This window comes from Camelus bactrianus, chromosome 3 (assembly GCF_048773025.1).
Source record: "Camelus bactrianus isolate YW-2024 breed Bactrian camel chromosome 3, ASM4877302v1, whole genome shotgun sequence".
NCBI classification, from domain to species: domain Eukaryota; kingdom Metazoa; phylum Chordata; class Mammalia; order Artiodactyla; family Camelidae; genus Camelus; species Camelus bactrianus.
The window spans coordinates 13,813,760-14,102,117 of record NC_133541.1 but is presented as its reverse complement, the minus strand read 5'-3'; the positions used below and the strand labels follow the sequence as shown (position 1 = coordinate 14,102,117).

General features: G+C 43.7%; 2 protein-coding genes across 3 annotated transcripts; one reads left to right on the top strand and one right to left on the bottom strand.

Moving 5' to 3' along the window:
* The first annotated feature begins 84,573 nt into the window (after positions 1-84,573).
* Positions 84,574-277,414, top strand: MYO10 (myosin X). 2 transcript variants are annotated; one of them, XM_074356494.1, is made up of 41 exons: positions 84,574-85,124; positions 129,892-129,990; positions 167,245-167,403; positions 180,505-180,692; positions 189,258-189,392; positions 190,791-190,915; positions 191,397-191,410; positions 191,530-191,614; positions 192,197-192,300; positions 198,312-198,441; positions 199,772-199,890; positions 200,959-201,105; positions 201,256-201,356; positions 201,566-201,632; positions 202,113-202,205; positions 202,790-202,858; positions 203,050-203,132; positions 205,235-205,343; positions 207,804-207,884; positions 241,404-241,528; positions 241,620-241,734; positions 247,224-247,330; positions 248,193-248,426; positions 248,797-248,842; positions 249,568-250,416; positions 251,260-251,383; positions 254,712-254,955; positions 258,819-258,914; positions 261,810-261,903; positions 262,618-262,673; positions 264,377-264,519; positions 264,942-265,136; positions 266,133-266,290; positions 268,343-268,466; positions 268,889-269,186; positions 269,818-270,025; positions 270,729-270,865; positions 271,703-271,823; positions 272,236-272,688; positions 274,249-274,440; positions 275,936-277,414. In XM_074356494.1, exons 1-41 carry the CDS (start codon positions 85,104-85,106, stop codon positions 276,035-276,037), a joined length of 6,150 nt encoding a protein of 2,049 aa, XP_074212595.1. In that variant the 5' UTR covers positions 84,574-85,103; the 3' UTR covers positions 276,038-277,414. The 2 variants fall into 2 exon arrangements, with proteins under 2 accessions (XP_074212595.1, XP_074212604.1); XM_074356503.1 differs by lacking the exon at positions 129,892-129,990.
* LOC105070786 (large ribosomal subunit protein eL32-like) lies at positions 125,389-125,950 on the bottom strand (the record flags this gene model as incomplete). The annotated part of the gene is made up of 1 exon (XM_045518291.2): positions 125,389-125,950. A coding segment is annotated over one exon (531 nt), but the record flags the coding sequence as incomplete, so codon positions are not given.
* Positions 277,415-288,358: the final 10,944 nt, after the last annotated feature.

The window sequence follows — 288,358 nt, the reverse complement described above, 5'->3', positions numbered from 1 at the left end:
CCTCAAAGTATTTGTTCTCAACAAAAAGGCTTATTAATCAGGGTCATTTTAGGGGCATATTCAATTTAATTACCTGCTCCAGATTGTGATGGGTGTGGCCTATCCTGCAGGTTAGTGTTTGGGATCAGGAAAAATACTAGAATTTTTTAATGTACTTTTTACCTCTATTCTTGGTATAGCTAAATGTTCATGATTTGCACCTGCATTTGACTTGGCTTGGTCCTGTCCCATAAGCTGGTCATTCATAGGTTTGTCTGCACATTAAAATTGTGCAGATTTTCAAAAATAGATTAAAAAATAATAAAGACCATTGCCCTGGCCTCATCTGATTGAATTGGTCTGGGGTAGGGTCTCAGGTTCTGTGATTTTTTTTTTAAACTCTCCAGGTGTTTTCAAAAGCATGGCCAGGGTTTAAAAATGCACCATTTAGAGGCCAAGTGAAGACATGAGAAGAGTAAATGGAACCATTAACCATAGATTTTTATGTAAGATGTTTCTCTATTTATGTTTATATTCGGGGAGAAGAAGGGGGCGGAGGTGCGCCTTACTGATTATCAGAATGACTGCTGTGGTATAGAACATGGAACCTGGACTTGTGGGAAGACCTCGGCTGACGTTTGTTCCCGTCAGTCACTTCGCAGCTGTGTCACCTTGGACTAAGAATGAAAATGCAGGGTAACAGGTGAATGGAGTTAAGACTAAGAAGTGTCACTGACCAGAGTTAGGAGACCCCTTCCCTCCTCTACCATGGTGGAGAGTGCAGAATAATGATAAAGCTTTGGAGTCAGTTGGAACCGGATCCTGGTCCAAGTTCTGGTTTTTATCCACCATGACCTTGGGTACGTACACTACCTACTCTCAACTGCAAAACTGGGGACTTAATGGTAACTATCTTCTAGGGTTCTGTGAGAATAAAATCAGATAATGCATGTAAAGAGATAAGACAGCCCCAGACACATAGTAAATGCTCAGTTAATAGCACCTTATTTATCCAGTGGAATTTCTGCCCTCCTATCCCAACCTGTTCCTCATTCCAGAATCCAGGGTCGTGAATGAGAGATAGTTAAAATGAAGAGTTAACTGACAAGTAGAACAAGTGTTGTTTGTTGGGTAGGGAATGGAACTCTAGTTATTTATTCACTGACAATATTTAACCAACATTTATTCAGCATCAGGTACCACGTTAGATTTATCCAAAGGTACCACTGTGATGCTAATATCGTCAGAGTGTCTTAGTCCATTTGGGCTGCTATAACAAAATTACCATAGACTGGTGGCTTGACCAACAAGTACTTATGTCTCATAGTTTTGGAGGCTGGAAAGTTCAAGGTCAAGGTGCCTGCAAATTCAGTGTCTGATGAGAGCCCACTGCCTGCTTCACAGATGTCATCCCTCCGTGTTCTCACAGGGCGTATGAGGGTGAGGGAGCCCCCTGGGGTCTCTTTTTTAAGGGCACTATCTCATTCAAGGGGTCTCCACCCTCACGACCTACTTCCTAGTACCATCACATTGGCGGTTAGGATTTCAACATATGAATTTGTGGGCTACACGTTCAGTCCACAGCACATAACCACATCACAGATAATGAAGTGAGGTTGGTTATGGGGCCACAGATGTTGACGTTGAAATCTGGACCCAGATCTTCTAACTCTACAGCTGTACTCTCTTCCTTGGTCAGCACATCTGGTCTCATGGTTTCAGATATCAGTATGCTGATGTGTTCCAAACATCTCCAGCTCTGATTTCTCTGAGCTTTCAACTCATATATCCAACTGTATTTTTGATTCTTCCAGTGGGATATCTAATAATTGTCTCACATTTAATGTATACAAAACTGAGCTCCTGATAACTACCCCCCACAACCAACCAATTTCTCTCAGAACCTTCATCAGTCTCAGTAAATGGTGAAGGGCAGCGGAGCATACCACCCCAAAATATGACCGTAAGAATTAAGGACGTGCCACCTGAAAATACGCTGCTTGGCATAGGGATCATTTGGAGTTGTAGCCACTGGAAAAACAGCAAATGCAGAGAGAGGCTTTCTCTGAACTTCTCTTATCTGCCTAAAGACACATCCTCCAAAAGGAACTCGATCCTCAAAGATTCCTTCATCAGAGAAGATTGACTCATCACAGGTCAGGAGACTGAAAGTCGACACCACATCCAAGCAGACTCCATCACAATCTACCAAACCTCCTATCTGGACTTCTAAGGACCCATTTATCTTTCCTATAAATCATTCACTCTCACCTAAGAAGCCAACATCCTCCCTCCCTTTTCCTTATTAAGATGGTACTTAAGCCTGAATTCCAAAGCCATCTCTTTGAATTATTCATTTTCTCTAGGTTTTCCAACATATGCCTGAGGTAGACATGTTACTAAACTGGTTCGTTTTTCCTTCTTGTTAATCTGTCTTTAATTATGGGGGTTGGGGGTAGGTCTCAGCCTAGAATTCAGAAGGATAAAGGGAAAGTTCTTTTTCCTCCCCTACCATGGCAACTTCATTCTTACCGGTGCTCGGGCAAAAACTCAGAAGTTACCTTTGACTCTCCTCCCACACCCCACATCTAACACGTCAACAAATCTTGTCACCTCTCCTGAGAAACAGATACAGAATCTGACCACCACCCACCTCCCCCATTGCCACATCCTCGGTCCAAGCCACCACCATCTCTTGCCTGGGTAACCCACAAGTCCCCTTACTGGCTTCAGGCTCCCAGCTGGGTCACCCAGCAATGTATTTTCAACCCTGAAATCAGAGTGATCTTGTTAACACATGTCAGTCAGATCGCACCCTCCTCTGATCAAAACTGTCCAACAGTCTCCCACCTCATGTACGTGTGTGTGTCCATGCCGGCCACATCCTTCCCCCTCTGTCTCCCTCCTCATCTTCCTGGCTCACTTGCTCTGCCTCCTTGAGTTCCCCTACCTCTCCCGCTTCTGCCTTTGCATCCGCTGTCCTCTCTGCCTGGAATGCTCTTCCTCATCACCCTCAAGGCTGGCCCCCTCTCTTCTTTAAGGTCTTGATTCAAATCTTACCCTGCTCAGTCTATCAAATCTTCCCTGAGCACTCTATCTAAAATTACAAACCATCTCTCATCCCATCCTTTTCCCCACCCTGTTATCCTGAAGGGGATCAGAATATGCTACCTCAAAATATGTCACTCAGGCATAAGGGTTACCCCAAGCTGAAGGCAACTGAGAAAAAGCAGACACCGGGGTCCCCCTCTCCCAGTCCAGGAAGAGGAGAAAAATCCCAGTCACCAGCCATGTCACCAAGACCAGCCTGCAGGAACAAACCTTAGTAAACAAGCCTGGCTACCTTAGCTTCCCCCATGTACGTCTGTACTTCCACTTCCCAGAATTCATTGGCCCTACAAGCCCCAAACCCCTTTCCTTTGTGTAGTCACTTCTCCACAATTTATCACCTTTTGTTAAAATAGTATGTAAGTCCCTGAGTCTAACCCATCTTTGGGTTTTTCATTGCTTTTCTGTGAAGCCCCCATACATGTAAAATTTTAAATATTAATAAAATATGGATTCCTTTTCTCCTGCTTATCTGTCTCTTGTCAGTTTAGTTCGCAGACCTCACTTACTGAAGCTAGAGGAAAACATTTTTTCCTCCCTACTTCTAACGTCCCGTACATTTTCCCTGTCTGTCTTGTTTGTGGTATGCCTCCACGCACTAAAAATGTAAATTCTATGAAGGCAGAGATCTTCGCCTATTTTGATCATGAGTACCTCCTTAGAACCTAGAAGACTGCCCAGCACACAATAGATGTTTAATAAATATTGGTTGATGAATGAATAAACACCTAAATGGAGTACTTTCCCTTACAAACTGTGCCTACAAAGACAGCCAAGTGAAAACTCTAGAATTCTGATGTGAAGAAGTTTATTGTCATAAAAATATCCTTAATCACTGGTGCAAGTAGCCAAGAAGGCAAGCATGGGAAATAATTCAGAGCACTGGCCCAGAAGCCAGAAGGGATATTTCTATTCTTGGTACCATGCCACCGGGCAGAGAGCCTCAGGCTCCTCAGGAAATGAGGATAATAACCGAAGTTTCTGTAAGAATCCACAAATATAGAAAATAAAGTCTCCAGAAACTAGGTATTAAAGAAATGTACACCAAAGAATTTTTTAGAGAGTAATTTGGTCACTTCGCTGAACACAAAGAATAAGATGAGAAAATCGAAATGATACTTGGTCTAGGACAAAATGCAAGATGTATTTGGGCCAAAGTGTCATTCTAGTACGAGGGGAATCCCCATAAATTGCCAAAGCTGGGGCTCTGGCCAGTAAGGGATTAACTCCAGGAAAGTGTTCCATTGGTGTTTCCAACCACACCCACCACCACACAGTGCCTTCTGTAAACCCCAAATGCCGCCTTTTATTTGTGCCAATTTTTATATTTTTGAAAAATGCTTCCACAATACAATTTAGAAAGAGGAGAGACTAACTTTGGGGAAGGATCTCTCCCATCCCAATTGCTTCCTCTTGGATCTGTACACTCCTGACACCTGCCTTGACTTTCAGGCAGAGGCTCCAGGACTTCACAATTTCAAAGCAGAAAAGACTTAGCTCCTGGCTATTTGCAAATCCCTCCCATTCCTCCATTAAAGAATAGTTCATGCCTATCGGTTCTTGATGTTGTCTTCTCAAATTTACCTTCTTCTTCACGTAGAAGACTCGATCTGCAATGTGAAATGTATCTATTTGAATTTTCCCCATTTGGGAAGTTTCGGGAGCCCCACCCGTTTGGACTTGATTTTGTAACTTAGCTACACTATTCCCCTGAAGTTAAAAGACAAGGAGCACAACCTTGGATTTTTCTCTTCTCTCTTTCTTCCTCTTAAAGAATGAAGTCTCATTCAAATCAAAGTGAGCCAGGAAACCAGTTTAGCAAGAATTTTTTTTCCCTTTGGGGATTCCTGGCTGCCTAGTCAGCTGATCTGGGAGGTCAGCTTAGTGGCTGCAGGTGGGATATTTGCTGTCTAAACAGAAGACTCAGAGTGACAGACGAGGTAGTCTGGAGATTGGCAGCATCCATTGACTTACCCTCCAATTCTTCAAAACATCTGTTACTTGTCTGCTTTCATTAGGATAGTTTTCCTCTGGCTCAATATGGGGACAGCCTGTTTGCCAAGGTAAAGGTGACTGAATTCATCTCTTCAGAAGCAAAACTTTGGTGAATATGGAAATTTTTACTCCTTCCCCCACTGGTTTAAAGTAGGAGGTTCCTACTAACCTTAATTGAACTAAACTAAACTAAACCGACTCAATAGCTGTTATCATCCAAACGACCCAGGAAGATGGTATCATTTTAATCCAGTAAAACGATCCATTTCTCTGGTTTCTCCTGCTCACCATTTTACTTTACTTCAGAATTGTGGCTATTGGAAAGAAACTTCCTTATCAGTTGCATTTTCCTATTTCTTGGGGTTGTTTCCAGTCATGACTGCTACATAGCTGAATACTTAAATATTTCATTTAAAATTTCATCTCTACCTGCTCAAGAGAGATGAATTATTTCCTTTTATCCTGGTACTTAAAGAGACGCACTCTGAAATATTTTAATAGTCCCAACATTATTTTTCTCAATATTATTGTTAACATTGTCAACATCAGTCTGCTTTATAAACTATCCCCAGAATCTACAGGGACTTTTAACTTAAGGAGCTCGTGTTCCTGATGGTTATTGACGGGAAGCCTGAATTCTAGAAGAACCAAGAAGTTAAATTTCTAGTATTCGATATAAGGAGCAGAGAGGTGGGTCCTGGATTTCAGGAGGATGATGCCAGGAGCGGTTTGGGTCATTAGTGGAATTGAGGAGACTAAGTTTTTCACAGTAGTGTTCCTGACATCAGGAAATTCCAGACGGTTCTTTCAGAGCAGGAATCACCACTAACATGGGAGACAAACACCACTTCTTGGTTGAACTCCACCTGCCACAAAGTGACCTCTGGTCAAAGAGACTTTAGTGAGTGGCAGCTGTCCCTTGGATGCGGTCATGCTTGTCTTGTGTCCAAAAGGGTAAACTCTTCCTCCAATTAACACAGAAGCTGAATTAGCAGGAAGACTAGAACTGACACCTGTGAACTTTCAAGACATCATCCCTAACATTCAGGTGATGCTCTTCGGAGGACTTATTCCACACAAGCACAATGCAGATTCGGCTGTGGTTCCAAGGGTTTTGAATAGATTTGCTAAGGTAACATTTAATCTTTTGGAATATATAGAAGAATTCTTTTATATTCCTATTTTTAAAACTTTCTAATCTGCTTCTGTCAAACAAAAAAGATAAATTACATTGAAGCAGTTCTCAAGGAAACTAAGACAGGACAACTAAGTTAAAATTCCTCTGAAGCAAATATTTAGGTTGCTTATTGGAAGCTTTCCTATCTTTGCATAGTCACGCACGAAACAATAACAGAAGGGGACTGTGTAAGAGTTACTGTAGCTTGCTTTCTTGAGAAAGACAGCCTAATCACACATCAGCTCTGTTTGGAAATCAGAAAGATGCCTGCCCCAACAGTGTCTGGCATCTAACTTAAACTATCACTCCTTATGTTATATCATTATCCCCACGTTCTTGTTTTGATTTCTTCCACACTCATTTGGTGCCAAGGCTAACCTCCATAAAAAGTCTGTGCTGAGGTCCTATCAGACAGAATACAGAATCAAGGTATTTAAAATTTGTAGAGCCACTGACTCTGAGCCAAGTTCTGCCAGACTCTATTCAAAGGGCTTTGCCTGTGTTATTGGAGTTAATCCTCCTTACGACGCAAGGAGGGACATGCAGGTAATGCCACCCATTTTACAGAGAACAAACTGAGACAAATGGAGGTGAAGCCCAGACCCTCAGGGTGTGAATATCAGAGCCAACCAAGCAGCCCTGAGCCATCCTGTGGCACTGCCTTTCACTTGGGGAACACGCCTAGAAAAGCATAATTGAAAGAAAAAAAAAAACTTCATATTTAATTTTCCAACCTTTCAGATTTCTATGTATTCAATCTTAAACTTACGAAAGCTTATTGGATCATTATATTCTCTGGGTTGTTTCCAGTAATTTCTCATCCCACTTCATCTAAAGATTTTTCAATTGGGGGAAAACAATAATGCCTGAATTTCCTTTAGTTTTGCATCCCAGTTAAATATCTTGTTCAGCTCTGCTCTTTGCCTTATAAGCTCAGTGTAGGAGCATAAAACATTTATTTCACCCAAAAGTAGAAATCATTCATTCAGAGTTTATGAAATCCCGGAAATTGAAAGGAGATCGACAGGAGTTGCACAACTCCTAATGTATTTAAGGAAAATATAAATTGTTTCTACTGTTGAGAAATAATCAGCATTAGTTAACAAACACATTATATAGTCAAATTTGATGAACCCCACACGGATATGCTGGGGAAATACACTTATGAATAATACCATTATTATTCACTTTATCTTCTGATGAAAAATTGTGCGGCATCAGTATATACAGTGTAACTTCTAGCATCCTGACAGCAATCCTGACAGCAGTGTTAACAGTCAAATATCAAATGGTGACAGGTGTTTTTCATGTTCTAGAAGAAAAGCCAGCACTTTCTCCACTAAAAACTTCTTTGAAGGACAAGCACTACTTCACACAAACGTATGAAGTTTGACATTCGCTTCCCCTCCGGGGCCGGTAACCTCTACACTTAAAACAGAATTCTCATCTCTGGCATTTTAGATCTGATCAACTGTGTTAGGTTTTCCCACACCATCAGGGCTGACTTGTTTCCAGCCATATTGTTATACAAGTTGCTACAAGAATGCAAAAGCTTTGAAACAAAACTTGGCACCCCTGTGGATAAAGTGAACCTGCCGTGAGGTCTTGCTGTTGACAATGTTTATTTACTTCGGCAAAAAGAAATTTGTATTCTGCATTGTTATTCGAGTGTTAGTTAACAAAATACATAAGGAGAATTTTTTAACTTTTTTGAATCATTCAAATAAATTAAGTTACTTAGATCCATCCATTAATTTGTCAGCTCCCTGAGGGCGAGACCCACTTTTGCACTACTGTCCACCTTGGTATTTTCTGGGCTTAGCCACAGACACTAGTTTAAAATGCACGTGCAGGTGTATACAAACATACACAAGTGCTTAGAGTTGAAGTGATCAGAGTGCACTTTAAATAGGTCCCTGTCACCAGAATGGAGTGGAGGGGAGCTCACGCGGACGAGAGACAGCACTCGCAAGATGACCGAACTGCTCCAGCAAGCGCCGTGGGAGCCACGGATTAGCAAAGTAGTCACAGACCTGAACGAGACACTCCAGATCCAGAGGTTAACTTTGTTATCCTCCTTAGCTGGGGCAACATGCCTAGAAAATTACAATTAATGAGAAGGACTCACGCTTAATTTTCAGATTTTTCAGAGATATCAGATCTTCAGGTCTCAGCTTGGATGGAAGTTTACTAAGCTCTCTGTTCTCTTACGTGTCTCAGTGAATAATTTATCATCCCACTTCACTTAAAGGTTTTCCATTTAGAAAAATCAAACAAAAAGCAGGGATTTACCATGTTAGTAGTCTACCCCAGTTTAACTGTCCTAGGGAAATACAGTTGACCCTTGAACAACGGATGAGTTAGGGGTGTTGACCATCAGCAAAGTTCAATTTCTGAGTGGAGTCAGCCCTCTGTATCCAGTTCCTCCATGTCCGGGGTTCTGCCTCTGAGGATTCAAGCAACTGTGCATCGTGCACAACTATAATATTCACTGCTGGGAAATGTCTGCCTACAAGGGGACCCATGCAGTTCAAACTCATGCTGTTCAAGGGGCAGCTGTATTTAGAAGGTAGAATGGATGGGGCGAGGGGTTGATTGGAAGAGGGAATATAAAAGAGAGAGAGAAAACATGATGACAGCACCTTTTGAGAAAGTGGGTAGATGGTAGTGCCATTTACCCCTATAGGGAAGACCCAAACCACCTTTACAGGAACCTACCTCCCCTCTCCTATTAATTTCTGGTATACAGCATAGTAGTCAGTTATACATATATATATTCATCTTTTCATATTCTTTTTCATTATACATTATTATAAGACGTAAATAGTTTCCTGTGCTACACAGTAGGAAATTGTTGTTTATCTATTTTGCACATTGTAGTTTATATCTGCCAATCCCAAACTCCCAGTTTGTCCCTCCACCCCTTCTTCCCTCCCTGGTAACCATAAGTTTGTTTTCTATGTCTGTGAGTCTGTTTCTGTTTTGTAAAGAAGTTCGTTTGTGTCATTTGTTAAGATTCCACATATAAGTGATCTCATATGGTATTTTTCTTTTTCTTTCTGGCTTACTTCACTTAGTATGACAGTCTCCAGGTTCATCCATGTTGCAGCAAATGGCGTTATTTTATTCTTTTTTATGGCTGAGTATTTCCAAAGTCCACAAACTATTGTTGCTCCTGTATTTCTGAAATGCTCCAAACAGTCCTGATCAAGCTGAGAAGCACAGTGTGTTACACGGAGAACTGAGATATGTCCTCACAGCCTCAACTCTCTCCTACATAGCTGTTTACTTGACATCACTGCTGGCTGATTTCATGGATGAGCCAACCAATCATCCTGCCCTGCTAAGGACTGGTCATTTCTTCAAAATCAAAAGCCTTAATTCTAACAGGTTTGAATTTGAGATGATAAACTACCTTTTCTATGTAAGTGCTTCCTTTATTTGAATGTCACAAGAATTTAGCTTTCACGTGAAGTTGCAGAGTCACCTAACTCAGGAGCCTAATGTCCAGGATGAAGCAGCACCCTGATTTTCCATAGACCCCCCCATGGTGAACCCACGTTGAAATGGCTGCAGGCAGGTCTACCTGGTAACACGTCCTGCCCAAGAGTTCCTCTGGTCTCGGAGATACCAACGTTCAAAAATGTTTATCTATCACCAACTTGAGAAGCTCATATTACAAATTCCACACTTCACAGAACAGAAAACAGAAGTCTTTCCCATTTGAGTCATTCTTGTTTCTTAGAGCATTGCTTTTCTTTCTGCAGCCGAAGCAAATTCCAGTTCTAGAAGAATCCGTGACTTCGCAGGTTGTCTGTACCCCCTGCTTAGTCATCCAGGGACATCAGATGCTTATCTTGGACTTGCTTTGAGTGTCAGTGAATACCTACACCTCGTGTGTCCACTGGAATCTGTGCCCACAGGGTCCCCTGAAAGGTACCTGCACATGGGACAACAAGGAACATCTGTGGACACGCGTGTTACACACATCCCTTCCGCTCCATGGTTCCCTCAGACTTCACTTAACAAAACGCAAGTTCAAGGACAAAATATTTAAGACTTTCAAGATGAAAACTGCAAAGAACTAAACCAAGCATAGGCCCTTTTGAGCACAGGGCCCTGAGTGACTGCACAGGTCACATGCCCGTGAAGCTGGCCCTGGTGACAATACAGATGTAATGGTAGGAGAATATAGAAAAGATACTCACTCCAGAAATGTAACGGTATCGAGAAGACAATTGCTCATACTGCCTGTCGTCCAGGCCGAAATTCTCAGTAGGCTACCAAGTCAGCATCCAGATTCCAGAACATGACAGTGACTGAGGCGGGAACGGGACAAAGTGGCATATGATCCAAAGGTCTGGCTCCAGGTATCTGCTGCAATGTAACATACTACGTAAATTAATGGCTGGAAACCATTTTACTGATCCCTGAGTCACCACGTGGAGGAGGGCCGCTGATCAAGAAAAAAATTCCCTCCTGAACTGTTCCGTGCTCCCATTGTGTTTGAGTCATTATGACACAGGCTTGGCCGGGACAGTGTGCAGTCCCTCTAGCACTGACTAGCATCACGAGGTGGGATTCAGCTGCAGCAGAACTGGATTGGGGTGTCTCGGATGGCTTCACTCAGATGCCTGGGTCTTTCCACACGGTGGTTGCAGCAGAGCAGCCAGATGTCTCCTGTGGTGGCTCGAGGCTCCAAGAGCAAGTGTTCCAAGAGCCAGGAAGCGGAAGCTGCCAATTTCTTAAGTCCTGAGCTCAAAAGCTAGTACGGCATCACGTCTTCAATATTAGTCAGAGCAATCACCGAGCTGCCCAGATTCCAGGAGGGGTGACATAGACCCATCTCCTGATGGGAGGAAAATCTGCAGCCTCCCTCTGTCTGCCACACGCCCTGTATCAACGGTCATTTCCATACATACTGTGAAAAACTAGTCCTTCAATTGCAATTTATAGATCGTTGTGATTTTTCCCAATCTTTTTCCCAGGCAAGGGTTCATGAATTAAAGGACTCAGCATATTTTCGATCAGTCAGCCCCTACCTTGTCCCCTTCAGTCAGCCTCTCTGCGTCTCAATATATACCATGGGTGTATTCACTTTTCATAATGATATTCACACATGCATTCATGACCCCTCGATGATTAGAATATCCTTAAAGCACCTTGCCTCTACGTCTTCTGTAATTTCTCCCAGAATGTAACATATTCTCTTCCAAGAGCAAGGGGTGCATAATCTGACTTCTGAATAACAGTGTTTCTTCCCCCAAAAAAGATGTGAAGTCAACTTTTAAAATTAGTTCTCCCATATATTTAAAATTTTCTGAGATATTTCTAGAAAGCCCTCTATGACAATTTGCCATATAAAAGGGAAACTTGTAAGGGAAGAAAGTGTGCTCCCCCCAGGAAGCCTGTGTATGTTCCATGCCCGGTGGGCCTGCCTTGATCTCTTTCTCTGTGTGCCGAGCGCCCCCCCCTCCCCCACCAAGAGCTGGAGATCTGCCTTCAGGGCCATCATGGACCCTTTGGGAGAATTTTCTGGTTCAGGACTCATTGTGCTTCCTGAATCTGATATCTTTCATCAATTTTTGGAATTCCTTTGTTGTTTCTTAAATATTAGCTTTCCCCCATCCTCTTGTGTCTCTTCTGGAAATTCTGTTGCAGTAACTTAGACCTTCCTACCCTGTGCTCCATGTCTACCACCCACTTCTCTTTCTGTGTCACATTCTAGAGAGATGCCACAGATGGACTTCCCCACTCAGACTTTCTCTCTTAAGCCCTGCTTAAGTGTCTCTTTGATCAGTTGTTTAAGATTTTTTAAGATGTTTTTCATCTCTAAAAGTTTTATTTTGTTCTTTTTCAAACATTCCTGATCTTCTTGATAGACTGTTGCTTTTTTTTTTTTTTAATGTTTCCTATTTAGTTGTTTATTTTGGTCTTTAATTGGTTTAAACACACTCTATGGTTTCCAGCCTATGATTCTGTTGTCCTGAGTTCTCTGCCATCTCACTCTGCTGTTGGTTTCACCTGCTGAAGTTTGTTCCCTGGTGGGACGTGGAATTCGGGACGGTGAGCTCATCTTCGGGGGGATTTGCCTGTGGGATGTCAGCACTGCCTGGGCTGAGGGCATTTCCTTCCTCCAGAGTTACAGATGCACCTGCTTCTCTTAAAGCTCTAAGGGGTATCATGTGCCTGACACCACTTCTTATGTGAATTTCTCGGCTTTGGGAATCCCTTGACCATGCAGGTGGTATAAATTCAGTTCCAAATCCACCTGCAGTAGGGCTGTCATAATAACTTCTCAGGAGACTTTATTGCAGTAAACTTCAACAATCTAACCATTTTCAAGTGTACAATTCAGTACATTTGCAGTGTAATGCAACCATCCCCACTATCCAGTTCTAGAACACTTTCATTGCCCTAAAAGGAGACCCTGCATCCACTAGGCAGTCACTCCCCATCCCCTGCCCCCACCTCCTCCCAGTCCTTGGCAACCACTGAACTGCTTCCTAGGAGACCGAGCCCAGCCCAAGACAGACAAAATCCCTTGCATCACCTTTGGCCGTGGGAACAATCATTTCCAGGTCCTCAGATTTATGTGTGGGTCTATTTCTACCTCCCCTCTTTTGCTGGCCCAGGGCCCCATCTCTGTCCAAACCCTTTGGACAAAAAAAATTGTTCTTAGTATAAATAATGAGCTTTGGGCTTTGAGCTGATATTTGTGAAAAACCCAAATTAAAAAATTCCTACTCTCACTTTTTAGAAGAAGGAGGCAGAAAACAATAAGCAAATTTAAAGTAAGATAAAGGTAAGGAGTGAGCAATGGGTGGGGACTGCAGTAGAAGAGGAGACAGAGGTTGGGGCTGGGATGGAACACTTGTATCTGGGTGCTGTGTGGCCGTTGTAAGCATCTGGGCTTTTCTTCTAAGCAAATGAAAAGACTCTGGGGAGTTTTGTGTGAAGAGTCACATGACATGACTCACATCTTAAGAGGCTCTTTATGGCTGACACATGGAGACGAGGCTGTGCGGATGGACTATTGCAGTAATCCCAGGAGAAACGATGGTGGATGGGTCCAAGGGAGCAATAGCTGCAGAATGGTTAAGAAGTGGTTGGATTTTCAATTTATGTTGAATACTGAGCCTGCAGGGCTTCCTAACAGACTGGTTTATCATCACCAAGGATGGTATTGTGGCAGAAAAATGGTCCACCAAAGATGCCTGCATCCTAATTCCTGAACCTGTGAATATATCGGGTTACACAGCAAAGGGGAACGGATTAAAGTTCTAGACAGAACTAAGGTTGCTAGTCAGATGACCTTAAGGAGATTATCCTGGATTATATGAGTAGGCCCAATATAATCACAAAGGTCTTTCAAAGTAGACAAGGGAAGTAGCAGACAGAGAGACGGCAGCTTGAGAAAGACATGGCCCAACCATGCTGACTTTGAAGATGGAGGAATGGGGCCATGTGCCCAGAAATTCAGGCAGCCTCCAGAAGCTGGAAAAAGCAAGGAAATAAATTCTCTTCTACAGCCTCCAGAAGGAGCACAGTCCTGCCAACCTGGATTTTAGCCCCGTGAGACCGGGGTTGGACTGCTAATCTAAAACATAGAAGATATACATGTGTTGTTGCTTTAAGCCACCAAGCTTGTGATCATTTGTTACAGCAGCTATAGGAAATGAGTACAGATGATGCCACAGGTTTGCCCTGAACAAGCAGAAGGATGGCGTTGACTTTCAGTGACACTGGGAAGACAGTGGGAAGAGCAAGTCTGGGGGCAAGAATCACGACTTCCGTTTTGAATGTGTTCCATGTTTGGAGAAAATTGGGCACATGTGCACCAGGAGACTTGTGTGTATGTTCATAAATGCATAAGAGTAAAAAATTTGAGCCTCCCAAACATCCACTGACAGGAGAATGAGCGGGCAATTGGTGGTACAGTCACACCGTGGAATATTATACAGCCACAAAGTGGAGGAAGTACATCTTTAACAACATGGATGAGCTTGAGTCATATGTTTAAAAGAATAATGTTCTTTTGTGTGCATCAAACACCAAATAAACTTTTTAATGTCCCCTACTTGATTGCTAGGCTGCTACACTCGTCCTCTGTCACCCTGTGCTCTGCTACCAAGCACAGCCTCAGAACCAGCTCATAGGTTTACTCATCTGGAGTTCAGTTCTTTCTGATTTTGGCCCCAGAGAATATTCATTCCTGCCTTAAGAGGTCAATTACACATGTAAAAGGATGCTGTAATGTTTTGTCTGGCATTTCTAGGTATCTAACCCTGGGAGGGTTTTCTAATTAGCTACCCCTCTAAACAGCTTATCAAAAATTCCCAGGCCTAACACCTTAATCAATAAATCAGAATTTCTGAATCACTGCCCAAAGCATCTCCAGGTTTTTAAAGCTCTATAGGTGATTATCAAGCAAAAAAAAAAAAAAAAAAAAAAAAAAATCCAGCACTATATGGAAGATCAAGGATCAGACACACCAGGTTCAAATCCTTTGTGATCTTGGCTTTTACTCACCTCTGTCTCAGCTTTCTCACTTGGGAAATGGAGAGGCTAGGAGTACCTATCTTTTGGGGCTTCTGTAAACACTAAATGAAGCTGTGTTTGTAGACTTACTCCCATAGTGCCCAGAGCATAGTGTGTGCTTAGTAAGCATTAACTTTGTAAATTAAAATGGAAATCACCTTTCACTCAAAGTTCTGATTGATGGTGGATCCGACTACAAGAGGCGACAGAGGCTGAAAAGGGGATGGAGGAGTCACCCCTGAATGGCCGAGCCCACAGCTCTGGCAGTTCTGGGAGCTGGAGTACCTGCAGACCCCAAGATGAGGCCTCATCACAGAAGCCGGGACAGCAACATTCAAGCTGCACGATGAAATCCTCCAACAAGTTTGCTTTCAATCCCAGTGGGAGTCCCATCCAGACAAGCACAAAGTGAGTCTTGATCCTAAAATAAACAGTATTTCCCATTATTCCACAGGAGATGAGCTGAGTTATACGTTTATGACTTGACGCTCTGTGTTCTAAATCCAGCGCTGTGCTGGTGAACCAGCTCTCACAAAATGTCAAGTCCTCACTCACAGCGTTTGCCAATTTCCTCGGTGTAAATTCTCCGAGGCAGATCCCCGTGCACGGCGTCCGGAGCACTGCCCTGGGGAGAGATGGGCTCGCCTGGTCATGCTCTCCAGCACACCAACTGGGAAGGGACTTCGGCCTTCCAGCGACAGGGCCCTCAAGCCAGGTGCAGGGACAGACACCCTGTCACATTTAGGTGATGATCCTGTCCCTGGAGAAGGAACCTTTCTGTACTGAACTCAGCTCATCTTTGTCCTGAGTCTGCCATGTCTGGAATGTCTTCTCCTAGCCTGATGGGGACCCTCACTGCCCACAAGGCAAGTGTTATAAACAGCCCACACGTCAGCCTGTCTGCAGACTGCTTGCTGGTACTCTGTCCCCTTCCTCTATTACGGCCCTCCTGTCTTTGTGGGAAAGAGAACATTTTTATGGTGCTGTTGGGAAAATGGTTGTCAAGGCTATCAAATGAAAGGGTTGTTGTGATGTGGGTTTCAATTGTGGGAATTATCCCCGAAACGTGAACTGCATAGAAGGAAAATGTCACAGGGCCTTCTAGCAAGTTTTACATAGAATAAATGATACTGAAATGATACAGACTGAAAATGTTGAAATTATGACAACATCAGTATGCCTGCATCAGTATCCCCTGTAGGGCAATTAAAGCACAGGTTTCTGGGCCCTGCTTCCTGAGTGTCTGACTCCATGGATCTGAGAGCCCAGAATGTGCATTTTTGACAAGTTCCCAGGTAATGCTGAGTGTGCCGGTCTGGGGACCACACTCAGACATGCATCCCTCTGAGAACTGAGATTTCTCCTGAACTCGTCATCAATGGCCAGTATTTTAAAATCAGTCACTCACCCTCCATCAAAATGGAACACAAGTTCCCTATGACACAATAAAAATTTTCAAATCTATGCTTGGGCTGAAATGAGACTTCCACAAGACTGATAACATTAAGTCTTCAATGAAATTTCTCTTAGGGGCTTCAGGGTGATGTTTGGTGCTTTTGCTCCCCACGAATGGTGATCATTTTGTATTCAGCCTCAGCAAACAGAATAGAGGTTGCACAGCGCATCATGGAGGAACATTGTGTCCACAAAGCTTTCTCCTTTCTGCCTCTCCCCAGAACACCGTCGATGTACACAAACGCACGTGGACCTGTGACACTGTGGAAGGGAGGGAGGGACACACAGCCCCAGGAGATGCACCTTCAAGGTTGTCCGGGGGAGTCAGAGCTGGGCCCTCACATTCCTGTATTTTTTAGCCACGCTTGGAAATTCCCAACTTCCCTTTTCTTAGAATGAAGTTGTTCTATGTCAAAGGTGGTTGGTTTCATAGCCTATGCCCAGGAGAGACTAAAACAAAAACCGCAAATGCTAATTTTAACAACTGGTGTAAGCAGGATGTGAAGGTCATTGTTTAAAAATCACATCTCCCAACAGAGGAAAATAATCTCCATCGAAGCATTTTGTTTTGGTTTGTTTTTTTCTGTCTCACAATACTCTTACCTCCTTTTTAACCAGCCTTGGAAACTGTTATTACATTCTTAGTTTTTTTTTTTTTTAATTGAAGTATATATAGTTGATTTACAATGTCGTGTTACTTTCTGGTGTACAGCACAGTGATTCAGTTATATACATACACATTTTTTCATTATAGGTTATTACAAGATGAATATAGTTCCTTGTGCTGTATAGTAGAAACCTGCTGTTTATTTTATTATAGTACTTTGTATCTGCTAATCCCAAACTCCTAATTTATCCCCCACCCTTTCCCTTTGGAAACCATAAGTTTGTTTTCTATGTATGCGAGTCTGTTTCTGTTTTATAAATAAGTTCATTTGTGTCATTCCTGGTATTTTCTAAATTATTATTTTTTGTAAATAGCCTTGGACTGAATCAAAATCCACCACTTGCTTTTTCATTTTACACATATGAGTATGATTGTCAAGTGGGGTTTCCCCATCAAATGTCAAGATCATTTTGCAAATGCCACCCAGCTGTCCCCTCTCTCCAATATCCTTGTCCGACCACAGCGGGGACCCTTCAGTTGGAGCAGGTTCGTGGATGCAGCCCGCGATGCTGTCTGTAAATGTTACAGACCCTGTTCATTCTCGCCTTTATCCTGCAAGCTAGCTGATGTCAGAGGTTTGGTTTTTGGTTTGGTTGTATTGTTTTTATTATTCTCCTGCTGCTGGTCTCACAGCCTTTAGAGTCAGTGGTCAGCAAGTATTTTAGGAGTGAGATGGGTTCAGTGGCCTTCAGAGCGAGTCATCCACGCGAGGGCACTGCGCCCAGCAGCCCAGGTCCTGGCGCGTCACCGGCTATGGGCCTCAGGGTGGGTGGTCCTGGTTGGGGGAGGGGGTGGCACAGAGCAGGATGGGACTTCAGGTCCTGGTTTTATCCTCTGTTTAATGAGAGGCAGGTCCTTTCTGTAAAAAACTGGTGATTTCCAGAACTTGGGATTTTATATACTAGCTAACATTGCTGCAGACTGCCATTTACTCAGCTCCCTGACCTGCCCGCCAGTGTGCGGGCCTCTGGCAGCAGCCCTGGGAGGTGGGCGTGGCCGCTGTGTCCCTTCACACAGAGGAAGCCACAGCCAAGAGAAGCTGAGTAACCTGCGACAGGAGATGAAGCGGCCGGTTCTGTTTGTCTCCAAGTAATAAAATGCTGATTGTCTTAGTCATCTCAGGCTGCTGGAACCAAACACCACAGACCAGCAGCTGAAACAGCGGGTATGATTTCTCACTTCAGGAGGCCTGGGGAGTCCAAGATCAAGGTGCGGCTGTTTCAGGGTCTGATGAGTCCTCTCTTCCTGGTTTGCAGACGGCCACCTTCTCACCGTGTCCTTACATGGTGGAGAGGGAAAAAATTAACAACCCAGATCTCTCATCTCTCTTCCTCTCCTTATAAGGACCCTAAGCCCATCAGGGGTACCCCACTCTCATGAGCTCATCTAAAACTAATGACCTCCCAAAGGTTCTACCTCCTAATACCACCACATTGGGGGTTAGGGCTTCAACATATGAATTTGGGGGGACACAGACATTTAGGCTATAACATGTATTGAATTCTCTGTTCATCTCTCTGGGTACAGTACTTCTTATGATCCTCACAGCAGTCCTAAGAGGAGAATACTACTGTCATCTCCATGGTACAGATGAGCGTGAAGCACAGAGAGGTTAAGCAAGCTGTCCCAGGTCACACAGAGAAGCAAGTGCAGAGCTGGGACACAAGCCCAGGCAGCCAGTTCCAGAGCCCACACCTAACCACCAGGGCCACAGTGCCCTCATTATATGTGTATATTTAGAACTGCTTCTCTCCTGATACCATCACGACTCCTCCCCAGAACTCCAGGGCTGGGGGAAAATTTGTGTCACAGACAAGAAGACACAGTAACTGGGAGGTAGAGACCTGGGTTCTAGTTCTGGAACTTTCTCTATCTCCCTACATGACTTGGGTCCTAGATTCTTTATAGAATGAGGGAGTTATGACTATCTCTAAGCTGGCTCTCAGTTTTAATGTGGGTTTCTCTGCTAATGTCCTTCCAGCCAGCACCCCACTCTCAGGCACTGAGAGCATCACTCACCAGTGCTTACAGCACGATAAGGATCCGGCTGAAATCTCGGGACTTGCCAAGTGCTGAGTTGTCTCCTGATAAGAACTCTCTCAAGAGCCTCCCCCAGTGTCAGCTTCTGGCTCCAGATCCCCCAACAGAAACGCGCTGCTGTGGTTCCTTCTGCAGATAAGGGTGCACACGCTCAGAAGGGCCTTGCATCTGGTTGCTGCTCTGCTGTCCCTGTCTTAAATTTTTAGCACCTTTTGAAGAAGGGCCCCCTCTGAATTTTTATCTTGCCCTGGGCCCTCCAGTCTCTGGAGCTGGCCCTGCCCCAGCTCATCTACGGCACGTGTCCTCCGAGCCCACAGATTCAGTTCTCAATGGTGATCACTCGTAACACCCTCGTTTTATAACAAAGTAGGATCCCAAAGAGCTATGGGGTGTGTCCAAGTCACATGGGAAGATAGAGAAAGTACTAGAACAAAAACCCAGGCCTCTAGCTTTTGGTCCACTTGTGTCTTTCTTGTTGGTGACACAAATTTCCTCCCTGACCCTGAAGTTCTGGAGCGGACTCGTGATGGTATCAGTAAGAGAAGTGGTCCTTAAATATGAGGCTCTGTGGCCCAGTGGTCAGGGGTGGGATCTGAAGCTGGCTGCCTGGGTTTGTGTCCCAGCTCTGCACTCACCCAGCTGTGTGACCTGGAACAGATGGCTTAACTTCTCTGTGCTTCCATCTCATCAACAGTACAATGGAGATGACGTATTCTCCTAGGGCTCTTGTGAGGATCATTCTGGTAAAATGGGACCTTTTGATCAACAATTACTTCTCATGTATAGAGGAAAAGTGTAGTTGACTCTCCATTTTTTTCTGTTCTAACAAAAAGGGGGGAAAAAAGGAGATGTCATAGGAGTGAATGTTCTGGTTTTCTTCAGAAAGAAGTTGATGAGATTTTAGGTCATTAGGATTAGCTCAGGGAACAGGTAAGATGCTAACTAAAGAAATTAGGGTAGGTCGCTAATTTAAGTCTTGAAGCCTCTAGCTAGGGATCTGGTCACATGGAATGTTCCAATTCTCAGCATCCTCAAGGGTCCTGAATCTTCTGGAAATACTGCCAGGAAAGGACAGTCCAGAAGAATCCTAACCTTAAGGAAGGGGATGTGGGGAAAGCAACCTTGAATTAAAGAGATTAATCAAAGCTAGGGTCGATGTGAGCTAAGGTATTAGTACTTAGGCAATTGTATGAGCAGTGACTTTAACACGCTTGATGTATACATGTGCCCCTTTCAAAATAGCGAGACATAGACTCTCAGAAATAACTTGTAAAACCAAAGTAGGGGATAGCAGTGATGGTTGCACAACACTGTGAATGTCCCCAATGCCATTAAACTGTATGCATCTAAAATGGCTAAAATCATTTAAAAGTTCGAGCCTACGCCGATCCGTTCACGTAGAGTTGCTCAAGGGAGTTAGGCCTACAACACATCGTCCCCCAGTCAAAACTCCGCAAGCCCCAGACATGTTGTTCACACATATTCTAGTCATGGTCTAATGGTCAGTTATGCAATTGTGAGTGAATGAAAAACAAATCAAGAAGATATTCTTAGTGATCCAACTTTGCAACAAACATTTCCTGCTACCCCCCTCCCAAATCTCTGAATTAAGTTTAAATGGAGAGGATCCTGAGACTGCAAGATGAGGTGTTTCTAAAATGTTTATAACTTGCTATTATTTGGCTGCATCAGACGGGATTTTTCTCAATATTGTGCACGCAAAATAAGACAAAGAAATAAGTTGACTGCTGAGCTGATCAAAACTGCAAATGTCTATGCTGTACACTAGAAACTGACACAACATTGTAAACTGACTCTATGTCCATTAAAAAAAAAAAACGGCAAAAGTCACCCGTGAGTCCCAAATTCACATTTGTTTGCAAATCAAAAGTGCCTCATTTTATTATTTGCTGCTTTTATATATAGTTGTTATAAGTCTGAAACTTTGACCCACGTTTGTGCTAAAAAATGCCATTTAAATTATTTTTTAAAAGACCGAAGTATGACCATTAGAGTAGTTAATTGTCTCAATTATTCATTAAATATGATGTACACAGCTAAAGAGGAACTATATGTACTGGAATTCACCCCTCAGGAGAATTGCACACTGTCAAACTTGGGGCGTGGCTGACCCCCAAAACTGCGGGGAAAGTGACCAGGAGGAAATACGCAGCCTCCCTGGGGTGATTGATGCTCAAAAGGGCAAGCGTTTGGAGCTGGCGGTCCTGGGCTGCCTCCTGGCCAAACCCCATGTATTAATTCTTAAAATGGGTAATGGGTTGATGATCTTCAAAATTTAACAACAAATGAGGAAGGGGGTTTGGAATTTTAATTTCCATGTGGAAAAAAAAGAAATTTCTTTCTTTTTTTTTTTTCTTTCTCCCTCTTTCTTTCCTTTCTTCCTTCCTTCTCCAGACTTCAATTTTTTCAGTGACAACAAGATGAAAATGCATTTACTTTGGGTTGTTTGGATTCTCTGGGAGAATAAGAGATTCATTGGATAATGGGAGAGAATTCATATGGTTCAGTTTTGTTCATTGCAAGTGCTCTGTCATCTGGAGTTATTCTTATAGCATAAGGCTTGTTTGTCATTTAGTTTTGCCTAGTGGTTTGATTGGCCAGAGTAAATAAAAGTAATTTAATGTGGGAATTGGTGTAGAGGGCTGATTTTTAATCTAGAATCAGGGATGGCTTTATGAAGAACTCAATGCCCTGTCTTGTTCTATTTTAGAAGCTTCTGAGGATAGCATCAAAGTGGTATTTTTTGAAGGAACCCCCTAATCTCCTTCCTCTCAGGAGGAAATCCTGGAGTAGGAAAGAGGGGGTGGGGACCATGTGAACCATGGGACCATACCTACATGATAGAGCACTGATTTGCACCTGACCCCCCACCCAACCTGATGTATCACAATACTGTCAAGCCTATGGTGGTCTCAGGAAAAAGAACAAAAAGCAGGAGGATACTGACCTATAAAGGATACTGACCTAAGGAGGAGAAATTCAGGGCCCCTGTCTGCCCCTCCTCCCATCCTGAATGCTCTCCTTGTCCAGGTTGAATCAGGAAAAAGGCAAACCCACTGGACTCCCGAGTAGGACTGCTGATCAGGGTGAGTTGAATTCTAGGCAATTATATTGGCCCACATCCAAGTTCTGGGAACTTCCAAAGGGATACAGGTGACAGTGCTGTGAGTGTGGATTCTTCCTTCCCTGAGGCTACCATGGAAGACACCTGTGAGCAAACGCACCCTCCTTCTCCTGGACTAGAGAAAACTCCTGCAGTATTGTTGAACACTCACTCTGTCCTAAGCAACCCCAGGGGGGTAGATACCATTATCATTACCCCTATTTTACAATTGTGGAAAGTGAGTCACAAAGAGGTTGAGTTGCCCAAGGTCACAGGTGGGAGGCCAACCCAAGACATCTGCCTCCCACGCTTGGCACCTTCACCACTATGCTATGCAGCAGGGCCACTGCGCTTTACTGGAATCATTTTTAAAGTCTTTCCCCCAATCAATTATAAATTCCAGGGGGCCAAGGCCTTTGTTCATTCCTAAACCCCCAGAAGCCATTATACTGATGACTCATAACAAGTATTCAATGCATATTTGTGGAATGAATAGATAAGAAGGCCTAGACTGCACCCAGGGCAGAAAGTTCTGTTTCCACCTCACCTGCCCCTTTCTCAGCCACCTGCGTTCAAGAGTGCTCCTCTTCAAATCAGCCCCGGAAGATCAAGGACTGGGGTTTAGGCCAGAGTACACACCGCAGCCAGCCTGTGTCCAAGGGCTTTCGGGCACACACAGCTTAGAGGAGCTTTCCGGTGGGGTCCAGCCAAGCTCCAGACAACCCAGAGCCACACCCCAGGGACCAATGAAGTGTTTCTTTCTTCTGCTCTTCCATGTTTATTCTCTGCACACAAATTCTCTTCCAGGATCTCATGGGGAACGAGTGCCTGAATTTAAGTGTTCTTATTTCTAGTGTGGACAAAAAAAAAAAAAAAAAAAAAAAATGTTGCTGGCCATTCCAGTAAACAAAGAATGTTGCCCGCCATTAAGCCATCAGCCACTGCACCAGCCCCGGATGGTGCACCCAGAGGGGATTCAGGCTGGAGGAAATTAGGATACTGGCCCTAGACAGTTAAATGTACATCTAAGGAATAATTTCAATAAGTTCACACTCTTGCTTCTTCCCATTCACAGAAATCGTTACACACTAACATCGTTAATTTGAGGTGTCTATTTTTTGTGATTAGCAGTAATTGTTTGATGTTCAACTACATGTTTTGTTTTGTTTCTGCAAAAACTCCTGTATATCCTGGCTCCTCCCTTACCTGGCAGAAGAGTTTCTCAGAGCTATCTGAGAGGCTATCACCTTACTTAGTCCTCAGTAAGGTTCTTGAACAAAACATAACTCACAACTTTTAGGCTGGGTTTTGTTTTTTTTTTCAGTTGACACTGGGTCAAAATACTATCTCTTAAAACCCTTTTAATATTGCCCTTTAAGAAAATCCCATTTGGAGGCAAAATGGGTAAAGGAGGTCAAGAGGTACAAACTTCCAGTTTAAAATACTTCCTGAGGATATAATGGACATCATGGTGACTATGGTTAATAATACTGTACCGTATATTTGAAAGTTGCTAAGAGAGTAAATCTTAAAAGTTCTCATTACAAGAAGAAAACATGTAACTATGTGTGCTGATGGACAGATATGGTGATCATTTTTCAATATATACAAATGTTGAACCATTATGCTATACACCAGAAACTAATATAATGTTATGTGTCTCAAAATATTGTATCTCAATAAAGAAAAATCCCAAGTATAATTCCTTTCAAATAGTTTTCATACCAGTGTAGCAGTATTCAAAAATAATGATAACACATAGAATATAGACTTGTGGTTGCCAGGGGGGTGGAGGGTGGGAAGGGATAGACGGGATTTCAAAATTGTAGAATAGATAAACAAGATTATACTGTATAGCACAGGGAATCACAGAGGAAACCATGTGATAATGAGTGGGTATATGTCCGTGTATGACTGAAAAATTGTGCTGAACACTAGAATTTGACACTACTAGGATGTATGTTCCGCACAGGCAGGAATGTGTGTCTGTTTTGTTCCTGACCATACTAAGCCTCAGAACAATGCCTGGCATATAATAGTCATTCAATTCATGTCTGTTAAATGGACGATCTGTGTCAATCACTTAGCACAGCCCTGTGTTTGTGTACTGCTGTTTATACTGTTTGTAGCACACTGCTGTGAAAATGTATTAAACAAACCTAACTCAAAATTGGGGAAGCCATGGAAGCAAGCATAGTCCGGCTCTAGGAAGAAGGAAGATTTCCTCTCTGGGGGGCAACAGCAGGCTGTCCTCACAATGAGAAGCCATCACCACTTCAAACTCCTATTTTCCTCCAAAGAACTTTTACTCAAAACACCACCCTCAGTTTCCTCCTTCTCTCTATAAAATAACGCTCTTCTTCTTTGTCCTCTGGATTGGCCTGTGGTTTGCCATAGTTTGTTTGTCCTGAATTGCAATTCCTGAATAAAGTTATTTTTTTATTAAATAAAATTTCTCTTTGCCATGGTTGATGCTGTGTATACTGTTTAATACTTTTAATAAATAAATTCAAGAAACTAAAGTTCAAGGAAAATAGTTACCGTGATGGGGTAACCCAAGGTGGATATGGAAGGTCTGTCAATAGGCACTGGGCTCTTTTATGGGAAGGATAAAAACGTTCTAGAATTGGGTTGTGATGATCTGTTGTACAACCCTATGAATATACTGAAAACCAGTAAATTGTATACTTTAAATAGGTGAATAATATGGTATGTAAATTATCTTGAATTTTAGCCACAGGAATCATTCAATCCCGCTAACTTAAAAAAATGCCAACTTTGTACTTACATTGACCTTAGTTTGTTAACAATGAATGGCTTTTGGTGAATATATGGTGTTAGATGGTCATTTCTAGTCCACTTACCACTTCATGAGCTCAGCATCCAACTTCAGCTAAACATGGTCATGTCCCTGTTACGGGACAATTGACAAAAAAAAAGGAGCATACGGTGTCCCTCAGTATCCATGGGAGATTGGTTCCAGCCCCCACTCCCAACCTCCCTGTAGGTACCACAAGTCCCTTCATACTGATGGGGGTGGGAGTGGGGTCCATCTGCTGATGGAATGCGGGTGGATGGGATGGATGCAAGGTTGGTGAATCTGCTGATGCAAAATCCAACACATGGGGACATGGAGGGCCAACTGCAAGCAGCTGAATAAGAATCTGCTGATTGTCAAAAGCAAAAAGTCTCTAACCATCACCGAGGATATAAATAAATAAACAAACAAACAAACAAACACACACACACACACACACACACAATATTTACACCCTTGGATGTAAGAAATGGAAATCTTTCTGAAATCATAACAAACCAGGTGACTGATTCAGGGAATCCACTCCTAACTGTTACTCACCTCTGTTCTTCAAGCTCCGAGTTAAACAAGTCGGTAGAGAAAGAAACTCTGGAGACCCCCAGGTAGGACCAGGGCTTTGGCATCATTGGTAGTTAGGTGTCTACACAGATTTCTCATAAACACCACAGTTTAACACCCTCCTTTGCAATTTAATGCCTGCCAGAGTTGACGAGTTGTCACATATTCACACACACACACACACACACACACACACACCACCCTTGACATTTGAAAAGCCACTAAATGTAATACACTTTTTTTTTTTTTTTGAAATCCCAGTCTATCCCTTCCCACCCTCCACCCCCCTGGTAACCACAAGTCTGTATTCTCTGTCTGTGAGTCTATTTCTGTCCTTTATTACTGTCCATAAAGGACAGTAATACACTTTTCACTCAATATTTTTTTCAAAAGAGAAGTCTGTGTACTAAAACAGACCACTCCCGACAAGTCCTTTGGGCAGGGTGTGTTTGGGGTGTGATATAATTCTCCTGGAGAGGCAGAGGCAGATCACCGTGTTTAACTTGTGTTTTATGACTGTCCTGAACAGTGCTGTCTTCTACTCCACGCTTCTAATCACAGATACTCCGAGCTGCCCCAGAGAGGCCCATACTGAGCACCCCATGCTGGCTTAAGGCCTCAGGTGGTAGAGAATTAAGAATTTTGATAAAAATACACAGGGCACTGTCGACAGCTCCAGCGCTGGCCCTTTTCAGGCTACTGATGTCCACTGCTATGAAGGGCACTGCCGTCTTAGGATGGTGGGAAAAGCCAGTGGTAATGTTGTGGTCTTTTTCTTTCCCTTTAGTGTCAAGATTGAACAATTACAGGAGTTGGGACGAGGCTTCTAGACTTCCTCTTTCAGTTTTAGTTTTTAAATTCATACAGGTTGAGCAATGGTAAAAATTTTTTAAAGTGTCTCACTGTTGTTCTCATAAGAAGGGAGGTAATTTAAGCACACCACTGAAGGCCTCTCTCTCCGCTGTTCTCTGGAGGTATTCCACTACCTTGGTTAACAAGTGAGCATTGTGTTAAAGGATATCGTTTAAATCAAATCACTCTTCCCCACAGACCATAACTATAGTCCCCAAATTAAGCATAACAGGAAGATCAATTCAGTCTGCTTGATCCTTAGGGATGGATTGATCAATTATTTTCACCATGACTTGTTCCAAATTGGATTTTCCAGTGTCAGAGAAGAATCTTCTGAGACAGTCATCAATCTATCCTGGTATCCTTACTCACTGCCATGTATAAACCAAATGTGCTCAACCTCTGGGCCATGGATGGGACTATATGTCCCAAAATCATACATAAAATTTTGTGTGTGGAATCTTTTTCTAGGAAAAAGTTTCATCAGATTCAAAAAAGGGCTGGTAAACCAAAATAAGTTGGGAATTAGTTTGAGAACATCACTGCTCACACATAGCCAAGAGCAAACATCACTTCTTGGAATCTCCTTTTGGATCTCATCCCCCAACATTGAACAGGGGTGAAGGTTTTCTGGATAAATGATGGTAGGGCCAGCCCACCATGTGTCTTGCTGGGTTGGAGCCTTTATCAGTTGGACAAAAATCTCTCTGTTTAACCAGCCCTTGCTCTAACTAATGGGAAATGAATAGTTTGGAAAAGTCAAGCTCCTTAAGAGCCCTGAGTTGATGAACAGTTTCAGATATTATAAGCCTCATTTTGTGGAGGGTGGGTGCCCTCCTTAAGAAGCCACTTAACAGAAGCCTGTTCCTTCCAAGAGTTAAAAGTTCAAGTCTTAGGGCTGAACTGAGTTTCGATTTCCATCAGTCCATGACTCAGACACATCATCAGTGTGGTGGCACTCCCATCTACTTCCTCCACTATTCTGGACCATCACCACACGCCACCACTTAGCCATGAAACCTGATAGACACCAAAGCCAGTCTTGAAGGTGGGGGGTGGAGATGTCCCAAAAGGACTGCTGTAGAAACGGTACCTGAAAGGCAAGACTCAGCATTGGAGATCAGGAGTTTGAGATGGGTAGTTGTTCTGGACTGAATGTTTGGGTTTCCTTGAAACTCTACTCCCCATTGGGATGGCATCTGGGGAAGGGGCCTTTGGGGATTAATTAGAACTTGAGGGTAGAGCCTTCGTGATGAGATGAATGCTTTCTATAACGAGCAACACAAGAGCTTACTTTTCTCTCTGCCCTCCACCACGTGAGGACACAGCAAGAGGACAGCCATCTGCAAACCAGACCCAATCATACTGGCACCCTGACTTTGGACTTCCCAGACTTCAGAATTGTGAGAAATAAACTTCTGTGTTTAAGACACCCAATCCATAGTATTCTGTTATGGTGGCTCAAATTGACTAAGACAGTGCTTTAGAGAAGCACAGAAGTCTATTTAACACCAGCTACTGGAGTCCCAGACTCAGGACAGATGGACCGCACGTGTGGCTGGACTGAGTCCAGGAATGGAGCCTGAGAAAAGAGCGCTAATGCGGCTTGAGATTAAGGATTCCCACCACCTCCTACTCCTTCTTGCCTCTCTCTTTCTCCCTTCTAAACGTGATAAGTACCAGGTGGACTTAAACCTTTGTTCCAATTCTTCCAGTTACTGTCATTTAATTTCTCTGGGTCTCTTATTTCTTCAACTGAGAGTAATAATATTCATCTCCCAGAAGGACAATAAAGGATGAAGTGTGACAACATTCACAAAGCTCTGAGCACACACCTTGGCACTTCGTAAGGAGTCACAGAGGTGAGCTACTAAAATTCACTTCCAACCAATTCCAGGAAAATTAGGTACCACGCTGTTCCTTCCAGCTGGACAGCTTCACCCATCCCTCTTCCTACTGGTCCTTTTCCTATCTAATTTCAACTCACTTTTCAGACCTCAGTTTACATGTAACTTCCTGGGAAGGCTCTTCCAGACGCTCTAGCCTACATAAGGTTGCTATGGCACTGTAATATCTTGTCGTGTTCCTTCTAGAGAAGTATAAACAAAATTATTTGTTGACTGTTGTAAACAAATTTGTTTACTCTCCCTTTCCCCTCCTCTACTATAAGCTTCATGAGGGAAGAGATGAAATCTTCTGAATGGTCTCCCCAGCCGTGAGCAGGGTGTCTGGCATTTATATTTGCTTAATAATTACTGGTTGCAAATATGAGTGAATGAATCCATGAATAAATGAACCAATTCTTAGGACTTGGCAGTTGTGTAAGCTTTAGTCTACAGATTCCAATTTACTCCTTCCTCCTAATGGTGTTCAAGGAATAACATTATTTTTCCTTCTGAAGCTGAAATAGTTTATGCTGAACACATACAAAAATAAAATCATCACATTCAACAGGAATATTTGTTTCTCCTAGGTCAGTCCAGTGTGTTTTATTTTCTTCTTCCTTAAAACAAGGTTTTGTGGATGGCTATAAATAGCCACAGGTGACTGACAGGAGACCTTCATGACCTCAGCACATGCTGTGCATCTGGGAGGCCCCAGGGCTTGGATGCACTGTGGAGCACACCTGCAGGATGTTATGACCCCCAGGCTTCCTTCAAGGTGATTTTTCCCTCCGCTGTCTCTGAGCTTGTCTCATCTCAATATGACCAAATGATCACCTTAGCTAGTGATGGGAGATTTTTCACTTGGTCCAACTCCCAGGGCTATAACCAGATGAAGGACATGTGAATGACTCAAAGCAAACTGAAGCTCCGTGGGTACCACCAGCACGTGTCCTGACAAAACAAAGACGAGTGGACCTCTGCCCCTTTCTCTATATTTACCTGTTTCTCTACCCTTTGAAGAATTACTTATTTTTTCCACACAGAAATGTAGAAATAATATGCTAAATGAACAATCCAGCTCCTTACCCTTCCAAAAATCATCTCCATTCATAATTGATCTGTTACCGAGTCCAAAATCATTCTGCTCGCCACATGACAGGCCAGTAAATCGGGAGACCAGGTGTTGGTGCAAGGAATAACGACTTTATTTGAAAAGCTCGTGGGCCAAGAAGATGGCAGACTAATGTCCTGGAGAACCGTCTTCCCCAAGTCAGAATTCAGGCTCCTTTTATACTAAAAAGGGGAGGGGGTGCGGTTGTTGCAAATTTCTTGGTGTCGGAATCCTTTGTTCTTGCAGCTGTCCACGTGGGTCAGGTCACAGTGTCTCTGTAAAACTCCAACAAATATTATTTTCTATTCTGCAACTTATCTTTATATGAATGTAAAAGTGTTAATACCCTTAAAGGTCAGAGCCTTGAGAAAGGCTCTCCTGTATATTTCAGGCTATAGGCAACATTCTTTCACAGAAGAAGCAGAGCCAGTAAGGCAAAGCACTAGGAAACAGAGCACAGGGTTGAAGCCAAAGGAACAGATCTAATGTGAAGTCAGAATTGTTCTTTTCTATTACAGATCCACAGACTCCTCAAGAAATGGCCCTCCTCTTTCCTACACAGAGAAGTTATTTTGAAATTTAGCCAAGTAGTAGTTGATTAATTCAGTCCATATAGGTACAATGGATAACGTAGTTATAAAGAAATCCAGCTGGAGTTAGAAATCATTCAGGTTCACTGTCAACATTAATAAAAGTAACTAAAAATAGACCAGCATCTTAGCAGCAAACTAGATGTGTAACTTAAACAAGGTTTACAATCCATTAAGTCTCAGTTTACCTTTCCACAAAATGAGGACAAAAATGTAATTAACATAAAACAACTTGGTTCAATCAATAATTGATACAGGTTGGCCATTATTATAATTGCCATCATCCTAATCATCACTAAACGCCTACAGCTCAAAGGACACAGCCTGAATGAGGAATTTGGCTATTATTCATTCTGCGATATAGAATGAACTTGCAGCTGCCTTATGTTTTCAACTAAATAAACCACTGTCCATTATTAAATTCCAAAAGCTCAAGCTGATCACAGGCCAGAGTGAGGAAATATTTTAATTTAGCTGGTTGTGCAATATTTAGCAAAAAGGCATAGATATTTGTGGGAAGGGGTGGGTGTAGGATTCCAAGAGCAGCTCAACAAATCAACACTTAAGATATGAAAATAGCCCCCCAGATTGTCAGTGCTTTGTTCCAGCATAATTTTAGTTCTACAAATTTAGTTCTACAAATATTACCAGGTGGTATAGGTTGACACTAAGCCCCCAAAGATCACATTTTACGAAACATTTTTGAATTCTCAGTGAAAGTCATGGCCACTTGAGGCATCTCACCGACCTACACGGTTTTGGTTGACAGCAGCTAACAGGCATTTATAGACTTCCTGTCCAAATGGCACTGAGTACATCCAGGTTGGAGACAGCTGTCTCACATTCTAAGTTCTATCAAGAGAAGAAAACAAAGATTCCACTTTGAACCATGTGACCTGTGTGATGGCCAATTTTATGTGTCAATTTGATTGGGCAATGGGGTGCTCATATGGTTGGTCAAACATTGTTTTGAGTATTTCTGTGAGGGTGTTTTTGGAAAGAGTTTAACATTTAAATCAGCAAACTTACAAAACCTCCTTAATGTGAGTGGGCCTCATCCCATTCACTGAAGGCCTGAGTAGAATGAAATGTACCCCGAATAAGAGGGAATTGCTCTCGCCTCAGTCTTTGAGCTGGGACATCAGTTTTCTCCTGCCTTTGGATTAGAACTGAAACATTGGCTCTTGAGATTGCCAGCACTTGGACTGGACCTACAACATCAGCTCTCCTCGTTTTCAGGTCTTCGGACTCAAACTAGGACTACATCATTGGCTCTCTGGGGTCTTCTGCTTACCTGCTGAAGGCTTTGGGACTTCTAAGCCTCCATAATTGCATGAGCTAATTTCTTGTAAGATATATAAGGTATTTAGGATATAACATATATAAGACACCTTGTAAGATTGGTGTCTTGTCTCTATATATAGATAGATAGTAGATAGATAAACATATAGATATAGATATAGATACAGATATACATCCTACGTGTTCTGTCTCTCTGGAGAACCATGCCTAATACAACTTCATGCCCTGCTCATCCTATAACCAGACAATTGCTCAAACATGACACGTCAGTTAGCTGGTTGGTCCATGCTCCATGTCTCTCCTTCTGCCTGGGGTGCCCTTCCCCATCTTCCTGGTCTGACAAACTCATACTCCACCTCCAAGACCCAGATCAAGTTTGAACTCCTCCTGGATGCCTTTCACAAGTCTGTCTACCAAAATTAGTTGCTCCATTCTTACTTCTGTCAAACACTGTGTAAGTTCCTCTGCTATAAAACTTATGATAGTTACATGTATGCCTATCCTAAAACTCTGGGCCAGTAGTGTGCTAAAAAATATTTATCACAGAGTTTACCACTCAGCACCCACATTGTATTCCCAGAAGCTAGCATGGAGCTGGAAAATGGTAGATGCTCAAAACTTCTCAGATGCTCTAATTTTTCACTAAACTGGTCCCATTCAGGTTCAGCTTTTGGTAGGTTCATGGAGTAGAGAATAGGATTGTCTTTAGAAAATACTTTTTCTGTACTCCTTCTTTTCCTTGATGCCTTTACTCTTCCCAAGGTCCTTCCTGGCAGTGAAACTGATTCAATAAACTAATTCAAAGAAGACATTAATGAAAAAGCTAGGTGCTAACAGTTAAAAATATACATTAGTTTCAAAGAGAATGCCTGTAGAAGGCAATGCTCAGTCTGAAATCACATGAACTCAATAGTGGAATTTCATGCAGTTTATTTATATCATTGAGGTAGAAATATGGCACCTAAGGCATTTTTACCAGAGTACCTCAAGTCATATAAACCAGCCATCTCTATGTTGTAATGATAGTCCAGTGCCTCCACTTTTCACGTCTGGAACGACAGTCAGCTCTGAAAGCCCATATAGTAGAGTAGAATTTTCCTGTGGACCTCCACTTAACCAACTCATTGGGTTAACCAACTCACTGGGTTAACCAACACTCTCAAACCCATATGTGAAGCAGTGACTAGGACCCACAAAATGCTGAAAGCTCGGAACTAGCCGGCTCCCCTCTGGTACTGTTGCTGAGTCCAAACTCATTCTGCTTGCTGCACAACAGCCCAGTAAATCAAGAGACGAGGTGTTGGGGCAAGGAATAACAACTTTATTTGAAAAGCCAACAGACAGAGGATGGGGACTAATGTCCTAGAGAACCATCTTCCCCAGTCAGAATACTAAAAGGAGAGAGGGTGTGGTTGGTCGTTGCAAGCTTCTTGGTGTCAGAATCCTTTGTTTTCACAGCTGTTCACGTAGGTCAGGTCATGATGTCCCTGTAAACCCCCAACAAAACAAACGTTACTTTCTATTCTGCAACATTTTTATCTTTATACTAACGGGAAAGTGTTATACCCTGAAAGGTCAGAGCCTTGAGAATGGACTATCCTATATATTCTAGGCTACAGGTAATATTCTTTTATAAAAGGTGCCGAACCAGCATGACTAAGCACTGGAGACAGAGCACAGGGTTAAAGCCAAAGGAACAGAGCTAATACGGAGTCGGATTTGTCCTTCCCCACTACAGCACAGCCACAACTTTCAGATGCAACCAGCTAGCTGTGTGTATCAACATTAACTATGTTTGTTCCCAAGTCTTTTTTATCAGAATTGAACTTGTTAACAAAGATTTTAATCGAATCAGATAACTACTATGAAAACCAACAAAATGTGAATGTGAAAAGAAAGATTACTTTCTGTATGAAAACACAGTTGAATACTGTGCAAAGATAAAATAAAAGTGAGAAAATAACAATTGTTGTCAAAGCAAATATGGGTGAAATAAGCATAAATGACTGATAGTGGGTGGGGGAGGGGCACCCTCCAAATCTAGGATTATGTGCTTTGATTGTCTCACAGACATCCTTAAATTCTCCCTCCACTATCTGGAAACTGAAGTTAGAACTCATAGATAGTATATCAGGGAATATTATTTACCCAAGAAAGATGACACTGTACTCAATCAGTAGACCCAAACTCAAAAACAAACAACTCTTCAGCCCTCCATCAAAAACTGGCAAGATTGTAGCTGGTTATGTTTTAGATCGAAGAAATTGCATCACTTTTTAAAGTGATTCCTTGCCTTAATCTGCTTCTCCAACTAAATGAACAGCCTTTGCTCTCATGTGGCTGTCTCAATCACACTGGAAGAGAGGTCCTATAAACTCCTTAAAGTTATCATTAACCCAATATTTATGAGAACTATTCCCACAGCAACTGGCTCTAATCTTGGCCCATTTCCTTTTCACTTTTCTTTCTCAAATTCCTAGCCTCCATAAGTTAGGATGAGGAGGGAACTTTTTGATCACTCTATTCCTTTTAGGTGTTACCATGTACTCCAGACAAATAAGGATGCTTTTGGAATCAAAGACCGAGGAAGGGAAAGTAATAGCACCAAATGGCTGAGAAAGACAGGCTGGCTTGGCAGGAGGTAAGGAGGAAGGTGAAGGAAGACATGACTTCATTGACTGTGATTGGAAGTTGAGACAGAAAATAGTTTTATATTTTTAAGCTTCAATTACATTTACTCAATTCGGCTCCCAGTCTTGAAGGATCAGATCTAATTGGATCCAAAATTGACACTACAGGCTCCCTGCAAGCTCTTCAAATTCTTCCTTTTTCTCCCATTCAGCCTAATTGATAAATTACCATACTTTTGATGCAGCACAAATGTTCAAAAATACCACAGCCCTGTCAATGCCTTTAAGCATAAGAAAAGTTCATCAGAAGGACCTTTAAAAATGGAACTAAAGGTAGAATAGTTTTGTCTGGGAAAGGGTGAAGTTAGAATCCTTGCAAAGCCTGTTCTCTTGGCTGAAGTGGAAACAAGTAAACCAACATCAGCTCTCCAGAGTTCGCCCTCGTCCTGAGCCATCCATCATCTGAATCATGTCTTCTTACCGTTTTGGCAATGCTCTCAGGAGTCAGCTAGCATGCACTATTGGCCTCATTTGTCCAAACTGAAGTTTTATAATTTCTGCAGCATTCAATACCAAGGTCCCAAAGTTGGAGCCCAGCCGATCAATAGGGACCGGGACACCAAGCAAGAGACCTGCTTCAGATCAACAACTAACTAGTGGACCCCAGCCCAGGACCAGTCTGGAAGTCTTCTCCTTCTTGATGTGTCTTTTCTTGATGACATGTTTATTTTTTAAAAAGTTTCCCCTGAAAGTAATTATCCTTCATTTATCTTCCTCATTGATTATCGTCTTAGATGATATTTAGTACTGAAGTCGTTTTTTTTTTTTTCATTGCTGAGTAGTATCCACTGCATGACTACATCACAGCTTGTTTATCCTCCTGTGGATGAATGCCTAGACTCCCTCAAGTTTTCAGTTATTATGAATAGATATTCTGTGAATATACTTCTATAAATTTTTATATACATATATTTTCATTTCTCCTGGGTTAATATCTAGGCTTGGAATTACGGTTTCTAAGGTAGATGTGGGCTTGGTGTGCAAGAAACTGTCAGATCTTCTCCCAAAGTGCTTGTACCATTTTACATTCCTTCAATAATGTACGTGAGTTCTGGTTGCTCCATATTCTTACTCCAACCTCTAGTATTGCCCATATTTTAAATTTTAGTCCCTGTGGTGGATGTGTAGTGGGACAGGTGACTTTTAAAAGTAATCAATCTGTACTTTTTGGGTGGATCTTATTAAGTACCCCATCTCAGTTGCAGGTTTCTGTAAATTTATCACGGGAAGCACTGAAAATGGGGAAGAATGGTCCCATTAGAAGATAAACTCCCTGAAGACAGGTATTTACAGGTGTAGCGCATAGTAGGAGCTTAATAATATTTGTTGAATGATATGAATGCGTAAGTGAATGATTGTGCATACCCATATTTCCTGAAATAAGGACACAGGGAAACTGTGTCTGTGAGCACATCTGTGTAATCCTCTTCCAGGCTCTTCCCTGTCATGTTGCCAGCTGTCTTCCTTCGCCCTCTGGTGTGTGTTTGTTACATCCAAAGGGTGTAGTCTAGTGTGAAGACAATTCTCTTCCTTTTCTTTTTGTTGCCAGTGTCCGAACTGAAGTATCCAGGGGCCCCTCCATCTCCCTAGGTCTCATAATCTTCACGCATAAAACAGAGGGGGACGTTATCCTTGATATCCTTCTCCCTCGCACAGAAGTGTAGTCATTCACAGTCCTTCCTCACTCCACCTGAAGTCAAGATTCTCATGACAGGATGCTGTTTTTTTCACTCTTTCCTTTGAGGATCTATGCATTAGGGATTGGGGCTCAGGGTTTGCTAAGAGGTTTGTGCACACTGAGGAATTTATGTTAGAAAATAAATAACATGGGGGACATTTCTAGCTACGAAATAACTGTAACTCCTCACGGTTTTCTTTTAGCTAAGCGCTTTCCTTCTTTGTCATATTTCACAGTTGAATGAGGGATGCTATTTACTCAATATAAAAGAAAATAACTTCTGGCCTTATACTGAAATGAATAAACATTGTCATTTCTGGTAAGAGTTAATGGAACAGTAATAAACTTGACATTTATTTTAAATGTTCCCAAAGCTCCACTTACGTCCCACAATTTGCTGCCTAAATCTAACTAGGACAAAGTTTACAAATCCAATGACCTCATAAGCAACATTCAATTTCGAAGTCATCAAAAACCATCACAAGGGTTAAGTGAAAAATGCTTTAGGCCTGCAAGTTCAAAGGGTAAGACGAAGCAAGAGAAGGGGCAGGTGATGTTTAAAACCTGTGAGCAAAATATAAGTATGTCAATAACCGCTATGTGCAAGTTATCTCTGGAATATGAAAAAATGCTGCTTTTAAAAGCATTTTATTTGCAAAGATGGCAACCTGTGTTTCCGGCAGTTGGCAACAGGATTATTGGAGCTTTGTTTTCGAGTGAGAACCCTCCTGTTTGAATGAGCAGAGCAGAGCCCAAGGTGTAATGCTTATCTTTAAAATCAGAGAATGTGGGTGGTATGATACCAGTGTTGCAAAATGTATTAAAATTTGCTTTTTGACCTAGAAAATGAACACTGCTTGTAACTCTTCTCTGAGTGATTAGGGATGGGTGGTTTCTAGTTCTTTCTGTACCCATAGGGTCTATTCATCTCCCTTAAATCAAGCTTGTTAATTGGGTTCTCAATTCTTTATATCTTTACTAATTATTTTTGTTGCTTGATCAATCAACAATTGTTGAAAATTTTAATTATTTTATTTAATTTTACTTAATTATACTTTACTTAATTTTACTTAATTATAATTCATTAAGTATTAATGTAATTTAATAATTATTGAAAGTTTTTTTGACAAATTATGGGTACATACATACGACCTCAAATATCCATCTTTGGAAAGATGGCTAATTATCCGCCCAAACCGGGGCTTCCCCTCATTGTGTAACTTTGTCACTGGGCAGTAGTTGGCCTCCAGGGACTAGATTCCCCACCTCCCTTGAATCTAGGTGAAGCTGTACAACCAGTGCTCACCAATGGAGTGTGGGCAGAAATAATACATGTCTCTTCCTGCTCTAGTTGGTAAGAAGCAGTGCACCGTCTCCTCCTGCTCCTTTCCAGTCTGCAAGCCTGATGGAACTAAACAGACAGACCTTGGAAGCCACATGATAAAGAAAGCAGAGTCACAAGATGTAAGGAATCTAGATCCCTGAATTATCTTTGGAGGACAGCCATCCACCAATCAGGAAATAAATACGTCATGGTTGCTACTGCACATCTTTGGGTTTGTTATGGAAGCTAGCATTATCCTTTCTAAAACATGACTCCTATTTTCAGCCAAAATGCATTGCTGTCCCTAATGAATAAGCTTTTATTTCAGAATAACAACAACAAAGCCATTTATTAACTACAAAAGTAATACTAAATAAATATATATATATAATAAAGGAGTACTTATCTTTAACATACTCTGTCCTTCCTATCTAGTCATCTGTGAGCTTCCAGAACATTCTGTTGTTCCCTCAAATTATTTCAGCATGACTTATCTCACTGTTCATTCAATCCTCTACCATCATCTTTTCCAATATTAATACTTATGCTACAGATATTCCTAATACATAGGTCTCACAATTGCTCAATTTCTTCTTTATTAAAGAAGTTTTCATCTCCATTCCAGTTAAGATACTGAGTGAGACCGGCAACCACTCGAATCCACCAGTCACCAAGATACCATACTCTAGTTTTCTTTGTCTTCTTTTCTTCCCCCTTCTCTTGACCCAAGTATAGTAGTTCTGTCATGATGAATTCTAGTCTTTGACCCCATCGTTATTATCCATACCTCTGCTTCCAATCATAAATGCTGAATTTCCAGCTCACCCCAATGGCTATTTCACTAAATGCTAAGGAACAGATAGAAGAATGAGATACTGAATACCCCGAGTCTCAGGTCTCTAAAGGGGAAGGAGAGTTGTGATAAACACCCAGGATGAACAGCATGGAGAAATGCCTCTATGCCCTTTCTCTGTCTCTTTCTTGTGCTTTATCCAGATGAAGTTCAGAGTCCTCTCTCCAGGCCTGTTCCCACGCTGGGGGACACCTGGCTCAGAGCAGCAGGACTGCAGGCCGTGTTTCTGGAAACAGACCTGGAAGTCCATGCGCACAGCTCACTCTCTCCTGTACAGAGTGTGATGTGAGGCAGCTACTGACTGCTGTGGAATCAGCATTGCTCCAGATGGATCTAAGGTCCAGACTCAGGGGACTGTGTTTATGCAGATGTAGGGTAGGGATAGTAGGGCTTGCTGAATAATTTCTTAAGTCAAGGTGGAGCTTGCCCACCTTGCATGCCCCAACAAAGCATATCAGAAGTCTTGTCCATGAAGGTAGAAGGTATACACCAGCCTCTAAATCTCATCTGAGTCCCTGTCTGATCAGAAGCCCAAGAATAAAGAAGGACAAAGTATAAAACTCAGACCCTGGCCTGAATATATAGCCTCAGAAGAGACACAGATATAAAAATCAATGTATTAGCCTGTATGAGTATGTATATGTGTATTATATGATATGATAATAGCATATGTATTCATTGCTATGGAAACAAGGAAAAACGAAGGAATAAGCTAAAACTCCCTTTGCTCAGGGATAGGTGGGATATAGGAAAGAAGAAAAGATCAAGAAAGACTTCCAAGATGAATAATGCCTGTGCTGAATGTTGGGAACATGAAAAAGTTAGCCAGCAAAGAAATGAGGAGGACTTATCAGGCAAAGGAAGATCATGTGCGAAATATGGAAGCAAGGGAAATCACAGCTCTTTCGGGAATTTTAAGCAGCTTGGATATGACAAGGCTATTTGACAGGGAGTGGTTTAAAAAAAAAAACAACAAGATGAAGAGACACAGGCCAATTCACAGAGGCCTTCAAAACTAAATTTTTTCAAGTTTTGGTCTTGAATCATTAATGGACTGTGGATTCAATTTAGTGAGTCATGACCTTTTTAAAATGGAAAACTTCAGAGTATTTTTGCACTCAGTAAATCTAAATAATTTTTTTCATGAAACTTGGGTAGGGAAATTGGTACTTGTGTGTGTTTACTGGCTCATTGGGTAAAATGCATTTGTCACCATAAGGTGGTGGCTCTCCTCTGGGGGACGGCCAATGAAAATTCTCCACCTTCTCCACCTTGAAGATGCCCACCACAGTCAATGAGTCCTACTCCAGGACACACAGCTGCCAATCAGCTTGCTTGGTGCCTCCCTCTGTCTTCACCTAGCTAGCTATTTAGTGTGTAAAAATAGTAAGCATTATAATCTCCAGGGTATTTTGCATCTTAAAAATAAGCCTCTGTCCTTAGTTCTAAATTACAACTTAGAAAATATCTTTTGGTCACCAATAGATGAACATCTCATGAATAAAAATATCATTGTTTCTTTTCATAAGTACAATCAATGTACAACCAAGTACAACCTACTAACCTAACCTAAGATCAGTAGGTTAGCACAGGAAATTATTTACATCCTGTTTTATTTAGGCGCTTTAATAATTTCTAAATCATTGTGCCTCACAATTGGACATATTTAAATAACCAAAGGTCATCAGATATTTGAAGAAAGCCTCCAAGACAAAAGACAAAAGCCAATATCAACAAACAAACAAACAAACAAAAACCAAAGAAGAAACAGAGGCAATCCTGAGAACAGAATGAATTTTGTCAACTGCAGTTAATATCCTTAGGAAGAGAAGAGAAGCTTTTGTAACAGAGAAGAACAAACCTGATGCCATATTAGATCTCTAACCCTTGTGCGCCGTGGCCTGTGCTCAGTCCTGCTGGCTCTGCACCCCTGTAAAAGAACCTACAGCCCGAAATATACACGATAGCCCGTTCTCAAGACTTTGAAGTTTAAAGGTATAACATCTTCTCATTCATGTAGAGATAAAAAGCTGCAGAACAGAGAATAACATTTGCCTTGTTGGAGGCTTATAGGACCATTGTGACCAGACTTACATGGACAGCTGCAAGAACAAAGGATTCTGGCACCACGAAGTTTGCAACAACCAGCCATACCTCCTCCCCTTTTAGCGTAAAAGAAACCTGAATTCTAACCCAAGTAAAGTGGTTCTTTAGGACTCCAGTCCACCATCTTCTCAGTCTGCTGGCTTTCCAAATCAAGTCGCAACAACTCATCTGTCGATTTATCAGCTTGTCCTGCAGCAACCGGTACAAGCTTGGACTTGATAACACTATTAATCCATTAAAAAAGATGGAGTCATTAGAGAAAGAAAAATAGATGTTGGAAATAAAAAAGATGATTGGGGGGGAAATACTCAGGAGATGGGTTGAAAGATAAAGTTGAGAAATATCTCCAAACCAGATTAAAATTCTGAAACCACTATACATGTATAACTGGAATTGAACAATTGAATGAATGGGTGGCAGGTGGTGGGAGCCAGGTTCCTCTCTGCTGGAGTGGGAGGTTACAGATAAACAAGGGAAGGAGGCTGGAATAACCCATGAGGTTCTGGATTAGTTGGAGACATCAGTATGAACACATTTTTTGCTTAATATAAAGACAGATATATATATATATAAATATTTATAGATGTATGTATATACAAGGGTTCAAATATGCACAGATATTTCCTTGCTCTGTTGGCTGAAAGGACCACCTAGAAGCAAAGGAAGCCTAGTATAACAAGCACGCCTTACACCCAGATCTTGGTTTCCAGAACCAAGGTTAAAAAGAGAATTCTTCACTAAAAGAAAGTATGCCCCTTAGAGAAATGGCTGATTGTAGCGCTGACGTAGGGACTGCACAATATGAAAGTGGAGTGTATTCTTACAGCGCCAGGAAATAGGAAGTGCTGTGAAAAGGACGTGGAAGGGGTGTGTCAAAAGGACAGTTGCCATTGCAAGTCTCAAAGGACAAAGCTGAAGCAATTTAAGTAACAAAATAAAGTAGCATTGGATTATAATCCAAATTAGTAAATAAATATTCAGGAGTACATACTCTTATATATGATAGATAGATAGATAGATAGATAGATAGATAGATAGATAGACAGACAGACAGACAGACTGACAGACAGACAGACAGATGATAGATAATAGTAGACAAATCTCTCATGCAAAAATCTGAATAATTTATGTACCTGTTCCACCCTTAGGTAGTGGAGGAACATAACTATCCGTTAAGTTTAGGTGACTCATAAAAACTTTCTGCCAGAGTGTAATATGAAATGGAGTCACTTTTTGGTGTAGAAATCATACATAAAAACCCCTCTGTCCTTCCTGTCTTGCCACCTATAGGTGTGTAGAATCTCCTGCAGAGCCGGTAATCTGACAGTCACCACCTCAGCCTGGTGATGAGGTTAAACTCAAGAGCCAGAACTCATACTGACAGTATGTACCCATGATGCCGTGTGCTGAGAATGGCACGTTCTCCCTCCCCGCCAGGAACTCAGAACTCCATTCAAATCATGAAAAAAAACATCAGATGGATCCCAACTGAGGGACGTTCTACAAAATACTTGACCAGTTCTCCTTGAGTCTGTCAAGGATGTCAAAACAGAATAAGGAAAGTCGGAGAAACTGTCACAGCCAAGAGGAGCCTAAGGAGACAAAACTAGACAAAATGTGGTGTCCTGGATGGGATCCTGGAACAGAAAAGTAATATTAAGTAAAGAGCTAAGGAAATGTGAATAAAGGATGAATACCGATCAATATTGGTTGATTAATTTTGACAAATGTACCATTACTAATGTAAGACGTTATCAATAAGGCAGAGTGAGCAAGCAGGATTTGTAAATTCACGGTACTAGCTTCAAAACTTCCATGTATATCTAAAACCATCCTTAAATTTAAATTTAAATTAATTTTCTTTTTAAAAAATCCTAGAATGTAGGTTATAGGGAAGACCTGTGGTTGGTATCTTACCCAATGCTGAGATATAATTAAACATTTCCAGGGTAATAAGATACAGGGCCTCTGTTTTAGAATTCATCTAAAAACGCTGCAGTATATTCAGACTTAGAAGATTACGGGAAAACAACATACAACATACAAAGTGTACTAACTAAACAAACAAACAAACAAACGAGACCCTTAACGCCACTCTGCAGAGAAAGTGTTGTAATGAAAAGCCTAGGACAATATAAGATAACCAAGCTTCTGGGCTAAATTAGGTGAAGTGCATTAGACAAGCCTCCGGGCTTGGATTCTAGTTTGTGTGATCTCGGCTAACACACCAGACACCTCCAGGCCTTAAGATTCCCAATCTGAATAATGGGTGAGATGATCCTAAACAATTCCTAATGTTCTTTAACCTTCTGATTGCCCAGAAATCCATCAAGGGTTCTGTGGAGAACCTTGACCTCGTGTGCAAAGGGTTTAGGTTAGAAAGTGGAAAATAACCTACCGACAGTAAGAGTTGATTGGCTTGAATGGGGCCATTTTTAAGTGTCTTCAGGAATAATCTGGACATTTTATGACTTTGTATCCAAACGTTTTTATCAGAAACAAAGAGGACTGGCTGACTATGGACATTGTTTTGCCCCCAAAAGCCCCAAAAGGAAATACATAGCAGAATTTCAGAAGGTTTCCAAAGAATACCCCAAAACCTTCACGTCTCAAGCCGCATTTAGTTTTAGTCTAAAAATATTTACCTTTCTTTTTTTGATATTGCCTTCGGTCTTCAGTGTAAAGGGACCTGAAATATGGACTCTCACCTCATTTGACGTTTGACTCCTGACGGGTCTCAAGCATCACCACTCCCCCTTCTGCGTCTGCCCCCTCCCCATCTTGGCCAGCTGATAGGAAAGGCCAGGTGCTCCCCTCTCTGACACCAGTGGGAGGTTCAAACCGAACAAGCTCTGGGACACAGGTGGAAATCCTCACCTCTGCTACCTCCTAATATAGTGAAAAGCCACGCTGGTCTCCTTTCCCTGCTCTCTGAAGCCAATTTTGTACCCACTTGGGAGCCTGCCCTGCTCTCCCCAGAAAGCCTCACTATGTGAGTGATAAAACCTTCCACACCCTCTTGCTGCTTGTGTGGTATCATCAGCCCCCACATCGAAACCGCATTTTGGGTGGGATTCCATCCTGCTTTTACCAGGTGACCGCAAGAAAGGGGAACTTTTCTCTCTTTTGTTTTCATGAAACGAACAAGACCGACTCATTTTCCAGGTGATTCCCACTTACAATTACTGTACCATCTCATAAATCATCCTGACAGGACTGTGCCTAGAGGTAAATGATAATAGTAAGTCATGTCTTTTAGAAAGAAGAGATCCATCTGTTTAAAGCGCCCATTTGGGTCTTGACACAGGTTTATTTAGTTAGAACAAGAGCAAGACGGCAAGTCCATTTCCATCTGTTAATAAACAAACACTAGAAGGTCCTTAGAGACTTACAGACAGCCTGTTCATAATGTCGGCTGGATTCAAGACAACCCATCAGTCCGGAATGAAAAAATTTCCAAGGGTCTGATCATTTGACAGAAACTCTGACAAAGAAAGGATTAGATTAGGCTTTAACTCTCAGGATTTTTAAAATAGGAAAGAGCACAGCTGCATTTAGATCATCAGAGAGTGTACATTATTTAGCAACTCCTTTTAGAACTGTTTGCACTGCAGGTACAACAAGAGAATGTTAATTTTATCTGCCAGGGCATTTCCATTTTGTATACGTGTGTGTCAAATGATTCTTTCTTAAAAGCGTAGCTTGAAAAGCTTCAGATAAAATGTTTCTATTGAGGTAAAACTGGGGCAAAATAGTTTTATTCTTGTCCATGGTGAGTAGGGTACTCTGCTATGTATGTAAAGCAAAGAATTTTCTCATTAATATTTCTAAGCTCTGGAATGTTTCCATTTTCAGCTGGATTAAAAATAAAAGACACCATAATAGCCCCAACAAAGTATTTCTACCAGGATAAGAGTAACAAGGGACGGAAGGCGCTCCACTGGGATTATTGAATTACATCCATGGAAAACCACCAACGCAATCCAGGCGACATTCAAGTTTGCCGTTAAAAGTAATATCTGGTTGCCTTGTGCTGAGGTCAGGCTAATCTGGATAAGAAAGAAAAATGCTCTAAAAAAAATAAAAGACAGAATGAAAAGAAAGACAATATTCCCCTTGTTGGCTTGCTCCTCAGATTGGGGCCCGTCCAGTCTGTACACCCTGCTGCTTCCTGCTGGCGTGGTGGGAATCAATCCACTCTTTGTAGATATTAAGAAATTGTGGAGGCATTAAAAAGGGAAACCCTGAATAGATCTAATGTAGTTGGAGACAAAGGATTTAAGTGATTTAGAGGGAGAGGGCAAGAGGAAAGCTGGTCAGGATCTGGGGTGGCTCGTCTCCCCTTGGAGGGAGCTGGGGACTTTGAGGTCACGCAGGAGTCCTCCTGGCAGCCCAGAGATCACTCCTTTTTCCACTACTGTTAATGTTGTATGTGGCCAACCAAATGCAAACAATTGATTTCACTTAGGACTAAATTGAAAGGGGACTTTTAATACCAAGCAGGACCCTGTGGGCCTTCCGCCTCCCCAACTTCTGCCTCTTGTTTATAGAAAAGCTGATCTCCCAGGCCTTCCTGAGTCATTGAAGAGCAGGCTCAAGCCATTGATGAGGACAAGCCTCCAGGCACTGGGGGATGACAGTGACTCTGACAACCTATCTCAACGATTGACTGAGATAATTCTTCATTTCCCTTTAGAACTTTCAGGGCTGAAGAGAATCTTTGCAGATGTTTTTTTGGGGGGTATGTGGGGTCCACCAGATTGCAGCCATTCTGGTTAGAAGCAACTTTCCTTCTTGTTACCAAGCTGTTGCCCCCAGGATCATACCCTGGTGCCTTCCTCAACTAAACAATTACTCTTACCTAAGTCTCAGGAGGCAGTTCCAATGAAACAACAAAATAAGAACTGCTTAGAACCCACAGAGTCCAAGATGGAGGAGAGTTTGACTTCCAGTGGACCTTCAGCCTCATTATGTGCTCATTGCAATGTATTAGCATGCTAAGTGACACACCCACCAATGCCATGACAGTTGACGATTGCCATGACAACAACTGGAAAAACCCACACAAGGGCTGAGAAGACATGCAAGGACTGATTGTCTCCACCCACACCCAGAAGGAGGACATGATGGCAGAAGCCTCCTGTAAAAGTCCACGTGGCCTGACCCGTCCGGAGCTGTCTCTACCAGCCAGCTTGTCTGAGGGCTCCCGGCTCAAGCGTTTCCTTTCCCTGCTCAAGCGAATTTTTTTTCCTTCGCCCTGCTCAAGCACTTTCCTTCCTTTTCCTCTTTTGAGAAATAAAAGCAGCCTTTTCATTTTGCCTCTAGGAACAAATCTTTCACAGCCTGCGTCAAAGACCCACACTTTGGTGGGCCTCCTAATTTAGGGGTTTCACTGTCTGCTAACACTTTAACAAAACACCTGAGATGCAAAGCTTCTTAAATGTTCCACTTTTAATTAGCCTTTGTGTGTGTCTGTGCCATTTACTCATCCTGCATGCGGTTGTGGGGATGTAGTTTCCTTCCCTTTTTGGGAAATGCAAGCTCTATATACCTCAGTATTAAGGAGCACATCTATTTTAGCTCCAAGGTACAAAACTGTTTTAATGATGATTTAACCTTAAGCCAATTTTGACTGTTTAAAGGTTTCATTCCATACTAGAGAATAAAACTGAGAAGACTTTTTTCTTTTTAAGTGAACGACCAAAGCATCATTTTGCTAAAGCAATAAACCTCAACTGTAAATCATGCCATGCCGTAAGTAGGTCACTGAAAACTAAAATGATATCAGATGTAGTCTAGGATTTCAGTTCAGTAAGATTATCTTTTTGTAATTGCTGTAAAAAAAAAACTGTTTTTACTAAAAGCTTGGGGGAACATTAGAGTGTTTTTAAAGCTATGTTATAAGCAGAAAATTCTTCTTCTCACGCCAAGTATTTATAAAAACCCATCGGTTTACCTTCCTGCTCTAGTAAAGTTGTACACTGGATAGAGTTTTACTGACGTAATATGCTGTGGGTCCTGTGGTGCCAGCAATCATTATTATTTCTTTTAGGGGTAATAATAGTATTTTGTTTATAAGAGAGTGAGAGAGAATCCTTATCTTTCAGGGATACAGGCTGACACGTTTACAAATTTTTTTTTAATTGAGTTTTATTTGATCCAACAGGTATTCAGGGGGATTACGTCCAGGAATTTTCCCTGACTATTCCTCCCCACCCTCTCCCCAGCGCCTAAGCTTCCCCACCGTTACATCTCAGTGATACCTTTAAAACATCTCTGTCTCTGCACCTACATATTGCATGGCAGTCTCTTTATGTGAGTGTCTTTGCCACTAGGCTGAGCATCACAGTAAGTCAGGTCATAACTGACTTGGTATCCCCAATGCCTGGCCTGTGGGGTCTCAGCAAATGAGTAAATGCAGGAATGATTCATTAAAACCAGTATTTTATTTCCAGCAATATATGTGTGTCACGGCCATGGAGGTTTTTTCTCTTTTTCTCCACTTTATTGAGATGTAACTGACAAACAAAATTGTAATGTATTTAAAGTGCACAATGTGATGATTTGATATAGCTGTTGAGTTTTGAACTCTCCAATGTAGGTACTAAAGGGTCTCTAATTCCCAGGCAACAGAACCCCCACAACAGCTTTCACGCTTACTGTTTTAGACATGTCCTCCCCGAAAGAGGCAATGATTAATGGTAATAATAACTAACTTTTACAGCCCAATTCCTACAGGCCAGGCTCTGTTCGGAGCACTTTACGTGTTTCAAACCACATTTCACAATAACCTATGATGTAAGATCTATTGCAATCATCCTCCATTTAGAGATGACAATTCCAAGGCACAGAGACGTGGGCAAATGCCTGAGATCTCATCTTGTAAGAGCGGACCTGGAATTCATGCCAGGAAGTCTGGCTCCAGAAGATCTTTGCTCGACTACATTCAACAGCATCCCTAAGATGACCAGATTCCTGCTAACCTAGTACCGTGGACTTCATAGAAAACAGCAATTCTTAGCCATGGCACTTCCAAGCACCTGGTTCATAAGTTAGTTATCCCAACCAGAAAACACTCGTAAATAAATGCCACCTTAGGAAGATAAATCATAAGTATATCGTTATCAGAATAACTTGACTTTCTTCAGTTATTTAGTCGAGTCAATCAAATCGCTTCACACTTGAGTCCAGATTTTTGCCCAGATGCTTAAAGAGTGTCTTGGCTTAGGATGAGATCAGAAGTGGCACTGACCCCATCCGTCAGACATCCGTCATCTGGCTGGGATCAACACCAGACTCCTGATTTAGCTTTTTCCTTTCCACCTCTTGCCCCCAGATGGGTATGCCTCCTTGTTTGGAATAACACCACAGTTAATCAAGGTTACAAAAACACTGAACATTCCTCCCTCTTTGGAGGAATTTGGGGTTGGTCAAAATCATTGTTGAACAAAATATCCAAGATAGAGTGGGATAGAATTTACTTGACCCCTTTTTCTTCCCCCCAAGGAAGAAAGAGTCTGACTCCAGGATTCTTGGCTCGACCATTACTCAAGCCACAAATACTCCAGTTATCCAGTGAGTCAGCGGCCTTCAACCACACTTTAAATAAAGGCCTTCTATCATGATATTTTTCACATGTGTTTTACTCCCAGTTGTGTACCCTATAAATGCTAAGCTGTTGAAATGGCTTTCCTCATTTCTCTCTGCAGAGATACGCCCAACAGTCATTTAGGAGGGTTCTTGCCTCTTCTCTGCTAAGACCCAAACATCAAACATTCTAGTTAATTCAACGGTAACCAATTCTAACATTACTCATTTTCTCTTTTTCTTTTTCCTTTTTTTGCATGTATTTATTGTAGTAAAATATGTGTATACATAAAAAGTACCATTTTAGCCATTTGTAAGCGCACACTGCAGTAGCATCAAGTATGTACTTTGTTGTGCAACCAGCACCACCATCCATCTTGCGGAACTGGTTCCGTCTGCCCCCATCTCCCTGCCTAGTCCCTAGTGATCAGCTGTCTCCTTTCTGTCTCTATGACTTTGTCCTTTGCTTTTTTTGATGTTTTCAATAAAGGCGATAATCATTAGAAGGGTAATGCGTTACTAAAGCGAGAAAGCCTCTATCTTTTTATGCTTGATTTTCCATTTTTCAACGTTCAATTATTAAATTTACAAATGCTGTTGGCTCTGATTCCGTTTCAGTCTACTTGCCCACCAGACTGCCTTGGGTGCCTTTTAATGGTTCTTAATCCGTTATAGGACAGGAAAGAGAAAAGGGCTTTCTTCATGGACACAGTTTGCCACGGATCATTAAGAATTTTCTACATTTGAGGCGGTTGATTGATTTCCCATGAAAAGCTTTACCCACTTATTTATGAAGCTTTTAAATAAATAGCATTTTCCCTTCCTCATATGTCTGAACAAATACATCAGAAAACAGGCAACATAAAAAACCTCAGAAGGGGATAATCAGGGAGAATTAGTCAGAAATGAGCAACCAGTAAAGCAACTTCTCAGCCCCCGAGGGCAAACGGTGAGGCAGAAGACGGCTATTGTTCTGTGCTAAAGGCCAAGAGAACACCAGGCAGCACCTGGTTTCCAAGGCAGAGGGGCAGGTCCTGGAGCCCGGTAGCCGAGCTCACATGTGTGACTTTGGGCCTGAAGAACAAACTCCTTAAGAAAGAGTCCTTTTTCGCTCTCATACAAATAGGCAAGAAAAAAAATAAAGAGTTTGGATGGTAAAAAATCTATCCTAATCCCAGATCCCTCTGCTCTGTCAAAAAGTAGAAATAAAAAGGGGGGTGGGGGCCAGTGAGGAATAGGGGTGTAGCTCTCCAGTGAGTTTTCAAGGGTCTAATTTTATAAAATGCCTTTTATTATCATTAGTGATTTGTTTTAGAAAGCATCTCTCACTCCCAAATCCTGGAGTGACGCTACACGTACTTTTAAGGTCTTTAAACAACCTTTCTATGAGTTGTGTTTTATTAAACACACACACACATATGTAGCACATTAAGTATCATTTATACGTGGTGCATGTGGGTACAAGTGTAGAGAGAGACCTAAAAAGTGGATTGATTCATAAATGAACCACTGTTTCTGGCTATTACCCTCTTACTAAGCAAACTATGAAGAAAGAGGACTTCCGCCTCGGTAAAATTCTCCTTAGGATAAAAGGCCACACATCGATCATTCAGTAGTTCCACAACCCCTTCAATTTGGTCCTGAGAACATTCCAGATGGGGTAATTACAGGGGACCGTCCATGAGAGCAGTCTCTGCTCCCCGTTCTACACGCCAATTATCCTTCCAAGGAGCGGGGTGTTGCCTGGAGGTTCTTCCATCCAGACCCCCCCAACCACTTTCCTCAGAGGAGTATATTCATTTGTTCCTCCCAGCCCAGGCCGAAACTATCTTGAATAGCCTGGCTGGAGACTCTTGACAAGTCTGAAAACAATCGAATTTGTGGTGTGACTTTCTCCCTGGAAAGCAGAGAGAAGAGATTTTACAGAGCTTTCAAACTCCTTTCCAGTGACAACGCCAAAGAGCCATTGCTCTTGAAAAGTGATCAAAGTCCCAAACAGTTTTATAGTAAATCTGTCACCCAGAACCACCAAACGCTCATTGAAATAAAACAGAATCTCCAGGGGGGGGAAAAAACCTCACCAAGCAAACTAAAAGGACAGAAGGATGTGATGACAAAGCTTAGAGCCCTTAATCTTTTTAGACAAAACAACAATAGAGCTCACGTCAAACATTTCCATGTTTCTTCCCTGGACTGGTCCCACCTAAGCTGTTTCTGTCTTCTGGAAGTGGTTCCCCCCACCCTCTCCTTGCTTATCCTAACATCTAAATGTAACCTCAAAGAGAACACAGTATCTCAAAGCCCAAATGTTGTTCTCTGTTAGACCCTGTTCTCTCTCCAGCTGAGAAGTTCATCATATCCTAATTTAGTAGCTATTCTTTTTCAAGTTGCAGTAAACATCATAATAGACACAAACACACAGCTTGCAGGTAGTGAGAACATCGCTGCCAAAAATATCACAAGCGTCCCGCTGGCAAACTTCCTTTCTCTGACTTCCTTCAGTATTTCAGGGACATGTGAGCATTTGCCTTCCACGTGACAAAGCACACTGCAGTCCTTCATGGAGTCATGTCCCTCTCACTTTCCTGCTCAATCTCCTGTGTCTGTGGCTGGAGGCTGTGGGCCAGTGACCTGGGCTCACGACTGGTTCAGAGCTGGGTGTCCATTAAGGGGAGAGAAGAGGTTGTTTGTAAACGGAGTCTGCCGGGTTAAGTGTCTTGCGCCGTAAGATGTAATGAGTATCCAATCGACACAGAGATCAATTGTTAAAATGGTTTATTGGAGAACAGAACATTAACAGCTTTGGAAGAGAGGAGAAAATATCTCCCTTCTCCCTCCCAGCTATCTGGCAGCAAGAGTCCTGATTCTGCTTGGAGAGGACAGAGCACAGTCCAGGCACCATCTCCCATGCCCTGGACGTCGCAAAGCCCCCAGCCTGGGCTTCAAGACAGAAAAGGGATTTATAAGCAACACATTTTAAACCTTTTAGATTTTGCTATTCCACTTACTTGAAGCTCTTTAATAAGAAGCAAAATATAACTACTTTTAAAAAGTTCTCTTCATGTGTATCTCAGTACACAAGTACAGCCAAAGACAATTCTGTCTTCCTGTAATTTTAAATCTGTAAATTCTTGGAAGTTATTGTAAATTCTTGGAAGCTGGAGACTAAGACTAATTGGTCTGTATGATCCCCAGGGTCTTGGCAGAACTATTTGGTTGGTTCTGAATTAATCTTTCTTTTGTTCTTTTAAAAAACATTGAACCTTTTCCTTTTCTTGTCCATTTCCATCAATTTCCTCTTCTTTCAATTCTGTAGCTCTCTCCTATCTCTTTTGTCTTATTTCCTCTGCACACATATCAACCCATCTCTCTCCTTTTCTGTCCAATTTTTATTTTACAAGGTGTCTGTCTTCTAGAATTAACTCAGGCTTTCAGAGTAGGTCCTGAAGTTATGATAAAACAAGCAGATGCTTATTGAAGAAATTGATGAATGAGTGAAACTGCCATCCCTTCAGATAATTTGGGTCTGCTCCAGACTCAACACAGCAGAATGAGAGGCAAAAGTAGTGGAAAAGTGGAAGAGAAATGGATTCTCACTGAAGAGAAATGGAATTCTGTTGGGAGGGAAGACTGGCCACTGCCCCTCTGTTCCGTTCTTCTTGACTAATGGGAAGGGGAGGGGACTGGATTGTTGAAATAACTGACAGATCATGCCCAGCTGCAGGAAATGAGCAAACACATAAGAAAAACATTCCCTGAAAGAATAATGACAGAAAAAAATCGCCATATGCCAAACAAAAAAGTTACCAGCTCTCCAGGAAAAACCCATTCATAAATGGAAACAAATTAGTTGTATCTACTTAACAAAACAGAGTCTTCCACGTGTAACCTGTGCTACAGAGACCACAAGTACTTCCATCAGACAAAAGAAAGGGTGGGGGTGACTTGTGTGAAATGCCACAGCTAAGAATAAAATCACTTCACACAGCCAAGGGGCCACCACCAGACAGGTGCCTCCCGCATACATTCAAAGATCAGGACAGATAACATCCTAGTCTATAATAAGAAATGTGAAAGGCTCACCAAGGCAACCGTATTATAAGTTGTCAGAGGAAGAACATCTATTTCGCTTTCCTATTGTTATCTCATTTTAACGCAACGGATTTGATTTCATCGCGGCGTCTTCATGTCCTGGGCTATTCCCGGGTGGACAACATCGACGGACCACGGTATCGAGGGTTATTTCCGCCAGTACTGCTTTATGTTCAGCACTACAACCCACGTTAGTCACAAAGCTCAACAGAGCACTAGTCTACGCCAGAGCTCACAGGCAAAATTCATTCTAGGAGGCTTGACTTTCCCTCCCACCAACTACTAGAGTCACTGTGGTTCCCCTGGCAGTAAGATCATTCCCTTCATCCACTTACAAAAAGAGGCCCCTGCAGGGCGAAGTGAGGGCAGAAATGGAAAAAGGAAGAGGGAAGGGAAAAAAAAGATCATGTATCCTCATGGCTGGTTGTTGTTTTGGTTTTTTTTTTTTTTTAAATGAAGAAACAAGCGAGAAAATAAATAAATAAAATGAAGTCCTTTCTTGAAATTCATTAATGTAACTTTTTTCTTGGTAAATAAAAATTAAAAATCAGTAACTGTCTGGCATTATCCCTACTTTTTTTTTTTTTAACCGTATACTCTTATCCATGTCATATCCAAGACTTGAGCCACGGGCTCCATTCAATTCCTTAATTTTTTTTTTTCTAAATTTCTTAACCTAACTCAAATCATGTTAGCTTCGCAGGTTCTCAGATGATGGTAATGACTTCCAAAAAACAAACGATCAAGGAAGGAAGACACTTTCATCCATTACAGTCATACTCCGGGCTAGACTCTTCACTGTTTTTCTGTTTCCTAAAGAGTTTAAAGTAAATCTTCAAAGAAAATTAAATATTCTCCAGAGTGAACCCTACTCTGTAGTTAGTGGTTAACTCACTTTCTAAAAACCAGGTTTCCAAAGAGAAACAAAAAGTATTAATCCTAAACCCTGTGGCTTTACTTTAAATAATTCCACTTTAGGCCAGATTAAGCCCACTTGTGGGTCATTTTTTCTTCTCAAAATATCAAAGTGTTTTATAGAGATGTCCTAATTTAGCCTCAGAAATCTTTTTTAAAGGTGAGAAAAGCACACTTGTTTATAGAAGGGCAAAATTTTAGCTTTCTGCTTTTTCCTTTTCTTTCTTTCTTTCCTTCCTTCCTTTTCTCCCTTTCTTTCCTTCTTTTCTTTCTTTCTTTCTTTCTTTCTTCCTTTCTTCTTTTCTTTCTTTCTTTCTTTCTTCCTTTCTTTCTTTTTCTTTCTTTCTTTTTCTTTCTTTCTTTTTCTTTCTTTCTTTTCTTTCTTTCTTTCTTTCTTTCTTTCTTTCTTTCTTTCTTTCTTTCCTTCCTTCCTTCCTTCCTTCCTTCCTTCCTTCCTTCCTTCCTTCCTTCTTTCTTTCTTTCTTCCTCTCTTTCTCTCTTTCTCCTTTCCTTCCTTCCTCTGTTCCTTTTTTCCAGTGATAAAGCAAAGATGATCGGTAGCTCCGAACACTGATGTGTTGGAAAGGAGGCAATAGTTAAGACTGCTCTTCACTCTTACTAGGAAATAGCCAGGCTGGTCTACACCTTCTCTTCATGGAGAAAAGTGAAAACCGCTCTGGCGGCAGTGAGAGTCCCAGAGACACTGGACGTGCAGACTGAAGCCCAGTCCATGGAGTTCCTGCAGTTCTTTCTGTAATTGTCCCAGCCTCAGTCTTTGCTTGGCAATTTGGGACCTTTCTTGCCACTGTGATTCTGATAGATCCTGTATTTTCCTGCAAGTATGGAGTGCCGAGGCTTCCCATGCCCCCCAGTTAAATGCAATGTATCCAGATGGGGAGGGAGTGTATCTTTTAAAAAATAAATCAATTCTCCTCTTATACCTTCTTTCTCTTGCCTCCACCTTCTGTCCTAAAACAATCTCATTTATTCTTTCGATATTTTAATGTTATTAAAAATAAATGTTCTAATAAGGGGAAGAGGAATGGGGAGTTGCTGTTCAACAAATACAGTCTCCGTTATGCAGGATGAAGGTCTGGAGATCTGATGGATGAGATTGTGCTCACAGTTGGAAATACTGTACTGCACACATAACAGTTTAAGAGATTCAATCTCGTGTTATCTGTTCTCACTACAATAAAAAAGAAAGAGAGAAATTAATATGAAATGACCCCAAAGGTTCAAACAAAAATAAATCCTCTAAGAAGAGTTAATATGTTGAAATGCTTGGGAACCATGGATAAAGGATCTAAGAGAAACAAAAAAAGAGGAAATGCAAGCACATCTCATAAATTGTTTCAACATCCATGCCGAGAGACTAGGAGGAGGCAGAAAACAAAAGGTCTCTATGAAGGGTTTAAGAGATAAATTGTATTCCAGTCTACAACTGCAGCCTTGTTACAAAGGGTTCTTTAAACATTTCTGATGGGAATGAAGTGAATTATGGCTGACAAGTGGGGCAGGAGGACGTAAAAGGGCAGGAGGTCGGGTAAATGAAAACAGTGAATTTCCTTGTCAGCGGCGCATACCTGCCTCACCTCTTCAGTGAAGGTTTCCTCTTTATTTAAGATTTGGAAGTTAATTATCCTTTGCATTATTTGTTTCTCACCTCAATATGATCTACTCCAGAATGGTTGATGTTTTAATGATCCCTACATTCCAAGCATTGGATTTTGAAAGGTATGAAATTATATATTAACTACTATATATAAAATAAATTAAAAACCAGATTTCTTCTGTATAGCACAGGGAACTGTATTCAAAATCTTGTAGTAACATATAACAAAAAAAATATGAAAATGAATATAGGTGTTTATATGTATGACTGAATCATTATGCTGTACTCCAGAAATGGCCACATTGTAACTGACTATACTTCAATAAATTAAAGAAAAAAAAGAAATTATATGGGATTCTCAGATAACTCATTACAAGACATTTCCATCCTCTGAAATTTATAAAAAGCTCTCACCATGCATCATTCATTGATCCAATCATTAGCCAAGATTTTATTCAAACCAAACACAGCACCGGGCAGTGAGCTGTGGGCTGAATTATGTTGTAAACGGAGTCCTTTATAGGGAGATCTAGGCCGAGCAAAAGCCACCCTGCGTGACTTCTTTCAGATGCCAGCACTGGGCATAACTAACATTTTGTGGGAACCAGCTACCTGCCAGGCCTGCAGTACATCATTTAACCTTCACAAGTCCTCTGGGGAAAATGAGCATCTGTTATTCTAAACTACAAAAGAGGAAATTGACGCATTGAGTTGCTAAATAATTGACCTAAGGCCCCAGAGGAGGCTCACCCAATGTGTCTGACAGCTGCCACCCACCTCTTTGTGGAAAGAGTGGAGAAAGGCTGGATCCTAGGTCTTCAGTCCTGCAATTCAACTAAGAAAAGGAAGGAAGGAAGGAAGGAAGGAAGGAAGGAAGGAAGGAAGGAAGGAAGGAAGGAAGGAAGGAAAGAAAGAAAGAGAAAGAAAGAAAGAAAGAAAGAGAGAAAGAAAGAAAGAAAGAAAGAAAGAAAGAAAGAAAGAAAGAAAGAAAGAAAGAAAGAAAGAAAGAAAGAAAGGAAGGAAGAAGGAAGGAAAGAAAGATGGAAAGAAAGAAAGAAAGGAAAACAAACCAACAGTAGAATGTATGTAGAAAACCCAGTGCAAATATACCCCCAGTTCCCTCCCTGGTCATGCTCCTCCGACATGTTAATTCAAGGGTCAGCAAGTATTTTCTGTAAAGAGTCAGTTAGGATCATCTGAGGTTTTCCAGCCTGTAAGTTTCCTACCACAACTATTCAACCCTGTCCTTGAAGCTCCAGAGCAGCCAGACAATACATAAATGAACGGGATGGCTGTGTATACGCAAAACATCGCCTGCCATATGAGTGAACAAAGGATGTTGTGGCCACCAAGCCATCAGCCACTGCAGCTGCCCCCCTCCTGCACCCCCCTACACTGTGCGGTGATTCAGGATGGAGAAAAATGGGACACTGGCCCTAGAAAGCTAAGGTGCATAGCAAAAGAATTATTTCACTAAGACTCCTGCATCTTCCCATACAGAGAAAAGCACTAAATTCATTAACTTGAGATGTTTGATTTTCTTTAACAGTAATTTTTTTAACATTTTTTATTGAGTTATAGTCATTTTACAATGTTGTGTCAGATTCCAGTGTAGAGCACAATTTTTCAGCCATACATGAACATACATATATTCATTGTCACATTTTTTTTGCTGTGAGCTACAAGATCTTGTATATACTTCCCTGTGCTATATAGTATAATCTTGTTTTATCTATTCTACATTTTGAAATCCCAGTCTGTCCCTTCCCACTCGCCACCCCCTTGGCAACCACAAGTTTGTATTCTATGTCTATGAGTCTGTTTCTGTTTTGTATTTATGTTCTTTTTTTTTTTTAGATTCCACATATGAGTGATCTCGTATGATATTTTTCTTTCTCTTTCTGGCTTACTTCACTTAGAATGAAATTCTCCAGGGACATTCATGTTGCTGCAAATGGCATTATGTTGTCACTTTTTAGGGCTGAATAGTATTCCATTGTATAAATATACCATATCTTCTTTATCCAGTCATCTGTTGATGGACCTTTAGGCTGTTTCCATGTCTTGGCTATTGTAAATAGTGCTGCTATGAACATTGGGGTGCAGGTGTCTTTTTGAAGTAGGGTTCCTTCTGGATATATGCCCAGGAGTGGGATTACTAACAGTACTCTTTTGATGTTCCAACTACCTGGTTTTTGTTGCAAAAACTCCTATATATCCTGGCTCCTCCCTTACCTCTTTGGAGCAGTCCCTCAGACTCATCTGAGAGGCTGCCTCCAGGGCTTAAGTCCTCAGAATAAGACATAATTCTCAACTTCGAGGTTGTGCTTTTTTTTTTTTTTTCCCCTGTCAATAGTTAGATTCCAATAACTTTATTTTAAAGCAGTCCCTTGTCCTGATTTAATCCATCCTTTTCTGCCAAGACACACTTTCCTACAGGAGCTCCTTCAAGATCAAAATTCTTAACCTGGGGGCCTCAGGCTTCTAAACTCCCTGAAGTGAACTGCAAAATTGTTTATTGATCTTTTCGTTTGTATGAGGATTTTTCAGGGTTAGGCTCTATAGCTCTCATCAGATTCTCGAAGCTTTCCATGACTCAAAAGGTTAAACCCGAGGTCCTCACTGTAGCCTGTGCAGCCAGCTCCATGGCCCACAAGGGCCCTCCCACCTGCTATATTATTACAGTTACCTTTCCTTTTGATTTCGGGGCACCAATCATACTGCACTGTCACTGGGGTTCCCAAAACATCTTGCACAACTTTCAAGTGACTGAGCCTTTGCAAATGCTTTTCAGTCTGGTTGAGATGATTTAATTTAATTCAATTCATGAACATTTATTGATGAAGCAGTTCCTCACAGCTAGACTGTGTGTCCTGGGAATAGAGAAACATCTCACAGTTGAGTCAGAAAGGCACACATGCAATTACCAACCAATTCAGAGTAAAAGATGCTGTCAGAAGGCTCCAGAGGGGTGCCTACCCCAGATGCGGGCACATCAGGTGATGTTTCCTGAATGAAATGCTGGTAAAATGGGACCTAAAGAATGCCTCTATCTGAAAAAGAGGGTGAGTGGAAGACAAGGTACTTGCAAAGGTTTGTAGACAAAACACAGGTAAGTCTGTCAGGACAGAATACAGGATGGGGAGGAAAAGATTAGACCAGAGAGGTGAGAGAGGTTGGATCGCAGAGGCTCTTGTATACAGACTAAGTGTTTGTGCTTTCTTATAAAGGCAATGAGTGGGCCTGTGCGGTTGGTTGACCAGCAGACTTGCCATAACCTGGAGCTGCTTAGAAACGGGAGTCATAGCCCCAACCCAGACCTACCAAATCAAAATCCGCATTTCAACACAGCCCTGGGCAATTGCTGTGCACACAGAAAGTTTGAGAGGCTCTTCTTTATCCTGGGTAAGCTCTGCTCCTTGTTTCACCTGACAAGCTCTTACTCACCCTTACTCACAAGCTTCCAAAAATGGCCCTTGGGTAACAATCCTTTAAGACAATTGTTTTGTAATCAGATTCCCAGTCTTCCCCGTGACCTTCTCATTCTGTAGGTCTGGGTTGGAATCAAGGAAACTGTTTCTCCACAAAGTGTCGCAGGATGATTCTCACCTTAGGAAAGTTTCAGATAACACATGTCTGGGTCCCCAACTCGGCAAAATTAATTACTTCCAGGTTCCCATGGAGCTTTATCCTCGCCGGGAGCACAATGTTAATGGGTTGTTCTGTAATTATTTTTTTACATATCTGTTTTCCTTGGTGGACTCTGAGCTCTTGCCTTCTGATTTGCTTTTATGTTTTCCATGCCTGGCACAGTGCCTTCAACTCAGTCAGTACCCAGGTGCATCCACCGATGACTATGACCCCAACGTGGTTCATCACTGTAAGTCCACCGGGCAGACCAAAGTTCAAACATGGCACTAAAACAACTGTAGCTTTAGTTTTTAATGAGCAATGTATCATAGGATCTTATTCTGAATATTGAAATCAAGGCCGGGAGAATGTTCCGTTCAAGCTGAAATTCTTCTTTGCCCTAAAACTGGACACCTTATCTCCTCTTACAGCTGATGGTTACAGCAGCCCTGGCCTGCCTTCTTCCAGACCCCTCCCCTTCCTGCAGCCATCACCCTCTGAAAATGCCTTCATTTCACTGGCCTTTCAGCTCATCCTGCATTTGACCGTCGGACCTTCTGTGACAGCAGATGCCTCTATCTGACCACGAGCCACATGAAGAAGTTATTTCCTTTTATTTGTTCTATATTTCCTCCTTAACCAGTTGGCCTCATTTAAGGAATAACTTTTAAAGAAGAAATTAATTCAGTTTTTTTGTTGTAGTGGGGGTAGGGAGGGATTGGGGATATAAATGTTTTTAAAATCCCCTCAGAATCCCTTATTTAATTTAAAATTATATATATATATATTTTCTGGCTGTATAAATAACATGTACCCATTTTGCAAATTTTGGAAAATAAAGAAGATTGTAAAGAATATAAATCTTACCACCTAGAATGTTATGGTTCTACTATTTATTAATAGGACTTAGTTTGAAACAGTTACATTAGCATTTTCTCGTATGTAAATCATTTGGTCATCTATGCCTCCTGTAGCTGGTGTCAGGTCCATGCAATGCTTTTGACACCTACAACAGTGCTGCCTTGCAGGCAGAAAAGTGATGTGAGGGATGCATGGAGCCAAGGCAACCTGAGGCTCTGAGGGAAGAGAGGAGACAGGGACTAATCTCCCAGCAGGAAATCTGACTTTGGCAATGAAACTGCTAAGAGAGTTTGTCGCTCCAACTCTGGGGTTAAGGAAGAAGCGGAAACACCAGTAGGACAATATGAAAAATCTAAGTCACTTCCCAAATGTGCTTGTCTTTGAAAAAAAATCTGTGTGACTACTTCTTTGGAGACTTTTTCAAGCATTTTCTTCATTCACTGGTTCTAAGTCCCAATCTCTCAAGTCTCTGAAAGGTATTGGATGAGGTAAGTGCTAGCAAACTCTCTGTTTACTCTGACAGGGAAAAAAGCTCACAAAGTGATGAGTCACTTTAATGAGTCCATGGGAGAGCTAGTTTTTGATTGGCAAGCTGAAATCCCTTCCCTCCAAGGATCCTAGGGAAAAACCAAGGAGGGTTTTCTCAAGATTCGGTTTTTTATGGGCTTCTTTCTTTTTCTTAAGTGACTTTATTCTTTTATTTTTTTAAAGGTACTCATTACAAAACATGTAAGTGATGAAGAAGAAGAATACAGAGATTAAGATATAAATATCATCTAACACCCAATACCTGGGCTGTGCTCTCCTGTCTGGGTTCATATTAAATGTTCTGTGCCAAGGTTCACACCATCCAGCTGGGGAGGTAGCCTATGTTCATGGAGGTTCCTGCAAGACGTGGCTTAGCCCCATGGTTCAGTGATGAGTCCCAGAAAACAGAAAAGCTTGACATATTCTTTGCTCCCTGCTAACCTCTGGAGTGGCCAGATAGAGTCTTGGCTCCTGTTACCTTTTCCTTATCTTTTTCTGGACCTACCTCCTAAGTCCCCTTCTCTCTAAGTTGCAGAAGCCTGAGGAACATTTTTAGAGGCTGAACAAAACCACACCAGGATCTTCTGTTCCCCTGCTTGGCACCCAGTCCCATTTTGTAGGTAATAACATGAGGTTATACCTTTTCCCCAGTTTGGTTATTGACAGTACATTTGTTGTTGTTGTTGTTTTGCTGGTTTTTTATTATCGTTTATCCATTCCTTGAGGAAATAGACTAGAGGGAGAATCTACAGTCTAAAGTCACTACTCTGTCTTTCCCAAGACCAAATTTTGAGTCACCCCTGGACCGGTGGAGGGACTCTGTAATTCCAAGCAGAGGATTCTCTCTCTTTGATTGCTGTCACCAACAGCCATGATCTCCCAGTGGGCACAGAGGCAGTCATGAAGGAGTAGAGTACCAGTTCCAGGAAAGGTCTTTCAGAACAGGGAGAAAGTTTAGGCAGTTGCAGCCCCCATGGAAAGCTGGCAGTCTTAATTCATACTGAATCTATTCATAGTTAACCGTTAACTGTACTAAACAAGCACTTTTATCATCCATTGTAATTATTCATAGCTTGGCCTACTGTTGCTATGCTAAACTCTAAGGATAAGACTTAATAAAAAAAAATTCTCTTGTGACTTGGAACAATAGTCAGATATAGAAAGTTCTAGGCAAGGTTAAGTCTTCAAATAAGATTAAAATATCTGATTTTCATCTTTCCCAAGTATGGAAGGAGAAATGGAATAAATTTATGATTCTGGAGACTTTGGTGAGATTATCCAAAGGCATGATCACTTGACATTGGTGTTAGGTGGTCTTTATGATGAACCATTCTAGGCCTTTCTCTGAAATCAGTTCTGATTTTGATTGATTAATTCTAGAAACAAACATTTACTTAGAAGCTACTACGTAATGTAACAGGCTCTATGCTGGGCACTGGAAATGCAAAGATGAAACAGACATGACCTCTTTTCTAAGAAGATCATAGTCTATTGGGGGAGGAAGCAGGTACATAGCTAGTTTCTATTCGATGCAATACTGTAATATAATAGACGCATGAACAGATGCTGGGAACAGAGAAAGCTATGGATAAATATGCATATCCTCACTTAAAAACGTATCCAGGGGAGATGGTCTTTTAACTGGTCTTAAAGTGCCAGGCAGAGAAAGAGTTAAGTAGTTAAGGCAAAAGACTCAGCATGTTTGAAGGCAGGTAGGTGTCAAAGGGCTGGCTCAGTCCTGGACCATGAGATGCTCAACGTGACAGGCCATGGTGGGGAAGGTAAAGCTCAGTGGTAGAGTGCATGCTTAGCATGCATGAGGTCCTGGGTTCAATCCCCAGCACCTCCATTTAATTAATTCATTCATTCATTAAAACTAATTACCCCCCCCCAAAAAAAACCCAGACCAGCCACAAGGTGCATGTGTGCTTGAGGGTGGAGGGGAGACAGAATTAGAATAGGCTGAAAATTTGTTCAGCATCCTAGAGAATCTGGAAGTCATCTTATCAAAAAGGAGAGGGAGCTGATGGGATCCAATGTGCTTTTAGAACATTTATTCTTGTGTCAGTGATGAACATGACTGGAGTGGGAAGAGATCAGAAGCTGAAGGATTAATTATGAGACTCTTGCAGCTTTCCTGGCAACAAAAAAACACAGATTTGAGCTAAGATAATTGTAGTGAGGAATGAAAGACAAGGGACAGAATCAGGAGCTATTGTGATAGTAGGATTTGGGGTTGATGGAAACCCCAGTGAGAATGAGGTTGAATAAAGTAAGATTTCAATTTTCTTTTCTTGAAACGCAAGGTAGCTGGTGACCATGCTAACTCAGGAAAAATTGAAGAAGGAATGCATTTGCATGGGAGAAAGGAATTATAGAGAAAAGATAATAAGCTTAGATCTGCAAAAAGTTGTTAAGTTTGGGTATCCATTGTATGATCGGCAGTTGGGAGTCTGATCCAGGGCTCAGAAGAGAAGTGATTACAGAGAGGTGAATTAAGGAGCCCTCATCAACACGAGGCGACAGCTGAAGCTGTAGCTTTGGTTGTCAGTATTCATTCATTTCACAAATATTTTATCTATTTACCACATGCCAGGTGATGGGCTAGCAAGAGCATAAAAGAAGAAGGAAGAGATTATAGGGGTAGAATTTCAGAGAGCATTAGTATTTACAGTACTGGATATTCAAATTTAAGGAGCAAAGGATTCAGCTAGGAAACTAAGAGCTGAGATTCTCAGGCGCCACCTCCGTGACCCTGGCATTATTAAACAGCACCCCAGGTGATTACGATGATTGTATTGCTCAGAGAAACATGAGCTCAAAGGGTGGCTGGAGGAGATGGAGTCAGGAAAAAAGACTGCAAAGGCACAGGGGGAAGAGGGACGCCAGGCTGTGAGGTCCCTTTAAGAGGTAATTGGATTATTTATTTATTTATTTTAATAGAGGGACTGGGGATTGAACCTAGGACCTCGTGCATGCTAAGTATATGCTCTACCACTGAGCTATACCCTTCCTCCCATCCCCCTACCAAGATCTAGCCTTAAATCTTAAGACATACAGTTGATCATGGGATTTAAAACTACATGGGATTATTCACTGGGTTCACTCCAGAACTCTCCATCCTTCCGTTTTGACTCATTTGAACCTCAGTTTACCTAAGACAAAGTCTTACTCACACTCACCATTCTTCTGCCAAAGCTGCTCCTTCTAGGTGCTCTAAATGGGCAACTTTCTGCTTCCAGATGTTTGGATTGACCTTCTAATCTGAACTACACATGTTCCCTTTGACCCTCCCCTCTACCAACCAGTGGGCCAACAGTGAGCTTCCTTTTAGCATAGCCCCAGGACCTCCCACACCTGTGAAAAACCCAATGGGTAGCTCATCCAGAAACTATCAGGTCCAGATAGAGGAGAGAAAAAAAAACAATCATGGAAGGGACTTCTTCCAGGAAGAAGTTATTCATCCAAATTTCCCACCCAATGCAGGACTCTGATAGTATCCTTAACCAGTGGATAATTTAGCATCTTTGAATCTCCATCCAGTAGCACCAAGACAGCATGTTCTAATGCTGAACAAGCTTCATTCTTGATGTGAGCCAAATCCTCTAACTCACTGATTAAGTTCTAGCTTCTGTCTCCACAAAAAGCAGGCCCCACCCACGTCTACGAGACAACCTGTGTCTATGAAAGCCTCTATTGTATTCCCTTTTTCTACTTAAACATCCCAGGCAGTTTCCACAACCCTGAGTGTGATGTGTTATTGGGCCTCTGGATTATTCTGATTGTTTCATCTGGAAATGAAGGAACTTTGCTTTAGATTCCGTATCAGTTTCCTATGGCTGCTAAAACAAATGATCACAAATGTAGTGGCTTAAAACAACACAAATTTATTATCTTATCTTTCTGGAAGTTAGAAGTGTAGAATCAATTTTGCAGAACTATAATCAAAGTGTCTACAAAGCTGGTTCCTTCCTTCATCTTCAAAGTTCATCACTCCAGTCTCCCTGTTTCTGTCTTATACAAGGACACTTGTGATTACATTTAAGGCCTGCGCAGATAATCCAGGATAATCTTCCCATCTCAAAATTCTTAATGTAGTCATAGATGCAAAGTCCCTTTTATTCAGCCTACCAGAGATACTGCAATTAATACACCCTAAGACTGGGATAACTTTTTCATCTACCGAGTTTTGCCACCAGCCAAACACTCACAGTATTTTCCACATCAACAGCTGTTCTGCTGAGCCTAACCTTGGATACTAATTAGTATTGTTCTCCTTCTGCTATGCACCTGGTAGGTGCAATTCCCTCCCCCTCTGGAGTGAGATGTGGTCGTGTGACTTTCTTGGCAAGGGGAAGTGAGATGACATGGTACTTCTCTGGGAGCTTTAAGAGGTAATTAAAGATTTTCCTCTGTGACTGTAATCAGCAATGTTCACATGGCAGAGTTTCCATCAGCCTGGATCCCAGAGTGAGGAAAATGTAGAGCAAAGCTCCCAGATGACCCACTGTGGATGTTTAAGGTAATTGAGCAATAAAATCTTGTTGCTAAATAACTGGAGTTCTGGGGGTAATTTGTTACTGCAACATAATCTAGTCTATCCTGACTGATACAAGCTCTTTCTATAGATGAGTTTATTTTTAAAATCTAAACAGAGACTCCCTCATTTATTCCTGTTAAATTTCATCTTTTCTGTAGTGGCCAAGTCTTCAAGGCTTTCACAATGTCTAGGAATCTTGATCCAATTATGCTGTATGATGGATACTTGATCATTTTAAAATCTGGTAAACATTTCTTCTGTGTTTTTGTCAGAATGACAGATTTGAAAAAAGTTTAGTAGGGCAAAGTCAAGTGCATCAACCTCTGGCATGTCATTTGAAACTGTCCCAAGATTTACACTGACCCAACAATAAAACTTTGATACTCCGGTACATATAAATGCAGTACCATTCAGGCTGTGTTTCTTCATTTTAGCCATCAGCCATGGAGTTTTCAAAGTAGGGTGTCCAGGATGGCAGAATATATCCATTATGATTCTAGAAGCCCTTTAAAAATTAGTTTAGTGTGGCAACCTTTTTCTTAGGAAATCCGAGCCAGCTTGGGGTGAGTGATACATTCACTAAGTATTCCTGGATCATCAATATTTTAAAATCGTACAAAAGTTTGTGTAAGTATTATCAGTTTGTATTTTCTGAGACTTCCAAAAACATCGGATACTATTAGACCATCTCCTGATACTTGGGTCAGCAAAGAGAAATTATTCTCCAGTCCAGTTCTTTTCAGTGATGTTAGTTTGAATACAAAAATCCCCAGCAGAGACAAGTGACACTGGACTGGTCATATCTTACTGTATTTTGCTTCTGCTCCAGTGTCTTTCAAAATTCAAATGTGGCAGGTATCCAAGCATGCAGTCATCCTGGTGAAGAGAAGTAGGAAAGATTCAAGCAGAAGCCTCTTTTCCAATCTTAATCTCTAAACAGTAGCTGTCCAAATTGTGGAACTTTAGCAGACTCCCGTGTGACATCAAAGTACCAGGGTTTGAATTCTGTCTTTATCACTTACAAGTTTTGTGAGCACGGACAAACCGCTCCATCTCTAATCCTTGATTTCCTCATGTAGAAAATGGATGATAATAGGACCCACCTCATAGTGTTATGGGAGGATGAAATTAAATACTTCAGGTAAATTTCAGAGAATAAAATAAGTGTGCAATCAATGTTTCTAATACTATGTAAGATTTCCTCTTGTATGGAAAGACAGAGAGATAAATAATCAATAAATTAATTTGCTGGTCAAGAGTACATAAAATAAAAAAGGAGTGCCTATTTCTTGCTAAACTGCTATGTGAGATAGGAGAAATCATGATGAGTTAAGTATAGCACAGATGCTGTCTAGTGCTTGGAGAATTTGACTGCAACTTCCTTGAAAATGTGAGGTTGCATGCCTTTGTATTTCTTTCTCTCTGACAGATGGCATAGATTCAACCTGACTTACGTTGTAAAGACTAGACGCATCTTGATTGCCTTCTGTAGTGTCACCTGGCTGTCTTAATTGATAGGAGATTAAAAGCAGCAGATTATCAGAGAAACTTGGGAAATATCACTGTTTCTTTTAGTTTTCCCTCTTGAGAAAACAAGTTTTCCAGGGAAGGATGTATTTAGAATTTCCAAAAGGAAAAAATGAGGGGGGAAAAAAAACCCTTCAAAGTCACTAATCCAAAATATTTGATGTTATTTTTAGAGTACCTTTTAAAGAAAACAAACTTTTAAAACCTGTCAAAAGAGAGCAGGACTATTATTTCTGATACTGACTATTTCTGATATGTGTTGGCTTCCTTGAACTGCCATAAAATATTTATGTGAAAAAATCTAAAAGGCTGAGGCATGACAATAGAGTTTATTTTCATTTTATTAATCAGCCAATCACAGTAAAGTCTTCTTAAATATCCACCAGACCATCAGGTGGAAGTTTATATGGGATTTTTAGATGAAAAAAAATTATTTTCATAACATTAGCAATGATATAGAGCCTAGCATTATTCTTTTTTTTTTTTTCCATTTATAAATCTTTATTTGTGTGGTATATTTCTGAAAAAGGAGGCTAATCTGACTTGGCCTGCCCCGTCTCTCTCTCTTTCCTATTTTCGTGAGGGTATCTGGCGTTCATCTGCGTATGAGAATGCTGAGGTGGTATATAATGAAAGCCTGGGTCTCTAGGCTTTCATCTGTGTACTTATTTTCTGAAGTGCATTCCTTCACCCTTCCTAAAATAACAGCATGGCACTTCAAGACCCATCTCACCTCTCCCCTAGTCCCCTAATTGCACTTAAAACTACTGCCGTAGCGTTTGAGGACAGGGGGCTGTCAGGCTGGCTACATAATTTACAGGGCCCAGTGCAAGATGAAAATGTGTGATCTTTGGTTCAAAAAGGAAGAAAAAAAGCACCACTAAAAGCCCTAAAATTAAAAGCTTTTTCCTCTCTTCTGTATTCTCTCTCTTGTCTCATTCTGGTGGTTTTTTGTCTTTTTTCTTTGCTCTTTAATATCATTTAAGTGCAGAATAATTAAAAATGTAAATTGTTAGCAGGAATTTTACTGTCCTTCCTTATATTGTACAATTCTAATTTTAAATAAAATATCAGAGCATTTGACAGAAATTACACAATTCATATTTCATTGCTTGTCCATACATCATATATATTTTATTCTTACAAGAGCAGTGGGTATGCTGCACAGAACTCACTGGGCCTTGTTAATTTCACTTCTTGTTGCACACACGTCTTACCACCACTTTCTGTCCTTGAATTAATGATGAGTAAGAAAGGGTTGAAAGGAAAAGTAACCAGGCTTTCCCTCTCCTTCTATATCATCACTTTCAGCACAAGTAGTGGGTGAATAAGGGAAGTGACATGAATAAGAAAGGATATGATAGGTTCCTTGGTGGCTTATTTCTTCAAACATCATTGATTTCTTTCTGTGCCCAAAGCAAGTTTTGATTTAAAAAGAGGTGAGGCCACTTGGGGCTATCATAGACGGAACACCCTTACCCGGGGCTCACTTGGAGTCTCCCTCAAATCCCATGCACCCTGGTCTTCCAGAAACGTGTGCTCATGGGTCAGTATCAACACGCTGAGCAAATGGGACAACAAGGAATGGCTGAGAACAGGGACACTGGGCATGTCTCCCCTGCTCACACACGCCATTGTCCTATTGGACTTCACTTACAAAACACAAGTCCAAAGGCAGGATTATTAAGAATTTCAAGATGGTGGCAACAGAGAATTAAACCATATATGGGGCCTTTCTCAGCGTCGGGCCTTTCTGAGTGTGAGCTCTCCTGAGCATGGGGCCCCGAGAAAGGGCACAGCTCACATGCCTAAGAAGCTGGCCCTGGCTGCTGCTATGTTGGAGCTCAGTGGCTGTTCTTGTATAACAAGTAGGCTATAAACAGTGGGGCATTGGGTAGATCTTAAAAGCTAGAAAGAATTAATATGTGACCCAGCTATTTCATTTCTGTGTATGTATCCAAAAGAACGGAAAGTAGGGACTCAAACAGATACTTGTATATCAATGTTCGTGGCAGTGTTATTCACATTAGTCAAAAGCTGGAAACTAGATAAATGTCTGTTGACAAATGAATGGGTGAACAAATGTGTTGTATATGTACAATGGAATATTATTCAGCTATAAAAATAAATGAAGTTGGTATATGCTATAACATAGATGAAACCTTGAAAACATTATCTTAAGGGAAATAAGTCAGTTATAAAAGGAAAAATAACATATGACTCCATTTAGATGACATATCTATAATAGGCAAATTCCTAGAGAATGTAGAATAGAGGTTACCAGGGGATGGGGGAGGGAGAATAAGAGTTATTGCTCACTGTTAACAGAGTTTCTGTTGGGGGCACAATGAAAACATTTTGGAAATAGAAATTGATGATGGCTGCACAACACTGTGAATGTACTTAATGTCACTGAACTGTACACTTAAAACTAGTTAAAATGGCAAATGTTATGTTATATATTTTTTCCATTATAATTTTTTAAAAAGAGTAGGAACAAAAACCCAAACAATCCAATAAAAAAAAAATGGGTCGAGGAACTAGATAGACATTTTTCCGAAGAACACTTACAAATGGCCAACAGGTACATGAAAAGTACTTAACATCACTAACCATCAAATCAAAAGCACAATGTGATGTTACATCACAAGTGCTGGTGAGGATGTGGGAAAAAGGGAACCCTTGTGCACTGTTGGTGGGAATATAAATTGGTGGAGCCATTATGGAAAAGAGTATGGAGATTCCTCAAAAAATTAAAAACAGAACTACCATATGATCCAGAAATTCCACTTCTGGGTATTTATCTGAAGGAAATGAAAGCACTGTGGCAAAGAGACACCTGTACTCCCATGTTCACTGCAGCATTAGTCACAGGAGCTAAGATATGGAAACAACCTAATTGTCCATTGACAGATGAACAGATAAAAAAGATGTGGAATATATATATACAATTACATACTATATATCTATAAAATGGAATACTATTCAGCCATGAGAAAGAAATCCTGCTATCTGCAACAATGTGGATGAATCTTGAGGGTATTATGCTAAGTGAAATAAGCCAGACAAAGAAAGTCAAATAGTATATGTGGAATGATAAAATTTAAAAAAAAATTAAAACTCTTAGAAACAAAGAGTAGAAAAGTGGTTGCCAGAGGTTAGGGGGTGAGGAAAATAGGGAGAGGTTGGCAAAAGGGTGCAGACGTTCAACTACAAGCTGAACAGTTCTGAGGATCTAATGTAAAACATGGAGACAATGGTTGATAACACTCGTTGTATAATTAAAACTTGCTGCAAGAGGAGAACGTAAATGTTCTCACACACGTGCCAAAAAGATAAACATGTGAGGCTTAACAAGGTGATGGGGATCCTTTCACAATAAATGCAGATATCAAATGACCACGATGTACACTTTAAATTATCTTACAATTTTATTTGTCAGTTACACCTCAATTAAGGTGAAAAAATTGGTGACAAAAATAAACTAAATAAAAAAGAAAAAGGAAAAGAATACAATGAGTTGGAGATGAGGACCCCAACATCTAACCTGTTTGGTCCATGCCTTTTGATAACAATCACCTTACTTCAGAGGTTAATTTGCAGCTCTGTTATTGACTAAATCCCTCTGCTTGCTCCCAGGTTAAAATTCATCCTCTTAATTGTAAAGGTTAGGCCACATGTTTGTGGATGGATTGGAAATCAATTTGGAGAGATCGATTTTGATAGTTCACAGGATTCTTCTGAACAGTGACCCGAATGCCTAAAATAATACTTTCTTAAGTCTAGAGCAAGTGCACCTACATCTACCTACGAATCACCTGAGTAAACCATGCTTTTAAGAAACTCACCAGGTAGTGTTGTCAGATAAGATACCACTATTGCTTAGGACATACTCATACTAAAACATTGTTTGCTTTTTTCTGAAATTCAAATTGACAGGGCTTCTTACGGTTTTATTTGCTAAATCTGGCAGCCCAGAATCTTGGTGATTTTGAGGCAGATGGAACACTTAGAAACACCCAGGTTTTCCCATGATGAAGCAGTTTTCAATTCCTGAAGGCCTTTTGCTGAGCAGGTGTGAGATTTTTGACAGTAATGTCCCAGAACATTCACTGCCAGCCACTCTTTCCTAGAAACAGTCCTCTCTCTGGCTTTCGTGAATCTTCCTGGTTTCTTCTCCTCCCCAGTGGGTCCCTCTCCTCAGCCCTACCAAGGGGTGGATCCTGGTTTTATGGGACCCAGAGCTTACACAGTTAGGTGAAGTCCCATTATTAAAAATAATACACAGGCACATTAGGCCAAAAGATGAACAAAGTAATCATAACAAACTGCAAATCTTAAAAAATTTGTTATTAATGAACACTCATCTCTAATAATGTTTTCCTACATTTTTTTGGTCAGCATGTCCCTTAATCCCTTCTTCAAACAATGGCTATTTTTGAGATAATATTTTCTATAGAGAGAATAAGAATGACAATTCAGTCTCTCTCTAGCACAGTGAATAGAATTCACTTTTTATCATTGATAGCGTAGAAGAGTTTCTTTCCGCTTCATAAAGAATACATGGCAATGTCATGTACATTTTTAGGATTGTTGGCAAGTTTGGGCAGACTTGGTTCAAATTTCTTTTATATATGAGCTGTGAGATTTGGAAGAACTTTCTGCAGACTTGCTTCATTTATTTCAAACCCAGTATTTCCTCCATTTCTGGTGCTGGGCTACGTGGGGTCATGGTCACGTCTTCAGAAGACCTCTGGTTCCACGTCCCCTGGTTCCATCCAGCAGAGTCAGCAGTGCATAAGGTGGGGATATCCTCTGAAGCAATCCCTGCATGCAGACAGCTGGCGTGCAAAAGCCAACAGACAACAGACAACACTTCCAAACAAAAAGATACACCTCATCTGTGATGGTTAATTTTATATGTCAACTTGGCCGGGCCATGGTGCCCAAATACTTGATGGAGCATTTTTCTGAATGTTTCTGTGAAGGTGTTTTTTGGATCAGATTAACATTTAGATGGATGGACGTTGAGTAAATAGATTACAATCCGTAATGTGGGTGGGTCCCTCTTACAGTTGAAGGCCTTAGAAGAACGAAGGCTGACCTCCCCTGAGCTAGAAGAAATTCTCCCAGCAGACCGCCTTTGGACTCAAACTTCAACCCTTCCCTGGATTTCTAGCACATCAGCCCACCCTGCAGATTTTACACTTGTTAGGGCGGCCATAGCAAAGTGCCCCAGACTGGATGGCTTAAACAACAGAAATTCACTTTCTCACAAGTCTGGAGGCTGAAAGTCCATGATCAAGGTGTCAGCAGGGTTCGTTTCTCCTGAAGCCTCTCTCCTTGGCTTGCAGGCGGCTGCCTTCCTCCTGTGTCCTCACGTGGCCTTTCTTCTGCATGCCTGCATGCCGCTGGTGTCCCTCTCTAAGTCTAAACTTCCTCTTCTCATAAGAACACAAGTCACACTGAATTAGTCCTGTCTGCAAATACAGTCACATTTCAAGACACTGGAGGTTGGGACTTCAACATATGAATTGGGGGTTGGTTGCCTAATTCTGCCCTTAACAGGTGGTACAAATTGAAAGTCTAAACCAGAATCAGAGCTGCTTGGGTTTATGAGTTCTCAAGAAAGTTTCCATTTTCATCCCACATCAAGGCCTTAATTGACAAGTTTTCTTGTCAGTGCCTTTGACAAGAGCTGGGAATTTTCCATGCTGTGCATTTCCAAGGGTATAGCCTTTGGGGATTCATGATTTATGTAAGAGTCTCAGCTGTGACTCACGGACGCTCATCTCCCACTCCTCTTTGGCACGGGGAATCACTTGCCATTGTGGTTTTTGCGTTATCTTTCTTGGACTTTTGTGGATTCCCTGTACCTTTTTAAATTTTTTTAACAACACACTTTTGTGAGGAATAATTCTAGATTTATGGAAAAGCTGCAAACCTAATACAGATTGTTCCTTTTGTGTTAACATCTTATGTTATCTTGTACATTTGTCAAAAGGAAGAAACCAACATTGGTATGTTACTATTAACTAAACTTTAGACTTAGTTCGGATTTCATTGGTGTTTGTACAAATGTCCCTTTTCTGTCCCAGGGTCCCACGTTACCTTTGACCCCCCTTAGCCTCCTTGGTCTGTGACAGTTTCTGTCTTTCCTTGCTTCTGTTGACTTCGACAATTTGAGGAGTACTGGCCAAGTGCTTTTGTGGAATGTCTCTCAGTTTGGATGTACATGAATAATAAAGGATGCCCAACATGATAAGGTGCTTGCGGGGAGAGGAGCTATCTGTTCAACATGGTGCTGAGACAGGAAGCCTCTGCCCTCTGATGCCGCCCTTTGATTCCACAAGCTCCCCAGTATACTGCAAATAAATTCCTTTCCCCCTTAAGTTTGCCAGCACTTGTTTTTCTTGCTTAATTCAAAGAGCCCCATGACTAATTCACAGCCCATGATGTATCTGCATGTCACTGTTCCCACCACCCACTCATGCTTATTTTCTGGCTATACCAAATTAATATATTTTTAACATATTCAGATTCTTGCAAAACTCTTCATGACTTTCTCCATTTGCAAAATTCTCTGCACCTACTCAGATGCCAGTGTCCAGACCACTGGCATTTTATGTCCTGCTGAATATTGCGTTCTGATGAAATTTTTCTGTTTGTTCTGGAGCAGTGATCAGAACCCAGGGGGCCTGGTGTCAGAAGGTGGAGGCAGAAGGCGTCTAAATAGGACTATTTTTCCCAAAGGCAAAGAAGCTGAAGAGGTGGTGGAATTGTTTTTCAATCCAGGTAAGCGGCCAGGGTCAAAAAGGAGAAAGGTGCGAGGGGAGGGGGTTCACAAGTGCTCCAGGCCAGGTCAGAGCTGTCCCTGCTGTGAAAACACAGGCGCCGCCGCCTGGCCAGGCAGGACAGCTGGCTGGACACACTGTGGCCCACTGCCAGGTGGAAGGTCAAGGGTGGACTGAATGGAATTTGTCCCATTCCTTGTCTTAAAAAAGAGGGAAGGTGGGGGAGGGTAGTAGCTCAGTGGTAGAGCGCATGCTCGGCATGCACGAGGTCCTGGGTTCCATCCCCAATGCCTCCAATAAAAAAAAAAAAAAAAAAAAGAAGGAAGGAAATGACCGCTTTTGAGTACCCACTGCATGCCAGGCATTGCTTTAGGTGCCTTCCCTATCTTAGTCCTGGGAATTAGGGGATAATTTCCCAACCTCACATTAAACAAAGTTGTAGAGAGGTAAAGTCTTGACTTTTGAATTTGGCTCTTACTCCGAAGTTCATGGTCTTTCAGGACAGATGAAAGAGCATAAGCTTGAGCGACCTCACGGCGCTGTGTGCCACACCCATCCGCGGGGAGGTGGGCAGTTGCTTGAGCTCTGAGTCTCGATTTGCTCCTGCATAAAATGGGTAGCATGGAACCCCCCTTGCTGATTCGATATCTCAAGCAAAGCATTTAGAGCAGCGCCCCGCCCACACCAGCTCTTGTTAGCACACCTTAGCCTTCAGTGGCAATGGTAGTGCTAGTTAATATTGGTGTTATGATTAGGCTGGGCCAGTGTTAACATGCAAGCCCTTCAGTTAATAATACTGTCACCCCTTCATTTGTGCAATAGACATTCCTCTGGGTGCTTGAGATATAGCAGGGGATAAAAGAGACAAACACCCTGCTCCCAAGGAGCTAGCGTTCCAGTGGAGGAAGACAGACAACCAACACATAAACACAGCAAGCAAGTAAACCCGGGATCAGCAAACCTCCCTGAAAGGGACAGAAATCAATAGTTTGGGCTCTGTTGCAGCTGCTTGACTCTGTATTGCAAAAGCAGCCCTGGACTGTCTGTCAGGAACTGGGGGTGGCTGGTTCCAGTAAAAGTCCATTTCAAGAACAGGTTTTGCACCAGATTTGGCCCATGGACTGTAGTTTGCTAACCCCTGAGGAAAACAAAGAGAATATAAGATCATTTCAAAGAGTGATAAAGGCTATGGAAAAAAAAAAGAGGTGGAGCGACGTGACCCAATGTCATTGCAGAATTAGACTGGCTGATTTGAGGACACCTGAGTTGAGTTCTGAGCGAGGAGACAAGGCAGCCATGCATAGTGAATGGGGATGAGTGAAAGGTGAGGGGAGACATTGCAGGTACAGGAAACATGTGCAAAGGCCCTGAGGCAGGATTTAGTTCCAGAATGCCAGAGTGATTGTAAGGTAGGTCCTGCAGGGTTTTATCAGTCTGAAGGGAGCTGGTATTTAATGCTAATTGTAAAGGAGTCCCTGGAGGAATTTAAGTGCAATTGTAAAGTGCTGTTGATTTACACTGTAAGATTCCAGTCTCTCCCACCTCCTCTGTGATGGTTTAACTACTACCACAGCTGTGGAGATGCCTCCTTCTGCCTCCCATAATCCTCTACCTTCTTCACAATTATCCCAAGTTCCTTTGAACACGTGTGTGTCATGTTTTCAACCAGATGATAAACGCTGCTATGCATTACTTTATTTTCTGAGTCTTAACCCCACCAAGGGCAAGCGCAATAATTTATGAAACAGTAGCCAAACAGGGGTGTGCTCATACTCACTCAGGAGAACAGACTGTTTTCAGGCATTTTGTGAGCCAGGTGTTCAGCACAGCCATTAGTCAAAATGAAGTTACACAAACTTACAATTAAATAAATTATATTAAAACTCCAAATAGTACATCCTCAGCCCGGATTGCTTACAAATTATTCTAGTACATTTTTACTCTTATCCATGCACTTGAAGTTAGCGATGTCCACTGCATCGTGTGTGGCGGAAATACTGAATAGTGATGTGCTTCTGTGTGGGTCTTCCCCACTCCACGTTCGGGGAATCCCTGAAGTCAGCCCTGGTGAGAGTATGCAAGCTGCAGAAATTAGCAAATGCTGCGGTGTAAATCAGGGCCATCCTTTACAGAGAGTCAGTTTTCAGACATGTACAGCATATTATGCTACACTAACTTAACGGGGGGTTAACGCAAATTTTGGGGTTTGTATCCTATAACTCTACACACATGCGCTCTCTGCCTAACCGTCCTTGGTACCCTTTGCTGAAATGCTCTTCATAACTTGGGGTTTTGCCCTGTGCCTAGAATGTGCTTTGCTCTCTTTGCCACCTGGTAGAGGCCTACTCATCCACTGAGTCCTGGTTCAAGTGCAGCTCTCTGGGAATTTTCTCCAGATTTATTATTAGTTTGCTAGAGCTGCCATCACAAAATACCCCGACTAGGTGACAAACAGCAGATTGATTTTCTCAGTTTTGGAGGCTGGGAGTCCAAGAGCAAGGTGGTGGCAGGGTTGGTTTCTTCGGAAGCCTCCCTCCTTCGCTCACAGATGGCTGACTTGCTGCGTCCTCACGTGATCTTTCTTCTGTGCAAGCATCCCTGGTGTCTCTGTGTGTTCTCAGACTTCCTCTTCTTATGAAGACACCAGTCATATTGGATTAGAGCCCATCCTAATGGCCTCATTTTTAATTAATCACCTTTTAAGAGCCCTGTCTCCAAACACAGTCACGTGTCAGGGTATTGGAAGTTAGGACTTCAACATATGAATTTAGGGGGACATGGCTCAGCCCATAACACTCCCCTAGGCTTCACTTTTTATTTTAAAGTTCCCCTGAAAACTTTATGTATGCTCTGCTATAGAAATTTCCATAGTCATTTCAAAATTATCTTTCAGTAGCTCACTCTCTCTCTCTGCAACTGGTCTATTGATTTCCTTAGAGATCCTGTCTTACTCATTTTTGTATTTTCTAATACCTGACATCAGAGATACAAAATGAACTCTTTAAAAAAAAAACGAAAGAAAGAATGAAGTTCTGTTTTGATAAAAGAAATGAGTATTTTATTTTTTCAAAAAAGATTAACCTTATGATTTTATAGGTGTCACAAACTCAGAAAGCATAGAAAAATATCAAGAATAATTTTAATTGCCTGCCCTTGTTACCAAGAGATAACATCTGTTAAACGTTCTTCTTTTCTATACAATTAATTTTGTCAGGCGGGAAGAGATGGGCAGCTTTTCCCTAGTACCTCTTGGTTTCTTCTCCCAAGTAACAGTTTTTAGCTGGGTAGCTAAAAATCCAGAATAAATATCACATGTCTCAGTATTCCTCGCAGCTGAAGACAAAGTTCTGGCCAAGAAGGAGAAGGCGCAATGTGTGAAGACTCCTGGGAACCTGCCATAAGAGACAGTGGGCGAGCTCTTTGCCTCCTCCATCAGCCATGGCCCTCTCACTGCTTCCTGCAGCCTAGGAAGCTGAGGGTGCCTTCATAAAGTGTGAGGCTGAGGGACACAGTGGCCCACTGCGGAGAGAGACAGCACTGGAAGGAGCTGATGTCCTTGGAGACTTTACAGAACATCCCAACCCTCCAGGCTTTGTTTATAAGAGAAGAATAAACATATCTGCTTATAGACACTGTTTGTTTGTTTTACTTAAGTTTCTGTAGCATGCAGATGAAACACATCATTTTGTAACTTATTCCTGTCTCCACATCAATAAATATGGATAGTTTGCTGGATTAAAAATAGCCACAGAGGAGTACAGTTTGGTAGTTCTTTAAAGAGCAAAACAGAATTACCATCTGGCCCTGCAATTCCATCCCTAGGTATACACCCCAAAGAATTGAAAACAGGTATCCAAGTATTCACAATGCCACTATTCACACAGCCAAAATGTGAAAACAATCCAAATGTCCATCAAGTGACAAATGGATACACCAAGTGTGGTCTAGCCATACAATGGAATATTACTTAGCCACGAAAAGGAATGAAGTACTGATCCAGGGTACAACACAGACGGACCTTGCAAACATGCTGATTGAGAGGCCAGTCATAGAAGATAGGCATGACTCCATGTATATGAAATATCCACAATAAGCAAATCCCTGGAGACAGAAAGCAAATTATTAGTGGCTTCCGGAGGCTGGGGGTAGGTGTGAATCTTAGTGACTGCTTAATGGCTGTGAGGTTTCCTTTTGAGGTGATGAAAATATTCTGGAACTAGACAGAGGGCTGCACAACGCTGTGAATGTATTAGTGACACTGTATACTTTAAAATGGTGTGTGTGTTGTGGGGAGGGTATAGCTCATTGGTAGAGTGCCTGCTTAGCATGCATGAAGTCCTGGGTTCAATCCCCAGTATCTCTGCTAAGACAAATACATAAATAAACAAACTTAATTACCTGCTCCCCACCCCCCCACCCCCCACAGAAGGCCTAAAATGGTGAGTTTGGTGTTATGTAAATTTTTACTGTCTCCCCCCCCCCCCAAAAAAAATGGGCACACATGCTCTACAGTTCCTTCAAATCAAGAGAGTCTGGAATCTGGGATGGCCTTATGTCAGGCTTTGACCAATAATATATGGAAGAAGCAAGGTCATGTGACTTCTTTGCAAGTTCTCAAAAGGTCTTGCACTTCTGTTCTTGCCCGAATGGAATTCTGAGCCCTCCATGGTGTGAAGAAAGACCCAGGAGGGAGCAGCCAGCTGTCCCAGCTGCCCCAGCAAGGCTCCTGCCCCGGGAGGAAGGCCGTGTCCCATCACCAGTCACAGCTGGTGCCCCTTGGCCTGCAGCTGCCTCCGAGAGCCCAGGTGACAGCAGCAGCCAAGCCCCGTTGGGCCACAGGACTGTGAGAAATAATAAGTCGTTGTTGTCTGAAGCCACTTAGTTTTAGGGGGCTTGTTACGCAGAACAGATGCGCTGCGGCGCACATTTCCCATGACTTACGCAACTGCTCTCCCGCTGAGGGGCACTTAGGCTGTGCCCAGCTTTTTAACTGTTCTAAACAGCTCTCTCCTGGACATTTTTATATAAACAATTTTCTGCACTTATCTGATTTTTTCGTAATACTCTCAGCGGATGTGCTCTCACATTTAATGGAAACTACAGGGGGAAAAAAACATTCCAAACATATTCTTGTCTCATTTAAGAAGCAATAGCAATCGTGATGACTTCAGGTGTGGAAATCAAGCCCTTGCCAGGTTGCTAAAGAGAGTTTGTATAGAATTGTCCCTGTGACACATCCCCAAATTTCTCTTTTGTAGAACAGCCTGAGGCTGTTTTTTATGTGGTTTTCCTTTAGGATGTGTGGGACTCCTGTGTATATAAAAAACTTGATTTAAAAATGTATTACAAAATTCATAAGCCCATGTGAGCTATGGTGACTTCTCCATGAAGACTGAGAATGATGGACCCTTTAGTGTTTGTTCTACTGAGAGAACTTCAAGATTTTTCCAAGGGTTCAGGTACCAGCCCTTCTGGTTCACATCCAGAAAAATCTCCTCATGTTCTTGTTGTCAAATGTGTCATTTGGGGCTCATTTGTTATCTCCCACCACAAGAAAAGTGTTGGGGAACTTATTACTCATGGTATCATGGCTCTTCAGAACCTCATTGTTTTAAAACAATACAGAAGTTCTGACCTCCACCATTTCTTCATGTCATTTATTTAATGCTGTTGCAGCATCTTTTATGACACTACATCATCCATGGTGTGTCTGTGAAATTGGCTGCCAGTGACCCCTTCAAAGGTCGTCACAGTGCTTTGTGGATGGTGGCCGCAAATCCAAGTCCAACTCCGAGTACACAGGAAAATCAGAGTGAGAGTTCACCTTTGGGTCTTGTTAAACTTGCCACTGAGAATTTTATAGCATCACCATTGAACAACACATCTACCAATTCCACCTTCTCTTGACCTCTTTGAGCTACAATCAAGGCATTCCGAACATGTGATCTATTTCAATGCTGATTGCACTTTGCTGTTCACACAGCACCACCAATGAAGGGGTCAAGGGAGGAGCCATGAGTGGAATGCAAGACTGGTCCCATTCATACGAGAAATGTCCACCTCTCATCTGGCTTAGATTGAGGTCCACCCACAAGAGGATAATGACACCACATTGATTGGAGGTAAGTGAGGACATGGCTCACAAGGGCTGATTGACACTGCAGAGCAACTGTCTAGAAAACCAAGGACGTGCAGTTAACCCAGGAGAGCTGCCTGACATGAGGAGCAGAGCCAGTGGAAGGAGTATGATGACCATCCTATGTGCCAGGGGTGGGAAGCACACAGGGCAAAGACGCCTGCCGCCTCTGCACCGCCCAAGGATGCTGTAGGCCTGGGCAGTACCACTGCTGGCTGTAACATAGATGAGACCTGACACAGGAGTCCATGCACAGGCTGAGCCCAAGGTCACTGGGGGACTATTGGTGGCAAAGAGCTCTGCAGCCCTCCTTTGTCCCAGGTGATTGAAAGTCATGCAAAATCAGCTGTTCAGCATCAATCTGGGGCCCAATCACTCATGATCCTGTGAAAAACACACTGTATTGGCCAGTAGGAAAATCTAGGCTGTCTTCCTGGGAATGAGGTCCAGCCATCAGCTCCATGAGGACCCCGATAAATGCCAGTCCTAGATTCCAGATGACACCATGTGCACAGCAGAGGGTTAGTGAGAACCCCAAAGGGGAAAGGCAGAGACCAAAGGCCATGTAGGACCTGATCTGGGTCCAGGGTGGCCTCTCTGGATGGCACTGCTGTCCTCAGCCAGTCTTGGGCACCCAATGGAATTTAGAGCATTTTGAGGAAAGTGCCCCCAAGCACAGGGCCTCACTTTCCTCAGTCTTGGGGTGTTACTCCTCTTAAGGTACTGGCAAGTGGCAGAAAACAAAATGCACTTGGGAAAATTTAAGCAAGAGGAGATTTATTAAAGACTATCATAAAACTTGCCTTACCTTTGGAAGGGCTGAAGGCATGAGCTTTAGGCTAAGCTTCCAGAAATAATTCTTAGAACCACAGCACAGAGCAGGCCTGGCTGGTCAGAGGTGGCTTCACCTACCAACTTAGGAACCGCGCTGGGGCAGTCTGGGAGTGATGTCCCCATGGCTGACCACAAAAACCGATCCTCTGCTTCCAACTGTGTCGTCATCACCGTCACTTTGATCCTCCCCTGGGTCCCCACGTAGTTTGTTCCCCAGGTTAAACCTTGAATGGGTGCATCCAGCTGGTAGAATTGAAGGCATGTGTTTGGAGCAAAGGAAGTTTGAGGATTGTTCATTGGCTTGGAGGGATTCCCAATGTGAGGACACTCTCAGCATGTGGGTAAGATCATCAGAAGATGTAGAGCAGCTCTGAGTAGCAGATACCCACTCATCAAGATGACTGAATTATGATTATTCCATTAATAAATACAGGGAAGTTAGTAAAAGTGGATGAGGTGAGTGAAGAAGGGTTAGTTTGGGAGTGTGAACGGTTAAGGAGAACCTCACTAGGAGAAATCCCATAGATGGTTGGAAACAGGGGGCTGGGACTTCTTCGAGCTTGAGTTCTGGGTTTGGGAATCATTTATGAAGAGATGGCAGCTGATGGACAGAGAATTAATGACAAGACTGTGAGAGGTGGAGAAGAGAACACATGCTTAGGGTGGACTATCACTCGGAGGAGGAAGGGAGAAGAAAGGCCTGTAAAAATGACAGAGAAAGAGGCCAAAGAGATGAGCCAACAAGCCACACGCAGTGTTAGGAAAGCTTGGTAAGACTGGCTACATAATTTTGGGGGCCCAGTGCAAAATGAAAAACAGCACCCCTGATTCAAAAATCGTTAGGATTTTAAGACAATACAGCAAGTATTAAACCAAACACAGGGCCCCTTCTGAGCGTAGGGCCCTGTGCAACTAGACCTACAGGCTGCACACCCATGAAGCTGGCCCCAACGCTAAGAGGTGAGAGTTCCCAAAGAGGGGCATCGTCAAGGAGGACGGAATTCGAGAACAGGCTGTTCAATTTGATTATTCCGAGGTCACGGCAATCTTCAAGAAAATGGGGCAGAGGGCAAAAATTCAATCCTAAGGGGTTGAAGAGTAAATTGCCTGGGGGTGAAGTAGAGACAATGAAAAGCTAAGGATTTGAGGAGAGATGGCCTAGTAGTTCAGGGAGCAGTTGGGTTAACAAACAGCCATTTTCAAATGAAAGAGACTTGATCACATTTATTGGCTTGGATAATGTGAGCAGGAAGGATTGAAAATACAAGTTTGGGGGTGATGATAAGTGAAGGCACAAGGTTTGGAAGTGGTAAAGATTCTGTGATGAACAGAGGTGGAGAGTGGGTAAATTTTGGAAAGTCAGCCTCAGAGCCACGCCTATGAAATAGAAGAGAAGAAACATGGAGATAACAGGCAATCAAGAGAGAAAAGGAACTTTCAAACATACTCCAAGTGGACAGAATATATTATCATGGAGGGTTTCATGGAGTTTTATACCATTTATTTATCACACTCAACAGGACCAGAACACAGCACTTTTTTTTTTAATTTTATTTTTTATCGAAGTGTAGTTGGTTTACAATGTTAGTTTCAGGTGTACAGCAAAGTGATTCGGTTATACATATACACACATATACATATTTTCAGATTCTTTTTTACTATATGTTATTACAAGAAATTAAATATAGTTCCCTGTGCTATACAGTAGGTCCTTGCTGTTTATCTATTTTATACATAGTAATGTTATATCTGTTAATCCTAAACTATTTATCCCTCCCCTGCCCTTTCCTCTTTGGTAATGATAGTTTGTTTTCTATGTCCATGAGTCTAGTTTTGGCTTGTAAATAAAATTTGTATTTTTTTTAAGATTCATATATAAGTGATATCATATGATATTCAGGAAATGACCCTTTAAGCGGAAATGGATTAATTTATGAAAACAGCTCTGTGTTTGTGTGGGATATCAATTTAGTAAGCATTCCTGCTGGTGTATGAAGTGGTGGGGCATTGATCCTGCTCAAAGTTGGCATTGACCATCCACTGAGAACTGTCTGATGGGGTAAATGATGTCTCAGCCGAAGCCCATCTTGTTTAGAAAAATGACTGCTAGCAAGTTAGTTTTTTGAGAGTCTTATCTCTGCTTTATTTCTGTGTTTATTCTTTTGTACCTGTTTAATTCGACAATATGAAATTTTCAGGTATTCCCCCCTCCCATTTTATTCCTTCTAAAGAAATCTTTCACAATTGTTTTAAAGTTTCACATAAAAAAACCCCAAAACAAACAACTCCCTTGAGGGTTTTTGGATTGTCAGTTATGAGAAATAAAAGGAACACTTGTTTAAAAATTTAAACAACATTAAAGGAGTCCCTTAATGTTCGTTTGTTCAAAAGGCAAAAACATGTGAATTTTTAAACATCCAAGACTATAAGCGAACTGAAAGGGACTGCTGTTTAGTTAAGCATGAAAAACAGGATTTTAAGGTTGTGTCAGTTATTAACTTCTAATTTGTGCGAAAGAAACTCCAGAACTTTCCCTTTCTGTAACTAGTAATTAAACCATTAGTTGGACTGGAGCAATTAAAGGTGAGTACTTTATGAAAACCAAAGTAGTGAAAAAGACTCTGTACACAAAGGCACATCCAGATTAGGAAATGCTCGCAGCAACAGAACAACAACAGCAAAGAAACTCAATTTGAAATCACAAAGGAAATTAAGACAACCCATTTCAACGAAACCCAACAAACATGTGGTGGAAACAAAAACTGACACATACATGTACAGAAGTCTCCTTTAAGTGGGGAAATGGTTCCATCTATTTACAAATATATATTTGTCACTGATGGATTAATTTTTGCAGCTAAAGAAGAGAAGGTAACGTGAGCTTTTTTGGTGTTTTATTTTGCAAGTGCAACACTCTATTAGCATGGTGTCAGAGAAATAAGGAGGATAATTAAGAAGGGACTTAGCCTCAGAGAAACGTGCCCAATCTGGCATTAATATTCTTGACTCTTGGTCAGTTCTCAGAAGGCAGGATTTCATGTTTTAGCCCAAACAGCTTTGACCAAGGGGCAACAAAGCTCCTTGAAAGGAAGCCCTTAACTTAAAAAAAAAAAAAGGTAACAAGTGGATATTCTTAGAAATCTACTGATTTAAAATACATCTCCTTCTCTGTCAACTTTCTCAAAGTTCTTGTAAATTTAACATAGCCCTTTTAAACAACTGATTTCACCCCCAAATACTTGAAAGTTGATATCTTGCACTTTGCTGTTTGTTCAGCAAATAGAATCTTGCTGCTCCAGTTTATCTTTATACCTTTTAAAGCTGTGCATTTATATGGAAAAGCTGATGAATTCTGACAACCTAAAGCAGTTACCTGCAAACTCAGAGTTGTGCACTTGGGTATTTACTAAAATGCAGATTCTTAGGCACCAAGCCCACCCCTGAGATACAGTCATGTTTTTTGTTTGTTTGTTTTTTTCTTTTTAACAACTGTCCTAGGGGATTTTGATAAAATGGTGTAAACTTTTTAAAGAAATATAATTGAGTAAAACTCAACCCTTATGAATTGGATCTGGCTCACAATTCTAGTTGGGGGGGTATATAATTATTAACCATATCTTCTTAATCAACAGGGAAGTGATTTTTAAAATATTAATAGACTTTTTTTTTTTGAGCAATGTTAGCTTTACAGGAAAATTGAGGTTAAAGTGTCCCAGTTTCTTCTATTATTAACATGTTGTAATGCTGTGGGACATTTGTGACAAGTGATGAGCCAGTATTGGAGAGTGATTTTGAAATGACACGGCCAGGTCCATCAGTCGCTGGGCTGATGCTGGGAACCAAGCCACATCCACACCCTTACTTGAAGAAGCTGCCTGGCACTTTCTCTGGAGTGATGTGCTACACAGATTAACACCATAATGACTGTAATTGCTCTGTTCCAGTATCTGAACACAGGTGGCAGCAGGACTCATTTGACTAAGCACTTTGATTGGTGCCTGGGATGGTTGTTATTTATCCTGGCTCCATCTTAACTTTCCATGCAACCTGCGACACAATCTTTAATGGCTTACATGTGTGAACCTGTGAAACAGGGCAATCACATAGCATAATATCCCGAGTTAATTTATACCTTGACTCTTTCCAAAGGGAAGGGGAGTGAATACAAAGATATTAATGCTGAAGAACTCCTCTGAGATAAGTTGCAAGCATGCCTGACTTTTTACATAAGGATTACAGAAGGATGCTTCATTCATTCGTTCTCTGAGACAGGCTGGGGATACAAATTTGAAAGCACAGTCCTCTCTCTTAAGGAGCTTCTAATCTCCCAACTGAAGATGGGTAGGACACCAAGAAAAAAACCCTTAACATGGTATAGTTTCCTCAGTAGTCTTAGAAATAAGCCACACCGGGTGGTTAGGTGGAGCTGGAAGGGGGCTGAGTGGTTGGGCATCTCTGGGCAGGCTTCCCCTGGAAGATGTGACTTTCCCACTTGAGTTTTAAAGGATGAGTAGCAGTTGGCAAATCCCCTAGAGAGAACTTCTCAAACCATTTGTGGTGAGGAACCAGTCGTTTTTGTTTCCAATCTGCCAGGTACCAATAGGAGAACCCTGCTGTGCCAGGTGTGACTCACTACGGTGTCTGACAACACCCAAACTGGTTTATACTCGGTTCGAAGAGTCCACCGATCATGTGCTTTTATGTCGTGGCATTTTTACATTGCTACAAAAGTTTCTAAACCTTTGTCCTCAATTTTTCTACTTGTTACAGGTTTCCAAACAGTTGGCAGAACAGCACAAGGCCAGGTGTCCTTCTTTGAGGGCACCTGGAAGCTTGCTGGAACTGCAGATAATCAGTGCTCACCCCACTCAGTTCCAATCTGAATTTTAATCAGATTCCCAGGTGATTCCTGTGCGCGCTCAAGTTTGAAGACCTGCCCTAGAGGAAACTAAGACTCAGTACCAGGTGGATTTGATCCTTCATCCATCTCACTTCCGTCTGCCTATCTGCTTCCTTATGTCCAGGAAAAGGGTTACATTTTTTAAGGTGCAATTGGCCATGTCCTCTCTGTTTACAAAACTACATTTTCCCGCTGCAATGAAAACGTCTTTTAACCTGACCGCAGGAGAGAAACACCACACCGGAAGGCAGCTTCCAGAAATTCTGATTAGCCTCCGTTCTCCCCTTTGATCTGGTCCAAGAGAAGGGGCAACTCCGCGGACCGCGCTTCCTTCCCCGGGGTCGCTCATCTGCCGAGCTGCATTAATGAGATCCGCGTTGAGCCAGTTCCAGGGTTCGCTAAAGATCAAAGGCACAAAAAACGTCCCCCAACCCCTCCTCCTTGGTGACTATTTGGTCTCTTTCACCAGAGAGGAGTCAGCACCCCCGCCCGCACCTAGACGGGGAGGCGGGGAAGGAGGGGGAAACCGCTTGGACCCCGCCTTCCCCGCCTGCCGCAGAGGCTGCCGTGGCCCGAGGCTCAGAGAGGGCGGGGTCTGGGGGTAGATGGGGGCGGGGCGCGCCGGCCGGGCGAGGCCGGACCCTGCGGAAGCGCGGAGCGGGGTTGGCCGAGGCCTGGGCCCCTGGAGGGGCGGGGCGTGGCGGGCGAGCAGGGTGGGCCGGCTGAGTGGGCGGGGCTCAGCTCTTGGCGGGGCGGGGCGAGGCGAGCGAGTGGGCGGGGCTGGACCGTGCGCTCCGGTCTGCAAGTCTCGGTGAGGTGGTGAGCCGTCTGAGCCCGGGCGCCCGAGTCCTCACCGCGGCGGCGTTAGCGCGGGGAAAGCAACTCCGGGCTCGCTTTGTGGCTGCTGTTCCCCTGCCCGTCCGGAGCGCCTCCGGCCGGAGCGCAGAAGGAGGGGCGCGCTCCCCAGCCCCCCGCCGCCCTCCCTCAGCCCGGGGGAAGAATGTGCCACCAGCTGTTCTCCGCTCGCGAGCGCTGCGTCCAGGAGTGAGGAACTTGGAGAAATTGGAGACAAAGGCTGCGGTTGGGACGGATGAGTTAGAGACTTGGGTTTGGGCAAACAAAAGGTGCGAAAGACGAGAAGGGGAGAAGGAGATGGCAGCGGGGGAGCCCCGGGGGCTCGAGTTCCTGGGAGTCGCGCCGTGACACGCATGGTTTCCTCGGACCTTCAGCTGGGCTGACTTCCGCGAGCTGGAAGCCGGACTCTGGCAAGTTGGGAAGCGCACGGGAACAATGGACAACTTCTTCCCCGAGGTGAGTGCGCTCGCGGCCGGGAGGGCAGGCGCCGGCGGCCCGGCCCGACTCGGCGCGGACTCCCTTCCTGTCCGGACTGGCCTCCAGGGAGGGAGGGATGTGCGTACCGCGCCGCGCGCACACTTGCTACCGCGCACTCTTAAGCCCGAGAGGGCGAGACTTTCTGGGAGTCGCCTGAGACCAACCCCCGGGGAGTCTCCGGCTGAGTAAGCCGGGGCAGGTTTTATTTTGTCCCGCGCTCGCACTTGGCTCCGGGATGCAGGGAAGATGAGCGTCCTTTTGCGTGGGTGGCTGGCTCACCGGGTGTCCCTGCGGCGCTCCGCGCGAGAGGAGGCGGCGGACTAGGGGCCCGGACGGGGGATCTGCATGCCCAGCTGCCTGGGTGCAGGAAACCCAATAAAATGTTCAGGGGGGACGTGCCTTTCCCCAAGAAAGGTCTGGTCTGGTATTTCCTTTGCAAAACGTGCCGGCTTCCTGTGAGAGGGGTGCAAACACTTCCAGAGGAGACGGCTTAATGAAGTGTGAGAAGGGGGAGGCGAGGGTTTAATCATTCACCGTAGTCTCTGCCGGTCAGACCTTTGGAGCCTAGGTCTAGTGCTCACCAAGAAGTGCTCGTTTAGAATTTGAGATCATTCCAGAGGGAAGATGAAAAGATCAAATATTTGTGCTGTCTTTGGCAGATTTTGAATTTGAATTTGAAGAAGATCGTTTAGGACAAACAGGTTATTTTTAAAGATTAAAACGATCTTCCTTTTAGGGTCGTTGAAGGCGGGACACCGGAGTTACTTGAAACTCTTGACTTGAGAACCGTTTTTTGGGGGGGGTGGGGGGGTCGAGAGTTACTGTGGTTTCTTGGCTCCCTTTTCTTTCTTGGTTGTGTTTATTTAACAAATTCTATTTAAGTTTGAGGTTTTAAGTGGCTCAAAGTAAACTTAGTTGACTTGAGGAGTCTGAAGTGACTTTCACTGAAAGCAAGGGATGTATTGTAAATCCAGGACAGTTTTGGAAACTTCCAGCAAATTAGACTAGTGAGGGTTTGCCTCTGTGTTGGCTAACTCGCTTTGTCAGACTTAATTGGATATATTATTTCAAGTCATTGTACTTTCTGGATGCCCGCTTACTAGAGATAGCTGATTATAATGACCAAAGTGATGAATACATTCTCGTGTAATAGTATTATCCACTTTTTTCAAAGTGATGTCTCACGTGTGATACCCACATTAACTGAGAGGTAGATTGGACAGGAATTAATCATTCATTAATATATTTTTACCTTTTTTTTTTTAAAGAATGAAACCTCTAATTGTGAGACAGTGGCATTTTCTAATCCATAGACCTTTGTTTCATGCTTGTAAGAAGGCACCAGAACTTTTTGCAGGAGTTGCAGGTTAACCAATGATGAAAGACCGGTGAGCTATGTTTAATTGCTTTCATCTGTTGGAAAACCTCAGGCCCTGCCTGCAGGACACTAATTCTTAACTTTTTTTTTTTTTTTTGAGAGGGGCAGAGAGGGTAGGGAGGCCTTTATTTTGATTTTGTGTTATGGGTCCCTTAGGAAATTTGATGAGACGTAGAATTTGTATTTCGTTTGTTGGGTTCTCAGTCCCCATGAAGCCTGTCCGTGGACCGGGGTGGTCCACTGAAATCCCCTTCGGGAGAACTCTGCCCCCTAGCGCAAGTGGGGGAAACTGCAGGATAGCGCGAGACAGCTGCAACCTCCTACCCTCCAGCAGTCCTGTCTGACTTCCAAGCCCTTTCTCCTTACACTATACCTTGGTTCAGTGTAAGGAGACCTAGTTGTGGAATTTTATTTCCATGATTAATATAATGTTGAAGTTGTCCATCTTCTCCATTCCCTTTCTTTCTTAGATGAAGACTCTTAAACCAAAGACATTAAGTTGCTTGCTCAAGGTTGAAAAGATGGTTAATAGAACCCACAGCCTTTTTCCTCTGTTGCTGGTGACCTTAGTATTTTGGGAAATGGTTATGTATTTAAAGTTATACCTTTAATCTTGGGCTGTATTTATGTTACAGTGTTAATTTCTAATCAGAAATTAATTCTGATCTTTATTTCTAGTCAGTATTAATTTCTAATCAGAGTTTCTCCCCTCAGCATAATTGCTTTGAATGGGAAGCAGGCAGAGCCACAGAGGCTATACATTGCTGTATTGATTGGAGACAAACTCCTAATGTAGATCCTGTCACTCTTCAGTGTCTCATAACAGAGCATCCTTTTGTTAAATTGTTCAGTGAAGAACATCTTGTAATGTCCTGTTAGAGTAGAAACAGTGAGTGTGAAGTGATACATTTCCAAGGACATTTGGAATCCAAGAATTGTAGAGCCTCATTTATCACTAAGTGGTGCCCTGTTCTTTGGTAACTTTTCCCCTTGTGATTTAGGGATGATGATGTATGAGCTTCAAATGGCTGTCCAACAAGCAGTGTGAACAACTGAAGAAGAAATTGAATGAGATGTTACATGTATTAGCTTTATGTGTGAATGGCCAAATAATAAGGAAATGGGAGCTCCTTGTGACTAACAGCTGCTATTTAGAGCTAGACCAGGGTTTCTCAAACTGAGTACCATTGACATGTTAATTCTTTGGTGTGGGGGGACCCTCCTGTGCTTGGTAGGATGTTGAGTACCCCTGGCCTCTACCCAGTAGATGCTAGTGACACCCGGAGTCGTGACAACCAAGGTGTCTGCAGACATTGCCCAGTGAGCCCCAGGGAGCAAAGTCACTCCCAGCTGAGAACCACTGAGCTAGACTCACCAAGCATTTGCCCTGTGGAATTAACTCCTGTGCGTGTTGCAGGCACAGGCTTCTTGCCTGCTTTAAGTAGCATCCGGTGTCTTACTGCCGCCAGCCCGAAGCTTGTGAGGCTTGTGCCCCCCAGCTGATGGGCTCCTGACCTCAGAGCGTACCCCCCAGATGGGAGACACCGAGTTCCCCACACTCCCCAACTGAGTTTGTTTCTTCATGGCCTGCCTTGGATTTTTATGACTTCTCTTGTGTAAATTGTGTGCGCACTTCTGGGAAATTTGTTTTCTCAGCATTTAGAGGTAAGTTTTTAAAAAGTTCACTTCAGGAGGAACCTAAGTTTAGGTACATATGTAACCAGAAGCAATTTTTAAAACTGAAAAGGCTCAGCCAGGAAAGTAACAAGACTACTGTGCAAACGTGTGGTTGACGTTTTGAAGGGGCCGCTGTTTCCAAGTCCTCAGGACTAAGCACAGTGCCCTGAATACTGGAGGGGCCAGTTGGTACCAGTTGAACACATAAATGAACTTGACTTTTCTGTCTTCTGTTTAAGGAACAGGAGTGGCCTAATGGCCGTTCAAGCAAAAGATCTTTTGAGGGTTATTAGTGGGACATAGGTGAACACTTTGACTTTCAGAAAAAGTATGTAAAAATATTCCTGAGTAAGGTGCTCATTAATACAAGCATAAAGCAGATACTAATGTTTTAAGGGATGAACTGTTGGTGGGAAACATTCCAGCTGTACCTGCTTCTTACAGCCTTGTTCACTCTGGGTTGGAACAAACCCGACTCTCAAGATGTTAAGTGGAAACACCTTCCTCATCTCCACTTAATTTGGGGAGATGTCTTAGTTTAGTACCTGGAGTTCACGAGTTTAACCTGGAATGAGTTCTTGAGCCTGTTTTTCTCCACATTTTATAGTGTTTTGTTTTGTTTCACGTCTTATATTTCTTGGTTAAAAAAAATTAAGACTTATTTTTGGCAGCTTCTCCCCTCCACCCTCCTGTCATTTCTCAAGGGCATAAAGGAAGCACAGAGGACTTCCTTGTCTCACCGCATCCTGAGGATGAACCCTTTGACGACTGTAAAATGGAATCAGAACATTCCCTGGTGTCCCTTTTTCCCACCATGGAGTGACGGTGTCTTGCCCTTTCTGCACACTCTGCAAGGATTTCTGTAGTCAGGTGCTCATTTTTGGGGCCCTGCCAGCAAAGCTCCAGGATCAGCTGTGAGCAGGGCAGTTGTTGGAGCAGGGAGCCTGTCTCCTGTCCAGGGTGGGGTGGGCAGGGCAGGGCTGGTCCCCCACGTCCGCCCGTGGCCTGCTGTTCGAGGCGCTCACCTCTCACCAAATCAGGCCCAGACCAGCCTGGGAGGGGCCGTCACTGTTTAACCAGGGCTGTGCAGGGAGAGGGCAGGGTGCTTGCTTTTCCAGCCCTGCCAGCTTTTCAGTGGGGTCACCTTTAGTAAGGACACGAGCCTTGAATGTGTGCTCCTATGGGGATCAGTAGGAAGTGGGGAACCTTCTTATTAATGGGTTTCAAACTTCTGCACTCAGAGTAATTGTTGTGTAATACTCTCAGGCCATTGGTTTGCAGGGAGCCCTCAAGCAGGAGCAACCAGCCAAGTTTCCACGAAGCCTGGCCTGACTGCCCCTGGGCAGGGTGAGGGCGCCTCATTCTTGAGTGTAGAAAAGATGTGGCCTCGGGGAGCCCGGCTGCACCCTCCCCACCTGTGGGCTCTCAGCCAGATTATCTGACCTTCCTTCGGGGGCTTGCTTTCTCTGTCTGTAAGTGAGCATAATAGTGTCGATCTTGCATGGTTATTAGAATTCGAGGTAAGATTTACAAAGGTCTTGGCACCTGGTAGGTTAGTGATAAGAAAAGGTTATAGTAACCTAGAAGTTAGGAACGAGCGGCCTTTGGTGGTGACTGAGAGCCCAGCACCCAATGGTGCAGGGGGCTCTTGGTGTTAGAGCTGTTACCAGTATCATTTCTGGTGATAGATTGCATTTATTAATTCTCTTCCTTTTGACCAGTACATGTCTGGCTGATTTTCCAGAAGTCTGTAAAGCGTGCCTGTATTGCTTACAAAATCAGGTTCACATGCATTAGTCCGATTTCCAAGGCCTTGTGACCTTGCAACGCTTTCCTCCTCTCCCCCACATGAATTCTACTCCTGAGGCTCTGTTCCCGGTCCCACTCTGTCCCTTTGTGTCTGTGCCCTCCTCTCTGCTGATCGGATGTCCTGCCTGTCTGGCTCCTTTTTGAAACCATCCGTGACAGGCCTAGTTCATGGTCACTCCTTCCTCTCTTTCCTCTGAACTTGGCTGTGCCTCTTTCTGTCCTGGTCCTGTTAGGAATTTGTTAGCTAGAGGCTTTATTTACCTTTCTTTCTATTTTTCCCCTCCCCCCACTTCTCAAATGAGCAAACAGAGTCTAGAGAGGGTTAATATCTGATTTATAAGTTTTATCACCTTGTTTGTACTGAAAGGTCCTTGAGGATAGGATTCTATCCTTGTGTTACTTTCCCCTCAAGTACAGATTTTTTTTTTATAGCAAGAGGAGATTCTTCTTCCTCCCTTGATTTTGCAGCATTTTACAGTTCTTTGAAAACAGTAATAAATATGGCTGAGATGTACTGAGGGCTTACTAGGTGCCAGACACGTTTCTGAGCACTTGTGTACAGTCAGTAATTAATCCCTATAGCAACCCTATGAGTAAGGCTTCCTAAAGGAGGAAGGTGAGGCACAGAGAGGTTAAGTAACTGGCTCCAGGTCACACAGAAAGGGATGGCCAGGCTTTGAACCTAGACAGGTTGTCTCCGGAGTCTCTCTGCTATTCACGGCCATGCTTTCCTCTCCTGTGGGTGTCACTTGCCTTATGCTTGCGTCATTGTTTCTAAATACTTTGATGAAGTGCTTTATACCGTAGGCAGTTAGTAGATGAATTTTGAGTTGAAAACTGCATGCGGGTTTGGGAATACAAGTGGCCAGAGCCCCAGAAACATGGCAGGCCCAGGAGGGTGATGTTAATCAGCTTTTGAGCATGCCACTCATTTTTGTTTTGCTTAGGAGAGACAGTTACCTTCTGTTCCCTTGTAAAATGTGGCTTCTGAAGCTGCTGGCTCCAACCTCATGAGGATGGTACGAAGATTTAAATAATAAGGAAGGCACTTAGAAAGCTAGAGTTTTGAGAAGTATTTTTTAAATTAAAATGAAAGGTGAGACTCATCTGACTCCCCACTTCTAACTATCCGTTGTTGGAGTCTTCCTCCTGGAGGTTTTCTGATGGAATCTTCTCTTTTGGTTAAAGATTCTGGCTGCCTTCCCAGAGTTTCTCCATATCCGTCGCTTTACTTGTTAGCTTATTAATGCTCGTAGGTGGGGTGATCATTGACAGCAGAGCAGAGCATTTCTCAAAGAGCATTCCTTGAATAAAACGTTTTGCTGCGTCGCTGAGAGCTGTTTGGAAAATGTGCCCACCAGGCATCAAGTAAGAAACTTGAGTCCCCAGTTTAAATCTAGCCTCTCATGTCACATGACATCATATCATCTGACTCTGCCAGTTACAGGGGGAGAAAGTATCAGAGTGCTTGTGGCGAAGCTGTGACGCAGCTCTTGAAACAGAGCCAGAGCAGGGCAGGACCAGCTGGCGGGTATGCACTTAAACGGTCTTACCTTCCTCCAGCTTCAGTATCTGCTCTTCAGGGTGAAAACTGACTCCGCATAACAGCATTTACAATTGTGGTAATTAAAAAAAAAAAAAAGTGAGAGATTTACATTAGAAAAGGTGGGCAAGGTTGAATTTTTGTACTTTGGTGTAGGAATGTTTATCTTTACTACCTGTGAGTGACTTAAGGGCCGAGGTAAGTTTTGGGGGTGTTGGAATATAATGTAGCTTTTTCACTTGGTCTCTTACTTAACACTGGATCCCCAAAGAATACTATGATTCTTTTGTGTCATTTTTGAGGGTCAATTAATAACATGTAAGCAGTGTCCATTGACTGTAATGTGCATTGTTGGGGAGAGGTGGACTTTTTGAAGAATCTGCTCCTGATACTGACTTTGTGTGTTAAAAGTTCTGTTTAAAAGAAATTTATCTAGTAGACTGCAGGCTCATGTGTGCGGCTACCATTGATTTGGGGGTTTTAGTAGCTTCGTAGATACTTAAATTTGTGTTACTAGGAATAAATTTAGCATTAGGAATGTTCTTAAAAACAAAAGCTTTGATAAACATAGATTTACCATATTACTCTTTCATGCCATTCTTAAATTCATTTTTTTCTCTCCTTAATCCTGCAAAGTGTACTCAGTTTAGAAAATTTAGAAAACACCTTAAGTCAAGGGCAAAAACTTCCCCAGCCCTACTCTTAATGTTTTGTGGTATATGGTTTCTCTGCCTCTGTATCTTTCTGTAAAAGGACACCTGGAATGTTTTTCACTTAAGAGTTGATTGAGAAAAGCTTTAAATGCCAAGAAACTCGCATGTGTGCAGACAGGACCAGGGGCACGAACGAGTTATGAAAGGAAGCCCCATATCGCATATCTCAATATTTAAGTTATAGATCAAGCTTCCAAACTGGTAAGTAAGTGTCTTCTGGTCTCCTAATTTGAGAAATAAAGCTTCATTGGGATACAACTGAAAAATGTCAAGAGTGGCGGGTTCTGTTGCTGAAAGTCAGACCACGCGGGATGGATGGAAGCAGTCGCAGTTGCACCTGTGTGGGTGTTCTGTTGCTGGGCCAGTGATGTCTGCATGAGTAACAGACACAGACTCCACAATAAATTTTCCATAGAGCTACTCTCCTTGCCCATATTTCAGCAGAATCACTAATTATATGGTTACAGTCAAGAGTTTCACAGTAATTTGTTTTATTGACAGTAACACCAAAGTAGAAATCCTTTCTTGAGTCACTGTGGTTCTTTGATTTCAATTTAAAGAAGGCTTGCCTTGCAAAGGCAGGACAGTAGTTATTGGCATTGTTAACCAAATTCATGCAGCAATATTTGGATGGAAAAAGGAATACAGGCTATTGATACTGCAGGAAGTAAAGTATTTTAATTTCATTATAAAAGTCTTTAATAGTGTGAATTTTCCCTATTTCTTAAATTGTTCCTCAAACTTTTCAGTCCTTTGTATACTATAAAGAAAATGAAGACAGAAGTGAATTCATTAAAAATCTGTTTTCAGATGAGACTAAACTTTAATGCATCTTGGCCAGAAAGTAGTCTATATATAAAGGTGTGGTAAGGGATGATGCTTGTGTGAATGTTTTTCTTCCTAGTCCTGCAAATTTTTTTAACTTCCTTCGTCTAATTTTTTTTAATATTTTCTTGAACTACCAGTTTTGATGCATGTTTCATTTGATTGAGGAAATTTTTCTCAAGTTTTTAAAAACACATTTTTAAAAAGTGAAGTGGCTAAATTAGTTTGGGAGATTTTAGCAGCTTTTGCTGATATTGTTAATAGTAAACAATAGTTCATATCAAATAATTGCTGCTCACTACTGCCAAGTTCAAAATTGATAATATCATTTGCCGTCAAAGACCATGATTCACTCTTTATATACGGAGCTTCTGTTTATTTACCTTTTTTCCCTTTGTGATGTACAGGGCACTCTAAAGCCTGTAGCCCAAGGGAGGAGTCCTAGGTGTCTGGTCTAAGAGTGGCCCTGCTCATTCAAAGGCATGTAAATCACCTTATTTGTTCATTTTAGATGGTTTCTAGATATTTGCTTTTACAGAAGGCTGCAGACGTACATTCTTGTACTCAGGTCATTGCACACTTGTCTGATTATTTCTTGAGGATAAAATTTTCCGGGAGTGGAGATGTTTGATCAAAGGGTTTTGCGCATTTTTACTTAGACTGTTTGGCAGCAAGTTTTCTGAGGGTTGTGAGCCCAGCCTCACCCAGGCAAGGCTGAGACACCCTGTCATGATATATTTATGAAGGCAGGGGTTTTGTAACTTCTTATTAGAGTTAATGACATGCATTGTTTCACGGAGGAAGTCAGCACATAATCCTGGGTTTCTGTGTCCACTGTTAGGTTCTTCTCTGAGCCAGAGTGGAGGAGGGAGGCGTTCTTCTCAGTTAATTATAAGCAGGGCTGTGCATTCATATCCGACCCCCAGAAGACCCCAGCACTGTACCTGCTGTTCATTTAAGGGCAAAGCACACAGGGGACCTGGCTTTACACCCTCCAGGGAGCCATTGGCCGTTTGTGTTGGGACTAGTTTGTATGGATTTTTTGTTTTTAATTCTCATTCCTTTGCATTGTAATTAAGTATCCTTGTGAGTTAACCCTGAGCCAGAGCAGTTATGTGGTGGTGGTTCTAGCTGCAGGGATTTAGGTAACATACAGCACTGTTGAGGGGGGTGTTATGTGTGTGTGTGTGAAGGAGTGAGTGAGAGACACTTTAAGGCTTATTATTTTTATTAATTATATCTAGGAAGTCTTTCCATGGACTTTGTTATTTTAAAAAAAATTTTTTTTAATTTTATTTTTTTGGGGGGAGGAGGTTTATGTATAAATTAGGTTTATGTATAAATTAGGTTTATTTTTTACTTTTAGAGGAGGTACTGGGGATTGAACCAAGGACATCGTGCATCTAAGCATGTGCTCTACCACTTGAGCTATACCCTCCCCCTCCACAGACTTTAAAAAATGGAAGTGTTGAGTGCTGGGTGAAAATGACACTCCACCTTTTACGATGCATACTGTGGTCATTTAATACAGGTTTGCTTCTGTTTATTTCTGCCCACATTTTGTTCTTTTATTGATGTGTGCTAAGGGCCAAGGTGCATCTCCAGTGTGGAAATTTTTCCAGCCTCAGATTTTCGGATGTGGGCAAGTGTGCCCTCTTTCTAGGTCTCCTCAGCCTCAGGACTCTGGACATTTCGGCTGGATCGGTCGTTGTAGCTTGGAGCTGTCCTGTGCATTGTAGGGCGTGAAGCAGCATCCCTGGCCTCTGATCCTGAGATGCCAGTGGCACTCGCACCCCTCCACCCCCCAAAACTGTGACAGCCAAAAGCATCTCCAGACCTTGCAGGTGTCTCCAGGGGGAGGGACGTAGGGGGATGGATGCAAAATCGCTGTAGCTGAGAATCATAGCGCCATGTTCAAGCTTTGATGGCCAGAGCTTAAATTTGGATTCTGCTGGGACTTTCATCACCCTCCTTATTTGTGCTGATTCCTGATGACTCTTCACCCCTCGGGTGATGGGGACCCCGCAGTTATCAGTGTGAAAATTTTATTCAACTTAGGATCCAAACTCTCCCCGTGAGACTTGGACACTTAGACGCGATTTATCGTCTAAGTTGTGTCTGGTTGGAATATTTACTTCCAGCTGTGCCATCTGCCCGAGGGCTTTTGTTGGTCTCCCTTCTGGTGTTTTAAATCTGGTTCCCAGAGTCCTCACCATAAAGCATGGGAGAAATATTTATTTTACTGAGTAATCAAAATGATAGTTGTTCTCTACTAAGAAAGAAGGAGATCATATCTTCTCCAAGTTTTGAGAACATATTGAGGTAAGTTGTATCTATTGCCCTCTCCCCCATGTATTTTGTACAGTTTTATTCTGGCATGCTTTGCCTTTTTTTTTTTTTTTTTAATATAGACTCAGATATTGCCAGAATAATACAGGGAGGTCCTGTGTACCTGTCACCCAGCTTCCCTGGTTGTGACATCTTATATAACAATAGGTAACAGGAGTACAGGATGTCAGCCAGGAAAGTGTAGTTAATGTAGTGTTAATTTCTGGAGAACAACATAGTGATTCAGTCATACGTATATATATTTTTCATATTGTTTTTCATTGTAGGTTATTACAAGTTATTGAATATGGTTTCCTGTGCTATACAGAAAACCTTATTGTTTATCTGTTCTGTATATAGTGGTTTGTATCTGCTAATCCCAAACTCCTAATTTATCCCTCTTCCCTCCCTTTTCCCCTTTGGTAACCAGAAGTTTGTTTTCTGTGTCTTGATTTCACCAGTTTTTACATCCACTCACTTGTATGCACACGTGTGTAGTTCTAAGCAATGTTATCACAGTACAGTTCCGTGCAACCACCAGCACAATCATACTACAGAATTCCCCCCATTTTTGTGTTACCCCCCAAGAAATAGTCCCACTCTCCCCCCAGGCCCTAGTAATCACTAATCTGTTCTCTATCATTTTGTCATTTGAGACTCTTACAGAAATGGAATCGGTGTAAATCCTGTGAGGTTGGCATTTTTCACCCACGCCCTGGAGACCCACCCGTGTTTTGGGCATCCGTGGTTGTTGCATTTTATTGCTCACTGCTATCCCAGTGTATGGGTACCCTTCTGATACCTGTGCTGACATCCATTATCATTCTGAGGCTCGCAGTTATTTGTGTAATAAGTTGCTCTGTTTGTTTCGTGGCTGTTGAGAGCTCAGACTCTCGTGGGCCTTCTGGTTTATTCCTTGTAGTGGATTTAAGTGCTGTTGTCAAAGACTTTTTTGATTTGTAACTGTCTCAAGTAGTTCAAGGTCGATTTGGTCAGAACTAGTGCATTTGAACTCTTGCTTATCATCTTGCCAGCTAGCAGATTCCTACTCGTGCTCTCTTTCCCTGAGACAGAAGTTTCATGAAATCAATAACTTTTGATGGCTGGGCTGTCAAGGTCGCAATCTTAACAGGTGACAGCCCCACGTGGACCAGCCAGGTGAGCAAATGGATGGTGACATTCAGTAGAGCCCAGACTTCTTGGGACGCTGAACAAAAGTGCGACAAGATATTCTGGTCATCCATCAGTATCTCAGCAGGCCCGGACGGAAGGGGGTTTCTTTGATGTATGTCCAGACTTCCAAGGCCACGGAAGGTGTCCTGACTCGAGTTGGGTGTGTAGTGGTGGTAGCAGGGAGGGGTCATCTGGGTGGAAGGTGTGAGCAGAGAGGGTGGAGGAGACAAGGCACAGCCTCCAGCCAAAGGCTTGTCACCCTGCACAGACCCGAGAATGCACTCTGCTGGGAGCCTAGGGGTGCAGGGTTGGGGGTCCTTGCCTTTGCTCTGGTCCTCAGTCTTGCCTGTTGGGGAGGAATGCCCAGTGAATGGGCCCAGTAGAGAAGCAAGGGGAGTATCTCCCAGATATTATACTGGGCGCGGGCTCTTCCTTGCTGTTTCTGGCCCCATGCCTTGGGCACAGGGGGAGAAAACTTAGGTAAATCCCATGAAGAGGAACTCTTTTTACCTCTTTAATCCCTGGGGCGAGGGACCACTTGACAGCTCCCCCAGCCGGAGGACATGCAGTCTGAACTCCCCTGATGCTCACCGCCGGTTTCTGAGCCAGCCTCCTGTGGTCTGCTGTCTCACCCAGGTCCCCTGACTGCCACCCTCTTCCTTTCCTAATGAGAATCTGAGCTGAGAGTGAGCCCTGAGCCCTTGGGAGCCGCGTGTGCTCCGCTCCCACCACCTAGGGTGTACGTCACAGGGTTTCTCTACATAAGGATTTCCTTTTGTGGTAACTCCTGTTTTCTGTGACCAATGTCCACTTGGTCTTGTTTTTTCCACCAAGTTTATGGTGTGGAGTGTGACTAGTGTTTCTGCAGCAAGTAGGTAAGCTGTTACTTCTCAAGTGTAAAAGATAATTTTTTTTTTGGGTTTAAAATGGTTTATATATAGGAGATTAATATATCATGTATGTATATGAGTGTACATACGAACGTGTATGTGTATATATGTAATACATATATATGTTTGATTTAGCATCGTGCTTTCTGACTAAGGCAGGCTGTTGGTGTGGGAATGAAGCGTTTTATCAAGGCCATGCTGCCTAAAGGCTTTTGCACACATCTGGTAGATGTATTGTTTGCCGTACAGAAGCAGTCTTTCCTAGGCAGTATTTCTGAGCTGCTTACAGTTTCCTAAGAAGATAAAAGTTGGAAGCAGACTCCCCACCTTTCTACACAAGACTTGCATTGTTGGGATGGGGTCATCAGAAAACTGCCTTATTAATTCTAGGTTTACTGCGTTTCCATAAGATTTTCATTCCTTTGGGGATTCTCTCCAAAATAGATGCCAAGTTCAACTTCAAGGATATGAAGTCAGGTGTGGACCGTAAGTTCTGGCAATCTTCAGACCTTGAGGAGCACTGAAATTCTTGGCCGCTTCTCTGGTTAGCATAGCTTTTTCAGCTGTAACAATTTCCTTCGTGCCTTTGGGCAGATCTGGGAGGTGAGCTTACTGTATTTTAGTTTCTAAAACCATGTTCTCTTAAGGTTCTCTTCGAAAAGACCAGTGTCTCTTTTCTCTAAGTATTTTTATATCTCCTGTTTTTCATCGTACATATCAGAAGGAAAAACATCGGTTAGAACGAGCTCTTGGTTGTGAAATTAGGACTGGCTTCTGCTGTACAGTATTTTGGAGAGTAAGCAGGTCTGGGGCTCTTTGCATATGTTGTGAGGGGTAATTTGTGCATCTGTCTTCTCACCATAGCCATTATTTTCCAATATTTTACCATAGAAAATTCAAACACAAGCCATCAGCTCTAAGAGTAAAAATGGGGAGCACAAATCCATCTAGCTTGGCTGCCTTAGGCCTCACTTTTTTGTGGATTGTATGCAGTGTGAAGAAAGGGTGATTCTGAAATGGAAAAAAACCTTTCAAGGAGTTCAGATGGCTCTTCACATGGAATGTAACCTCGTCTTTACTCACCTATTACCTTTGAGACATCCAGTAGATTCCTTTTACCCTGAGGCACAGAGAACTAGGTTACTTTACCCAGGGCCTACCACGAGAGGATGGGGTCGGAAATACCACGTTATCACTTAGGTTATGTCTTTTGAGCCTCTTAAAATCCCCTTAAACCTCCACCAGATCCCTCAGTGGGAATCTCTGGAGTTGGTATGTGCGTGTGAAACAAGGAAATAGGATATAGCTTTAGAAGAATAAAAGGTCCCTTGAGGGTGTTCTTTTGCATTATCATAAAATGTTTGATGAAATTGAATAGCTGTTTCCTCAAGGAAAGCGGAATTTTAGAAGCTAATTTAAAAAATGGTATATCCTTTATCACACCCAGCTTTGGACAAAATTACCTTTTAAAGAAAAGAAAATGTAGACTCTAGCAGTGTTCTCTAATGCAAGTCAATGGCTTATTTGTCCAAGGAGGAAATACGTAGATTTAGGATTTACTATAGTGTAGGATTTTGGTAACAATTTGAATACATGGAACTCTGCACTGTGGCTTGGCCATTGCATCATCCGTGCCATCTGCATTTCCTTTTATGCAGTTTTTTAACTTGCAAAAGTTTATTGATCACTCACCAGGGGCTGAGACTGTGCTAAAGTCTCAACTTGGGTTAATTCATTTAATCTGCCCAGTAGTTTTATACGGTTGGTGCCATTTCGCATATGAAAATACAGAGTCTTAGAGAAGTTAAGTCATTTGCCTAAGTTCACACAACTGGGAAGTGGTAGAACCAGAGTTTGGACCCAAAGATAGACTGCCACATGGCACCTGAATTCATTTGGAGGTGATGGCAGTAGTTCACGTAGGAGGTGAGGATAGAATCTGTGTGGAGAGCTTTGGGAGTGTGTGTTTGCTGCTGCTCAGAGAGCCGACCAAAGTCACGTGATACAAGCCTAAGAAAAATGACCTAATTTGCCAACGACTGCAACAAGGGGTAGAAATTTTCCTATAATCAAACAAAGCAAAGACACAGTCCTTCTGATTGCTCCTGGGACAGCAGCAACTGGACATTCATCCTGAGTGACAGGAATAGCAGGAGTTCTGTTCTGAGAGACAATGCAGAGAATGGTTTCAATGAAATTCTTGTAGGTTTCTGGGGAGCATCTCTACTGAAGGCAAAGGTCACACTGAATTTCCTAAGTCATTTTTCTTGGCTTTGTCTGTTTCTGATGAAGTCCAGATTCCCATGAAGTGATGTTGGAAGAAGGCTTGTTTGCTTTGGAATCTATATGCAGTTTGAGAATCTTGCTTGTCATCTGTGGAGCTGATTGCTCTGTCTCCTGTAGATGTAAGTGGCACTCAGCTGGCATTTCGGCTGCTCACATCTTCCTCAGCAGGTATAGATGAAGTGCTGTTTCATTCAAGTTTAGGGGTACTACTACTTTTTTTTTTATTTTAATAGAGACTTTATTCTTTGAGAGCAGTTTCAGGCTTACAGCCTAAAATTTTAAACTATTTTAGGTATCGACCTTCCTTCAACTGATGTGAGATTTTTTAACAGGTAGATAATGGTCTACATTGAAATCAACTTTGCCGAGCTGTAATCCAGTTAAGGCGGTGATGATGGTAGCTGCTAATGTTTTTCATTCCTAAGGAGGTACAGAGTTTGCAGTTTAAAAAGAAAAGCACTAGCCTGGCTGGATCAGCACATACATTCTTTGTCATTAAGTGGACACTCTGGACATTGCCAGGGTCTGGGTACATTATGAAGGATGTAATTATGTTTTAGGTAAAGTAGTGATTCTCAACAGGGGGCAGTTTTGCCTCCCTAGGGACATTTAGCAAAGTCCAGAGACATTTTTGCTTGTGACTGTCAGTGTGGGGAGGGGATTCCTGGCATTGAGTGGGAAGAAACCAGGGATGCTCTTGAACATCCTAGAAGCACAGGGCAGTCCCACGCAATACAAATTGATTCAGTCCACCTGTCAACAGTGGCAAGACTGAGAAGCCCTGAGGGAGAAGATTGACTTGATTCCATATCCCCCTCTGTATTTTAATTTTCCATGTTTTAACTAAAGTTGTTGCTACTAAAGCAACCTCCTTTTTATGGGGTGGGGGTGTATCTATGATATAGTCATCTTATTTTTAATTTATTGTAATATTATTGAATTAATTTAATTTAATTATATTGTATAATATAATCTGAATTATATTATAGCTTAGTTATATTATGTATCTAGGTCTATAGTCATATCTTATTATAGTTTTATCTTTATTCCAAAATGTTTCTGTGGCATTAGCGAAAAATAAATAAAATGTGTGTGTTACAAACAAACCTGTATATTTATATAGTGGGATATAAAGTAATTTTTCTAGACCTGAACAATGAGCTTCCATTTATCCTAAAAAGCAAAAGGAATAAGCATTAGGGCAGGTTTGGTCACGGAAGCCCAGGAAACAGATGTGTGTATTTCTGGGATGAAAGAAAGCTAGCAGGGGCAGCATTCGAGATCTGCCCTCTGCTCTCTGGACCTCGCCTGTCATTTGATTATTTCAGTCACTAAGCGCTTGGGGTAGCAACCCTTGTAATACAAGAGGCAGCCTCTCTGAGCAGGATAAATGAACCTTTACCAACAAATTCCACACCTTCTCTTTTCTTTTCCGCTTCTCCCAGTTTTGATGAGTGAGTGTGCTTTTTCTTTCCGCTTCATTTTCACCTAGCGTGATGTTTAATTGCAAGACACGGTAATGAATCACCGAAAGCTTCGTAAGGACATTTGGCTCAGCAGGCAAAACTTTTATTGGCTGAAAATCAGTGAAAGATGACTTACAAGTTCACACCCTTATTCTCATCAAACCTTCAGGCAGGAGGGAAATTAGGTTGGGTTCATCTTAAAGTTCCTGGATTTAATCTATGGTTTAGGAGTGGGGTGGGTTTTTTTTTTTTTTTTCTCTCTCTCTCTATTTAGTTTTGGTTTAATGAGGTATAATTGACATATAAAATTGTAAGATATTTAAAGTATACAGCATGGTAGGAGTGAGTTCCTTTCATGTTTCTCCTCACCTTTTCCCCCACCTCTGGCAGCTGGACGAAAAAAGGAAATACTCTTATTATCTATTGACTTTGTTGCTTTTTAACCTGGTGAGACATCTTTCTTGATGAACTTTAGTGTTGTACATGTTTTGTTTGTTGCTTGAGAATCAGTTAAATAAAGACTCCTCAGGGCTCCAAATGGGATACTTAATTTGCTAGAACAAGAGTCCACAGCACTGTCTAACACAACATTAATATACTAAGTGGATAATTTGTTGGGCATTAACTGACCCTGCCGTGGCATTAAGGACTCTGAACATGGTTCATGATAGAAATCTGGGCTTGATAGGTTGGTAATGAGGCTTCAGCAATGACATCATCACCAAAGCTTGAACTTACCGCTCTGGACCAAGCCATTCATGGTGAGGGACATGCACCGCATCCTTATTCACCAGCTTGGTTAATTCAGATTAATGATAAGAGACTGGAGTATGGCGAGTGATTTCTTTGCTTCAGAGATAACTGCTCGTCAAAAAGACCGATGTTGATGGACTGCAACGTGGTGCAGCTGTGCCAGCAGGAGTGTGATGGGCTGGGATCCTTGTGAGACCAAGGCTGTGCTAAAGCTGTCACCTCACTGTAGGTGGGATTCCCACTCCTGCCCTCCTGAGACCGTGACTCCACGGAGGGGGCACCAGAGGACGCTGGGAAGTGCACTTGATCAGTTGCTGCACCTTAACAGTTCCCTCAGATTTACCAAGAAGCTACAGACCTCTAAAACTGACAACAGCAGTAGTAGTGGACATTGATGAGACACTTATTTGATGCCATGTGCCATGCTGAGCCTTTTCTGTACGTCACCTCGTTGAATGCTCTGCATGTTAGCAAGTAAAGTCAATCCCATGTGGAGTTGAACAGCCTGCGGCTTAGAGGGCTTAAGTGCCCAGTCAAGCCCCACAGCTAGTAGACGAGATGCCAGGTCTCTTGCCTGATTCCAGAGCCTGCGTGTTCATTCCTTCTCCTCCAGGTTGATATCTCCAGGGCTTATCATGGTTCTCCCAGCCAGACGGATTGCCAGTCTGGAAGACTGCTGTGGGTTTCGTCGAATGTGTGAACTTTTCCTAGTGACACAGAATCCCACGCTTGGTAGTGACTCTATTTCAAGGTTATTTTCATGGCTCCTGTACACAGTCGAGGGTGTGTTTTGTCTCAGACTTCCTTGAACATAGGGCATTTCTGGGGCTAGAAAGTCACTATTTGCAAATAGGCAAAACAAAAATTGTGGACTCAGCAGAAATAACCAGTCTGCAGAATTAACAGTGACATCGATGGACCACGTAGGCTTCCTGGGACATCACTGGTCCCAGCTGGGAGATGGTCGTGGACATTTTGCTGGCCACTCTCTGACAGCATAGATTCACTGAGTGGATATTAAGGTTCTTGTACAAATGGGCCTGTGAGCTTCATAGAATGGTCTAGCAGACACTCATGAAGGTCCTTGGAAATGTGGTCACAGAATCATTAAAGTGGCTGTGCGGCCAGCAGGTGGGATCAGCGGTGAGGTGAGCTTTCTTGGCCCAGCCGCCCTCACGTTGGAATATTAAGTCTTTATCGTTTCCTTGAGGTCAGACAGAAGTTGCTAGTGTGCCTCTGCCTTACTTGACCTAACTTAACTGCCCAAGTTCATGTTCCCAGGGACCTGCTTCCTTTAAGAAGCTGGGGGTTGGCTGAGTGTGGTTTATTGTTTCTTGCCTTGACTGAGATGATGATTAAAGTTTTCAACATTGAGGTGCGGAAAGCAACCCACATTATGGAGGTAATTCCTTCTACTGGTGACCCTTCTGTGCCTGGGGGCTCCCTCCCCCACCTGCAGGGCTAGGCTTTGCTTTGCCTTTTGTACTTGGAGCTCTGATTTTTCCATCCTCAGTTCTGAACTTTCATATGTGCACATGAATTGTAGTTCCAGCTCGTCTCTCTTGTTCTGACTCCAGATCTTGTGGTCCCCTGGCCATGCCCAGATCGCACATCACACCTCTGACCCTGCTCTGACCACCGGCCACTGCTCAGGGTTGATCTTGCTTCTGCGTGGAGCCGGCCCCTCCTGGCCTCCTCCCTAGTCTCTGACTCGTTGCCATCCTGGGGCATCTCCATGATGACAGATTCCCCTCTTCCTTCTTCGGCTAGAGGATCCACCCTACAGGTGCAGTTTCTCCAAAAGATGACTTCATTCACAGACCTTGAAGAAGGAGGTTCTCTGACACCGGGGATGAAACTTGAAATTAATCATTCAGTCTTGAGTTTCAGGTGGCTGCGCAAGGAGAGGCAGAAAGTCACAGTTTAAAACGTTGGCAAGTAATTCCTGGCACAAAGGCCTGGATTCCTTCCAAACATACCAAGCTTACAGCTGTCTGGTCTATTGCGAGTCAAAGGCGAGTTGATTGTTTCTCAGGGTTTGGATTTTTCCAATTAATGGGCAAACGTGTTCAGAGGATACTGATAACTGCTTGTACCTTTAAAAAATTTGTTTCTAGCACCTTTCAATTCTGAAGAGAATAGTTTTTTAGCTGGGGAGAAAGCAGCTAATTTTGAGATTTGGGTTAAGACATCAATCACAACAGAATGGACGCACCGTGAGAAATGCAGGCTCCTTTTTGGTGAACTTTATGAAAACCAAAGAGAAGATAGAATCAGTTCTTTATTTTCTGAGGAATAAACAATTTCTTTGCATTCTGGTGTTCATTTGGCAGCTGGCCAGGAAGCGTGCCTACAGCTCAGAATTCATCCCAAACCAAACTAATGGAAAAAGTCTGACTTGCTGGAGGCTGAAATTCAATATCGAGGCGGTGACATGGGGCGTGTGTGTGAGTGGTGGGGCAGGGTGGTGGGTGAAAGATGTTGGAAGGCTTAACCCCTGGCAGCTATAAATGGAATACTTACTCACTTGGGTGGCTAAAATTCATGCTTTTAAAAAGGGCTTTTATTCTGCCATTTGGTCAGAATTAAGATATGATTTAATGTATCATACCCAAGCTGGGTCTAAAAACATACTCATTTTCTTTTGATTTGAGCCAAGTTTAATTAAGAGCACTGCTTGACAAGCCCATTAAATAATTTAAACACTTCCCTTCAAAAGCTTACTCTGAATGGAGGCATTATGTACAAAATAATGCATTTTTCAAAACCTGTCTTGAGACCCAGACTGTGTGAGGCACTATGTAAAAGGCTTGCAAATTCAGGGCTGGCAGGTAGGAAAGGTGAGTAAAATGATCCAGGTTGTGGACTATAGGGAGTGGTGGGGACTGTGGTTAACCAGCTCACAGACCTGAAAGAGTTAAGGCTCTGTCTTGGCAGGTCCAGTTTTAAAAGAGAGACCAGATAATGTAGATTTCTGCAAGATGTCCCCAGTTTGTAAAGTGTTGACAAGGAATGCAGAACATTTTGTTTTTACTGAGTGGGCCAAGCCAAACTTGACTGGGGCTGGTACTCTCTGAATAGTGAGGAAGATGTTTCTTAACTTGGGAGCAAGGGAAAGGACTGAAATGGTGTATATTTTCCTTGGGGTTCATTTTAGCTGGCTTCCAAAAAATATTTACTGTGTTGTGAAACTGTTCTGTGAGGGTGAGATCTAGGCTAAATTTCTGCATTTTCAGAGTAGATCCTCACATTATTCAGTCTTTTGGACCCATTCTTTGTTTTACTTGGCTGAGCCAGGGATAGAAGCTGGATTATCTTTTCTGGAGGGGGAAAGCTTATTTTTCACGTTTCAAAGTTTACTCTAAAAAAAAATTTTGCAGAGATGTGAGATTTGGAGGCTTGGACACTATACCAGGATTCTGTCCATTCCTCTTTGGAACTTAGTGTTCGTTCACCGAGGCTGAGCACCTCCCCACAGAGCATGCTTTGGAGGGGAAGGTCGTGGAAGCCCACTGCTTGGGTTCGGGTGCTGTCCTGCTGCTTGCTGGGTGTGTGACCTTGGGCAAGTCCCTCATGTCCTCATTTATAAAATGGGTTGGACCGTCACAATTCGGTGCCTCATGCTCCTGTTTGGAAAATGGTTTTGATCAGAACTCTGCTGTCTGAGCTTGGGCTGCCATCACCAAATAGGACTAGGTGACTTAAGCAACAGGCATTTATTTTCCTGTGGTTCTGGAGGCCGATCAAGGTGCTGGCGGGGTTGGTTTCTAGTGAGGACTCTCTTCCTGTCTGGCTGCGGACTGCCTTCTGGTTGTGCCCTCACGTGGATGAGGGGTCGGGGGGAGGTGGGGGCAGAGAGAGTTGCAGGCGTGAGTGAGATCTCTGCTGTTTCTTCATATGAGAGCACTAGTCCTGTTGGATCAGGGCTTCACCCTTAGGACCTAACTGAACCCTCAAATGAAACCCCAAACCCACTGAACAGTCATTCCTCATTCACCCCTCCCCCAGCCCCTGGAAACCACCAGTTTGTTTTTTGTCTCTGTGAATTTACCTCTTCTGGGTATTTCATTTAAATGGTATTACACCCCCCATGGCCTTTTGTGTCTGATTTTTTTCATTTTGTGTGTTCTTGAGTTTAATCCACTCGGTAGCATGTACCAGGACTTCGTTCCGTTTTACAGCTGAATAATAGTCCAGTGTTGGCTCTGATTTTATATACATGTGTATAAAACACACTGCATAAAAATGTCTATGTTTATTGATGTATTTTTAAAATATAATGTATTTTTATACTGATTTATGTTGATTTCTATCTGGCAAGAGGCCTACATTTAGAGAGACAGGAATAGATGGGCTTTTGTGTCCTTGTAGTAGAGTGTCAGCGTGGTGTTAACACAGGTGCCACTTTGTCCCTCAATTTTCAATTGGTTTGACTAATAAACTTACTTTAAATGGTTTATCCATACCCTGCACACCCCCACTTAAATAGGCCAGAAGTAAAAGCATCTTTAGAAAACCTAATCGTAGCCTCATTCACAGGAGCCTGTAACGCATCTTGTGAGGGTCAGTTTCTTTGCTCACGTGTGTGATCTAACAGGCGTCCTTAGTTTTATGTTGGTTTCGTCATTCGCCTTAAGTATCGCCAGCTGATAAGAATTTACAGATTTTTCTGCATAAAGGTTGCTTAAGAGAATATGCAGAGGTGATTTTTGCTTTAGTTTTAAGTGATTCATCAGTTTTTACCCTTTTGATAATAGAAGGATAAAAATAAGATTTTCTATTACATTTAAAGAAGCTTATGAATGCTGTATGTGTCGTCTTCTCAGCAGCTGAGGTCTGGAAGTGCCGTATTTTTCCCATAGTAGATACATTAAAAAGCCAAAACCATAAATATACTTTGCTTGCCTTTTTCCACACTGAAGTTGTTTATTCTGTGGTTTTTTTTTTTAAACAAAGGGAGTATATATCTCCTTATGTAAGTGTTGCCGCATTAAAGGTCTTTTGATAATGTCTGCGTAATCCTTTTGGGTGTGGTGGCAGCACTTGGGCCTTATTTACCGACGGATGAAATTGTCCTGTGGTTTTTTGTTTTTCAGGAAATTACTCTAATGAAAAAAAAAAAAATCACCAATGATCTGTCAGTCCTCGGGCTGAGTGACCAGTGGTCATTTCTTTGGTCCCCTCCATAGCGTTTGGTACTTTCTCTCTTGATTTTCCCAGCCTTTGTGGTGCTTCTGTGACCACCTCACTCCTATCTGTTTCCTCTGGCGGCTGGTTCTCTGTCTCCCAGTTGAGAGGCAGAGTAGGATGATGACAGTGCTCCACCGTATACTAAAGTTACAAAGAGGTCAGCAAAGAGCAGAAGCAGAAGGAGTGAAGGTTTTCAAGTGTCTGTTAGAAACCGGTATGTTCTCCCAGGTTCTCGAGTGTCTCTACATTCCGCATACAACTATCTATTTGTCTCCACGTTAGCCAAGGGGGTTGAGAGGAGGCAGGGTGGGTCAGGAGACGTCTTCGCAGGGGGACTGGCAGCATCTACAGCGTTCTGGCCCCTCTTGGTTTGGGAGATGGGGTTGTTGGGGGATGTCAGCTTTGCGCCTGGGGGTGGAGGAGGAAGAAGCTGGGAGAGATGATTAAGGGGATTTTGGCCGTGCTGGCATCTGCCGTCTAGTCCTTGGAAGTTAATGAGTTAACTTCCAGGTGGGATGTCAGTGAGGCTGAAACAGTTGTCTTCCCTTTTGACCGATGGCTCTCAGTGGGGGTAATTTGGGTCCCAAGAGGATGTTTGACAACTAGAGGTGGGGGTTATACGGTGAGAAGAAGCCAGAGGTGCTGTTAAACTTCTGCCGTGCACGGGACAGCCTCTCACCCCAGAGACTTACCCAGCTGCATTGTCGGGGTTGCTGATGCTGAGGAACCTGCTGGGGGCCCTTCCTGAACTGAGGGCTGCTCATTCCTTCAGTCCTGGGAGCAGCCCACCAGCTCCCTTCCAGTCTGTAATGGTGGGGGGCTGGGGTCAGAGGAGACCCACTCCTCATTCCCACCAGGGACGCCCCAGAGGCCTGCTGGAGGCCCAGGGATGGGACAGCAGCTGTTGTGTCTGGCAGCGGGTCCCTTCAGGGCTGGTAATGGATACAGACTGTGTGTGTACGAGACACTTAACCACCTCTGTGAAAATGCCAAGTCTCTGTTGCTTCTCACAGGGACTGCAGTTGCGGATGTGTGTGTCCTAATCTAAGGAGGCTTTTCTTCCTCTTTTTCTTCTTCTTCTTTTTTTTTTTTTTAATTTGCCATGGAAGATATGGAGCAGGAAATGGGACTCAACAATTGCTGGATTGTTCTCATGCCTCAGATGTCACTTTGTTAACAAGCTGCTCTTCGCAGCTCTCACCCGGGACCCATCCACTGCCTGGGGGTCAGCGCCCAGCATGATTTGTGGGCGAAGGCTCTGCCCAGCCAATTAGTATCTTTAGAATCAGTAGTTAAATTTCTTAGTTCCATCCGTAGCAGGGAGTTTCTTCTCTAAGGCGAACAACAAATGATCAGTTGGCATCATTGGGTTCCTGGAAACAATAAAACACATTTGAAAATGGGTTGCATCTTAGGTAATACAGTCTTTTGCTTTCACCCACTCTAGGGCAGGACCTTTGTGCTTGGTGGCCCTTGCCAATCAGTGGACCTGAAATGGCCCCATCTCCCTGGCAGGTGGGGGTTTTTGATTGAGGGAGAGCAGCTGACCATAGGATGGGAGACCATATCCTTTGTTGTGCCTCTGCCCCCACCCACCCTCCCTGTCCTATTGAGAGCCATGGGACACTGGCTCCAAGGTCAGTAACAGTTTGGGAGAAGAGGGTTTCAAGGTCAGTAAGGGAGATGATTATCCTCAGAGGACAGCAGTAAGCTTTGCAAAAACAAGACCAGACAAATGTATGAGGTTGAATACACTCAGTTCACTCTTGGAAGTGTTTCCTTCAGAGGATGGTTGTGTTTTGGTCACTGAAATTCATCCCCATCTCTAGAAGAAGGGATTCAGATCATCCTCCACAGCAGGTGTGATTCACCGCCTCATGTTGTATGTGTCAGATATGCAAGATTCATCTTGTTCTTAGAGGCTCTGGGCCGTTCTCATGCAGTTTGTGTTTTAAGTGATTGATGCTAAACTCAGCAGCGTTCCCAGCCGGGCTTCTCTGTTGCAAATACTTCAGCTCCAGGAACAGAGGTCCTCCCTTACAAACACTCAATTCCCCTTTGTATTTTTATCTGCACTTTTTGTGTCCTTTATCTCTCTCTGTATTTTATTATGGCTATTTTCTGTATTTACTAGCTTTGCCTTTGATTAGATTAAACTTGTGGAGAGCAGACTGTATTTTTGGGCTGTTGGGTCCTTCTCTGGGCCAGGTGCTGGGCTGGTCTGCTTTACTAATATTAATTCCATTATTTAACCCCTTAACTCTTGATCGTTTGCATTTTGTAAAGTAGGAACTTGGAGTGCAGGAAAGCTAAGTGACAGAAGAGGCAGAATTACATGGAGTGATGCAGGTGGACTTGTCTGCCCGTCATTTTATGGGATATAAGTTGTAAGTTTGTAAAGCTGTTTCTAAAAAAAGAAAAGGACAAGGAAAAAACAAATCTGTTCCACCACCTGTTAGCTTTGGGCCCTTGGGCAGATTTTTCAGTGGCTCTGTGCCTCTTCTGTCATATCTGTTAAATGGGGACATTTCTCGTTGCTGGCCGGTAAGGTGTCAGTGGGTGCACATGATGCATTTGGAACAGCAATCAGCACACGGTCACAGTGTTTCCTGTTACTGTTATTTTCCAGGGTTCCACACCCAGTAGGGGGACTGGAGTTTGGTTTGCTGGATTTGGAAGCCCAGGTCCTCACCATTGACTCCTGTGACTTCCTGGCCATGGTGTGGTGCCTTGTCAGCCAACAAGTGCTCTAAGTCAATATTTGTAGAGTGAATGAATGCATTTGGAATTTGGATGGTGGTGGTTCTCCAGCTATAATGAATTTGCTAAAAGGGGAGAATCTACCTTGGGATTCACAAAAGAAGCAGAACACCAGTTCAGAGTTCTGGAAAATTCTTTTGCACACCTTCACCTGGGCCAAGGAAAAAAACGGCCTCTGAAATCAGTCATTTTGAAGGTGGAATATATGGCTTCCTGATGGTCTGGCTCTAGAAGCTTCCAGGGAGCCAAGGCATTGGGGGATGGGAATTCCAAGGACCCTGCTGTTGTCTGGAAAGTGAGTTTGGCTGGACCTGGAGGTAGCGCAGTCGAGCCGGCAGTGAGCAGATCGGGTTCCTGGTTAGTAACCCCTGACTGCTCGCTGTAGGAACTCAGGAAGACAGCCGGTGTTGGTAGATGATCCAGGATGTGCTGTTTTTAGGGTATAGCTATCATCTTCATTATTGGATTCCACGAACATGAACCTCAGAATCTATAATACAAGTTTTCTCACCTATTTAAATGCTGTCGAGGTAAGTTCAGGGGGCGTGAGACACAAAAGGTCAGGTCATTGTTAGTAGGGCAGGGCTGGTAAAAGACAAACACACGCCCCGGCCCAATGTCAGGATGGGTGGAGTTTGTGCTGAAGTCCACCATGTTCTTGGGTCACTGTTGGAGGGCCATCCTTCTGTCCTTCCTGGCAGCGGTGGTGCTTGCCCTCCCATCCAGCAGGGAGGGCTGGCATCACTTGAGTTGTTTCTCTACTGATTTCTCTGCCAGGGGACAAAGGTGCAGCTCTCAGGCCAGGGCCTCCCAGGGTCGGGGAGGTTGATGGCTGGGTCAAAGGGGCGCATTGGTTTTGCTGGCAGAGCAGTGGATAGAGACTCGGTGCAAGCTGGGTGGGACCTGAGAAAAATCCAGGCGAGGCTGAAGGGGGAGGCAGAGGCCGGAGCATGCACAGAACACAGGCCACAGGCCACAGGCGGGATTTTGTCTGAATGGAAGAGGCCTTAAGTGAGACAGGGAGGTGGGTTTGCAAGGGCTGCTTCCGAGGTGGCTCAGAGATTGAAGAGGGATAGGGTTGGGTGTGGGGGACTAGGGTAGGGTGACCGGACTTGGGAAGGTGGTGAGAACAGATGGCCTGGCTGGGCCTTTGTCACGGGATGGAGCGACCCCCTGGGTTTTGAAAAGCCAGTTGGCTTATCAGAGCTGCTCACCTCTGCTGGGTATTTGGGGAAATTTACCAGTTTTTCTGTAGTCTGTCTGTCTTCAGATCCCCGCATACTGGGCTGCAGAGTAGTTTCTTACTGTTCAAGTACCACTTTCTAACCGATAGCTCATGGAAACCTCAATTAAAAACACATTTGCCTCTTATTACATCTGCAAGACTTTTTCCTCTTTCTGTTATCCCATTCAGAGTATTTGGTCATGGTTGGGAGGAGGAGAGGGCAGTTTTGGGGTGAAAGCACATACTTTCTGCTGCCTAATGTATAATTAATTGTCTCATTTTATTTGTCTTAAGTCAAAGCCACCAGTAACTCAGATAATGAGCTGGCATGTGCCCTCAAGAGTTCAAGAATTCAGCAAACATAGCTATTGAAATGGTGGTGGGGTTTGTATTACAGTAAACAGATACATTTTTCTTGCTCCCTTTGGTAAAATATGTCACAGGGCAATTTACGCACCAAGTCCCCCCAAGCTGTTTTAATCATCTTATACACGGGGTGTGTAGAGGTCACATTCTTAGAGCGATTCTGATTTATCACATTCTTTTATTGTTGTTTCAGAGGGACAGAAAAAGGTGGTTCTTCTATCTCCCCCACGTGAATGTTGAACTATGGTAGGTTAGGTTGGGGCAGGTGATGATGGATAAGTCATACATACCTTTGCTGGTTATCACTGGGAAATTTGATATATTCCCTAAAATGGGAAAAAGCAAATAAAGAGGAGACATTGCCTTCATGCCTTTGGACACACACCACCACCCTCTTAGCCCACAAAATTACATTTCTAGAGTCTAGTAGGTTTTCATGGTGACATGCTGTGACCAGTAGCCCACACGAGGCTAGCGGGCAATGGAAAAATGGCTGTTCTGAACTGAGGTGTGCAGTGAGTGCAAAATACCCACCAGACTTTGAGAATTAGTATGGGAAAAAGAATATAAAATTCTCAATACATTTTTTATATTGCTTACATGTTGAAGTTATTTTTGCATCTATGGGGTTAAATAACACATATTAAAATTAATCTCACTTGTTTCTTTTTACTTTTTTCAAAAAATGTGACTGCTGGAAAATGTAAAATCCCATATGTGGGCTTTTTTTTTTTTTTTAATTTATTTTAATGGAGGTCTGGGGATTGAGCCTAGGACCTCGAGCATGCTAAGCGTGCCCTCTCCCACTGAGCTATGAGCACCGCCACCCCCAAATCCCGAATGCGGCTTGCATCGGTTCTGTTGGGGAGTGCTGGCCTGAAGAGGCACTTACCCAGACAGCAAGAAGGTTCCTAGGGAACCCCCAGCCAAGGAGCAGGGAGCTCCTGAAAGTTTTATCTCTGGAGTCCTGTGAGCTGCTCGTGGTAACTCCAGCGATAACTCCAGGCGCTCTTACCCTAAGGAGAACAGCACTGCTTCCTGTTACTTTGCTCGGCCGCTCCAGGCCTCCCCGCTCTGCAAGCAGTGCTTCTCAGAAGAATTCGGCTTATCTCCCAGTCTCTGACTGATGACAGCAAGAGGGCACACATACTTGTAGGTCAGTGCTTTCTTCCAACAAAGGGAGTTGAAGGAGTTCTTGACTTGAGTGGGGCCTGTAGAGATGTAGTGACACTCTGCAGGTGCTTCATGGCATTGGGTGTTTGCCCTGATTGCCCTGAATTCTGGCTTGGCTGTTTGTCCTCGAGTTTTCTATGATCCACGTGTATTTCAAACAAAACTCTTTTGGGGGCTTTTGCCCTTTTCAGTCAGTGAAGGAGTTTTGGAACCTTTTTAGCTCTGCTCTTCTGAATGGTGCCAGATCCTGGAGCCCAGACGGGATGTCCCCGGGAGAGCCGTCACTGTCACCCGTGAATGGAGACAGGGGAGGTAAGTGGGGGTTTCTCTAGATTTCCAGTGTCTGTTGCCAAACAGCTGTGACATTTGTAGGTAGAACAAAGACGTTTGGATTGTAGGAATGAGAGGCCTTCAGGTTTGTCTGGTGTTGGCAAGAGACAGCAGCACACAGTCTTGGAAGAAGATGCTTTGCCATTGGAAAAGCCAAGCTGAGCTTAAATGTTGACTTCGTGGGTTTGTTTAGGGGTGCTAGTTTCACACACGGGGGTAGTACTTTGTGTCTGTCTTGGAGTAGGATATTACGGTGTTCTATTGGAGTCGAATTACAATGGTGGTGGCGTTGCAGAGTCCCTCACTAATGCTAATCAAGGGCTTTTTTTTTTTTTTTTAACAAAGGGTATATTTTTAGGTGATGTCTAGCAAGCCAGTTTTGTTACAGGTTCAGTTTGGTGGGAACTTCTAAAGTAATTTTTAAAAACATGTTTGAAAGTGACTTTCAACTAAGTTTCAAGACAAACACTTGGATTGCCGTGAGCGTTAATTATTGGAGTAGATAAAAACTGGAGATGTACACATGGGTATGTGGTACATTACTCAGGAGCAGTGCATTCTGCTTTGTGAGCAGAATATTTACATTGTTAACTCACTTCCTTCCTTTTCCTTCCTTCCTTTTCTTTCTTCCCTCCCTGCCTCTCTTCCTTCCTGAGTTTGCTTGGACCTAATGCTTTTCTCTCTTGGGGGAAGTATTTAGGTCAGTGGTTCACACTAGGTACCCTAGATTTGAGCTGGTGTTGGCTTTGTGCGGGGTTCCAAAGAGGCATCAAGTGTTTCCTAAGGGCCAGACTAGGTGTGAGAATCTCTGAACTTGGTGAACTTGCAGGTGTGGGGAGGAAGAAGGCCTCGAACACTTGGGTCACCACCTGGAAGGCCTGGGCCCAGGGTCGGGGTGGGGCCCCTGCCCTGCCCCCTATCTGGAGTTCATCCCTGGGCGTCGAGCTGGGGCCCCTGCCCTGTCTGCCCATCTGGAGTTCATCCCTGGGCACTGTTGAGGTTTCAGAGCTCCATGGGCATGTGGTTCTGCTGAAGTCAGGGACGAAAGCCTCCCTTCTAGACCGTGTCTATCCTGTGGGAGTTTATTGGCTGTTTGCCTGGCCTGTCAGTGGGTCATGAGCATCCTCTCCTGCAGTGCTTTCCTGCTGTGAAGTAGAGGAGGGCTCCGCTGTCCAGAGAGAAGATGAGAGGCCGGGAGGACTGCTGGGAGAAGAGGGGCCAGGAGCTGGGTGATGACCTGAAGTTGGGCTTAGAGCAGAATCCCGCCTCCTCGGGGCTCTGCCTGGCCCTGCTTAACCCCCGCCCTGTCCACCCTGTTCCACCCGAGGAGCCCCTCTGAGTTTAGGGCTCACCCCTGTGGGTTTTTATTGCTCACACGCCCTCACTGCCAGCCGTGAGTTGGGCTTCTCCCTGAGTGGGGCAGTTCATGTGTACGGGGGCTTCAGTTGTGGCTGGAGTGGTTTGGGAAGGATGGAGCGGGCTGGGAGGGAGGACTGGCTGTGCTGGACTCCACTAACGCACTCGTAGGAAATTTCCTCTGCTCTCTGCTGGATGGAGCCTGTCCTCAGCACTGGCCCTCGGGTAGTAGGAGGTTTCCTAGGAAGGAGAAAGGGGAGCAGAGGGCCTTCCCATTTGACCAGGGCCACTTTGGTCTGGCTGGGGCCTGGCATCCAGGAGTTGGGAAGAGGCTGACCAGGAGCCAGAAGGAACTGGGAGGGACTTACCTCAGTGCCGGGACTCGGAGCTTCATGTGACCTGCCCCGATGGGGCCCCAGGGAAGATTTGTTTGCAGGACCCAGACTTGTCATTCCCCCGACACCCTGGGCTGGACTCATTCAGTGGGGTCTCAGCTCCAGCCCCCCGCCTGCCTCTGCCCACCCATGCATGCTGCTCGAGGGGATCTTGAGACTTTCCAAGCTTAGTGACTCAGAGTCTCATGGGCTGAGATGGAATTAAAAGTTGATATCTCAGAAAGACTTTGGCTGCTGTGGGTTTTGTTTTGTTTTTATAAACATGCTTGGAAAAAAGTCTATTGCACTGTAAGACAGTGTGCCCCAATTTTTATTGGTAAGCGGGGAAGCAATTTTAGTCTTTAGTGGTTTCCAGAGCTTGGTCAGTTAGAGTTTGAGACTTTTCTTTCTTGAACTAAAGGAAGGTGAATGCCTTCATTGTTTGGTGTATGGAGCTGTTCGTAGTTTCCAGTCAGTGGTTAAGTGGAGCAGGTAAGCCAGCTTACGGTGTGTGTTAGTCTACACTGGTCCTTGGCTACTTTGCGGAAAATTGCACCCTTCACCTTGAGACTTCCACCTGCTGCCTGGGGGTCTGTCCTGTTCATCGTCAGAACCCTGCTCTCGTGTGGCTTGCTGCCTTCACCGACACTCCCACATGCAGGGACGCTGCCTGTGTCCCCAAATGAGTCCTGTGGTGTCAGGTTTAAATGAGCTACTTAAAACTTCGTCCCCCTTGGATGCGGGTTTCTGGAAGTCAGGTTTGTCTGTTAGGAACCTTTGTCCTGTGTCTCTGGCCCGGCAGCTCTGTTGTTCAGTCCACGACCACTTCTCTCCGTGGAGAGTTCCTGCTGATCCCCTCCCCTTTGTGCTCGGACTTAGCCCCCTTCATCCCCACAGTCCCCTGGGAGGGAGGGCGTGTTCTTTTCTGCTCTTCTGTAGAGGAGGAAACTGAGGGCCAAGAAGGTGAACTTGACCCAGGCCGCGTGGCTGAGGCAGGAAAGCCTGGACTCCCGTTCAGGAAATTGGACCCCTGGATTGAGCCATCACTGGAAGCCACGACACTGCAGTCTAACTTCAGGGAAAAGCTAAGACAGTCCCCGGCAGAGGGATGTTCCACAGAACACCTGACCTGTACTCCTTGGCACTGTCAAGGCCTTTAAACACTGTCGGGGGGCAGAGAAGCCCTGAGGAGGAAGGATGACCCGATAGAAAGTGCTGGATGGGAACCTGGGACAGAAAAAGGGTGTTAGGGAAACGCTGGTGTGAAATCCAAGCAAAATGCGGAGTTGTGTTCATGATAACACACCTATGTTGGCCCCTTAGCGGGGACAGTAGCAACATGAGATGTTAACAGTTGGGGGAACCTGCGTGCAGGAGGGTGGGGACCATCTGTATCAGCTTTGCAGCTTCTCTATAAAATCTGAAACTATTCTAAAATAAAAGGTTGATTTACAGCAACAACAGCAAAACCACCAGAACCCCCACTACATTCTGCAGCCTCTCTGGTCTGTTCTACTCCAGGTGCCCCGTGTCCTCACTCCTCCATGTCTGGTGCTCACTGAGGAAGGAAGCAGAGGCCTGTGTCCCTGTGTCCTTGGGGAAGAGTCTGGGATTTCACCCCGAGTTAGTAATGCAGGCACAAGCAGGCGTTGCCGCTGGGCTGTTGGATATGCTGTCTCCTAGAGAAAATGTCATTCTGTGCCCAAATCTCTATGGAACCCAAGAAGAGATGGAGTTTGGAGAATAATGAAAATGGTTTGCCACAAGAGAGAAATAATTTTATTGAGAAAATCTTGGTAGGTATCAACTAGAAGAAACACAGGCACTTATGTCAAGTAAAACATTTCCGTCCTTTTCACCTCCATCACCTTCCTGCTGGGTGTAGCTTGTCTTTGTGAGTTATTTTTAAATGCTTTGGAGCTGGAAAGAAACCGAAGTTGTAGCTTTGGTGGGTTTGGAGGAAAGGTTGGTTCGCCTGGTGAGTTAAACTAGGCCTTTGTGTTCCTAGGTTCTATAGCAAGGCATTCAGAGGAAAGAAAAATGAAAGCTGTACCATGGCTAAAAGCCGTTCTGGGCGTGACCCCGGAGGGTGCTGGCAGCAAGACCCCAAATACAGACACTGCCACGTTGTGTCGAGGGCCCTGCGGCTTTGGAGCACTTTGGTTAGCCGTCCCGAGTGCCCTTCTTGTGCTTGGACAGCAGACAAGTTTAGATGACTCTCATCTTGTACAGAGAAGTCTCAGGTATTAACAGTTGTCCTGAGCCACAGGTAGTGAAGCTGAGGTTTGAGTCCACACTGCAGGGGGAGCAGCCTGTGTGGTTTTCACGGCCTCTTTACTGCAACCTGAGCGGCCTTTCGTCTCTCTGTGAGCAGCACTGTGCCTCTAAGGGTCACCGTGTGTTCCCAGAGCAGAGAGCAGGGCCCTGCGATGGGATTTGGGATTGAGAGTGAATCAACACTTGTCCCTCATCGAGTGTGCCCGGCCCTGCTCTTGGCTGGGAATTCACTGGCAAGGAAAACAGCCCACCCCTGCCTCCTGTAATTCAGGTGGTAAGAGTTCTAGTGTAACATGCATCACACCGTCCAAGCTCTGACATAACTTGTCCTGCTGCTCTTGGGAAAGCATACACAGCTAGCTAGCTATGGCCATTTCCAGAGGTCTCTCGGTGAGGGAGTCGCTTTCTAGGTGTCTTCTGAAGTCCTGACATTGGTCTGCTGAAAAATCATACTGATTTTCCTTTGCTTGTAAATGATGGAGACTCAATAAGAACCAGTGTACACCGAAAAGAGGACCTTCTTGGCATATTTAACGCGGGAGGTCAGGGCTCAAGATGGCCTTTGGTGAACTGGATCCAGGGAGTGAATGAAGCCAGGTACGAGGCAGCCTGTCTTTCTCTTCTTGCTTGTCTGTCTCCCTCTCCTCTTTTTTTTTTTTTTTTTTTTAAGTGAAAGCAAGTTTATTTAGAGAGAGAGACATTCCATGGACAGAATCCGGTTGGTTTCAGAAGGGAGAGCAGCCCCTCTCCTTTTTTATTTGCGAGATGATTCACGTATCATGGATGTGAGTCTTTTTAAAGTATCCCATTCAGTGGTTTTTAGTATATTCACTAAATATAGTACTGTTACGTTATTAGTTTATACTAATATTATTTATATAGTATATGTTAATATTGTATCATACTAATAGTTATTAATATATAATACTACACTAATATATTATACTAACATTGTAACAATATTATAGTATTAATATATACTAATAGTTGTGCAGCCATCACCACTGTCTAACTCCAGAACATTTTCATCACTCCAGAAAGAAACCCCACACCAATCAGCAGTCACTCCCTAGTCCCAGTCACTGCCTACACCTGCCCTGGGCAACCAGCAATCTGCTTCCTGTCTGCATGGCTTTACCTTTGGGACATTTCATGTAAATGGGCTCACGTGATGTGTGGTCCTTTGTGACTGGCTGCTTTCACTTAGTGTAATGTTTTCAAGGCTCATCCATGTTGCAACATGTAACATTTCCTCTTTTTTAAATCACTGAATAATATTCCATTCTATGAATATGTCACATTAAAAAAAAAATCTGTTCTTCAGTTGATGGACACTAAGGGGGTTCCCCCTTTTGGGCTGTTGTAAATCATGCTGGTGTGAACCTTTGTGTACAAGTTATTGTGTGGACATATGTTTTCATTTCTCCTGGGTATACAGCTGAGAGTGGAATTCCTGAGTCATCTGGTAACTCTGTCTTCTAACTTTTTGAGGACCTACCAGACTGTTTTCTGCAGCAGCTGCACTGTTTCACATTCTCACCAGCAGGGTATGAGGATTCTAGTTTCTCCACGTCCTCACCAACATGTTTTCTTGTCTCTTTGATTGGACTGGATTGTCTCTTAAGCATCTCTTAATTCAGGCAGTATGACTTCATGAAAAACATGAAATGTTTTTGAAATTCAGTAAAATTCTGCAGAGGAATTAATCTGTGTGCAGCTGAGATGAGAAATAGCCGTTTTATTTAGTTCCTACTGTGTCCTTGGGTCATTCGTTTTTATGAAGTAATGACAAACTCCTGTTCTGAGTAAGTTTGTGTATTTTTTCTAAAAACAGATGGTAGCCAGAACACAGTCAGGGCTGCATGAAGATTATCTTACTAGTTTTTGTTTGTTTATGGTTTGTGTGTGTGTGTGTTTAAGAAAAGTATTCTTGTCAAGAATAGGAAAGGACAAACTCTAGGAAATAAAAGGTAAGGGACGTCTGGTATTACATTCCACGAAGAGTGAAAACATCTTGTAATGGTCTTTTGTTATCCCTTCTGTTCTATATCTCCTACTGTTTCTACTAAAAGGGAGACTGGAATGCAGTTCTAAAGCCAGCTATTTTGTGTCCCTTAGAGAGGATTTCCCACTAGTTTTTGAGACCTTAAAAGCAGAACAGTTTTATTCATTTTATAAGGGTCTGCACGTCCTTTCCCCAATTAGCTACTTCTCTTTCTTGCCCTATTCTACTGCTCTTCCTGTTGCATAATTACTTCCTTTGGAAGAAAGACTGTAGGATGAAGGTATTAGAACAGGCATCATTTTACCTCTAACATATTGTAAATGTTTCAGAGCAGGAATGGTTTTATATACGGGTGAATCTTTCACAGCGCCTGGTACATAGTAGTGGCTCAAAAGATACTTGTGGGAAGGTGGGAAGGATGGGCTTGTGGAAGGGCAGCCAGATGGATGTATGGATGAGTGGATGGATTTATGGATGAGTGGATGGATGGATTTATGGGAGAGGTGACTTACAGATGATTGAATGAATTTTAGGCGCATTGGCTAATACTTTGGGTCTATTTTCTGATCTCTTTTAAACATATATATGTTGGCTTTGTGATGATTGGTTAACTAATAGTGGAATAATTTGATTTTTGTTCCTTGGATTTTCACATTCCTACAGTGTCTGAGATTGTCTCAGCAACTTGGAGATGTCTCATTTCTCTCAGTGTTAACGTATTTTCTGGGATAGTTCTAGTCACTGTAGTTTAAAAGGGTAACTGAAAAGCTGTTTTGAAGAGTTCTGAGGAAGGCAGGAAAAATCAGAATCTAAAACCAGGGCTGAGTCAGTCAGCAAGTTGAAACCCCATAACCATGGAAATAAACTCTTTAAAGAATTATATGTTCACAAATTAGGTGTTGTGGCCATTTAGCATAGTTTGTTTTGGCTCTGATTTTGATTGGGAGTCGGGGATGTCGATGACTCCTTTTTTGTATCTTTCCATGGGGAACCTTGAGCAAAGGTTAGTTTGGCAAAAGCTTTTACTGTTTTCTTTTTTCTCCCTTTCCATCTCCTGCTTTTCATGTACGTTTCATGTTGTTTTGTGTTTTCATGTCATGTTTGTTTTGAAGCTACACCTCATCGTGGTGACAGAGTGTGACCTTATGGGCGGACAACGGGAAAGAATATGGATGCCACGTGATCCTTCTCACTGGTTGTTGCCCAAAGACATAGGACCAATTGTGGACTTTATCGTAATGAATGTGGGCAAGCTCAGTAAACACCCATGCTGTTTTTCAGGTGTGTTTAGGGTTAGATGCTTGGGACATTACACATCTTCCTGTAGGGACAGTGCTGTATAGGCTCCTTAGGCTCGTAGGCAAGCCCAAGAAATGATGTTGATGATGGTGGTGACACAGCTACAAATGCACTGTAGCTACAAATGGCTGGAATGTATTTCTTATCTTAAAAAGCACTGCCTTTAAAGACGTCTGTAGGCCTGTCTGGGGAGTTACGCAGCACTTCTGACAGCCTTGGGAGCGGTTGCGGGGAGGGGTTGTCCAAGTTCTGAAAAAGAATGTCAGCAACACCTTTTCCTCTAGAATGTGATGGTGGCATCAGCTCCAATGGGTGTAGAACAGTTGTTCCTGGTGTTGCCTGTTACAGAGAACAAACACCACCTCCGTTCCACAGCCACAGGCAAATGGTACGAACTTGGGATCTTCACATCACGTATTTCCGACATTCCAGGCTGTGTGCTCACATTTTCTCTCTTGAGCCTCCTGTTCCTCCTTTTCCCTCCCCAGCGGTCAGTGCTGGCCGGGCACTAGCTGAGTTCTGCCCCCTTTGAGAACTGAGCCTGAAACCTGCAGGTTCCGTTCGGTGCTGAGCAGCCCTGGGCTCTTTGGAACCTAACACAGCTGTGCAGAAAGGAGTACTAGCCTCAGGTCTGAGAACCTCCAGTCCCATGGAGGAAGTGAATCAGGGGATCACTCAGCCCCCGTGGCCCCGAGCTCTCTGCCTACTGTGTGGTCAGGGGTGCACAGGCCACCCACTGCTGTGGGGATGCTGGGGACGGTGGCTGCCCTGATGCTTGCTTATTTCCAGGTCCCCTCCTAGGGGATGAAGAGGTGGCCGTCTCTGCGGGGGAGATATCTTGGGTTCCACTTTGCTCTTTCATTTTGAAGTCTCCTGGGTCTGTCCCCAGCCAGCCGTGCTCCTTTGTCCCCGCTGCATTTTTCATACTCATTTTGTACGTGTGATTATGCTCCCCTTCCTTCTCATCTGCGCTGTTTCCAGACATTCTGACAACTTGTGCATCGAGCTTTGCAAGCACGTGGGGTTGAAGTCGCCCCGAGGTGAAAAGAGCGCAGGTTTTTGGCAGGTTTTGTCTGTGCAGTTCCAACCATCTGCGTAAAAACATTAAGTCAGTTCTAAACATGAAAAGTGCATTTAAAAAAAAACCAAACAAACCCCAAACAGCGCAGTGGACAGAGGGAAGGGAGAAGAGCGAGCCTTCCAGCACCGTCATCAAGCCCTCGGCTTCGGGGCCCTTGTTCCCTCCCTTCGTCAGATGTTTTGAATCAGACCGTGGAGGCGCCTCCCTCCCTCCGGTCAGCACCCAGCCGAGGTCACCGGAAATGAGACCTGCCCCAGGTAGACTGCATCTGGGCTGATCCTACTTCCGGAGGTTGTGGAAATTCCTAGAATTTAGACGGTGGAGTCTGCTTTCAATTAATGGTTTTGAAAACTCGTTTAATTTGCTTGTGGCTCTAGAACTTAATGTTACTCTAGACCAGTGGTTCCCAACCAGGGCAGTCCCCTCACCCACAACAAATAATGACCTCATCCATGGTGTCAGTCGTGACGAGGTTGAGGCACCTGCTTTCGAGCTTTGTATGTGATAAATGCCGTGTGTCCTTTGAGGTGGATTTGAGAAATAAGGATTAGAAAAAAATAACATAAGTTGATGAGAAGGTATTTCCTACTCCCAACAACCACAAAAATGACTGTAAAACAGAGGAGATCTCACTTACATGTGAAACCTCTCCCCAGACCTCCCACCCCCACCAATTCATAAATACAGAGAACAGGTTATCGGTTTCTAGAAGTAGGGGGTGGGTGAAGGGAGTCAAAAGGTGCAAAATTCCAGGTATAAAATAAGTCCTGGGGATGTATGGACAGCACGGTGACTACAGTAACGTTAACTGTATTGTATATTTGCAAGTTGCTAAGAGAGTAGATCTTAAAAGTTCTCATAAGAAAAAAAATTAACTGTGTAGTGATGGATGTTAATTAACTAGATGGATGTTACAGACTTTCTCTGTATATACAAATATCAAATCATCGTGTTGTACACCTAGAACTAATATGTCACATTTCAATTGTACCTCAACTTTTTAAATGCTCTTTAAATCCTTGTACTATAATATATTACCCACACCCTGTTTCTGGAATTGAGTGTCATCAAGAACAAGGTCCCTCCAAGTCCCCGCCTGTTACATGAGACATCTTCTGAGCCAGGTTACTTCTTCTTCTTCTTTTTTTAATTGAAGCATAACTGAAGTGTAGTCTATTTACCATGTTGTGTTAATTTTTGGTGTATTGCATAGTGACTCACTTGTACATACATATATATATATTCTTTTTCATATTCTTTTTTATGATAGGCCATTACAAGGTATTAAATATAGTTCCCTGTGCTATCCAGTAGGACTTTGTTGTTTATCTATTTTATATACAGCAGTTAGTATCTCAAACTCACAATTTATTCCTCCCCACCTCCTTTCCCTCCAATAACCATAAGTTTGTTTTCTATGTGTCTTTTTTTTTTTTTATAAGAGTCTACATATAAGTGATCCCTATGGTATTTTTCTTTCTGTTTCTGGCTACTTCATTTATTATGACGATCTCCAGGTTCATCTATGTTACTGCAAATGGCATTATTTTCATTCTTTTTTACGGCTGAGTAGTATTTCATTGTGTGCAAGTGTGTGTGTGTGTATCTCACATCTTCTTTATCCAGTCATCTGTTGATGGACGTTTAGTTTGCTTCCATGTCTTGGCTGCTGTAAATAGTTTTGCTGTGAATATTGGAGTACATGTATCTTTTCGAATTAGAGTTTCCTCTGGATATATGCCCAGGAGTGGGATTGCTGGATCATAGGCTAAGTCTCCTTTCAGTTTTTTTAAGGAATTTCCATACTATTGTCCATAATTAAGCCAGGTTACTTCTTTACTAAGTCATTGTAGGCAAAAGAGAACCTTTTTGGTTGCTGAATTTACTGCAGATTTAAATAGCTGTATTAATTTATCTTATCTTACAAAACTATTTGACATATTTGTCTGGAAAAAAAAAAAAGGAGATCACATTTCCAGAACAAATTGTGACTTTATCATGTAAGTTGTTAGAGACTTCTGAACCGTGGTACTTAACGTGGGCCAGGGAAGCAGTTATGGGAGAAAAATAGGTGTGGTGCCTTGTTCTGGGTCTGACTGAGCTGTGTGTTTGGCTAAAGAATGTTCTCGTTTCTGTGAATCTGTAATTAGAACATGCCACACAGCATAGTATTTCAAGTCCATCGTCATTATCTCTTTTTTGGAGTTGTTTTCCTACCTTATTTTTAAACTTCAGTGTTTCAAAGTTCAGGAAAGAAGATCATTATTAAAATCAGAAGAGAAATGTAATAGTTAAAAATAATTTTTTTTTAAATGGGGCAACAGTAGGTTGAAATCTTTGATAGTGATTTTATCTTCTATTTACCTTAAATTAGGATCAGCAGACTTCCTGTGCAAAGGCCCAGGAGGTGAATATTTTAGGCTTTGCGTAGCTATGTTATGTTGCCATGGTAACAGGAAGGCACCAGGTACAATTCCTCGCCTGGGAGGTAATGCAAGTCATAGACAGTTGGCTGGGGATTTATGATAATCTTCCCAGGAGGGGGGCCAGTAATTGAGACAAGGATACCCTTGACCACAGCCTCATCTGGAGATGAACTTGGACAAGTCTCCTTGTAGCTTCTGAACCCTGCTAGTCTGCGTTAATGGAGAGCGGTGACTTAATGAACCCAACACTGATCTTCAGAGTTTTAACACAGCTCTTACATGTGGTCATTATGGCTGTGTTGTGTGTGTGTGTGTGTGTGTGTGTGATACCACCATAGGTCAGTTATAGAAACATGATTGGGTTTTTCCCATAATGGAATGGTTAAGCATTGCGTTCATGTATCAGTGAGAAGTATGTAGGCTGGGAGATGAACTTTTTTTAATGATTTGGAATTACCAAGGTGTAATTACATACCCATTGTAGATTCACAGTTGAATGAGTTTTAGTGCATTTATACAGTTGTGCAGCCATCAGCACAATCCAGTTTTAGAATAGTTCCATTGTGCCCCAAAGTTCCTTTCTCCCCATTCAGTCAGTGTGTCTCTCCGCCCCTACACCTAGCTCTGGGCATCTATGCATCTAGTTTCCGTGTCTATGGATTTGCCTCTTCCAGAAATTTCATGTATATGGAACCCTATAATATGTGCTTTTTTGTGTGTAGCTTCTTTCACTTAGCATTTTTGAGATTCATCCTTGTTGGTGATTCTGTGATTTGGTTTTTGTTACTAAGACTTCCATTGTGTAGAAATCCTGTACCTGTTGATGGACATTTGAGTGTGCAGACAAAAAGATGTTGCCTGCGATCAGCTCCTGTAGCTGCCACCAGTGGTTTACCCCAAGGGGAACTGAGGATGGAGAAAAACACTAGATAATTAATGTATATCTAAGGAATAATTTCAGTGAGTCTAGACTCTTGCATCTTCCCATAAGTGGAAAATCGTAACTTGAGCATAACTAAAATCATTAACTTGAGGTGTCTGGTTTTTGTGATTAGCAGTAATCTTTTGACATTCGACTCATTCCCCCCTCCCCCATCCCAGCAAAAACTCCCGTATATCCTGATTCCTCCCTTACCTCTTTGGAACTTGTTACTCAAAGCAATCTGAGTCTCCTGGGCTTTAGTTCTCAGTAAGGTCCCTGAATAAAGCATTAACTCAACTTTTAGGAAATGATTTCTAGTATTTGGCTATTAGGAATAATGCTGCTCTGAATATTTGCATACAAGGCTTTTTAAAAAAAATTTTTTTTTTAATTTGAGTAGGTATATATCCTAGGAGTTGAATTGTTGGGGCATATGGTAAGGTTATGTTTCACTTTTTAAGAAACTGCCAAACTGTTTTCGTAAGTGGATGTACTGTGTTATATCACCACCAGCTTCTCCACATTGTCATCAACACTTGATATAGTCAGTCTTTTTTTTTAAATTAGAGCCAGGAAATCTTTTTTTTTTCTTTTCTTTTCTTTTGAGTTTCATGGTTTTATTAACACAAATACAACGTGCATGAGCTGCCTATTCGTTTTCTTCGCTGCGCAGCCTGGCGTTGGGATTGGTGACTCTGATGGCCAGCTGGGCTGCTCTCTCCACAGTGGCTTTGCGGTTCTTGGAGGAGACGTTGTGAGCAATCTCAGCACAGTAACATCTGCTGCACATCAGCAGCACTTCGAGCTCCTCGACGTCGTGTAGCAGGAACTTGCGGAAGCCGCTGGGCAGCGTATGCTTTGTTTTCTTGTTGCTCCCGTAGCCAGTGCTGGGCATCAGGATCTGGCCCTTGAACCTCTTGCGCACCGTGTTGTCAGTGCCTCTGGGTTTCAGCCAGTTCCACTTAATTTTGACAAATCGGTCTGCCTGGTGCCGGATGAACTTCTTGGTCCTCTTTTTGACGATCCTGGGCTTCACGAGGGGTCTGAGGGTGGCCGTGATGCCGACTAGGAGATGGCTGCCACCTCCGTAGGTAGCGCCGAGGAAGAGAGGGTGAGTCAGGAAATCTTTTGCTGGCAGTGGAAAGATGGAATGCCTATGAACCTCGTTTTTGAAGAAGGGAAGGTATTACTTACTTCCCTATCTTAGAGGATTGTTCTGAAGATCAAAGAGACGGGAATTTGTATGCACCTGCTTTGTCTTGTAAAACTGTTGCTGGTGATGATGTGCAGAAAAGTTTTTAGAAGTTTAATTTAACACATATTGTCTCAGATTAAGGTGAAAATGTCCCAAGATTTAATAAAACATGTATTTCGTGATCAAACTTCTTCCACCTGCTTTTAGAGGCATATTTTTACTCCAATAGTGAGTTTTCTCTATATGCTGGGAGCTTTCTCCATATGCCTGCATTGTACTTAAATTATCAGCCTTATTTAACAATGACAGGATATAATGGTTTGCATATGGCAGGCAAATTTTTCTTCCCCACTCAAACTTGGATGGTCTGGTAAATGTCTGTGACTTTGTTTTCCAGTGCCTGTGGGTGGCCTCTTTGCTGGACCTGGGCATATGTGTTCTATTCAAATAGAAGGGAACAGAAAGTTTGGGGGCTGAGAGAAACCACCCAGAACAATCTCAGAACAATCTGTATAAAAATATCCATTTCAACAGTTTGACTTTGCAATTTTGATTCTATGGAAATCGCCTGTTTAAACTTTTTCAAAGAACAAAGGGCATGTTTTGAATGTATTTCCCTCTCTACCTGTGGAGGACTCCACTGTAGGTTGAGAAATACCAGCCAGTGGGCTCTAGATTTGAAGTCTGGGCTGGGTTTTGTAGAACTTGTTTATCAGCAGCTCTTCATACCTGTTGAGAAAGACCTTTGGACTCCGGAAGTTGCACTGTGTGTTTGATCGTGTAGGACTGTGTCAGCAAAGGGCTTTGTAATACTTTCAAGTGAGAAGGTTGAAAAGAACCACAGCAAAACTCAAGTAAAAGAAACTGTAAGCTGTGTAGCCTCTGGGAGTCGCAGTAAACGTTCTTTTGAGAAAGCAGCTGTTTGCTCATAAAGAAATCAGGACTGACAATCAGTTGTGTCATTCTTTCTGGAAGTTGGGGACCTGTGTCTCAGCCCAAAGTGGGAATCATTGGTATGTGACTGACTTGTGCGGGAATGGGAACTCGTCCCGTTGGTGTTATCGTGTTCTTTAAAGAAGGCAGTCTTCAGAATTTATAGAGAAGCACTTCCTGTTCATTTTTGATGCTGTTTTCCATCTTCATCTTGGAGGACTGAAGAAGTTTAGAGTTGACAACTTAAAATTCCCACAATAAAGAGAAAGGGGACGCCCACGGGGAGGGCCTTGTGTAGGGTCCTAGTAGGGGCTGCCAGGAGAGTCGCAGAACTCACAAGGGGAATTGCAGCCAATGCCATTTCAACCTTGGGCTCCAGCCACCTGGAACTTCTTGCAAATGCTTGTACCTGTGGCCCCTCCTCTGGGTCCCACTCCTTCCAGAGCCCGGAGGTCCAGCTTGCTGTCCCCAAATGCTTTCATCACACTCGAGGTTGAATAAGTGAGGATCCTGAGTAACGGTGACGACAGATGTTTTAGGTCCTGGGCTGGTGTGTTTTAAACAGGGTCATCATTGGCACTGAGGGAGTAAATTGTAAGTTGGATTTTTCTAACTTAAATTTTCCCTTCTAGAAGGAGTTGGGTGTGTTAATTGGCTACCTAGAGGGACCTTTGTGTGTGGTTATATTTTAGTTGTTGACTGACCTATTGATGCATTTTATTTATTAATGAATTATTTGAAGGAGTCAAATAGTGTGGTGTGTGGAAAGAGCATGGATCTGGGAATTGGAAAGATTTGAGACCTGGCTTGGTCACCAGCTATGTGACATTAGGCAGGGACTTAAGTTGTGAACCTCAGTTTTGGGGTGGGAATTCCTGTCTTACCGAGGGTTAGGTTAGTGTTACTATTATTTAGGCTCTTAGCACATGACTGTGACACCCCGTGGACACTCCATTACTAAGCTACTGTTTATGGTATCAAGAACACAATTTAAACTAGCGTAAAATGGTGAGTTTACTTAGTTTACTTCTATAATATTTATCATCTGCCATCTGTGTTAACAGAACAGTAGTAGTAGTAGTCCCTTGAACTAGAAGTTGAATGTTTAGCCAATGTATTTTGAATATGTCATTTAACATTTCAAATTGTAACAGAAATTAAGCAGACCAATGAAATGAGATCGAAAGTTCTAGGAAAAGAAGTTCAGTGTAACTGCTATGTCAGATGATAATTCTGGTATCGTATTTCCACTGTTCCATCTTTGTTGGAGTTGATGAAATTGTTGAGCAGAGTAGAAATAACATGAGATACTAAAGCTATTGCATTACATTGGGTATACATCATCAGTCATAAAAGTAATTCTTTTTTTCATATTGAGTATTTTTAAAATTACAGCATAGTTGATTTACAGTATTGGGTTAGTTTCAGGTGTACAGCATAGTAATTCAGTATTTTTGCAGACTATAGTCCATTAGAGGTTATTATAAGATAATGGATATAATTCCCTGTGCTAGACAGTATATTCTTGTTGCTTATCTATTTTGTATATAGTAGTTTGTATTTGTTAATCCCATACCCTTAATTTGTCCCTCCTCCCGTCCTCTACCCTTTGGTAACCACTGATTTGTCTTCTGTATCTGTGAGTCTCATTCTGTTTTGCATATACATTCATTTGTATTATTTTCTAGATTCCACATATAAGTGATACCACACAGTATTTGTCTTTCTTTTGTCTGACTTATTTCACTAAGCATAATACTTATTTAGGTCCATCTATGTTATGCAAATGGCAGTATTTCTTTTTTATGGCTGAGTAATGTTTCATTGTATACCCACATATATATATATATGAAACATCTTCTTGATTCAGTTGTCTGTTGATGGGCACTTGGGTTGCTTCCATGTGTTGGCTATTGTAAATAGTGCTCCTGTGAACATTGGGGTGCATGTATCTTTTCAAGCTAGTCTTTTCATTTTTTTCTGGATGTATACCCAGGAGTGGAATTGCTGGGTCATATGGTAGTTCTACTTTTAGTTTTTTAAGGAACTTCTATACTGTTTGCACGGTGGCTACACCCGTTTTACATTCCCACCAACAGTGTACAAGAGTTCCCATAAAGGGAACTTTATAATTTGAATGACCAGTGAACACCCAGTAATTTCTTGAAACTTTGTAATCATTCATCCTTGAAAACAAACGGTTTTCATGCTGTGAAATCAAAGGAAGAGGAAATTCAGCATTGAAAAGCTAAATATTAAGATTATCATTTCATTTGGTGGGAAAATAAAAAATGGAAATGAAGTCAATGCTAAAAAAAATCGTGCCCCAGGTTAAAACAGTGGGATCTGGAAGTTGCTGTCTCTTGGGCTCTCATCCTAAACTTTGGGGTGCATTAGGTGTCTGCTGGATTGGATTCTAATATTTACTAAAACTTCAGTCCCTTTCTTGGAGAGTCCAGTTGACACATGGCTTTGGTACAACCAGGAAGTCAGTGGAGCGCCCTGATGCCCTCCAAGTGGGCAGGTGCATGGGGCTTGGACCTGGAAAGAGGGGAGCCTGAGGGTCCCAAAGAGTTCTCAACTTGGGATGAAACAGTGCAGTGACCTGGTTAAACTTGTGGTTTCTGGATACGTGGTGTGGAGCAAATTTCTTTACCTCTAGGCCTCCAGTTCTCCATCCATAAAATGGGATGATACTGGTTCTTGCCTCAAAGTGGGTGCCTGAGTGAAATGAGAGACTCCTTATAAATCAGTTGCATTTTAGTGCTGTTTCCTCTGCCCGGTGGGACCCTTTCTCGGTCACACTTGTACGTATCTAAGGCTGTGGACGACACTTTCTTTGAAGAGTCATTCCTTCCTTGTTTGAGAAAGACATCTGCTTTTCAAAAAGTGGTTTTTTCAGGAAGGTAGTAGTCATAGTAATTTTAAGGGTGGTGTTTTGCCACAGAATGCAATGCAGACTCATAGTTAAATCCTGTTTGTTTTGTTTGCAGGGAGCACGGGTCTGGCTCAGAGAGAATGGCCAGCATTTTCCGAGTACTGTAGATTCCTGTGCCGAGGGCGTCGTCGTCTTCCGGACAGACTATGGTCAGGTGAGCACCAGCGCCCTCCGCTGCGGGACACAGGGTTCTCCTTCCTTGGGTGGCCTTCCGAAGGTCATGTGTGCATTCTCTCTCTGCCCCTCATGCCGTAAACATTTTTTCTAAGTGATAAAAATGGAATCTCAAAAAGGAGTATATAATGCACCCCTTGAGTGTGTGAGTGATGCAGTAAAAAAATTCCGCCAAATCAGAATAGAAGTGTTCCAGCCAGTTCAGGACAGAGAGCACTACACTTGGCTGGTCCTTCCTGGGGATCTGGAAGAATCAGAAGTAACAGGGTGCCAGCAATTGGAGAAAAAGTTCAAATACATTGTTATTTGCCAATTGATTTCATTACCACTCTCCTTTAAAGTTCTTAAACTTTCCTAGTGTTGGAAATACTGGCCTGCCGGGGAGAATGCAGTGGTGTCCTCATCCCTGTAAGGACAGAACGGACCAAACCCCCCAACCTGTGCTTCCTCATCCACCTTGTTGAGCAGTGGAAGAAGCACCTTCTGTTTGTGGGAATCACTGCTCCAGGCTCCCCATTGTCTAGTGTAAAACAAGTGAAAAGCCGTATCACTGAAAATAAATACATGAATCCAGAATCTGGCTCACTGATTACATTGGACAATTGTAAAAGGAGACCAGCATCTCCATTTTAGAAGGAAACAAATTTTAAAAAATTTTGTAATTGACATATATTTGATTTACAATGTTTTGTTAGTTTCAGGTGTACAACAGAGTGATGCAGTTATACATATGTATTCTTTTTAGGTTCTTCTCTGTTATAGGTTATTACAAGATATTGAATATAGTTGCCTCTGCTAAATAGTAGGTCCTTGTTGTTTATCTGTTTTGTATACAGTGGTGTGCATCTGCTAATCCCAAAGGAAGCCAATTTTAATGTTAAAAATGGATCCCTCCCTCCAAGACACATACTACAATTTATGACAGAAAGAACTGAAAGGACTTCATACGCCAGTATTTAAAACTCAGAGTTTCTGAATTTTGTTTGCAAGTTGAGACCAAAAACTTCAAGGTCAGCGTTGTGTAGTCTGAGGCTGATGGACTTCTTGGTTATCAGAACCTTGAGCAGAGATGGTCGCTTTGGTGGTACCTTCCTCATTTCTAGGCTTCGTAAGCAGTGATGTTTCTGGACTATCTTGCAATTCCTCAGTTTCTGTTTCGTCTGAGTGTCTTGAATGGCTCTTCAGTATTTGGTGGTGAAGATACAGCTGTTTTGTGTAGGTGGAGAGTGGGGGTGGGGGCAGGGAGAGGCAGGGCAGAGAGACCACGCGTCTCACAGACACCGATGCCCGGTCTGGTCTCTTTCCCATTGGGTTCTCAGGTGGTGTAGTGCCATCTATAAGCTAAGACTAAGTGCCTTGCTTCGGGGCACTGCTTAGATGTTTAAGTTCCTGTATGTAGAGTTGGTCACCTTCACTCTGTGTTGCCTTTTCACTTTTCCCAGATGCAAATTCAGTTCCTTATACACACTTTTTAAGATGATTTTAAAAAGGAAAACAGTATGTAAACAGTGTACTTGGCTTATGTCACTCTGTCCCAGAGAGGATTGTAAATAGGTTTTAATGAAATTTTTTTGTCGAATTATTTTTTAATCCCAATGATATTTCCTTTGCTTTTCTTTTTTAACTTTGCCATTTCTGAAAAGAAGTTGTGGTAAAAAACACAGCATTAAAATCCCCATCCTAACCATGTTTAAGTGCACATTTCTGTAGTGTCAAGGACAGTCGCACTGCTGTGCAGCAGATCTCGAGAACTTTCTCATCTCGCAGTCCTGAGACTCTGTGCCCACCAAACGCTTAACTCCCCATTGCTCCTCCCCCAGCCCTTCGTAATCACCTTTCTACTTCCTGTCTCTGATTTTGACTACTTCAGGTACTTGGAGAAGTGGAGTCATATGGTATTTGTCCTTTTTGGCTACTGGCTTGTTTGACCCAATGGAGTCTGTGTCACATGAGACCATTGCCAGCTGGTCGATGGGTGGCTCTTGGCGAGGGGGGCATGGGAAGGGATGGTCAGGCCAGTAGTTCTGTTTTTACCCTTGACAGTATTTATGGATTGTGGGTTTAGAAAGAACTAAACCAGAAAAGTATATACTGAAACATGAAAACAACTGCCAACTTTGACCCATAATCTTCAATCGGTCAGCAAATCCTTGGTCTTACACTGTCTACTCTGTTGTCCCCAAGTATAACAAGTGTAATTAGCTGGGCGACCCGTGTAGGAAATACAGGGTTTGAAATAGGAGAGAAGAGGGGCAGGTTGGAAAGAACTGGGTTCAGACGTGGATCAAGAACAAGCAGTGGCCAAAAGACTAGTTTCCCTCTCTCCTGACCAACTTCTTCCTCTCCCTACATCACAGGTTCATCATGGAACATACAGGCGTAGCCACCAAGGATCAGGAGAAGTCCATTAACTGGTCCTGGCACCGGAACACCCGCTCTCGAACTGAGCAGGGATACATTCTTGAGGGAATCAGGGTCAAAGATGTAGAGCATGGCCTTGTCCTGGTAAACCCTATGGTAACTTTTCAGGGTATTGGCTAATTTTCAACCCAATTTGGTAGGTTATTAAAGGGTCTTAAAAATATTGGTGTTTCTGGGGTAAAGGGAGAAGGGGGAGTTATTGTTTAATGGGTATAGAGTTTTAGTTTTGGAAGATGAAAGCCAGGATCATGATGATGGTTACACAACAGGGTGAATGTACTTAATACCACTGAACTGTACACTTAGGATTAAAATGGTAAATTTTAAGTTAGTATGTATATCTTAACCACAATAACAAAAAAGATATTACTGTTTGAGGTCAAATAGTAGCTGGTAAAAGGTGTCAAATAGGTATTTTTCTGTGTCTTTATAAACAATTCCAGGACAATTTTTTTGTGTGTGTGTGTGTGTGTATATATATATATATATATATATATATATATATTTTTATTCAAATATAGTCAGTTTATAATGTTGTGTCAATTTCTGGTGTACAGTAGAATGCTGAGGGAAATTTTTATATTCCCAAAATATGACCTCTCAGAGTCCATAAATGGCTCACAGCTGTTAGTTGAATTCCCGTTTGGTTTAGAGCAGTGCATCTCAGAATGTGCTGTATGTGAATCACCTGGGGGTCTTGTTTCTGATGCAGATTTTGCTGGCAGATCTGGGGTGGGGCCTGAGGGTCTGCATTTCCCGCAAGTTTCCCGGTGGTGTGGATGCTGCTGGTCCCCGATCCACATTTGAGTGGCGAGGATGTACAGGACAGTGCAGAAAACGGCCTGAGGGTCATAGTCGCCCACCATGAAGAGCGGGAAGTACTCTCAGCCGCCCCCCCCACCCCCATCCCCCGCATGTACCGCTAGTTCTGCTGTTGTGGAGGAAGTGAAAATAAAGAAGAGGGCTTTAGGTAGTGCTAGGAAATTTTTCTAAGCTTTTGGAAGCTTTTGCTTTCTCTGGGCTGCCCCCAGTTCCAACAATCATTTCACCTCAAGTGTGGCCAGACATTGTGCTGACCATAGTGAAGTAATTCTCAGGTGGATTAAAGAACAGATTCAAAATCCTGTTTAGTGTTGGAAACCAAGCAGAGCCACGTGTAAAATCCTAGAATGGGACCTCGGGGATGCAGAGGAGAGAGGAAGTGATTGTGTGTTTTTGGTGAGAGCCCTAAAGGGCCCTTTTTTTAAAAAAAAATTTGTCCAGTCTCAGAGTTTTCCATGTTCGCTCAGCTGTTTTTGGTGGGGTTTTTTTTGGCCAGGGATATAGTTTCGTATTTATCTAAAATTTAAACTACTGTAGGTTGGTCCCAGGAATACAGAGGACCGAAACGTTCCCATTTGACTCATAACTTTTATGTTACACTCGCTGTGAAGTATTTGCAGGTGGAAAAAGAAATGTGCGAGTGACCTGCTAACATGCTTTGTTGAAAAAAAAAAAGAGCATGTTCGGGGCCTCTGGAGAATGGAGCACATGGGCAGGTCAGCACTGCTCTGAAAGTTAGGGGTGACTTGTCTTCTTGCATAGTGAGCTCTGGACAGAGTTTCAGAAACACAACACCGTTTTCTGCAGGGTGTAAATGTGGCTAAAAATGGACTCTTGTGGAAAGCGTAGGAGGGAAGTCGGCATTGAATGCTTGTCTTTTCCAAAACCATCACCAGGCGCGTGGGCTATCACTGAAGCGCTTTTTTGGAAGAGAATGTAGAATGAGCTAAGAAGTTCGAAATTAGATTTTTCACTTTGAGAGTCAACTGTTTTATCCTTTCTGAAAAGAGCCTAATTTGATGGCTCTGAAATAGCTCAGAGTGATATCAAGTTACAATAAAATGGCATTTTAAGGGGTAGTTATTGTAGTAATCAAGGCGATTACTCTCTGCAAGGATTCCGTTGGGTTTTCTGTTTGCATTGTCTCTTTATGGGGCCTTCTGAAATACATTATGGACTGGGGAATTAACCGTCCCAATCCATGTCTCTGCCTTCCCTCCTCTGTGCCCTTCTCTTCTTATTTGCACGAAGTATAATTAGGCTTGGTTTTAAAAGTTATTCTCTTTTTAGGAAAAGGCCATTCGATTGCCTGGTACTTACAAGTTGTCCCCACCCCCCAAGATAGACTTTCTCAGGCCATACGGGAAACACGACCCTAACTATTTATAATCACATTTCCCATTGAGAGCCATCTTTTGACCTTCACTTTGACTTATTGGCATTAATACTATGGGATCAATTTTGGGAAACTTGATAATGGGTTGGTGTCATGGTTTTTCATTGCGTTTTTGTTATTTTTCACTCTCTGCTCTGTCCAGATGCTTTGTTTTGCCTTTTTCCCCCTTCACTTTGCCCCCTTTGGTGCCTTTTTGTGTCCTTGAATGTCTTGGGGATGTGGCAGCTTCTTCACTCCTTCTCCACACACCGTATGGGTTCACTCCTGTGTCGGGGACGAGTCTCCCTCAAGCCTGTTGAGGGCTGGAAAACTGACCGTGGGACCGGCTAGCATGTCTCCCATTTCGGAGCTCCAAGTAACACCCTGTGACCCCACTGACAGTCAGGAATGGGGCAGCTAGAGCTCAGTGATTTTAAGTGTTAGGTGGGAACAGGTCAGATGTGACTGCAGAGGGAAGTGGAGGAGCCTGGATATTTTAACCAAGTTAAGAATTTCATCTGAAAGGATGCTGATTGCACATGCTCCCCGCCTCCCCACCCCCAGCCCAGGAATGCGCTGCAGAAGCTGCATTCCTGGCTTCACACGCAAAGCCAGCTGTTGGTGAAGGCAGCTGCCTGGGTAGAGAGGTCTCAGCAGCCAACTCCTTCTACGTGAGCGGATGGAAAGTGAGTGAGCAGCAGTTGGCACGGCCCCCCAAATCTGGTGGGGCCATCTGAAGTCCCCCAGGGGGGAAAGGTGGGGAGAAACCAGCAGGGAGACAGCTAAACTTCTGAAGATGGAGGGAAAGGAGTTTGGAGGGGCGACACTGATGATGGAGAAGTAGTGGCATTAGGGTACTGTGACTCGCAGATCCAAACTCTGGGATGGCAGGGCAGACAGAGTCTCTCTGGTCAACTGTGCTGCACGTAATTCCCTTGCTTTTATGTTGTTTAAATAACAAAAAAGTGTATTCTACCCCCTTCTCATCTTTTTTATCTCCTTTTTGGTAAAGAGAAACATTTTCATACTGATGTGCTTATTTTGGGGAAATCTTATCCATTTTTTTCTCAAAAGGAGAGAAACATAGATTATATTTTTGCTCCTTATAGCCTCTCAAGTGTCCTCTGTACTGGAGGTGACGCTTCCAGCCAAATTAACCTGGGGTTCAGTTGAACCATGTGAAATTGCTGTCTCTACAGGATGAGAGAGTTGAGTTTCGGCAGTTTCCTGTGGGTTGCCGAGCCTAAGAGTATGTTAATTGCCCTCTATTTTAACTTTGTGTTTTAGCTTGTCCATATGTTCATGATTTAAAGATAGAATTTTTCTGATGGCGTGCAGTATAGTTGAACAAAGTAGTTTTTTTGCAGTCCAGTTGAGAGGCAAAGCATATCCCTAAAACAATACGCAGCCCTGGCTTTTGGGTACCACTGCCACCTCGAATTCCATTGTTGTTGTGTGTATATTTGTGTGTGTTCACAGCCGTGACATTTGTATCCCTTTTGGGGTTTTCAGTGTTTTGGATGGGTGTCTAAAATAATTTGCTATGATTGATCTCTGCTGCAAATGTCCAAATTTGAGTTGAAAGAAAAATGAATGGATAAATATACGATTTATTTTTTTAACTAGAACTTGGGTTTTCCTGTGTGTGTGTGTGTTTGTTGTGGTAAATATAAATTACATAGACTTGACCGTTTGAACCATTTTTGAGTGTAAAAGTGGATGGCATTCATTACATTCGTAATGTGTGCAACCATCATCACTATCTATTTACAAAACTTTTTCATCACCCCAAACAGAAGCTCTATGACCATTAAATACTAACTCTCTATACAGTTTGTTTTTAAACTACTTTTCTCTTGGATACTTTTTCTTGTGCTGCTTTTAGATATAAAAGAATGTAGAAATTCTTGTTTGTATCTTTTCTTAAGAAATAGACACCATCAAGAAAGAACTGCTTTAGACCTAGCTCCAGAGTCTGAGGATGGAGAATTGGATGGTGACTGAGATCTGCTGACCATCAGTGAGCATTTGGCATTGGCCTTGTGATGTGGGCGTTGGGTGGATGGTAGTGCTCCTATGGGTGGGTGAAGGTGGCTGCACAGCCATTCAAAAAGAGAAAAGAGGGACATGCTGGTGGCAAGTGGCAGATACTTTTTAAAAAAATCAGATGTATTTGGTTTCCTTTGTTGAAACTTCAGTACGGGTCCATCTGTTGTTCTTGGAATTCACTTCCATCAAAATAGTGCTGCTGTATTAAAAACACACCGCTGAACTGAGCAGCTCTTACATTCAGTGCTTTTCCCACATTTTGCTATTTCGTCCTGGAAATACCCGTCTCTGAGATGGATGTCAAACACCAGCCCGTGGAGTTTCTTAGAATCAAGAGTCAGTCCCCCAGAGGCTGAACACCTCTGGGACTTTCAGTCTTGCTTTAAAGACCAAGTAAAATGCAATTTGTCTAACTTGGTTTAGAGTGAAAAAAAAAAAAAAAGTTTTTATGCCTGAAAGCCATGTGATTGACTCTCTAGAGTTCTTCCAAGAATCTGGTTTGGCATCTTGTGGCTCAAAGATGGAAAGTCAGATGTTTCCATTAATTTTCGCTCTGGGACAATAGAAAAAAACAAAAAGCATCTGATTGTTAGTGCACTTAGCGCCAGGAAAAAAACACGTTCTTATTTGTAAGTTTGCAGAGCTCCGCGTGGACACTCACTTACTGTAAGTTGGGAAGAGATGGTCACGCAGGCAGGCTGTAGGCTTGCCTTTGCCTTTTGGGAAGGTTCCTGCAGGTGTGCCTGCCCCTCCCACCTTCATTCAGGGGTGGAGACCTTTTCAGAGGCTTTCTCAGCCTCTCCATCCAAAAGAGCCACCACCTTGACATTGTATCGTGCGTGTTGGTTTGATTTTTTTTTTCTCTGTCTCTCCTCACCATGCTCTCTGAGATCGAGGGTATATCATTTGTGTGTTGTTAGCATCTCGGCACAAAGCCTGGCCCACGAAGGCACTCACGTACCGAGTGCATGGTGTATCTTTGTCTATAGTCAGTGCGAAGCCAAACAAGTCATTAGAATGATGTAATTTCTCTATCAGAACGTTATATGATAACTGTCTCAACAGAGCACACATGTCTTAAGGGCCTGCAAATGACAAAAGGAAAAGCCTCTGGTCATAAGAGTCATGGTGGGAGTTCCTCTGTGTTACTTCCTTCCTGGCTGTAGGATCGGAGTGAAATAAAGAGCACTGAAACTCATTAAAGGGGATTCCTTTTTCAAAGGAATTATTTCACTTGATAGACTCCAAAAATATATAAATTGCATTTTCCTTTTTTAAGGGGGAGTGGGTGGCTGTTAAGTTGGATTCAGAATATTTTCCCGAAGTTTGGCCTCTTGAAACCTGAGTTGATAATTCTATGCGCTTCATCAACGACACCAAAACAGGGAGCTGTTTACAGGGACAAACACTGGATACGTTGGTGTTCTGAGGAGTGTGGGCTGTGTCAGGTGATGGAGACCTTAGCCTGCCAAGGGTGCACACCACTTCTGTCATCTGCCCTCGCTGGACCTCTGTAAGACCTTAAGAGCCCCTGTCTCTGCTCCTTTAAGTGAATCCAGCTTAAGTGGATTAGGAATCCAGCTTATTTTTGACCCTTTCTTTCAGAACAGTCCCCTTTGGACTGACTGCTGGGGCCCCTCCCTGTCTGGCACCCCCACGGGGTGGGGGGGTGGGTGGGGAGAGAATGAGGTCGCTATTAGCAGTATTTCCTGGCCCCTGCGAGGCCCTCACTGACCACACACACACAAATGATTTTGCAGGAGAGCGCAAATGACCTCTGCCCTGGGTCATGACCTTCTGTGGCCTCCTGTCCTCGGTTGGACCAAATTGTTGGCTTTCTCCTTTGTGGTTATCTCTCGACTTCAGTCTCATCTTTCCTCCCTGGGTCCATTCAGTGAACCTCCTCTTCCCATCCCTTAGACTCGGTGTATTTATTTGGGCTCAAGCCTGCCTCTGACCTGCCTGTGCCTCCCATCCGCGGTCGACTTCTGGATTCCAGGCTCTGCTCGGAGTAGCTCAGCCGACTGGTGCCTGTGTCGGCCTGTGGTTTATCCAGACCCTTCCTGCTTCTCCCGGGAACCCTTCCCAGTGACCAGGCACAAAGAGAAGGGTTGACTTTTGTACTATTGGACCTACTGTTGCTTTCAACTTTGTGGTTACTTTTAGGAAATCAAATTGCTCATACCTGAAGGTAAACAGAATACTGTCTTACATTCTTGATACCCATGAATATGGAAAGTAGTCAGCAAACCAGTGCTGGATGTTAAGCTCAGACCAGGTGGTAACTTAAGACTGGGAGGGTGATGGGGAAAAGGGGTGCAACCAAAACTCACGGTTTTTTTTTTTTTTTTTTTTTTGAGGCTTAACTACTATACCTTTATTGTAAGTGTCATTTTGTGGAAAATGTATGTAAAGATGTTGTTTGAAAACAAAGCCGTTCAGAAGATTATCCATGGGAATCAGACGTGGCACCGTTTAATGCCAGGTGGAGTTGCAGTAGAAAAAGCAGAAGCAGTTTATTGGAACCAATTCCGGCAGTTGCTGGTTTGTGACTGAGGTTCATTTCATCTCAAATTCACTTAAAGGCCTGTTACTTAGAAACACTTTTCCTAAAGACTCAGTAATATACGTGGGGGATTGGTTACCTAGTCTGTCTGCAAAGGCCTGTTCGGGTACCTGTGATGGGGACTCGGGATGGTGTGCAAGTCCTCTGTTGCCTGATTCCAACTTTGCTGAATTCCAATCCAGGCTGCTACTGTGGTGAGATTAGGGAACCACATTCTTCCCATGATCACCTCCCTGGGGGGCTGTGGGAAAGGAGGTCACCCCACTTCTAAGCCACATCCTCCTTGTGAGGGTTGGCGTTGGAAAGAGGGTGCCATTTGCCAGGTGACATCTCTCCACCAGGCCCCATGCTGGTGCCTTCCGTCCATTTAATCCTCACCGCTCCCCTACGAGGAAGGTGTTTGAGATTGAGCTGCCATGGGGTAGTGTGTCCACAAATCCACAGTTGATCAGCAACGCGTTGATAGAACTGGGTTTGGATCCAGAGTTGGTCATCTTTCTACTTGATCACATTACTTGCTCCGGAGGAAAGTGAAGTCTGGCAGGGTGAGGTGGGGGGGCTGTCGCTTATCCACCTTGCCGGCCCTCCGACTGCCCATCCTGGCTGCTGCTTCAAGTTCACTTCTTTTCTCTCTCCAGGCCCCTGGGATTGAATGTCCTTGTCACCTTCCTGGTCATGATCTTTGCCTTTCTGTTGAAGTTACTGTTCCAGATCAGCGGGCTCTCATACCACCTTCCCAGTTCCCTCCTCTTTTGTGGCGGCTTTTTTACCTTATTGCTCTGGGGGAAGTAGAAGGGTCAACAAAAATCACGTTTTTCAGTTTCAGTGTTTCACATTAAATCGCCTCGTGTGTTCACAGTCTTGCTTCCATGGTTGCTGCTTCTGGCGGAGTTGTTGTCAGCCCTGGCTGCCCATTGAACTTACACCAAGAGCCTTGGCTCCGCCCCAGAACAATGAATCAGAATCTCAGCTGGGACTTGGGCCCTGGTGTGTCTGGAAAAAGCTTCCTGGATGCTGCTTCATAAGCAGTCAAGGTCAGAACTATTTCATAGACCAAATGAGCATCATGTCAAAATAGTACACTGAACGTTGTTGAAAAAGCACATCTTTTTACACACTAGGCTTAGAAAACGCTCATGTTACCCATGATCTCTAGGCCTGGATTCTTCCTATGCAGCTTCTTTTCTGGGCACCTTTTCTTAGATGGTTCTGTGGAAGGTCTCTGATGCCCACATGATCTGTGTAAATACTGTTCCCTCTGTCCATCCATTTGGCCACTGGGCCCTCGTCTGCCGGAGGCCCTGGAGTGTGCCCATCTTACTCTTTGTCTAGGGAATTGTACCTGTTCTTGGTCTTCTGTCTCCACCTCCCTAGTCCCACCCTCAAGTTGGATACTCTGAGTGGGACATTTGGGTTTAACTGTCCCAAAAACTAGTGTGGCGTTTCTCCGTGTGTGCTGCTCCCACCGGCGGCTGCTTCATTTCATCCTCAGTCATCAGGGCCCTTGTGAAAGATGCAGCTTCCTTGGTCCCACTCCAGTCCTGTCCTGGGGTCTGTGCTTTAACAGGGTTCCCAGACGATGCTGTTCACAGTGAAACTGGAGAGCCCCAGGTTGGGTGGGTGGGTGAGGTGACGTGAGATCAATTGGAGAGTCTTTCTCCTCCCCACCTCCCCTCCCCATTTGCTGTTGACTTCAACTTGGGCTGCCCTCTGCCCTGCGAGGCTGGGGGCTCTGGGAGGGGCTGGCCTTCCTGGAGGGGTGACTCTGTGGACAGGTTTGATTTCTTCCATGCTCCGCATCTTCCTCTTGCCTGCAGTCCTGCCTCTTTCTGTGTCTGGAACAGAACCCAGTGTAGGGGCACCTCTCCTTCCAGCTGTGAGATGCCATGATGGTTTTTCTAATTTGTATGGAGAAAAATCCCAAGGGTGAAGCCGTTTCCTGAAATCCCTCAGTTGAGCCCTCCACGCACAGAGGCCGTCCATGATGGTCTTTGAGTTCAAACAGCTCAATTAAGTTATATTTATGTTGCTGAGCAAACCGTACCTGTTTCTGCCCCAAGGAAAGAGGAGGGGATTGGGGTCTGAATGGGTCTGATAAAGCCCTAGGGTGAAGAGCTGGCCCAGCCAGGGGTTGGGGGTTGGTGGGAGGTGGGGGCAAAGGGGTACCCCTGAAGGAGCTCATTTCCTCCACCCCTGCAGCCATGCACCTGTTCTGCAGCTTGGACAACCCAACCTGGGCTGGGCTGGGGGAGATAGATGTAGAGTAGGGGAGGGTGGGTGAGTCCCCAGCAGCACATTGGAGAGAAAGGGGCTTATTCATGCCCAGTGGGTACCTATTCTGATAGCTTCTGCTTAGAGTGTCTGTTACTTAGAACTGCAGTGCAAACAGAGAAGACATGAATGATGCCTGGCTTTTGTCCCCAGCTGCTTGCCCTGCCATCTTAAAGGTAAGGATTCAAACCTCATGGTTACTTCGGAGGAATGTTGCCTGGGAAGGGGCACCAGTGAACTTTCTCGGGTGATGGAAATGTTCAGTGTGTTGCCGTGGGTGCTTTATCAGGCTGTGTATTGTACTGGATGCACATTAAACCTCAGTGTTTTTTTTTTTTTCTTAAGCAATATCTAGCTTTTTTGAAAGCAGCTGTTTGTATTGAAGTTACATATGTCGCAAACGCAGCATGACTGGACTCAGTGAAGGTTATGTAATTGATCCAGTGTTTCACTGAAGCCACAGTGGTCCATGTCCGCTGCCTCTTTTCCTACAGCTTGCGAGCTCAGAATGATTTATACCTTTTTAAATGTTTGAGAAACGTCAATAGAATATGTTATGACACATGAAAATGATAAGAAAGTCAGATTCAGTGAAGTGGTATTGGAAACACAGCCATGCCTATTCATCGGTTTATCTAAGACTGAGTCAAGCCAAGTGGCCCACTCTAGGAGTCAAACAGCCTGAGATATCAACCATCTGGCCCTTTGCAGAAAAAGCTGGCTAACCCTGATCTAAAGGATCATTTTCCCCAGTTACTTCTGATGTGCTGTTTAGTGGTGCAGGGGGCCTTCCAGTGGTCCCCAGTCCTGGCTTCACATCAGAATCACTGGAGGGGCTGCTAATTGGGAGCCTCATCCAATGGTTCAGTCTCTAGAGGTGAGCCCAGGACCCAGTGGTCCAGCCTTTCCGGAGGTGAGCCCAGGAATCTGTATTTGCAGTAGGACTCTGTGCTGTGAAGCCCCCGGCAGGTCGATGGATCAGTTGTTTAGCCCCATCATTTTGTTCTCCCTGCGAGAGAGAAATCCTTCCTGAAGAGGACAAAGATTGGCAGCGGCAAAGCCCGTGTTTCCTGCTGCCAGGAGCACTACCTGTAGTGTGGCGGCGCTCAGAACTGAGCAGGCATCAGAATCCCCAGGAGGGGCTGATGAAACCCCTGAGACCTGGGCCTCAACACAGAGTTTCTGATTCAGCAAGTCTCGGGTGGGGCGTGAAAATGTGCATTTCTAACAGGCTCCCCGGTGCTGCTGGTGATGCTTGTCTGGAAGGCACACTTTGGGGACCAGTTTGTAGGGCTTGGCAGGCTGTGTGTGGGTTTTCTTCCTAAAAATCCTTGTTCTAAATACAAGCATCTGATACACAGGCTTCCCCCAAAAGCATGTTGTTTAAAAACACAGATGGTCACTCACACAGTCCAAGTGCATTTTTGGACTGCTCCAGCCATAAAGGCCCCGTGCTTGAACACTGTCCTGAGAGAAACGCAGTCTGGTGATCTTAGTGAGGTGCTGGGGATTGAACCCAGGACCCTGTGCATGCTAAGCATGCGCTCTATCACTGAGCTCTACCCACCCACATCCCCTTGCCCCCGCCCACCCCCCCACTCCCTCAGCGAGCCTAGTTTTAAATACTAACACTGCCTATGGTTTAGTCTGTAACTGAGTGTTTGTTTCTGGGTGAACGGAGAGCCACTCCAGGCGCAGCAAAAGTAAGAAAAGCCTGTGTTGTGTGTTAATTACACCTAACACCTTTCCAGGGAAGGTCTACTCGTGGGAGTAGTTCCAAAAATGAGTTGATTGTGCTTATACACGTTTAGAGGCTGCTGTGTAAAGTTTTGACCCCTAATGCTTATTTTTAATACTGAAGAGCAGTTAAATTTTTAACTTACCATTTGCCACACTAGCCAATTACACAGCTCACGTTTCCTAAGTGAGGTGCCAATGCCGGAGGAAGGAGAGTGATTCTATATTTAGAAGCTGCTGCTGGAACTCACGAGTTCTTGATAGTCTTAGGTTTAATACGCTCTTGTAGTCCCATCGTCCATGCCACTCTGGCCTACAGAACATGGGGCTGGTGACCAGAAAGGGGGACCGGGGTAAGGTGAATGGCATGCCCAGGGTGCACATGTAGAGACACATCACTCAGGGTCATTGCATGAGCTCCAGAATTGGTGCAGCCTTAAATTGTGTATCTGGGACACCTGCCTCACCCTCGTCCCAGCCCTGATCAGAACTTAGGAGTTTAAGCAAGACTCCCTAAGGGGCTCATCTGTAGAATCAAACGCCCCTCTTTCCCTCGCTTTGCTTAGATTTATTGATACTTGTAAACTCTCCCAAGAAACGACCCGTTTTGAACAGTCCTTTCTTTGATATTTGTTTTCAACTATCTGTGTCCATATGTTAGTGAACTTGTTCAAGATTTTACTGGAATACATCCTGCAGTGTATAATATGATGGTTTTGATTATTCACATGAATTTTTGAGGGAAAAAATGTCCCCATAGGGTTTCATAGATGAAGCTTTTAGAGCAGACTTGTGCAGTCTCCCATAACACTAAACATTACATTTACCATGTGAATTTGGCACATAGACTGTATTAGAAGTTCCAAATGCAGTGGCTTCATTTCAGAGGTTCGACTCAGCCTTAATCCAGCTGCTGTTTGAGTGTTCCAAATGGTTCTTGTAATAATTTTGAAATAATTAATCGTATTTCTCAGTCTTCCAGTGAGGGTAGCCGAGTAGCTAGCCCTTGAGAATTGAGCCAGTATTTTTGTCCTCTGGAATGATCTTCTGTTCTGAATTGTCTCCATCTTCCTGCCATGTCAGAGTTCACAGTGGCTTGCTCCAACCATCTGCTTTTGCTCTTGCAAAGGGAGCTAAAGGCAGATGTTGACAGGGTGATGCTGAGAACCACTCACTCCTGTGACAGTGGGCTAGAGCGTACGCCGTCCCCAGTTTCAGGAAGCTTTTGTTAACAGAGGGCTGGAGAGAGATCAGGACGCCGCGGAATGTTGCCAGTGTGCCTTTTAAAGGGCACATCCTGTCCGAATAACCTCATTTCCTTCCCTGAGCAACGATAAACCAGGGAGATTAAAATTGCAGATTTTTCAAGTTAGCAATCATTTTTTTCTGATGTAAAAACTGTCCCATATTAAAATGGAAAGATTGTTCATTTAAAACATTTATTCGGCTTGATTTCCACCCCCCCCCCTTCCCTAAAGGGACTTAGCTTAGCTTAGAAAATACTACATGGGTGTCATAAACATTCACTGGAGGTAGCCCTGGAGAGAGTAGGTGTCAGGTGTCCAGGTCCCATACTTATTTTGGATGTTCCCTGTTTGGACATTCTCTGCAAGGGAAAGATGATGTAAATGCTGTAGGAAAAATAACTTCTGTCTTTTGAGGAAAGTCACACTGAGAAGTATCCATCATTTTTGGCTCATTGCTGTCTTTGACGGAGATTCGGAAATAGTTCGCAGATGTTCTTGTAGCTAAAAGAGCGAAAGAGGCAGTAGCCACATTGCAGCACCTCGGGTGCGATTACTTAATAATTTTCATCAGTGTGAGCTGTGTTCTGCAGGGAAAAGAATAGCTTTTTTCTTCTAACAGCTGAATCGTGATATAATTCACACCCCATACAGTCCACCCACTTAAAGTGTACAATTCAGTGGCTTTTATTTTATTTACAGTCTTGCACAACCATCACCACTAACAAGTTTGCAACGTTCAGTACCCAAAACAGAAACCCTGCACTCTGGGCAAAACCGGCCCCGGGCAACTACGTCTTCTCCCTGCCTCTCTAGATCTGCCTCTTCTAGACATTTCATACAAACAGAATTGTACTATATATAGTCTTTTAGGACAGGCTTCTTGCACTGAGCATAGTGTTTTCAAGGTTCATTGATGTTGTAGCGTGTACTTTATTCTGTTTTATTGCTGAGTAATATTCCATGGTATGGATATGCCATCTTTTATTTAAAAGGAATAGTCTTAATGCTAAGTTGAAAAGAAACCTATAAAAGAAAAAGAATGGTTAGCCATCTATGGCCATTTTTATAGGGTTTATAATAGGTCACACTTTTAATATTTCTAAAAGTAAAGGTGTTATTTTGATGTGTAAGCTCGAGATCAGAATAATAGTTAAGAGCAGTGAGTTAAAAAGGAATAGAATTAAAGGTTTAGACTGTCTTTTAAACACTATTTCTAGTTATGGTCTGCCATCTGAAAATGGGAACCCTTTTCCCCCCTTATGGTTCAGAGAAGATGGAGAGATGATTAAAGCTTGGAGAACGGGCTGTACAGAAGAAGTCCGGAAAGTGGGTTATCTAGCCCAGAGGAGGCCGGGGTCCTTAGGTGGTGTGGACCAGCGATTCTCTTCCACTAGGAAGAATGGATCAGCCCAGGTGGGAGAGCTGGTAACACAGGGAGAGACATCCTGACTCTGAGGACCTCCAGGACAGGACGGGGTGACTGCAGAGAGGCTGGCTCACGTAGCCTTTGAGAAAAAGTGGTTGGCCTCTTGTCTGCTGGGAAAAATAGTAATGCCATCGATCTTACACCTTGGATTGCCAGGGATGGTTTTCCTCCTGCCTTTACTGTCCCAGCAGGTGAGAAATCGCCATGCCTGTGTCCTTGTACAAGTGAGGCTGTTTTAACACCTTGACCTCAGAGGGATGGACAGCAATCATGGCAGCTCACTCGATGTTCAGCAACATTGTACAAGCGTAGCAATTCTTCAAGAGAGAAGATGGAACTTTAAGAAATGACCTATATAGTGAATTTTTTTATAATGGATTTTTGAGATTCCCTTTAAGTGGCTCCTCCAACTATCCCCACGTCATGTCCAGTTCCACCCTCACTGGTCCCCCTCCATGGCTGCCTGGCAAAGGCTTTCGAGGAAGTCCTGGAAGTCCTGGGGTTACACAGGTAATACTGATTCAAGCATTCATTGGGTATCTGTGGGGAACTGGGGGAAGGAAAGGACTTAGGGGAGCAACTAGTGTTGGCTGTCACTTTCCATGTGAGCCGCCTTGGCCCCGAGCGTTTTTGATCAAGGTCACCTGAGAGGGAAACCAGACACATTGGCAGCAAAGAAGGCTTCTCACATGTAGTCCAGGCCTCGCTTGGTTCCGTGGGCCATCTCCTGCTTGAGGGTGACGAGGCCTGAAGAGTCACAGAACCGGAAGAGTGACGCTGACTGTTCAGTCCTCTGCCAGCTGGCTGGGGACTCGCACAGGGATTCACAAACTGTTAAGAAATTCGATTAGTGTCTGAAAGCCGGAGGCAAAAAAGTGAGTTAATTTTTTGGTACCGGCTGTTCAATAAACCCTTACGAATGAGAACTGAAAATAAGACCCTGGTGAATGAATTAATTTACATATGCATGGAGAGAAGGACTACTTCTGAGCGTCCGCGTTGAAGCCAGTGTACGTAGTCCTTCCTGGGCAGCAATAAATGAATGTTGTGTGTAACTCAGAATCTGCTTCTTGTTACTTTGTGACTTTTTAAAAATCTGTGCCCTCAACTGTATTGCCCTTTGAACGTGCCTAAAGTTATATGCAGACTTTACTTCTATAGAACTTGTTCACTGCATCTGTATCTGTGTCTCTGTCCATTCATTCTAACCAGTGGTTAGCTTTCTGATTTCCTCAAATTAACCAGTAATATCACATGTTTGTATATTAATTGATACTTCTCATTTTTGTTTCTAAGCTTCCATCATTTGGTTTGATCTTCCCAGAGGACCACGTTAAGCAAATAGAAGAGAAATCACAATCACGGGTTTGCAAATCTGAATAGTCTCAAAAGTCATTATCACACATTATTTCTATGAAAATAATATGGAAATGCTGCATAAGGCTGACATTATATAATTCTCTGCAGTTTGGAAGATATTTTCATTTGATTGATCTCAGTTTGACCCTCTTAACAACCGTGTGACCCAAATTTCTCATTTTTTCGGTGGTATTTTTTTTTTAATTGAAGTATAGTTGATTTACAGTGTTGTGTTAGTTTCAGGTGTACAGCAAAATGTTTCAGTTATACATATGTACTTTTTCATATTCTTTCTCATTATAGTTTATTACAAAATATTGAATATGTATATATGGTAGGACCTTGTTAAATTTCTCGCTTTTAAAGTGTCATTTATAAAGATCAGTTTGTTCTTACTTCTCTGCCGCATAGACAGAAGCAATTTCGGGTCTGTCAGTTTCTAGGACCTGACTTTCCAGTATAAAAGGAATCTAGGTAGCTGGGGGTGAGGTTCCTAAGGGGCCACCCACTCTGGGTTTAAGTATAACTTTTTCTTAAGAAGTGTGAAGTCATACAGGGGGAAGAAAATCCCCAGAACATAATGGCTACTTTTTCATTCTCTTCCTGAAAGACTTCAAGTTCAGAAATATAAAATTGACCCCAGGGTGGAAATAAAGTTTTTATGCTGTCTACTGTTTTAGTTAAAAGCCATTTTACATGGGAGAAAAAAAAGCGAGGGTGAATTATTTACCACCACACTCCCCGCAAGCATCTCTTTACAACGCTCACTAGAAGGTGTCAGAAATGCTGTTGGGTTGTGCCTACCCGTTTGTGGCCTTTGCCTCATCTTTCTCCCTGCTAATCTCCATTCCAGTTCTTAAGCTCTTTAACTGATAATTGATTTTATTTTGCTTTCTAAAATTCTCTTTGTGAAAAGATGCATAAGCAGCTGGGGGTTGGAGTGTCGGATTTAATACATCAAGCCAGTGTCAGTAAGAAAGAGCGGAGTGAATTGAAGATGCTCTTTGGTGAAAACATTTTCCTACAGTTGCTGGGCTAGGCAGCCTGGACGAATATGCAGAAGAGTATAGAACAATTAATTTTTCACTCACCTAAAAGCATTCCTCTTGGTCTTACAGAAATTCCAGGTCTAAAATTCCCGTTAGGATCAGACTTGCTGAAAAAAAGAGTTTAGATGTCAGTCTTCTCGGTTATTTTGTGTAAAGAAAGTCTAAGTCATCTGGGCTTTTCGTGCTTTCATTATGCTGGCTCTAAAGACAGAGCAAACTGGCTTTTGTTTTTAGGTTAAGGCAGATGTACCCAGCCTACCATCTTAATTTCTTTTGTATGGGTTGGCATATATTTTAGCTCCTTTGGAATGTTGGAAAGATTTCAGACCAAGTTGGGGAAGAAAAAAATTATTGGTTTTTTTCCACGACCAAGTTTACTAGCTCAAATATGTTGTGAACAAGTGTCCTCTGAAGTAAGTACATTTATTTAACACCATTGTGGATGTGTCTCTAAATTTGTTGTTAATCTGGCTATTTGGTCAGATGTTTAACTTACGACTGAATCATGCAACCAGGGTTTGGTTTCAGTATATTTAAGAAAACAAAGTCGGATCCTGAAATATTCTGCTCTTGTATTAATGTGTTGTGGGATAATGTTTTCCCTCCCAGCCATGAACTCTGCAGCAGTCTCTAAATGTGTCCTCGTAATTCAGCCTTTTTCCTTGGCTGCCTTGTGCTTTTATGGGTGTGTACTTTTTTTAGTGGGGGGTGTAGATAAAGGCACTCTTTAATGATACAGATTTAGTCATAACTGACTTTAAAATGAATGTTACTCTTAAGAATAGTCTTAAACCCAGAAGCTGTCTTTTGAATTTATTTTTAGTTACCTGTGGAGAAGCCACTGTGTTTTTAAAAAATAAAATAAAATCAGTGGGGCAAGGAATTAAATCTCTACTGTTGTCCAGAAGCAGATTAAGGCGTAGCAATCAGAAAATGCATGTGATGTGCAGATGATGGCCTGAAGCTATTTTTTGGTTATCAGAGTGGAAGGAGAAAAATGCTTTAAAAGTAGTAATTCAGAGAATTTAGGGACTGCACATATAGTTGCTATTATTTTAACCTTCCTGAGTAGTAATCATATTTCCAAATGTAGTTGAAAAAACTCATGTGCACAAGATATGCTGATGGTCCAGGCACAACTGAAGAAAAGCTATGGCCTCTGCCCTTTAGGGCTTATACCTAGTTACCTAGTGCCAGTTACGGTAACTCTTACCGTAATGGTGATGCTGGTGATGATGATGATGTAGGCGGTGGCCTCTTGCGTAGTCTGAGATTGGTCCTTCCGTGCTTAGCTGGTAGGTATCAACTCCTACCAGCAGTATTAGCTGCTGGTATTTCTCAAAACTTAACGAGGGAACACCAGTCCTAAATACCATTGGGAGAAGCCAGTAGGGGATGGGTTAATAAAGTCTGAGAAACACTACATTATTTTTCAGAAATTAAGAGCATGCATTTAGTTTTAATTTCCGTAGCAAAGAAATTAAAAAGGCAGAAAGAAAGAAGAAAGGCACTAAATAAAGTGTTTCCATTCTTAATAAGGCTTTCCACACAGCAAGAGAAGCTGTTCATAAATTAATCCCCGTCAACATGCATACACTTTGGGAACTGCTGAGCTAGACCATGCTCCCTTTTCTGTGGTTGCTGTTTTCGTTTGGGGTCTTAGTATCAATGTCGATCAGCTAAAACCAGCATTGCCTTCTCTAGGATATGAGTCTACACAAGTACCATTTGGATGTTCTACGGTTTATAAATAACTTTTAAAAATGTGTTTGGTTATTGTGGTCTCTCCTCTTCTGTACTGGAAGCTCCATGAGGGTAGAGATGTTTCCCTGCACCCCAGGGCCTCCCAGAATATCGCCACAACCCTGGTGTTCAGTAAATGTTGACTGAAGGAAGATGTATTTTGTGTTCTGGGCTGTATACATTTTAAATTGTTCCGTACTGGCAAAAAATGTACAACCTAAAAGTTGAGAACTATGTTTTATTTGGCAGACAAAACTCAGGACTTAAGTCTAGAAGACAGCCTCTCATATAGCCCTGAGGGACTGATCCAGGAGGTAGGGGAGGAGTCAGGATGTATAGGAGTTTTTTACAACAAAAACTAGGTCCTCGGAACATCAAAAGATTACTGTTAATGAAAGAAAACCAGACATTTCAAGTTCTTGAATGTAGCACTTTGGGAAGATGCAAGAGTCTGGGCTCATTGAAATCACACCTTTGATAATGCACGTTAGCTCCCTAGGGCCAGTATCTCCTGCTTTTCTCTATCCTGAGTCCCCTCTGGGTGCCCGATTGGGAGTGGCTGTGGTGGCTGAGGGCTTGATGGCCACAGCATCCTTTGTCTGCTGCTGTGACAGACAGCGCTCTTCATCGATGTGTCAGATGAATTTAGTCACCACTGTGTCTGAGGGTACAGGGACATGATCTGACAGTCCGAAGAAGCGTATTTAAGAGATTCAATACGAACCTGGTACCAGAGAGCAGAGTCCCAGCTATGACTTTGCCACTAAACTGAGTGACTATGGACAGTTAGTAAAATGGTGATACTAACCTTTCGGGGTTGGTTTGAAGAATGGAGAGGAGGGAGCATGTGGGAGTGTGAGGGATGTGCCGACATGGTGTGTCCTCAGTACCTGCCACGTACTAATAAAGCGTCGTCTCAAAGGCAAGCCCCACACAACGAAGATGATCTTCCCCACCTTTAATACTAACTGGCTAATCATGAACCTCGTGGTGGCCACGCAGCTTCTCTTCATCCTGTTTTAGCTGCTTTTGACAGCAAAGAACCGAGATAATACAGACGTCAGACGATGATCAATGAAGTGATGATCATAATCTAGGAGAATTCCTTTGTGTGGTAGTGGCTCCCTGGAGTTAGCCTTTGTGATTGGGTGTGGGAGGGAAGGAAGGAGAGAGACTTGACAGGTCCATCCTAGAACATTGTGTCTCACACCCAGAAATGACCGTCATCCGTCAGTAGTTTCAGGGTGGTTTTCAGAGTTGCAAAAAGCTTGGTGTGAAGGAAGCAGCATCCAAATCCTGTTGACTCTGGTGACTCTTACAGCAGTGTTCTCATTAGCTTGACTTTCTGCTTGGCCTCATTTTACTTTGAAAACAAAAGCCGTACACAAGCCATGAACACTGGGGTACGGTAGGTCTGCATTTACGGCTCCCACTGGCTGGATCCTATATCTCATTGGTGCCCAGGCCTTTGGATCCCTGCATCCAGAAATTCTAGGAGACCAGCACAGAGTTATCTCATCTTTCATCTTGTCAGGTAAGGGGATTTAATAACTTTTTGGCCATCATTTTAATTTTAAAAGGCGATTTTAACACACTGAAGGCAGGAAGGACAAAATTTCAAAATAAAGGGCAGCCTTTTATAAGCTTTAAGAAAAACTCAGTCCATTGTCTTATGTGTCTCATTTGGCTCTTGAAAATTAGTAGCCCCAGTTAAGCGTTTGAAAGTCCCTGCTCCAATTAACTCAGCAATAGGGATCTTTTACCCGACAAGGGAAATTGCTCTCCCGACTCCAGGTTTGTAATTCCTGGCCCTTGCCTTAGTGAGAGGTTTAGTTCTGTAGCAGGCACTTTATTATTATTTTTTTTTCTGTCCTCCCCACCCCACTTTTTTTTTTAAATGGAAGTACTGGGAATTGTGCTAAGCATGCGCTCTACCACTGAGCTACACCCTCCCGCTGAAGCAGGTACTTTAAATCACTCTCATTCCTTTTGCTTAAAGATAAGGTTTTCAATCATTTTAACATATCTAGTTAAGGCTTCAGTTATAGGTTTTGTAGGATAATTCAAGAAGGAAATATATATATATATAAAATATATATGTGTCTGAAATTCCTCTGCTTTGGAATAAAATCCTGTTGTAGAGTTTATAAATTTTACAGACTATGTAAGGAGGGGTGGGCAGAAATCCCAACTCCTCCATTGTTAACTGTGGTTTCTGTGCAACTTTCAGAGTTGTGCAAACCTTGATTTTAGAACCATTGAGAATAATGTAGTTAGGATAACACGTGTTCTTAATGTCGCTGTAACTTTCACCTAATTTCACTGTTGGGTTGACATTAGTTTTAAGGACAAAAAATAGTATACAAGGTGACACTTAGAATTAGTGGCTGAGTATAGATCAGGTTCTAGAATCCTGTTTATGTCAGTGTTGTATTGTGAGAACATTGTAAGACCACACATGCTTTGCTTTTCAAAAAACAACCAGTTAGTTCTGGTAGATTAATTGAACTAGCAGAAAAAGAACCTAAGTTTTCTTGCTTCGTTTATTAATATTCCTCATTTCATACCATAATTACATAGTTGCCTGTTTTAAGTGGCTCTTTTTTAAAAAATAGTCACAGTTAGACAAAGTTATTGGAGAAGGTGTGATGGATACATCTTGGAGTCACTGGATATAATCTTTATTTTCAGGAATCATTCTCTGTGCCCTTACCTCACTTAGCTCTGGCCCAAAAAACCCCTAAAAATTTAAGATGTGTGTTAATATGTGATGTGGATCTGATGGGAGCGAAATGTGTTTTTCTTTGATTTATGTAAAATTCTCAGGGCCCAGGGGACCAACCCTGAGTCAGGTAAAGAATCAACTATTCAAAGAAAGAAGTGGATGTAAGTTGCTTGGAAGAAAGTGATTTTCTAGCAATGTTGTTTGAGAGAATCATTTTAAGGATTCATGAAAAAAGCTGGGTAGAAACATGGAACAATTTTTTGGGGGGAGGAGGAGGGAACAGAGAGAAAGGGGGCGTAGGCCGTGATTTGTGACCATTTCAGCAGCTGATTCATCCCGTAACTTCAGATAACACACCTTTCTTGTGGTGCACGGTTTCCGTCTTGTGTGTCAATCTTTTTGTTTGTCGGGGTAAATTATAATGAAGCAATATGGGTTAAGTATTTGAAGTTGTTATGTAATAACCAAGTAATTATTTTTGTTGGTGTCCTCACTTAACCTCCCAAGCTTAACTTGGGCAAACTACTTTTGATGCTGTTAATGAACTTAGCAGCTTTTTGGTTAAGTGTTTAACTTTCTATTTCCCATGACCATTTCACTCCTTTAGAAAAAAGAAAATCTGTAATTTTACCCATCACTGCATAATTGATGTGCTAAGTCCAAGGACTTTGCATAGATGTCCTTTTAAAACACTGTTTCTTTTAAACTTCATTTTTAGTAATGGACAGGCAGGAGTGACTGTTTTAATATTATTTAGAAAATTAGATAAGCAAGTTCTAGAACCTTCAGGAAATAAACGAAACAACCTATTTTGAAACAGGAAAGTATAACATGCCTGGAGGGCACACCAGCCTGCACTTCTGTTGTCCGACATCCTCTGATGGCTTGCCTTTGGCTTCCAGCCCTGCCTGTCACGTACTGTGTGACCTTGGCCAAGTTAAGCAGGCTTGCTGGGCCTCAGTTTCCTCATTTATAACATTGGGATTAGAATAGCACCTTCCCAGAGGACTGACTGCCAGACAGAATGTAGGTATCTGGCAGGTTACACAGGTAAGAATTGCTGTAATGATATATGTATGTGTGAGTGTGTATGTTTATGCATATATGCGTGTGTCGACGTGCACACGCAGGTTCCAGAAATATTGGGGTTAGGTCATTGTCCTAAAAATTTAAAAGGGGAGGGTGGAGTGGGGAGCACACTTTAAGCTGGAGCACACTGAAGGTCATGTGATGTGTGGAGGTCGGTGCTGCCCTGGCTGGGCCAGCTGCGTGTGGTTTCGGCTGGCTACCGGGACTGGAGGGGCTGGCCTCCTAAATGAGTGGCCGTGGGCTCAGGCCACGGGCGACTGGAGGAAGCAGGCAAGTGGAACGAGAGTCCACAGCGGATTTCCAGGGAAAACGAGTCTTTGATAGTTTCATGGTTGAGCCGATGGGAGCAGGCAGGCGTCTTCTGTTTGGAGTAGCAATGCCTGAGCTCCCAGGTCCCTTGGTGTGTGCGTGGTAACCACCTGTCTGATTCTCACGCAGCCCTGTAACTGGAGAGGGCGAGTGTTTCTTACCAACTTGGGGCAGATTAGGAAGGTTCCAAATAGTGGATTGACTCATGTCAGGTCACATCACCGACGGGATGGAGCCCCTGTGAGAAGGTGATTTCCCTGGTGGAGTTGGTCTCCCTCTGCCTGAGCCCCAGCTCCTTTATGACAGCAGCTTTTAAAGGCACTTGGAGGATCAGTTTCTCGTCCTCCCCTCCCCTTGCCTGGCTCTCGGCACGCTTTCTCCTCTGTCTTTATCTCCTTAGCTTCTCTCATAGTTCTGGGCAAAGAGGCAACACATTTTGAACAAAAGAGCTTTTTGCAAGGCGCAGGTGAGTCTTAGACCCCCATCTCAGTCCACACACAGCATCAGAAATGACACTTACTTAAACTTCGGCTAGTGTGGGGACACACTGTCAGAAGTGTATGCATTCTTGTGAAGGATTTTCTGTGTGATGCTCTTTCCTAAGGAGTTGCTTTATACTGTGAAACCAAAAATATACTGGCCACCTGATTTTGTATGTGTCACGTAATACTACTCCGCTCCTAGCAATGCCTCCAAAAGCTTAGTCTCATGGCTTCTCTGATTCACCCTCGTTGTCTATTAGATACTATGCTAATCTCAGCAGGAAACGTCACGGCTGTTCCTGGGTGTGGGCACATAGGTGCTGGACCAGTTAAACTCCAAGCCCGAGCCTGCTGAAGTCTGGAATAATGAGCCAGGACAAAGAGCTCGTGGGCTTTATTATTAGACACACTGACAAAAAAAGCTTATTAATGAAAAACAGTTTGTGAGAAGAGTTGGCAGGGAAGTCAGCTTCCATTGTGAAAAGTTCAAATAGAACTTCTTTGTTGGTGAGTCTGAATTAGTTATCAGTGTCTCAGACCACAAAGACGCCTCCGTTTTGATGGTCTGTGGAGCTGGTGAAGTCCCAGATCCTTCCCATCTTGGAGAAATCTGAAAAATTTAAAAATTTCGAATGAAAATTAACCTCTAGCTTTGCTGTTTCATGCCCGCTCACGCATAATTTAAAGGGCATTAAATTTATGGAGGTGAATTTCAGTGCCGGTAGGAGAGACATTTTAAGCCGTTTTTCTGAAATGTAGAAAATCTGTCTTGAGTGTTGAGTTATAGCCTCCTTAACAGAGTTGTTCATATTGTTAGTAATTTGTTCTGACCTTTTGTACAGAAATATTGTCTCCATCTTAATAGGCTTAGCTCAGCCCACAAAGTAATTACCCATAATATCTTAATTCTTCTAGTACACAATGAAAAGACCTTAACAGCTTTGAAACTGAATTCATTTGAAAACATGTATTGTTTCTGAATAATACTATTGTATGTGTTTGCGGGGTGGTGGTGGGGAATCCTGTCTTTAGGGTTATGTAAGCAGCTTCTAAACATTTTAAATCACCTCTTTTATTTTTTAAGTAAAGACAGCTCTATGTTGAATCTCCTTTCTCCCTCCCATATATTGGTTTTAACTTGATTTGTAGCAGCTAGACGTTTAAAATAAGGGCTTATAGAGCCATCTTTACTTAAAAAATAAAATTTGAAGAGATGTAAGCTTATAAGGATATCGCCAGAAAGGAAGGATGCCCAAATTCCCTTTTTGGGAAAGTTCCATGGAGGATGGGAAGGGAATAGGCAGAGAATGATGATACTGACGAACACATGGCCAGGTTTAACCCGCCATAATCTTTGTTCTTAAGGTGAAGCCTTCAACCGGATTCCCATCATTTTCTCTAAACCTCAGGTGCTCTGGCTTGTAGATATTTAGACCAAATTTTCAGCAGAAGGTGCGCAGGACTTTCATACCCTTTGCATTCACAGACATTTACAAAGAAACAACTGCTTGTTGACACTTTTCAGAGGTAAACAAGCCAGCAGTATTCTTTTTAACCCCTTATTCACTTCATGGTCCATGTACTCGGAAAACTGATCTCAGTACGTAATACTATTTTTTTTAATTAATTATGCATTTTAAAAGAGATCTTTGTGATCTTCACTTAGTGACCTGTGTTTTTTCAGTGTTTTCTCTTTCCAGCCATCTGACTCCTCCTAATGCTTCTAGTAACTCGAGTAGTATTTTCCTGACATTTCTAGAGATTTCCTTGGCAGTGGGGGTGGGGTTGGCACACAGGGGAAGTGTGGGAGCTCACTCTCCTGTGTTCCAGGCTTTCCTTTCCTATTATCTTCTGGATGGTGTGTTTTCTCCTGGTTCTTGTACCGTCAGCTTGCGCCAAGCTGACCTCTTGCCCCTTTGTAGCTATTTGACCAAACTAACAGCCAAAAATGACTCTGGTTTCAGTCTAGAATCTGGACTCATTCCGATTCTATTTTTGTTCACTGGATTAATAACTACTTTGCATGGCATCTCTTAACTCTTACTTGACACTTCAAAATGAGTGGCATGCAACAGAGGGCTTAAAGCTAGGATTCATAAAATTGATTTTGACTCTGTTTTAAAACTCCAAGACATATTTGGCTCAGCTATGTCTTTTTCATTTCACTTAAGAGCAGCCAAGAAATTACTGTCATATTATTCAGTTGAAGGCAGTTTCAAGACAACCAGTAATGAAAAATGTTCATTTACAACTCAGCGTTTGGAGTTTGGTTGTAGGGGACAAAGGCAAGGGCCCCATTCTATGATCTCAGCGCCGGGAAGGGCAGCTGTGCTCCTCCTTGTAGCGGACTGAAAGCAGCCATGAGTGCAGACGTTTCACTAGGCCGTGAGGACCCAGAGATTTCACAAGACACGGTCCTGGTCCAGTACAAGGATGGCAGCTCACTCCTGACTGCTGTAGACATGACAGTTTGCCCTGCTTCCCACCGGCCCATCTATAACCCCAGATCCTCATCATGATGCCCTGGGAAATCAGCCGCGTCCACTCAGGAGCTGAAAGTTTTGCTCCCCATGCCTGGTTCTTAGGCAGAGATCAGAAAGAGGAGATTCCAATATAATGTGGTGATAGGAGAGGGTTCTGTCCAAGGTGCTGTGAGAGTAGGGTACTCAGGCTGGCCATGGCGGCTGAGACTGGGAAGGGGGTGACCCAGAGGAGTGCAGTACGGACCCCAGGGAGTTCACTGCAGCGTGGAACGCAGGGAGGGGTGGGCGAGGGGGCGAGAGATGGATAGGGCTGGAGTCAGCTTGGTGGCAGAAGCAGCAGGGGCCCCTGAGGAGAGAGATTGTGGGGAAACCACAGTTAGAAGATAATTCTTTATCTTGGAAGTGATTGGGAACCAACTGAGAAAGAATTTCAATCAGGGCATGATCAGATTACATCACCGATAACAGTCACTCAACTAACAATGGAAATACTGGAGTTGGCTTACTCAGTACCAAGAACTGTGTGTTATCTTTCTCCTTCCTCTATTAGTATCATCCCAGTTTTGTAGATGATGAAACTGAGGGTTAGAAAGCAGAGTAACTGGCCCAGGTTGAGATGACTCGGCCAGATGGTTCAGATCCATCTGAGTCTGTGCTAGGCAGACTTGAGTGGCGTCCCCTTCAAGACCTTAATCAATCTCCAGTTGGGGAAACATCAAACAAAGAAGCCAAAGTTTCATCTCTGAAAGTTTCTTTCAATTCTAAGTTGTCCAAGGCCAGGAAAATTTGTCATTAAAACTAGTTTTAAAAAAAAAAAAGCTTTTTTTCATCATATAAAATTAAAACTCAAATTGTTTCTTGGCCTCTGATTTGAGAACCATTGGATTCATGCCATGGGACCCTGGAGGCAGAGAAACTAGTGAGGAAGCAGTTGTCGGGTCCAGATGTGAGTGGTGAGTGACAGCCAAGGCGGGAGAAGGAAGTAGACAGAAGATGGGTTCGAGGTGGTGTCGGTCACTTCAGTGCAGGAACTTGGAAGGTGGGCGTGGTGGCCGGCAGAAGGGGGAATGTTAGGTTGACTTTGGTTTCTCGCTTGGCGAGCTGGTAATGAAGGTGTCATACCTGAGTAAAGGTTGGGGAAATGGGCACTGGGTGAGGACAAGATGTGGAGGAGGCCTGTTTTTGTTCTGGGGTTTTTTTTTTTGTTTGTTTTGAGATGCTTTTGAAATATCAGGGTGGTTCTGATTTATAGGAATGGAGATTTGTAATGGCAGAGTTTAAGTTCATGCTATGAGGGTCTGGGCTCGTAACTGGGAAAAGAGGAATTGGAAAGGGGCTCTTAAATTAGAACGAGGACCCTCAGAAGCAAGAACCCGTGGACCATTTCTCTCAGGAGCGTGGGGCCAGGAACTGGGGCTTCTGGGCTTTCTCCCCATCCCGGTATCTTGCTTCTTAGGGTGTCTCTGGGCTGAAATTGACTATGCTTAACACCAGTGGGTTAGAGAAGCCCTTTCTGTTTCTAATAGCTGGTGACTCTTGGGGGAGCTTTAATATTTCATTTTGTTTCATTTTTCGAAAGCAGTTCCACAATACTCATTTTTAAAAGATTAATTGAATTATGTGTATCCAGATATGTTCATTGATAGTGACCTTGATTGGACTGATTTCTCTTTAAGCCTAGAAATATTTAAAATTTTTAGAAAACAGAGGAGTCATAGTAAAGTATTTTAAAAAAATGACCACATTATTGGAGTTCTGATACATTCTCTTCAAGGCTTTTTGCATACATGTATTTTAAAGCTCTTTTTTTAATTAAGCTTTTTGTTTTAAGATCATTGTTGATCCATATGCATTTGTAACAGAAAGACCCCACATACCCTTTACCTGGTTTCCCTCGATGATAACATCTTGCAAAACTGGACCACAGTATCCCAACCAGGATATCACACAGATGGAATGGAGACACAGGACCTTCCCGTCTGCACAAGGATCCAGTGTGATGCCCTTTTAAAGCCACACACCTTAACTGTCCCCTCCCCACCCCAGCCTCCAGCAACACCAATCTGGCCTTCATTTGCTATAATTGGGTCATTTCAAGAATACTGTATAAATGGAATCATACAGCATGTAACCTGGGATTGACTCTTTCAGCTTTTGCCTATTACAAATAAAGCTACTGTGAACGTACATGTGCAAGTTTTTGTGCAAATGTAAATTTTTGTTTATTTAGAACAAATGCCCAAGGTACAGTTGCTGGTGTGCGGGCATATGTGTGTATCTGTGTGCTTGCACTTGTGTGTATTAAAAAAAATAAACCTAGGATTATATTGTGTGTGTGCAGAGTATAATTTCATCATAAATTTACCTTAGTATAACTCTATAGTGAGAAAACATTAGTATATAGTCATCATTTTCTTAACACTGAGTTCTTCCATGTGGAAAGACTGCCTTAAGCATGAACATGGTCCTTTTCTGGGTGGAGTTGGCCCGTGTAGTGCTGTGAACAACGAGAAAGCTTTAGAAGATGTATTTGAGCACAGGTGGAGCAACACGTATGATTTTCTTTGCACAGCAGATTTTCCTAAAATTTTCTCTTACAGATAGAAAAGTAATATATAGCATTTAAAAGAAATCAGCACATAATTCTCTAAAATCACAATTCCTAATGTTGCACATAAATTCTGATTTGAGATCTTACTTTCCTTAATATGCCAATACTCTAGTATGTTCCTGTGTGTGTGTGTGTGTGTTAGCCATTCCTTCCAACTGTGCCAGCTCACTGTGACTGTTACCTTTTGTCTCTGAGGTTCACTAGGGGGAGAGGGCAGGGCCACTGTATCCTCCGGGCCTTCTTGGTTGACGGGCAGTTGCGGGTACAAGTGACTGAGTTGCATTTAGCACTGCCGGCTTAGCTTTGCTGGTTGTGTGGCCGGGCTCTAAGTCCGTGGGCAGATGTATGTCCACAGATTAGCTTCAGTGTTTCAGGCTTGGGTGTTTCAGGCTCCTTGGCCTTTTAATCCTTCTGCCTGTACGCTCTGCAGTGTCTTCAGAAAAGATCTGGACTCAGTGGTTAAGATTTAGTGACTGTCGGAGACTGCTGTCCTTGCTGGGTTGTTCGTATCATCATTGATGCTTTTGGCGATGTTATCTGTGCACCTGAGAGCGGAAAACACCCTCCATCTGGGGGACAATGTTTGTAGTGATCACTCCTAGCCGTGATTCAGACATTGCTTTCCTGTGAAGTTTCTAGAAAGCTGGTCTCATTGAATTGCATTTTGTAGTGAGATTTCTTCTTTGTTGTCTCATCTCATGAGAAACAGTCTTGGTGTCGTGTTTGATACTGACTTGTCTGTGATGATCAATAGGTAGAAGTGTCTCCCTCCGCCACTTGGCTGCTTCCGTGGTCCTCGTGCTTAGGTCAGAGGCCAAGTGCCCTGCAGGACGCAGAGCCTCCCACACCCTGCCTAGCCACCTTCCACTGAGCGGATGCCCTGTGCTGCATCCCGACTTTATATCTGCTCTTCCCTGGCCGTGGTCCATCACTCGTAGTTCCCATCACACCCTGGGGCTTTCCTCATTTCAACCCCCACCATATGATTAGGATTGCCTGTTTATTTTTCTGATCCCTCAGTGGTCAGTAAGCTCTTTGAAGTGGTGGTGGGGGGAGGAGGCTTAATTCATCGGTGTATTCCTGGGGCCCAGCTCACAGCCTGGCACGAATGACCCAGGGAACTGGAGAGAGTCAGTAAATGAAAAATCATGGAATAAGAGAGAGATTAAACTGAGCACGCTGGGAAGGCAGTGCACCGTGTGCTTCCCCCACCTGCCTCCGCCCCTGCTCTCCTTTGCAGGGTAGGGGTTCTTAACCTTTTACTCCTCTGAGTGAGCCAGGGGCTGGTGGAGCTGGAATTCAAAAGGCCACCTCTGAACTAGAGTCCTGCTAAGGTGGGAGGCACCTTTTCCATGATCTCAATTTGAATGCTAGCTGTGCTGTGTGCTGTTGGGTTGGTTTCCTAACTCCTCTGAATTTTTTTAAATTCATTCTTTAAAAAATGAGCAGCAGTGTTTCCTCCCTTTCTGAGGATCAGATGTGCCTGATGCATGCAGTCAGCACTCAATAAGTACCAGTGCCCTCTGCCCGCCCCTCTTGGTTATTTTGGTTTTGCCCCCAAATGCCATGGGCATTGAAAACCCGCTGACCGTTGAAATGACTTAATCTCACAACTCGTTTGAGTTAAAAGAAAATAATCTTTGTTTCATCTGTACTTAGAAGTCAGTTATCTCACAAACTCAAGGAGGGAGGTTCAAGTAACAGAATATTTATTTACAGAGAGGTCATTTTAAACCCCCGGTGCCATGTAATTAAGATGTACTTACTCTGACGAATTGAAGCTGAAAGCAAAGCACCGTTGCATTTTTCCCCTGCACCCTGGGAGAGGAGACGTGGATCATTTTGCTTTTGATTAGATTCCAGTGGAACTTCCAAGCGGGCTTTGCATTTCTGTATCCCACATACTTTCTCCAGCCTCCTGGGGCAGTGGCAAAACAGGCTGAGGCAGAATTTCAGTTAAGTGGCTGGTTTCCTTCTATGACTAAGATTATAGGCATTGAGAGTTGGAGTCCGTGAACCTTAATGTGAGGAAGCTGGAGCTTGGTTTACGTGATCATTTTAGCCACAGGTCAGGAGGCAAAAGTCTTAACCTCTCTCGTTGGTCATGCTTTAATTCAAGAGCCAGTAAACAAAAGATGGAAAGTAAATTAAAGAGAGGCATCCCCCCCCCAACCATGTAGAATTCCAGGGAAAATCTAAACTAGCCCAGCCAGCTTTGTGCAGAGGGATTAAAATAGAAGAAAGTGTTGTATCAAGTAGTTTTTCATTGAATACCACACTGGTCAGGATCATCGTAAAAAAAACGTAGACCTGAATGAGCCACCCCTCCCTCTTGGCTCCTTCTCCTCCTGCACAGCTGGTGTACAGGCCTTATCTAAGGAGTGGGGGCTCCTCCATCTCTAAGACTCTTGATTCTTTCCTTCAAGAATGTTCCACGATGTTGGCATTATGAACCCCTCGTCGGAATTGCTTATATTGAGCCCTCACTGGTGTCAATTGCCATGACTCGTACCTACATGATTTTCTTCAGTTTTCACAGTCATTCTATGAGTTAGGTGTTACAGCATCATTCTTATTTTATCACTAGAAAAGTAATGGGCCAGGGAAGTTAAGTGTCTTGTTCATTGTCCCTGCGCTATGAAAGCATAGATCTAGGAGAAGTGAGTCCAGCCGGATCTGACCCTAAGGCCATGTTTTGATCATGACCCCTGGCTCTGCCTCTCCTTGTAGGCTGCTCCCATTTTGAAGGCCAGGACCATCAGTTCAGTATTTGAGTCTGAATAGTGGGTCAAGGCTGGGCACTGAGGATCCAGATAGGCATGCTTGCTGCCCTGATAGTGTTCTCAAACTGTGGTTTTTGCAGCCCACAGGAGTGAGGTGTGAAGTCAGTTTAGAGGGCCACAGTTGGCACCTAAGTAGAAAATATTGGGATGCACCGAACATTGTGCTAAGTGTTTTAGGAAACTCTCAGGAAACTGTATGTCTAGTAGTTTACAGTGTAAAACACATTTCTCACTGCAGGTTGTGGTCCAAAGAGTTGAAATGTATTGCCCAGAAGTTCCAGTGTTAGGGGTGAGATGGTTTTTAAATAAGGAAGGTAATAGATACGTGATTACAAACCTGTCCTAAGGAGCTATGAAGACAGCCCATGTGATAGACTTAGGAGGAAGGCAGCGAGGTGTCCTTTAGACAAGACCACTGGTGCCTCCTGAGAGGGTGACATTGGGGCTGAGACATCAAGGAGGGGAGCAGTGGGGTGTCAGTGGCCCAGACATGAAACAGTGGGTACAGGAAGCCTGGCCAGGGAGACAGAGTGGGAATAGCATGGACCATGTTTGACCATAATACAGTGCGATCAGGAAACAGTAACAAGCATTAGCCAACCCCATCGCCTGGTCATCATCATCTTCATTATCCCCGTCACCATCGCCCTTCCTAACTTGGGTCAAATAAGAATCAGAAACTAAACTTCCTAACATTGTCATGCTGACCTTTGATTAACCTCTAGTCAATATTTTTAATTTTAAATTATTTCTGAAAGACTTGTCTTTGTTTCATGAAAAGGTTTTGCTTATAGGCATTGGCTGACTGTCATCATTTTTTTTCTAGCATCTGCCTAGGCCTTTGGTTGGATGGCACGCCAGTCAGGGCATTTCTAGACCGGGGTATCCCAACCTTGGCACGCCTCACGTTTGGCCTGGATAATTCTTTGGCCTTCAAGAATGGCAGCATTCTTGGCTTTTGCTGACTTGATGTCAGTGGCACACTTCCCCCTCCCCTACAGTCGTGACAACCAAAAATGTTTACAACCCTTGCTAACTGTACCCTGGGGGGCAAAATTGAGAACTTCTGGAAGAAATTCCAGGCTTGTATGAGATGAAGTTGCCCACGCTGAGAACACCTTCTGTCTCATCTGTCCATCAAGAGAGGATATGATAGTTTTTTATTTTCTTTCTTTCTTTCTCTTCAATCAGAAAAGTTAGATTTTTATGGGTTCCTAACAAATGTCCCGTTTTCCTAAGGGGAATCTGTGTGTCTGTCACTCTGCACTGCAGACACTCACGTAAGTGTGACGGTGGCTTCCTGCAGTAGCCGTGCTATCATCAGATGAAGATAAAAGGGGATTGGTAATGGCCCAGCTGTTTTTTATCTAATTAATTGTCTTCAGGACTTCTCCTTTTTTCTTACAGAAGTGGACCCAGGGTCAGGCAAGCCTCCTCTGAGCTGTTTCTTTAATGGTGTTGATTGGTTTCCTTTGTTCCGCTCCCACACTTAATCCAGTCCATCTTGTGACCGGTGGCTTGTATTTCTCTAACAGGAGCTGTTTGTTCTGAGGCCCCGCTTTCTCTAAACTGATTTCCTGTCTATTAATCTTCTATATTTTGCTCCATTTCTTAACCTTACCACCTGTCTTTGAGCACATGCCCCACTGAAGTAACCCAGTTTATTTTGAGTTGGGTTTTGAGGAATTCAGTTTGTTAGTCTTTTGGCTGTTGTCTGTTCCCCCCAAATTCCTGTAAAATGAATTCCATTCTTTAAACCTAGAATTTTCTTTTTTGCTGTTTGGGGATAGTTTTGTGCAACTATATTAATCCTGTTCATTGTTGCATAGAAATGACTTCTGATCATCCAAGGGGGCTTGCCGTAAAAAATCTTAAATATGATTGCGGAATGATTGAGCCTCTGAGATATTTCCAGGTTAGGTGTTTATTTAACCAGTATGCTTTAACACACAATGCAGGGGGCTGGTTCCATTCCTTACTTCCTTGAGGCTTCTACTTTGATGTTAACCTTTTCAGTGAGGCTGTCCTTGAACACTTAGTATAAAGTAACCCCTCTTGGTACTTACTGCATTTATGTCTTCACGGACATTCATCACCATCTGCATGATATTGTATATTTGTGTTTTTTCCTTCCCGGTATTAGAATGTAAGCTATATTCCCAGTGCTTAGAACACAATAGTAAATATTTGCTTGAATGGATGGATTTTCATCATCAATTTATCAGGTATCACTGTGCCAGGCACCACTCTAAAATCTTTACAGATATTAACCCATTTCTGATGGATGGCTCTCCCTGCCTTTCTTTCATAAACACATTTTCTCTGTTCTCTCACTTTGAGATAATCATTGCTTTGAGCAGCTCCAGTCCTCTGTCTTGGCATAATGTATCTCTCTGTCCTGTTCACAGCCTCTTGTTTTGTTTATGTAACTCTTCCATCATGATTCTGTCTCTCTGAGCTCTTGAGAAGGAAGAGTTCTAGTTCTCTTGATTTTCCTACTCCTGGAATATGGCCACGTGCCCACCTCTGACACACAGTGTGCACCTGAAAACATACAGAGAGGTCGAATGTACAAATGTGGGGAACTCAATTCACAGTTTATAGCCGTTTTTTTCAGTGTTCATGAGTCCAGCTCTGAGCTGTTTACTTAGGCTCACACATTGTCTAGCTGTTTCAAGGGCACTAAAAAAGACAAGGAAATGTTTACATACGATGTAATATTCATTATACGTATATCTTTTAGTGTCTAAGTTTTGTAGGGTGTGTAGGGTCATTTCCAGGAAAAAATAAGATTCAGTATAAATGCAAACAGCAGTTTTAATCTTCTAAATTAAATCTGTTCTCAAATTCTGGAATTCTCAGTATACTCAGACAATATTTCTACAAAAAGTAGAAAAAATGTTCACGTTGGGAAGGACTTGCTGTTGGTGGGTCTTCAGGGGCTTAAACAAGAGACCGTTGCGCTGACTTTCCTACCAGAGTATTTCCAGGGGAACCCATGTGACCACCCTGCCCTCGTGTTGGCAGGAGTACTGAGCAGGTGGATTGAGGAGACCCTCTGGGTGTGCTGGGGACAGAGGGGGACACAACACCATATGCACCCCTGTGCTGGCCAGACTGCGGCCAGGTGGGATGGGTTCTGCTCCGGCCCCAGCCTCACAGTGGCTGTAGATGGAAGACGCAAGTACCCTGCTCAGTTGTGTTTCTGGAACACCTGCCTGGATTGGCCCCACCTTGCATTCCCTCAGCCGCCCCCAGCCTGTCCTGCCCTGTGGGGTGCTTACGTGGCTGGGTAGCCACCTCGCCATGAGGTGGGGCTGCTGGGGCTGCCACATCTCCCGGTGGATGTCTGGGCCCAGGAAGCAGCTGGGGAAACTGGCTGGACCTCACAAGAGAGGGTTGGTGTCTGCCCTGGCCTCAAGCAGTTTCTCAGTACTGGTTTTGACCAACTCTTGTGGTTCCTGTGGCAGAGATGCCCCTGCGGAAGTTTTCATTTTGTCTCCAGAAAAATAAAACGTGCCACTTTTCATGGCTTATGGAAACCATTGGATTGGTACTTTTGCTTTTCTTAGTGTGTCATTCCCTTTTGCAATAACATACCATTTGCTGCCATGTAGGCAACCGGTCACTGTTTAAAAATAGAGTTCCCCAGTCTGCAAACACTCTTCCAGAAAGTTGTTTTGGGTGTGTGTGCACATGCGAATATATGTGCTTGTGAAGACTGGACATCTTTCGTGTTGTTTACATCTTGCTTTTACATCTTGGTGTTTTTAATCTGTTTTAAGGGTGACTATAGCAAAAGTGTACCATGAAGAAATATGGAATAGCTTCCATAATTGACTGATAGTGTCATGCACAGTTTTGTAGAGCTGGTCAAACTGGCCAACAGATGGTGCTGATGTGGTTAATCCTCTACCCAATCGGTGGTGATAAAAGAGCTCTGGGTAGATTTTAGAAATACACGCGAGTTCAGTAACCAGTCTTACAATAATACGAGAGTTGTGTGCTATACATGCTACAGCATGCATGCAGGGCTGTCACTGGTGTTGGGATAAATTATAAGGAAGACAGGCTGTCAGGCTGACAAACTGATTGTATTTTAAATCTGAGAGGATATGTCTTGCTTAACAATCACGTGAATGCTGTATATTCACGACTGAGGAGGGATCGTGTCCAAGGATATTTTTCAGGCATTCCTGAGAAGATGTGTTCCCATCTCTGAGAAAATATACAGACTATATGGTGAATTTATGTAACACTTACTAGAATGAAGAGCTTTGTTAGGAAGCTTTGAAATACATCATACAATCCTATGTGAAACATTATGGAGTGAAATCAGATTACTTTCTGAAAGCTTGGAGAGCCAGTCTCTTAATTGTTACTGCTTCAGATCAGTGGGAGAGACATGAACTGTAAATGTATAATTTCTGCAATTCCCAAAGGATGGTTAGTACTTGAACTTGCCATTTAGGAATATCTAATAGCAGCTGTCAGAATAATTTAAAAATAGGTAGGTGGCAGGAAGGAAGTAATAGAGTTCTCTGCAGTCTGTGTTTTACTGACGGATTCAGGATCCTGTTACTGAAATTATACTGGGATTGTATTATAAGTTGGGGAAACGTCTGTGGAAACTGTTCCTTGCTGATAACTAAACAGTTGAATTCATTCCCCTCCCCACCCCAATCAGGTGTTCACTTACAAGCAGAGCACAATCACACACCAGAAGGTGACAGCCATGCACCCCATGGATGAGGAGGGTGTGGATGACATGGCCACCTTGACCGAGCTCCACGGGGGCGCCATCATGCACAACTTGTACCAGCGATACAGGAGAAATCAGATCTACGTAAGTTCCCCTTTAACTCCCTTAAAAAAAATCCCTCTGGTTTGAATGAAGGTGTATTTGTGTTTTCAGAGAGGATTTCCTCTTGACAACCTCTGGTGAATCTGAGGAAAGCTACATTTTCAGGTGTTCCGTTAAATTAGAGACGTGGCTCCATAAATCATTCTTGTGCTTACTGCCTTGACTTTATTAGTGGGGGACGACTTTCTGTCGATGCGTGATTTGGCCTCTTTCTTTGTGTAAGTGCATCCTGTTCATAAGTGTTCTGTTACATGAAGAAATCACGCGGAATGGTTTGACTTCCTCAATTAAGGGCTGGGGGTGACATGGGGAATGTGGATTTGCAAGTAGGCAGACCTGAGTTTAAGCTATTTTTGCTTTCTTGATTTTTCTCCTTTCATGAGTTTTCCCTTTTTTTCTGGTTCTGGAGCCCATCTAAGGGGCTATCTGGAATCAGGAGAGCCCACCTCATTTGTGGGGTTGCTGTTTTGATGGGAGCCCTGTCCCGCCGAGGCAGCCACACGTTTTCTCTCCACTTCCATGAAGTGTGACGGTACCTATGTTATGAAAGTGATCTTCAAAAATCACTTCTATAATAATCACTTTTTGACATTAAAGTACTTAAATTACTGGTCAAAAAATGATCTGCAGATTTTATCTTTTCATCTGCCTGTTTGCAGATCTTTATAGAAAACTGGGCAGCTGCTTACACATGTTTGTTTTTATTGTCAAGTTTACATTCAGGTTTTTTTAAAAACTCCAAATTTTGATGTTGGAAAAACCCTTGATCTTTTAGTAATTTCTGTTCCTTAGCAGTTAACATTTAATTTGGCCAATATGCTTGTAACTAAGATGAATAATTGTATCAGCCTTTTTGTGGTAGAGCTAGCAGGTGAGACTCAAGGCACTCTTAGTACTGAGGTTCTTCTAATTTACCTGCCCTTAGACCAGACGAGGAGGATGGGGAAAGAGGAGGAATTAGGTATTTCTGGGTTTAATGCTACATTCTCCCCAGCTTTAAAAAAAAAAAAAAAAGGTACACTTATATGCTTTCTTTTTATATTGTGAAAGCGTCATTTTGGCTGGATTGACCTGGTATTTGCCAGATGTTTTCAGGCAGCCTCGTCTTGGGAAATTCGTCCCGTTCTAGTCCTCTGACTGGCGGAGCTTGCTTCACACTCAGTGCTTCAATGACAGTGTTTTCTGTATGATTCTCAGAAAAGGTAGCGGTCACACGTGCTGATGTGAAAGTGGCCATCTAGTCTACTTGTGCCTGGGCCACAGAATTAACGTGCACTTACTTCTCTGTTCCCATCTCAAAAATCTCCTCGAAGGTGACTTGTGTCTCCTCCTTCCCGTGGGACCCCCATGACGCAGGTGTCCAGGTAACCATGTACCGTGCCTGTGCCTTTGGTATCAAGTATTTGGCACCACCATGGAACTTTGTGCACACAGCAGTTTCCTTGCTCAGTTTGTCTTCCCTGAGCCAAGGACAGTGCCAGGCACCTGGTAGTTCTCCGATAATAATAGTAAAACAAATTCCATGTGTATTAGAAAGAACCTAGTTGATGATAAAGGTGAAGCTAGATTTAAAATTTCTCCATTGGTACGTGGCTCTTATAGGTGAATATTTCAGAACTTATACTCTTCTGTCTTTAGATGCAAGTTCTTGTTACACATTTAATAGTCAAGAAAAAGTAGGTGAATTAGGGGGAAAAAATTATCCAAGGGGTTTAAAAGACAGAGGCTTAAAAAGCTCCCCACCTCCCCTTTTCAGGATAGTGATGTTTAAACCTGACAGCTAAATTGCCCAATAAACCATGAATAGGATCTTGGTCCTTTTTCCTGGAATGAATGTCTTTTTCCTCCCCTCTGCAGGAAAAACATAGGATTTTTGTACATCCAATTTGCAACTCAGTTTAATTAATTAGACCTGTACATACCTTCCTTTTGGGACCTGGATAATTGTATTATTCTCCATAAAGCAGCCACCTGGGTTATCTTATCACTGCTGAAGTGATTTGAGTGGGTGCCAGTAGCTGTCAGACACTGCCCCATCAAGACAAAACCACCACCTGTCAGAGAAGCGCAGCTTTTTCACCTTTGATCCTGGCTCTGAGTGATGCTTGTCCCTATTATTAAAAGAGAGAAAAAAATGATACATAACACAGGTGCTGTGTTAGTTTTCTTTTGCTGGCATAACAGATTACCATAACTGTGCCAACTTAACAGAAGTGAATTTTCTTGCAGCTTTGTAGGTGAACAGTTGGAAGGGATCTCACCAGACTAAAATCCAGGTGTAAGCAGGACAGGGTTCCTTTCTGGAGCCTCTAGGGGAGGACCTGTTTCCTGCTCTTTGCTGGTATTGGCAGAGGGCAGTTACCTGGGGCTGTAGGACTGAGGTCCTCGTTTTCTTGCTGGCTGTCTCCTGAGGGCTGTTCCCAGCTGCTGGAGGGCCCCTTCCTTTAGGTTCAAAGCCAACAACTGTGGGTTGAGTCCCTCTTGTGCTTCAGATCTCTTCCTCCTCCTGCCTATCTCTGCAGCCAAGAAGGTTCTCAGCTTTTAAAGATTCATGCAGTTCGATTGGACTCACCTGGATAATCCCCAGTCTCAAGAGTTTACAGCTTTAACTGTATCTTCAGAGTCCCTTTGCCTGCAACATCACATAGTCACAGGTCCTGGGAACTAGTTGTGGGCATCTTGGTAGGGCAGGGGAGTGGTGTGTTGCTCTGCCTGCGTAGATGCCCTTCTTTGAGTCCTGTTATAGAGAAGGAAGTCCTGTGGGTCTCCCCCACCACTCCAGATCATGCATTATCTGTTGGCTTGCTGATCCTAAATGATACAGTTCGCTGGTAAGCAGACCTGTATCCGGGTAGAGGAGTCTGTTGTTTGTGCTAAGAAGGACAATTAACTTTTTTTCCACCTTGAGGGCCATCCTTATTGTCTGAGGTCTTTAGCAGACCTCAGGAAAATATTTCTTCTAGCCTTAAGCATCCTGAATTCAAATGGAGGTGGAGAGCTACAAAGAGGTGAAGTGCTTAGGAGACAAATCAGAGTTGAGTCCACTTTTCGCCACTCACCTCCTCTTGGGCTCCATATTAAACACTTAATTTTTATGTGTCAACTTAAAAAAAATTTTTTAAAGGTCAGATGTTATAACCCTTGTATCTGACAGGGCTGTTTTACAGTAAAATGGCAAGTGAAGACCTTAGGAACTTGACTAACCTTCGTACCTCTCTCCCCACCTTACTCATCGAACACCACCAAGTCTTTATTTGGAAAGCTCCTGCCTGGAACTCCTTCCAGGCGCAGGGGCTGTTCAGACGTCTGTGTCAGTGTCCGTAAGCCTGTGTGGCTCCAGCCTGGCCGCTGGTCGTTTGGCTCTGACCCCCGGGTTAGAGCAGCTCTGTTCTTTCCTAAGTGCCCTGAATGAACCCCTGCCTTTATGCCCTCATGCTGGATTCCCTTTCCGGAACTCCAGGCCCTCTTGCCTAATGCTCCACCTTGTCAGCCTTTCCCAGCCTCTGGCGACTCCCAGATGACAACTCTGCCCAGCACTTCAGCTCTAACCTTGGACCCCATCCCAAACTTCCACCCTGAATTTCTTTACGGGTTTCCTGCTGCAGGGGGCCAGCACCTTGGAGAGGGTCTGATGAGTCCTACCCTCCTTTGTCTCTTCCCACCATTGATGAGACCTGGGAAGACCAGTACCCACACCTGTAAGTCCCTAAAGACTCATAGAGGAGGGGTATGTGTTGTATGAGGAGATAAGAGGTAGGGAGAGGGAACAAATAGGTGGGTGAAGGACCCTATGTAGTATTACTGCCAGCCCCTCCAAAGGAGGATGAGAGGTGAGTAGATGGAAGGGTTAGTTGGATACCATACGTGAAGATGAAAAGTTGAGACTGAATTTGGTGTGATGGCCTCACTAAACTGGGAGAAGTTCCCTTTGCTTATGGAGTCTGGAGTGTGTTGGGGGATGCTGAGCAATTAGTAGGATAGGCAGGATGGGGTCAGGACACCCTTAAAAGGAGTGGTGCTCCAGCAGGTGATGTGGCCCCCAGGGGACATGTGGTAGTACCTGGAGGCATTTTTTGGTTGTCACAGTTAGGGCGGAGGATGCTAATGGTACCTAGTGGGTAGAGACCAGGGAGCTGCTGTACACCCCTCAGGGCACAGGACAGCCCCACGACGAAGAGTTACCTGGCCCGAGATGTCACTAGCACAGAGAAACCCCGCCTTACTTAAAGCGGGTCGGCAGCGTTTGGGCTTGGTGGTCAGAGACTACACCGTCTTTGTTAAAGGCTTTTGAAGAGAGAACTTCCCTGAGAAAAAAATGTAGAAGGGTGGAGAGGGAAATGGTGTGATACCATCTAGAGAGTGGATTGGCTGAGAGAGGGTTGTGGTAATTCAGAGCGGAGAGATGAGGGTTTGGACTAGAGTAGAGATGGTAGCCAGCAAGGGAATGTGGGATACGAGATGAGTGGGAAGGAGGTCAAGGAGGCAGGGGTAGCTTGAAGGATTCCCAGCCTTGTCAGGCCCCCCTGGCCATGAGAACATGCCGCTGACTGTCCCGGAGGCTCCTCCAGGAGAGGGGGCCAGTGAGATGAGTAAGGTTTAGGATGCCTGGGGCATCCTTGGAGCCTGTGTCATTTCCGATTATGTCCCCAGCATCTAAGCACAGTGTGGACAACTGCAGATGATGTTTCTGTTGTATTGACCGTGAACTCTGTGTCCAGAGTGCAGGGACAGCCACGCTAGCTCCGTGGTGTGGCACTGTTGTCGTCTGCCAAATGGAAGAGGAAACACATGCCCTCCATCATAGAGTTGGTCGTGCTCTGGGTCAATTGCATGGGGAGCCTCCTCTCCCAGCCGCTAAGGAGTGGCTGGAAACCACATCAGGGAGAGGACTGCAGGGAACCTCAGGGCTCGGCTGCAATTAGAGTGTTGGGGGCGGTTCCAGAGGAAGCCGTGCTCTGTTCCACCCACTCGTGGGTTAGTTTGTGGGTCTTGCTGAACAGATGGGGCAGAGAGCAAGATCAAAGGAGCCCATTTTAAGAAGTGGGGCTGTGAGCACAGAAGATGCTTCACAGCTAGTATATTTTTAAGTGTTTCAAAAATAATCCTCCTCTGGGTAGGTGGCGCTCCAGACTGAATCTGTACACATATTTGCTGTTGTTCCTGAATTAACTTTTTTTTTTTTGAGTTACAGGCCAAAAATCACAGGATAATTTATTATTAAAATTAGTTAATAATTTATAAAATTTAATTTCATTTAAAAGTATTTTGTCACATAAATTTAATATTAATTAAAAGACTTTAAAGGCTTACTTTTTAATTCACTTTTTTTTAATTGAGGTTAAAATTTACACAGAATGTTATAGTAGGTTCAAGGGTACAATATGAGGTTTTGGTATTTGTATTGCACAATGATCACCACCTGAATTGACTTTGAAGCCTGACAGATATGTTCGTGGGCAGCAGCCAGTTAAAGACTCATGGGTGGCAGCAGACAGGTGACCTGAGTTCACCTGTGGGGGAATCATGGGCCACCTGCGGCGTTGATCCCTGGGACACCGTGCCCTGGAGTTGCCAGTTTCGGGCTCGCAAATCGAAATCTGCGATTCACTGCCTTGAGTCCTGTCTTCCCAGAGTAGACTTTTGGGGGTTTGTTTTCTGTCCCTCTCCAAAGCCAGTGTCAAGTGACAGCGCGCCTCTCGCGATGGCCGGAAGACCGGATGGCTAGCAGGCTTGGCATCTGTCTCATACCGGGAACAGCTGAACACAGTGTGGTTTGTCAGGGGTTTTTTTTCTCACATGAAATCTAGACCAGTGTTGCCAAAAGATGATTGCAACCATCTGTCCGACTGTATGTATTTTTAAACTTTACCAAACATTTATGCTCTCGAGTCGCCACTTCCACATCAGCACATGATGGTGGCAATTAGGGACTTTGCTTTTGTTAATCCCCCCTCCCCGTTCCTGCCTCTCTTTTGGGTCAGATTCCTTTGAACAAGGAGGGAACATGTGTCAGAAATTCACTCAGATTAAATGGAAATGTCACTTCTAAATTTAAGAGCTTGACTTTAACAACATCTGGAGGTATCTGTTGTGATCTAGTTGTCTTTTCAACAAACTTGAATGCCTAAGAGTTTTGGCTGTTTCATTGGACAACGATCATGAATCATTTTGTTGGGAGGTGGGTGTGGAGCACTAGGACTCAGTTAAAATGGAACTTAAACTTGGTGGATTGGTGGTCCATTCGTGTGCCCTCAACACATCTATGTTGATTCCGGCCCTGCCTGTGTGCCAGACTGTGTGTGAGGCTCCAAGGATGCACACTCTTGTTCTCAGTACTTGTTTCTTGAAAGATCGAATAAACGTAAGGCACTGCCTTTCCGGGACCTCCTAGTTCCTTGGTGAAGGCGGACGCAGCAAACCTTTGACAGCAGCTCAGGGCAACAGTGAGTGTCATAAAAGGACTGACTGGGAACACACAGAGTGGGCACTCGAAGGAGATGGTGAGACGGGGTCGGAAAATGACTCCCAGCCAAGACACTGGTTGCACTGAGTTTTGAAGCATTTTTAGGGGAATTTGGCCAAGCCAGAGGGTAACTCATTCCTGGCAGAAGATCAGCAAGGGCAAAGGCTTGACGAGGCGTGATGCATTTGTGCAGCTGCAGGACCCATGAGACGCTGCAATGAAGGTTGCATGCAGCTGGCTGGCAGGGTGGTCAGGAGCAGGTGAGGAAGGACACTGTGTGTAAATGAATGAGCTTGAGTTCGTTTGTGAAGACTGATAGGGGACAATGTCAAAGGTGAGTTCTGGGAAAACTCAATCTGGCTGTAGGCAACGGAACCAGTCTGGGGGAAGAGGTGACCGGCAAAGCAGATGGGAAATGATAGGGTTCCAAACCAATCCTGGGGTGGGGGTTGGAGTATGAGACATAAGAAAAGGTCAAATCCAGATGCTTGATTGAGTTTGGGAGGCAAGTAGGCTGAATTTTTAAAGGCTGACTCCCAGATCCCTGGACTGTCCATTTGGGTAGACCACAGTGCCATTTGTCAAGACGTGACTGTGAGAAGAAACAGGTGTTTTGAGGAGCTCAGCCTTTGCGTGTTGAGTGTGAGCTTAGGGGTGTCCAAGTGAAGACGCCCAGGTGGACTGTTGAGTGTGCATATCTGCAATTTAAAGCTGAATCTGCTTTCAAGGTCAAGATTTGGGAAAGTAAGTTATGGCCATGTTGAACTGAGATAGTCAAGAGAGGAAAGAGAATGGTGGGTGGGAAGTAAATCTAGCTAGTGGTTCCCATTTTTTTTTTTAATTGAAGTATAGTCAGTTTACAACGTTGTGCCAACTTCTGGTGAACAGCATAATAGTTCAGTCATACATATACATACATATGTTCATCTTTATTACAAGTTACCACAAGGTGTTGAACGTAGTTCTCTGTGCTACACAGTAGGACCTTGTTGTTTATTTTATATATAGTAGTTACTATCTAGTTCCCACTTCTTAACAACTTCCTCCCTTTAGGAAAGTGGGCCATGACACTGACTTGAGCCAGATTCCCTGGTACATTTCAGATTACTTGGTCTATGTGCAGCTTTTCCAGGACCACATGATGGAAGACCATTGTGGTTTTATTTTCATGAACAAAGTTAATAAATCCCTCTGATTTACATAGCACTTTCGCATAGTAATCACGTGAGGGTAGCAGAGGATATGTTATTACTGGTCAGAATCTCTGGCCCAGAAGGGGCAAGCAGTGGACCAGGGCAGGTAGGTCCAGGCTGAGGACTTCAGGTCTTCGGAGTTGACCAAACCTTGCTGTCTAGATCATTTTTTCCTGTGTTGGAATAGTGACTTCCCAGCAGTAGCGTAGATTCTGTGTATTTACAAGCAGAGTGCATCTGAGGCCACAGGTTACTTGTAGTGTTCATAGTTACACTTAAAACTTTTTTCTTTTATTTGATGAGGGGCTAGATACTAGGTATTAGACCCTTATACCTTTTGAAAACCTTGAATTGGTAGATTTTGCACTGAAGCAATGCAGTGAGTTCCTTCTTGATATTTTATTTTAATTTTATATTTTTATATTTTTTAATATTTTAAATTTTATTATGTTGTTTTGGTGAGGGGTCAGATACTAGGTATGATACCTGTATGCCTACTGAAAAGCTTGAATTGGTAGATTTTGCACTGAAGCAGTGCAGTGGGTTCTCCCAGCGTTTTGAAAGCGGATTGCACTGCAGCTGTTCCAGATTATTAAAGTGGGTAAGGAAGAGTATTTTTTTGGTGAGTTCTGTGGAACTTTTCTGTCTAGAAAAGAAACTTTATGTGTTTCAAAATAGAATATCCTTTCTATTTCTGAAAAGCCGTTAAAATGACTAGGCTATTTATTTTTGTGGAATTTGGAATCCAACGTGTGGAAACCAGTACCTGGCCCCGCCTTGTGTTTGAGAGTCACGTGTATCCAGGGTCTTAAGAGTGCAGGGAGTTATGATGGCTGGTTTTGGAGCAGTAATAATAAACACCTTTTTACAGAGTGATCAGTGGTACAAGTGTGGAACTCGCATGGTCTCCCAGCTCTTAGGTTTCTCACTGCATTTATCTCTGCGTCACTTTGCATCGCAACTAGGCTCCCCTCCTACCTCCCCACTTCCCAGTTGCCCTGTTTACTTATGTTACCTGTCGAACTTTCATTATTATTCAAGGGATCTCTTATCCATGCAGACTTTGTTCTGTTTGTTTAATTGAAGTGTAGTTGATGTACAGTGTTGTTCTTGAGGTCGGGCGTAGTGAGTCAGTGATACATACTTGTGTTCTTTTTCATATTCCTTTCTGTTATAGCTTGTGACAGGATGCTGAGTGTAGTTCCCTGTGTTCTATGGTAGGACCTTGTTGTTTATCTGTTTTGTATATAGTAGTTTGTATCTACTAATCCCAAACTCCTAATTTAACCTTCCCTCCCCCTCGTCTCCTTTGGTAACCATAAGTTTGTTTTCTCTGTCTGTGAGTCTGTCTCTTTCTGTTTTGTAAATAAGTTCATTTGTATCTTTTTTTTTTCTTTTTTAGATTCCACATAAAAGTGGTATCATAGGATATTTGTCTTTCTCTGTCTGAGTTCACTTAGTATGATCATCTCTAGGTCCATGGGTGTGTGTGCGCAGCCTTTGTTTTAATGACAGAATGATCCACGCTGTGATCAAGGTAGTGGGAGGAGAGATAAAGCTGTCCCTGGCCGTAGTGATTTCTGCTGATGGGCCACTACGATTTCACCTATCTGAATAAACCATCGGGAGCTATTCCTGTTGTTGCCGTGTAGTTTTACACTTCCGTTTTAGGGAGGTCGAAAGCACCATTTGGCACGAATATGGGCACAAGCAACAAAAAGCAAGTAAGTAACTGAAGGCACCTCCCTTCTGTCGCTGTCAGGAGAGAAATTCATGAGGACTTGGGTGTTGGTTCGCCTTTTTGGAGCCTCTCGAAGTCTCTTCTCAAGTATTTCTGTGGGTCGACCCTGTAGGTCATGGGAGCTGTTGACGAGTTTCATGCAGGAGAGTTTTTGTCTTTGAAAGTCCATTTGTCACATACGGAGCTGGGACTGAACAGGCGAGACCAAGTGGAATTAGTGAGGAGGGGGCTTTCGGGGAAATCTGAGCCAGTGAGCCCAGAGCAGCGGAGATGAAGAAGGGGGGTTGATTATAGAGTTAATTGAAAGCGAAGAGCACCCGCATGGAGACAGTGGCGGTGAGGCTGGGGGGTCTGCACGGGGGTGAAGGGAAGGGGTCACCACAGACCCCAGGACCACCATCCCCCCCTCTGTTAGAGGAGGCAGAGCCGTGGCCCTGGGGCTGCTCCCAGATCAAGGTCATGCAAAAAAGAAAAAGGAAGTGCTTGGTGAGCATAGGTTTAAGGAAACCCTTGAGAACAGATCCAAGGCATATAAAGGAATGTAGGTTACTCTCTGTTTGCTTAGAGTATTTAATATGGTCTCAGCTATAGAACCCCCCCTTTTTTTTTAAGTATATGCATTTTGTATGTTGGAGAGGAAGACAGCAGTGACACCTACAATCTTAGAGCCATGTTGGAATATATACCACTATGTGCTTGATCTTGTCAAATCTGGTGACAGCTGTTTATTTATATTTAAGTGATCTGTCTACAGTCAGCAAGGAGAAGGGTCCTGAACAATCTTGGGACAGGGGGATTCAGCTCAAGGTCTGATGTAAAGATAGAAAAGTGTGAATGTGAGGTGTGAAGAGTTGTCATACAGTTAAATAGAGCAGCTTCCAAAGTGCTCCTCACTTAGTGGTGAAAGTTTTAAGCATTTGAAATGCAGATCATTTTGATTTTTTTTTTCATTTGACGCATTATATGGCATGTACAATGAAAAGTAAAAGCCTGGCTTTGGTCACTTCCAATTAGTTAACTATTAGCAGGCCTGACATTTTAGACCAAGAGAAGGAAGGCACAACCTCCCTGCCTGCCTCCCCTCTGCAGACGGTTGTCATGAAAGAAGGCACCAGCGTCTGTGGTCAAGGCGCTGAGGGAGGGTGTCTGGCATCCTCCAGGAAACCAGGTGATTCCCTGTTCTCTTTAGAAGGAGGACCCTTTCCTTCCCCAGAGGAAAATGCAGCTTCCATCTTTCTTTCTGGCCACATCCTCCCTGCGGTCCTCTGATGGGGAAAAGTGGGGTTTCTACAGAGTGGAGTTCTCCAGAAATCTGAATGTTTATTCATGAAAGTGCCACATCGTTTAATTTTTTAAAATTGAAGTGAAATTTATGTAACAGAGAATTAACCACTTTAAAGTAAATTCGGTGATATTTAATACATTCACAGTGATGTACAGGCAGCCCCTCTGTCTCGTTCCAAAATGTTTTGATCACCCAGGGGGAAACCCTGCCCCTGCAAAGCCATCACCCCCCATTCCTGCCTCCTCCCACCCTCCCTTCTGGTGGTGGCAACTGCCACCAGTCTTTGTCTCTGTGGACTTACCTGCTCTGAATAAGTGAACTTGTACATCTGGTTTCTTTCACTGAGTGTCATGTTGCAGGAGTCATCTATGTTGGATCCTGTGTTAGTACTTTGTTCCTTTACACAGCTGCATCATATTCCATCGTGTGACTCTACCACATCTTGTTTACCCATCTGTCTGATGATTGACATTTGGGTTGTTTCCACCTTTGATGCTGCTGTGTATTTGTGGGAGTACCTATTTTTAATTATTTGGGGGTATATACCTAGGTGTAGAATTGTTGTATAGAATAACTCTTTTATAATTTTAACCTTTTTTTGGTTCAAAATGTTTGCAAAATATATTATAGACCTCCTTACACTTGCAGACATTTACAAAGGACATGATACTTTGCGATACTTTGCTTGATGTTCCTGGTGGTCACTGTGAATGTAAATGATTACAAATTGCTATAATATGATACAGATTGCTATAAGATGATTCAGATATTGAACTTCCTGTCCAGTGTTTCTTGCTTTCCTTGTTCTCTGCTGCGTTGCAGTCCCTTCGCAATGAGTGTGAAGAGGAGGCTCTGTAATTAAGTTGCCTGGGTTCAAATCTCACCTCTTCCACTTACTGGTTGTGTGACTGAATGCAAGATTTTATCTCTGTGCCTCAATTTCCTCATCTGAGAAGTAGATGTAATAATACTGTGAATCTCCCAGAGTTATTGTCAGCATTGAAAGGGTCAGGCCCTGTGTATTAGTCTGCTCAGCCACTGTGACAAAAGACCACTGGCTGGGTGAAACAACGGATGTTTGTTTTCTCAGAGTTCTGGGGGCTTGAAGTCTGAGATCAAAGTGTCAGCAGGGTTGGTTTCTGTCAAGGGCTCTCTCCTTGGTTTGCAGACAGCCACCTTTTTGCAGTGTCCTTATGTGGTGTTTCTGTGCACACATGTCCCCGGTGTTTTTGTGTAACCAAATTCTCTCTTCTTACAAGAACACGAGTCAGACAGGATGAGGGCCCACCCTAATGGCCTCTTTTTAACTTAATCATCTCTTTAAAGGCCCTGTCTACAAATAGAGTAGCATTCAGAGGTACTAGGGGTTAGGGCTTCAGAGTGTGAGTTGGGGGAGGGGACATAATCAGTCCAGGGCTCCCAGCACAGAGGCTGGCGGGTGGGTGGTGGCGCCTGCAGGACCCTCCTCCTCCCCTTCTCATCGGCTGCTGCACTTGTGTCTGGACCTGGAAACCAACCTGTTAGCCTTCCTTGCAGAGGGGCCAGGGAATAGTTTCTGTCCATACCGAGGAGGCACGAGGCAGGACTCTTGGCTTTAATAACCCAATAGCCTCTGTTTTGCTGCTCTGAAGATTGTGCTTAATTTCTGGCCTGGATTTGGTTCCAGAAAAGGTAAGATCGCCCGTCAGCTGTTTTCCAGGTAAACTACGTGGTGCTTGATGAAGTATTTGAGACACTGGAAGAGCATTTAATGTTTTCAAAATGGTCTTGTTCCTTTTCAAAAATTGTGGTTAAAGATACATGACATAGAATTTACCATTTTGACTCTTTTTAATAAGCGTACAGTTCTGGTGCACTAAACATGTTTGCAGAGTCGTGCAACCATTTCCACTACCTATGTGTGGAACTTTCTCACTATCCCAAACAGAAACGCTGTACCCATGAAGCAGTAGCTCCCCCTCCCAACCCCGGCCCCCACCTCATTTCTCTTGCTTCTGTAATCCTGCCGCCTCCTGGTAGCCGCCTGATGGAGGGGGGTCAGGAGGTCACCAGGGAGCAGGGATGCGGGCCTGAGCTGCTTCACCGTCTTGTCTTGTTGACCCTTCCCTGCAGCCCTCTTTGAAATGGCCTAGTTCCTTGGCACACGATTTCTACCAAAAGGTGAAGGAAAAATGTGAGTGGGGGGTGGAGCCTCCTGCCCCCTCACTGCACATTCAGGGGGTTCTGCTCGAGCTTAGACAGTGGCTCCAGGGGGATGTGGCAGCGCCTTTCCTCCCGATGTGGAGCCACAGTGAGCTGCTTCCAGACCCTTCTGTCTCCGCCCGCGCGTGGGTGGGGGTGAGCACCGGTGCGCAGGGCCCCGCCCCAGGACCACGTGTAACGCGGCCCCGTGTGCTTGCAGACCTACATTGGCTCCATCATCGCCGCCGTGAACCCCTACAGGACCATCCCCGGCCTGTACGGGCGGGACGCCATGGAGCGCTACAGCAGGTGCCGCCTGGGGGAGCTGCCGCCCCACGTCTTCGCCATCGCCAACGAGTGCTACCGCTGCCTGTGGCGGCGCCACGACAACCAGTGCATCCTCATCAGGTAACCGCCCGGCGGGGCGGGGCGCGGGGTGGGGCGGGGCGGGCGGCAGGCGGGCCCTTCGGTTCAGAACCACACCTGCTGGCATCTCTGCCACCAGCTTCCTCGGCCGGCCCCCTAGACACAGAGCCTGCTCATTATTAGTGCATGAACCAAAATTCCTCTGCGGGTGGTTTCCGTCCTGAACAGCCTGATAACTGCAGCTTCTGAAAGACGCGAGGAACACAGTAGGAAGCAAGATGTGCCACGTTTGTTGGCTCTTGTCCTCAGAATAATTACTCCAGTTTGTTTATTTTATTTACCATAGTGGTTCTTTGGTTTAATTCCAACTGTTAGGCGTGGTCCTTCTCTTGATTTTCAGAAATATTGTGTTAGTTCTTTCAAATTTAAAATGTTTTCTGTAGTCTGAACTGCTGGTCAGAATGCTTGTGTATTTGAGCACGATTTTGGTTTTTGGTAGTATGAGAGTACCCTAGAATCTCCCAAATTTAAGGATTTTTGAATGATTTTAATTGGATGTTCCTAGTTTACCTCTGAATTAGCCCCAGAAGAGGGGCTTACTCTGCATATGCTGAAGAAATGATAGGAAAGCATGCTTATTTCAATTACTTTTGGGGTTAGGCGCGGGGAACAGGGTCTTGACACCTATTTCAGCCAAGTCTTAACTTATTTATTAAAATACACTACCAGACAATACTTAAGTGAAAAAAATACACTACCAGAAACCTATCAAAATATTTATTAGTAAATGCTACCTAAAAAACCCAGTGCTGTACTTCAGAAATATTTTTATTGAGCAATTCAAATTGGTCTTATCGCCTGCATTCTAGTGATAGTCCTATTGGGTCTTATTGTTTAAACTGGAATTGTGTCCTAGCGATGATCAGAACACCCCTGGACGAGACCCAAAGCAGGTGTGTTGAGTGTCACCTTCAGCGAGGTTTCCGTGGAGCATCCAAGCCCTTCATTCATTTGTCCTCCCAGGCAGTCGCGCCCAGAGCATGGCTGTTCCTGAGACCCCCCGGTGTTACTAAACTGCTGGTGGGAAAGAAGATTTTGACATCTGCTTTAGATGGCTTTCTCGTCCCAACTTGTGGCAAGATAATTATTATCTTAAAAAGAAAGGGAAGGGGTGTTTGGATTTGGGGAGGATCATAAATAAGACCCCCCCCCTCACCCCTTGGTTGGACACAAGACTTCTAGCCAATCAGTCTTGCTAACTTTGCACCCCAAGTTACAGACAGACTGACCCACCTGGCTGGGGGGACAGGCAGGTACCTGGTGGCCACAATCACTGTCCAAGCCAATTCCCAGTTGGTGAGGAGCTGACCAGCCCTTGTCTGGAGTTCACCTGTCAGAGAAACCACTCCACTCCTTGGAGGAGGGAGAGGTTGGGTAGGGGGCAGACGTGCCAGAGGAGGCCCCTCCTGAAACTCCAGGGAAGGGAAAGGGGAACATTTGGGAGGTGCTCATACTGTCCCACATGGAGTCTGGTTGAAGATAGGAAAGAAATAATGGCTAACATTCTTGGAAGGTATGGGACTCCATGCCAAGAACTTTTCAGGCATCAGTGAACCCTTCCAGCAGCCCTTCGGTGTGAGTGCCCTGGAATGACACCTCCTGGTGCCGCGCACAGAAAACTACTTTCAGGGACTGTGTTCTTCTTGGTAGTAGTTTTTACCCATGACTTTGGTTCATGGGTCCTTCTTTTGTAATAAATCAGAATTACCTGAATGTGGAGGGCAGACCTGTATGTTTCTCCTTCAGTTGTATTTTCTCTCCTGCCCCCACCTGCCACTTTCTTTAAGGGAAGGGAAGCACCTGGGCAGATACAGTCCCTCCTCCTCTTTACCTCAACACTAATGCACCAGGCTGTGGAAACAGCTTGGGTAGAGGGGCTGTCAGTTTATCCATTTAAATGAATATGAATCATTGTAACTTGCAGTTAATCAAAATGAAACTATTGCTTAGTATGAAAACAGAGCTTTTAAGAGTCCCACTCCAATAACCTGCCTGATGACTGGAAGCACTATTTGTGGGCTCTTTTTGATGACTTCACCAAAGTTCATGAGCTAGAACTTAAGATCCCTCTTTCAGCCTGCAGAATATAATTTAATAGGATTAACAGAAAGAACAAGAACTTAATCTGTCTAGTTTAAGAAGATCAAATTCGTTTCCACCCTTAGGTACCTAGACATTTGCTGTCGATAATTGCTTGTGTTTATTACTTTCAGTGGAAAAAATGAGAGCCTGGCTCATATATCACCTGCTAGACAGCAGTTCAAGAAGAAAGTAAAAAATCAAATGAGATCATTGTACATGTATACGTGTGTGTAATAAAATGGAAAGGGTTTGGCATTTTCCTGCCAAAGACTGGTATTTAAAAATAAGGTGGGGGAAGTTGGAGGGGGAGGGGAGAGGGAGGGGCCCCCAGACAGAAAGCTCTCATTGTCTAATGCTGATGTGAAAAGAGTAACTGTATTTATCTAAATTAACTCAGGAAACGGTGTCTTTAAGAAATAGGTTTCCTCATTAGAATGTGTTTTGTTTTGTTTTGTTTTTTTAAGTGGGGCTTGGGACTGTAGGAATTAAAGAAAAAGTTGAGTATAAAAATAAAAATTGTAGGATACAGTGGCCCTAGTTAGGTTTCCTCAGGCATGATCCGCCCCCTAGTGGCTACAACGTGTTACTACTTATAAAACTTCTGTGCTAATTTCAGACACTAAGCCTATTTAGAAGGCAGGGACCCCATAGATCAACTTTTCTTTCATTTTACGAGCCTGTGACACTGCTAGTCCCTAGGATTCCAATCTAAGCCTTTTCTATTGGTCTTGCTTTCAAGAGTTTATCTCTCTTAAGGTCTAGTTTTATTTTACCTTCTTGTGCCCATTTAAATGAATGCTTATGTTTTTATAATTTATAAAATATAAATGTATGTTTAAAGCTTACTTGGAATTTTCTTTCATCTAAATGACAAGGTCAGCATTTGATCTTGGTGGATCCAGTACATTTAAGTTAGCTTCAGTTTGGGGCAGGCAGTTTAGTCTGTTAATGGTCTTTTCAGTATATTGTGATCTTTTAAGATGTATAGTGAAGGCAAGGCTTGTGGCTAATTCATCTGTGCAGCTCTTTGCCCAGGACAGTGTCTCATAGAGGGGCCAGCATCCAACAGCTGTCAATCAAAGGATGGGTGGATGGAGGAGCTGTTGAATTTAGGACCTTTGCTTGCTTTGCAAAAGTTTTGATTTTCTAAAGCTGGAGTGATATCCTTTTAACTATGTCTTTTACATTCTGGAATAATAATTGGTTGTTTGATCTTTTTCTGTTTCTAGTAATCTGTGATTGAATGTGACCCAAACTCACATCCTGGATTAGAAAGGCGCCAACCAGAATAAGGCGTGGGGCGTGCCTCACTCTCACGTCATAGAGCAGGTTACCCTGCTAGGCTTTTGGGATTTTTTTTTTTTTAATGACTCAGTCATTGCCTTTCAGGAGCTTCTACTATGATGGGAAGAAACTGATATAAATAAGTAAATTCAGTACAGCTTGCCTAATGCTATAAAAGAAAGGTGTTGCTCAGAGAAGGTGGTGGTAGATACCCAAGAAGAAATCCAGAAAATACATCACAGATCAAGTGACGTGTGACCGTGAATCCAAGGAAACATGGGGATGTGGGCGGCATGGAGGAGGGGGGCACAGAAGCATTTGCAAAAACTGACGTGTGGGAAGACGAGGACCCTTAGGAACGGGAAGGTACGCCTGTGAGGTGTGGCATGTGCTGAGGGTCTGGAGGAACTGGGCTTGGAAAAGCAAAGGAAGGGAACCACTGCCCACTGAGAAAGACCAGAAGCGCTTCCGGTGGGGAAGCTGAGGCTCGGCGCGGTTAAGTGATGTGCCAAGGAGCCGTGAGCTGTGGGTCACAGACACAGGACTTGGACTTCTGTCTCCCCATATTAGTTTCAGAGCAGAATCCTACTTCCTGGGGCAGGGTTGCACCTTAAGGGCTTTGTCCTGCTTGCTGTGACCTTCGGACTGAATCTTCTAGGTGGTGGGGATGTTTCTTAAGTCTTCCAGCAAGTGATGGAGTGATCAGGGTCTATTTTGAGAAAATAACGTGAATCAGAGGGATTTGACTCACAGGGTGGAGAATGTTCCGCAGATGTTAGCAAAGGTATCTGTAAGGGGCCAGGGAGGGATCCTGACATTGCCACGGGCTATTTAGGCTCCCTGCTCTAGATCATCTGTTACAACTACTCAAATCTGCCCTTGGAATGCGGATGCATCATGGACAGAATGCAAATGAACGGCCAGGCTGTGCTCCAGTAAAACTTTCAAAAAACAGGCAGGAGGACAGATTCAGGGACCACAGTTTGCTGCCACCTGCACTGGAGGGGAGACTAGCTCGTGGGTGGATAAGGGGCCCTGTCCGCATTAGAGGCCTTTTCCTTCCGGTGGGTTTAGATCCCCACCCTGCTTTCTTGGGACTTTGCTCCGTCTTGGAGCCTCCGTCCAATCCCTGCCCCTGATTCTTTGACCTCTTCTTTTCTTTTGGTCCATTGGCATTATCATTCAAAAGCTTCTAGTGTGTTCCAGCTTTGAAAAAAAGAAAAAAATAGATGTCTCTTTAGCTGCACACACACACCCTTCCCCACGCCCTGCCCCACTCTCCTCCAAGCTGCTCCATCATTCTGGTTTCCTCCGCATTCTCTGGGCTCCTCCATCATTGTCCACGGCCTCAGCTTCTGACCAGCCGCATTTCCTTCTCTGCGGTTGGATGGCTCCCCAGGCTTCAGCGCCTCCCCTGCCACTCTCTCCTCTGACTCCAGATGTGTGTCCAGGTGCCGCCCCGAGGCATCATCTCAGGCGGAGGGGGCACATCCTCACCTCATCTTGATTTTCTCCCAGAAATGTGTTCCTCCTCTCATGCTGCTCATTCTCCACATGTGGACCCTCCATCCTATGGGTCCCAAGCCTGAGATCAGGAAGTCATTCCTGGACCTAGAAATCACCCGTGCCCCCATCAATTAAGGTCAAACTGCGTACAGTAAATGGTACCCATCTCTCGTAGACAGTCAGTGAGCATTGACACATGTGGACAGCTGTGTTGCCAGCACCCAGATTGTCACACTAGCTGGCAAGCTCCCTAGGCTCTCCAGAGGCGTTCCCCTGCCTCCCTGTCACTTACCAACCACCCTGACCAGGGCCCTCAGTTATCCCTTTCTCCCCCAGCAGGCTGACTTGGGCCCGCTCCCTGCCCCCCCTCTGCTGCCCCCCTCTGCTCCCCGCCCCTCACTACCCTTCTACCCTCACTTCCCTGCTCCTTCTCTTGCCTCCTGCAAACCATCCTCCACACAGCATGGTTCTTTGAAACCCTGAACTTGATCATGACATTCTGCTTAAAAGCTGTCTTGCAATTTTCCCATTCTGCCTACGAAAAATTCTCAAAACCTTTTAATACAACCTCTGAGGCCCCGTATCAGTGCTCTTTCCTTTTTTCATTTTTACTATTAATCTCTATAAAGTTTTTTTTTTTTTAAACAGTTCTTCTGGGTGAACATGTTTTCTGTGAAGCCCATGTTTGTGGTCGCACGTTGGCGCCAAGGGTTAGGACTGTAATTGCCAAGGGCTAATGAGAAAAACGTAGGACTGGGTATGTAAGTGATGTGTTCACTGTAAGTGAAGGTAAAATAACATTGTAATTGCAGTACGAGTCACTGTTTTATCGTGGCTGGAATAAAGGAATGAGGTGGAGTAAATGAGTCATCACATGGCCCATGGAAGAAAAGGAGGCCACCAGGCTCAAAAGAGAAGCAACAGGCATTTGCAGTGCAGAGGACACCTCAAACAGTATTAACCAAGGGGGGTTCAGTTAGGCTTGTTAATTTGGACTTTACTGGTGTTGTATTTTGTTTGTATTTAATTCTGAAATTTATTTTGGCTTCACAGTTCTGTGACAGGATAAGCAAAGAAGTATATACCTAGTTATTATATCATTGTAACGCTATAACATATACGCCGTGTGTTACGTAGCACACATTGTCAAGTTCGCCAGGCAGTTAATTCTGTCACTCTCTACCTGGCGTAGCATCCGGCCCCCAGGTTGAGGGCTCAGTCCTGCCTGTAGGACTGCCACCCCCTCCACTTCAGATGTTGTCACCTGTGCTTCTGACCAAGCAGCTCTAGTTGGAGGTTACAACAAACCTGTCCTTGGGTTTGATTAGTTTGCTAGATTGGTTTGCAGCTCACAGAACTCGAAACACTTTACTTACTGGATCACTGGTCTATTAGAAAAAGATGTAACTCAGAAACAGCCAGATGGAAGAGCTGCACAGGCCAGGGTGTGGGGAAGGGTCCAGAAGCTTCCATGCCCCTCCCAGGGGCTGCACTCCCAGCACCTCCACGTGTTCACCACCCCGGAAGCTCTCTGAACCCCATCCTTTTAGGGTTTTGTGGAGGCTTCATTACATAGTCACTTTGCGGTTGATGGAATCATTGGCCATTGGTGAGTAAACTCAGCCCAGCTCCTCTCCCATCCCCTCTTGAAAAGAACCAGTTCCATAGTGGGACCCCTCAGTGGGACCCCAGCCCCTTCCCTTCCCTACTCGCTGTGCAGGCCACACTCTTCCTTCTCCCAAGGCCCCAGGCAGTTTCCTCTTGTGGGATCTGCTCCCTTCCCCTACCTCCACCCCCCCCACCCTCCCCACCGTCCCCACCCTTCAGTTTTCACCCCATGAACTCCTGCACATGTCTTTACATTTCAGTCTCAATGTCACATCCCCAGAAAGGTTTACTGAACCTTGGCCTCTGTCTAAATTGTGAATCCTCCCATCTCCTGAGGTTTATGCTTGGCACCATTAACCATAGTCTGGGACTCTGGTATCTCCTGCTGCTGCTGGGTCGTGGGCAGATTCTGTCCATGGCTGTTTTCTCAGCTCTTAGGGCAGCCTGACGCACAGTAGGCACTTGAATACTTGAGGGGGAAGGGACGCCTGCAGGTGTGCCATCCCGGGACACCCAGATGGCAATCCTGGAAGGTAGGGAGCCCAGAGGACCTGAGGGGGTTTCAGCCTCCAAACATGGACAGCTCTCTCTTTTGCTCAGTTGCTCTTGTTCAACTGGCCACATTCGGTCCATGTCGCTGACTACCGTCCTTACTTCAGGGGAGGTCGCAACGCCTCCATCGGTGGAGAGTCCCCTGGACCTCAGGGCACCAGTGCTGTCATTTCTGAGTCATTTCCTCTCCTTTATTACACGGGCTTAATCATTCACTGTGTTCTCTGCAAAACTCCCTTTTCACAGCCTCCCAGATCCTGGCACTCAGTGGGGACTGCGTCTTTTAGCACCTGTGGGAACCACATCTGTTTATTCCCCACCTTGAGCGATGAGGGACCTGCTGCCCTACGGTTGGCTGTGCTGCTCCTTACGCTGTTGGTTCGCTGTTCTCCTAAGTCCTCTGCCTCCTTACTACTTCTGTTCACCCGGTGGTGCCAAGCAGGGTGCCTTACCCAAAACTGACTGGGTTTCTCCTTCCAAATCTGTCATCTCCAAACCTCCCCTTCCATCCCCAGCAGGATTGTGCTTGTGCAGGACCAGACCGCCACTCGCCTAGATTATAGCAGCAGCTGGTCTCCCTGAGGGACCCCCCCCCACCCCCACCCCAGTCCTTCGGGAGTGACCTCAGAGCTGGGTCCCTCACAGGTGACCTGGATGGGCTCGGTCTTCACCTTCTGTCTCCCATGGTTGCCTCGGAACCATCAGACTCAGTCCTTTTTCCCTTTCTCCGCCGCCTCTGATCTCAGTCCAGCTGACCTCACCAGAATCCCACCCCGTGGAGACCTTCCCGAGATCACTGGCCTCTGTGCTTTCGTTCACGTGGTCATCTTACCCCGAATCCTTTCACTTTCACCTTTACCTGGCTGGGTTTGCTGGTCCTTTATGACAACTCAGACCTTACTAACTTCTCTCACCACCCCACCCCACGGACCCTGCCCCCAGGTTGCTCTGCTCACTTTTCCTTAATCATCCCTGCAGCGGGGTCTTTGCAGGACCGTGGATGCAGACAGACCTGGTGTTCAGTTCTAACTCAGACACTTAGCTGCTGCCTCCCTCGTGGGATTCGTATGGGAATAAAATGCCCAAGTGTGAGTCAGGTACCAGCAGGTCCATTCCCTCGTCCTCTCAACATTTATGAATAGTTGCATTTTTAATACATATTTCCCAGAAAGATAACTCACTCATTTAGCAAATACTTAGTGCCTGCCGTCGGCACTGGGAAACATTAGTGAACAAAACACCAGTCCCAGCCCCTGCAGAGCTGACCTCCCACGGAGGGCACCGTCTGTCTTATTGCCTGAGCTTAGGAAAGGTGGTGCCTCTGTTTCCCTCGGATGCTGAAAGAGGCCGTACGGCCGACCAGAGGAGGCGCTCTTCCTTTCCTGTGACTCAGAGCTTTGATCTCTTTCTCGCTGTTCAAGAGTTGATCTGTGGACCAATTGTAGTGACTCTGGGCAGGCTGGCTTTTTTTCTTCTTTTACCTAGGAGCACAAACTTCTGCATTTTGTCTTTCAGTGGTGAAAGCGGGGCTGGGAAAACCGAAAGCACTAAATTGATCCTTAAGTTTTTATCAGCCATCAGTCAGCAGTCTCTGGACTTGTCCTCGAAGGAGAAGACGTCCTGCGTGGAACAGGCTATTCTTGAAAGCAGGTATTTCTCCATCAGGTTGCTCGTTTCTGACTAATAGGATTCACTTTCTTCACCGAGCTTCTTATTTAAGGAGGAGTTAAAACTCAGGGCTCCCTCTCCTCTTTTTCTTAACCTCACTTTCACGATGCCTCAGGGAGAAGTCGCCACATGCACAGAGCGGTTTGTCCTTCCACGGGCCAGGTTTGAGTGGTGACGGAGTGGCTGAGGAGCATTCTGTGGTCACCTCCTCCGGGCCAGCCCTTAACTAGCTGTATGGAGGCCTCGTTACCAGCACAAGTTTCAGCCTCCAGCCCCCTGGCGTGAGGGCTTAGCAGGGGATGAGCCAGCCCAGTTTTGCCGTCAGCTCTTTGGAGGCACCACGTGAATGGAATGGCATTTTTGTAGCCTCTCACGTGACAGAAGGTCAGTGATAAATCCACGATAGTGAGCCTCGGAGCTCTGAGAGAAGCCACGGTGAGGTACCCTCTGAAATTCTAATCAAAATCTGTGACTTCCCCGGTGTATCATGGGTGCCTTAGAAGATTTTTAAAGCCAAGAGGGACTTTACAGGCCCTGTTATTTAGAAATTAGTCCAGGAGTCAGCAGACTCCCACCTAAGGTCTGTATCCCAGGCTGCTCTGGTTTTTTTTGTTTTTATTTTTGTTTTGCCTTCAAAGTTTATTTTTTTAAATCACAGTAGAAGACACATGATGTGAAATGTAAGACTTAAAACGTTTTTCAGTGTCCAGCTTCGTGGCATTAAGTGCTTTCACATTGTCGTGCAGCCGTCACCACCGTCCGTCTCTAGACCTTTCTCATCCTCCCCCTGCAGCCTGTTTTTTCTAAATAAAACTTGATAGGAACACAGACCCCCTCATTTATTTGCGTAGTGTTTACCGCTGCTTTCAAGCTGTGGTGGCAGAGATCCCCTTGGCCCGCAAAGCCAAAAATATTTATTATCTGGTCCTTTACAGAAAAAGATGTCTGACCACGTGTTACAGTTGGAGAAGACCCAGGGAGGTTGCGTGGGTTCCCACAACAAATGGGGCAAATTTCCAGGACTGGGACTTTTCTAGTTCCTGGAATTCGATTGAAAGCTTTTTTCTGTGCAGCCCCTGGTTCGTGGATTTAAGCTACTTTGTGCGGGGCCCACCCACGGGGGTCTCCCTGACTCAGTGTTAGCATCCAGAGCCCACCCAGCATGCCACCAGATCTCCTTCGAAATGGACACGAGTTATAAACCCATTTCAGCAAGTGCTGGGGAAATCGAGCCCTTCTGTACACAAACATAGTCGCCGTCGGTCCTTTTTGATTTCCGATTTCTCTTGCTGCTGTGTATTTTGCCAGGGGTAAGGAATGCCGCCGCCGAGTTTAGAGCCTTTCCAGTTAACACCCATGCTGTCCTCATTTCTTTCCCAGCCCCATCATGGAAGCCTTCGGCAACGCCAAGACCGTGTACAACAACAACTCCAGTCGCTTCGGGAAGTTCGTGCAGCTGAACATCTGCCAGAAGGGAAACATTCAGGGCGGGAGGATTGTGGATTGTATCCTGTTTCATTTAGTTTTTGTCTAGAGTGTTTGACTCTGTAACTAGAAACTGGTCTTGCTTATCCTGAGGACAATGCAAAACACTTCTTTCTGGTTCTACCTCGTTATTGCTCCAGTATGACTGTGCTGGACCTGTTACTCATTCTGGGAGATAAGAAACCATCTCTCTTTTGGGAATCTCTGACATCATGTCCCGAATTTGAAAAACTGGGCTCCTCATCCAACATCAGATATTTGTTGTTTGAAATCAATTCTGTCAAATAGAGTTTGATATCTCCAAGTCACTATGTGTCATTTTTGGAATTGGATTTAGATGAAATAGTCTGTGTTTTGTTTATCTTTTGGCACTGAAGTCTCAGTGTCCAAGAAGCAGGGAACTGTAATTATTTGGGTAACAAAGAATGCAAAACTGAAGACTAATTGAGTGTCCTGCATCCTTGTTTTACTCCTTGACTTGCCATTGCTTTTCACATGAAGATTTATTAGAAAAAGTAAGTAAATGTGATGGAATTCACATTGTCTTTCACAGTAACAGTTTTCAGCAATTACTGGTTTGTGTCCATTCAGCGGAGGAAACTTCTCTGAACAGAAATCTGATTTGTCTTCACAGAACCGAGTAGTAAGGCAAAATCCAGGGGAGAGGAATTATCACATATTCTACGCGCTGCTGGCAGGGCTAGAACACACAGAGAGAGGTGAGTGGTTGGGACAGCAGCAGAGACGTACTTGCTAGCGAAGCAACTTGTTTTCCCTTTAAAGACCATCTGTGAACGAGAAGACCTCTGTTTGGACTTTGCTGATGCTCCACCAATTGACAGGAAATGTATCAAAAGGACCAAAAGATGTCAAGTTCATTTTAGAGCCAGATAAGGTAGAGAGAAAATCGTCAATAGAGAAATCCTGAATTTTTTTGTTTCTTTCAAAATCTTCTTTTCTGTTTAAGGGATGTTTGTGAAAATTGTATAATGTATTACTTTTAAACCACACCCAAATAAAGCTAATTTCTAAACATCTAATATTTTAATGAAAACAATCAAAACAGGACCCTCAGCAATTCCTTTTTTCAGTAAATGTTTCATTCCATCCCATCTAATGTAATTAGATTCTATTTTCTCCCTAGACGTTGTTTAACAGAGAACTTTATCTGAACGGTGGGCTGTTAGGAGCACAGAATTATTTTTGTACTTTTCACTTTGCAACTTTCAAAAATAAACTCTTTTGAATTCTGTCTTGGCCAGTCAAGTACTGATGTTACGTTTTTCTTTTTCCTCTTGTAGAAGAATTTTATTTATCTGTGCCAGAAAACTACCACTACTTGAATCAATCTGGATGTGTTGGAGACAAGACAATCAATGACCAGGAATCCTTCAGGGAAGTCATTGTAAGTTACTTTCCTGTCTTCCTTTATTAAGAGAGACCACCCCAAGGGATGGAATTGTTAGGTGTCCTGTTTGTGGTCATGGTTTCATAGGTGTATACACCTGTCAAAATTCATCTGATTGTATGTCTGAAATATGTATAGTTTACTGTACAGAAATTATACCACAAAAAAATTGTTAAAAGAAATGATACCACAATAAAGTTGTTTTAGGGGAAAAAAGAATGAAACTACCCCCCCCCCCAAAAGTGACAGCTTTCATTTTCTGTTTCAAAAAAAAATTAATAAAAAAGGAAATGAGCACATTTGTACCTCTGTGCAAGAGCAGGTGCTTTCTTCTTGTTTGAAGTCATGGTAAAGACAGTTCCAAACTGAAAGGGAATCCTCTCTCTAGAAGATGGATGGACATCTGACATTCAGGAGGGACGGTTGGTTGGCGTTCAGAAAAACAAAACAAAAATCACGACCTTGGTATAGGAGCAAGCAGATTCTTTGTTTTGAGGCTTACAGTTAAAATTCTTTTTGAATAATTGGTTTTACGGTTAAAAACAAATCTGTCAACAGTTAGACGAGGTGACTGCTAGGATCTCATCCTGTTCTCATAGGAACCAATTCCGGTTGCACAGTTGTCATCCTAAGACTGTGAGGTGTGGACCCGAGTGGTCTCCTGCAGTTCTTGAACATCACGGGGACTTTGTTATGAGGTGACTGCATTTAGGAAGCCTGACACCTGGTAGATGTCATCAGCGTGGTCTCAGTTATTACCGGAGTCGTTACTTCCACAGTTGGAACCAGCGGGTCTAGAGTTGACTCATCGTAAATGTAGCTAACGCTGACTGAGTGCTTACCATGTGGACTTGCCATCTCTCTGCTTCTAACGACCCTGTGAAGTTAGAAGCTAGGGTTGTCTGTGTTCTGTGACTCAGAGAGGTTGGTAACCAGCATAGCCACACACAGCACCTGGAGATCTAACACGGTCTAACTCCAAATCCCAGACTCTAATCAGAAGGCAGTCAGTGTCTGCTTTCATTGCACCCCAGATTTGTCTTCCCTGGTTGTTGTTGACAACTCTGTCCCCTATCCCCATCGACTCTTCTAGATTGTTCATAAGGATGCCTTGTGGAATGGAATCGAAGTATGTATATATAATTTTTATTGCAGTATAGTCAATTTACAGTATTGTGTCAGTTTCTGGTGTACAGCACAATGCTTCAGCCATACATAAACATACACATACTCATTTTCATATTCTTTTTCACCGTAAGTTACTACAAGATATTGAATATAGCTCCCTGTTCTATACAGTATAAACTTGTTGTTTATCTATTTTATGTATAGTAGCTGAATCTACAATTCTTAAACTCCCAGTGTATCCCTTCCCACCCCCTTCCCCGCCTGATAACCATAAGTTTGTTTTCTATGTCTGTGAGTCTGTTTCTGTTTTGTAAATACGTTCGTTTGTCTTTTTTTTTTTTTAGATTCCGCATATAGGTGATATCGTATGGTATTTTTCTTTCTCTTTCTGCAAAGTATATTTTTAAATGGATATATGTCACACATCATTTCCTCACATCTCATGTATATACCCTTAAATTGAGAATGAAATTAAAACCAGATTAGCTGTAATACCATGATCATCTTCCCCTCGGCCTTCCTTTTAAAGATGTCGCATCCTGCCATTCATAATGTAGAGGGGTTTCTCCGCCGTCTCTCCTTCCTTCAACCTGTTAACAGAAAGCCTGCTGCAGACAGCTGCTTTGGCTGTGCGCCTGTTCTAGGTGGCATGGGATTTAGCCCTGCAAACTGGATTTTATGAAATGTTGAAATATTTTCAATTTTCTCTCTCGATTTTATTTTGGTGTCTTTGACTTCTCTCACTACACAAGCTTTCTCCATGCACGATGCTTTGTGATAGGAGGTGGCTATTTCTGGTGACAGACTTCTAATTATCCAAGTCATAGGGTCACTGCAGACCCAGACTGCTTAGCTCACTGGCCACCAGGACGCCCTGGCCGGCAAGGGTTTCCTCGTCCTGGGAGAGGCTGGGGAGGGGACTCTGTGGCTTCCCCTGCTTTCCTCTTGGGACATAGTTTTCTGATTCAGAATTGTTTGCTTTTTCTGCTAGCTATAGGGAAATGCTGGGAGCTTGGCCTGAGTTTCAGTGATTGCTAGCTTTTATTTTTAAATTGAAATGAAAGGTTTCTGGCATTTGAAGTGTGGTCCCTTTTGTACCTTAAATTTGCCCCTCGTCTCGGTTTGTTTCTAGTGTGACAAGCCTGACTTCCTTCCATCCTCCCTGGTGGGGAGTGTATCACCTGTATCACCTGTTTGTCCTCTTCCCCCACCCCCTACGCACACGCTTGCACTAACACCTGGTTTTATGTGCTGAATAAAGACTTGATTGAAAATGTTCTGCGTAACTCTGTGCCAGTTTTGTAACTAAAGTGCTATCACCAAGTGCTGCTTAGCCCCTCTGAACTATGCTGAGAATTTCCCAGAGTCTTTTAAGTCTTGAGCCATATTGTTGAAAAAAATAAGATAATTATAAAGAGGCTTAAAGTGGCTACTCTTGCCAAAGCGGTCGAGATTGCTACTAAAAAGACTGTAAATAGGACAGGAGACAGTGAGTGGAGGCTCCTGGTAGCAGTTTTAGTGCCCACACTGGTGATAAATTGGTTGCAGCCGTTAAATTACCCCATGGTGTGATTCATAATGTACTTACCACCCCAGTCCTAACTAATTAACTAGTTCACTTAGGGGTAAACTTGAGAGTGAAGAAATCACAAATTTGCATAAAGAAGTCACGCTATTTGTTTATAGTAAGCACATTTTATTCATTGGCTTTTGCATCTCCACATGTAGTCATTGTGTTTTCAGAATTTATCCAAGAATTTTTTCACGGAGCATCTTTTGATCTTTTTTACTTGACAGTTGAAGTTTTCTGCTCCTGTGAAGATCTCATTTCTTTACTGTTCTATGAAGTCTAGGTCAGTGACTAAAACAGTGAAGATATTCGTTTCTGTGGTCATTCTCAGATGAGCTTACAAAATTTTTATAAATTAGTGTTGAACCAGTCTTGGAATATATGAGGAAAACTTTAATTATAGAAAGGGAAAAGACTAAATTTTGTACAGCACAGGTGCTTTGTAATTATTTTGCTGTTGTCTGGTTTGGTCCTTCACCCTGCTTTAAAAGTCTTGAGCATAATAAATATTCTGTACTTCTTAGCCATATTTCTTTGCTTCTAGAATAAAAAAATTTGAGTACTTTTTTTCCCATAAGCTTTTTAAAATTGATAAGCACTTGACTAATAGCTCTTATTCTTTGCAGCATTTCCGTCTGTACCCATGAAATGATAGCCTTCTGTCCCTTAATGAAATAATTCATGGTCTTTTTATTTCTTGCAGCCAACTTGATTGAGTTATAATGTCCATATAATAAAATGCTCCCATATAAAGTATATAAAGTGAATTTTGAATTTGCACACTCATGTACCCACAACCATAGTCAAACTAAAGGACAGTTACACACCCTGAAAGTTTCTTGTCCCCCTTCCTAGACAAGCCCAGCCCCCTACCCCTACCCCTGGGAAACCACTGATCTGCCTTCAGCCCCTACAGTATAGATTTGTCTTTTCTAGAATTTCCTGTAAATGAAATCATACAAAATCTATTCTCCTGCGTCTAGCTTCCTTTCATACAAACCGCACATAACACACATTTGTTTTTATGGAGAGTAGAATTCCACTGAATAGACAACAATTTATTTATCCATTCTCCCAGTAATAGTCTCATCTGTTGTAGTAGAAATATGTCAACAACATTAAAAGACGTGACAGAATGTAATGTTCATTGGCCTCTCGGCACTAACATTGCAGCTCTATTCAGTTCTGTAAATTTTCTTCCTGGCCTGATTTTCCTGAAAAATGAGTTACAAAAATATAATTTTTTACTTAAAGCTGTCAGAAATGCAGTCGTTTCTATATGATGTTCGTAATTTCCTTTAAAAACTACACACTATTCTAACAAGTTGATTTACTATATTTGACTTGTCTATAGGATGGCAAGAATTTTTTCTCTGAAAGTGTTAAGATAACACTGGAGTGAATATTTTACAAAACTTTGTGTCCCTTTGAGCTTTTCCTTGAAACAAGTTTCCAGCATAGAAGTTAAGGGAGATTGTGTAGATTGGTTTTGTGTGTGTGTGTGTCTGTGTCCTTAGAAAGCCACAGAGGTAGGTGGGTAATAAGTTCCCAGACTTTGGGTTTGTCGGGCCTGACTTTGAATCTTGGTTGTGTTAACTCTGAGAAAGTTACTTAGTCTCTATGAAGGCTGTAAGGTTATGTACCTGTGTGGCCTGGCACACTGCTGCCCCACAGTCTTGTTTTCCAGAAAGATTACACAAATTTATAGTACCAGTGACCAGAGCATAAATACCCCAGTTTCACCCATTTTAGGTTTATCATTCAGAAAATGTTTGCTAGCTTGATAGAAGGTATCTCATTTTCTTTAATTTGCGCATGTTTGATTTCCAGGAAGGAAAACATTTCTCTGTGGGTTTGTGTTTCCTCTCACAAGAAGTGCCTACTTTGTTTTTGTCACTCAAATGTCTCTCAATATAGCCATGGCCCCTTGCCTTGCCATTTTTTAATTCTGCTTCCCTGTCTATTGTTTTTGCCCTTTGTTTTTGGCTTTACTGGTTTTTTTCTCCTTGTTAAAGAAATTAAAATCTGCAGTTGTTTCCTTTTTGCAGTTTCTGTGCCTCAGAGTGCTGTGAGGCTTCCTCCTTCCCCAGCTCCTTGGTCCTTGTAGTGTGATGGGTCGCAGATCTCTTTGTAGGTTATTTTCATCAGCATCGCCAGCAATTCCATCCTCAGTTGTGTGTGTGTGTAGTGTGTGTTTAAATTGATAAGCACTCAACTAATAGTTCTTATTCTTTGCAGCATTTCCGTCTGTACCCATGAAATGATAGTCTTCTCTCCCTTGATGAAATAATTCATGGTCTTTTTATTTCTTGTAGCCAACTTGATTGAGTTATAATGTCCATATAATAAAGTGCTCCCATATAAAGTATATAAAGTGAATTTTGAATTTGCACACCCATGTACCCGCAACCACAGTCAAACTAAAGGACAGTTATATACCCTAAAAGTTTCTTGTCCCTCTTCGTAGACACTCCCAGCCACCCACCCCAGCCCTGGGAAACCACAGATCTGCCTTGAGTCACTAGAGTGTAGACTTGCCTTTTCTAGAATTTCCTGTAAATGAAATCATACAGGATCTGATTCGCAAGATGACTGGCTTCAGTTTAGATACTTGCTGTAGGTGCCTGTTGATTTTAATTTTCCCCAAATAAGCATTACGTTACCTTTCATTTAGTATCCAGAGACTAAAATAAGACCTCAGAAATCCTTTGGAGAAATGGAAAGCAGAGATGTGATGACCACCTAGGGGAGACAGATGCAGATCCATTCAGATGCTCCGTCATCCTCTCTCATAAAAGGAGCAGAAGCCTCTTGTATCTGTACAGCCCCTGATGGGGAGTTTCATTCCTCCTACTGGAGTCCCTGCTGCGTTTAACCATGAGGACAAGTCCCCAAAGTTTACACTGGAAAAAATCTCAGGACATGTCCCTCCCCATTCTTTACGTGTAAGGAAATGATAAATGTTCCATTACATTTCGATACATGTAGAAACAGTATTTCTTTGTCACCATCATTACTGTGACTCTGAGGTCATTCTTTTACGGCATGAGGAGGAGTCTTGTACATAAGGCAGGTATTTATTATTACATTGTTTGAGCTTCGCTCAGTATTCTGCAGTTCTTTCTTAATATTCCGCTCTTCTTTTGTGTACCTGTGTGAAGTGTTTGTCACTCAAAAGTGAGTGGGCATGCATCTGTTTCTTGCATTCTTGCCATTAGAGTAATTCTTTATAACTGTATTGAGTAATGAGCATTTTTCATTTCCTTTAGTATGAAAAAAAATTAAAAATCAAATACTTATTTTCTTCCAGACGGCAATGGAGGTAATGCAGTTTAGCAAGGAGGAGGTCCGGGAAGTTCTGCGGCTGCTTGCTGGTATATTACACCTTGGGAACATAGAATTCATCACTGCCGGTGGGGCTCAAGTTTCCTTCAAAACGGGTGAGATTACTCCTCCCTCCCTCCTTTACTTCCTTGGCTTTTGCCTCCTAGGATCTAAATGTTTGCCTCCTAGATCTAAAATGTTTATTGTCTGGCCTTTAACAGGAGAATTTTTTGACCCCTGGAATAACAGTTCCAGAACTCTGTAGCTGATGTGAACTGTCAGCTCGTGAAGGGTCAGAGCGTCATGACAAGTGATTACTGAGCGGGATGGGGGCTGTGTCTTCATTTTCACTGAGAAGGAAAATGGGCCGGATAAGAGGAGATAACGAGTGATGAGAATTGGAGGATAAACGTTGCGAGTCAGATGTGTAGTGTTGCCATAGTCATTCATGGTTAGTGAATACCAGCGTAGGGGAAGGGTTAAGTCCGTTAGCTTCCAAGCTAGATTAATTGGTTTGTAGCCTGTCTCTGCCACAAGCTGTCTCCTTGGGTTACAGCTCACCTCTCAACACGAGTGACTTCTCATCTGTAGAGTGCCCCAGAGATGGATTGTCAAGGTTGAGTTAATATCCACAGAACAGTGTCAGTTGTCATTTTCCTGGAGTGATTTAGTTTTTAAGTGTTTCTGATGGAAGCAATGGATGAGGGTGTGGAGGCTGGGAACTGGATGAGCTGAAGGTCAGGGTGGCCCTCGAGGAGCCTGGGGCTGACACCAGTTGTTCTGGGACGTTTGGTCACAGCAGCTCTGAATCTTAAGATCACAGAGCTTTTGTTCCTGTGGGTCATATCTGTTGATGGTTACTGCAGTAGAAATTAAAACTGAGGTAGTTAAAAAAAAATTCACTTTAAAATAATCATAATAAACCCATTGCCTATATTAAAATGTCGTTATTTATTTAAAAGACAGTCTTTCAAAACATAATCAAAAAATCAGTGAGAAGAGTGACATTGTCTTTCATTTTTGCGAATTTTTAAAATGTCTGCTCTAATGGAGTAGCTGGATTCTTCTGCTTCTGCCTTCGATGTGTTGAGCTACCTCACATCATGTAGCCCCTGGGAAACTTCAGTATATGGTGAGGGAATGAGAGTCAAAATGCAGATAGCATCTTAGTCTTACTATTGAAAGTAGTTATGACCCTGCAGACTTCTGACAGGGTCCTGGGGAACCTGCTTTGGGGTCTCTGGACCGTATTTGGTCCCAGCACCAGATTCCCTAAGACTCGTTAGGGGAGTGAATAACCTACCAGTAGAGAATATGTCCTGGAAATCCTGCCTGCAGGACTTAGGAATTTTCTCTGCTTGACCGTGTTGCTATGTGAAGTTGGCTTTGCGCCCATTCGGGGTCCCACGGCTGTGTGTTCACTTTAGCTTTGTCCTTCCTTCCCAGCCTTGGGCAGGTCTGCAGAGTTACTTGGGCTGGACCCGGCACAGCTCACGGATGCCTTGACCCAGAGATCTATGTTCCTCCGCGGGGAGGAGATCCTGACGCCTCTCAACGTTCAGCAGGTGCGCACATGTGTGGCCCTCAGAGGGACTATTAAAAGCACTTCTGGATCTGCCGATCTGGGGCTTTGATTCGAATAAGTAACTACAGTGAACCATTCGGATGAGTTTGGTTCATGGTGAAAATAAAGAAGACACGCACATTGAGGGGAACAGACAGAGCTGTTCTGTGGTCTTTCTTAGGGACAATGGAGCAGAGTCTGTAAGAGGATTGGATCTGATGGTGATTCCCCTGAGTCTGAGTCCTGACGCTTCCACTTACTATATTCATATTTCTTGGGAAATTCATTCACTGTATCTCAGTTTCCTCCTCTGTAAGAGAAGAATAATTATCATGCCTAATTCATTGGATTCTTATAAGGATGATAATAAAAAGAATGGACATTCTTGCTCTCCCATCTTTAAAATAAGGTGCTTTCATTTTGCACTCTGACTGAAGAGTTATTTACTTTAATAAATTACGCAATTACAATTTTGAAAAAAAATGTGCTAAGTACTTAATGATGGATGCAGAGTAAGGATTAAATAAGAATTAGCTATTTGGTAATTATTCTGAATGAAAACAACTCTACAGTGTGTTGTTTTTCTTATTTTTGCCTCTGCTGCTGCCTTGAGCCGGTTATATGTGTTAGCCCATCTAGTGTTTCTTGGCCGGATAAGTAAAAATGCTAACCATACCCTGAAGAAAACTTCCATGTGTACAAAGTAGACTATGAGAGGAAGATATAAGGAGCAGGGTCAGGTCTTAATTACTGTTTTCAACCTGATAGAATTTGTAGCTGTGTGTAGTGGTTCAGATTCTTTCTTATAACTCAAGATGTAAAGTTGAATTTGAAAGCCTGGCACTTAGAAGGACTCTTGGTGAACCCTGCTGACAGGGTTCAGTAAGCAAGCTCCAGGTCACCCTTTCTTGAGACAGCTGGGTTTTCCTGGATGGTGTTGATTGACTGAACATCGGGCGCGCGGCTGTCAAGCGGGCGTGTCTCCTGGGCGGGCGGGGCAGGGCTGGGCTTCCCACCTGGGCTGAGAGTGGCCATCCGGGAGCCGTGACCTGGGGTCCACTCCCCGCAGGCGGTGGACAGCAGAGACTCCTTGGCCATGGCCCTTTACGCCCGCTGCTTCGAGTGGGTGATCAAGAAGATCAACAGTAGGATCAAGGGCAAGGATGACTTCAAGTCTATCGGCATCCTCGACATCTTCGGATTTGAAAACTTTGAGGTATGCTTCTGAAGAGTGGGGGAATCTTAAACAAATCTCTTTAAATAAATATTGATATTTTTCTCTGCAGATTTTTTGACGCCTTTTCTTGACCTTTAGATGAAATAATGAGGGTACTAACGATATTTGTTGGATGGTTTCCCCACTTAGGTTAATCACTTTGAGCAGTTCAATATAAACTATGCAAATGAGAAACTTCAGGAATATTTCAACAAGCATATTTTTTCTTTAGAACAACTGGAATATAACAGGTAAGTACTTACCGAATTGCATTTCCAAAAATTTTTTAGAGGGGTGGGTATAGCTCAGTGGTAGGGAGCATGCTTAGCATGCACGAGGTTCTGGGTTCAATCCCCAGCACCTCCATTAAAAAAATAAATTTTTTTTAACCAACCACTAAATTGGATAATTTTAAAGCTATATTTTACTGCAATTTGGCCTTTTTTAAATCTTTCTACAGAGAAGGCTTAGTGTGGGAAGATATTGACTGGATTGACAATGGAGAATGCCTGGACTTGATTGAGAAGGTAATACACTGTTGGAGAATTGTTAACAGTCCCAGGGGTGTCCAGCTGGGCTGATTCATGTGTATGGGAACAAAATAGCTTGTACGAACACGCACATCAAAGATGTGAATGTTTAGAACACAATGGGCCATTTGGAAACATAAATGTGAATGTGCAAGTTTGAATTTAAATACTTGGCTGCTTCAAACCCCATTGTCTCATTGAAGTCAGTGTTTTAAGAGTCAATGGTGGTTTTGCGTAGCATCAAGAGCTTTGCAGTACCAAGAGTAGATTGGCCAGTTGTAAAACTTTTGTCCACCAGGTTGCAGTGTGTTCAGTTTTTTAATATGGAATTAATTGAATTCTTTTATGGTGTATCACTATGAATTTTTCAATCCGAGAAATGCTTTGATAGAGAGTAGAAAGGAAAGGAGTTGTGAAATTATTTAGAGGCAGACATTCAACATTTAATTCACATTTAACCTTTTTCCTCTCTTTCAGAAACTTGGTCTCCTAGCTCTTATCAATGAAGAAAGCCATTTTCCTCAAGCCACGGACAGCACCTTATTGGAGAAGTTACACACCCAACATGCTGTATGTCAAAACCTGCCCTTTCCTCATGGTGTCTGAGTGGCAGATCTGCGGCCTAAGATGATGTGCACGTATTTCAGTGCTGCTGGCCCCACTGTGCCTCCCACATTAAATTTTTTTCCTCAAACGAAAGCGCTTCACCAACTGGTAGAGCTAAATTGAAATGAGCCAAAGGCATAGATTTGGGGCCACTTCTCAGAATATGCCCAAGTTTAGTTTGAGTATAAAATTTGACATTTTTAGCCTAGTGTACTGACAACAGACCAGAGTTACGTGGTCTTGATGAAGTGCATTGTAGGATGTGTCCTCAACCTCTGAAACTCAGCAGGTTTCGAAATTGTTTTCACTGTCAGTGATAGTTAATTTTCTCTGGAAATCATCAGTGAATGAAATTAGGCATATGTATTTGTTGGGTTTTTTTTTTGTTGTTGTTATTGTTCATTTTGTTGGGGGGAGAGATAATTAGGTTTTTATTTAATTACTTAATTTTTAATGGAGGTACTGGGGATTGAACCCCCTTGTGCATACTAGACATGAACTCTATGGCTGAGCTGTATCCCCCCCACCCTATATTTGTTTTTTATTAGAATAACCACTTTTACGTGAAGCCCAGAGTTGCAGTCAACAATTTTGGAGTGAAACACTACGCTGGAGAGGTAACTTCTTAATCAAGATCCTTGCTAATATTTGCCCATTTGATATTTAGAGAAATAGTAATTTCAGAAGTCAATCATAAAAATACTGAACTAATGCCTTTTCATGGTCCTGCCTTTTAAAGGAGATGCTCATTGTCCGAAATGATTTTTTTTATCAGTTCTGTCTTCTCTCGTTTATTTTCCAAAACTAGGTGCAGTATGATGTGCGGGGCATCTTGGAGAAGAACAGAGATACCTTCAGGGATGATCTTCTCAACTTGCTGAGAGAGAGCCGGTACGTCATTCTCCTCCCGGAGATGTCAAACTAATGTTTGTGCAAATGCTTTTAATTCACGAATGCAGGAAAAAAATTAATATGGAAGCAGCTTGGTTCATTATCTTCTTCCTCAGGCAATATTTCATCAATAAAATGACCTGAGAGTTATAAGCTGATGCTAGTGGTAGTGACTACTATTTAATGAGGAACGGCAAATCCATGAGTTAGATACTTGTATTAATCCTGTTACGCAGGTGAGAAAATGAAGACTTAGAGCTGTTAAGTGACTTGGCCAAGATCCCTCAGCTAGTTTTGATCTGGTCTGTTTGGCTCAAGAACCTGAGATCTTAACCAGTATCACCTACTTTCTTCAGTGCAAGCTTAGAGCTAGGTTTCAAACTGATCTCAGTCTTGGGTTGGTAGCACCCATGTGTCTGTAATGTATGTGAGAGCTGTTGAGGGAGTTAAACAAGTACTGATTTGGCTAAAATTATAAATTACACGTTTATTTGTTCGTGAATTGAAAATTCACACTATTAAATGGATAATTAGGGAAAGCATGCAGAAACTTATAATGATTAGTTTAGCTATTTGTATGTTTTAAACCAGGAGGCTTTTTAGCTTTAGGAAGTTTTGTGAGCGAGAAAGAGGGGGGAACAGTCCTTGCCTTACAGTTTTCAATACTTGTTTCAGATCCAGCATGAATCGATCACAAATTTTTAATAGTTATTAAAAAACTGTAATACTTTCAGAAATGGAAGTACCAGGTGACCACCCCGTCACTTGGAGAGCTGTGACTAGGGCAAAGGGAACCCACCTGAAGTATCGGCTTAGAACCATGGATTGACATGCTCCACCTTCCAACTTGTCTTAAATAACTCTCCTACATGAGAATTCCCTATTTACAACTTTGTCAGCTACTTTTATTTTTCAGATGAGTTTTCAGACCTGTTAAGATGGCGCTGTTTTTAAAGCACCACAAAAGCAGATGAACGAGGTACATTTAAGTCAAACCGGTGTCTTGAGGTTGAATGGAAGCATGTTGCTGTCATGAAGACAGCCTGGAGACCAGTGAGATAGCGTTCCACTGGCTGCCTCGGTCATCGTGTCCGGTGGTTGTGAAATTGAGGTGAAGAACGTTGTTCCAGCCCCAGGTTTCTCTTTGCAGACAGAGAGGCTTGAGCTGTTCCCTGGCCCTGCTCCCTTCCCCCTTTGACGTCTGTGACAGTTTAAGTGGAACCACAGCTTTTCTCCCAAGTGCTCAGAGTGCAGAGAACATCAAAGAGGGAGAAGGAAAATGAGAATGGGCCGGGCGGGATGAGAGGTGATGGGAGGCATCGCCGCCTGGAGGATGGGGATGCCAGGCGGTCTCCCCGCCTTTCCTGGCCCCAGCAAAGCCACCACAGTCCCTGTTTTGTAGCCCATAGCATCTTCTATTTAGGGAAGACTGAAAGACGTTCTTGAGAAGCCTTTTATTCTATTAGCAGTGGCAATAGGTTTTATAGAACTTTTTAATAATAAGAGCAACTAACATCAGCACGTGGGAGGTGCGGGGCATCACGCTCAGCCTTTTGCCTGCGTTTCTTCACTTCCTTCTCTCCCTAGGATTACGGGATAAATCCTAAAATTGCCCCCATTTTCCAGATGAAAAACAGGACCAGAGGGTCAAGCATCCTAAGTTCCACAACTGGGACATGGAGGAGGCGGAATTTGGGCCTGATTGGCCTCGCTCTAGAGTTAGCACCTTTCCATCTGTTACCTGGTGGGATCCTGGCAACACTGAGATGCACAAGAAAGACACCCGCCTTCTACAGGCGAGAAGCCGAGGCTGCAGAAGCTCTGGGAAGCCCGGCGGTCCTAGCGGCTTGTCACCTGGGGTCACCTTTCTCCCGGTCCTCTTCTTTCTGCAACTCTAGTGCCCCAAAGGCCGCCCCATCTGTTTTCTGTGCCCAAAGCCCGTTGGCAGTGGTTGGTTTGAAATCTTTGGAAGCTGTCTTAGCTCTTCCAGGCCTTGATGTATTGTTTTCAGTGGGAAAATGAGTTGCAATTGCAGTAATCCTGCACCTGATAATTGGGTGTGTGCCCCTCACGGTCCTTCTCCTCTCTGCTCACTCACACAGATTCGACTTCATCTACGACCTATTTGAACATGTTTCGAGCCGCAATAACCAGGATACCTTGAAATGTGGAAGCAAACATCGACGGCCCACAGTCAGCTCACAATTCAAGGTGAGTCTGCGCTGCTGGCTTGGAGGAATCAATCTTTGTTGTGATTTTAAGAATTGAAAATAGAAATTGGGTTTATGTGAGGTCTATGGAGGTGTGTATTTAATTTTTTCCTCTCCTTTTAAATCAGACAGCGCTTTAGAAGGAAAATATAGTTTTTATTTCTGAGACAGGTAAAAAGATGTACTTTTTTTTTGTCTAGTTAGAAATGCATAGCTACTTATTTTAAGCTTATAAAATAATTCTAAAGGACTGTTGGGTCATTTGGAATTACTCTGATTTGTATTTAAAGGCTTGTGAATATAAAGTATTTCTTCCAGTGTCTGAATTTTTAAAATTTTTCTCATGTATGTTTACAGTATCATAACCAAGTGCATGGTTAAATCAGATCAGTGTCAGTTACCTTGTCCAGATGTCCAAAATTCAGGGAAAATATGAGGACCATTCTTATTTGCATTTGAAATATGTGAACATTTTAGAGAGTTTAGAGGTAGAGCATATGAAAACGACTTCACTGACTGACTTGTTCCGTTCTACCCCCAAATCCTAACATAATGGGCAATGGAGGAGTGTCAGTGGACAGACACTTATTGATCTGCCCTCTGGGAGGCTCTCTTTCATTGAGTTACTCAGTGTTGGCTGCGTTGGAGGTGGGGCTTCTGTGTGAGGTCTGTTGGACCGCGTGGTTGGCATTGAACCAGACCCACGCCTGACCACTGCTGACCTGCTGGCTCGTGTGGTAGGAAGGGCAGCTTTGACCCAGATGGGGTATGATAACAGCTGCCATTTACTGTGCATTCACCATGAGCTAGTCATTGGGCTGATCACTTTATATACATTATCTCCTTCACTTCTCCCATAATCTTAGAAGTACATATTATTGTCCCCATTTTATAGATGAGGAAGCTGAGGTTTAGAGAAATGCAGACTTGCTCAGTCCCTCTGAAGACTGGAGCTGGGATTTGAAATGAACCCAGGTCTGTCTGACTCTAAACCCTCGGCTCTTAATCATCCAGTAGAGGGTTGTGTTGTCTGTTTCTGGGTCAGTGTGGCCTGGAGTTGTCCTCGGAGGTTTTGTGGATGTTTGGGACTGGAAGTGGACCAGGAAGCAAGGAGATGGGAAAGCGGCAGGAGGAGGAGTCCTGAATCAGGAACATAAGTCCTGTCCCTGAATAGACGGGGGCCGGCTGACGGGACACCTTGTATGAAGTGAAATGGGTCCCAGAATATGAAGGGCCATGAATTCCAGGACATTTTGTCATCTGAGAGATCCTAAAGCTTCCTAAACAGAGAAGTAACTAATCAGTGTAGTACTGAGGATGACCCCATTTCTTCAGCAACAAAATTGTAAGAAGGGAAAAAGAGAAAGATGGAGATGGAGGGAAAACCAGGGAATTAAGAGAGACTTAAAAGTGGTGGGAGGGTATAGCTAAGTGGTAGAGTACATGCTTAGCATTCACGAGGCCCTGGGTTCAATCCCCAGTACCTCCACTAAAAGTAAATAAATAAACCTAATTACCCACTCGCCCCCCAAAAAAACAAAAACAATAGAGACTTAGAAGATATATCAACTCACTGCACTACCTGGACCTTACTTGCAATCTGATTTCAAAGAAGCAGCCATTGACAGATTGTGAAATTTGAGACGGTGGAGTATTTTAATAAGAAATGAGATAGTTGCACCTTGTCATGTTGATACTAAGAAATTCATGTTAAATATTTTTAGGAAAGATACTGTGGTTACCTGTGTGTGCTTTAAAGTCTTTAGACTTTGATAATACATACTGAAAAATTGAGGGATGAAGTAATACTAGGTGTGGGATTTGCTTTTCTGCAAAAAGAGGGCGTGGTCTGTACAGGGACAGAGATCAGATGAAATGAGGTTAGCTGGGGGCTGACGCCGATGCTGGCTCCTCATTACATGCTCAGTCTGCTTTGGTAAATGTTAAAAATTCTTCACAAATTAAAAACAAGTTAAAAAAAAAAAAGACGAGATAGCAGTATTGCGGAAGATTAAGCTGCCTGGTGGTTTGAAGATAAGAGTGAGAGATGGTGGCTCAAAAACCAGTGAAGTACTGGTATAAACTGTCATTTTGATGGAAATAATTAGGAAGAACAACAACTCTGGTGGGAGAATGGATGCTTCTCAGGTTTTCTGTACTAAACATTGAAATATCCCAGGGTTGTTTTTTTTTTTTGCTGGTTAACAGGATAGTTTTGTTTGTTTAAGGGTACTGTGTCAAGGAATTAAATGAGTTTTGTGTATGTGAAATAGCTTCTGTGACAATGATGATACCTTTATTTTATATTAGAATGACAGGATTAAAAATAAAATCTCTATTATTCCTCAGATTTATGTTGTTTTCTTTCTGCTTGTTTCTGATAAGTGCCTAGGGTGCCGAGAAATTTAAAGAGAGACACCATAAGAGACTAAATCAACATACACTTTTTCCTTCCTAATAGGACTCCCTTCATTCCTTGATGGCAACGCTAAGCTCCTCTAATCCTTTCTTTGTTCGCTGTATCAAGCCAAACATGCAGAAGGTAAGATGTACTGCAGTTCTAGACTCAGACTGTGTCTTTGGGGACACTGCCTCCTGAGCTTGTTGATCACAGATTTGGCTTCTCCAAAATCCTTGCATTATAGGTGGTTGGAAATGTATATGACATTACTATAGCGTAACATTCAGTGGGAAAGAATCCCTTTGTCTTTTGAACCTACTTGTCTAATTTTGAATGACGCCATTGCATGTTAGAAAAATCTAGTTTAAAAGGAAACATTGTGAAACCTTTGCTTTTTTTTTTTTTTTTCCTTTCCTTAAGTATTGGTTTGTAATCTTGGTGAGGCTCCAGAATGTGCTATCTACCTTTTTAGAAGAAATGGTTGGTGTGCTTTTTGTTGTGGTTGATTTTTTTTTTTCATTTTCTTTTCTTTTGCTTTATTGTTAAACATGACAAACAGTCTGTATTTTAAGTGGTAATAATGGCTTTTAAGGACTTGGATGAGCTGATGGTAACCAATTAGAAGGCTCCTGTCATCGCAAGTTCTTGTGTCTACGCTCTTGTTCTAGCTCTTGAATGCTGTATCCGGATCAGAAACAATGTGATTTTATACGTTTTATAATATTTATTCTTCTCAACAAAGAAAACGGAGTGTGAGATATAGGTAGCTGCTGAATCTAATGCTAAATGGGCAACTTGCCTTGAAGTGCTGTTAATTTTAGTTTTTTTATCGTTATTTGGCCAACATCTGCTCTCAGTAACCCCTATGAAGAGCAGAAAAGCCCCCACAAGGTAGGAATATCAAGAGCCTCTTGTGTGGAAGAACTGGAAGCCATCCTCATAAGGATTCAGATAAAGGAACCTGAGCTCAGCTCTTTGCCATGAGGCTGTGTGATGTTTGGTGGTGCTGCGGTTGAAACCTTTGCCGATGCTAGATCTTATTTTCGTTTTGCTTACCAATTCCCTTCGACTTTAATATTACAACCATTCCTTATTTGTAGTTTAAGGTATTTATTTGTAAGAATCACAATTTTGAATTCTGTCTTCTTGGAAGGCAAAACTGCATCGAGTGGAGGATTTTCCGTTCAGTTGGTTGCCTTGCTCTGAGGTGTGAAGGTGAGAATTTGGCATTTGTCTGGCACACGTGGCTGAGACTACAGAAGATCTGTGATGACTTAATGTGCATCGGTTCTGTAGTTTCAATAGTAACTCATCTTTCCCTTTTTTCAGATTTTTAGTAAAATGTTTCAGGTTATCACCAAAAAAGGCAACTTAATAATACATAGTTTTTTTTTTTTTTTTTTTGACATAACGTAGGAAATTAACAGTTAAAACAATACCATGTCCCACATCAGCTGGTTTATACCCACCTGCCGTGCTTCATAAAACCACACTGGGCGGTATGGACAAGATAAATACATGGGCTCTGCAATTTGAGTCCCCACTCACAGGAGCTGCTTAACGTGCATGTTTTTCCCCCGTTGAAGGTCTTCAGCATTGAGATGCATCTTACAGCTTTTGGCAAACCACAGTTTAATTGGGAGCTTCTCCTCGCTTCTTAGTGGTGTAATAATTGTGCACTTTTACAGCCGTTGGCATCTTATATTCAATGAAATAGCAGGGGCGGGGGTGTCACCCACCAAGCCAGAACTTATTTATAAGGATAGAATTTTTAATTTTAAAAACTCAGTCCTCCGTTTTTGTTTTTTTTTTTTTTTTTTCTTTTTTGGGTGACATGGAGTTCATTTTCCCTTTAAATTGCCGTCACTTTTGAAGTGAGGCCTATGTGAAAACACAGAACATTGAAGAAATTACCTCTTTTTGATGTTTATTTTTCCTTGCTGGGATTTGATTGTGCCTAATTGCTTTGGTGTTGGCATTTTAAAAAATGAGCCGACCCAACCTCAAGGTTCCATTTCTCTTGGCTCATAGCCCTTGCCACCTCCTGACCAGTGGCAGGCACTAATAACACCATGAGATGGGCCATAGAAGACTTTGAAAAAACATCTCGGTACCCTTTTAAAGACACCTGACAAGTCAGACATGAGAACCAACTTGTCTGAGGCCTAAGATGTAGGTGTGACAGTAAGTGTGAAGGAACTAATTAGGCTGTGGAAATAGAAAATTATGACTCACTTAGCATTCATTTGGTTCCACTGAAAATACTGGAGTGTTACTGGTGATGGTATAGGAAGTGTATGCGAACAACCCTCATTTGGAGTTCCTTATGAATTTTCTTTTGTCCAAAGATAGATGCTTCTGGGCATTTCACAGGGAAAGTCTTGCTGGCCTTTGCCCAGGGATGGGGAAGGTGTATTTCCAGCCTGGAGGGGTGAGGCCATCTCCCCTCACCGCATACCTTTCCCACATCAGATGTTCATTATGGGAGCTTGAGAAGATGTATCGAATACAAGTAGATGTAGGTATTTTGTGCATCATTCCGGAACATGGGTTGTGGGTTTGGGCAGATTCTAGAGGTTTCTTTTGACAATTCTGTGCCCAGAAAAGGATTGGAACAATGGCTGTACAGTCTGTGGCCCTAACAGCTAAGGCCTTAGAAAAAGCAGAGCAGCTGCTCGGTGCTTTTAGGAGCCTACTCGGCACATCCAGGGCTCCCATGGTGGCCCGGCGAGCGTGCATACGCAGCCCTGTGGGCCCCAGGCTTATGTAGCACAGACTGACTCCTTTCCTTTGGCAAGTGTGTGAAGCTCAGGATAGGCACCTGGGCCCAAAGCATTTAGAAATCCTTTTGTGGGAATCTTATGGGGCTTTGTTATTTGGGATTTTTATGTTTTGAAAAGCTGGTGGATGTAACTGAAATGCTGAAGCAGTTAAATCAGTTCAACTATAATCATATGTGGGCTTTTTTTCCTTTTGTGAATGACTTGTAGCTAATCTTGCATGTTGCATAGAAGACATTTCATTAGCGTTGCTGAGAAATCCTCCTGGCACTAAGTTATGAAGGTAATAAAAGCATAGCTCTTGGAAGGGGCTAGTCTGAGCCAGCGCTTTGCCTCAGGTACCATGGAGGGATGTACTTCTCCCCTCAGCTTAGAGTTCTCGGTTTACAAAGGGCAGAATTCTCTATCAGACGTGCTGAGTTGGTGGTGTGGCCCCTTGGCCTCGTCCTAGTGTGATTTGCTCAGGCAATGGTAGTTGCTGGCCAGGAGTGCCCAGACCAACCCCAGGAGATTTCTGTATCAAAGAAAACCTGCTTCACCTCATTAGAATTTCCCCCCAAGGGCGTCCCGTGGCCCAGATCCTTGCCTTCCCTCCCTGCCTCCTGTTTTAAGTACGTTTTAGTCAGAAAAGTTGGTCATTAACATTCCTCAGAAAAACCCTGAGGGAGGTGCAGGACAGAATTAAAAAAGGAAACAGATGGTAAGTATCAGGACACCCTTCCCTTCCCGGGTGTGAGAACTGGTGGTCTGTGGTTCTCAGCCCCTAACGTGAGGCCGGGCCAGCCTCCTACAGAAGCTGCACGAAATGTATTTCCTACCTTGAATTTTTTGTCCTGTTTTATTCTTCCTGAATCTTTTCCCCTCTCATTCTCTTCACCTTATTTCTCAGGAACCTTACTGAACTTGACCCCAGCGACCCTTTACATTTCTCTTTAGGCTTTGGTTTCTCTATGCTGATCCCATTTTCTGAATAAGGTAATTCCACAAACATGGGTGACCTTGACCTTGGCCAAGTACAACCTTGAGGGACCTGCCTCTTCCATCTTTGTGCCCTGCCGCATAGCTCAGCGTCCAGGCTGTCCCATGTGCTCAGTAAATGTGGAATTGAACTGCTCATCAAGGGACACTGTGGAGATGTTCATGGTGTGTGCGTGCTTGACTTTGCTAAAGATGGAGACTTAAGTGCTGTCTTTAATCCTTCTGCTACAAGTTCCATCCTAGTTGGTTTGTTTTACTTTTGGCCTATTTTTTGCTTCTGGATCACCTTCAGTTTGCCTAGTTGGAGAAGTTACTCTCAGGATATACCAATAGGTCAACATTAGGGTGGTGTCCTTGCTATGATCCGGTCTTTCTGTGTTAATGCGTTACTTCTCCTGGTCTCCCTCTCCCAGCTGACCCCCTCAGACACGGCCCCCGTAGGGTTCGGAGCCCTTTGGGCACAGCCAAGCACAGCACCAGAGGCTTGTTCATAAACAATGCGAGTCTGGTAAGGCGCTTCATACTCCAACACTCAGACCTCTAAATGGGGTCCCCCTAAGGTGTGTGTTCCCTGCCATGATTGGGCAAGGAGGTCTGGATGTGCAAATCCACCAGATAGCAAAGGTTTAAACTGAAAGGCTGAAAAACTGGATGTTAGCATTTCAATTGAACTTTTTTGGAATTACACATCATTGGGTCCAGACGTTGTCTATTTTGTTGAATCGATGACTTCCCTGGTTGTAAAGGCACCGTTATTTATGTATCACTGTGGAAGCAGCACTGCCTGCTTAGCCAGGGCACCATGCTGTCCTGTCACCAGGCACTTGCTTTTTGCTTTGCAAGAAGTATGAAATGGTTGTCATTCTTCCACCACAAGTACTTGCTTCACTGATAACTCAGTGACACCTTGGCACTCTGCTTCTAGGTCTTTCTGCAGGTGAAATGACTTTCTGTTTCACTGACAAATCTAGAGAGGAGCAGTTAGACCACATTTAAAGCAGTGCAAGGAGTTCCAATAGTGCCTGTGATTTTCGAAGACAGTGAAAAGCTGTGATGAAATTCGTGTCCATCCAGGTATGGAATTATGTCATGGTGGCTGTTTGGACGTGAGTGAGCCACAGACACATCCGATTTCAGGCATATTGAGAGGGGAATGTATTTGCGTTAAGAATTGGTGAAATGTGGTCTATTTATCCCCTTTAAATGAGACGCGGATCATCCTCCCTTTTCCTAAATAATCCTGAGGGACAGAGAATTGACTCTTTCCTTGCACCTTAAGGCAGACTGTTTTTTTTTTTTTTTTTAAGCTTTTACTATTTATGGGAAAGGTCTTAATCATACTAAATGAAATCTGCATTTCTGCATCTTCCATTCACTGGTTTTCATCCCATCATTTGAGATTAAAGTGAAATGTCAGATACCCACTCTGAGTGTGTCAAATATTTTTTAAACTCTTAATAAGAATCCATTTCCCTGCTCTAGTAAACAGCCTCCTGTGCAAAATTGTATCTCGGAAATTTTCCATCACACATCAGCACATTAAGCTACAGTATCTCCAGTCTCCTACGGGCAGCTGGGTTTGGTAGAGTATCACCTTATTACTGACTATGCTCATCTCATTCATTTTTTTTTTTTCTCTTTTTTCCTGCTGCTTTCTCTGCAGCTGATTTCCCACAGCTGCATTTCCCACTGCCCCACCTGCCCCCTGCTGCCCTCTGCACATTCTCAGGGTTGCCTGTGGAGCTGTGGTTAACTAAGTCATTCGTTCGTGGCCCACGCCAAGGGCACAGGCAGCTCTGCTCCACGCCGGCTGAAACGTGGGGTGCAGGGTGCCCTAGTCTGGCGCATCCTGAGACACTGGGGTCCTGCTGGTGTGGGAGGGCTGTTGCGCGGCCACCCAGGTGCAGGGCCTGTAAAACAATGGCCTGAATTGGAAGTAGATCAAAGGTGTGTGCCATGGTGTCTGTCCAGCCTGTTGTCACTCAACAGTCCTGTGGCCTTGGGATTAGTTCCAACTCCCTGAAGTGTTTGAAGTGACAGTGCCTGCTTAGGGGAGCAGTTGTAGGCCTTAAAGGAGGTGACATGGTCATGGACCTGCCACACTTCACTGTGTGAAATACTCCATACTTGCACGATGTGTTTGGGGCAGAAAATAGGCCTACTTCATCCTCACAGTTTAACTCCCAATTTAAGCTGAATCACAGGAAAATCTTTATAAGACTGTTACCAGACCTTTTTCTTTTTGAGTTGAATTTTAAATCAGATACCTTTAGCAATTTGTTGTAACTAGCTGTTGCTGCTTTTTTTTTTTAACTTCCTTTAGTCTTTGACATGGATATGGGATGAACAGCTTTATGTCAATTTTTTTATATTAACAGACTTAATTTTTTAGAATACTTTAAAATTTACAAAAAATTTCAGCAGAGAGTGCAGAGTTCTCATATCACTCTCGCCTCCAACACACACACACACACACACACACACACACACACACACACACACACACAGGTTTCCCCTGTTATTAACACCTTGCATTATGTGGTAAATTTGTTATCATTGTGAACCAATACTGATCCATTATTATTAAAATCCAAAGTTACCATAAAGGGTCTGTGTGTCCTAAGAGTCTGTGAATTTTGATAAATTACTGGCATGATGTGTCAGATTGCCAGATGTTCATAACCTGTTGGCAATACTCGTGAACATTTTTTTCCAATATTATTTTTTAAGAACAGGATAGTTTCTGATTGCCTGGCCATAGGGTGAAGATTGAGAATGATGTTTCTGTGGCACGGATAAAATCTGAATGAAACTGCTTTATAGAGAAGAGACTCCGTGGGGAAAAAAATGGAGGAGAGAGCATAGGACAACCCAGGAGCGAGGACTTTGTGGAACCATCTGGATACCAGACTCTGGCCTCTTCTTTCATTTACTTCCTCTTACAGGCTCTTGGGATGATTCCACTCCCTCTGCATCCTTACTGGAAAATGCCCACCTGGCATTCAGTATTTCTTAGTTTCATAATTCTTCCTGTCTGACTGCCACTCCTGTGGCCTCTTCTCCTATAACTGGGGCACTCCTTGCCAGCATCTTTGACTTTTGAGAACAGCACATACACACAATCTATTTAAAAAAAAAAAAAAAGCAGCTCTGTCTTTTCAGGAAATTTCAGTAGAGGAAGCATTAAAGCTACCATTCTTCTCCCTAAACAAAACAATTGCCCTGAACCCCTCAGTGGTCGCTCGAATCCTGTTTACTGAGTTGTTATGGCAACTATTCAGGCGCGCTATGCAAAGACCGGGATAAATAGCCGTAAATGAAGCTGGGCTTAAGGCAGGGGGGTGGTGTTCTCGGGGTCGACTTTCCAGGGTCACAATGAAATTGCTTGGCTTTGTCCTGGCGCGGTTTTTTTTTCTTTTTAATATTAGTCATCTTTTAAAATTCAGCGTCTTGGGACATTTCAAATGGCTTCCCACTTTTGCTGGCACATGTAAGGTGCTTTCTTTGCTCCTGCAGTCAGAAGTATCTTCGGCAATTGCCATCCCGCCAGCTTCGCCAGGCTGGACTTCCTTTCAGTAGAATCAGGAATGAATTAGGGAAGCAGAGCCCAAGACACCACATAAAAGACCGGGAACACCAGCAAGCCAAAGAAAGCCCGTTTTTGTGTCTGTCAGCTCAGATGCTTCTGGCCCGGACTGCTAAAGATGCAGCCATTTACAGTGGACAAAAACTGAAGGGGGGTAAAGAAACCCAAGGTAGGGATTTTTCTCTTATTTGCACTGCTTAAAAGTTTCATGTACCTCGCAATGATCGCAGTAATGTAAAATTTGGCAGAGGAGTTTTTTAAACCTGAGAAAAACAGCTTTTGCCGTCTCTCTGAGCAGCAGAAGTGTTTCGTTTCTGAACAGATGGGTAAGTGCTGATTTTAATTGCGTGTCCACGTTTGAACTACTAATGCTTTGTAAGAACAAAGGCTGTAACCGCTTGGATAAGGCGTTGATAATGCAATGTTATTTTTGGTATGAAATTCATCTTTTATAGGAAAAAGCATTTTTAATATTAGGTTGCAGTGGGAAATGGTGAGAGGTGGTTTCCTTTGTTTGAATTTATGTCAAAGAATTCTTCTTTAAAAGCTTCCGTGCTACAGTGTTGCAGCTTTTTCTTTGCCTTGTACTTTGTTTATATGAACCTTTAAGGAAATTGGCACAAGAATCAGCATCTTTTTAAGTTGCGTTGTGAACTGGTTTGTGCACAAGTATGGAAGCGGGGAAAGTTACAGGAGTTGAATGGTCACCTGTGGAATATCATGTGCTAGTTTCACACAAGCATGAACCTGCCAATATTTTACAGTCTGCCTGGAGAAACCTGATGAGGCACTTTTTTGCTGAGGTTCCCCAGAGTAGAAGTCCCCAAAGAAAGAATAAGACTGTCTGAAATGCTAATCTCTGCCTCAGCCTCCGCTTGAATGTGTTCAGCTGATGGCTATTCAGTTGCTAAAAGTGCCCTTTAAGGGAATAAGTGTTTTAAATGTGAAGGCGGTCTTTCATATTAAATTGAGTTACATTTAAAAGAAACGGAATAATAATGTGGCTGACTGCCACTTAGCTAAATCTGTTTTCAGGGCAATAAAAACGAATGTTAGAACATTTTATTTTTACCATCAGTTTTTTTTTTCTTTTCAGTCTTAGGGGTAATTAAGCTGACATAAAATTAATAACCGTCAAAAGAGAAAAATGGAGTATGAGTCATCTTTGGGAAAGTGCCTGACATTTCTGTCTCTTTCATGGTGTTAAACTTCTGGATTTTCTCACCTGTATTTCTGTCCTTAAATATATGGACCCCTAGTTCCAGAAGCCTGTTGTTATTTGCAGGGAGGGAACACTCACTCTCTGATGAGTAGAGTTTCACTCTCCCTGATGAGTACCATGGTGTGGTGAAGGGCACATTCGCTTACTTCCCACCTGCGGGGTGCCATCTGCCAAGATGGGTAGACATTTGCCCCTGTGCCCAGCGTGGCCGATAGCCACAGCTACGTCGCCGCAGCCCTCCTGCTGTGCAGTTTTACTTTGGCCAGTCTTGATGAACTTCTTCAGTAGCATCCAATCAGAAAGCTGCCCAGTCCAATGTTTGAGTCTTGAATAGCATCCAATCAGAAAGCTGCCCAGTCCAACGTTTGAGCCAGTCCCAGACCACCCATCAGTAATATGCAGACTATAATTGTGTGTGTGTGCGCTCGCGTGTGTTCTAGCCTGAGTGGCTCTGCATTAACATTTTCACAGGCAGCCCTCTTAACGTGTGATGTCTGTTAGTGGCTTTGTTGTAAAACTCACCATCGCTCACCCAGCATCTGTACAAAGGACTAATTATAAAAGCCATTGTTACCCTCAATGACTCCGGCAAAAGGTCTGGGTTTTGGAGACTAAAAAGTGGGAAACGGTGGTGGATTGCAGTGTGGTGCTTGGGTTCAGAGTCTTACTGTCCCTGGGTTTTCTCACAGCCCTGGAGGAAGCTGTCTCTGCCTTCACCCTCTCCTTAGCATTTCCCTGTGTTGGCCTTTCACCCTGGGCAGTTCCCCTTCTTCCTCAGGCCAGCTCTGTCCCTGACACTACTCACTGTAGTAGTATTTTTCAGTAACTATAATAAAAACATATTGCAGTAGTTACTAGGTTTTGCCTGCACCCCTCCCCAATGTAAAGGCAATACTTACTGATTATAAAGTATTTGGAAAATATGCAAAATACCGAAAAAATTACAATTTTTAATTACAACTACCTATAATTTTACCACCTAGAGACAGTCCTGTTTACATTTTGTTGCATATATACTTTTTTCTTTAAGTTGGGCTCATAGTCTACCTCAATTAAGTAACTTACTTTTTTATTAATTTAATATATCTTAAAACATTCCTGTGCTTTCTTCGTGACTGTACAGAATTGTCAGTGGCTGTGGTGTCAGATTTCTATTATTGGATGATTTCCTTTATTTGTTGTTGTAAACAATGCCCCTTGCTGTATTATTCATATGTGTAGACACTTGTGCTCATTTAAGACTGTTTCCTTGAGGTAAATTCTCGGAAGTTTATTTGCTAAATCAAAGTGTGCACATTGTTATGACTTTGTGTACATGTACATGTGGCCAACTTTGCCCTTCAATAAGGCCAACAATAACACGAAAAGTTTTTGTGATGTACAACAGTGGATTCAGAGCCTTACTATATAAAGAGCCTTTACAAATCAGTAAGAAAATAACAAATATTTTAGTGGAAAAATGACCAAAACACATGAACAAGAAATTTGTATAAGGTGTAATACAAGTGGAAAATAACCTGATTTGCATATGTTGAACCATCCTTGTGTCCCTGGGATGAATCCAACTTCATCATATTGTATGATCTTTTTTATGTGCTGTTGGATTTTGTTTGCTAATATTTTGCTGAGGATTTTTGCATCTATGTTCATCAATGATATTGGCCTGTAGTTTTCTTTTTTGGTCGTGTCTTTGTCTAGTTTTGGTATCAGGGTGATGATGGATTCATAGAATGAGTTTGGGAGTACTCCCTCCTTTTCAGTCTTTTCGAAGAATTTGAGAAGCACCGGTATGAATTCTTTGTATGTTTGGTAGAATTCCCCAGTGAAGCCGTCCGGTCCTGGGCTTTTGTTTATAGGGAGGTTTTTTATTGCTGATTCTGTTTTATTTCTAGTGATTGGTCTGTTCAAGTGATCTGTTTCCTCTTAATTCAGTCTTTGTGGACTGTATGTTTGCATAAGTTTGTCCATTTCTTCTAGGTTGTCCAATTTGTTTCTGTATAGCTGTTCATCAGTCTTCTTGACTTAACTTTTTCTTACCTCCCCTGGGACCATATTCCATCAGTTTTCCTCTTGTGCTATACAGGGTTCCTTCTCCCAGGATCCCATCTCCTTGTTAATACTCTTCATTGTATTCAAAAGTGTATTTATTAATGTAAAAGAAAGGGGAGGTGGGGAGGATACAGCTCAAGTGGTAGAGTGCACGCTTAGCATGCACAAGGTAAATAAAACCTAATTACCCCCCCCAGAAAAAATAAAATAAATTTAACCAAATAAATAAATAAATACATAAATAAATAAAAGAAAGGGGAGGTGGGAGTGAGTAAGAATTTGCCTGGGCTCCCCCTTGAGCAGCCTTCTTTTCACTGCTCAGCATTTCTAAAGAGTCCATGCCCATTTTCTTATTTCTAATGCTATGTCATGCAAGCCACCCTGGCCTCTATTCTGCTGTAAGCTTCCAGGTACAGTTTTTCTCTGCCCTGCCTTCCTAATCCCCACCTCCACCTCCCAGCCCCAGGGCTGTGGCATCACCAGCCACCTCCTCCTTCCTGGCACTCTGACCCAGCCTCTCCCCCTCCCTCCTTCCCCTACCCCTCTTGCTCTTGACTGGCTCCCAGGGTGGAGGCCTGGCCTCAGGTCCAGCCCTCACCTCCTCACCTGTGCTGTTCCTAAAGAAACTCGCACTTCTCTCCTTCTGCCCTCAGCCCAGGTGAGTACCTTTCCACGGGGTTTTTCCCAGCCCAAAACACTCCTCTAAGCTTTGGACTCAGAGTCCAGTTTTGTAACTTGCTTTTTTTTTTTTTTTCCCCTGGCTCTGCTTGGCCTGCACTTGACATTGAAATGTGCCCGTAATTAAATTTCACATCCTTTTCCTTTCACCTCCTTGTTTAACCATTTGTTAGTTGATCAGGTTGGGATGGAGTGTCTCAACCTTGGCACCTCTGACATTTGGGACAGGACAGTTCTTCACTGGGGCACAGTCCCATGCATTATAGGATGTTTGGCAACAGCCCTGCCTTCTACCCGGAGATGCCAGGAACAGCCCCTCTCCCCCGGTGTTTACAGACACCTCCCACTGCCCCTCAAAGGGCAGAATTGCCCCTGGTTGAAAACCACTGGCTTAAGGTATCCATGCCGATTATTTCTTTGGTTTTATCCTTATTTTTCCTTTGCTCTTGATAAAAATGGCATCTACGGACGATATAAGTTGTATCACAGCACTTGTTCCGGCTTTGAACCCTGTTGGCACTGTTGCATAGATGGTGAAAATTGTATCATTTAATGTTTTTCAGAGGTATTGAGTCATTGAGTTAAACATGCATTACTGTTTTCTTTCCTAGTAAGTAGTACTAGAAAATTTGAAATTGGGGGGCCTGGGGGGGCACCCTGAATATCAGTGTGCCTTGCAGGATTACGTAATCGCTCCGTGCGATCCACTTTCTCAGATGAATGGCTGCCCTAGTTTCTGCCACTCTGCAAGGATAAAGCAGCTCATTAAAGTGTGCCAGATGCCTCGTTTGTCAGTATTTCTTTTAAAAGGGAATACTGTTCAGCTTTGGAACTCTGTGACAGACTCAGCTTGCCTTTATGAAATGAAAGCGTCCCCACTAAAAAACATGGCAGTATCTTCCCCTCTTGCTCCTCTCCACGCTCACAGTGGTGAAAATCTCACCAGCGAACAAATGTTTTAGCTACTGTTTCATGACGCCTTTCAAAAAGTGTCCTTACATACAGGAAAATGAAGTGTGACTGTGTGCCATCAGTTTGGGTTACTGAGATTTCAGCCTTCGAGTTTTAGGCACAGGATGAAGGGTTTGAAAAGGAAGTATTTCAGGCAGACCCTGGTGTTGTTTTCGATGGGACAGTTTAATAAGGTTGTGAAGATATGTAAGTAGAAGACCACGACGAGTTTTGCTGAGCTGGAGAAGCAAACCCCCGCCAGTGATTTGAGCCAAATGTAAAGCATCTTTAATGTGCTGATTGTGGCTTGAGCAATTGCAGAAAGAAAATTAGCCTGGCTTGGCGTCTTCTCTTTCTTTCTCTTTAACTTTTTCTTTTCCTTTTGTTTGTGTTGGTATTAACTCTGAAATGTTGGCCTCTGTATTCAATTCAGTGACTTCATGGCATCAGTTCCAGTGAAGCTGAGACTGTTCGGTTTACACTGAGCTGAGGGCACACGGAATGAAAGCCTGTAGAGCCTTTAAGTCAGAGGCACCTTGCAAATTAGGGAAATGAGGTCCTGTGTGCAGGTGGAAGGGCAGGTTGGACCTGGTTGTGATGTCATGTGATTCGGATTTCCAGGGTTCAGACAGACACAGCCTGTTAGTGCTGGTGGGGGGCAAATAATCAAAGGTACAGAAAGGTACCCAAACCACACATTTCAGTGGAACTGACCATCCCATGGACCAGCCATTGTCTGTGGCCCGGTTGCATCAGCAAATGGGCCACTTCTGCTCATGAGCGCCTGCTGTCCAGAGCCGTGCTGGAGGCATTTCCTGGTTTACACAAACTTGGGGCTCTGCCAGTGTCGACAGAGTTAAAGCCTTTCCCTTCTCATGCTCTATTAAAAAAAAAAAATTAACTACAATACAATTGCCACTTGTTCTCCATTACTCACCTTTGCCTGCTCAGCACACATCCACTCTCCTTGTTACAACACGTCGATCTAAAGTCTGTAAATGATTGAGAAAGCGGTTTGGGAATATTCGAAGGGTTTTTAGCAATTGGCCCGGGTGCACAGGCTTTTCTGTTCTTTGTCCTGCTTTGGTGAACTGGTCGAAAACATAGATTGCACTCCACTGAGGGCTGTGGGGATCATCACTCACCAAGGATGCAGAGCCTTGAGGTGGTGCAGGTAGAGGATAGACCTGACTGCTTGACGTACAGGGACAGATGGAGCAACACTCTTTAGTGGAATATTAACCATAGTGAGGCCTGGGTGCAGAAATGTAGGAGGGTATGCAGAAATGGAGAGGGCACTTCTGAATCATTTCCATTTCGGTTACTAAATCATGGGCTGGCCTCAGATCACAGTTGATGATGCCAAAACATTGATGGGGGATTTAGACCCGGGAAGCTTTTTGAGAGCATTCACCAGCGTCTGACGTGCCACAGCAGTGCTTCTAAACAACACTGGCCTGGACCCATGGTCTCGTGGCCCAAATCACCAAATTTCACGTCTAATTCAAACCTTACCCATCCAGCCCTGTCACTCTGTAGCAGTCAGTTAACCTTTTTCTACATGTTCCAGGGCTAATGGCATAAGACGTTCACAGTTCTCAAGGGACAAGTTGATTTTGTTGCCATTTGCTAGTGAAGAAGGGACTCTGTCCTTCAGACACAGTAAAACAAACAGGATTGTAAAACAGGTTCCCCTTTCAGCATGTCTGGACTAAAATGATGAGCGAAGACGTTATCAGGAGGCCGTGTATCATGGTGGACTGAGCGAAGTCTTGTAAGAAATGCTGGACTCAGTGCCTCTCACCAGCCACGTGATGTTGGTCTGTCAAGTTCTCTCATTTGATGGAGTGAGGATAGAAGTCACCACTTTTAGGGTGGTTACAAGGTTAACCGTGACCCAGCCTGCAAAACTCCCAGCTCAGACCCTGGCACGCACTGGCCACTGATGGTCGTGGCGGCTGATGAGTAATACTGATCATATTTATGAGTCTGGAAAGAGGCAGTGTGTGTGTGTTGGTGGAGCCCTCTGACACGGCTCTCCCAGCACAAAGGGGTGTTCATTTCCTCTCGTGACTCATCTTTTGAACTTACCACTTACTAAACTGAGCAGCATGTCCTCAGATAGAATTTACAAAGGACCTGCATCCACCTGGGGGAAGATGTGTGGAAAGACAAATTCGTGGGGAAAGTATTGTCATAATCCTGAAAACTGCTCTTTAATCCAAGAGTGGACAACGTGGTCAGTGTTGAGTGAAGCAAGTAGGATCACTAAAGGAAGTGCCTGAAACATGTTGTTCTAAGGACGGATGAGGAGAAAGAGTGTTACATGGTTGTACATACGCTTTCTGTTTCCTATGTCTTTCTTGGATTTGGGGTCATGTTCTCATTGGGCGCTTTTGCCAGGCTGCCGGAAAAGAGGAGCATCCAGATTTAAGCTTCTTGAACCACACAGCTAAGAAGCCTGGCCTCCTGGTGGTCTGGCTCTGTGATGCTGGGACTCCAGCAAGATCCAGTCCTGTCGGGGCCCCAGGGATGGGAAGAACCTGGCCTTTGAACACCGCCTGACCTCCTGTTTCCTAGCAACTTCCAACTGCACAGCGGAATATTTTGTGGTGTTCCTAATTTATACTTCGCGGATACTGGCTGTGTCTAAGGCTGGCTAGTTTCCCATTATGACTTGCAGACAACCACTTTAATACATGAATAAGCAAACCAAAGGGCTCCTAGGCAGCTGCACCCACCAGCACCCCCTTGTCACCAAGCCCTCGTTTTCCTTCGGGAAAGCGGAATTTACCGAGGACTTGTCAATATGGTATCACATCTCTCAGGGCAAATGGCGCTGAACAGTTTTCAAGTAAAATTCCCCGTTTGATTTTTTTTCTGACATCCCATCCTGTGTTCATGAATATTGATAAATCAGCGACATCCTTAAGGTTCTTTCAGGCAGATGTGGAGGGGTAGCTGATGAGATGGGGTGATTTCTCAGCCTTCTTCCAGCTCTCAAATGATGTGAACCTGATAAAAATCACATTCTTTCTAATATTTCACATCTTGGGTTTTGACTCCAATTTTTCTGAGTTGCTATTTTTATTTTCACACATTTTAATGACATAGTTCAAACTCCTCGGTCCTAATTTGGTTTTTCTATTTATTTGTCTCTAAGAACGCTTGTTTTCTTCTGCATCCTAATTTTTTTAAAAGGAAACATTTGGGGAGAAACAAGTATGGTGGATGATCTCCAGTTTCTAGTGGATCAGGAGTTTTTTGGTCCCTGAAATTCAGAAACTTTAAAGCCAGAAACCACACAGGTGTATTGTCCAGATTATTATCTGTACACTGACTTATGCTAGCATGGTGGCATGTCTCAGAACTACTGATGTAACGCCGTACAAATAATCACTCTGGCCGAATATTACATTCTCAGTTTGACAGATTTTCCTGGGCATTGGTGGATGTGTGGCTCCAGAGCACACACCTCTCCTTCCTCCTCCTGCTTGACATTTTCTCCCTCAAATACCCTCATCACGTCGACAAAACTGGGTGACTGTGCAGGCGACACCACTAAGTTCCACAGCTATTTCAGCATTTCCATGACTGAGTGGAGCCTCCTTGCCAACATGGACAGAGACCGACAGCTGCCCTCCTGATTTGTGTTTCTGGGCATGGTTTTTTTCAGAGCCAGTCTGAATAGAGAGGACCCTGACCCATTCAATACGGTGGACCGAGAGGTGGAAATTGAACAGCGATGAATAAAGAGGGATTCAAGTTTAGTTTAGCAAGAGAAAGAGGGTTTAATTAGATCAAAATGGCAGCAGATTTGCCCCAAGACGGAGGCTGGTCTGTGAGGATTTCCAGATGGGATTTGTGCTAAGGTTTGGACCTTCTGTTGGCTTGACCGTGGTTTGTGGTCTGATTTAGAACAAATCTCTTCACCTTCCTTCCCTCTCTCCCGGTTTTTCTCTGTGTTTGTCTGAGGGTCTCTTTCAACACATAGCAATTGACTCTCAGGATCAATTTTTTTAAAAAATCTTGAACCATTGAATGCCTAATTTTAAGCTTCCATGACCTATTCAGAATTGTAAGTTTCCTGTCCAGCTGCTCTCTCGTCCCTCTGTTGTTTTTACTCCTTCATTTGCACGAACTTCTTCCTTTTCTTCGCATGGACCTCAGTGCCCTAGTTCCTCTTGATCATGAACCCACCTTAGGATTTCATTATTTTCTTGCCTAGTTGGATTCATTGGTGAACCTTTAATTTTTTTTTTTTAATTTGAACACAGCATACATATTTTAAAGAGTGCTCAAATCTCAAGTGTCCGGCTTTGAGTGCCCACAGTGGGAGCCCAGACATCCAACTGCCTCCCAGGTCTGGAAGGAGATGTGAGCCAGTTAGTCACAGACGTGCAGCATCTGTAAGATACTTGTCTCACTGACCTTGCCTCCCTCCAGACAGACGTCCTTATCTTAGGTGTTCTCCACTCTCTGATGCCACAGTGTGCTGGACGATTTTGAGAAACATGCTTTGAGGGAGTCTAGTGCCCGTTTGCACCAGCCTTGGAGGAGGAGACCTCCCTGGTCTGGCCTCCGTCCCTCGAAGCCTTCCCGCATTCCTGAACCTGATGTCAGCCCTCCCACTCCGGCACGTGACCTCACCTAGTCAGCCACCAGAGGCCTGAGAATATCTGCTCTCAGCCAACTCGCCCGCCCTCTTCCGCGGCGTCCTGTTTCTTCTCTCCCTCTCTGTCAGGACCTCACTGCTCCCTAAAAACCACCCTGTCCCAGGTCTCCTGCCTATTTGGCTGTTTCTGATGAGGCCACCATGTTGTGGTTCTCGCTGTGGCCACAGAGCCTGGGTTCATGCCTTCTGTCTTTGATTCTGCCTTCTCTGACCTAGACTGGAACTTGACCACAGCTCTGTGATGTCTGTATGGCTTTGGCATGATACACCAGCTTATGTTGCCATCGCTGACCTCTGCTCCATTGCTCATTTGCTCTCTGGGTGTTTTTGCGGCTTACGGTACTAACCACTATAGAGCTTTAAGCTATACACCAACCTTGTGTTTCCACCAGGGATCTTGGTGTTTCTGGAGTCTAAGCCCCTTCCCTGCTGGCGCCCCCTCCTTCTCAGGGATGATTCTTTCCTTTTTGGCAGGACTTCCTGTGTTACACACACGCTTCCTACCCCCTCAGTCCCTCTTTGGGCGGACCCCCAAATTTTCAGTGACAAGACACAAAATAACTCAGCGAACAGTGACCTACACAGCGTATAACTACGTATGAGGGCCACATTTTATAAGAAGCATTTGTTTAGAGGCTCCACAGTATCAGAACTTTGTATCGATGAATCTGCAATTCCTTTGGCCCTTCCTCAAGGCTGCAAAATGGCTGCCAAAGTGGCAGCCATCACATCTTCACAGGACATCCTTCAGTTCTTTCAACAGATAGTTTTTGAGTATCTGTGTGCTCTTGGGTGCATCTCTGCACAAAGCAAGCAAAGGCTTTGGCCTCTTGGAGTAAATATTACCCCTGAAAGGAATCAAGGCTGGGCCAAAAGGAGCAGCTCTCCTTTTATTAGGAAGAAAAAATGTCAGTAGATTTGCCTCACATCTCCCTGGTCGTGGCTTCTCTGCTTGGTTCTAAGGCCAGCCTAGGGCCTGTGGCCGAGTTTCATTCCACAGGAAGTTAGGAGAATGAATATCTGGCAAAGGTGAATGGGTATGCAGGGTTGACTTACAATGATCTTGTTCCCAGGACAGCTGCCCTGAGTACAGTGGGAGCTCCACCAACAAGGGGTGGGTTCATGGGCTCCCCTGGAGAATAAAACTTTAGATGAGGAGTGCAGGGGCTGAAGATGGAAATAGAGAAATACAAAAACGTTTCGGTTTAAAAAACATTTTTTTAGTGGAGGTACTAGGAATTGAACCCAGGATTTCACTCATGCTGAGCACGTGTTTCTGCCATTGAGCTATACCCACCCCCTCAAAATGTTTGGAGTGTGTCTTGTGTACAGTTCGGAGAACTTTTAACAGATGCGATATCAGATTTTCTGAATAGGCACTTTATGCTTGTAACAGGTTTCAGGAAGGATTTCGATAAATACACATTCCTTATCTGTTGAGCCTGATTTGATGTTAAACAATAGAAAGGGAAGTAAGTTGAGTACTTCGTGCAAAATTAATAATGTTGTAAGAACAGTAGATTTGTATACCCATGGTTATCAAGAAATTTCTTATAAGCATTACCCAAAATTGACATTGGTACCTTCTAGAGCAGCTCTTCTCAAAATACATGTGGCAAAAGAGAAGTTCTTTGCTTTATTGCCAATTCTTTGTGGAGTGGTGCTTTTGAAAAACAGAATAAAAATGATGTGGCCATGTCATATTACTGTTAAAGTTCCTAAATGCTTACTCTGACTCTCGGTGTCCATCGCATCATGGACTGGCGCGTGTCACAAGCCACATTTGGAGTCACACCCTCCTGGTTTTCCTACAAGAAGGAAGAGCACAGAATGTAGACACAGGTCCTAGTGTGTGCCGGTCACATGACCTAGGACCCGGCACTCAAGTTGTATCCGATTCACGTCCTCCGTGTGTGTCATGGAATAATCTTCCTGGCTGGCCCACTTGCTTTAATAGGAGTTCTTTGAGATTTAATTAAGGTGATGAAAGTCCCTTGTAGAGAATCACCCATATTTAAATATCACATACCATTATTTGCTGCTTTGCTTTTAATTCAGGAAGGAAACCATTGCTTCCTTTCAGTGTTAAGAATTAAATGCCAGCTCCACTTTTTTAGCCAACCAGGGGTCCCCAGTTGCAGGAACACTCTGCCTTCTGTCTTCCCCAGGTGAGTAGCAGGGGGCGTCCCAGGGAAAGCACCAGGTGCCTGGTCCCCAAGGAGGCCTGATGTATGGGTGCAAAGACCAGTCACTTTCTGCAGGATTTCCTGCCCCGGGGAGGCAGAGTGGGGGTATCTGCCTCTGTTGTCGGCAGGAGAGGAGGCGGAACCCCAGCAGTGAGCAGTGTTCTGCACACACAGCGGGCCAACGAGGGGAAGAGCCGTCAGAGCAGCAGGTGCAAGGGCCCTTGTTCAAAGCAGGAAACCGGAAAGGAATAAGAATGGAAGAAAGAAGCCGTGGAGGAGGGGGGCTTGTATTCTTCTAACTCCAGGAAGCATTCGACCAAACGTTAAATACATGTGCTTTTCAGGCCATTGGTGGGGTTTGGAAACAAGTATGTGACGCGGTCACAAGGGCAACTAAGACTCAAAAGAGGAAACGTCCTGCGGACCCAGTTAAAGGCGAAGTGCCTCAACTGAACATGGGGAGCTGCTAGCTGTAGCCTTTCTAAGCGTTCACTTGCCAGGCTTGGGGGGAAACGGATGAGAATGTGTCTGTTCCCATTTTGGCCTGTTGAGTCTGACTTGATTACACACTCTGCAATGGTGCTGTATTTCATCATTACTTTAGGTGCTGAAGATGCTGGGTGCAATGGCTTGTTAAAAGTAAAACAAATTCAATGTCCTCGGAATCTTCTGGAGTGATTTTGGAAACGAAACAGATTTATTAGGCAAATGAAATTACCATATTTTGAGAGTCATCAGGTGGCTGTTTCATCCTTTATTTGAAGTTAATGGAAATTCTTCACATCTAATTTTTTTGGTTAGAGTCATGGGCCTCATGAAAACTATTCATGAGGTCTCTTCTGTTTCACATTATTTGTGTGAGGATTGGGTTTCATATTTGAATAATGGATAATGGGTTCAATGAGAAGTAATGTTTGTGATTTGTCTCTAGGTAAGCCTTGTATTTAAATAGTCTGACAGTTCATTTGTATAAAAGATGCTCCAAGTATCAAACAAATGCAAGTAGAAAGGTAGTGTTAAGCTTTGTTGTTCTTTCACTCTCCGAGTCCTTGCAGAGCCAGGGGTTCAGCCTCGTTCATTAGAGCAACACTGTCCAGCAGAAGTAAAACATGAGCCATGATGTAACCAAAATTTTTCCAATAGCCACACTTCAAAGTGTAAAAAGAAATTAGTCTTTGTGAAATTAGTTTTAATAGTATATTTTAGCCTAACAAATCCAAAGTGTTACTTGACCACGTAATAAATTCCAGAATTATTAATAACATATTTTGCATCTTATTTTTCCCTGTTGGTTTCTCAAAATCTGGCCTGTAATTACCTTTAAGACACAATTCAGTTTGCACTGTTTCCTTGACTTTCATTCTCCAACACAGGTGCTGGCGACCTTTTTCTGTAACTGGCAAGATAGACAATATTTTAGGCTTTGCCTCTGTCACGTGAAAGCAGTCATAATGTGTGGCAGTGTTCCAATAAAACTTTACTTATAAAACAGGTGGCAGGCCGGATGTGGCTCCAAGGCTGTCCTTTGCCAACCCCTGCATTAACTGAATGTATTGTCTCATTTGAGTTTTAATCCTCAGAAGTTGATTTCTGTTTTGACTTACAGTCTGCTACCAGTATAACTATTGTGATGAATTTCATTCAGGAATATTGAGGGCAAATGTACCGGGAAACAAACTCCATTGTTAAATAATGAATACTTTGGAAGGGCAGGAATGTCCCACCCTGCCTCCTGAACTTGCACCTTGCAGAAGAGCAGCTTAGCTAGTAGTTCTGGTGCAAGCTCAGCCCTCACTCTGGCCTGGCTCTGACTCAGAGGAGCTGTGTGATCCCAGATAAGTTAATTGACCTCTCTGTGCCTCAGGTTATACCTCTGTCAAACAAGGATGATGTTGATCTCTACCTCAGAGTTGCTAAAATCAAATAAAAGGGAGCATTGTAAAGTTAGCACAGTGCATGGCACGTGGTCCTTGTACCTGTGAGCCTTCAACATTACTGCTGCCGCCACCACCATAGATTCATGAACACAGTCTAATCTGGGCACCAGAACAGAAGCACATCAGCCACCAGGATCACAGCAGCTACTCACACAGCATCACTTTGGACTAGAATTTGTGGGTAAGAAGAGGAGCTGCGGCGTTCTAGGGAGGCTTTGGCAGAACCTGCAGGGATTCTGATGTTAGGAGAAGTGGGTGCCGGCCGCTCTTCTGTCTTGGTAACTGCTGTGTGATGTGACTCAGATCACTCCCGTTCTTTGGACCTGTGAAAGATGAAGATGCTGGTGGCTGCCCTGCCCACCTCCCAGGGCGGGAGAGGTGAGCACACGACATGTGGAACGTACGGTGCCCTGCAGGTGTTCGCTGACGGCATTTCCTGAGTGGTTGCCTCTCTTCGCCTCACGTCACATGTTTCATTAGATCATCATGGGCTGATTTAATTCATAGGGTGGTTGTAAGGATTAAGAGACACTTGGAGAGTGCTTTAATTCATTGGTGGAAACATAGTCACTGTTGAGTGAGTAGGGAGCTGCTATGTTCATTATTAAATTACTTTGACACAGCCTTTTATCATAACCTATCCCTTAAGGGTTCTGACCATCATTTGGACTAGAAATATTAAGTGACCTTGTTACACAGTGTGACAGATAAACTGCCAGCATTCCATGGTCTAATGCAGGAACATAATAGAAAATGGTCAGAATTAAATTGCTAGTTGGAGCCTTCTCATCCGTAATCAGTTTGACTGATTAAAGTGTGGAACTGATATTGACACTTTGTAAGAGCTGGGAGCCCGGGGGTCTGTGGTGTAATCGTTTCATAGAACAAGAGCCTGTCTCACACATAGGGCATCTTGGGAATCACGTTTCCTTAGAGGCAGGGCTTATGCAGCTTCACCCTGGAGCGATCGCCTTCCTGTTCTCTGGGCTCCTGACTGTTGGCCATCAGAAGTACAGGACCGCATTCACCCTGAAACAAAGAGGATTCTTGGGGGGCCAGGGATGGAGGTGTTGACAGGAAGTGCTCTGGCGTGGGGGTGCCATTGTTCCGCTTTATTTCCTTTCATTCAGCAAAAGCTAAATAGAAAACAGCAAAGAGCAGAAACAACCTAAATGGTCCTCCGCAGGGAGCTGATTAAACGCATTCTGGTAATGACATACTGTGCGGCTGTGAAAAACACAGGCGATCCATGTGTCCTAACGGAGCTCTCCAGGATTACCTTGGGTGAACAGAGCAAAATGTCGAATATGTTTTCATTTGCCTTTAAAAAAAAAAGTGTGTGTTTATCTATGTGCATGTGCATGTCAGTATACATGCACACCCAGTCCTGTGTTTGTTTACACGTGCATAGAATACGATGACTGGAAGAAAACCCAGGAAACTGGCAAGAGTGGTTTTCTCCAGGAGAGCTGTTGGGTTTTCACTGAATATATTCTATTTCTGGTTTTAAAAACCCCACAACTTTTCCTGCATTATTCTCTCGTTGAATGATAGCTTAATGGAGAAAACAAGACAACTTTTCTCTCCCACTGTCTTTTACATCTGTCCTCATTAAACTCTGTGCTGAAAAGTGCCTTCATTACATCTTGAGCTGAACTATTCCCCATAGAAGCACATTCCAGTTGTGTCATATAAGTAACTGAAAACACAGGTGGGTATTGATTGAGCTGTGTTTTGGGCTTGTTCTCTAGAAGCACATTTTGAGGACTCCTTGGACCTTGTGACTGGCATCCTTAAGAGTTGAGGTTAAACCAGCATCAGATTTGGGTTTTCCACCTGCTGTTTTCATGACGGTAAATCAACTCTAGTTGGATAGAATTAGTTTTATTAAGGTTTTCTTCCACCATCTGTTTATTCAATTGTTCTGTTCCCGTATAGATGTATAGCAGTTTCAGAATTGTTGATCCATATGCGGGGAAACAACTTTATCAACTACAAAACCATACTCATCACATGGGACTCCTTTTGCCTTTAAGTCTTAAGACTGAAGAGACTCCATGTCCAAAGCTACTTGAGTTGTAGGTTTCCCCCAAGTCCTTCAATGATGTTGTTTCACACATTTGTAACACATTCAGATTCTTTTGTGACCATCTGAGTTATTTCCTGGGATCCTCCAAGGTTCATTCTTTTGCTGTAAAATTTTGCGGATTTGGACAAATGTATCATGTCACGCACCCACTGGTACAGCATCAGGTGGAACAGTTTCACCAATCTGAAATTTCCCAGCACCTTACCTTTTCAGCCCTCCCCTGAGCTCCTAGCAACCTCTCATCTTTCTACCATCTCTATGGCTTTGCCTTACTCAGAATACCATGTAATTGGAATCACATACATAGTATATGTCTGTTTCAGAAAGTCTTCTTGCACTTAGCACTATGGATTCAAGATTCCTCCGAGTCTTTAGGGGGCTTGAGAGCTCTTTTTAAAAAAAAAATCTGAATAATATTCCATTGAATGAATGTACTACAGTTTCTTTGTTTACCAACTGAAGGGCATCATGGTTGCTTCCAGCTTTGGATAATTATGAATAAAGGCTATGCTTTTGTGTGAGTATAAATATTCAACTTAATTGAGTAGGTACAGTCAGCCCTCCTTATCCAAGGGTTTCACATCTGGGAATCCAACCAACCTCAGATCAAAAATATTCAGGGGAAAAAATTTCCAGAAAGTTCCAAAAAGTGAAACATGAATTTGCCATGTGCTGACAACTATATGCATAACAGTTAACATTGTATCTATAGCTATCTACGTAGCATTTACATTGTATTGGGTATTGTAAGTAACCTAGAGATGATTTAAAGTATCCTGGAGGATGTGTGTAGGCTATATGCAAATACTGCACCATTTAATGTAAGAAACTTGAGAATCCATGGATTTTGGTATCCATGGGGTCCTGGAACCAATCTCCCATGGATACAAATGACTGTATCCAGGACTGTGGTTGCTGGTTGAAGTGTTAAGACTATGTCTAGCTTTGTAAGAAACTGTCTTCCAAATTGGCTGTATCACTTTGCATTCAGCCAGCTGTGAATTAGGGTTCCTGTTGCTCCGCATCCTTGCCAGCATTTGGTATTTTCAGTTTTCTGTATTTAATCATCCTCACAGGTGTGTGGTGGCATGTCACTGTTTTCATCTGCAGTTTCCTAAGAGAACTGATGCTGTCTCTTTCCACATGCCTCTTAGCCATCCCTGTAGATTCTTTGATGATGTGTCTGCTCAGATCTTTTGTCTGTTTTAAAAATCAGGTGGTGTTTTTGTATTATTGAGTTTCGGGTGTGCTTGATGACAGTCTTCTTCCAGCTATGTCGTTTCCAAACATTTTCCCAGTGTGTTGCTTCATCTTTTCATTGTCTTAACGGTGTCTTTCACAGAGAAGTTAATTTTCATGAGATCCAACTTAGCCGTTTTTCCTTTCATGTGCTGTGTTTTTTATCTTGTTTCTAAGCCATGGCCAGAGAAGTCCATTGAAACAACTGTAAACAGAATCACACTTTTATTTACGCAGTACAGTCGGTTAAGTGGGTACGTATCTGAGGTTCAAGTTCAGTGGTCGGCAGTTTAGTGAGAAATTCTTAAGATTCAGCTCCTGCCCTAACGAAATGTATACTCTAATGAGGAATTCACATGTATGGGTCTGATGGATATAAAAAAATACATGCCAAGAGGAAGAGCATGGTCAAGATCAGATGGTACCAGTTGGATGCATCTGGAACAATTTTACTGAGGAGGGAGTATTTGAGAGACCCCGACAAGATCCATGGAACTCAGCATTTAAAGACAGTGGGTGAGCATTTCAGGTGGAAAAGCTGGCTTCAGCTGAGAGGTAAGACAGGAAGTGGAGGTTTTAGTCAACAGCTGGACTTACCTCTAATTTGACTTAGATGTAGAGTACGTTGGGGGGGTGTATTGACTGGGAAGGTAGGTTGGAGCGTATTATGAGGGCCTCGAATGTGAAATGGAAGCCTTTGTCTTAATTTGGCGTATGTTGGGAGTCTGTGAACAGGGCTATGATATGGCGAACGCTGTGCCTTGGAAGGATTTCATGTGCACGTGTCTAACCATTATGTTCAGAGTTTTCCTTTCTTGTTGTTGGGGTTTGTGTGGATCTGAGGTGAGCACCGCAGTTTCCACCTGTCACAGAGCTTGGATTTCCTTGCTTTTTGATCCTGCTCAGCCGGGAGGGGAGTGGTTTGAAGGCTGTACTTGGTGAGTGAGAAATTTCCACATTCTTATGATCAGACCCCCAGGACAGACTGACAGCTTTGGCCAATCACATAACCACGTTGCTCCAGTTCCTCACCTGGGAGGGAGTTGCCTCTTCTGGGGAAATGTGTTTGTGCCTCTTTTCTCAAAATGTGAAACTTAGCAAGTAGCGACAACTGTGCCAAATGTTGACCAGCCTGGGAGTGAAATGACTGATGTAAGTACAAAGAACCTTTGTCGATCGTTTAATTGGCTTTTGTTTACTTCCCGTTTGAGGTCAGTAAAGGTCTGTTGCTGCTTTAGTTACCATGCTTTTGAAGACTGTTCAAAGCATCAGAAAACTGTCTGATACTTACTTAACTGCTTTTGAGAAGTTGATGCAGCAAAGACAGCAAATAAAGATTCAGAGTCCTCATGTCTTAATTTTTTCATTAATTGCTAAGAGGTCAGGACAGGAGTCCTGTCAGCATAGGGCCGCGAATGTTACGTTTTTAGTGTAACATGGTCGACTTTTGGTAAACTCATCTGTAATTTTTTACCACTTACATTTGATGAAGGGTTATCAAGCTGTTTAAAATTCGTTTGCTTGTTTGTGTTTAAAAGTTGAATTAGGGTAAAGGTATGTCCCATAATCATAATGCAAATACAGATATACCTAATATATCAGATTCTCTCTGTAATGCTAGTAGTTCTCCCGTTTCAAAATGTTTACTTGTCAAAATGAAGAATCATGTGATGGTTTTACCCAAAAGTGAACTGATTCTACATTTCTTAGGATCTTGGGTACTAATCCTCCATCATGGGGACTATGTGGTAAGTCTCTCCATTGCAAGGCTAATATGTGTAAATAAAGTGTACAATATTTCACGAGGAGGTGGCTCAGGAGCCATTAAAAAATACAATGAGAAAAAGTAGGACTCTCACTTAAATTAATTTTCAAATGTTGTCCTTTGAGAAACAATCTACCAATGTTGGCGAGGGATAAACCTTAATAAGATACAAAGTTAAAAAAGAAAAGAACATAGGGCAGTAAGACCCTGTTGGTGTAATGCTCACCTCCCATGTCTTGTTCCTCCGAGCTCTGAGGACCTGTTCCACCGGGCCCAGGGCTTGCTGCCACATTGCGTTCCAAGCAGATTGGACCCAAAGAGAGTCTGCCTTTGTCGAGTCAGAGCAAGGACTGGGTCTGCTCTGGTGTATCCCATACAGTTACCTCTGTGGTTGCTCAGTCTATGGAAGGCTCTTAATAAATGCTTTTGATTGATTAAAATAGTAAACAGTGTCTACTTTTACCTGATCTCCAAGACACTGGATTCCTATCAAGCGCTTAGTTTTTAGACTTTGAATAAATTGAACATCTCCTAAAAAGGGGAGAGAAGGACCTGTTCTGGAAATAAATTGTAGTCTGTGTTCAGAAGCAGCCGCAGGAATTACCAAGTTGGATTTGTTTTTCAAGCGAAAGCGGTTATCATTAACTGTTGTCACGTGTGGGCTCACTCCACGCTTGAAAATCAGTGTGTTCGGAGTGTGTCCCTCTGTCTGCTGTTGTGTGTTAGCTCTTGACAAGCGTCTGTCCTTGGCAGGTGGTACCCAGAGAGCAGGGAAGAGAGGCAGGTGGAGTTGCAACCATAAGTGAGTCCAGGAATATTTTAATTCTGTTCAGATACTGAGATGCAAAGTAACATTATTGTCAGCCTTTTATTATCTGTGTTAAAGGGACCAGTGACCAGAGATGGATTTGCTCAGAGTTTGCTATTTGATTTTCCAAAAGGTTTCCTCTGTTAACTAGTTATTTCCATGTATAGACAGTTGGCTGAGCTCAGTGTAGCAAACCAGTTTCTGCTCTCCAGTGGCGTGGCCCTTAGAATGGTGATTTTTATATCACCTGTATTTACACCAGGTCAGCACCTGACAGGTTGTCCCTAACCTCCACCCACTCTTAGTGTTAGAATCTTCAGAGAATGTCACCGTGTACCCAGAAGACCCAGTGCCCCTGGAGATGCTACAATATAGGGCACATTCTCTGCCTGGATTCCATTGTAGTCTTTTTCCTAAAGAAGTTTCCAGCTCATCCCTTTGAGAATTACAGCCTCTGGAAATATGGCCCCGATTTTATAACATATGTGTAGGGAAATATGGTTCAGTGCATACGGGTTTGGTCCACATGCTAGCTTTTGGGAATGCAGAGCTCTTTGAGCTTTAATTGTTTGATTTAAGCCAATTTTAAAACTGGTTTGAACAGCTCATTTAGCCTTGCTCACTTCCAGCTTCCTCATCCTCAAAACGGAATAATATTACTCATCTAACCCACCCCATTGGGTTTCTGTGCTCAAGTGCTGTGTGAGTTGAAGGCTTGCTGTGGGTACCTTGCACCCCTAGACAGGAGGACCTGGTCCCTGCAAGGCTACCAAAAATCATTTGAAATTCTCTGTGTATAGTCAACAGTAGATCTTTGAGGGTAGAACAATAGAATTCTTCTTTTAGAAAAAATTATTGTTTTTAAGATTATATATCTTGTGGTTGTTACCTTAGACTAAAAATAATAGGTGCTCCTTATAGGAACTGAGACCTTTGTTGATTAACTATGAAGAATGATTCAAAAGTTAAGGCAAAATAAAATACCTGGTTAACAACACTTTTTTTGAGGAGGAGGGAGGTAATTAGGTTTACTTATTTATTTACTTTAATGGAGGTACTAGGACTTGTGCTATACTCTCCCCACCTTAACACTGACTATTGAGAATTAAGTTTAACTTTGAGCGTCCTGGCAGCCAAGGCAAAGGGGGAAATACAATGCACTTTCCTACTATGTGTTCTCTTTTAATCACTGTGTTTATTTTCTGTTTATTTTATCTTTCTTTAATCCCTTTTGGCACAAGGTACATAAGTAAGTTACAGTGAGTTACAGTAGTCATTTACAAATGTAGAGTCAGATAAATCATGTCATTTCTTCTAGAGAATAATTTTCTCCCTTCATATCAAATTTAAAAAAATTGATCTCATAGATGCATTTCAAGTGATAGTATGTAGCAGTGGATGATGACAGAGTGAAATAAGTCAGTTCTCGGCCAGCCCTACCTCCTTGTCTGGCTTGTTCTCCGCCCTCCGAATGACAAATAGAATGTGTGGTTCTCTTCAGAAGACTTCAAGGCGTGGAGATGTTCTCACCTTAGCAGTGGTGCCGGATTTCCCCAGTTTCACCATCACCCCTAATTTGGTTTCCAGTCCCTGTAGTGCTTAATATGTGTGTGACCTGCCATCAGAGAACAGGGAAGTTTCTTCTTCCCACAATCCTGGCTGGCCCCCACCGGACCCCACCAGCCTCTGGGCGGTAGATGGGATCCCCCCAACCCCCAGGCTCTTCTCAGGATCCTGGGTTGGTTTCTGTGAGATCTCCCAAATGCTGAAAAGCATGAGAACTTCACTGGCCCCCAGATAATGAACTCATTTTATTTTCTTTAATTAAATAAGCACAGGTTGAATGTGCCCTTGCCATGGACAGATGACCAGTTCCAAGTCCACTGTCACACTTCTAATTGTCTCCGTGCAACACTGATGACGTTACGGAGGGCTAGGTAGTGTTCGGGGTAAGCAGACTCATGAATGCATAAATGCATTTCTTTCTCTGCATTGTAAAGCACCTCCCCTGTCCTGTGTCTCTGTTTGTCAGCACCTCTGTTGCCCTTTATTTAGATTTTAAGCTGCAGGAGCGTAATTTAAGCTGCAAAAACCGTAATTGATTTTTGTGGTGGGCTTAGCGTGCTCTGTTGTCCATCATTTGTTTTGTCTAGGCATTCTAAAATCTTATTTTTTTCAAATCAGGGGGGAAAGTGCTTGTAATTTTTTGGTAGAATTACATTACCTGAAGCTAAATATATTTAATCCCATCTCTAGGTTGCAAACTTTCTCTTGCATCCATCCCTTTTTATCTGTTTTAAATGCCCCTGTGTCAGGCAGGTTTTTACAGTACTTTTCTTTTAAAGCTTTATTGACATAGAAATCACATACATACAGTTGACTCACTGAAAGTGTACAGTTCAGTGGTTTTTCGTATATTCACCGATATGTGCAACCATCACCACAGGCACTTAGAACATTTTCATTACCTCAAAAAGAAATGCCCTTACCTCTTGGCTCGCCACCCCTCTGTATCTGCGTCCCCTCCACCAGCCCTGGGCAGACACCCCTCTACTTCCTGTCCCTGCAGATTTCCTGTCCTGGACCTTTCATATGAGTGGAATCATGTAACGCGTGGTCTTTTGTAACTGGCTTCTTTCACTTAGTATAATGTTCTCAAGGCTCATCCATGTTGTAGCCTGTATCAGTGTTTCATTTTTTATGGCCAAATAATACGCCATTGTGTGGACATGTGGCATATTTTGTTGACCCACTCATCAGTTGATGGACATGTGGGTTGTTTCCACTTTAAAGTGCCCTTACAGTGGCGTCTCCCCTGGTCTCTGCTTCTCTTCCCCCCATTTCCACCCTATACCATGCAGAACTTCTAGAATCTATCCTGTGTCTGGTTTTTTGGTGGTTTTTTTTTTTGTAAAAATACTATTATTTAAATGTCTTCAAAGACATATAGCCATATAGAAATTTTTCACATTGTATATGTATGATTATTTCCTTCTTTTAATGGAGTCAAATTTCCCCCCGTTTTTCTTAGCTTTTTCTTCTTCCCACCCCTCATAGCAGTGCCCCCCAACTCAAAGCAACCTGGCCTGTCTCCTCCTATCCTTTTCTGCGCAGGTGTATCTAGAGGTATATATTCATGGACGTGTACATAAACAGAGCAGGTGGGTTTTTTTGATGGGGTCATGTTTGATTTACAACAAGATTGTTATACATACTTTCCTGTGTCTTGTTTTTCTGCACCTTGCAAAAGGCTTGGGAGTTAACTGGTGCGTCTTTAATTTGGTCTTACTTTTTAATGACCATGTAACATTTTGTGATATGCATGATACCAAAATATACCCAGCTATTTCTCTTGTCCTGGTTCTAGTTTTGCTGCCGCTGACAAGGGAATCCTTCTTCAGCACAGCTCTGATCCCTGGCGGGGAGCTCTTGATCCAGTGGCATCAAACTTGAGTGTGGTGGCCACTGTCATCCTGGGTCCCTCCCTCCCACCTCTGTTCTGTCCCAGACTAACTACCAAACATGCCAGCTTCTTTTTTCTGACTCTTGGCTTTTGTACATGCTATGTTCTCTGTGTAGAATGTCCCTTCCCCTCCAGCAGAGAATAATAATTGTGAGAGTCCAAACTCTGGGTCAGACCTGGGTTCAAATTCACGTGCCACCCATACTGCCTCAGTACTTTTCTTTCCTCTGTGGTCCCAAGGAACATAATTTTGATTTTCAGCATGGTTTTATTTTAGGCTGTCTACTATAGAAGTGATGATACTTGGCATACTTGTCGCCTTCCTGAATTTCAGGGTCCTTGGAAACAGAATCAGCCCTGTGAGGCTATGCATCTAAAGGGGCGGAGGGTATAAGGGAAATCTCTGTACCTTCCTCTCAATTTGCTGTGAACCAAAAACTGCTCTTTTGGAAAAAAAAAAAAACTGTGGAGACAGTAAAAATATGACCGGCTGCCAGGAGGTGGGGATAGGTGGAGATGAGTAAGCAGAGAATTTTTACGGCAGCATAACTGTATGATGCTTTGATGGTGGACACGCCATTACACGTTCATCAGAACCCACAGAATGCACAGCACCAAGAGCGAACCCTAAAATCAGCTATGGCCTTTGGGTGATTATGACACGTCCGTGGAGCTCCATCAGTTGTCTGAATGTCCTCCTCTGGGGACGAGGGGGTTGAGTTCAGACAGAGAAGAATCCACCCCTCCCCACTTTTTTTTTTTTTGCCCTGGATGTGAATCACAAGATCTTGGCACCTAGTAGGTGTTCAATAATTTAAAATTCAGTAACTGGATAAAGACCAGACTCCTGAAACTTTAAGTGCCCCGGTTTATGGCTATTTCTTCCAAAATCCACCTATCTGTCAGCCATCAATATTTCACTGTTAGACACTGCAGGCAGTCTTTGAAGGGGGAGCTCCAGTTCTGGAAAACTGGTCACCGGTGGAGACTGGAGTGCATGAGGGAAATTTAAAAGGCCACATGCCTTTAAGTTGTGACCGGTCCAGCCTCTAGCTGTGTCATCTGTGAACATTAAATTCACCCAGAAGAAAAGGAAGTTGAAACTAAAAAGAGCCCCACCAATGGAAATACAGGACTCCTCCCCTCGTGATCGCCCTGTGCGTTGCCCAAGGCGACAATCTGCCTATAGATCCCCCTTCCCCTGGTTAAATTTCTGTGAAGGGGCAGAAACACAATCACAATGGGAGCCTAGGAAGAGTGGCCGCTCCTGGCGGCTCCCTCCCTCCCTCCCCTCCCCGGGCTGTATGAAATCCTACAACCACACCACACTAATTAGCCCGAGAATGGAAGGGGTTGCCATGGCGACCGAGCACTTTTTAAAGCACAGGAATGGTGTTCATTATTGTTCAGTGTCTTTAGCTGTGGCGAAAGGTCAGGGTGGCAGTTGCTTTCCATATGAATTTTGGCCTGAGAGCCAAACCGAAGGTGGAATGTTCCTCTGAGGGACTGGAGATGGTAAGTGCGGCCGAACTTTTTGGAGGGGGTGTCCCTTTCGTAATATTTTTTTAGGGTGTTTTAATAACCAGTGCCAAGCTAAGGAATTGTGCAAACTTTGTTAAATAGAGACTGGAAGAAAAGGAGCAGGGGAAAACAGCAGGGGTCAGGAACGGTGAAAGTTTGAGAGACTTGGAGAGGTTTTTTGCTTTATTTAAAAAGTCTTTGAGCATCAGATGATGAGACGTGAAATGCGTTGTTTCTCTGATTATGAATTTAACAACGTTAACTAAGTCTGATGCTTAATTCCCTATTTCTTTTATATTCGCTCTCTACTAGTCTTTTGTGGGTTGCTGTAGTTCAGATTATATTCCCAAATAAATCTAACAGTAGCATTTTAACCAAATACCTTCAGAACAGTTGCCTCTGTTTTTTTTTTTAATCCAAAGATTAGAAGAGTAACCAAGGCTAATTTTTCCATACTCTTCTGTTTTTCTTTCTTGTCCAAGGAGATTTGAAATAATCAAGACTAGAAACCAGTGAGCCACAATTCTTCGGCTATTTGCCTTAATTTATTGGCTAGATTCGGGGTAGAATACTGCTGAGCAGAGACAGTTTGACCACAGTGTTTCGTAGGAGAAATCAAATATGAGAGAAGTCGTCCTGCTGGAGATGGTGTTAGCTCTTCCATCAAACATTGTGAGGGAGATTTATAGAGTGTTCTTCAAATTCATCTTTTGCTTAAAGAAAAAAAAAGTGCAGAATAACATGGCTTTCAGCTTGTTTTTGTGTTAATGACTGTGTTTTTAAGGCTCTCAAATTTAAACTACGTTTTAAAAATGTACTTATGTCCTAGGGTGCTGTTTTTCAGTTGTTGTATACACAGTTGTGTAGGATGATAAAATACAAATTAACTAAAGAGAATGGGGTGTTCAGATTAAAAAAACACAGATCACTGCTCAAGAAGCCACAAGTGGGAAATGACCTACTTTGGGGCTTTACTCCGAAAAGACTATTGTCCTGTTAGTAATGCCAGTTTGTTTGGCAACTGAACAGAGAAAGAATACATTTCAGAATATTAAGTCTTGGTTTGATTTCCTCTGGCTTGCATTTGTATATTCTGGGATTGATTTATTTCATGATCAGAGTAGAGCAAATTTCTGGAAATTGGGAAAATTAAAATTCTTTTTCATTTTTGTCTCTTTTCTCCACTTGCAAGCTCTCCTCCTCTCCCCACCCCCCCCACCCCTAGCCCAGAACCCCTCCCCCAGCTCTCACTGGGTCACTGCATTCTTCAGCTAAAAAAATGCCTGGCAATTGAAGTTTAAAAAGTAAATAAGGTGATATTTGTATGACATTTCAGATTCTTTGGAAAACATAGCATTACAAGTGGTGGTTCATTTATGATATTTGTAAAATAGTCAGAAAGTTGAACCTGGCTGTTAATAGCAAGGAATTATTGGTGTCTTATAAGATATGATAATAGTGTTGTGGTTATATTAAAAAAATGATTCTGATATGTTTATGAATGAGATGGTGTGATATCTGGGACTTCTCTCAAAAAAATCCAGGGGCAGGAAGCAAGTGGGCTTGAGGATGGAGCAGGGTTGTTGCTGGTTGTTGAAGCCAGGCTGTGGGTACACAGGATGAGGTTGGTTTTCTATTCTGTATTTGTGTGTAGGTTCAAAACGTGTGTGTGTGTGAAACAGTGGTAAGGGTGTCCTGTTAACCTTGTCTTCTCACCTCTTGGTGTGTTTCAGATGCCCGACCAGTTTGACCAGGCGGTCGTGGTCAACCAGCTGCGGTACTCGGGGATGCTGGAGACGGTGAGAATCCGGAAAGCAGGGTATGCGGTCCGGAGACCCTTTCAGGATTTTTACAAAAGGCAAGATGGAGCTGCATAGGCCTTCTTCCATTGCAAAGGGATCGGGGAAGGAATTGTGGCAAAAGTGACGCTGGGCGTCCTTCTGTTGCAGGTATAAGGTGCTGACGAGGAGTGTGGCCCTGCCCGAGGACATCAGGGGGAAGTGCACGGCCCTTCTGCAGCTCTATGACTCCTCCAACAACGAGTGGCAGCTGGGGAAGACGAAGGTACAATTTTAGAGAAAGAACAAGTGTCCTGTCAAGTTCCCTGGGAGACAGTAGAGTTGAGTGTTCTGTGATCACTGCCCACCAGTTGTTAACATTGAGAAGATGCTTGTGGTGTCATGCCCACCATAATCCTTTGTCCTCCCAACAGTTAATGTTTTATTTGAAGTCCTTGACTCTTCAGGATTCTGCTTTCTTGGGGACAGAGGAAGCATGGGATCCCAAGTGCTTCATTCAGTCAGTCAACAGATCGTTGGCTGATGGGTGGCTCAGTGCCTTGGGGGAGCTGGGCAGCCTCCGGCATCTGAGAAGTGAGACCCCAGACCTTTTACATTATTCAAGTGCTGCATGTTGTCCCTGCATCTCTGCACTGAGTGGAAGACTAGCAAGTAGTCTGAAATCCTATAGGTTGCCCAAAGTCCAGTCCAGAAAGCCAAGTGGAAATCCAGCGTTTGAACATGCCACTGTGACTGAGGCCTTGACCCCTTAGTTAAATGGTGAGCAGTCTGGCATCAACAGCAAAATTATCCGAAAAATTGGCCATACGATCTCTTCTCCCTACATCAGGAGCTGCCAAAACCCTCATCTGGGGTTCCACACTTGTTTCCACAGCCACCTCCAGTGTCTTATCACACAGGAGAGGCAGAAAGGCAGGCAGCTTGGGGGTTGGCCTGTGAGTGTACAGATGTCGTTGAAAGTAAGAGATGTTCCATGTGCCTCTTCCCCTTGACCCTACAAGTAGCAATGCAGCATCAGAGAAGTAGCTTAAAGTTTCTGCTCAAGTTATGTTGTTTTTAACCAAGGAGTTTCTTTGGTTGAAATAAAGAAAGAGAGAGAGAAAGGAAGGAAGGAAGAAGCAAGTAATGGAGGGAAGGAGAAAGACTCGTAACTGGCAGTCAGAGTGTCCTCATCATAGAGCTGCTCTGATAAAATGCCACAGACAGGGTGGCTGAAACACAGTAGTTTATTTCTCTGGTCTCTCTTCCTCCTCTTATAGGGGCACTAATCCCATTGTGGGGCCCCACCTTCCTGACCACATCTAAACCTAATTAATTCCTAAAGGCCCCACTTCCAAATACCATCAGATCGGGGGTTAGGGCTGCAGCATAAGAAAGGGGGAGGAGGGGCAAAACATTCAGTCCATAACATTGGTGTGTGATCAGTGACAAGTATTGAGGCACCATCTGGGGGCCACTCAGCAAGAGAGGGTATATGATGGACATACTTTTCTGCTCTTGAAGGATTCCATCTGGCCAGGGATTTGGTATATGAATGTCTAATAGGGTAGAGATGGCTTGCAGAGCTATTGTATTAGTTATCTATTGCTGTGTAACAAACAACCATGAACTTTGCAGCCTTAAGGGTACATGTTAATTATCTCATAGTGTCTATGGGTCGGGGGTCCAGGCACAGCTTAGCTGGTCCCCCACAGTCTCCAGAGGCTGGCAGTCAGTGTCATCCAGGGCTGCATTCCCTCCTGGAGCTCTGGCTTCTCCTCCAGGCTCGTGTGGCTCCAGAATCCAGTTTTTTGTAGTTGTAGGACTGAGGTCCCTGTTTTCTTGCTGACTGCCTTTCGCGGCTTCTAGAGACCACTCCCCACTACACTCCTTACCACATGACTTCCTCCCGGGTCCTCCCACAACATGGCAGTTCACTTCTGCAACGTCAGCAGGAGAATCTCTAGCTCCAGTCTCCTAAGATGGAGTCTTGTGTAATGTCACATATTCACAGAAGTGACAGCTCATCACCTTTACCATGATCTGTGGGCAAGAAGGAACTCACAGGTTCAACCCACACTTGTAGGTTAAACAAGGGTGGAACCCACTGGGGGTCACCTCAGGCTGTGTCCTCACAGGTTTATAGGCCTCTTAACCTGGAATCTCCCTGCTCCTGGTTTAGCCAACTCATCCTTCAGGTCTCTGCTTAGATGTAAACTGTGACAGGAATCCTTTTTGACATTCTGCATTGCACCCCACACCAAAAACTCACCCCCACACTGGGTTAAGCCTCCTCCTCTGTCATCTCCATCTTCCTATTTTCCACCCATTGTAACACTTAACGCTCTGTCCTGCCATCTTGGCATCTCCTGGTGACTTGTCTGCAATCGCCCCATAGAACATGTGGAGTTAACTGTTGGTTCTTCTACACAAGTGCCCACAGGAGCTCAGTCTTCTACACAGTGCACATAGTAGGAGCCCAATCAATGTCTGCTAAGTGCTAAAAACTGTAAGGGGATGGCACAAGATCATTGTTTAGTCACTCAAGGGAAACTGTCTAAAGAAGTTGGCTCAAGTGGAGTTCTAGTCAGTATAATACAGGCTGCTCTGATTTTTTTTAATCGAAAAGATATTGCATTCTCTGTAAACTGACAGTCTCCTTATGTCTCACTGCCTTACACGGTGGAGTAACATCAGAGATCATTAGGACTCACCCAGCCAACAACCAGTCTCTTTTCTGAGCTCTGAAGGATCAGTCCAACTTTACTTACAATTTACATTATGGAAATCAGGCCCCAGCAAGGCTTGAAACTGGGTGTGGCACAGGGGGATACAGAGACATAAACATTTGGGGATTGTCCCCAGTTTACTCCGTTCCTGGGAGACAAGATATCCCGTACACCAGATAAATTATACAGTGTAATCTCTTGAAGGAATAAGGACACAGGTTCTCAGGAGAGAGCTCACTGTGAATCGGAAATGATCAGAAAAGTATTCAAGAAAAAGAAATCTCTTTAAAGAAGAAATAATTTTCACTGTTGATAAGTTGGAAGTAGAAGTAGGAGGGAAGCTTTTCATTTCACAGAAATATCAGAAAGTAAATGTCAACATTGGAGCATTTGAACTGTGTCCGCTAAGTGCTTTGACCTTGACCAGCACTTGACTTTGTTACACGCTAGCAGTGTTTCGGTCAGTGTTGCTGCCAGAAGGTCTTTGCATTTAAAACCTTGAACCTCTAATGAGTGTCTGGATCTCCTGGTAAAGAGGTTTCCATCACACATAGCGGGGCGAGAGGTGGGGAATGGGGACAGCACTGTAGTCAGCAAGTTAAACGTGGCGCCAGATCTGAGTTCACTGGCTTAAATAAAACATCTAGTCCTTGGAAGGCAAGGATTCGTATCTGCTGAGGAAGCACCCCTGGAAGAAGCAAGAAGGCCCGTTTGAGCCTCCGGAGCAGCCCTAGTGGGAGGTCCTGGTGAATTTCCCCACTGAGAAGCTGAGTTTAGGGTGACGGAGGTGAGCAGCCGCTCGCCTCTCTTCCTGGTTTTAACTTTGTCCCTTGCCTCCTGACTCCAGCACATTCCACTTTTCTCATCACCTGGACTGCACTGCCAGACCTCAGTTCTAGGGCAGCAAAGCCTGCCAGAGGTATTCTAAAAAGGCATCTTACTAGGATACTCCATAGGCTCTCGAGCTAAGGAAAGGATGAGAAAAAGTCACAGGAAGTTGTTCATAATGGATATTGAGTCAGGTCCGTAGAGCAGCCCCGAGTGGGCACAGCCCTTTCCTAAGCTGCTTGGTGGTGCCCGACGAGGGCGGCCCCTCCACTCACAGCAGCTGGATCACACTGACTCAACCTTGGCTGCATCCTGGGAACACTGGGGGCATGGCAAGGGACACCAGTGAGCTGGGAGAACTGGCATCACTTCCCCTGTGTCACTGCATAAATTCCGGTGGATGTTTTTAATGGAGCCAAGTCAGGTCTCTGAAGCATTTTGCTCCATTGGTCTGCCCTTCTGGTTATGGAAAGAGAATCTACATAAAGTAGCGGAAGTAAATCTAATAACAGCAGAGCAGAGAGCCTCTTATACAGTGTAATCTAAAGGACATGAAAACTAAAGCAGGTATTTCTCTGATTCTGTCCAACCAAGACCATCTTTAGACTTTGATTAGAATCGACACCTTGGTTTCGTGTTGTCACCGCCATCACTACTCTTGTTCCAGATTTGACTTCATTACTTTTTCTTTTAAACACTAACCAGAGCAAAAAAGCATTAGAGTAAGATCCTTAATACCAAAAAAATCATCTCAAGGAGAAGTTTAAATACTTCTTTGAAGTCCAGTCTTGATGAAAATTGCTTCTGCTCCATGGTTTTGGTAGAGATTCATATTTCTGAAAACTTTTTATCATTCTTGGACAAACAAGCTTTTACACTTGTAGCTTCTGTGTTTTACATTAAATTTTTTTTTCTTTTTTCTTTTTTTTGCTAAAGATGCAGTGTCTTTATGTATCAACAGAGCATATTAATTGCAGTTATAGAAAGGGCATTGTATGAAAAGTTTTTCCAGGAGAATTATTTGTGGGAGATTTTAGTAAGTGCTCAGGGACCCAAAGGAGGAGTAGGTAAGGCTTCTGCAAGTCACATGGTGCTAGGATTCTTTATTTGCTTTTTTACCCAAGACACAGAGCAGAGAGTCTGGAAAAATGTGCCCTCAAGAGGACATAATGCATCATCATAGGCCAGAATGACTCACAGGAGCCATAAATCAAGAAATCATGAGTGACGGAGTGTTTCATTTAACCCCCTGCTAGTGCCTCCAACTGGCCATTAATAGAAAAAGCATAAAAATATTTGAAACTAGTTTTTTTTTTTTTTTTTTTTTTGTAAGGACTAATTCAAAGTTATGCAGGCATCACATTGCCAGTTGCAAAATTGAAAGCCACCATGATTGAGGGAGGGTCTCAATATTTTCATACCTTTTCAAATATTAGGAGTTCTGATACAAAGTGCCAGTTACCAGACACACTTACCTTATACAAGTGACAAACATAGGACTGAAGTACCCATGCCAGAAACCAGCCAGCAAATAGCTACAATCTGTTTAGTCCCAATTCCAGTTTTCTTGCAGTAGCTGAACTAAGACGTAGCTTAAATGAATCAGTTCTAATTTCAGTTTATAGAATCACATTCTTAATGTCAGTTTTTTAATGTGCATTATTTTTGAGGCCAAAATGCTTTGATCATAATCACTTTACAAGCATGAAGGGAGAGTTTCCATGTGATGGCAAAGTAACATTTTACAAATGTCTTGGATTTTTTTTTCCCTTCTCTCCCTTTCTTTTCCTCTTTTTTCCCCCCAATATAGAGAGGATATGTCTTGTTACTTAGACTTAATGAACTATTTGTGCTGACCCATAATGAGATAAGTGTTTATAAACTTTGCCAGCAGTTTCACATTTTATGCCTGTTGAACTAATAATAACTGGAAAAAAATGGAACTTTTATTTTATATATCCTTTTGGGTTTTTTCTTTCAATAATGTATTTTTACTATATTTTACAAAGGTCTTAGTCGATGATAGATGGGAAGTTCAAAAAGAAAACATCCTTTTGCCATTTGAGATTCCCTGTGCTGGACAGCATGGCCCAGTGTGTTTGGAGCAAATTGGAGAGAGAAAAAAGCCTTATCCCCAAGCGGGGATCTCTGACTCAGAGAAGACATCCCTGTACCAGCCATGTCCTTTGGTTGTGACATGTCACTTCCTCCTGGGCAGGTCTTTCTTCGAGAATCCTTGGAGCAGAGACTGGAGAAGCGGCGGGAAGAGGAGGTTATGCGGGCAGCCATGGTGATCCGGGCCCACGTCCTGGGCTACTTGGCACGGTAAGAAGCCTGCAGAGGGAAGGCGGCTTCCCCAGTGTGTGTCACCGGGTGGGGTGGCACCCGGCCATTTGCTTCCCTTTAAAATGGACCTGGATGGGCTAGGGTCAGGAGCCAGCTAGGGAGAGTCCCAGGTCAGTGCTCCTGATTAGCGTTGCCAGTGCCTGGTTAGCTTGACCTGGCCGGAAAGTAGGAAAGGGGGCTCCTTGTGACCCAGTTAGAGCAGCGACATCGGGACTGGACCAGGATACATAAATTGTTGACCTCGTTCCCCTTGGTCGTATATTGAAGCCACAGGCAGCTCGCCCGTTGACTTTGGCGTGGTCCCACTGGGTCCACAGCGGTCCCCTGTCCAGCGTTTGCTGAATGAGGCAGCCTCTTTTCCTGTGCGTGTGAGTTCTGTCCACCTCTGCGGACCAGCGGGCCCCCCATCCCAAACCCCTACATGTTACAGGACGTTACATTTTCTCAAGTACAAAGCCGTTCTGCTGTGGCGAATCGTTTTCTTTTGTCCTCCTCAGAAACAGGAGAAGATATCAAATCTCTTGGTTCTGTTTACAGCCCAACTTCCTGCCAAGACTTTTCAAAGTCAGCGTTAGGGGTGATGTGTTTATTTCGCCAACATGATGATAGGGTCTTGCTTTAGTTTTGTTGTTGTTACCCTTTTGTTTTTCTTCTGTTTTGTTTTGCCCAAGAGGACCTCCTTGTGGGCTCGCTGTAATGAGTCTCTGTAATGAGCGTTTCAGTCCCAAACGAGGTCCTGTTCTCGTCTTGTAGCGTTAACGTAAACTCATTTGGGGAGCTCAAAGGAAGCGTCGTTACCCCCACAGTTATTCTGTTGCGCTGTTTCTGTTCTCATTCTCAGAAAGCAATACAGGAAGGTCCTTTACTGTGTGGTGATAATACAGAAGAATTACAGGGCGTTCCTTCTGAGGAGGAGATTTTTACACCTGAAAAAAGCGGCCGTGGTTTTCCAGAAGCGACTCCGAGGTCAGATCGCCCGGAGAGTTTACAGACAGCTGCTGGCAGAGAAACGGGCGGAGGAGGAAAAGAGAAAACAGGAGGAGGAGGAGCAGAGGAAGCGCGAGGAGGAGGAAAGGTATGGTAGCTTTCTTACTTGGATGAAACAGACAGGAGGACGCCTTTGGAGTTTCACGCTCAGTACCCGACCAGCCATGCAGCCGGAATTCCCAGTGAATGCTGCAGACCCTGCCGTTTGAAACAGTAACTCTTGGGGGCTCAGATAAAATTCCTTGGCAGTGCTGAAAACCCAGTTCTGTGTATATCTTTATGCCCAGAATAAGTAAATTGCTGAAGGAAGAGACTCCAGCTGTCCTTCATGCTTTTTAAGTTGTCTTTTGTTAAAAGTTGTATTTTGTTAAAAAGTTAGCTCTCTGAAAAGTTGTTCTAGGATTTTTTTTCATTATTTTCGTTTATTTTCACTGTCTTTTTTTCTTGACCATTTTTAGAGAAAGAGAGAGGGCACGAATTGAAGCTGAGCTCCGCGCCCAACAGGTGACAATTACTGTGATCCTGTCTGTCTGTTACCTTCCCACTCCAAACACTCTGACTCAGGATTCAAAACTAAAAAAAAGATATAGGAAGAAGGATTCAAAACTAAAATAAAGATGCAGGAAGAAGAATTTTAGAGATGTTTATGCTGCAATTTCTAACCCATTACAATTGGGTAAAAATGTGTGGATGCCTGAGAGTTCAGTGTGAACCGTGAGGGCGTGATTTCTCTAAGCCAGCATAACCAGTGTGTTGGTTTGCCTGGGCTGCTGTAACACAGGACCGCAGCCCGGGTGAATTAAGCAATAGCAATTGTCTCACAGCTCTGCAGGCTGGAAGTCTGAGATCAGTGTTGGCAGGGTTGGTGTCTTCTGAGCCTCTCTGCTCAGCCTGAGATCCTTGCTGTGTCCTCATGTGGTCTCGCGTCTGTGCACGTGCTTCCCCGGTGTCCTTGTGTGTGTGTCTCAGGCCCCTCGTTTAACAGGATACCAGTCACATTGGGTCGGAGCCCTACCTCAGGGCCTCATGGAACTTAACCAACCTTATGAGAGCCCTGTCTCCAGATCCGGCCATATTCTGGGTGCTGGGGGTTGGGGCTCCCACATATCAGTCTAGGGGAGGGAGGAATGCAGTTCGGCCCTGAACGGCCACATCACATCACAAAGGAGGGGTGCTGCCTCTGCTCCCAGTCCTGACGCCTCCTGACCTCGCCCTTCCTCTCCGTCCAGGAGGAGGCAGCGAGGAGGCGGCGAGAACAGGAGGCCTTGCAGGAGAGTCGGAGGGAGGCCGAGCTGAGCCGCGAGCTGGAGAAGCAGAAGGAGAACAAGCAGGTGGAAGAGATCCTGCGCCTGGAGAAGGAGATCGAGGACCTGCAGCGCATGAAGGAGCGGCAGGAGCTGTCCCTGACCGAGGCCTCACTGCAGAAGCTGCAGCAGCTGCGGGACGAGGAGCTCCGGAGGCTGGAGGACGAGGCCTGCCGCGCGGCTCAGGAGTTCCTGGAGTCGCTCAACTTCGACGAGATCGACGAGTGCGTGCGCGACATCGAGCGCTCGCTGTCGGTGGGCGGCGGGGCGGCGGCCGAGGGCGCGGTCGGGGGGAAGCCCAGCTTCAACTTCAGCCAGCCCTACCCCGAGGAGGAGGTGGACGAGGGCTTCGAGGCTGACGACGACGCCTTCAAGGACTCGCCCAACCCCAGCGAGCACGGCCACTCGGACCAGCGCACGAGTGGCATCCGGACCAGTGACGAGTCCTCGGAGGAGGACCCCTACATGAACGACACCGTGGTGCCCACCAGCCCCAGCGCCGACAGCACCGTGCTGCTGGCCCCCTCGGAGCACGGCTCCTCTGGCGGGGAGCCCACCTACTGCATGCCCCAGAACCCCGGGGGCCTGCCTGCCCCAGACGGCGACTACGACTACGACCAGGACGACTACGAAGACGGGGCCATCACCTCCGGCAGCAGCGTGACCTTCTCCAACTCCTATGGCAGCCAGTGGTCCCCAGACTACCGATGCTCCGTGGGCACCTACAACAGCTCGGGGGCCTACCGGTTCAGCTCCGAGGGAGCCCAGTCCTCGGTGAGTACCCTCCAACCTCCTGGGGCCTGGGCTCCCCCATGCTGGGGTGGAAGTCATCTGTCATCCCTCCCCTGTTGCACAATCCTTTGGATGAAGACAGCCCCGGTAGAACAGGCCAGGATTCCAAAGTCAGGCTCTTAGAGATGGTCTTAAGCCCCTTTCTCTTGCCAAAAGCATTCACATTAGTAAATGGAACTTGGTGCCTGTTGTAGGCTGAGCTGCATTTTGCCCAAAGCCTAAGAAAACTGGCATTTTCAGTGGAGACTTTGTGTCTGTTCTGGCTTTGCAGCATGTTGAGAAATGAGACCCGCCAGGGGCACTTTGGAGAACTTTCCTGACAGTAGCTTCACTGTCCCACTGCAGGACGCTGCATCTTGTTCTGCTTATAAGGGAGGAACCTATAAGGGCTTCCACGGGCTCTTTTCAGCTTCTGGATTTATTTATAGTTTACTTTTATTTCTTCCCGTTGACCATGCATTAAATACTCAACTTCCTAAGACTCGAGATATTTCTAGCGTAGTTCACTGAAAGGGAATTAATTAACTCTTGCGTGGTTTGATTAAAATTGTACACTTAAACAGCAGTGTTGTTCTTAGATTACAGAGTCTTAGGATTAAAGCATGTCTCTTACGTATCGAGTCAACTGACCATTCAGCATTGAAAATCAGTACTTTGTAATTCTGAATTCTTCTGATGATCACACTCCATTGTAATGTCATGAATTGGCCTGTTGCTTCTTTGTCTTTTTTTTTTTTTTTCAATGTTGATCTGTGCTGGGCATTTTCATTGCTTGTTTTCTGTCCTTTTTGCTTACGGTTGGCACGCGCCCTCCTTCTGGTGCAGTTTGAAGATAGTGAAGAGGACTTCGACTCTCGGTTTGATACGGACGATGAACTGTCCTACCGGCGGGACTCTGTGTACAGCTGTGTCACACTGCCTTACTTCCACAGCTTCCTGTACATGAAAGGTATGACCTGCAGCCACCTCTGCACTGGGGGCAGGGGTAGAGGGATGGGAAGCTGAGGCTGATGGAGGGGGACTGGGAAAGTCATGATACGTGCCCCTTCCCTGGTGTGAGGTCACGCTAGGTGGATGGAGGATGCCATGGTGGTGGGACGTGGACCACCCGACTGGATCATGCAGGGCCTGGCCTTGACTCTCCTCACTTGGTGTGGTGTCAGGACAAAGGGTCTGCACCCACTGTCACCATTTGCAGCCCCCTCTCTCTGTTATCCCTCACGTCTGTGCTCTTTTTCCTTCCTTCCTACATCTTTTCCTCTCTCTCTCTCACGCACACGTGCAAACACACACGTGTTGTTGCTGGAGTTGATGCAACCCATTATGATGCTAAAGCTGCATTTTCCCCTCCACAGGAGTCCTAGAGAACACAGAGGGATATCTTAGACACAAGGAAAAAGTAGAGATCTGAGAGGCCGCCACACCTAGCTTAAACTACCTACACACCTACTGTCCATCCCACGCTCGTGATGAGAATCTTAATTGTATTTTTTCATTGCTGTTCAACTTCGAATATGCTGAATTGAACTTTAATACCTGGGGACACTCCTTCTGGAAAAGTACCTAAGGACCTTGTATTTAGCCTTATGCATGTTTTTGACCCTGACTTCCAAGTCAGTGACAAGGGTCATGAGAAACCATACTCATCACCTGTTTTTGGTAGGAGTTTTACGTGGGTCATTGAAAGAGGGGCTCACCTGATATCTCACCCGGCCCTAGACTGCATGAGGGGAGAGAGTCCAAGTCCTGGGGATGGGGCAGAGGTAACAGGAGCCTTCATCTCCCGAGGGTTCAAGTCATTAATGTTTTCTCCAACCCCTTTCTTCACTTTCTTTTCTACTGCCCTCTTTCTTCATTCCCTTCTCTTTTTCTCCTTCTTCCCCCACAAAAACCTTTTTATTCTGTTTCCTTTCCCTCTGCTTCTCTTTTCTGTTGGCATGTTTGTCTTTTTTCATATCTCTTTTGTCGTTAATATTTTTTTGTTCTTCATCTTATGTTTTTGTCCTTTCCCTTTTTTGCCCTTCTTCAATATCTGTCTAGCTACTAACATCAGTCATTTGCTTTTCAAAGTTCTGCTGTTCTCAGCCTCACATCCCCAAGGTGCTCATGGAAACCTCTCCAGGTTTGTTTTAGGGGAGATCTTCCTACTGGCCAAAGTCACTGGTTGATGGAAATTCTTATAGGAGCACTGAAATGAAAAAGATTGAGAAATTCTAACCAAATAATTGTTCATTGGATGAAGGAAAAAATGTAATCACAAATCAGAACCTAATAATCCAATAAGTATCTAATCATAGCACTTTAAGATTTTCTCATGCATTTCTCAGAATAAATGTAAGCTTTTTATTACTCATGTATTTTCCTCTCCCCCTAACTAATCTAGTTCCCTAAGTCAGCTTAAAAATTCCCTGTAAATCACTCTTATTTATAATGTATGGCATTCATTTATTACATAATTGATTAGAACAAGTAAAATTAGGAAAAAGTAAAGGTAGATTCAAAACATTAAAATCTCAAGATTAAAACATTAAAAGCTTAAGAAGGTAAGTAAGTAAATTCTCGGTAAATTCATCTCTTGATTAAACAAGTGATTGTGTAAATGCATCACTGTTTAATCTTTCATACATTATCATTTAATGTTGAATAAAGCCTTAAAGTTGTGACAAAAAGTTTCAGAGAAACCAATGAGGAGGAAAATCTAACCACCAGATTACATTTAATGAGCATGAATGAGTTTGCACCAGCCAGATAGCCTACTAAAGGTGTTTACAATCCGGAAATTAATAGCACTGATGAAATTCCCTAGGTGAAATATGAAGAGAGCACGTGGAATTGGGGAGGGAGGGCTGGGAGTGCGTCCCATCAATCATACTCTACTACTAGTGAGGGCGGTGGTGATGCCTGTTGTAACCTGTGTCTTTGAAACAGCTGTGAATAACCTTTATCATTTAAAGGCAATAAGCTAATAGGATAACTTTGTACTACGGTTTCCTCTTGGCTTGCTCTGAGTAGCCTAGATTAAAGCCACAAATCAAAAAGGGGAAAAATAAGTCTCATGCCGGTAGTCCCTGGCAAAGTTTGCTGTTTGCTAGGAAATAGCTCTGGCGCTTGGCGTGACCACAAAGACCTCTCCGCTAGGTGAGCAGGAAGCGCTGTAGATACAAGAAAGGGTAGGAGTCAGCTTAAGTCAATGAAGCAAGTGCGCCTTGCAGTGCAGGCTTCTTTTGTTCCCATGTGAAGTGTAGATCTATAATCATTGAAGCCATCATTGAAAAAACTAATCTGAGAAGGTCTGTTTTACCTTTATTTCTATTCTGTCAAAGGAAAGCATTTTCTTTATACTCACTTTTGATATCCACGTTTGAATGTCCTTTATTTTTATTACTGGCTGATCAAAAGAATAACTTGTGGACAGAGATGGCAGTGTTTTTCAGTGGATTCGTTAAAACAGATTTTTGAGTGATGGTGGTAAGATGTTACTCTTGAGTGTTCTTGGGGAATCTAGAATACTAAAGTAAAATTATCCTGCTGGAAGAGTATTAGAAATATTTTTTATGTTGTAATAAATAACATCTATATACCTTCCTCTTGACCAAAGTTTTCCACTACATAAATTAGTTAAATTCTCCTTTTTTAAGGTCCTGTGCCAGTTTGGTTTGGACTCTTACTTTGTTCCATATTCTAAATTTTATACCTTATATATATAAACCATTTTCAGATGATGATGCTTTTCTTTGAAAAGGTTTTTATTGGGGAAAAAGTCACATTTTGTTTTCCTCTGTAAGTTAACATTTATTGCTAAACTCTGGAATCCACTGATAAATTTTATTCCTCGCCTTGAGTAAACAAGGAAGGAATATGTAAACGTTGACACCATTTTAAATTTTCCCTCCCGGAGGTGTTTGAACATAAGCATGATCTATACACGTGGAAATGGTTCGACCCCTGCCTCCCCGCCCCCCGCCTCCCCCCACCTCCGCCTTGCCTCATCCCGGGGCTAGAGTATCAGCCCATTATTGGTCTTTCTGCTTTCAGCTAAGTGAGTAGAGGTTGCTTTGGAAATAAGGGTTCTTGGATAATCCAACCAAGCCAGTGTGATCCCTGCCCAGCGCTTCCTGAACGTAAGCCAGCAGGGCCGTCATCCGTCACTAGGGGGCGTCTGAGGGCGGGTCGGTTGGGGCAAAGTTGAGGATGGGCTCCATCTTGACACCTCCCACTGGTATCATCCAATTTGACGGGCTTTTCTTAAACCCCTCCCTGCCCAACTCTGGGAGCAGGTGGCCTGATGAACTCCTGGAAACGCCGCTGGTGTGTCCTCAAGGACGAAACCTTCCTGTGGTTCCGCTCCAAGCAGGAGGCCCTCAAGCAAGGCTGGCTGCACAAGAAGGGTGGCGGCTCCTCCACACTGTCGCGGAGGAACTGGAAGAAGCGCTGGTTCGTCCTCCGCCAGGCCAAGCTGATGTACTTCGAGAACGACAGCGAGGAGAAGCTCAAGGGCACCGTGGAGGTCCGGGCGGCCAAGTACGTCCACGAGCCCTGGTCGGGGTGCTGGCGGGGCTCGGGGCTGCCCCAGCCTTTCTGTCCTCGCGTGCACGCAGTCGGGGGCAAGTGCTTGGAAGCAGGAGAAGGGAGTAGGTGTTCAGTGAGTCCTCCTCTCTCACTTCTGCGGCTTGAATTATGAGGAAGCTGGGGAAGTGAGACTGTATCTGTGAAAATGCACTTTTTTGTGGTTAACGCAGACATTCTGCTCGTGTTTGTAAGGGGCTAGTTGGACACAGAATGAGCCCTTGAAAGTGCTGATTGGCTGGAATTGTGGCGGGGATATTGAGCGTGGGTTGAGCATCTTCTTGTGGGTCAACTACCACTTTTCAGTTCTTCCCCACGCCCCACTGTGGCCAACAGATAGATGGCTGGACTGGGAGCAGCCAGCCAGTCTAGAGCTGCGCTGTGAAGTGAGTCATTTGTCGTCCGCCTGAGTTGGATAGACCAACCTCTCTGTACCCATCAGAGGAGCAGAGCTGGTGTCTGAATCCAACCCACCCCCTTTTCCTGCCACCTTCTTCTACAACCAAAGCATTGAACTATGGAGTGCCTGTTATTTTTATTAAAAATTCAGTAAGGTTTTCAGAAAATACTGAGAATTTCGGGGCAGCTGGTTTTCTTCGGTAACCAGATAGTGAGCATAAAATTTGCGTGGGGATAGCACATAGCCCCACTCCACTCAAACTGAGCAACTGTACCTATTTAGAAAACAGGTTAAAAAAATCAGCTTTGAGAGAGCACATTAACCTCTGAAGTCATGAGACCTGAGAGTGACATATTGTTTCTTACTCAGCTGGCATCAAAGACTTTAGAAAGTGATTCATTGAAAAGTGGAGGGTGAAATCAGGGGGGAAAGTCTTCTGTGTGTTTAATTTTAAGGACAAATAATGAAGTGTCAACAGCAGGGTCCTTTCCCAGGCTGCCTCTTGGGGTTCCTTAGAGCCCTTGTTCTGTAGGAAGATAAGACTGAGGATTTGAATCTGAGTCCTACACCTTATTTTTGTTTGTTAGTTGATTGGTTTTTGATTTATTGGAGTATAGTCAGTTACAGTCTGTCAATTTCTGGTGTACAGCATGTTTTAGTCATACATATACATACATACATTTGTTTCCATATTCTTTTTCATTATAGGTTGCTACAAGATACTGAATCTAGTTCCCTGTGCTATACAGAAGAAATTTGGGGTTTTTTTTTTTTAACGTATTTTATATATAGTAGTTAATATTAGCAATTCTCGAACTCCCAATTTATCCCTTCCCACCCCCTTTACCCCTGTTAACCATAGATTTGTTTCCTATGTCTGTGAGTCTGGTTCTGTTTTGTAGATAAGTTTGTTAGTGTCTTTTTTCTTTTTTTTTCCTGGATTCCACATGAGTGATATCATGTGGTATTTTTCTTTCTCTTTCTGGCTTACTTCACTTAGAATGACAATCTTCACATCCATCCATGTTGTTGCAAATGGCATTATTTTATTCTTTTTTATGACTGAATAGTATTCAATTATACACACATACACACACACACACACACACACACACACACACACTCACACACTCACACACACACACCACAGCTTTTTTATTACAGTCTTCTGTCGGACATTTAGATTGTTTCCATGTCTGAGTCCTACATGTTTTTACGGCTTAGCACAGCTCTGTTCCCCCAACCCTGCACACCGTGATGGTCCTCTTTACTCACCCCATAGGAGGGGGCCACAAATGCCAGGAGGCTGAGAGACAGAGAGAGGCAAGGTATTGAATTTCATCATGTAAATTTCGTGTATGTGCCTTTTGCTGCTTACTCTGTGCTGCTTAATAAAGCCCTGTCCTCCAGGTGTTTTGTAAAAATTACAGAGGTAAGGAAGTGTTAGCTGTTGGTCACATTCTGTAGAGGAAAGGCAGTGAGTTGTTAAAGTTTCATCACAGTAAGTTTTTTTTTGTTATTTTATATTTTGAAACGTCTTATTAAATAGAAAATTTCAATCCTGTGCAAGTGTAGATGGGAGACCAGAATGAAATCCGTGTGCTCATTGCCCAGCTTTCAGTCATGTTTTGTTCGTGAGCCCACTCTGCACTGCTCCCCCTACAAATCACATTTTTTTAAAAGCAAGTCCTGACATCATATAATTTCATTTGTAAATATTTAGTGCGTACTTAAAGATTAAGACTCTCTTTAATACATAATCACAGTATCATTATGACACTTTTGGTGGGGAGGGGGTAATTAAGTTTATTTTTTAATGGAGGGACTGGGGATTGAACCCAGGACCTCATGCATGCTAGGCATGCACTCTACCACTGAGCTACACCCTCCTTGCTCATTATAATATTTAAAAAGGAACATGAACTGCTTATAACATCCAAACTCCAGTCATTGCTCAGATTTCCCCAGTTTTCTTATAACTGGAGGTTGTAGTGTCCTTGTAGACTTGAGTTGGTTTATTTCTTCAAATCAGAATCCAAATAAGGTTTATAATTTTTAACTGATTGATAGATCTCTCAAATCTTTTTAAATTTATGTACTTCTCCTTTATCCTTTCTTCCACTGACCATCTATTATTGAAGATGCTACGTCGTTTATTTATCCTGTAGCTTCCAGACTGCGTTTATCAAGGCCAGGACAGTATCATCACACCCCTGTCTCCAGGGGAGCTTTTTCTAAATGTCAGTCCCTGGGCTCCACCCTAAAAAGTCCCACCTGGGTTTTCTGAATGTTTCCCAGGATCCTGATGGACCTCTGTGGTTCAGAACCACGGCCTTACAGCTCCATCATAGTCTCACCCCCTCATTTTACACTTAAGGCCACTGAGTTCCTGGGAGGCAAAGTGGCTGGTCCAGGATAACATTGTCTGGACAATTTTCCCCTGAGATTATTGTCCTCTCCCAGTGGCTCCAGTGCCAGATACCTGGGTGATCTCTCCCCATTGGGGTCACCTCTCCTTCTGCTCCAGGAAGGCATTATTAGACTCCTCCTTGAATCCTGATCTTCTTGGTTTTTATAAGGTATTTTATCTCATCTCAGTGATTCTAGCTAAAATGTCATATGAGAATTTATTTTCGAACCTGGCTGCTTATTATTTTAGATGTGGAATAAGTATTTTACCATGAATAGTCGTACTGCTTCAGCTGTCAAAGCCAGCTGGCTCTGTCCCCAGCACCGTCCTTCATCAGCTCTGTCACCACCTCTGGTCCGATCCTAACCACTGCTTGGGTTTTACCCTGATTGTGTTAATGTCATGCACTGATTTTAAATCTCCAGTGTTGCTCAGAGAGTGTTAGGAGGAGATAGGATGGAATGGAGATCTAGACACACCCAAATCCTGCTTTTCACCCCAAATCCCCTAATGGAAATAATGAATATGCCTGTAGCAGGTTGAGTCAAAGGTGTCCGCAGATGCCTGAGACCTTGATGGGAAGCTGTGATGAACCAGGGAAGGGGCGCAGGCCGGACTGGCTGCCTTGGTGGGGGGCGCTTTCTGGTTAGAGGACTGAGTCAGGGGAGGGGCACGCACAGCAGGGGCCATGGCGCTAGGGCCTGAGCTGGGGTGGGGCTAGGGTGGGCCAGTGGGGAGAGAGAGAGGCCCCTCCCTAGAAAAGTCAAGGACTCCCTCACACACACCCAGCAGCCCCCCCTTTCAGGAGCTGAGAGGAGCCTGGCTCCCCCCAGGGCCACAGAGATCTTCACCATTTCTAAAAGCAAAAAATCCACTCTAGAGCTTCGGTATCTGATTTTTCAGTTATAGTTTCCACCTCGATCGTCAGTTTTGTGACATTTCTTTCCCCACCCCTTGTTAAGAATTCTGTGTTCCTGACTGGCGTTTGGTGCCCGTGTTCCTTTGCAGGGAGATCGTAGATAACACCAGCAAAGAGAACGGCATTGACATCATCATGGCTGATCGGACCTTCCACCTGATTGCTGAGTCCCCTGAAGACGCCAGGTGAGGCGCTGTGCTGGGGATTTTGTCAGAACTCCGTCCTCACTCCTCTGCAGCCTGGGTGTCACACAGATCACTGTCCAGCCTGCCAGCTCTGAAAAGGTTTCAGTCGATTTTCTAGTCGGGTATTTCTGTTAGGATGGTCGAAGAACGGAGAGTCGTCAGAGATCGATGTGCTTGTCTCCTGGGCAGTCTTTCACTGGGCAAATGCATCCAATACAGTAAGCACCCAGATTTCCAGCTTCGATGCCCCTGGACAGACTGCTTGTTACTTCCATTCAGGTTTTATTGTCACTAGCAGCATATGTAAACTGGGCAGCCACACGCAGCTGAAAGCCGCCCGTGGGAAGCTTCTGAGCTTTGAAAGAGAGCAGCTTCTGTTTGCATAAGGGTTAAAAAAGCAGGAACATTCACCACCGGCTGTTTAAATATATGCTGGTGTTGTGGCATTTGGAGGGCACTTAAGGTCTTGATACTGAAGAATTCAGTTGGTTAAAAGAGCAAGTTAACACTTAGGGAACTCACTCTCTGTCTCAGGCAGTGTTCTAAAATGCTTCCCATATATGAACTCATTTAATTCCGACAACCACCCCCCAGGGTAGTAGTATTACTGCTGTTATCCAAATTTACAGAGTAGGAGACTGAGATACAGAGAAAAGGTGGTATAACTCATAAAGGAATGCAAGCTCAATTCTAGTGAACGGAGGCACAAAGCGTCTTAGGTTCCTTAAGGAGCTTAAATATTTGAGCTCCAAGGACAACGGTGTCCCTCACCGGCTGGGGCAAGTTATGTAAGTTCTTCCGACCTCAGTTTCCATCGTGGTGCTGAGAAGTGGCACAGAATTCCAGAGAACGGGGTCAGACAGTGGAGCATCTGTCATCTGTCCCTGCTGCTGCTTGAGTCTGTAGGGTTACACTGGAGGTGCCTGTCATCCACTGTGCGCAGTGCCAGAGGACACCTTCCGATTTATGAGGGTGGCACCCCTCTGCCTGTGTTCTTCACTTCACAGCTCAGAAATTAGAATCTTCTAGTGGTTTCTCGGGGGCCTTTATGACTCTTTGCCCTTTGAATGTTTCTGTTGATACAGCACCATGGTAGCAGCATTAAGGGCAAAGAAAATAATTCTTCCCATGGGAACAGACTAAAACCCTGCTTGGATCCATAAATTATGACACAAACTGGAAAAACAAGCAAACCTGGAATTACAGCCCCATCATTCCGTCTGGGACTCCTCGGGACCACGTGTGTTTTTTTGCGGTCCAGGGAATGCCCACAGCTTTTCAGTTGAATTACAGGCCCAGCGTTTGGCAGCTGTCCTGTCTGTATTGTGCCATAATCAACCTGCAAAATTTAACATTTGGAGTCTTTTAGCCAAGGACTTTTTGCCCCGGCCAGTGGAACACTTTTTTTTTTTTTCAAATTTTAATTTTTAATTGAAGTATAGTCAGTTTACAGTGTGGTGTTCATTTCTGGGGTACAGCAAAGAAATTCAATTGGAACACATTTTTAAAACTCCCTTTTCAGATTCTGAGCTGTACTTGATTCAGGAGGAGAGAGATGTAGATTTAGGGGGTCACCTGGGCAGATGGAAAGCAAAGCCAGTTTTATTCATTTGTGTGTCCCGTCCCAAGTGGCCTGCATTCTGAATGTGTGTGTTGTTCAGTGTTCCATTTGGGATATTTTTAAGCTTTATAAAGCAATGACTGAAGTCTTGCCTTTGGATTAATCAGAATTGATGAACAAATTCATATTAAGATGTTTCCCTTGGTTTCTGTTTGAGTCAGTGTATGTTGAGTATTTTCAAACTCTTGGTCACATCTTTCTCATGCAGGAATTACAGGAGGTAGATTTTTTTGCTTTGCTATAAATAACTTACACGACTTATCTTTTATATATATGTATATATAGGTATTACCTCTTTACTTAAATACCTTTATATATAGGTATTACCTTGTTACTTAAGTACCCTGTTATATACCAAGTACTTTTTCCTCTGCCTCAGTTACAGGAGTTTTTGTATATATATGTCTGATCAGCCCCCTACCAGAGACAGAGCCCTAGCATCTCTCTCACACTTGGTACCTCTCACTTGTTACAGTCGCTTAAATGTATAGATGAAATGATGGGTGGATGGAATTCATGGTCATGTTCCTCAAGCATGTATTGTGTCTAGTTGCATCATGACTTCTGTTCCACTTGACTTTTCTAGAGTTGACATGCTCTTGTTTATTATGGGATTCTGAGGAGGCTGAAAGTATGGAAACTCATTTGAAATGAAGGTAGAAGAGTTCTCTGGGCCAAATAATTTTCTACTTTCTGTTTCAGAAAATTGTTTTCTATTTCCAGCTCTCCTGAGGTTTTATTCGCTTAAATAGAAATCCTCTCTCATGGTTGGAAACCCCATCCTGGCAATGGGTCGGGAGAATGGACATCCAGGGTCATTCTGAGATGAAGCTCTTACAGTATTGGCCTTCTTACCTGATCATTTACTCTGAAAAAATGAAAAGACACTTGAATGTTCCATAGGTTATGTATAATATATTCAGTAATGATCCTTGATCTAAGTGTTTGGGGCAGAACTGAGGATTTCCTTTTTTGCTGCCAGTTTCTCTGGGAACTCATCATCAGTAAGTGTCTGTAAAGGTCTGTGGGGCCAGAGGAAAGGCTTTTCCATGGATCTGAAATTGCATCCAATGGTCCTTAAGGAACTTTGGCTGTTTCTTCTAACTTTGCTCCTTGGTAGTATGAAATCCAAGGTTACCCATGAGGAGTAGGCAACTTAAAAGCAAAGCTGCCCAGAGGAGATGTCCTTTTCCCAGAGAGCGTGGAGAAAGGCGTCACTGTTTCGCACATGCAGAAGTGAGCCACTCTTGACAGCCGCTCTCTCCTCCCCACAGCCAGTGGTTCAGCGTGCTGAGTCAGGTCCACGCATCCACGGACCAGGAGATTCGGGAGATGCACGATGAGCAGGCAAACCCGCAAAACGCTGTGGTGCGTGAGCATCGGTGGTGGGGAGAGGGCGTCCCGAGGAGGGGGAGGGGACCGGGAATATCTGGACAATTTTTTTAAAAAAAGAAGTAATAGCATAATAATTAAAGACAGAAATAGGAATATTTTGGTTAAAGATCATGCAGAAAAATGGAGTAAATTACTGAAGATTATAAATCATAATAGATGACAATTCTTCCACCTCAAACCATTCAAAGAGCCAAAAAAAAAAAAAAATCCCAATCTTTATGAAACTGTGGAAGCACATTACACTTTCCTTCAAAGGATTTAGTGAATTCTAAATCATAATCTTCTGTCATCACGCCATCTCAGACACATACACAGTCACAAAATCTATTTTAGAAATAATTTTATTTTCTCATCAGTATAAAATTTCATGGTAGATCGTAGTGTAAATCAGAAAATACATATGATTGAAAGAGGTTCGTAAACACCCTTTGCTGAAAGAATTTTAAGAACAAGACAGATTCATTTACAATTTACTTAATGAGTGAAGTGTATTTTGCCCTGTCTAGAGGCCGTTGGTACTAAGTGACAGTCGGGGGGGCATTTCCAAAGTAACTATTACTTTGCAGTTGACACAAAAAGGAGTCTTTTTTGTTTGCCTGTTTACAGAGTCGTAATCTAGGGGTGTTACCATGATGTGCACTGTCCTTGAGTGGTTCTCTCAGTTTCTCTGCTTTCGCTCTTTTCCAGGGCACTTTGGATGTAGGGCTGATCGATTCTGTGTGCGCCTCAGACAGCCCCGACAGGTAAGCTCAGATGAGACTTTCCACAAAAGTGGCTCCTCATCACCTGCCTGTGCCCACAGGCGTCTGTGCGCTGGGTGTGAAGTGATTCTAGGCTGCATGTTCCCACCTGGTGAACCCCAGCGAACCAGAGACTTCCTTCTTGGTACCCGGCTTGACATCCTCCTACATCATCTTCCTCTCTGGGGATCTCTGGAGTGCCAGGGGCAGACCATGGAAACCTAATTTAGACAGTCATCCAGGAATGAACTCGGGCTTCATGCAGGAAGAAAATGCCTGTATCCCAGCGTGGGAGCGGGTGTGGTTCCCCTTTCGACACTTGAATAATGAATTTGAAAAGGATTTTGATGGCAGTTTATATGCAGAGTATTCATAAACAAAAACACAAGCATTTGTTTCCCTGGACATGCCCACTTTATCTGGGCTCTGAAAAGAGCATGTTTGGGGTTTTGTTTTTTGAAGGCAAATCATTTTCGGCGATGGTCTCAGGAGTCCAGGTACCCAGTGGCCCTTGTCTTTATCATTCTCTCTGTTTTTGTTTTGCTGCTTACGAATTCTGAGTTCGAATTGAAATTGACTTCTGCCTTCAATAACATAGCTTTAGAAAGACATTCAAATGATCAACAAAAATAGTATCTCCTGGTTTGGATGGGAGTCACGCCAACTGTTGACAAGGCTCTTCTGAACCATAGATTCTTTGTTTCTTGTAGTCACCCAGTACCTTCTTATACCTGACTCAGGAACCTTTTAACACGTGTGTGTCATGTGAATAATCAAAGCCCAGGTTTTTGTTCTGACAGTCAATTTCCCATCTGCCTCGCTCTTCTCCTAAACCCGTTCCTGCTGGCAGACCGGACAGGTAGTGATCCCTGCTGAGAGCTTTCCATCCTTCCCCAGGCTTTTCTCTCTTCAAGTGCCCACCTTTCTCCCTTCCCAACTATAGAAAAATCTTGTTTTTATTTTTAAGGAGCGCCTGTCTGTCCCCACTCTAGTCCTATTAATCTTCCTTTTCCTCGGACTTTTGCAGCACTTAACTTCAGTTTGAAAACTTGCAAGAAGTTGTTGTCACGAGCTTCAGTGGTTAGGAATTAGTCTGAGCAAGGGCCTACGAGAGACTCAGGGCATTGCCAGATACAAAGAGATGCTGGAGAAAGTAAATTTCCATTTTTATGTTATCCCCGATCGGGAAGTGCACTCTCATCAGATTGCTTTGAAAAAAAACAGATCCAGGTGGCTCTTTGAGCCAGACATAATCAAGTGTATAAGATGTTCCACTTACACCTATTTACTGATCTTCTGTTACTGGTGTCAGACATTTCGTTACCAACCCACAGAAATATTATCCAAGGCCATACCCAGAGGCAGAAAGAAATTTCCCTTGGAGAGGCATCAAAAAAAAATTTTCCCCTGCGGTCACCTTATTTAGCCTTCTCGGAACCGCGTGTCATCTGGAAAGTTTTGCAGTGAAATGTTTTCCCTTCCAGGACCTTCAGAATATGTGGCTCCAAGTTGAAAGGTTAATGAGGCAGAAAGTAAATCCTGCAGAAATGAGCCAGGTTTGCCTCCACATAAAATCCAAATAGCCCTGCCATTTTTTATCCCCGTGACCCAAAAGCCAGGAAACAGGCATTTAGTCTTGGTTCAGGCAGAGGTGAGGACTTCGGCGGCGCTCAGAGGTTTGGCTTCCTTCTCGCCCTGTTCCTCAGACCCAACTCATTCGTGATCATCACTGCCAACCGGGTGCTTCACTGCAACGCCGACACGCCGGAGGAGATGCACCACTGGATAACGCTGCTGCAGAGATCCAAGGGGGACACCAGAGTGGAGGGCCAGGAGTTTATAGTGAGAGGTGAGGCCACCGAGGCTCTTCTTCCTTTTGGGGTCCTATCTCCATCTCCACGGATATCTGCTGTGGTTCCATTTTGAGCCACTTTTCTGGGTCATTTTTATTCTTTTTTTTTTTTTTTTAATTCAATAGTGTGGTTTTTTTTGTTTTTTTTAAGGAGGAGGTAATCAGGCTTGCTTATTTATTCTTTAAATGGAGGTATTGGGGATGGAACCCAGGACCTTGTGCATGCTAAGCACGCACTCTACCACTGAGCTAATATCCTCCCCCCCAATTTTGATTCTTAAAATTGTTAAAAATCGTCAAATACGAAATGACCGTGGCCATTCCTAGCAAATGTAACTACAAGCATTGCGTAAATTATTACCTGGTTGGTGATGCTTTTCTTCCTAGTTTTGAATGTACCCTTTCATCTCTCTCTCCAGGGTGGTTGCACAAAGAAGTGAAAAACAGCCCGAAGATGTCTTCCCTGAAACTGAAGAAGCGGTGGTTTGTGCTCACCCACAACTCCTTGGATTACTACAAGAGCTCGGAGAAGAACGCCCTGAAACTGGGCACCCTGGTCCTCAACAGCCTCTGTTCAGTCGTCCCTCCGGACGAGAAGATCTTCAAAGAGACCGGTAAGCAGGGCGCTGTGCTCAGGACTGGCTGGGCCCGAGGCTTGCCCCATCCAAGCATAGGGGGTCCAGGTTTGCTCAGAGCAAAGGAGCAGGATTTCTGCCTGGAGCATGTGCATCTTTCGCCACAGGGGGATTTATCTTCTTGCTTCGTGGTTAGCTCTATGAGCACTTGGTGTGTAAACTGTAGGAAGGAGGTCTTGATTTATTGAGTTGCAGAGAGATTCTTGTAAGGGCAATAAAATATCAACAGACTAAGGTTTTCCCCCAAGCGTTATTTTTCTATGCTGTGCCTTTGTCTTTCTCAATGTTGTACCACAAGTGTCCTAATGGAGCCTGAAAAAGGTCATCCTGACAGTGACCGTAACCCAGTAGAATAAAAAGCAGTCTAAGCTTCGTGTTTTTTCCCTTTGTTATTATAAAAGATGTTTCTAGATTGTTTGTTTTGATTTTTGTCGCTAGCTGTGATTGTGTGCTTTTTTTAACATAGTCCATTCAAAAAGAAATTCATGCAGTTTTTAATATAGTCACATCATTCCATCTCACAGCTGGTCTCTGAACACAGAGACGGCTTGCTTTGCACAGACGGGAGTCTCCTTTGAAGGGAGACTCTTAAGGAAGGAAGAGAAGAGACAGGAAGGGAAAAGGAGAGTCAGAAATCTGAAGGAAGAGTTTTCACTCTTGTTCCAGAACCTTGAACAGGACTTTAGTTTATACCTGGTCGTTCTTTTAAAGCAGATGTTAGTTATAGATTTAATTCTGGGCTTATCATTTTAATGTTTGTCTTTCCCTCTCAAGTGTAAACTCCACATGTCTTTGGCTACCTGATGCAGGGCTGGCACGTGGAGGAAGTCAGCAAGTAGCTGTTGAATTAAATAATAAAGGGGCTCAGGTGGAGATGACATGGGCACTGGCGTTCTGGGACCCCAGTACAGGAACGCCTCTTGGTCCCCAAGGCTAAGGCTGGCATGTGTGTGTATGTGTGCACCACTCTCGCAGGCTACTGGAATGTCACCGTGTACGGACGCAAGCACTGCTACCGACTCTACACCAAGCTGCTCAACGAGGCCACCAGGTGGTCCAGCGCCATTCAAAACGTGACCGACGCCAAGGCCCCGATCGACACCCCTACCCAGCAGCTGATTCAGGATATCAAGGTGAGAGGAGCCCAGCTCCCCGGGGTGGTTCATAGCCGCTCACCGACTCTCACCCTTGGAACATCATGATGTCAGCATTAGTCAGGCTTCGTTTTCTTCCTGTAATCAAAACTAACTCTTCATTAACTCTGTCTTTGTGTATCCCGGCTTTTAAAAATCTAAGTGCTGGACTGCAGGTGACACTGGATGCTAGAAATATCTTGCCTCTGGGGAGGTGTTAGATGTTGCCACTGAGGCAGCCGCGATTGTTGGGCTGTGCGGGCAGAGGACAGGGGTCTACAGTTGGGGTGTGGGGCTCCCCATCACAGGGATGTGGTGCGATCTGTGTTGGGGATGACCTGCTGTGTCACAGGCTCTTCTTGAGCCCAGGTTGGGGTACCTTCTAGGAGGAACACAGTAGTTCTGCTTTTACTCTGTGCTTTCTAGACCACACAGGTAGGTTTGCAGAGAGCCCAGGTTGGTCTAGGAAACATGGAGTCCTCATCAGGTGCCTCTAAACTGGCAGAAGCCCCCAGAGCTCTGGACCAACATTGACTTTATTAAATTGTAATTTCCTGTTTATAAAGATCAGTTGCTCAGTAAGTGTTTGTTGAATGACTGAGCAAACAAACGAACGATTAGACGGCGGCCGCGAACCAGGGTCACCGCGCTCGTTCTCCAGGGGTGGAAACAGAGACACGGGGCTTTCTGGGTGCGCTGCACACACGGCAGGTCCGGCCCTGATGCGGAAGCAGGTGGAGGGGATTATTTTTACTGCTGTTCCTCCAAGTTACCTGCGTCGGCAGGTTCCCTACACAGAGGAAAAAGCTGGAGCTGTGACAGAAGGGACGCCAGAATGGTAGTGAGGCGGGTGTTTATTGACTGACGTACATCAAAGAAAGTTAACTAATCGGATCCAGGAGGTAAACTGCGCCTTTGTAAAGGCGGGGAGGGTCTAATAGATCGGGAGTGTATGATTTCCCACCAAATTCAAGTCAGCCTCTTAATTCCAAAATGATACATTTTCTGGGTATTTGGAGCCAAATTCCAGCAAGTCAGTTCTCCTACAAACCGCAGAGCTGTCCATGGAACCCGGGGCACTTGAAACTAATAATGTCATTTCTAGTCTCAAATTAATTTTTCCGAAGCTTTCTTGTGCGAAGGGAGAGAAAACAGCACATACCAGCTGAGCACACTTTCTCTTCAAAGCTGTATCTTATCTACCCTTTTATTTACTAACTCATTGGAAATCAGACATTAAAAGAATAAATAGAATTTTTAAATATGAAACAATTGCTTCTTAAGAAATGAGACAAGTTGCCCTAATTAAGGCTGCACTAGTTTTTTAATTAATTTAGACTTTTTTCTCCCTGGTTTTCGATTGGGTGTTACTGCATAAGTTTCATAGTGGAAGCGAAGTTCCCGCAGTAAAATGACTCATCGCCTCTCCCCCAGCTTTTCTGTTTTATTTAAAGTTCTAAAAGGGACTTTGGCTTTTTCAGATCCCACATTAATGTTTTAAGAACTTAAATACATGATGAAATTCTCTGCAAGGAGCTCTCAAATTTCAGGAGTGAGAAAGGAGGCTCATGGACGAGCAGTCTCAACTGATACTAATGTGTCGTTTTCGGGCAGAGAATACGGAAGACCCGTGAGAGAACTAGCAAACTGTATTTTTAAAATGAATTATAGATAAGGATGATATGATGTGGCCAAGCGATTCATGGCTAAATAATTAGCAAGAGATGTTTAAATGAACTTTTTTGAATATACATCATCTCCAGAGGAAAGACTTTTTCCAATAATGTGGGGAAATGTATGCAAATGTACGAGAGAAAGGGAATGAGCTATGTGAGGAAAATGTGTGTGATTCGTCTTCAAACATGGCTTCTGGGTGTCGAAATGATTGATGCTGGATTAATCCATCTAGTCCCCCCACCATCCCTAGGCTACTGATGTTTTGTGACTTGTGAAAAACATCCACGTGCAGGAGAATGCAGTGGCCTTGTTCCTTTCCGTACATCTTTTGCAATAAGCTCGTGGCCTTTCTCTAACGGCTCCTTTATTCTCCAGGAGAACTGCCTGAACTCGGACGTGGTGGAGCAGATTTACAAGCGGAACCCTATCCTGCGCCACACCCACCACCCCCTGCACTCCCCGCTCCTGCCCCTGCCCTACGGAGACATAAACCTCAACTGTGAGTCTCCAGTTCCGCCCGGACCCGGGACACTGGGGTGCACTTTCCCCGTCACCTCGTGAGCTCAGTCACATTCGCGTCTGTGGGTTGTGGTGATGCCAGGGTTGTTGCATTAAAGAAAGTGCCAGCGCTGCCTGTGAGCTCAGAGTAGCCTTAGCTTCCCAGAGAACCAGATCCTAACCATCGTCTTGCCTTCCAAGTGTGGACCCTGTCTGGCAACAGACAAGCTTTTAAGCATTTTGCACAGTGAAATCGTTCAGTTCCTTGCCCACCTCCATACAGCTGATTCGGGGTTCCCGGGACACGTGGTGGGTGCTGCATCACGGCCTAGCTCTCGTCCTCATTCCTTCCTCTGGTCTGCTGCTCGGATGACACCTTCCCCGAGCCCCTCACGTGACTTGTGTTTGTTTCCCTTTTCCCAGTGCTCAAAGACAAAGGCTACACCACACTGCAGGACGAGGCCATCAAGATATTCAATTCCCTTCAGCAGCTGGAATCCGTGTCTGACCCCATCCCCATAATCCAGGGCATCCTCCAGACGGGCCATGACCTCCGGCCGCTGCGAGACGAGCTGTACTGCCAGCTCATCAAGCAGACCACGCAGGTGCCGCACCCGGGCAGTGTGGGCAACCTGTACAGCTGGCAGATCCTCACGTGCCTGAGCTGCACCTTCCTGCCGAGCCGGGGGGTCCTCAAGTACCTGAAGTTCCACCTCAAAAGGTACCAGGGGGCCGGGGCAGTGCTGTTCTCACGGGCAGTGCAGTGGATCACTGTTCAGATGACACAGATCTGGAACAGAAGATCCCTGGTGTGGGTCAGGCTCCTGGGTCCCCTGAGCAAGCTTGCAGCCATCCTTTTTCTCTCTAAGCCATGCAAGGCTGTCCAGAGACCCGGTCACTCTTGGTGTAATGTCCTGATGTGTAGGACATGGGATGAATTTAATTACCACTACCCTATATAAACAAGGAGGGGAAAAAAGCTTGGATATTTGTTCCAAATCAAACAGGTGGAAACAGTCTGATTCAGTCTAATTAATGTTGGAAAAGCAGTTTTCACCCAGTGGTACGAGGCAGAGGGCTCTTTAAGCACAAGAGCGCAGCGGAGGCCAGCTGTCAGCAGTTGCTCCAGTCGTACGTGGGCTCTTTGGTCTTTGAGGTGGTTTTCTTTCTTTCTTTTGTTTTCTGTCTTTAGACTAAACCTTCCTGGGATAAGCTCAGGCAGTGGCTGGCGCTTGCTCTGTTCATCACAGGGACCCGTTGGCTGCGCTGGCCTGCAGCACGTTGAAGCTGCCTGGCTCCCCACTGCCAGCCATCCTCAATCCGGCAACTGACAGTTAGTGTCTGTCTCCTAGGATCCGGGAACAGTTTCCAGGAACCGAGATGGAAAAATACGCCCTCTTCATTTACGAATCTCTTAAGAAAACCAAATGCCGAGAGTTCGTGCCTTCCCGGGATGAAATAGAAGCTCTGATCCACAGGCAGGAGATGACGTCCACGGTGTATTGCCACGGCGGAGGCTCCTGCAAGATCACCATCAGCTCCCACACCACAGCCGGGGAGGTGAGGGAGGGCGCTGCTTGATGCCTGACTGCCCATGTGCTTAGGACAATTGTGTGCAGTTAGGTTGGCTCCTGTGCCCGGTTGTGATTTGTATAGGGCAGCTGCTCAGTTAAAAGAGGAAACGGACCTAAACCTGCTAATCTGAGAAGCAACTGAATATCTAGTAGAGATTGTGGACCCTGACTCAGGTACACCCTCTATGACGAGGGTTTATCGCAACACTTCTGCGGTGGAGTGTTTCTGTGTGCCACGCAAAGACCTAGAATGTTGGGTCGGGTGGACACGTTATCTTTTTTCTTTTAACATTTAAACAGTATTATAAAACCAATTGGCTAAAAGGAATAGTTCAGTAAAACCCAGAAAAGCTCGTGTAGAAGAAATGTTGGTGAAAGTCACTATGAGTTCATGAAGTTGTTGGACAAAAGGGCTTCAGTTTCCACATAAACCCTCCTAGTATGGGTTTGCAAGAAACGGGCCCAGCCTCTGTCCCTACCAGTGGCAAATGCTGGGCCAGTTCTTTGTGGCAAGGAAGAGAGAGAACTGATGCCAGGAGAACAAGGGAAAACAGCACCTTTGAAATTTCACCCCGACAGCCTTAGGAGGCTGCCTGGACCCTCACTTTGGCTGGCAGCTCCCTCCGGGTTCTGATGAAGGCACGTTCTAGAACCACAGCTTCGGAAGCTGAAGACCTTGTGTTTTCCAGGTGGTGGAGAAGCTGATCCGGGGCCTGGCCATGGAGGACAGCAGAAACATGTTCGCACTCTTTGAGTACAACGGGCACGTCGACAAAGCCATCGAGAGCCGGACCATCGTGGCCGATGTGTTGGCAAAGTTTGAGAAGTAAGCTCCCTTCCAAGTGCCAGCAGATTCAAGAAGGTTTGAACTTCTGTGCCGTTTTTGCCTTTGGTGCACATTTGAGTGGGCCTTATTTTGCCCATGTTGAAGCATATTTAATTTTTCACCTCCCCTTGTTGCCTGTTTTCCTTGATTCCTAGATGGAGCCCCTGTCTCAAATAGGGTTCGCCATCATTGTTCGTCTACCCCATTCTTTCTATTGGTCCCCTGTTGTACCCACTGTCTTGGAACTTTCTGATTCTAGGTTTTCACTTGTCATTAGCCGGAGTGGACAGAAGCCAGTTAATAAACTCTTCCAACCACACTTTGTATCTCTTGGAGCCATAATATTTTATTTATGGCTCTCATGTCCCCCTAGTAGCACAAAGTATATTCCTACTCAGTATAAACACAGCCTCCCTAATATTCGTGTTAGCTTTTATAAATATTGTAGTTGGAGAGTTGGTAAAAGGAATGAAGAAATAGGTGTTGTTTTTCTTTATATGGATCCAGCATCACGCTTGGCTAGGGCTAACTAGACTGGGACATGCAGAAAAGACTTGTTGGTGCAGTTTAACTGAAGGCTGCCTGTTTGTTGTCAGATAAAACCAGGATGAAAGGATGCTTTTCACCTCTGGGTAAACAGCTTAGCAGGGAACTCTGAGAAGCCTCACTCTTCCTGCGTGTCCTCTCCCTCCCTCCCACCTCCACGCGCTCTGCTATCTGAGCACAGACAGAATGAAGCCTTAGAGAGAACACACCATATAAAGTGAACTCCCTGTGGGTCACCCGTGGCCCATGTCTCGTTTGGCTTTCTGAGTCTCCCTCTCGACTTCTGTCTAGGCTGGCTGCCACATCAGAGGTGGGTGACCAGCCCTGGAAGTTCTACTTCAAACTTTACTGCTTCCTGGACACAGACAACGTGCCAAAAGACAGCGTGGAATTTGCCTTTATGTTTGAACAGGTAACTGGGACTCTGGTTCCTCTGCAGGACAGCAGGGCTGAAACCTGTTAATACCCTTCGTACGTTAACTGCTAGTCCTTCCAAATCACGTATGGGAGTAGATTTCCTGGCATGGACAGGGTCGGCTGCTCTTTTATTCATTTGTAGAATGAAACTTTGACACATACTATTTGAACTTTTGTACCAGGAACTTCTGGTTGAAGGTGGAGGGGGGACAATTAAAATAAAATATATGTGTTAGATGGTATCCGAGCCAGGGAGAAATTTAAAGCAGCAAAGGGGGGTTGGGGTACGGTTTCTCGGGAAGGTGGCCTTTGATAGCGATCCTAATGGAATAAGGGAGCAAGCCAGGCAGGCATCCTGTTAGAGACGCAGTGTCCGGCCCATAAAGCCGCTGCCCGCCTCCTTGCAGGCCCACGAAGCCGTCATCCATGGCCACTACCCGGCCCCAGAGGAGAACCTGCAAGTCCTCGCTGCCCTGAGGCTCCAGTACCTGCAGGGGGACCACACACCGCACGCCGCGGTCCCGCCTCTCGAGGAGGTATACTCGCTGCAGAGGCTCAAGGCCCGCATCAGCCAGTCCACCAAGACCTTCACGCCGTGCGAGCGGCTGGAGAGGAGGCGCACCAGCTTCCTGGAGGGGACGCTGAGGCGGAGCTTCCGGACGGGGCCCGTTGTGCGGCAGAAGGTGGAGGAGGAGCAGATGCTGGACATGTGGGTCAAGGAAGAGGTCTCCTCCGCTCGAGCCAGCATCATTGACAAGTGGAAGAAATTCCAGGGAATGAGCCAAGAACAGGCCATGGCCAAGTACATGGCTTTGATCAAGGAGTGGCCTGGATACGGATCCACGCTCTTTGATGTGGAGGTGAGGGCAGGCTGCTGCATTTTCCGACACGAGGGGGTACCTGAGTCAGTGTGACCATGGTCAAGTCGAGGAAGGGAGGGCCGGGTGGAACACTGCGCTCTCACCCTCTTTTGTTAGACACCCCCCCAATTTTATCCTTAACAACCTCCCAGCCACCCACCCCAAGTTTTTTTCCTCCTTTATAGTAAATGCTTTTGTAACATTAGAAGTGAGTGGAAAATTAAGATGTCATCTATTCTTAAGTAACTTCTAATTCTTCCTTATACCAGCTGTAGACCCAATAAAAAAAGTGCTGGTGAAAATCTGCATTAACCAGTTTTTAGAACAATGTACGTAAAGTCAAATTTGGGGTATATTTGGATTTTACTTTTTTATTTTTTCCCGTGACTGTTTGCAGGGAAGAATTTCTGTTACACAATTGGAATTTGGCAAAATTAGCATCAACCCAGTACTGATTTCATGTGTGTATATATACATACATGCATATTTTAAGTAGGCTATTTACTGAGAGAAAATCTTATTAATACTCTAGATCAAGGCTTGGCAGACTGCAGCACGAGGGCCAAATCCTGCTTGCCTTTTTTTTTTTTTTTTTTTTTGAAAATTAAGTTTTACTGGAACACAGCAATGCTCATTCTTTTATGCATTTTTCTCTGCTGCTTTCGCACTCAAACAGCAGAGTTGAGTAGCTGTGCCAGAAAGCACAAAGCCTAAAATATTTACTGCCTGTCCCTTAACAGATAAGTTTGTCAACCCCTGGTTTAGATGAGCATGTGTTTTTCTAATGACCATAGTCATTCAGCATGTTACCTGACAACTTTTAAATGAGGCTTTGTAAAAAATCTAAATATTTATTGTATATTCTAAGATCCTTTCATGACTTTTCATTGGGTGCTATCTTTGGGTTGGTTAATTCTGTTACATTGGTTTTTAAGTATAAATCAGATGCTTGGTACCAGAACCTCGTCATCTCAGAGTCACCAATGTAGATCCTTCCTGGTTCCCATCGCCCTGTGTTGTCATCCTGCACATCCAGGCTCCTATTTTCCTCCACTGATCTGTGCAAGAAAGTCCGTTGTTAAGCCAGTGAGATCAACCACCATCTACACAAAAGCTCATTGCTGGCTACTCAGCACAGATGTGGAGAATTTTCCTCTGTGATCCTGGATTTTGTATTTGAAGAATAATCACTCAGGACAGGATTGGAGGCAGAACTAGAGACAGAAGAGTAGACCTGGCTGGGGGATCATTGTTGAGTTCCTTGGCTGTGGCCACCCCTGTGTAGCTAATTCAGACGGCCAGGAGGGTGATGATGTGGAGAGTCCCAGCAAGATGCTGGAATTGACCACCGAGATCCCCCCATATGCACAGGCCTGATCAGCCAGTCAGAAATCAACCAAGATAGCCGAAGAGATACTGTTTCTCCTATTTCAGTTCCCCTGGTGTAAATACACGTTGAATGCCTTCAGTACGCTGTGCAGAGGGCTTGATTTAAAGCCTGTCTTGTGGCCCCCGTGTTCTGTTTCTGGTCTAACTCTTACACTCACTCTTGCCCCTCAGTGCAAGGAGGGCGGCTTTCCCCAGGAGCTCTGGTTGGGCGTCAGCGCCGACGCTGTCTCTGTCTACAAGCGCGGGGAGGGAAGACCCTTAGAAGTCTTCCAGTACGAGCACATCCTCTCCTTTGGGGCCCCCCTGGCCAACACGTACAAGATCGTTGTCGATGAGAGGGAGCTGCTCTTTGAAACCAGTGAGGTAAGAGGCAACTCTTGTCTGTGACCTGGGCGAAACAGAACAACGGCACCTCGTGTCCTGGAGCCTTTGACCAAGTGATTTTATTTGGGTATTTCGCTTTAAGACATGAAAATACAGCCTGCAGGTCCCTTCTCAGCTGCAGGTCTCCCGCAGGCCCAAACTTGATAACCCCAAAATTCTTCTGTATACCTTTGCAACAGAGAAATTTGGTTCCCTTGTATCAGGGGGGTCTTACCTTTGGAGGAAAAAAAGAAAAAGGGAAATGATACAGAGATCCAAAAAAAATTAAATAGTTTGGCAAAAAATCCAAACTAGACAAGTGGATCACAGCCTTGAGACTAGGATCTGATGGTGTCCACAGAGCAGGAGGGAGAGAGGGCAGACCATCCTGGGCATAGCTAGTTCTAGCTCACAGTAAGTCACAGAACACCTCTATGTGTGTATGCCATCCACTTCAAAGCTCAAAATGTAATAATGGTAATAACACACGAAGCCTGTTGAGGTCTCCACCCAGGGAGCTGCTCTCAGGCAGAGGTGGGAAATGAGCATGAATCACACGCTGCTCGTTGGGCTGATGGCGTCAAGTGAGGGCGAGGAGGTGGTAGGAGGCCGTGATCAGACCAAGGATGCAGGCAGGGACAGGTGCGGGTAGACAAGGCTGGCGGCAGATGTGCAGTGAGGTGGAAAGAGGTGGGGGCCTTTGACTGGAGGGTCCCAGGCGCCAGGCTGCTGGGTTTGGTCAACTCTAGTGGACAATAGGGAACTGCCCTGGGATCTTTGATAGTGACATGATATGTGACAGCAGTGCTTTTACAAACATAATGTGGGGTGAGATTGGAAGGAAAGAGAGAACAGGGAGATGGCAGCCAGGTAGGATGTCTTCACAGAGATCCAGGCCAGCCATCGGGAGGGACGGGCCAGGAGAGGCGACAGTGTACAGTGACCGCATCGTGAAATAGCTCTTTGCGAGCACGTAGCTGGCAGGGAGCAGAACTGCGCATGTGCGGGGGGGCGGGGAGAAGGGTGCGGGCTGGGGTTCGCACCTTAGTTCTGTTTCTCCGGCTGCATCATGAGGAGCTGACCAGCACGATATGATACAGTCTTTAAAAGCTGTGCTTGTGGGCTCTGTTGCTGACTCTTTGAGCTGGAACAGTAATCCCGGCCCTAATCATACCAACACACTTAAGCGTCATCGGGTGGGAGCTTTATTTTACATGCAAAAAATCAGTTTTCCATGAGGCAACCACCAGGTGGCAACGTCCTATTTGGCAAAGCCAGGATTCCCTTTCTCCCTGCCTAGAAATAGGGGAAAGCAGCTGACCTTTTGGCTTCGTGCGCACGCAGCCTGCCCCATGGATTCGCACGGCGGGCTACCTGCTGGCTTTTGCTGGGAGGACGGGTTGGTCTGCCGAGGTCGGGCTGAGGCCGTCTGGTTGACAGGCTCCCTGAACCTGCAGAGACTCCTGACCATGTGCCGACTCTGCTTCCCGGGCAGGTAGTGGACGTGGCCAAGCTCATGAAAGCCTACATCAGCATGATCGTGAAGAAGCGCTACAGCGCGTCGCGCTCCGTGAGCAGCCAGGGCAGCTCCAGGTGAAGGCGGCCGCGAGCCCACGGGAACTCGGTATCTTCCCGCGCCGCCCCTGGTCACGAGTGCTCAGCCGGCGCTGGCGCCTGGAGCCCGAAGCGGGGCTGCCCAGGCTTCCTGGAAGCCCCTCGTTGGAGGGAGGTGTCTCGGGGGACCTTTCGCCCTGTCCCCGCCAGTGATCGTGCATTAAGCTGTCAACCTTAACCCGATTTCCAAAGCTTTACTTCTCTTAGATGACCCAGGCCTTAAAAAGAGAGGAAATGAAACCCACGCTGCCACCAAAGCAGCCAGAAGTGCCTTAACTTGTGGAACAAATGCTAATCCACCTTAACTGTGCTACTGAAGGGAGATGCTAACCCCCCTTCTGGGGGAGACTGACTAAGCTTGGGGGTGGGGGGGCAGCATTTATCCATCACTTCTGCACTAACCTCCCAGCCTGATTTCCCCTTCGTGGGAAGGTGAGGGAGTGGGGGGTGGGGGGCGGAGGGAGAGCGAGGGGACAGTCTATTTTAGTTGGAGTGCTGCGGGCAGCCTTCCTCGCGGGGACATGCAGTAACTTTTTCTCTTTGTCTCATCTTTTAAGTGTATGTGCCTGCCTGTGCATGCATGTGTTCATAAACTCATCACTTTAATCACTGTTCCACGAGCATTGAAAGCAAAGGGAAAGAGGATGTGCAATGGTGTAACGTCTGTACATTTGAATGGTTCAGCGTAAGAGTCGTCAGCGGTTACTTTCCAAAGTGGTTTTATTAAAAAACCAGAATCCTGGATTTTCCTGTCTTCGCTGTATTTCGAAAGCCCCATTTTGAGTCAAGTTTTGTTTTACAGGTAGCAACATCTGCAGTCTGTGTCTGCTGTATTATAAACAGATACACAGCCTTCAAGTAACTATTTATAAACCACTCAAACAGCGGGCCCCAGGGCTGTTTTTAGAACTGTATGAAGTCATTTTGGAGTCTCTAGTTTCTAAGAGATATAAGTTAAAAAATGTTTCCTTGAAGGTTAGTTCATATCACTCTGGGTAGATTGTGACATGACCACGTTTGAATTCGGAAGAAAGATGCTGCCTTCTCTGAAAGTGGAACACGTGAGCGAATCTTTAAAGAACCCAGATATTCAATATTGAGGCTTTAATAAAATACACACGTATTTTACCCCAAGTTTATAATGGTGGTCTGAATGAGGCCCCTGTAAATAAATCAGCATTTATGACCAGAGGAGAAATAATCTGGTCTTGGACTTCTATTTTTATACAGAAAAGTTGTAAAGACTTAGGCCAACTAAGTCTACCCACAAAGCAAAAAGAAATTTGCCTTACCCCTGCAGACAGCCATGTGGAGTCATTGTTTGTTGGCTCAAAGTCTGACAATAAAAGATATTAGCTAATGTGCAGTATATTTTCTTTATTGGGCTGGCTCTAGATACCAAATGGGCTTCTTGGTGGTGTTTTTGTTGTGTTTTGGGTTTAATGCTTTTGGCTTCAAAGAGTTGAGGCTGTGTGTTTCATGCACTTGATCACCAGGTCTAAAAACAAACCTGTAGACATCTCAGCTGCTTTTTGAAACACAGAACGTGGCTCTAAGGAAGCTGAGAAGGTGAAAGACAAGATCAATGAAATCACAGAGATCTAAGGACTTGAAGTGCAGATGTCAGATCATCTCCTATTGCTGAGACCCAAGATCACGGAGTCAGGGTTCTCCACCCGCTTGTAGCCCGTATCTCCATGAGCGGAATACATGGTAGCTTGTTGAGTAACTGACTGACCCAAAGAACTAGCTGGGGCCGTGGGTCTCAGTGAGCAGCACCAGTTCCCCAACCTGGTAAGTTCCTCTTACCACTCACTCCCACCTCGGCTTGTGTCCGGGAGTGGCCTTGTCAGAGTTTCCACCATCCACAGGGTTTATTCTGATTTCACCAGATTGACATGCAGTCATTTGTGATATTAATAGTTTTGAATGTGGCCAGTGGAATAATTCTGAATGTCTGTGCTTGGTACAGAGAAAGGCATCGATAGGAAGCGTGACATGACTGCAGACTTATGTGCACACCTAGTTGACTTTTTGCTTGCTTTAATTTTTAATTCTCTTGGAAGAAAATAGGTGGGGTTTTTTCATTCAAACGGTAGGAGTAAAGTTCCTTTTCCTCCCAGCCATGATCCCTCCATTTACCCCACAAACAACTATTTTTTTTTTACCATTTTCTTGAATATCCTTTCAAAAGTATTTCAAATATATACTCACATATATATCTCCATCCCCTTCCCCTTTTATGTATTTTTTAAAACACATAAAAAGATAAATTCTTCTGTGCTTTTGCTTTATTCCCAGAATATTTTAGGTCTGATTCCACATAGTACCTATAGAGATTCCTTATTCTTTTTTAGTGTCCCAGACAGCTTTAAAAAGTTCATTTACTTTCTCTCTAAAAAGACTTTAGAAATCTAAGAAAGCAAACATTTTTTTATTTATAAGACTTTTTACTCAGCACTGTAAGTTGAGGTCACATGTATGCTGTAGTAAAATTCTGTATTATCTCTCTCATCTGTTGGGATCTTTGATATAGCCTGGGAAAGTTTGTCTACTGGGTATAAAAATACGTGCTTTAAAGAGCATGAAAATCCTCACCCACCGAAAGCTTATTATCTAATGGGGAACAAAACAGGTAGATGTAAAACTAAATTGAATCAGCATGTTTATGTCTTTCATGCAACCAAGAAAAGCACCCTGATATGCTGGAAAGTATTGGACTTGGATTCTACGTTTGGCTTTGCCATTTTCAAAGTATACAATTTTGATCTTTTAGGTAAGGGGTCAGGAAACTTTAGCCGAGAGGCCAAAGCTAACCTGCCACCTGCTTATGTGAATTAAGTTTTACTGGAACAGGTCTCTCCCCATTGATCTGTGTGGTGTCTGTCGGTGTGACTGCCCTACGACAGTAGAGTTGACCAGTTGTGACAGGACCTCCTGCAAAGCTGAAGATATTTACTCTCTGGTCCTTTATAGAAAGGGTTTGTGAACCCTTGTTTTAGGTAGTAATAGAAGTTTATCTCCTTTGTAACCAATTATTGGCAATAGTTAGAATTTTGATTCCATGTGTTAGGTAAGGAATATAGTTCCCAGTTTTGAGATGGTTGCTTCATGCTTCTTGTCCACTATTTCAAATGATTTCCCTGACCTCCCTCCCTGCATTTCTCATCAACACAGATTGGCTTAGCATCACTTCTCATTTCTTCTTGATCAGTCCCCAGATTGTGACTAGAGCTTCTCCAGAACAGAAACTTCTTTCTCCCCATGTTCCAAGAAATCCAGAATAGTGCCTGCTGGGAACATTGCTTAGCCAGACATAGTGAACCAGTCCCATCCCAGGCCCCTCAAGAAGTTGTTATGGGGATCAGACAAATGCACTTGAAGATACTAAATGGCCAAACAAGGTGACACGGCAAGGGTCAGGTGAGTTTCAAGGAAGAAGTGTTCCAGGTGCCCAAAGCAGGTAGGTCGATGTGACTAGGACTGGGGTGGGGCACAAGCACAGGTGTGGAGGTGCAGATGGTGTGGAGCACGTGTCAGGGCAAAAGTCGTCGGAAGCCATGCTTTGGCTCCCTGGCGCTAGCCCCAGATAGCATCTTCATTGGTCGCCATGCTTTCACGTTGATGCCCCCCACCTGCTCCCCACCCAGATATGCTTTTCTCCACAGACCAGACCCCAAAGGGATTTTCTTGTCAAACACAAATCCAAATATATCCCTCTTCTACTCGTCCCCCTTTTATCAGTCTCCTACCCAGCAGTGGGAAGGTGACCCTGGCATTTCCTGGTGAAACCCTGTGTCTGAACTCAGGATGACGAGAGCTGTAATTCCCAGACACCGGAGTGGAGCACTCGCTGGCAGACATTCATCAATGGACTCTCCCAGGAGAAATGGTCCCCCTTGGTATTGTTTGCTGGTTTTCGTGATGGCAGTATTCCCACCGTGGCTGATTTCAAGCTCCAAGATGACATTGCTGAACACAGAGTTGAAACAAGATGCGTGGTTGGCTCCCTAAAGCTGGTAGGAGCCGGGTCCTGCATAGCGGGAGGGATACATCAGTGCATAATTTGTCAGTAAAAATTGATACCATCTTATTCAGTGGAAAAACCTCTAAAGGAAGTTCAAAAAAAAAAAAAAGCGCTTAGAAAGCCTGAAGCATTTTGAGTGAAGGAAAAATGATGTGGGATAATTAAAGATGTTCTCAAAGTATATAATTGGTTCCTATCTTTAGTTTTCCCAGGAACTTTTATTTTCTCCTTCAAGTAATAGCAGGATCAGAGCTGATTAGCAGTTTGAGACATAAACAGGGTCTGCGGCTGCTGAGGCACCCAGACATTTGCTTGGTGGGAACCAGTTGCCAGATTGGAGTTGTCACCACTCCCTCCTGTCACACTGACACACCAGGAGAGGAAATGAATTATTCCTATAACTCTGATCTCTTGGGGGCATTGTTCTCCATGAGTTTACTTAGTGACTTGATATTGAGAAAATTGAGTAAGTCTCTTGATTAGAGATAAGATAACACCAACCATAACAAAATTTAATTGACTTTAATTTACAAAGTGTTTATTAAATTCTTGCTGTTTGGATAAAAAAGCAAAAGCACTATCTCTGTGCAGTTTACAAAGGAAACCTAAGAACTGTCTTTATTTAGAGCCTAGTTGGAAATAAAATACAGAAATATGTGAAACAGGAAGTTGACTGTACCTATAGCGAGAGTATACAGACCATTGCATGTGTTCAAGGGTCCAGAAAACAAGAATGCAAGAAGAGTTTTCAAAGGTGAATAATGAGCCCAAAAAATGCAGATTTGTGATATGTAGTGTAGGCACATGCTGGTGGAACAAACAAACAAAATCCATGAAGCAAAAGGGAGCAGAGTGTGGATTTCTAAGTAATTGCTTCTTAGACTCTCCTTTCACTGTTTTTCCTTGACCATCTCTCTGATGGGACCAGTGGCATCAGCTGCCATTTGCTCAGCACATATTATGGTTCAGGTTTGGTACCAGGTGCACTATGATCGTCTGAGTCCTCCTGGTAGCCATGATGCAGGTGCTGGAAAACCTAGTTTGTGTCGAGGATATCTGAATTTAGAAAGCAATTTCTTTAGCTGTAGCAGCTTTGCTATATAACAAGTCACTCCAAAATCCAGTAGCTAAAGCAACGATCCTTTAATTATGATTCTCTAGGGGGAGCAGTTTGAGCTGGGATCAGCTGGACTCAGCTGGGCAGTCCCCTTGCAAGTCTCACTCATGACTCTACAGGGCAGCTGCAGCCAGTCGTCTTCACTGATCTAGCCTTGGCTTTCTCCTGTGGCTGGGGCCTCAGATGGGATGGTTGAGCTCTGCCCCACGGGGTCTCTTATCCCACGTTTAGCTAGCGTTGGCTAATTCACAGATTTGGCAAGGTCTCAAGAAAGCTAGTGGGGACAGGTAAAGCCCTCTTGAGGCTTAAGTTCAAAACTGCACATTGTTAATTCTGCCACATTGTACTGGCTAAAGCAAGGCCCAGTGCCAGACCAGAGCCAAGAGATGGAGAAACAGACTCCATAGCTTGATGGAAGTAGCTGCAAAGTCACTCAACAAGAGGTTGGAGAATGGTGGCCATTTTTGTAATCTCCCACACTGGCTGAAAAAGCACAAAATGACAATGGACAGAGAATTCTAATCCAGGTTCATCTAACTCTGGAATCTTGCACTTACAACAAAGCTATACTAAAACCCAAATACTTCCTCAATATTTTATGGCCAAATCCATTCCATGTGGCATAGTTTACCCCCATCCCACCACCGCTTCCTGTAACTAGAAGTGCATTCTAAATGTAAATACATATGCCCGTATCATCCTTTCTGTGTGTCTGCTCATGCTCTTCTCTTGCCTGACATGGCCTTTCTCCCTGTTCATGTTTTCTTCATCCATGACCACCTGCTTCAGATCTTAATTCCTCTGCAAAGCTGCCTGTTGCAGGGACTGCTAAACATCCCCCCGATAATCTGTCCATTCTCTCCTTTTATCTTTTAGCAATAAAATTCCCCTAAGTTTTAGCTGCAGTGGATGCTGAGCTACACAATATATTTTCTAGCCTCTCTTGCAGCTTAGGGTGTTTGGTAGTTTTAAAATACACAGCAACTTCTTCCCCAACGTTCATAGCAGCACTATATACAGAAGCCAGGACGTGGAAACAATCTAAATGTCCACCTACAGATGACTGGATAAAAAAACTGTGGTATATTTATACAGTGGAATACTACTCAGTCATAAAAAAGAATAGAAGAATGCCATTTGCAGCAACATGGTTGGACTTGGAGATCGTCATTCTAAGTGAAGTAAGCCAGAAAGAGAAAAATACCATATATCACTTATGTGTGGAATCTTAAAAAGAGAAAAGACACTAATGAACTTATCTATAAAACAGAAACAGCCTTACAGACATGGTAAACCTATGGTTACCAGAGGGAAAGGGAGTGGGAGGGGATAAATTGGGAGTTCGAGAATTGCTAATATTAACAATTATATATAAAATAGCTTAAAAAAACAAATTTCTTCTGTATAGCACAGGAAACTATTCAGTATCTTGTAACCCACAATGAAAAAGAATATGAAAACAAATATATGTATGTGTATGACTGAAACATTAAGCTGCACACCAGAAATTGACACATTGTAACTGACTGTAGTGCAATAAGAAAATAATAAAATATGCAGCAACTTCTTGCTCATCGTCCTATAAAAAGGTGGAGTCTCATTCCTGCGAATAAGGACCAGCCATAGTGACTCCACCTGTAATGAACAGAATGTGGCAGAAGTGATCCTGCCTGGCTTACAAGGCCAGGTCAGCTCTGCCTGCTCTTTCTCTTGGGACACACATCTTAGGCACTCTGAGCTGACGTGAAAGAAATCCCCCTAACCTGAAGCTGCCAGGCTAAAAAGATGGGGTAAGGAAGCCACACAGAGATGGGTAAGGAAGCCACACAGAGATGGGCAAGCCCCACATGGACCATCCCGGCTGCTAGCTTTAAACCACCCTTCATGACCAAAGTCTTATCTATTGAGGCATCAGGTTCAGGCTGGAGGCCCAGGATCTTATCATCTAAATCAGGCTCTGGGGTAAATGAGGTTCCTTGGGTGGAGTGCCTGAAATACAGCTCATTGATTAAATTCTTGTTGATTGGAGGATGTATGTACGAAAGGAACAAGTCTTCTGTTCTCCACGGACAATAATGGTACTGGCATAAGATAACTGCTGTAGACACTAATTCAAAACAGGGAAGTGGGAGGCTAATCCATGGTATTTGTGAACGAGGGAGGACTCTGAAGATAGATCCAAGAACCTGTGGAGAATGATTCCCAGTTAGTAGAACTGAGTCCTAATCTTAGAACTGGTACCACTTCTCAGCTGGAGTTCAGAAATGCAGGAAGGAGAAATGTCAATGATTTTGGCCAGGGGACCTATTCTGGTGGCTTTAAACAAATCCACAGATTCACTGATGACCTTCCCATGAGAAGATGGCATCTGATTCTCCCCTCCTCTTAACAAGTAGAGTGTGACCGAGGGGATACTGTTCAGCTCCCAAAGCCAAGTCATGAAAAGGGACGCTGCAAGCTTTTGCTTAATTCTTGAGACATGAGGTTTTGGAACCCAACAGCCCCCGTGCTGGGGAGAGATGCCTAAGGCACCGAACATCCACCAGCTAATCCTAGAAACAAAAATGTCAGAGACAGAAGGAAATGGGTTTATAACTCAATTTATTACACAGGCAAGGAAGCTAGTCTCATCACTTCTCATTTCATGGTCCTTCCTCTTAAATGATGCTTAGTGCAAAAAAAAAAAAAAATAATTTCTGAAATAAAATACATCCCTTCATGACAAAGAGAAAGTCTCACTTATTGGTTAGTAGAGAGCCTCTGCTTGAAATGTTTATGTTGTATTTTAAACCGTCTGTCCTTCTGTTGCTTGGTAAAATCATGAATTTTTTAGAAATAAATTTCTGCTGTTCTTCAACCAGAGCCTGGTGCCCAGAATCCTCCATGTGAGGTGGCAAATTGGTATCTGCCATTCAGGGCACCTCTCCTTCCTCTGATTCTGCACAAATGACTCTTGGTCATTCAGATCTCGGCTTAAATGTCACCTCCCTAGAGAGGCTTTTCCTCACCACTGGGTATAAAATAGCCAGTCTTTATGGCACCAGCATGTTTTAAATAGCGCTTGCCACTAAATGATATTTTCTTATTTGTTTATTGTACGTCTTCTCCAGTTAGAATGGAAGCTCTGACTGAGAGCAGCCATCTTTTCATGTGTATTACTGTCACTCTGGTGACTAGAACCGTGTCTGAGCATAGTAGGTACTCAGTAATTATTTCTTAAATAAATGCAGGAGAAATGGTGACTTTCAGTTTGGGAGCCATCCCAGCTGAGATTCCCCAGAGAACAGAGCTCAAGGCAGAGGTTACTTGTTGATGCTTTGGGAAGTGCAGTCCTGGGGCAGCAGGGATAAGGGAGTGAGGCAGAGAAGGACCGGAAACAAGGCAAAGTACCGTATCACCGTGCTGGCAGCTATGAGCCACCGAGAGACCCAGCCGGGTACTCAGCGGGAACCTCTCTGTGGCCATGTGGGATGTCTCTGCCCAGGGTCTCCGGGGGAAATTCTGCCTCATGGCCCTCCTCCAGGGAGAGGAAAGAAAAGAAAATTCTCTTTCTGGTTAGGTCCTGCCTCCTGGTTCCAGTTGGTTGAATTTCCCCAGGTCAGGAGTCAGCTCCCTCACCTTTCCAGGTCATCTGGTGCCTTTAAAAACCATGTAGGGAGCCATGTCCCCCAAAGTGACAGCCCCCAGGATGTCCCCATCCTAATCTCCAGGACCTGTGTGTGTTACCTTGTATGGCAAAAGAGTTGGCAGGTGTGATGAAAATGAGGATTTTGAGATTATTCTGGGCTATCCGTGTGGGCCAATGTAATCGCGTGTCCTTATGAGGAGGAGGGAGATCTGAGTCAGCAGGAGGAGATGGGAAGGAAGCAAGAGGCTGGACTGATGCCAAGAAGGGACCACAAGCCAAGCCAAGGAATGCCAGCTGCTGCTAGAGGCTGGGAGAGGCCTGGAGTGGATTCTCCCTTGGAGTCCTCAGAAGGAAACAGCCCTGCTGACCCCTTAATCATAGCCCTGGGAGCCTCACTGCAGACATCTGACATCCAGAACTGTAAAAAAAAAAAAAATAAACGTACGTGGTTCTAAACAACCGAGTTTGTGGTAACTTGTTACAGCAGCAATAGGAAACTAATACTCACGCCCTGTAGGGGGAGCACTTCCTCTAAATCTGTGGCAGGAGGATGCAGAGAGGCTAGATACAGATACAGGTAAGTGTCAAGGGGCAGAAAACTGTGGGGTTGCAGGGGGGCCCGTCAGCTTGATGCTGACGTGAAACAAGCCACCGAGAACCCTGGGCCGGGGGTAGGGAGGGTGCTGGCCAGGGCACCTGAGGAGGTCCATGAGAGGGACACAGCACAGGGACCTGAATTTTAAATGACCGCTTATACTAAGAAATTGAGGACAGAGAAAACGTGTATGTGCTGGCTGTGTTAACATCGCGTTTTATTATACTGCATGTCCAGTCCTGATGAAGAGCAACCACCCAGCTCTGCAAAACGTCCCGGGCCTCTCAGAGTGAATTGGACACATGTCACATAATCTGTGCTCTGAGTCAGACCATCACAAACATACCTTCAAATCTGGTAAAAATCCTTTCAGGCAGAAACGATTTTCTTTAATGTAGATGTGATGTAGAATTTATAGAGGGCATATATTTGGGTAATTCTGGCTGCTTTAGCAAACAAATGACATTTCAACTGCCTAACACCCCTAAAGATGACTTCTCGCTTACATAACAGTCCAGCAGGGGTGTAATGTGGGGAGGCTGGTGGTTCTGATTCTGTGGTTATGGGGAGGCCCAGGCTGGTGGAGGCTCCGCCTTCCACATGTACCTTCCAAGGTCACCTGAGGACAAGGATGTAATCTTTTCTCCTCCCTAGCCTAGAAGTGATGTCACTTCTGCTTGCAATCCTCTAGCCAGATCTACTCACCTAGCGTTGCTTATGTGCAAGCGATGCCCAGAAATGTAGTTCCAGGCTTTTCAGTAACAACTCTTTGTTATGTAAGGAGAGAGTGAAGCTTTGGTGGACAGCTAGCTGTTTTGTCACTCTGCCCTGCTGGACAAGAACTATTCATGAAGACTCTTTCTCCCAAATACAGAAAACTCTTCCCCTAGCCAAAAAGGAACACTCAAGGGACTTAACTCAAAATCCTATGAGTTACTTCACCCCAGACGCAAAACAGGAGGGTAGCCAACAAGAGATTGCTCAACCTGGACAATCAGAGGAAGTCAAGGATGAATGATCAGAAAACTAAGGGGCCACCACCCCAGTGAAAAGTCACAACCCCTTGCCCAGTTTCCAGATCTGAGCCAGTGTTTGGACCAGGCCCACTGACTAAAGAAAAGACTGTGCCCAGAAGGCAGAATCTTGCATGCAACACCACACAAGTGTATGCGGTCCTGGGTCTCCCAGTCCTTCCCCATAGGGACCTTCGTGAGAAACTGCACGCTGAAGATTCCCCAAGCACTCTGATGACTACTGGACAAGGTCTTAGTCGACGTGAATACCCAGGGACACTAGTCATCATCCCAGGCCTCTGTTAGAGCAGGGGAATAAGTGGAGACCTGGTCCAGATCCACCCTGCAGTATGTCCACCGTGTCTGTGGCTCCAGCGGGTGGTCATTTCCCTAGACCCCAAATGTACAATGGAAATTGACATGCTTGGTGGTGGCACAACCTCACATTGGTTCCTTGGCTTAAGGTCAGGCTACCATAGTGCAGAGGGCCTGGGAGAATGCTCTGAAATGAATCTCCTCCATGGCCAAGAGAGCGAATCAAAACTGACATGGTGCCCTGGGGCCAGGGGAGGGGAGGCAGAAATTAGTGTCATCCCTAAAGAACAAGAGGATGCAGGGTGAGGCCCCCATCATGTTGCCTTTTAATGCACAAGTCTGGACCCTGCAAAAACCAGACACATCCAGTGACTACGGCCAAGTCAACCAAGCGTAGTCCCAGTTGCAGCTGCCGTGCCAGATGTGGGCTCATTGCCAGGTCAGAACAGCTTGGCCTCAATGCATGTTCTGTGATTCTACATTCATTCTTCCTTGGAATCCTGCTTTTTGCACTAATTTCAAGTGAACACAAATCAGAATGTGTAACTATATGTCTGAAGAGGCACAGGATATTTAGGAAAGAATTTATTTTTTTCAAAGAGAGTTATATAATTAAAGCTTAATAAGTGAGATTATAATAATGAATTATCCATTTGATTCTTATTTGGCAAACTCAATAATTCAGAGCATGGCCAGAAATCTGTGAGGAAGCAAAACTTGGCTTGTTAGCAGTGACTAATAATTGTGAATCACCCGGGCTCACTCTGTTCTCTTTGTTTTAACCTCCTTCTTCGAGCTGGGTCTAGTTGCATGATTTTCCCACATGCTGTCCCCTCCACCCGGCATGCTCCTGCCTCCAGAACGTCACATGACTGGCTATCTTACTTCATTTATGTCTCCACTCAAAAGTCCCTCCGCTGACCACCCTGTCCAGTAAAGCCCCCTCTCCTTTTTTTAAAATTTAACTTTATTTTTTATTGAAGTGTAGTTGATTTGCAATGTTAGTTTCAGTATAGCAAAGCAATCCAGTTATACACATGCATATATGTATTTCAGATTCTTTTCCATTATATGTTATTACAAGAAATTGAATATAGTCCCCTGTGCTGCACAGTAGGTCCTTGTTTATCAAAGCCCTCTCTTCTAAATTAATTCTCTTTTTACCCTGCTCTGATTTTCTTCATTGCACTTAGCACATGTTGGATTGTTATGCCAATGATCCGTCCCTAATAAATTCCGTGCTCCTCTGTTGTCCCCTCTCGTGACAACTCCAGATTTAGCCACATGATTTGCCTTGGCCATGGGGACATAAGAAAGGGTGGACCCAAGCAGAGGCCTGCTAAGTGCTTGCACATTGTGAGGTTTGCCTTCATGGAACCCTAGCTGCCAAGTGATGAGCCTGAACTAGCCTGCTGGAGAGGTCACCCCAGGGACAACTGATGACATCAGCTGACAGCCCCAGCCAGCTGCCATCCAGCATCTGCCAGTTGGTGGCAAATGCCTATGTGAACCCAGCAACACCATGGCATGGGTCTGAGACATGCCACTCCCGCTGGGCTCTCCCCAACTGCCAACCCATGGAATCATGAGCAAATAAAAGTTGTTTTCA

Coding starts and splice junctions, on each gene's coding strand:
- MYO10 (XM_074356494.1), top strand. CDS start 85,104: ATGGACAACTTCTTCCCCGAG. Junction 192,301..198,311: donor AATCCTTCAGGGAAGTCATT/GTAAGTTACTTT, acceptor ATTTTCTTCCAG/ACGGCAATGGAGGTAATGCA. Junction 270,026..270,728: donor CCCACACCACAGCCGGGGAG/GTGAGGGAGGGC, acceptor TGTGTTTTCCAG/GTGGTGGAGAAGCTGATCCG.